General features: G+C 40.9%; 7 protein-coding genes and 1 long non-coding RNA gene across 16 annotated transcripts; 3 read left to right on the top strand and 5 right to left on the bottom strand.

Moving 5' to 3' along the window:
- Positions 1 to 23,142: 23,142 nt before the first annotated feature.
- Tsga10 (testis specific 10) lies at positions 23,143 to 121,380 on the bottom strand. Of its 5 annotated transcripts, none has more exons than XM_075980404.1 (20): positions 121,307 to 121,380; positions 110,602 to 110,730; positions 101,851 to 102,066; positions 94,252 to 94,317; positions 92,861 to 93,028; positions 92,188 to 92,343; positions 79,763 to 79,933; positions 79,600 to 79,677; positions 78,532 to 78,683; positions 65,363 to 65,478; positions 61,765 to 61,919; positions 58,402 to 58,457; positions 54,484 to 54,652; positions 51,976 to 52,086; positions 49,581 to 49,766; positions 37,798 to 38,007; positions 29,918 to 30,120; positions 27,794 to 27,898; positions 27,326 to 27,472; positions 23,143 to 24,074 (listed from the first exon to the last, which is right to left on the bottom strand). In XM_075980404.1, exons 5-20 carry the CDS (start codon positions 92,909 to 92,911, stop codon positions 24,050 to 24,052), a joined length of 2,091 nt encoding a protein of 696 aa, XP_075836519.1. In that variant the 5' UTR covers positions 92,912 to 93,028; positions 94,252 to 94,317; positions 101,851 to 102,066; positions 110,602 to 110,730; positions 121,307 to 121,380; the 3' UTR covers positions 23,143 to 24,049. The 5 variants fall into 5 exon arrangements, with proteins under 5 accessions (XP_075836519.1, XP_075836516.1, XP_075836517.1 ...); XM_075980401.1 differs by lacking the exon at positions 121,307 to 121,380 and adding an exon at positions 121,057 to 121,179; XM_075980402.1 differs by lacking the exons at positions 92,861 to 93,028; positions 121,307 to 121,380 and adding an exon at positions 121,057 to 121,179.
- Positions 121,381 to 121,649: 269 nt separating this feature from the next.
- Positions 121,650 to 130,117, top strand: C7H2orf15 (chromosome 7 C2orf15 homolog). Of its 3 annotated transcripts, XM_075978887.1 has the most exons (3): positions 121,650 to 121,748; positions 122,534 to 122,605; positions 129,210 to 130,117. In XM_075978887.1, exon 3 carries the CDS (start codon positions 129,285 to 129,287, stop codon positions 129,540 to 129,542), a length of 258 nt encoding a protein of 85 aa, XP_075835002.1. In that variant the 5' UTR covers positions 121,650 to 121,748; positions 122,534 to 122,605; positions 129,210 to 129,284; the 3' UTR covers positions 129,543 to 130,117. The 3 variants fall into 3 exon arrangements, with proteins under 3 accessions (XP_075835002.1, XP_075835001.1, XP_075835003.1); XM_075978886.1 differs by lacking the exon at positions 122,534 to 122,605; XM_075978888.1 differs by lacking the exons at positions 121,650 to 121,748; positions 122,534 to 122,605 and adding an exon at positions 123,963 to 124,005.
- Positions 130,118 to 133,674: 3,557 nt separating this feature from the next.
- On the top strand, positions 133,675 to 137,061 carry Lipt1 (lipoyltransferase 1). 2 transcript variants are annotated; one of them, XM_075980396.1, is made up of 2 exons: positions 133,675 to 133,848; positions 135,090 to 137,061. In XM_075980396.1, the coding sequence occupies exon 2, from the start codon at positions 135,091 to 135,093 to the stop codon at positions 136,210 to 136,212; it is 1,122 nt and encodes a 373-aa protein (XP_075836511.1). In that variant the 5' UTR covers positions 133,675 to 133,848; position 135,090; the 3' UTR covers positions 136,213 to 137,061. The 2 variants fall into 2 exon arrangements, with proteins under 2 accessions (XP_075836511.1, XP_075836510.1); XM_075980395.1 differs by lacking the exon at positions 133,675 to 133,848 and adding an exon at positions 133,884 to 134,148 and having other exon boundaries at positions 135,090 to 136,620.
- Positions 135,227 to 137,114, bottom strand: LOC142854584 (uncharacterized). The gene is made up of 3 exons (XR_012911352.1): positions 137,037 to 137,114; positions 136,874 to 136,928; positions 135,227 to 135,351 (listed from the first exon to the last, which is right to left on the bottom strand). It is a non-coding gene; the product is annotated as an uncharacterized LOC142854584 (long non-coding RNA).
- Positions 137,115 to 138,470: 1,356 nt separating this feature from the next.
- Mitd1 (microtubule interacting and trafficking domain containing 1) lies at positions 138,471 to 149,940 on the bottom strand. 2 transcript variants are annotated; one of them, XM_075980399.1, is made up of 7 exons: positions 149,681 to 149,940; positions 145,531 to 145,632; positions 142,819 to 142,955; positions 142,213 to 142,263; positions 140,976 to 141,091; positions 139,239 to 139,299; positions 138,471 to 138,940 (listed from the first exon to the last, which is right to left on the bottom strand). In XM_075980399.1, exons 1-7 carry the CDS (start codon positions 149,829 to 149,831, stop codon positions 138,845 to 138,847), a joined length of 714 nt encoding a protein of 237 aa, XP_075836514.1. In that variant the 5' UTR covers positions 149,832 to 149,940; the 3' UTR covers positions 138,471 to 138,844. The 2 variants fall into 2 exon arrangements, with proteins under 2 accessions (XP_075836514.1, XP_075836512.1); XM_075980397.1 differs by having other exon boundaries at positions 142,177 to 142,263; positions 149,681 to 149,938.
- A 70-nt stretch (positions 149,941 to 150,010) lies between these two features.
- Positions 150,011 to 159,091, top strand: Mrpl30 (mitochondrial ribosomal protein L30). Its single transcript, XM_075980400.1, has 5 exons — positions 150,011 to 150,197; positions 153,364 to 153,441; positions 156,299 to 156,379; positions 158,465 to 158,611; positions 158,818 to 159,091. The coding sequence occupies exons 2-5, from the start codon at positions 153,391 to 153,393 to the stop codon at positions 159,019 to 159,021; spliced, it is 483 nt and encodes a 160-aa protein (XP_075836515.1). The 5' UTR covers positions 150,011 to 150,197; positions 153,364 to 153,390; the 3' UTR covers positions 159,022 to 159,091.
- Positions 159,092 to 167,483: 8,392 nt separating this feature from the next.
- On the bottom strand, positions 167,484 to 175,421 carry Lyg2 (lysozyme g2). Its single transcript, XM_075978885.1, has 5 exons — positions 175,379 to 175,421; positions 171,118 to 171,258; positions 170,066 to 170,262; positions 168,867 to 169,002; positions 167,484 to 167,602 (listed from the first exon to the last, which is right to left on the bottom strand). Exons 1-5 carry the CDS (start codon positions 175,419 to 175,421, stop codon positions 167,484 to 167,486), a joined length of 636 nt encoding a protein of 211 aa, XP_075835000.1.
- A 16,064-nt stretch (positions 175,422 to 191,485) lies between these two features.
- Positions 191,486 to 196,864, bottom strand: Lyg1 (lysozyme g1). Its single transcript, XM_075978884.1, has 5 exons — positions 196,822 to 196,864; positions 194,932 to 195,036; positions 193,995 to 194,188; positions 191,782 to 191,914; positions 191,486 to 191,604 (listed from the first exon to the last, which is right to left on the bottom strand). The coding sequence occupies exons 1-5, from the start codon at positions 196,862 to 196,864 to the stop codon at positions 191,486 to 191,488; spliced, it is 594 nt and encodes a 197-aa protein (XP_075834999.1).
- Between the last annotated feature and the right edge of the window lie 11,351 nt (positions 196,865 to 208,215).

The raw sequence follows: 208,215 nt of genomic DNA, 5'->3' as shown, positions 1-208,215 counted from the left end.
ATAAACTTTCTTATTGTTGGGTTAAAAAAAAAAGAAAACTGAGGTCGGATGCTTCACACTAATTGTTACTGGTTACCTGTTTGTGTGTGGTCGGGTTTGGAAGAATCCGGAAAGTGATAGGGCTTACGACAACTGGAGACAATAACAATAACAATAATATCGTTATATGGAATAGTATTTAAGATAAGAGAGATGGGAACGCCAATTATCAAGAAGTCCAAATCTCAGGCAGAGAGAGAAAACAAGTGTGTATCTGACTGTGTGCTGGCTCACATAGCTCCTCCTCGCAAATGTGACTTTAAAGGAGCTAATCTTTGAAAAGTCTTCACACTGACTAATTTAGAAGCAAGGAGGACACACGTGGGGGTCTAAAATGTGAGCCGCTGAATAAGAGTGATAATCTCTGCCAATGAGCACGCTGCTGTGTTTCTGGTACCCAATGCCGTTCACGGTTTTCATCTAGACGGGAGCTTCCCGGAGCTTCTCCTCCCTCCCCAGCACGATGTTCTACGTGACTGGAATTTAGATTTGGAAACTTAGCCCTGCCCAGGCTTTTAGGGAATGTACTTTCCATCCTCATTTTCTGGAGGATAAGGGAGTACCTGCTCCAAGGTTCCCCAATGATGGCCAGGCACAGCCTCATACCTGCATCCGGAGGAGGGCGTGCACAACCCCTGCCCACCTCCTTCACAGAGAGGCCACCCTCCTGGTCCAGTCTGCAATGATTCCCTGGTCATCACAGAATTTCAACAGTCAGCTATCTGTACACCATGTTCTTAGCCCTTAGAAAGGAAAAAAAAAATACTATCTAACTGATTTGATAGATTATATAATTTTTAAAAGGAATTTTTAATCCCCAAAATATTTTAATGGCCAGCATTGGGGCAGTTACTAATGTGTGGCCAAGAGACAAATAAAAACGTGTCCAGAAAGCAGGTGCTTGGTCCCCACCTCGCCCGCTCGCCTCTGAAAACTGCTTAGGCAGCTGTTCCTCATCTCTGTCAGGGAAACGCTGCGGCACGAAGGTGAAAAGAGCCAAGCCAGTGTTTCTATAGCAAACGGTAGCACTGAAAATAGCGTCTGGAGGGAAACCAGGATGTGGAATAATTTTCTCATTGTTTCCATGGAAAAAATAGGAGAGAGGACGGTGGATCCGGGGTCTGTGCCGAGGACTCCTCAGGCAGGTTTGGAGCCTTGCTGAGAAGAACGGGACAACATCCACTGACGCAGCCTCCTCCTCCCCTTCAGGATGCCCGGGGATGGGGCGGGGGCTGTGGTTTATTTCATGCATATGTTACAAATGTTCTTGACTGTGTTTTGAATCTATCATCCGAGCCGTGTTGAGCCTATATAAAATTGCCTCACAGTGGGAATCTGTGTGCAGGTCCTCTTGCAACTTGAAGACATCCTGGACACCCCTTGTGTAGGCAAGCTTCCTTGTTTTGCCAGCCTCCCCCTCCAAACTCTCCCTCCCGTGTGCCTCTATATAAAGTCCCATCAGTGAACAACTGGAAACCAGGACTCAAAAGAACCACCAGCAAGCACTGATCTGATGATTTCTGCTTAATAAGAGTATGCCTGATTTTCTAAAACCCCGAACAAAGCCCCAAGTGCTGGCCTGTTGGTGAAGAGCACGGGAGAGGATGCTGGGGTACAGGTCCTTCTGGGAACCTCCTACTCCAATGCCAAGCCCAGGCTGCTATCCTGTGAGCCAACTGCCTAGTGGGTTATGGTGGCAGACACGTGTTCCTTTTTATACCCAAAATACAATTATGCAATGTACAATCTCCATGCCAGCCACCAGGAAACCCAGAGGGAACCTGGCAAAGCTCAAATAGCAGTAAATAGAGAAGTGGGAACTGAGACCCCGTGGCCGGACCCCAGGACACTTATGATGAGTGACACGTTCATGTCAGAAGTTATTTATCCTCCCTTTATGGAGAATTTAGAGTAAGCATTGAATTGGAGTAAGATAATTTGACACATCTGAACTCAATGTCTTTCGGAGCGTAGCAATGAAGCTGGTGAGCCGCACAAGCTACATGCCACAGGCAGGCCCCACGGATTCCTAGGATTGCCTGAAGGAGTGGGAGGCTGCTCTCATTTACCTCCCCCCTCCCCTTAGAGCGGATTGTACAAAGTGAACATTGTGTTGCTTACAGGTGTTTCTGGTAGAAGGCCAATGACTAAATGTCACTAGTGGGCTTTTGTGAGAACCCTGGGAATACGGCTCTGTGTTTCTCGTAGCTGTGATATATCATTATATATATCATTATATATATATATCACGTTCCAATATTCGATACGCTGAAAACAAGTCAATACAGATGAATACCGTGGTATAAGAAGGGTCACACAACTGGACACTGGAAAAAAAGACAGGAAATAATTTTGTTCATTTAACTAAAACAGCAGCACAGGCCTATGATCCCTGAGAACGGAGAAATGAATGCTGAGCCTGAAGCTCACCTTGGCTTCCTGCCTGAAGGTGGTTTCTGTGCTGCGTGGGCAGAGGGAGGAGGAATCCGAAGTCTGGCAGCTTTGCTGAGTTAAGGAAATGGAGCTCGGAATCCAGGGCGGCTGGGATTCGCAGGGCGGGTCTGGAGAGGAGACTCTCTGGAGGGAAGAGAGCTGGAGGGGGCTGGGAAAAGTGAGCAAGGCCTTGCAGGTCACTCATGGTTGCCAGGACTTGCACAGATTGGGGGATATAACCCCCAAATGTGCCCTGCTCGTGAACTGATGGAAACCACACACAGCTATCGCTGGAGATACCCAGGGAGTCACTGAAGTGTCCCTGGGTTAATCACCATTTAGACAAACCAGGCAAAGTGTTGCAAGTTGATTTTGTTCCCCTCAGGCTCCGATGTTCACCCCTTAGCAGCATCTTAAATATGACCTTATTTGGAAAACGTCACATAGTTATAGCTATAGCTAGTGAGGATGGGGTCCCAATGGATTAAAGGTGGAGCCCCTACTTCATGAGTCTTAGGGTGATGAAACACCATGACCCAGAGCAACTTGAGAAGGACAGGGTTTATTTGACTTAGACCTCCACATCACGGTTCATCACTGAAGGACATCAGGACAGGAACTCAAGCAGGGCAGGAGCCAATGCACGGCTAACTGCATCAGAAAGATAAATATGTGGGTTATAAATCTATGAAAGCATAGTAAAGGACGTTCCAGTGAGTGAACCAAATTATACTCTATTATAGGGGGAAAAATCTTTATGGGCTGAATAATATTCATAAACAGAAAAATATTTTATAATATGTTTATAATGTTTATATCAATGTGTGTGACAGAAATTTAAGTACATTTTTTTAAAAAACACAAGAAGGCAGATGGGCCCCGCTCCAGACTGGAGAACTCCACTGCTTTGGCACAGTCCCCACCAGCCAGCGAGCAGGTGAGAGACCCGCCTCCACGCTGTACCACCATCCCCTCTATCCACTGCACTCTGTCCCTCCAGGACCCTCTCTGCCATCCAACCCCATGTACCTAAACATGTTCCCCTTGCCAGCCGTCCCCTGAACCACCAACAGGCTACATAGGTACAGGTATAAAACACACCAGTTGGAAGAACTGACTACATGGGCACAGGCACAACCCACGCCATTTGGAAGAACAGATGAGCAAATGCCAGTGCAAAAACACCTTCGATAATTGAAAGAGCAAGATGGTGTCACCAGAACCCAGGGATCCTACAACAGCAAGACCTGAACATTCCGATGTGCCTGAAACACATGTTAACAACCTTTAAAATAATTTTATGAGATGATAGAGGCCAACTTTTGTGTTTCCAAGTGTCTTACTTAGTTAGAGTCTCTGTTGCTGTGAAGAGACGCCAGGTCTGCAGCAACTTTTATAAAGAAAACATTGGATTTAATTTTATCTGTCTCTATCCCCTAAAGCAGGGGGAGCTTGGCTGCTCCTCCCTGGCTGAAGTTAACCCTCATGGTCTGCCCTGACTGGCTAACCTCACAGTCTACCCTGACTGGCTAACTTGGAAAGTGGTGCAAAGGAAATGAAGGAAGAAGAGAAGGCGCAGCTGATGTGGGCCACCAAGCTCCTAGCAATGCAGCAAGGGACTTTGCATAAGGTGGGAGAGATTAAAAGATTTGAATTCCTTTGCATAAAAGATTTACAAGGTAGGGGACACTTACAAAATATTGGTTTCTGTCAGACTAGCCACCTTAGATAGAAAAAAGTTTCTCAAAATATGAAGTTAATAAATACATAAAAATTAATAAATATAAAATATGTGAGTCATTAGGAAAATACAAATCAAACTATTTAATATATATTCAAAGGATAAAATGCCATACAGCAGAAAGAATGAAAACTTGCAATCTAAAACAATGATGCCTATCTTCATGCTTATTATAAAATTGTGGGAAAACTCATATGCCCAGTAGCAAATTTCCAGAATTCATGGGCCAATAAGTTCACACAGAAAACTACAAAACATTATTGAAGATAAAGAAAGAAAAATATATACTTAGAGACTAGAAGATTCATTATTATAAAGATGTCGGTTTTCTCCATATGCTGGCACAGATTTGGGATATCCTAACAGAATTCCACCAAATGATCTTCAGTTTAGACAGTCTCACTATGTACTTTGACTGGCCTGGGACTCACAGGGATCCACCAGACTCTGCCTCCATCATCTTGGTACTATGTGGAAAGGCAAAAGTAGAACAAGACACTGCCGAGCAAGAACAGGACCACAAAGGCACCTGTGCTACAGAAGACAGCAAGGCTTTATTGCAGCTCCAGCCTTTAGGAGGAAGACTGCTCGTCACATAGATAAATAGGCCAGGAGAGCTGTAAAAGCATCTCGAGACAAAGATGCACGTGTTTCAGAGCTGGGCAGGATGGATAAAGCCCTCCAATCAGGAGGAAGCAAGCCAAGTCACTATTCTAATATCTGACAGTATAGATTGCAAACTAAAACTGATCAGAAGAGCTTTATCCAAGGGGCAGCTAACCAAGAAAGCATCACTGTCCTTAATATATATATATATATATGCCAAACTCTACTTCACCCAATCTCATTAAAAATATACTACTGGGTTTGAAGACACAGATTAACAATTTCAATAGTCCATGTTCTCCTATAGACTGGTCATCTGGGCAAAAGATAAACAGAAAGCCATCAGAATTAACTGACATCTTACATCAAATATCTATATAATATTCTCCCAAACCAAAGATATCTACAGAATATTCCACCCAGACACAAAAAAGTGTAATTCTCCTCAGCAGCACGTGATTTTCTTTCTTTCTTTTGTAAATTATTTTTTTAATTATTTAACATTTTTTCATTTATTTTATATACCAACTAGAGTTTCTCTTCCCCCCTCTCCTCCTGTCCCCTCCCTCAGCCCCCCATCCACCCCTCCCCATCCTTTCCTCTGCCATCTCCATTCAGAAAGGGCAGGCCTCCCATTGGCTTGTACAAAGGATGGCGCATCACACTGAGGCAGGACCCAGCTCCTCCCCTTGAGTCAAGGCTGGGTAGCATGGGGACAGGTTCCTAGAAGCCCACTAAGCCCCAAGGACAGGTCTTGATCCCACTGCTAGGAGCTTTACAAACAGACCAAGCTACACAACTCTCATACACACATGCAAAGGGCCTAGGTTGGTCCTATGCAGGCTCCCTAACTGTTGATACAGAGTCCATGAGCTCCCACTAGCTCTGGTTGGCTGTCTTTGTGGTTCCCCCATCATGACCTTGAGCCCTCTGGCCAATCCTTCATCCCTTTCTTCAGCAAGACTGCCAGAGTTTGGCCCAGTGCTTGGCTGTGAATCTCTGCATCTCTGATGACAATTAAGGTAGTCAGCAATCTGATTACAGGAGAAGGCCAGTTCAGGTACCTTCTCTCTCCACTATTGCTAGGGGTCTTAGCTGGAGTCTTCCTTGTGGATTCCTGGAAGTGTCCCTGGCACCATCTTTCTCTCTAACCCCAAAATACGCCCCCATCAAGACATCTCTTTCATCACTCTCCCCCTCAATCCTGCCCCCAACCTGCCTCCTGTGCCCAGCCTGCCCAACCTGCTCCCTCAAGTTCCCATCTTCTTATCACCCCACCCCCACTCCCAGTTTACCCAGGAGAGCTCTTCTATTTCCCCTTCCCAGGGAAATCCGTGCATCCCTCTTTGGGCCCTCCTTGTTATCAAATTCAAAAAGATTGAAAATACTTCTTGTATCTTAGCCAACCACAATGCAATAAAACTTAAAATAGGCAGCAGATAAATCTCTAGTAAATACACAAACTCATGAAAATTAAATAACAAAATGCTGAATGATAAATGGGTCAAAGAAAAAATCAAGAAAGAAAAAAAACCTTCCTGGAACCAAATAAAAATAAAAACACAACACGCAAAACCTCTGGGGACACATTGAAAGCAGTCCTAGAAGGGAAATTTATACTTCTAACTACCAACATTAAAAAATCAGAAAGATATAAACATATAAAATCAGAAAGATATAAACATATAAACAGAATCAACAGAACCTGAGTCAATTAACCAAAATTAACAGAATCAGAAATGAGCAGGGAAACATTACAACAGACACCAGAGAAATCCAGAATACTGTAAGACAGTACTTTAAAACCTTCACTCCATTAGACAGAAAATCAAAAAGAAATGGAAAGATTTCTAGATTCAGTCAAACCACCAAAAATAAACCAAGAAGTAAAAAACCCAAACAGATCCATAACAAATGAGGAGATTAAAGTAATAGTAAAAAGTCAGGGCCAGAGAGAATTACAGCAGAATTCTATCAGAATTTCAAAAGATCTATAGCCAATCCTTCTTAAGCTCTAAGAAAGAAAGAAAGAAAGAAAGAAAGAAAGAAAGAAAGAAAGAAAGAAAGAAAGAAAGAAAGAAAGAAAGAGGGAGGGTGGGAAGGAGGGAGGAAGGAAGAGAAGCATTCCCAAATTCCTTCAATGAAGCCAATATCACTCTAATACCAAAAATAGGTAAAGACACAACAAAAAAAATGACAGGCCAATATTCCTGATGAACATTAACTCAAAATGCTTAATAAAATACTTGCAAACCGAATGCAGACAGACATCAAAAAAGTTATCCACCATGTCCAAGTTGGCTTTATTTATGAAATGCAAGGATTGTTCAACAAATGCAAGTCAATAATGTAATAAGTCACATAAATTAACTTAAAAACAAAGATTACATGATCATCTCAACAAATGCAAAAAAAAGACCTTTGATAAAAATCTAACATGCCCTCATGATAAAAATCCTAGAGAATGTAGGGCTAGAGGGAACATAGCTCAACACAACAAAGGCCATGTATGAGAAATCCACAGTCAAGAATCATAGCAAACAGGGAAAAGCTTGAACAGGGATGTCCACTATGCCTCCTCCTTTGCAACACTGTACTCAGAAAACTAGCAGGAGCAACAGGGCGAGAGGGCAAATTAAAGAGATACAAATAGGAAGAGAATAAGTCAAATTATCCCTAGAGATTCCAAAAGCCTACCAGAAAACTTCTAGAAACCAGAAACAAATTCAGCAATATGGCAGGATACAGAATCAACTTGCACAAATTAATGACTTTTCTATACACCAACAACAAATATACAAAGACAGAGATCATGGACACACTCCCATTCATTTCACAATAGCCTCAAAGAAAATAAAATATCTAGAAATAAACCTAACCATGGAATCAAAGGACCCCTGCAGTGAGAACTTTTAACCTTTAAAGGAAGAGATAAAGATACTAGAAAGTGGAAAGACATCCCATGCTCGTAGATTGGTAGAATTAACATTGTAAAAATGACCATCCTCCTAAAACTATTTACATATTTAATGCAATCCCAGTCAAAATCCCTATCTCATTCTTCCCAGAAATAGAATAATAAACTATCTAAAATTCATATGGAACCAGAAAACACCCTGGGTAGCCAAAATACTCCTGAGCTAAAACAATAATATTAGAAGAGTTACCATCCCGGATCTTAAAATGTAACTACATAGTCATAGTAATGAAAGCAATGTTGTACTGGTACAAAAACAGACGTGTAAACCAATGGAACTAAACTGAAGACTCAAACATGAGTATACATAACTTTAGCTATTTAATATTCAACAAAGATGTCAAAAATATAAGATGGAAAAAAACATCTTCAACAAATGATGCATCAAAAACTAGATGTCCACATGTAGAAGAATGAGATTAGACTCACATCTATCACCCTGCACAAAAACTAACTCCAAACGCTGATGCTGCCAGATGAAAACACAGTCAGTGCCTACATTATAGGGGTGCAGGAAAGGTCTTTCTGAATAGGGACTCCATTTGTCCAAGGATTAAGACCAACAATCGATAAATGGGACATTTTTAGTTTTATGAAACTAAAAATCTTCTACACAGCTAAAGAAACAATCAACCAGGTGAGGAGGAATCCCAAAGAAAGGGAAAGATCTTTGTGAGTTATATATCTGACAGGATTAAGAACAAAATATATAAAGAACTAAAAAAAATGCAAAGAATTGGGGAAAATATGAACCATTCAAAAATGGGTCTATAACCTGAACAGAGAGATCTCAAAGGAAGAAAAATGGTTAAGAAATCTCTTTTTAAAACATTCATAAAATCTAGAAATTAGGGAAATGCCAACCAAAACAGCTTTGAGATTTCATTTTATCCCAGTCAGAATGGCAAAGATCAACAAAACCATGGACAACAAATTTTGGAGAAGATGTGGGGGAAAATGGAACCATCACTCACTGTTGGTGGGCTTACAAACAGGCACAATTACTATGGAAATCAGTGTGGAGGATGCTTAAAAAGCTAAAAGTCAGTCTACCATATGACCCAGATTCTACTGCTCCATGCATATGCCCAAAGGACTTGACGTTCTACTCCAGGGATACCAGCTTAGACATGTTCACTGCTGCTCTAGTCAAATATAGCTAAGAAATAGATAAAAAGTAAATATCCTTCAGCCAATGAATGCATAATGACAATATACACTATGGAATATCATTCATCTGTAAAGAAAAATGAAATGATCAATTTATAGGTTAATATAAAGAGCTAGAAAAGATCATATTGAGTGAGGTAACCCAAACCCAGAGAGACAAACATCACACGTTCTCTCTCACCTGAGACTCCTAGATCCAAATCTTCAGACGTGAGTACATATCCCGGAATGACTGCAGAAACCAGGAAAATTAGAAGGAGGGGGTGGGCAATAGAGAGGGGAGCAGCAAGGTACTGACAATCTGATCAGGGAGGAGTCAAATAACAGCAAGCATTCTTAAAAGTCATAAGGAATCATACTATTAACTATCTATCTAGTAAAAACCCTACAATACACATAAGCTTGCATATAAATATATTGTACATATGTAGTTTAAATGAAAATTTCTTATCTTTGCTGACAGTTATCCCTTCAAGAGCCAAAGATCTACACACACACACACACACACACACACACACACATGTACACACATGCACACACACATGCTCGAGCACACACACACAAAACAAACAAACAAACAAACACCAGGCATGAGAAGCCCTTTTTGAGTTATTAATCAGGATTGTCTAAGAGACTCCCAAAACATATCAATATCATATTATAGACTATTGCTAGTGCCTTTGCTTAGCTTTCAGAGATGGACAGTAAATCCCTATTGCTGAAGACCGTGCACTTTGGACACTGGGCTCAGAGACCCCTGAGTTGGAACTGACCTGAATTTCTCCTCCTTAAGGACTACCTTTCATGGTACCAGAAGGTTCCAGACAAGCTTCCAAAAGAGGGAAGCAACCAACAGTCCTACCCAGCTATGACACCTATGAACCACAACAGTGGCTACCATGGACGATAACCCTCAGGGTGTAGTAGTGGCAGGCATATCTTGGAGGTAGCCAACACCTCTCTTATTGACCTAAGGCCTACTCAACAAGAGAAAAATCATAGATCTTGGTGAAGAATGTATAGCCATCCACTCTACTCAACCAGCATAATCTCTAACTACATCGTAAATATTTGTCCTTATATCCTCAGATAAATGTAACCCTCACACCTCATCAAGGAAACATCTTTTTGCAACAGAGGCCATTGTAGAAAACCACAGCCAATGAAGAGTTGTGGAGCCCAGTCCCGAAGAATATATATTCAAAAACATCTCCTGCACCTTTCTTAGGACCATAGAGGAAGATCAAGTGGAAAGATTATAATAACCAGAGGACCAGGGAGTTCGCTGTGAGATGTGTCTCCTGGTAATGTCAGAAACTGCACCTGTGAAGTTTCACCAACATAACTGCTTATTCATGAGTTGAACAAGGACAACAGTAATAGACATGTCAAAGTAGATGCGGGAAAGTCCATGAGGCTTCAACCCTACAAAAAGAACAGTAGGCAACTAAGGAATGCTGCATTCCCCAGAGAAGAGCAGATCAATTGATTATCCAACGCCAAATGATCAGTCCTGAAAACATACATATGAGTAGAATATAGAATGAAAAGTTTATATGAGGAATATATATATATATATATGTATATGCACATACATATATGCATATAAAAATAGCAAAAAAAGCCAGGCGATGGTGGCGCGCGCCTTTAATCCCAGCACTCGGGAGGCAGAGGTGGGCGGATCTCTGTGAGTTCGAGGCTAGCCTGGTCTACAAGAGCTAGTTCCAGGTCAGGCACCAAAGCTACATAGAAATCCTGTCTTGAAAAACCTAAAAAAAAAAAATAGCGGAAAAAAGAGACCATGAATTTGAAATAGAGCAAGGAGTGGTATATGGGAAGCATTAGAGGGAGGAAAGAGAAAGGAGAAATTATGCAATTGTATCATAATCTCAAAAAATAAAAGAAAGATTCCAAAAGTAAATGAGTGAAAAAGCAAGCCACGTGGAAAGCCATTTCCAACACACAGAATTAACAATGGCTTGCATCCAGAGACTAGAAGGAATTATAACTAGAACGCAATGATAAAAGTCTTGAATCAGACTTTGGTATATATATCCCAACTGTGAAATAAGCATCTAAAAATGGGCTGAGCCCCATTAGTCATTAGGAAAATGCAAATTATAAACACGGAAAAATACCATCTCACACTCGCCCAAATGGCAGGAATAAACCCAATTGACAGCTCCAGACTTTCGGGGTGAGGAGGCTTCCACTGTACAGCCGTGAGGGTGTGAATTTGTAGAGTTACTTTGGAAAACAGTATGGACTATCTGCTGGGATGAGGATGTGCATGCTATTTGGTCCATCAATTCTTTTCATTTTTATTTATCATTTCTCCATACAATGGATTCTGATCCTGTTTCCACCCCCCTCCCCATCTCTTCTCAGATCCCCTCCACCTCCCTACACACTCAACTTCATGTTCTTCCCTCCCCTCTCTCAAAAACAACAAAAACAAAAATCAAAACAACAACAAAACGCATGACAAGCAAATGCGAAAATAAAATAATGCCCCCTTCCTGCAATGCATGATGGGTTCTATTTTGTTTGTTTGTTTGATTGGGTTTTGGCCAGCTACTCCTGGGTAGGGGGCCCACCCTGTAGTATGATTATATCCCATTGGAGAAAACAGATTTTTGTTTTCCGGTGTGTATCAACTGCAGAAAGCTTCTTGGTTAGGGGTGAGACTTTGTGTTCATTAACCCCTTTTCAGGGCTGGGATGTTTTCTGGCTTGAGCCTGTGCAGGCCTGTGCTTGCTGGCACAGTCTCTGAGTTCGTATGTGCAGCAGTCTTCTGTCTGGAAGACACTGCTTTCTTGGAGTCGCTGATCACCTGTGGATCTTACAATCTTCCTGTCTTCTCTTCCACTAAGACCCCTGATTCTTAATGCGAGGGGTTTGACGAAGACGTCCCGCTGAGGACTGAGTGGTCCAAAGTCTCCCTGTCTGCATGTCATCCAGTTGTGCATCTCTGTGTTAACTGCCATCTATGGCAGGATAGAGCTTTTCTGATGAAAGTTGAGTGAGACGCTGGTCTACGAGGATAGGGGTCACGAGAAGTCATTGTACTGCTAGGCTCCTGTGCTGGCGAGTTTAACGTCAACTTGACACAAGCTAGCATCACCGGAGAGAAAGGAGCCCCAAACGAGAAAATGCCTCCTTAAACTGGGTTATAGCAAACCTCTAGAACATTTTGTTAATTAGTGATTGATGCAGGAGGGCCCAGCCTACAAGGAAGCAAGCTGAGCAAACCAGGAGAGTAGTAAGAAGGACTCCTTCATGGTCTCTGCATCAGCTCCTGCCTCCAGGTTCCTGCCATGTTTGAATTCATGCCCTGACTAAGACAGCTCCTTTAACACAATTTAAGAGTAGTAGGTTGTACTTTGACGTTTTACTCTTTCGGCTTTTTGGGGGGCCCACCTCCTAGCTTCCAAATAAATCACTCACGGGGGTTTATTCTTAGTTAAGAATGTCTGGCCTTAGCTTGGCTTGTTTCTTGCCCAGCTTTTCTTAAGTTATCTTGACTACTTTTTGCCTCTGGGCTCTTTTCTTATTTCCGTGTCTCTCACTTTCACTGGCTGGCCCCTGATGCCCTCCTTCCCTTGTTCTCAAGTTGCTTGCCCCTCTCCTCATTTCTTACTGTTTTTACTGTCTGCCAGCCCTGCTATGGCCATTCAGCTCCTTATTTGGACCATCAGGTGTTTTAGACAGGCAAAGAATCACAGCTTCACAGAGTTAAACAAATGCAGCGTAAACATAAGTCACACACCTTAAGATAATATTCCCCAGCAGTAGTTTTCCCCCTAGGCCCGTGACTTATCTAGCTTCAGGTGTTTGGCCACTTGAGCAGTGACAAGTCTGAGTTCCATCTCGTGAAATCCAATCAAATGTGCTCGGTTACTCTTGAAAGATTTGCACCGCTCTTTCACAGGTGTAACTTGTAGGCAGATCACTGTTGTAGGACTCAGGAATCATAGCTGGGAAACACCGATAGTTACCTCTCTCCTCCAGTCTTTGTGCAGAGTATTTTCTAGTATCATGATTGCTAGTCAAAAGGGGTGAAGCTCCTAGTTAGGCGCCAGCTCAGTTTCTCTGGGTTTGAAGATATAAATAAGTGTTGTCTTCGCCAGTAGGCCCTTACTCTCAGGCTGTGCGGAATAACCGATGGCTTTGGCATAGCCTGTGATGTCTGGGGGCTTCATTGGCCCTTAGGCCAATGATTCAACAAGATGTAACCCATTCCTGACAAAGGGAGGTTTTACTTAGTTAAGTTTTAATCTTTAAATATGTGTATGTTTCGATCCAAATAACCACAGAGCTTTAGATACCGAGAAAGGGATCAAGTGGAGGGAGCGGAATCTCCCAAGGAAGGGGGAGTCTAGCATTACAGAGAGATAAAGGAGAAACTAGGAGGATTGAATGGGGAAGGGGTGAGAGAGCAGGGCAAAGGGGGGAAGGTAGGGAGGGACAACTAACACTACAGCATTCTGAGAAATGGAAGCCTACTGCTGTAGAAGCTTCCTAAAATATATACATATATGAAAGGAATTTAAATGAAGTCACTGCATAATGGGGGAGATGATGCCCCAAGTAGACACTTAGTCCATCAAGTCTACTTTGTAGGTATATAGCCAACATGCACGCACGTGCGTGCATGCGTGTGTGTGTCTACATGAGTGTATGCCATGTGTGTATAAGGTGCCCAAGGAGGCCAAAAGCAGGTGTTGGATCCCGGGGAGCGGGAGCTGCAGGTGGATGTGAGCTCCATGAGTGCTATGGCCTGAACCTGGGTCCCCTGGAGGAGCAGCACACACTTAACAGCTAAGCCACCTCTCTAGCCCTGGCAGACCAGGAAATAACTCAAGCGCCCATTGTCAGTAGGATGAATACGTGCCTGTGCAGTGGAAGGAACAAGCCAACGCTATCATGTGTTTGTCAGTAGGGGCAAGGCTCAGGAATAAAATTCTGAGTGCAAAGGGGAAGCGAGACTGGGGTTCCCTGATGAAAGCCTCTGCAGGATAAAACTGCATTGACAGTCTTAGATATCAGGATGCTGGTTACTTGGAGGAGACAGGAATAGTGCCTGGAATTGGGGCCAAAGGAAACTATAAAATTTGATGTAGTGCGTATTTTTACAGTGAGTATGGTTACATCTTCTCACAATTTATTATGTCTATAAAACATGAGCATTATATACTTCTCTGCCTGGCTGCGACATGCTATAATAAAGATGCATTCTAAGAGCAATTCTGGCCCTATTTTTGCTGTCTTTTTCTAATAATAATAAAAAACCAGCAAATCAGAACCATATGCTTCTCTCCCCCCCCACTCATCCCCACAAGTGGCTTTGTCTAGTCATGTTCAGTGTATCTGAAATATCAGGTGTCAGATCTAGGCTCCCATGAGATCCTAGTCACAAAGAGACTGCTTTCCAGGGAAAAATTATCCCTCCTCATTGCAGAACCAGAGATGTCTGCTTTGCTTTGCCCCAGAGAGCTTTGAAACAATGAACACAGCACACCATGAGAACAAACCATACAGAGAGGCAGCCAGGGGGACAACAGAATGCCCTGTCTGGTTTCGATGCTATGGTAACTCAAATAGATGATTCCTAGCCATTCTTTCTCATTTAGAATTAGCCTCTAGAAATCTGCCCTTCATTGCTGTAAAGGAAGGCACTATCCTGACACTTCACATACGAGTTGCTCACTTGCCCTAGAGAAGGTGTTTATTTCAAAACCTCTAAAGGCTAACCTGCCTGATGGGCAGGCACTGAACACCTGAAGCTATTTATCTTTTGATGTACTTTCTAAAGAACCTTCTCTTTTAACAATCCAACTTCACAAATATCTGAGGACTGTGGAGAAGCAGAGATGTCCTAGGAAGGCTGTCATGTTCAAATATCTATCAGTTATAGCAATAACTATGGTTTAATCAAGGTAGAGAATTGGAGGAAGATTTTCTTCTTATACTAGAGCAAGCATAACATCAGCACAATACGGTTTAGAATTTTCTCACACATGTACAGACTTTATAATAGGCCACTGAGTATCCTAGATTTATATAGTCTCACATTCTCTCTCTCTCTCTCTCTCTCTCTCTCACACACACACACACACACACACACAGAGAGAGAGAGAGAGAGAGAGAGAGAGAGAGAGAGAGAGAGAGAGAGAGAGAGAGACCCCACACACGTGTAGTTACTAAAGAGTTTTTCAAAAGGCAGTATATATAGTTTTTATTCAAGTCCATGTGTTACTGACTGTAAACTCCAATCTGAACTGTTCACTCAACACTCACTGCAGTCCTGACAATGGCCAGATCTGGGTTTCATTATGAGCTAACTCACCCTTGACTTACAGTTCTTAGCTTCTCAGGACAAGAACTTGGATGGCTTTCCTGTTACAATTACCCCTTTAGATCTGCCTTCGCTTCCCACTGCAAAGACTGCTTTGTGTTCTGAAGGGTGGATTGTCTAAACCACAACACTGCCTTATTAAGGCTATGTTTATTTTTGAGGGAAATACGTTTTTCTGCATTCTGAATGCTTTAGGAGATGAGCAGAAGTGGGATCCTGTAGCTACAGCTGCAGGGCTCCCCTAGTGGAGCAGTGCTGTGGCCGGTGGGCAGACGTGTGGTTGACCAGCTCTCAGCGGGATTTAGAAACATATCAGACCGGCTGCGTGAGTCTATTGTTTAGTGACTCCTCCCAGTCACAGACAAGCACCGAGAAAAGTCTTTCACAGTGATGAACGCGGTTACACTCATTTGTTCAACGAACAGTCTCTGAACATCTGAGTCACTGGTGCAAAATGGGGCGTCAATGGGAAGGATGGGAACAATCTAATGAGAAAGGTAGAGTTATTCTGTATTGAAACCAATGCCAGTTTAGCTTACTGTTTTTAATGTCAGAAACAGCCACAAGATGTTCCTGTTTCTTCCCTCTTCTCTCATCAGATGTGAGCCTCTAGATAAACAGATGGTTCTACTTATCTAGACGCTGTTCTCCCGAACCACAGGCATGCACACATGGAGTTAATGAGTTGCCCTCGAGTTAAGCTTATTTCTACTCGTCCTGACATCAATAGGGATGTCATTAAAGAAACTGACCCTGCTAATATTCATTTCTGAGATTCCACTGCCTGTTGGGACAACTCAGGAAGCAGAAGAGTTCTATCACATCGAAGAGTCTAATGTTTGGTCTCATAAGCTCATAAGATGCTGTAACCTAGAAGATAATACAGATGCATTACTGTGAAGCCCGTATCCTGCCAAGATGGAACTGGTTTAAACTGGGCTCAGCAGAATACATATATAAAGAAGTAGCAAACAGAAAATGGACTGTGCCTTAAATCTTAAAAACATGGCATTATGTTTGTCTTGCTTGAACGATCCCAGTTCAGTGTTACCCTACATACCATTCACGTTACCTCCCATAACAATTATTTAATGATTGACTAGAGAATTTATGTTTCATCTTTTTTGGTTTTGTTCGAGATTTTTGAGATTTGATCTTTACTAAGTATAAATGTAAGATATAAAGTTGTAAATATAGAAACAAGAAATTGAAAACACGAAGGAAAATGGATTTCCCCAGCACTGGAAAATAGATTCTCGGGGTGGCGTGGCTCAGAAAGCACAACTATTTGAAACACTTGGTCTTTTCCAGAATGAGCCACACCTTCCTCATTCCACTTTATTAATCTCCTGCCGCTGTTCTCAGTTTCAACCTCAGGTTCTCCTCAACGGGAGCTAACGGACAGAAATAAGCTATCCACTCACAGCCCAGCAGAAGGGGATGCCATCAGCTGAGACTTTCGTCCTCGTGACCACCAAGGACAACCACTCTGCTGAGACCTTCGCCTCTCGTCAACACCTACTCTTGGTCAGTTCTTCCCTGTATTATCACCAGTAGTTGAGGAAAAGTCAAACCCAAAGCCACAAACCCAAACCAGAACAAAAACCCAGAAACATTTTTAAAAGAAAAGAGGAAAAAATTGAGAAAAGTGGACTCTGAATATACTCTGATATTATATTCAATTCAAATCCTAAAGAGTGATGACTTTGAAGCCCATTAAAAAATAACCGGGAAACTAGAGAAATGACTTTAATGATTAAGAGCACTCACTGGCCGGGTGGTGGTGGTACGTGCCTTTAATCTTTTCGGGAGGTAGAGACAGTTTATTATATAAAACCCTTTATAGCCCATGCGTTCCTTAAAACCATGTGCCCAGACTCACATGTAATACTCCGCCTTGAGTGATTTCTTCATGTCATTTCTACATCATCCTCACCTTCAGACCTTGCTGTCGTTCCACGAGCTGGTCGTCCTTCCCAGGACACAGCTCTCCTCCTCCGTTCTTCACCTTAGGTTGTGCATCGTTTGTTGCTCTCGGGCCTAACTCTCCTTAACCCTGGAGGTTACTTCGCTAACCTGTCCATTACTTTCTCTACTTACTTGTGTTTCTGAAACTTGACTGTGAGTTCACCAAGAGTGTCTTTTATCTGCGTGTTCCAGATGACCAGAACTCAGCAAACGTGTAATAAAGATTTTGTATGAACCTAGTATGATTTTAATAAGAAGAGATCAGAACTTTCTAAAGATCAGATTTTTATTTTTTTAAACGCACAAGGTATAAAAATATCATGAGTGTTTGTGAACAGCAAGTAGCTTGAATCTATACAGCAAATCCCTTGGGCTCCAAACTCATTCATTCATGCTAACCATGGAAACCTAGCTGGGACCTAGAAGCATTGTTGGTGACTGAGATGTGAGAAAATAGGGTGGTGAACAGGACAGGGCTCTCACAACCCAATAGCTGAACATTGAGATGTACTGGTAGAAAGAGGGGACTCGGTCTGTTGGTTCCGAAGGACTGTCAAGAGCACCATCATCACTACCATGCAATTCTTTACTCTTCTACTTTGCTGTTCTCTAGTCCTGGCTAACAGCCCTGATTGTCTTCTCAGAAACAAACTGATCAAATCAAGTCTTTCACTTCTTTAGTAATTGAATATTATTATTAGTGTTAACTTTTAAGGTGTCACCTTTTTTGTTGGCTTATATATTAAAACCATAACCAAATTAAGTTTCCTTCAAATGGCTGCTTAGTTTGTTTTCTGTTGCTTTGATAGAAAACCACAGTTTGGGTAATTTATAAAGGAAAGAAATTTATTTACTATAGGCTAGAGTCTAAAACATCAGTATAGAGGTCCTGTCCACTGGTGAATAGCTCCTTGCCACATTATAATACAGTGCAGTGCATCATGTAGTAAGAACAAGGGAACATGTATGCTCAGGTCTCCCCTCCTCTTCCTATAAAGCTGCTAATTCCACCAAGAGGGTACTTCCCCCATGAATTCAGCTAATGCTAACTGCCTCCCTAAGGCTCCACCAGTAACTACCATCAACACGTGCATTTGAGGACTAAGTGTGTGACACTTGAAACCACAGGAAGTAATTTCTGTTAACTTCTTGAGGATCACAGCAAATATCTACACACACACAACATACATACATGCTTGACTATCTTCACTTAAAACACAATCAAATTCTGTGTGTGTATGTGCATGTATCACCCACAGTAATAGTGTGTGTGTGTGTGTGTGTGTGTGAGAGAGAGAGAGACAGAGAGAGAGAGAGAGAGAGAGAGAGAGAGAGAGAGAGAGAGAGAGAGAGAGAGAGAGAGAAAGGTGGGATTCCCCTCTGTATGCTGTGAATACCATTGGTTAATAAAGAAACTGGCTTGGCCTGATAGGGTAGAAAAGAGCTAGGTGGGGAAAACTAAACTGAATGCTGGGAGAAGGAAGGCCGAATCAGGAGAAACCACATAGCCCTTCCAGAGACAGACACTAGAACCTTAACCAGAAAACCACAACCACATGGCAATACACAGATTAATAGAAATGGGTTAAATTATATGTAGAGTTAGCCAATAAGAAACTAGAGCTAATGGTCCAAGCAGTGACTTAATTAATACTGTTTCTGTGTGGTTATTTCAAGTCTGGGCAGCTGGGAACAAACAAGCGGCCTCCTACTACATGTGTGTGTACACACATACATCACCCAGAGTAATAGTGTGTGTGTGTGTGTGCGCGCGCGTGCGCGCATGTGTGTGTGCGTGTGCATGCATTCCCATTATTTACTTCTCACTTTTTGTCATCTTAGAACCTCAGAAAAGTGAGTTGACTAGGATCTCTCTGACAAATTCATCCCTTAAGAGTTTTAAATAGTCAAACATCAGCAAGCAGTGGTTGAGACTGCATACTGTTCTTTCAGAGGTCCAAGTTCATTTCGCAGCATTTATATTGGCTGGCTCACAGTCACCTGTAATTCCAATTCTAGGGGATATGATGTCTTCTCCTGGGCTCTGCAGGCACCTGCACTCATACATGCCACACATATACCTAGAATTAAAAAATAAAAATAGATAACTCCAGTTTAGGGGATCCAATGCCCTCTTCTGGTCTCTGCATTCACCAGGCATGCATGTAGTACATATACATACGTGAAGGCAAAACACTCATAAATAGAAGATAAACATTTTTTAAAAAACGAAATAAAATTAAATCTTAAAAAAATTAAAACTACCCATAATTCTAGAAATTCATGTGAAGCAGCAAAATAAAACTTCTAATGCAACAAGAAAAAAATTAATACAATTTGAAATATGTGCAATATATACTATAGCACATGTAGTATGAGATAAGTAGATATATATTATAAATCTATTATAATATATTTGGTTATGGTTTTAAAACCCACAAGAACTGGTTAGAATCTCTGAAATTTAGTTGCAATGTTTAATTCTTCTCAAGGTATACTGCTGGTGCCCTAGGCCAACTAATATCATTGAATTTTTCTGTGGTGGTGTCTAAGTTGTTATATAAAGTGAAAAATTAGGAACTGCTGAATAGAATAATAATCAAATGATATCTCTCCTATTATCTGCATCACATTCCAGTCTGCACTCTAAGACGGCAGACTTAATACACTATAGCACTTCATTGCCCTGCTATACATGTTATTTTTATATTTAACCAAGGAATCATATTATTTGTAATAAGAACTATTATCTAAAGCATCTTGCATAATTCTTGCCTAATAGAAGAGGCCATGTTACTATACAACATATTTGAGTATGTTCGGTTGGACATATTCCTTATGTCTATGAATTCTAACCCAATGAGGTACACATGAAACAAAGGCCTGATGCTGTGATTAGAACTCTGCTCTGGTTCTTCAGCCTTGTAATGCCAAGAGTCTTTTCTAAGTTACAATGCACCTATAGAATACTTTCCCTTAAAAATAAATGAGACATTTGCTTTCAATTCAGGAGTTTATTGCAAGAAGACAAGTTCAAACTGACCCACTGAAACAGCTTGTAGGGGTAAATTCCGAATGGTGTTCAGGATGCAAGGCTGAGTATTTTGTAGACTCCCATCTTAAGACAAGTTGCTTTGGAAGCTGCGTAACATAAATATCTTTTTATAAAATATGATGCTTTTTTCAAATCAATTGGGAAATGACATAAAATTTAAAGAGAATTAGCCTAACTCACTCTGCTGTTGTTGAAACCTTTGCAAGGCAAAGGAGTAACGTGTAGGGGCTAAGGGGCAGGTCAATTACCTTGAGGTTTTTATGTTTTGTGGTATATTTGGAATTCAGATCAGGCAAAAGTTTAAATAGTTATATTCTTTTTTTTTTTTTTTTTGGTTTTTCGAGACAGGGTTTCTCTGTGGCTTTGGAGCCTGTCCTGGAACTAGCTCTTGTAGACCAGGCTGTCTCGAACTCACAGAGATCCGCCTGCCTCTGCCTCCCGAGTGCTGGGATTAAAGGCGTGCACCACCACGATCTCTCTTTGAGTGAATCGATGATCTCTGGCCTGCTATGAGTATTGATACAGAGGACTGCAGGTAGATGGGCTGTGAGGAGTCTTTCTTTTTTAACTGGCAGCTTGCATCCTACCTTAGTATAGCAAATGAGTCTCATCCTTTAGTCATAAACTCTTTCTGATGATGAAAGAAAGGCAGCTTTAAGCACAGCATTTGGGGAGCCAAGAAGACCCTATTGAAAACCAGAGCAAGGTTGTCTGGGAAGAAGCATAGAAGGCAGTAAGGAAGAGCTGACACTGATAAGGACCCTGAGAGCATCAGCTTCTCATGACTTCAGCAACACTTTAATTAATTTCAACCTGTGTGTTATGTAGTTGATACTGTCTGAACACTATTAAATAATATTCCTATTGTAAACTCTAATGGGTGAACCCCTATGGTAGTGATTTTTAAAGCCGGGACTGGAACCTGGGCCTTTGGATATTTGAAGCAAGCTCCACCAGTGAACCACATGCATCCAGTTATATCTACAGGTCAAAAAGCTAAGACCCATTCCTTAAAAACTCTATCTTATGAACTTTAGCACAGATTCTCATGCTAATGATTTCTACTCCTTAAAGAAAACCAAATGGTGGTTCATATTAACCAAAGAGACTAAAAGAATCCCAAGGGTGCTTTTTAATTGAAAACGTGTTTTTGTTTTGTTTTGTTTTTGTTTTGTTTTGAGATAGGTTCCACGTAGCCCTGACTAGCCTAGAAGTCACTACATAGTACAGGCTGGCCTTAAACTTTTGGTAACCGTTCTTCCTCTGTTCCCAAGTCCTAGAATTGTAGGCATGTCCAGCTCAAAACTTCTGTTTTTAAATTACTCAATGAATTAACAAGTGTCTTTCTCAACACACTCACTTCAACAGGAGTAGACACTTTGTACTGAGCATAACATTTCTGAGCTCGGAGCCCTTTTTCAGGAGATTTTTGCTGTTGCTGTTATCCAAGAAAGAATGTTTGGTACACTGTGTACAATCAGGCTCTTCCACATCAACAAGAAAGAATGTTTGGTACACTGTGTACAATCAGGCTCTTCTACATCAACAAGAAAGAATGTTTGGTACACTGTGTACAATCAGGCTCTTCCACATCAACCAGAAAGAATGTTTGGTACACTGTGTACAATCAGGCTCTTCCACATCAACCAGAAAGAATGTTTGGTATACTGTGTACAATCAGGCTCTTCCACATCAACAAGAAAGAATGTTTGGTATACTGTGTACAATCAGGCTCTTCCACATCAACCAGAAAGAATGTTTGGCATACTGTGTACAATCAGGCTCTTCCACATCAACCAGAAAGAATGTTTGGTATACTGTGTACAATCAGGCTCTTCCACATCAACCAGAAAGAATGTTTGGTATACTGTGTACAATCAGGCTCTTCCACATCAACCAGAAAGAATGTTTGGCATACTGTGTACAATCAGGCTCTTCCACATCAACCAGAAAGAATGTTTGGTATACTGTGTACAATCAGGCTCTTCCACATCAACCAGAAAGAATGTTTGGTATACTGTGTACAATCAGGCTCTACCACATCAACAGGCTATTAAGTATTTATTTATATCAAGTGACAAGAATCCCATTTCAAGCAAATATTCTTGAATATTACCTTAATAAAAAATCTTGTCTTTGAAGTTTGAATAGAGAACCTGGTGAGATTTCTTTTGCCTTAGATAGCAGTAGTCCCTTTGTATGCGCCATACCATGTAACTCTCCTCTGAAACAGTATGTAACAATGTCACGAATCAAGCATTGTATACTTTTCATCAAGTATTGAAACACTTTCTCACACACTTTATTCCCATGCCCCTCTCCTAACACCCCGCGCTCTGCATAAGAGCTGGCAAGTGCTTTCCATAGGTGATACTCAGCTCTTGTTGGTTATCTAGGAGACCAGATTAATAATAATGCTGTGGTGATCGAATGGCAAGGTCACTGGGTTACCTAAGAGGTTCATTCTGCAAGATGTACATCAGTATCTTATTTGATATGAGCCAGAAAAGCTATTCTACATACTATTCTTTAAAATAGTTATGAGCAGGTACTGTACTTTATCCATTTTTTAGCCAGTCTGTAATGATTGTCTAAAACTTCATGAATAAGCCTTAAGGTTCTGGAAGGCCAAACTAAAGTGAGCATGTGACGTGAATTTATAATAAAGTATCAGTGTACTAGTGATTATGTCATGATGAAATAAGATCTCAAGAGGCCACTACCCTTGTCACTACTGCCATATCGAATAATGACTAGATACAATGAGAAACTGTCCATCATAGGAATACTATTAATGACAGGGCTTGCTTTTTTATTAAAATGTAAGAATACAAATAGCTTATATCAGTAAAATACAGTAGCATTCAGGCTCTAATATCAACATTAAATCAAAGCCTATGGACAGAAAAGAGACTTGAGAGATGCAGGTGAGGGAAATAACTTGTCACTCTAGATAGATTACAGACAGCTACCACGGGGGGGAAATAATAAAATGGCAATAAAATTCATTGCAGTACTTTAATGTTTTGAGGAAAACTTATTAAAAATACAGATTTTTTTTAAAAAAATCTTACATTTTGGATAGATATCATCACCTACCTTTCTAACAACAGTAGGAGCAGACAAAATTGTAAAAACGCATGGTACTTGGGCTGTGTGCCACAACAGCATGGGCTGAAAGCCCTGGCACACTCCTACTTGGAAGGTAGACTGTGGCATGGAAGTCATGTCAGGTTGGTTCCAAAATGCAATACTGGGTCCCAGGCCAGTGCTAGGCTGTGCCCATGTTAGCAGAGCTTTTCCAGCCATGAGAATATAAATCATAAAGAAAAAAATATAACCAACCAGTCATTTGAGACAGCAAGAAAGGAAAGGAAATCAGTTTTGTAAAAACACTTTTCCCTCTTTTTTAAGCTTCTTTATTTACTCCGGACAGTTAACAAAACAGTGCTCAATAGTGAAGTAAGCAGATTTTACACTCACTATTACTGTATGGATAGAAAGAGCCATGTGCATTTTTGTTTGCATACATCATCCCAGATCACTGTGATATGGCACTCGAGAACAGACTCAGAGGCACAAAGTCAATAAATACATTTAACACTGTCAAGCATTCAAAAGATAAATGCAATCAAATAGCAAAAAAAAAAAATCCGTTTGTATCTTTGACCTTTCCAAGGCTGTGGAGAATCTTTTCACATGTCAGAAATCTCTATAGCAAAGATTCCTATAATAGAAGAAAAAACAGATTAAGGTTTTAAATGCAATAACTCTAGCATACTTTAGTAGCGCTTGGGGTTTCCCCCTTCAGCCTCTGTGAAGGGAAATGGATATAGTGAATTTGTTCATGCCATGGAATACTACTTTAACACAGAAAGAAAGACACATTGACATGTGCAACTTGCAAGGTTGTCATGCACATTATTCTGAATGAAAAAAGCCAGACTCAAAGGTTGTGTTCTATATGTGACTGAATTTGCACAGGATCCTCAAGCTGAGAGAATTATAGTACAGATAAAAAGTTAGCTGGCCTTCTGCTAGGGACATGGGAGATACAGATCCTAACTTTAAAGCGATGGGTACCACAAGGGAAGACTGTCTTTTACAATTAATGCTTTTAAGTTAGTGTTTCACAAATATATGCTATTATACCTGTTTCTCTTTGTACCCCTGCCTCAGTGTCCCCCTCCTCATTCCCACTTCTCCCATCTGCTGGTCCCTTTATCCCCTAACAGCTGCCCCTTCTGCTTTCTTGTCACATGTATTCCTTTCTTCAGATCTCCTCCTAAGTAAGCTATTTGGTACTGATTGGACAACTCAGTATTTAGTTATTAGCAAGAGGTGTATATAAAGACTGCACATGTAGGTATAACCACGCACACACAAATGAATACATTAGGGAAATATTAATAAACCCTGTGTAATAACTTATACCAGTGCCCATTTCCTATTTTTCAAGGTGGTATTGCTATAGGAACTGGAAAAGATATTTGAGATTCTCTGCTCTACTTTATGGCTACCTCTAAGACAAAAACCAATAAAATTACTTGTGGTTCAGCCATAGATCGACATTAAATATTGCTCAGCAGTTAAAAGAGACATGTAAGATTCTAGATAAGACTCAAAATATTATGCTGAGACTAAGCACCAGAGGCTACCTACTGTATGATATCAGTTATTTGACAACCTGGAAGAAAGAGAACTAGGGGCAGAGAAGACAGAATTGAACTTGGTCCTCTGGAAGAGCAGCAGGCACTCTTAACTACCTAGCCATCTCTCGAGGCTCAGGGATAACATCTTAAGTTGACCACGAAAGATAAATTTTAAAAGGAGGGCTAAGGGTATATTATTAATGAAAGTAACAGAAAAGATACAAACCTTTCTAATTATTACAAGAAATTTGAGTTTTTAAAAATGAAAAGATCAAATGGGAAAATACAGAAGACAGAATAATATACACAGCAAACATAAGATATTGTGATGGATTTGAGACCAAATGTAACAAGTCACAGAAACAGTATAAAATTAAACTTTTTAAATTTAGTAAAAAAAAATTTCAAATAGCTTATAAAGCAAAACATAAATCAATACTTTATAAAATAGATACAGTAAGTCAGAGAGATCGAGAAACAGCTGAGTAGAGGTATTTACCAGGAAAGTGGAGACAATAAGAGAAAAGGATCAGCAGCTTGAAGACAGAGTTTTAGACACCAGGCCAAACAAAGAGTGTAAATGTTTCAGAAAAGAACACTGCATAAAAGTTACATGCCACAGGAAGACAGTTCAGAGTGCTGGTGCAGCAAAAAACAACAAGCCATATATAAAATAATCATCTCCTGTCAGAGCTGTGCCAGTGTGAGGTATAAATACTGGTGCTAGAAAAAGAACCATAAGCAGAGAGGAAAGAGATCCCCACGACTGTTCCACTGGAGCTGTGACTACCCAGCAGACAGATGTTCTATTTGTCCAAAAGAAAGAGGAGGGCATCATTCCAGTTCAGTTCAGTTCAGTTCAAGGGCCTGACCTGGAAGGTGACCAACAGGAACTGGCTGTTCACAAGTGATACTGAGCTCCAGGATGGATTGGCTGGAGAGATGGCTCATTCGATAAAGTGCTTGCCTTATATTTATGAAGATTCTAGTTTGACCCATAGAGCTCAAAAAAAGCTGGGCATGATGGTTTACATTTGTAATCTCGGTGCTGGGGAGACAGAAACAGGAATCCCTAGGGCTGACTAGGCTTTGATTCCGCAGGATGGTTCGTAACTTTGTATACCTCCAGTTCCAGGAGACCTGATGCCCCTTTCTGGCTTCTGCAGGCACCAGACACATCACTGGTGCACATACACATGTGCGGGAAAAATACACACACACACACACACACACACACACATATATATATATATATATAAAATAACTTTTTAATTGGGAGGGGGTGTTTTTAAATATTTCATTTTTAGTATTTTTAGACTATTACAGAAGACACATTGTGACCACAACTGGTCATAATGAGGTATCAGTGGATCATGGGGGAATAAAAGAACAAATAAATTTAAGTCAATCATGAACTTAGCATTTGGCTAAATGTCCCCAGTACTTGGGAAAGGTAGGCTAAAAAGGTAGAAATGACGGCCTGCAAACAGATTCTGAACTTTCTAATCAGTCTATTTTGAACTGATGATGCTGCAGAAATTCAGAGGCTGCGTCAGACACACTCGGCTGAGCAAGTCAGTCAGGAATGTTGACTACATTGCTGGTGTTGGGCCTCAGCTCTCACAGTAACATTGGAATATACAGATAGAAACTGGGGAACCACAAGACAGCGGTCCGTGAGGATGCTTTGGAACTGGAGGTACTGGCTGCTTTTTCAGACAGAGAGAGAGAGAAAGAAGTGTGACAGGGAAACATGTAGTAGTGTAGGTACATATTTCTGTATATAATAAAACAAATAGGACAAAATTTAGCAACAATGGATTGAGAGATATTTTTACTTTTGTAACTTCATACAAATTATAAATTATTCCCAGATAAATTTTTAAACATTTGTGAAATATAACAATAAATCTAAAATAAAAATAGTAAATACTTTCCTATTTATCCTATGGTGCAATAGCAATTAGCCCACATTTTGTAATAAATGTACATGGAAAATAATACAGAAGTAAACAGGAATTCAGACTTTGACAGTATAGCATATAGGCTGATGACGCAGTTCAAGGTGCTTGTCTAGCATGTATGAGGCCTTAGCTTTGATTCCCAGTATCACAAAAAAAAAAAATGAAACACTATGAATAAATATTAGATAAACCTTAGAGTTATTTCATTTTCATACAATATTCATATAAAACTCATTTATAGATAAAACCCTTTATTTTTGTGCCACCACAACTTAGCAATCAGTTTTAATATCAGTCTCCTTGCTCCCTCAAATCTCCTTGTGAGCACTGCTACATGTGCCCAGGGTCCTGTGCACACTTACTCTTCCAATGATCGGTCGAGGCCTCGGTCAGGAGATCGATGGAGAGCACGTTCTGGTGAGTGACACTTTGTATTTGGCTTCACTGAACTCAAATGATAAGCATTACTTGAGTAATTCTGGCGGCGAAGTTCTTGGACAGCCCTTTCCCTAGAGCAAAATAGTGAGGCTTTTAAACTTACATTCAGTGACATTATTAAACCTATCATAAAACTGTAGCTCAACTCAAACATTAAAATCTACCCATGATGAAATAATAAACCTCTTACTGAGCCAGAACACCTATAACACTAGCATTCTGGAGACAGAGACAGGAGGATCATCAGTTTGAGGCTAGCCTGGGCTAGAGTGAGACTGTCTTGAAAACAAACAAACAAAACCCACATGTACGTACACACAGACTAACAAAATAAAACCTACTGCTAGCTAAGGAACATGTTTAGGCAGACCATTGCACGGGGATTAACTTACCTTTCAAATCGTTCTGTCCCTAGCTGTCTTTTAGTAATGTCCAAATCTGCTTCCAACTGTGTTACAACATTTCTGAACTGGGCCACGTCTCTACTCTGGATAGCCCTACACAAAAGAAAAGAGTGATAGCTGATTAAAATCACAATAGCCTGTGACTCCAAGAGTATACTAAACCATATGGACAACGGCATCTTAGCTGGATCCAACGTGATTTTTGCAAGTTTCTCTCTCTCTCTCTCTCTCTCTCTCTCTCTCTCTCTCTCTCTCTCTCTCTCTCTCTCTCTCTCTGTGTGTGTGTGTGTGTGTGTGTGTGTGTGTGTGTACACATGTTGGACTTGCTCCTGTTTGTGTGTATACTATATATGTGTTGGGGCAGGCCAGAGGCTGACTTTGGGTATTTACTCAGTCACTCTCCACTGTTCTTTAAAGGGTCTCCCAGCTGGACCTGGAGTTCATCCATCTGACTATGCTGTTTGGTCAATGAGTTTCAGGGATCTGTCTGTTTCCACTCCCCCAGTGCTGGGGTTACAGCTGCATACTGCTGCTCCTGGCTTTTACATGGATGCTGGGGATCCAAACTCAGATCATTATGTTTGCATAACAAGCATCTTACTGACCAATGTATTGCCTCAGCTTCACACTGTGATTTTTATGGGCAAATTCAAGGGCATGTTTTAGATATATTTGAAGTACAAGCATTATTACTTGAAAAGCCTCAGCGATCCCAGTCCTGCTCAGTTAATCAAACCTTCTTATCTCTGTTTCTTTATACACAAATGTATCATCTATCTATGTTATTCATTTATGTAAATGCTCTTTATAAACATACTTTTTATGGAAGTTTCCCACATTGGCCAGCTCCATGTCACAATATTTAGCAGAAGTCTAAAATGGAATACATCCTCTGCTTCTTTACTAAGTTTGAGGAAGGGACCCTGAGGACCTGCTGAAGGTATCACAACAGCCTCACTAACTGGAACTGACAAGAATGACTCAGTCACAGTCAAGAGGACCCAAGACTGTCCTGGCTTGGGGGTCCCTGATGGCCAAGGGCTCGTAGGAGTGGCTGACTGCTGAGAAAATGACCACCATGCTCCCAGATACCAGGCTCAGGTGTGAAGATGGGCAGGGTGACACGTGCTATGGATGGGCCACAGAGGCTGAGCTTTCATTAGAGGTCACCACTTTTTTTTAAACAATCTTATTTTATATACCAATCCCAGTTCCTTCTCCCTCCCATCCTTCTTCTCCCCCTACCTACCGCCATGCCATCCCCATCCACTCCTCAGAAAGGGTGAGCCCTCCCATGGGGAATCAACAAAGTCTGCCATATCACTTGAGGCAGGACCAAGGCCCTCCCCCACTGTATCTAGGCCAGCAAGGTATTCCTTCATACAGAATGGGCTCCAAAGAGCCAGTACTAGGGATCAATATTGGTTCCACTGCTAGTGGCTCCACAAACTGCAAAAGCCACACAACTGCCACCTGCATTCAGAGGTCCTGGTTCAGTCTTTGCAGGTTCTCTAGCTGTGAATCTGGTGTCAGTGAGCTCCCACCGGCCTGGGTCATCTGCTTCTTTGGGTTTCCCCATCATAGTCTTGGTTCCTTTGCTCATAATATTGTTCCTCAGCGGTGACCAATTTTAATAAACTTTCAATACCCAGGCAGATGTTTCCACTTGAATATCAAGCTAAATATTATTGGGGTAAGATAAAAATTCTGAGGGTGTGCTCAGTGTTTTGTGGGTTCAGTTCTTCTGGGCATCCAGTAGACACCCTTATAGACACAGGGGACCATAATGTGACAAATAGAGAGACAAACAGCAACACCAGACGACCCATAAATGCAAAAAGCCCTCCAAGTTTCAGAGTGCTGTCTTTACGTGTCCTAAAGACAATATTTTAGATCATTCAAAACAATCAGCAGAGACTGTTACATTTAGAAACCTTAGGTTAGAAAAACTATACCACAGATTTAAATCTTAGCCAAATCACAATACTCCTGATTCTCAGTCTAATTAATGGCCAATTGTGGGCTCCAACCTCCAGACCTGCCTTTAAAATTCTCCTCAGTTATGAGGTGCTGAGACCAGCCCTCTGTGCTGCGATGCTGCAGCCGACTCACATTTTGTTCTCTGCCAGACAAAGGTGCTCCTTCAGAAGCTGGATCTCAGACTCCTTTTCCTGCAGCGCTATCTGGGACTGGTACTCTTTGTCTCGGTTGGCCACCAGCAAAGCCTCTAGATTCTGCATGGAGATCCTCTCGTTTGTCATCTGACTCCTGAGTAGTTCTATTTCAGAGCGCGCGGAATCCAGCTCATTCTCCATCTGTGTGATGGGAGGACATCCAGACTTACTCCCATCCACTCACTTTGTTATCTGGAACACGTGACTTTAAATTTCTCACTGTGAAGTTGTCTGCACACACCACAACACACCCGTAGGGCCACTCTCCCCACCCCTCAGGCCATATCAGATAATTCACTAATTTAAAAGTTCTATCAGTCTCGAACTGCAGCCAGTTTCCATTTCCAGTTTTAAGACTTTTTACATAGTTCTGCAGAACTGACATTGTCTGGAACTGGATGAGTACATCTAAGTGCCCTTTGATGTAGCCTTGTCCTCTGGAGGACAGAAGTATGAGGAGTAGACACATTCTCTCTCGCATACACCTAGGGAAAACTTGTGCCTTACAAGGTATCCTGAGCTCAAAATATTCTCAGTAGGCAAAATATTTCTTCAAAAGGACGATTATCAGTTAAAAGAAAGCATGATTTCTTATAATACATGTTATAATAAATTTTATATGCATTTAAAAAGCTAGTTATGAAAGACAAACTTTAAAAGTCAATAAAAATGAAGTTACTAGGGGAGGGGCAGGCACCTCAGTGGACAGAGAGGGAAAGAACTTCCTGAGTTAGTAAATGAACTCACACAAATTGAGGAATGAAAAATAATGATCATAAATTTTTCAAAAGAAGAAATACAATTAAATAGCAAATGCATGGGAAAAAAGGAAACTCTGTTCCAGTTCACTTTCTGTGGCTGTGATAAACACCACGACCAAAGCCAACCTGGAGTGGATTCATCTGTCTGATTCATTCAAGTGACAGTGTTACTGAATGACATAGGAGCAGAAACCATGAGGAACGCTGCTTACTGGCTCTCTCCTGTTCAGGCTCGGTCAGCTTCCTTATACAATCCGGGGCAACCTGCCCAGGAGTGTCACTACCCACTGTGGGCTGGGTCCTCCCACATCAATAATCATCACCTCTTTCTGGCCCCCACAGGCAACAGGCATGAAAGTGGTTTATAGACATACATGCAGGCAAATACCTGTCTTAGTCACTGTTCTGTTGCTGTGAAGAGTCACCATGACCAATGCAATTTATAAAAGAAAGCATTTGCTAACAGCTTCGGAGGATTAGTCCATGATCATCGTGGTGGGGAGCATGGTGGCAGGTAGGCAGGCATGGCACTGAAGCAAAAACTGAGAACTTATTCTGATCTAAAGATAGAAGCAGGGGAAACTGGGCCTGGTAGTGGGCTTTTGAAAACTCAAAGCCCATCCCAATGACATACCTTCTCCAATAAGGTCACACCTCCCAATACTTCCTAAAAAGTCCATCAACTAGGAACCAAATGTTCAAATTTATGAGCCTATGGGGGCCATTCTTATTCAAACCACAACACCAATACATACAAAATAAAAACAATTAAGAGAGGAAGAAAGGAAAAAAAAGAAAAAGAAAAGAAAGCAGAATGAGCAAAAAAGAATAATCCAGTAAGCAGTGTTCCTCCATTGTTTCTGGTCCAGGTTCCTGCCTTGAGTTCCTTTCCTGACTTCTCTTCACAATGGACTGTAACTTGGAAGCATAAGAGAAAATAACCTCTTTCCTCCTCTAAATTGCTTTTGGTCATAGTATTTATGGCAGTAACAGAAAAGCAAACCAGGAAGCCTTGCTAGTAGTCTAACATATAAAATGAAACAAGGTGCCATTTCCAGTTCAGAGTTTCCCACCCTGACACCCAACGTACCCTGACAAATACACTTTAATTTGAGTAACTCTGCTTATGGAGCTGCTCGCAAGTATTACAGGATGCTTAGCACTGTCCCTGATCTCTACTTACTAGATGCCAGCAGCATTCCCCACTCTGGTCATAACAACCCAAAAATACATCTAGATATTACTAAAGGTTTTCAGTTCAGTTTAAAGCCAACCAGACACTGTTCCAGACTGTCAAACTGGTAACTTTGTTGTCAGGATGACAACATGAAAAATACAAGAACAATCTTCTATAATTTGCTGACAAAACTACAAAATAAAGCAACACTTTCTGACAGCAATTTTATTGGGGTATTGTTAATATACCTTATAACTCATACACTTAAACTATTCAATTCAATAACTTCTAACATATTACTATTACCAAATATTAGTCATTGTCAAAATCTGTTAGAAAATTTTCATCCTTTCAAAATACATCCACAAAAATCTCAAAAATAGAGTTGCTTAAATAATATCTAAACGATGACACTGGTTGACATGATACTGTGAATTGAGGAAACCCCACAAGAACCCACCCTAAGAAACAAACACACTGACATATTATCCCATCTCAAATGGTCATCCCCAAACATATGTAGATATTAGCAACACCAAACAGGTTCAGTACAATGTGTGCATGTGCATATGTGTGTAACACAGAAACACCTATCATGCCACTTCATTTAAGCATCATACTGGAGTCCAAGGATGTGTTGAGAAATGTTCTCCTTATCTTCCAAAGGGTTACACATTTTTGTATCTGCATATCTTTAAGGGAATTCACACCCAAAGCAATCTAGGCCTCAATTTGCTTTCTGGAACTTTTCAAATTACTATTCAAGATTTATATTTGTTTAGAGGTTTATCCAGTGTGGTGGTTTAAAGAAAAATGGCCCCCATCGGTTCATAGTGACACTATTAGGAAATATGGCTTTGTTGGAGGAAGTGTGGCCAGTGTGTCTTAGTTTCTCTTCCTGCTGATTATCGATCTGGATGTAGAATTCTCAGATCCTTCTCTAGCACCACGTCTGCCTGCATGTCCCCATACTTCCTACCATGACAGTGTGCTTGAAAATGTGTGCGGGCTTAGGAGAGGAAAGAGAAAGATATAAGATACAGTCTTATATCTAAAAACATTGTTTTAAAATAATAAAGTCCTTAAAAAGAGGAGTAGAGTAATATAAAGGAAATAAGCCATGTAAAGATGGAAAATACACAGAGAGTCTGGATTATATATATTATTGTGTTGTCTTTAAAATTTTTGACTATTAAGAGACATTTGATTATGAAAGCTGATAGATTAAACCAACCTATATATTTTAAAAATATCTTGACTTTAGGGGGCTGGAGAGATGGCTCAGTGGTTAAGAGCATTGCCTGCTCTTCCAAAGGTCCTGAGTTCAATTCCCAGCAACCACATGGTGGCTCACAACCATCTGTAATGAGATCTGGTGCCCTCTTCTGGCCTATAGGCAAACACACAGACAGAACATTGTATACATAATAAATAAATAAATATTTAAGAAAGAAATAAAAAAAAGAAAAGAAAAAGATATTTTGACATAAAAATTTAAGTCAAAAGATGTTACTTTGGGAAAGAGGTTATGTATTTGTTTCCACAGGAAATGAGAGACTGTGAATTCATTCTGGGTTTAAAAAATTCAGCTTTGATAGAGGAAGACCTCTTGAAATATCTCCAGTGGGAGTACATGGTCCACATGATCCAACATCTCAGATTTCCTCTGTTGCAATTTCCTCTGATTTCTTTATTCAGAACAGCCTCAAGGAAAACTGACTGAGATGATTCAGTCTCACAGAATACTCCAGTCAGGACTTGATCATAATCCTAAATTTTCCCAGTGTCCCCCAAAGATTACTAGTACTCCCAATTGACAGGAAGTAGGCTAGAGAACTATGACCACAGTCCCAAAAATTGGATTATGGATGTTTGTTTATGGAGTTGGTTACAAATTGTTATTGGTCATAGTAAAAAAAAAGGCTAAATAAAATAGTTAAGTTCAGAGATCTCTTTCTAAAAGAAGGGGCATATGATATAGAAATAGGATAAAAGAATAAATTATTGACTCTATTTTAATCCAAAAGAACAGCTATTAATCTCAGGATATTTAACATTGGTATAGATTTTGGTTTATTGATACAAATTTAAAGTTAATTTTGTTATGCTGTATGTATATTTCTACTCTTATTTAAGGTATGGTGCTTATACAGCTCATTTAAAATGTAATGTATGATTAAAATACAGACTAATAGTATTCTATAAAAAGTCAACCTTATAGTCAAGTTAGGTATGTTTTCAAGGTCATAAACAGATATATTTAGATAAATGATCTTTAAACACTTCAATGATCTACAGAATATGGTATTTAAGATGTTTTAATAACATAAGGTTTTTATAGCAATAAGACACATCCTCTCCTGGCAGCACTAATGCACTTCAGAGAAGATCATGGCCATCAAAGAAACTCTGTATTGAGTTTGTTTTTGTTATGGAAAAAGCTAGCCCTGTGGGCAAAGAAACTGCCCTTGTCTCAACTGATGACAGTTATTGTCCAAACTGGACAAGCAGAATGCAAAAAAAAGGTGACTTTTGAACTTTGCCAAGACAAGGTAAGACAGTCCTTCAAAAGTGCCTTATATAGCACGAATTCTAATTGTTCTTAATAGTAAAAGCTTGAAGTCAGCTACCAGGGGGGAAACAGTATAGCCAGCCACTAGAGAAACCTTTTACCTCTACCAAATCCTCAGACCAAAAAGGTGATCTTTATGCTTAGAAGACTGTGTCCTATGCCTGACTACTTCAGACTGTACCTCAGACTGCATACTCAGACTGCAATGAGCTCCTGTCTCTTCCTGCCTTATATTCCTCTCTCCACCCAGCCATATCACTCTGTCTCCAGCCCCCTGGTGCTGGGATTAAATGCATGGGATCCCAAGTGCTGGGATTACTTTGTGTGAGATGTTTCTCTTTTAGACAGATTTAATCTCATGTAGCCCAGGGTGGTCTTAAACTAACAGAGATTCTTCTGCCACTGTCTCCCAAGTTCTGGGATCAAAGATGTGTGCCACCACTTCCCTGGCCTCTGGTGGCTTAGCTCTGCACTCTGATCTTCAGGTAAGCTTTATTTGTTAAAACACAAACAAAATGTTACTACACTGTTATTCACAGGAAAGTCTGTCAGACATGCTAGGCCTGTAGGCCAGAGTTGGATGACCCAGTATTAAAGAGAAACTTTAGGTGGCTCTCCAGATAGCTTGAGGTCCTTGTCATTTCACCCTTCTGGGGTTTTTGATTAAGTTGAAGACTAGATAGTTATATTTTTCTTTGGTTATGATAAAAGACAAATTAGGTATAAAACTTTGGAATCACAAAGATAAGATTGGTAATAGAGTATCTTCTCTAATTTTGCCAAATACAATAGACTATATATTGTAACTGTGATTCTTACCTGATAGTTTTTGTTGTATATAATCTTACTATGTTAAAGATAAAACCTTTCTTTTTAATTAGACAAAAAGGGGGAAATGCTGTGGGATAATCCTCTTTTACACTGTAAAAGTTTATCACTTGAATTGGTTTCATAAAACACTGACTGGCCAGTGGCCAGGCAGGAAGTTTGGGAAGGCAACCAAACTAAAGATGATAGGAAGGAGAATGGCAGAGTCACAAGACACCAACCAGTTGAAGAGATAGCAGGAGATAAATATGACATCCTAATAAGGTACCACTACATAGCAGAGCATAAATAAGGGATATAAGTTAACTTAAAATGTAAGATCTAGTTAGTAATAAGCATGAGCTATTGGCTGTGCATTTATAATTTATATTTAGCCTCTGAGTCAATTATTTTGGAAGTGGATGCTGGTTATTTGGAAACAGTTGGGTGGAAAAGAAACATCTGACTATATTCCCCATTGTTACTGGATCTTGAAATGATAAAATTACAGAAGTGAGGAACTGGTTAATGGCTCACAGAGGTTAAGAAGCATAAAGATAGGATACAGTAAAGAACTATGTAAATTCACAAGAGTGAAATATGATAGATTCTGCAATGGAAATTCTCTTGTTTTTTCCAGGATCAATGTTAATACTATAATTATATCAGGCTATAGTTTTGTAAGATGTAATCATTAAAAAAATCTAGGTAACAGGTACTCTGTATAATCTGTTAAATTAGATGTAAAAATATCACCTTAAAATCATAGATAGTCTCAGTTACCTTCTGCTGCTGTGGTAAGAGACCATGACCAAGGCCTCTTATAGAAGAAAATGTTTATTGGGGGCTTACAGTTCAGAGGTTAGAGTCTATGACCATCACAGTAGGGAACGCAGCTGCAGGCAGACAGGCATGATGCTAGAGCAGGTACTAAAGCAGGAGCTGAAAGCTCACATCCTTACAAGTAAGAGGCAGAAAGACTGCTAACTGGGAATGACATGGACTTTTGGCAACTCAAAGCCCATCCTGAATGACACACTTTCTCCAAAAAGGCGACACCTTCTAAACTTTTCCAAACAGTTTTTGAAAGCATTCAAACATATGAGCCGACAGTGACCACTCTCATTCAAACTAACACAGATTTTTTTTTAATCTCAATGTTTTTGACAACTGAAGAAGTATAAAAGTAGAGGTATGATCCTGGCATTTGACATTATGGCTTAGTAAGGAGATGAAGACACATACATAAATAGTTCAGTGTCACAGCAGTTAATGTCAGAAATTCTGTTGAAGTACTGTGGAAAGAGGAAGCTACAAAAAGTACAGTAAATATTTTTTAAATTAAATTGTTACAAAGCTTTACGCAAAGTTCTGCTAATGGCTATGATTTAAAACTTTAAGAAGATTACTATAGGATTGGGCTTTACTTGCAAGTGGCATGCTATTTTTATAAGCTATGGACTTATAACTACTGATACTTCAATTTTATATTATTTCAATTGATACAGTAACAAGCTAAGATTTTTCCAATTAGAAAACATCAAGTAAATTTTTAAATAAAAGGTGATTATCTCATTTTTAAGTTTTACAGTAGCAAATTAATCATTAAAAAGTTCATGGTGAAATCAAGAAATAATTAAGAATAAGTGAGGAGTTGAGCAGATGGTACTTCATTAAAAGATTAATAGTAGATTCTTATAAAATAAACTAGACTCATGATTCTCAAGTGCATCACAAAGGGTCGATTAACAAAATAAGAAATTTAACAAAATAAGGTTTAGTAATAACAAATAGCCAAGGTGGCCAAGGTTGGCTGATATTTCAGTATCTATACACTAAGAGCCAGATTCTATTTCTCCAGATTTATGTTCAGGCAGTTTTTCTTAAACATATCACACTGCTCACTAAAAACACTATTTTCATTCAAGAATCTACATGGACCTCTCCATCATTACCTCTGTGGGATGCCCCATCCACCAAAGTTCAGCTACTGCTGAATTCCTTATGGATACCTCCTATTTCTCTATTTATATCAAATTAATTATATGCCAATATTGGGAGCATGAGCCTGTACGGTTTGAATATCCCTAGTGTATGCACAAAGTAGATACAACCAACTGCATTACAACTTAAAAGACTACATCCAATTACTAGATCAATTTAGCTAGAAAGAATACCATTTAGTTTATAATTTAGCTGAGCAAGGCCCATGGTTTTCTGCTCACAGCTCTGTCAGTGTATTTTATAATTCTGACTAAACACAATCACAAACTACAAATTCAAAGGAAGATTTTGGGTTTTTTTTAATGTTCTTGAATTCTTTAGAACACAGCTGTCATAAATTAACCTTTTAAACTTTAAACATAAAATTTAAAAGCATAATAAAAACAAATTCAAAGCTAAAAGGCATACATATTTGATATAGTATTTTATAAAAACAAACCTCTTTTTCAAAATTATAATAATGCTCAAGTACTAGCAATTCTCGATGTATTACATACCATTTCAATTTCCTGATCTTTGGCAACCAGCTGTCGATTAAGAAGTTCTTTGCTCGAGTCAAGTTTAATGCAGAGCTCCCTTGTGGAAGACAGGTCTGCAAGTGCAGACACCTTTTCAAACTGAACCTTCTGAAGCTCCTCCTCCATCTTCACCAGAGACTTGTGTAAAGTTGAAATCTGGGATTTGTAAGAGCGCTCTGCATTTAAGTGCTGTAAGGACAAGACGATTATATATACAGATGTAAATATTTTAGCTGTAAGGTCATCAAGGACAACAAAATAGGGCAAATCTTTTAGCACTAGAATAGAGGACCTTGGGTGATATGGGTGCTGATAGGATACACGAAACATTCTGTGAGAGATAATTTGGAGCTTCAAGTTTAATTAATAAATCCTATGAGTAGTGTAAAAGATGTAACTGGGAAAAGAACTGTTTCCTATGAAAATGCCTGCAGGTTCAGTGCCAGTGTAATATATACAGTTTGGCCAATAGTTGTATCTGTTTGCACAATTTACATGGCCAACAAATGTTGCTGCTGCCAAAGACAAAATGGTAGCCACTGCCACGTTCAGAGAATATTTTCCAATTCTTGACTGACATATTTATATCAGTCATACTATCATAAAATGAGGACTGATCATTTTCTAGCACTAATACTTCTGAGAGAAAAAGCTCTGAGCAAGTACAAATTAAACACAACCAATTACGGAAAAAGCATATTTTAAAAGCCATGATATGAGATTCAAGTTACATAAATGCTTTCAAATGTTCAAAATAATTTCACTCCCCACACCTCCCCCCTTCAGGCATGATGCTTACGTAAGTGCACTGCCACCTACAGAGAAGTATTTGTTTGCTATAATGTGAAGATAACAGAACTGGGAGGCAAAGACTGTGTGTTCTTTAACAAGTGCTTTTACAAGTCTAAAGCACTAAAAATTGTTCCTGGCACATGTTATTTTTGCCGTAATTCAAGGTCCCCTTCACCCTCTTGATCTCCCTTCCTTCTGTAGTCATTCTTACTCATTCTTCACATCAACCTTCTATCCATCCAACTGTCCACCCACCCCTCACATCTTTCCAGAATACTCTGTATGCTATAGTAACTGTGCCTAGAGACAAAGTCAGTGGAAAGCAAAATTACTTCTGCTCTCACCAAGCTTTACTGTTGAGGGAGTCCTGTATTAATAAAATATGTTACAGATAGAAACACACTAAGAAACTATTTCTGGAAATAGCAGGGGAAAAAACCTGACCTACACTGAAATAATCAGAAAGTCAAGAAAGGCTTCCCTAAGTAAATGACTGAGCAGTGAGGAGACAAATAGCGAGAAGAAGCATTTCAAGCTGAAAAAGGCAAAGTGCCGCAGCTCTGTTTGGATGCAAGAATAATATGTTCCAATCACTGAGAGATGGCTGGTGTGCCTGGAGCTTAATGCTCACAGAGAAAAGTAATAGGAGATGCTTACAAAACACAGTGAAGCAGGTTTAGTAAGCTGTGATCTTCAATGGTGAGGGTGATGTAATCAGACTTCTAGGGTTTTGAATGATCACTCTGGATATTGTAGGTTCTACTAAGATGACTGAGTAAGCTAAGGAGAAAAGTCTCAAGATAAAACTGAAAAACAGAACATTTTGTTTTGATACAAGGTCTCACTCTGCAGTTCTGGCTGGCTTGGAACTCATTATGTAGACCAGACATAGACCATGCTGGCCTTGTACTCAGGAAGTTCCACCTGCCTCTGCTTCCCAAGTGCCACCATGTCCTGCAACATAACATTTTTATTAATTCTACATATGAGCTTACAGAGAAGAGAAAAATTCCCTCAAAGGAAGCAAAGCAATAGAAAAGTTTTCAGCTCAGCGATACAACACCTTATCTAGCAAACGTGAGATGATGGGTTTAATTGCAAGTAAAATACACACACACACACCAAATAAAAAGGACCATGACTGTAACATCTACATAATATGGGATTTTTGAATAATGTACTAAAAATTAAAAAAAGCCTCTAGGGGGAAAATCTACTCAGTCATACAGAAACCACTGAAAGTATATCTGGACCTGATCTTTGAATAAAAACACAATTTCTTCTGTGATAAACATAAACATTAATTCTGACTTGATTTTAGAATAGCACTTTATTCATCTCTATTTCTAAATGTTAGCATAAGATTTGTCCCCTGTTCAGTGATGACCTAGAGCCAAAATTACAAAAACAAACCCACCCTTCTGCAGGGATAGAACCACACTGAGACCACACAAAATTCCGTGGGGTGGAGGATTCTACTTAAGAAAAACTTCTAATATAGGAAGTCAATGGAGGATCAGAGCAACAGAGCAAGACCTCACTTCCAGAAATCCACATTACTGACCAAAATATTTTCACTGGCATGGCAAAATATACTGGAAAATACTAAAGACATTAAGAAAGAAATCTGAAAGAAAAAAGTAACACATGGAAAAAATAGGCACATTTGAAAAATAATTGAATAAAACTTCTCGAAAGAAAGGTGGTATCTATAATAAAAGCCTCAACAAAACTATCAAGAACAAACTAGAACTAATGAAAAGGGAAATGTGAACTAGAAAACAAGGTATAGAACACAAATATGCAGAAACTATGCAAAGACCAATCAACAAGGGAAAATGATTCAAGATACGCAAGAGTTGAGGGAACAGCAGAGTGAATTTGAAAACAGTAATGTTCAAGAAGTAATAGCTGAAAAATTTCCATAACTAATGAAAGCTTCAAGTACTCTGAATGAAACACAGGAAGAAAAATCCAAACTATCAAAGCCAGAGAGAACAAACCTAGGCACCTGATAGTAGATTCCAAACAATGAGAAAGAGAAGACTATAATAAGAACCAGTGGCAAAGGCAGATATCTGAGGAATAACAAGAATAAAAACAGACCTACTAACAAAAAAACCAGGGGTCACTATGTCAAAGATTTATTTTTATTTTTATCTATGTCTATGTGTGTATGTCTATGTATATGTACACTACAGGCATGCAAGTACCCCTTGAAGCCAGAAAAAGGCATCAAATTCCCCAAAGACAGTATTACCAGCAGTTGTAAACTGCCCAATGTGGGTACAGGAACCGAGCTTGGGTCCTCTGGAAAAGCAGCCTGCATTCTAAACTACTGAGTCATCTGTCTAACCTTATCAGGTTATTATTAAAGCTATAAAGAGAAATATTCTCAATCTAGAAATCTATGATCAGCTAAACTAACTCTCAAGACTATAGGTACACTAGCCATTTTAAAAAAGATGGAAAAAAATGAACACACTGGTTTCTGCAGGAAGGAAGGACAGAAGAGGAACTAAGTAATAAAGAACCAGAATACAAGAAGCAAGTGAACACAGGTCTTATAAGCCTATAGGTAGATGCAAACAGTACTGATCACAAGAGCAATAATAATTACTCATTGGAACATATAAGACAATGTGAAATTAAAATAGTGCATGAGAAGATCATGAAAATGTAAGGGAGGTGTGACAGAAAGCACAGGTGTGTGCTACTGAGCAGGATGTGGTCCTCATTAGACAAATATTCCTAGGGAGTTGGTCATATCAACAATTATAACTTTAACATCTAAAGGAAAAAATATAAAATGTGTAACTTTTATATAGATGAGCGGCGGCAGCCAAAAATGTGTAAAGAAAACAAATATGTAAGATAGAAAAATAGAAAGAAACAAAGCAATCATAATAAATGGAAAGCATGAAACAAGCAATGGTAAAACTAAATGTACTAGCAATGTAAAAGCTTATTAGTTAACAGAAAGATATTACAGGTTTTTAAAAATCAAACAAACTGGCTTTTGACACAGGCCTGTAATCTCAGGGATCAAGAGGCAGGAAGATTGAAAGTTCAAGGCTTGCCTGGACAACTTCACAAGCCTCTCTCAAAATAAAAAATAAGAAAAGGACTAGGGAATGAATCAGTGGTAGAGTGTTTGTCTAGGCTCAATTACTGGTAACATACACACACAAAAGGAATTCAAGGTTCAAGGAAAGCATGTGCATATCAAAATGGTCTCAGAAATATAACTTACAAGTGAATACAAAATAACACGCCAAACATGCAAAATTTCAGAAAAGATGGGTCCACAGCCAGAATGAACATGAATCATTGTAAACAAATATAAAATTGCAGAGATGACAGTACTAGAAGACAATATGAGGAGCATGCAGGGCCAACTCTGGGGGAGGCTATGTTGTATGGGTCTCAGCTTTCAATGTGCACCTGATCCTGAATGACTTCATCTTACATAGCAACAGCCTTGATCTGAGTAACTCCACTTGAAGCGCCAAGCAGGAGTGACTGTTGTGAACCATTCTTTATACTGTGTGATGATGTGTCACTGTGACAGGTTTAGTAAAGAGCTGAATGGCCATTAGCTAGGCAGGACTTCTGGGGTCAGAGAGCTCTGGGAGAGAAGAAGGAGGAGGAAGTAGGATGGGCAAATGGAGATGAGGTAATGGGTGTGGGAAAAAATGTAGATTTTAAAATATGGGCTAATTTAAGGTATAAGTAATAGTTGGGAACAAGCCTAAGTTAAGGTTGAGTTTTTATAATTATTGATAAGTCTCTATGTCATTATTTGTGAGCTGGAGGCCCAAGGAAAAATATGTTTACAAGTGACTCTACATTCTCTCCCTCTCTCTCTCTCCCTCTCCCTCTCCACGTGCGTGCGTGCGTGCGTGCGTGCGTGCGTGTGTGTGTGTGCGCGCATTCATAGCTGTGGAGGTAAGAGGTCAACATCAAGTGTATTCCTCAGTCATTTTCCATGTCATGTTTTAAGATGAGGTCTCTCACTGAACCTGGAGCTCACCAAATCAGCTAAATTGACTGGATACTGAGCTCCAGTGATCACACCAATGAACAAAGATATCAGAAACTATACCAATCATTATCAGAAATATCAGACTCCTAAGCCTATCAATCAAAGCACATGCAGCCTTACTGAAGAAGAAGGTCTTCTGACTTGTCAGTGATTTCTCATGAGTCTTGTACAGAAAAATTGCCAAAGCAAAGGACTCCTGTCTCTATCCCTGACCTGCACCTGAATCCTTCCCTGAGTAGCTCTGCACTCAGGCTAAGAAGATATCTTATCTGGTCCCCTAAAGGCTCTTCTGTGTCAGGTCTCTACCTCTGTCTTCAGATGTAAAGGTCTTTCTGATCTCTACAGTGTTTTAAACTCTTTTTGGATATTTTTGGATAATTATGTATAACCCATGTACATAAAATGTAAAGTGTAAAGTACTAATTACTTATTAGTAAACAAGAATGGAATAAAACAGCTTGTGGCTGCCATCAGCTAGCTACCAAACAAAATTGGTATTACTGGGCAAATAGCAACTAATAAAACTGACTTAGGTTGTGAATGTATTGTTATTCAATGAATTACGACATTGTGTAAAGACAAATGTGCTCATCTGTATTTGCCATCTAACACACTCAAGAAACACAAAAATCGCATCTATACAAAAGCAGAAAGAAAAGACTTAGAAAGATACAGAGTCTTCACACTCTGTGGAAGAGCATCAACTATACAAAAACAGAAAGAAAAGACTAGAAAGTTACAGAGTCTTCACACTCTGTGGAAGAGCATCAACTATACAAAAGCAGAAAGAAAAGACTTAGAAAGATACAGAGTCTTCACAATCTGTGGAAGAGCATCAACTATACAAAAACAGAAAGAAAAGACTTAGAAAGATACAAAGTCTTCACAATCTGTGGAAGAGCATCAACTATACAAAAACAGAAAGAAAAGACTTAGAAAGATACAGAGTCTTCACAATCTGTGGAAGAGCATCAACTATACAAAAGCAGAAAGAAAAGACTTAGAAAGATACAGAGCCTTCACACTCTGTGGAAGAGCATCAACTATACAAAAGCAGAAAGAAAAGACTTAGAAAGATACGGAGTCTTCACACTCTGTGGAAGAGCATCAGTGACCCACACACTTGTACTCTAAACTCCAGACTCTCGGAGGAAAGGTAAGGGGAAAATACTCAAGTAAATACTGGCCAAAGGTAATCTCAATGTGATGAAACCAAACAACTGTGAGTGTAAATTATTAAATAAAAGGATTATAAAGATCTACTATGCCATTAAATTAATGTCAATGAAATTAGAAAATTCCTGCACTAGAGAGATGGCTCAGTGGTTAAGAGCACTGTCTTCTCTACCAGAGGTCCTGAGTTCAATTCCCAGCAACCGCATGGTGGCTCACAACCATCTGTAATGAGATCTGGTGCCCTCTTCTGGCCTGTAGGCATACATGCAGACAGAATACTGAGAATATTGTATACATAATAAATAAATCTTTTTAAGAAAGAAATTAGAAAATTCCCAAAATGCACAAACTATTAAAATGAACACAAGAGAAATAGAACAGGCCCATAACAAAAAGAGTCTGACTAGAAATTTAGAAACTTCCCACCAAAAACAGGTTCAGGTGTCTTTAGCATTGAATCTACCAAACCTTTAAAGACTTGGGACCAATTATATACAAACTCTTACAAAAACTGGAAGCAAAGGGAACGTTTCCAAGTTATTATATACTAAAACCATACAGGTTGTCATAAGAAAAAATACTAGAAAACCAAATGTTAACACCAAAAAAGAATAATAATTATACATAATGATCAAGTAGGATTTCTCTTAGGGGTGCAAAATTATACTTGATACCATGCATAAAATTTAATCCAATATGGATCGAAGACATGAAAGAAATTGGGGTAGCTGGTTGTGATAGCTAATGTGTACATTGTATCTTTTAAAGATGATGGAAATGTTCAAAAGTGCTCATTTTTACAAGATCATAATTCTAAATATTCTAAATACCACAGAATATACTTAAAATATGAAAACTTTATGACATAGATATCATTCTCAATAAAGGTATTACAGAAAGCTGTAAATGTGTAAGGTTGCAAGCCTGTTGTGGTGGTACATGCCTATAATCTGGGAGACATAAGCAGGAATATCATGTGTTCAAGGTCAGCTTGAGCTATACACTGAGATACTATCTCAAAGAAAAGACAGAACCCATCACTTCCTCAGGGTGATGCTATTACTGCTAAATGGACACAATATCAAACTGCCTTCTAAGATATGTGCAGCTTTCAGTCCTCATCAGAGGAGTATCTCTGTGCAGTAGATAGTGGTCAAAGTACAGAGAATAACTGTCTGGAATGCTCAACCATAAGTGAGACATATATATCACACTCTTCCCTTAAAGCTCAGGAAACATCATGGAAGGGGGGAAGATACACACTTATAAAAATATTTCAGACTTACATTTTTAGAATGACTTGTGTTTTTAAATTGGCACATCATATTGATGGAATATAATACATGCATATAATATACAAGAATCAAATCAGGGTATCAACAGTTGAGTCTCCTTTGATATTAATTTCTGATATCAAACTCACTAGTCACTCACTGCTGAAAGCTACAGTAACTTAGAACACTGAGGAGTGTTATAAGCATCTCCCCTCCCCTGGCTGGACTCTGGAAACAATACCCACTTTTTCTCTACCCTTCCTTTCTTTCATCTGTCCCATCCTCTACAGAAGTTTAAATAAAAATATAGGAAAATGTCTTTTGGGTCATAGGACACTAAGGAATTTCTTAGAAAACATAAGATCATAAATCATATGGAAAAAGATTAATAATAATTCTAAGTACGTCTTTTTATCTGCAAGTAAATGAAAAGACAAGTTAACTATTAAATCTTCAAAAGGGCTGTAATCAAGAATATATAGAGGACTCCTGTCACTTGATATGGAAAACATAACTGAATAGAAAACAATGTATACATATTTAAGAAAAACTCATTTGATGGGCTGGAGAGATTGCTCAGGGATTGAGAGTACTTCCTGCTCTTCCAGAGAACTAAAGTTTGAATCCTAGCACCCACATGGCTGTTCACAACCAGCTATAATTTGTTCCAGAGAATCTAATGCCCTCTTCTGGCCTACATGAGCCCCATGTACTCATACACCCAGGCAAACACTCATGCACATAAATTTTTTTTCTAATTCTTTAAATTTTTGAAGAAAAATCCATTCAGAAACCCATCTAAAAAGAGCCGTAGTGGTCAAGAAACACTACACCCTGTCATTTGTTTCTCCATCAGGCATGTGCCACCTGCTTTTGAAACAGGCACATGTCAGCTTTTCGCTAAATTCCCAGCTTCCTGGTGCCGGGCTTCCAGAACTGGTTTTACTCCTGCTGAAGGAAAAGCCTCAAAATCTCAGCCATATTTGGAAGTAGTTCATTTTAAGAGGTCCCATATGTCCATTAAAATATTTTTAGAACACACAATCCTTTTAGCACAGAAGCTTGTTTAAAAAATATTTTGCTAATAATATATGGAAAGAAAATTTTCAAATTAATTTGTAATGCATACTGTTGTTTCTGAGAGTTTCAATTTATGCAGTGTTGTAGGATACACTCATCATTTAACTAAATAGTTTTTTTTAAGAAGCATAAAAAGACACTCAATTTCACTTATACATAAAACACAACTGTGGAAAAAATTAGAGGCTGATAATATTGAAAGTAGTATTTAAGCAAATGATAACCCATGGTTTCTGGCAAGAGTAAACTTTTAGAAGGCAGTTTGATAAACTAAGAAAAATTGTGTGTGTCTTAGATTCAGTATTTGCTTCCAGACATACACCTAAAGAAACAGAGCCAAGAGAAATAAAAAAGAATGTTTGTTACAGAACATTTTACTATAAAAAAGGGTGAAAATATAAATCCTTAATATGAGAATAATTTAAGCAAGAAAATATTTAAACAATTAATATATGTCACTGTTTGAAGTATGTGTGTAACAAAACAGATTTTAAAATTGTTACTGACCTTAAAATGGGTAGTTGCAAATAGATATTTAGTAGGTTTTATCACTTAAAATTATTTGCAGTGCCAGGGATGAATTAGGGCCTCCAAGTGTGCTAGGCAGGTACCTGACACAGACCCAGATCCCCAGGTCTGGTCAATGAAAACGTGCTGACTGTAGAGATGACTCACACTGAAGAGAAGTCTGACTTCCAGCACCCAACTCAGGCTGCTGACAGTCACCGGCAACTTCAATTCCAGGGCCTCCAACAGGCTCTTCTAATATGCACAAATATCCTCCTCCTCCCTCTTCTCACACATGCGCATGCGCACACAGTCTCACACATGCACAATTGAAAGTACAAATGAAATCGGAAAGGGAGAGAGGGAGTGAAAGGAGAGAGGTCTGGGAAGATAACTCAGTCAGTGAAATGCTTGCCATGCAAACATGGGGACCTGAGTTTGACCTCGCAGAAACTACACTTAAAAAGAAAAAACTAGGCCGGGCGGTGGTGGCGCACGCCTTTAATCCCAGCACTCGGGAGGCAGAGGCAGGCGGATCTCTGTGAGTTCGAGACCAGCCTGGTCTAAAAGAGCTAGTTCCAGGACAGGCTCCAAAACCACAGAGAAACCCTGTCTCAAAAAACCAAAAAAAAAAAAAGAAAAAACCAGGCATGGTGGATCACATCTGGGAAAGCAGAGACAGTCCTGGGGCTTGCTGCTAGCCAATCTAGATGAATTCCCAACTCTAGGTTCAAGAGACCCTGTCTCAAAAAAAAAAAAAAACAAATAAGGTAGAAAATGAAAATGATTGAAGGATACCAGATGTCAACCTCGGCCTCCACATATACATGCCAACACACTGACTTGTACACACAAATATACAAAACTGCCAGGCAGTGGTGGAGCACGCCTTTAATCCCAGAAGGTAGGTAGAGGCAGAGGCAGGTGGATCTCTGTGAGTTCAAGGCCAGCCTGGTCTACAAGAGCTAGTTCCAGGACAGGCTCCAAAACTACAGAGAAACCCTGTATTGAAAAATCAAATATATACATATGTATATATATGTATATATACATATGTATATATTTGAATGTATGTATACACACACACAAAACTGACTTGAAAACAGAAAACATTATATATCAATTGGTGCATAGAAAGAGTATGAAGTCATAAAAAGCAGCTAGAATAATATAAAATCTATATGCACACACTATGGGGGTGAAAAGTTGTAGTTTTAATGTCTGGTTTCTTTTCATTTATTTGTGTTTGTGTGTGTGTATGCGCGCACACACACGCCACATGAATGCTGGTATCCATGGAGGCCAGAAGAAGGAGTCAATCTACTGAATCTGGAATTACAGTTGGTAGGAGCCACTGCATGTTGCTCCCGGGAATGGATCTCAGGTCCTCTAGGTGATTAGCAAAAGTTCTCACCCCACTGAACCACTGCTCTTGCCTCTGATATTTTGTTTCTTTAAACAAAGATATATATAAGCAAGTGTGGCAATATGCTAATATTATTACATCTGCAGGACAGAAATAGATCTGTTTTATTATTTTTGATGGTGTTTTTTGATGTAAAGGTGAGATGATCTTTTGGGGTTCCTGATTCATGAAAGAGTCTGCGAGACATTCTGCAGGACACAACAGATAGTGACTGAACTGACTTTGAAATGTTCTGCTTCATGGAAATGTCTCTGGATACCATGGGCCTGTAAGCCGAAGATGGATGCCCCAACGGTACTGTCTAGGCAGCGAGATGTCTCTGTCATTTCTAGAGTTTGAAAGTTGCTTTTTTTCTTGTTTGCTTAGGTAATATTGTATCTTTCTAGAGTCTTTGATGGAGTTAAGAATAGTTAGTTATAGTTATAGTTTTCCTTAGTTATGATAAAGATTATTGTAATTTTTACTTGATAACTGTTTTGTTATATGTAATTATGCTATGTTAAAGTTAAAGCCTTCCTTTGTTTTTGTTTAAACAGAAAAAGGGGAAATGATGAAGGAAGGTCATTGGTTAAAAAAATAAAGAAACTGCTTGGCTGGCCCTCATAGGTTAGAACACAGGTGGGTGGAGAAAACAGAACAGAATGCTGGGAGGAAGAGGAAGTGAGCTCAGACTCCACAGCTCTCCTCTCGGGAGCAGATGCCTCAGAGAGAGACGCCATGCCCAGCTCCCAGGCAGACACATGCGATGAAGCTCCAACTCAGGATGGACATAAGCTACAATCTTCCCGGTAAGCGCACCTTGGAGTGCAACACAGATGATTAGAAATGGGCTAAATTAATATGTAAGAATTAGCCTAGAAGAGGCTAGATAGAATTGGGCCAAGCAGTGTTTAAATGAATACAGTTTGTGTGTTGTTATTTCGGGCATAAGCTAAGTGCTGGGGATGCAGCCCCGCCGCTCCTATTACTACAAATGGCGCCCAACGTGGGGCTCGAACCCACGACCCTGAGATTAAGAGTCTCATGCTCTACCGGCTGAGCTAGCCGGGCATGGCGTCTCTCTCTGAGGCATCTGCTCCCGAGAGGAGAGCTGTCGAGTCTGAGCTCACTTCCTCTTCCTCCCAGCATTCTGTTCTGTTTTCTCCACCCACCTGTGTTCTAACCTATGAGGGCCAGCCAAGCAGTTTCTTTATTTTTTTAACCAATGACCTTCCTCCATCAATTTTTCAAAAATTTTATTCTTTTTGTTTGAAACAGTTCCCAATTTAAGAAAAAAAAGCCAACAATCATTCTGGTTGCAGGTACCTAAAAGAACCAAGGTGGATAGGAAAATAACAGGCTATAATTTACAGTGCATTACATAATTAAACTGCTTGTCAATATATTAAACTTATGAAAAGCCAAAGAAAGCTCCCTTAAATATGATACAGGATGTGCTGTAAGCACATTTCAACAAACTTACTTGCTCAACCTCTCTGTTAAGGGCATCAACTTTTTCTTTTAGTCTGTTGCCCTCTGCTTCAGCAGTGATAAGTTCCAATTTGAGGGCATTGTTATCTGCCTCTAATTGACGGGCTTTATTTTCCCAGTTTTCAGCATCTTCATTGGCTTTTCGAAGTTGTTCCATTATTTGCCGGTTCTCAGATTCCTAAAAAGCAAATCTCGGGTATTATTGTCAAACTTTAAAGGTAACTAACATAAAGTGTTTATTGAACACTGTATCTGGACCCCTGGGAAATCACCAACGAATAATCTTGAAGAGATCCTACTTACCCTAACCTAGAAAGATGGCCATCCTGTTAGGAACATAAAGAAGTGCTATTCCACCTGCTCCACAGGTACCCACTCAGGAGAGTGTCCTTATCTTCAGGACTTGGACAAAATGTTCTTGTGCTTCTTAAGAGAGTCTTACCCTGTGACTGTTGGCCAACTCCAGCGGCTCTGAGCTGCTAACCTCATCGGCATTCCCTTGCTCTCCACCACTTTATGGAGGTGTACTGGCCAGAGTTTCTGCATTCTTTCATATGGTTAAGCGTCAATTTCTGATAAGATTTATTATTATTATTTTTAACTGTGTGTGTATGTGCACGTGCATGTTGAGTGCTGATGCCATTGGAAACCAGAGGTTTGGGGTCCCCTGGAGTTGACTTGGGTTCTGGACACTGAACTTGGATCCTCTGAACTAAGAGTGCTCTTCACCTCTAAGCCACATCTTGAGACCCTGAGGCTTAATTTTCTTGGTCACAGACTATAATCTCTTTTTGGCTTGCTTCTATTAAGTTGTCAGAAACTGCTCAGAAGTAAACTATCAAATGTATGCTAATCATATAACTCGTGTAGAAGTTGCACATACAGTACAGGATTGTTTGGGCAGTGCACGGATTGGATCTAGGACTTTGTACATGCTAGGTAAGTATTTTACCACTGAGCTGTATCTACATTTGTTGGAACTAGATTTTTTTTAATCGTCAAAGTGATACCATAAATGAATTAGTTTAAGTAGGACTTGCTTTCTATAGGGAAAAATTCAGTTCCATAAATAATATACTATGTTAAATAGCCATTAATAACTACTTCAAAATCATATATTAGGGGCTGGAGAGATGGCTCGGCAGTTAAGTGATTATACTGCTCTTGTAAAAGACCCAAGTTTGATTCCTAGCCACCATGTTGGGCAGCTCACAACTTCTTGTAGCTCCAGCTCGAGGTAGATCTAGTCTTTTCAGGCACCTGCACTCATGTACAGACACATACACACTCACATAGAACACATGCACAGAAAGAATAAACTTTAGTACTGTGGTTTGCCTAACTTGCTCTTTAAACTTCAGTTATAATTTCACTAATATCAGGAACATTGTCCTTCTTGTTAATACTATATTTCTCTATCAGAAATCCTGAGCTAAATGAAATAACCAAATTACAACAAATTAACACCCCACCCTTTCTAATCAAATGTATGTTCTCCCAGTTAAAATTACCTACTAGTAAGAAACTGATTATGACCCAGTTAATATTGCCATCTTGTGGCTTTAGATTTAAAAAGATCTTTTCCCTGTCTATTGCACTAAAGTTCTTCCTCTCAAGACTCAGAAGTTCCAAAGCTCCTGAAGGTGATGGGAACAACCTAGGAGTCCTAAGAATGTTTTACCTTTCTAAGTCCTTAAAAATGCATTTATGTACACTATGAGCAAAGGTTCAGAATATGTTGGTATACAGATATTAAATTATATGTTAACTAAAATAAGCCATTGAGGGAAGTAAAGTTTCTACTCACGCTTTTAGTCTTGTGTCAATAACACCACATCTATGATAATGATACATTATACTAACATAGACATTTTATCTGATGTACTTAGATAAAATTGTCCTGAGACAAACTGTGCATTGCAGAGCTGACACACGCATCTACATTTGGGGATCTCTGAAGTCTCTCTCACACACACACACACACATGACTGGTCAAATAGTGACTAAAATATGCAAATTGTTCTAAGAAACAGGTGGTTTAATAACAGTGTGATCCATTCTGCCCTGTCAAACAGTCAGGATAAGCCACTTTTGTCAGTTTTAACAGAAAATGCAGCATTTTGTGCCCCATGTTCTTCAGTTACGAAGAATCTACTTGCCTTGAGAGTGTACTGTGAATTCAGCACACTGAAATATACAAGTTCTTGAGTGATCTTTTGGGACAGATGATTCTAAAAGTATATAGTTAATTTGTCACAGTCAAAACTATAATATTTGATTAAAGAAAGACTTGATTCACTAGTCTGATGAGTGTAATAGATCACTAAGTTAAGTCTTATGAAAAATTGGAGGTACCATGAGCAAGGAAAAAAAATGTGCATTTGTACCTCTGACTTTAATATGTTCTTCAGCTTGTTAACCTCCAAATTTGTATCCTGGACCTTCTGTTTTATATCATTGAGTTCATTATGAGTATCATTCAATTTCTTGGACAGTGCCTATGGAAAAAAGATAGCTAGATTTGACTATAATAAATAAAAATTTCTATATATAAGAACATGTAGACTTTAAATATTTGAAACTGATGATTATATAAAATTAATATAACAATGATATAAACACATATGTGAAAGTGGTAAAGGAACAGAAGCCCAATAGAAAACAGGCAAAGAATCCAGAGAGACAAGATATCATAAGGGGCATAAGTTGGTAACACTAAAATAAACTTCACTAGTAACCAAAGATATGCTAATTAAGACAATGGGATAGTGTTTTGTCTATCAAGTTAATGAAGAGTTAAAGCTTCAACTGTGCTAAGGAATGGGTATTTCCATGTATTATTTACTGTAAACAAAATTTTCACAAAGAAACTCTGTGAATCATTAACACAGAAATGTATTTAGGCACTTTCAAATATTCATAAAAATGAAGAAAGACATTCTCTGTATTTGAAATATAAAACATTCTATTTACAATTGTAAATTGCTATGAAATCAGAAAAATACATGTTAAAAGTTAATATAACACTAACTAGATGGTAAAGACACCTGAAGATATTTAGTTTTCCTTTTCTCCTTTAAGAAAAAAAAGTTCTATAATGAACTTATATTTCTGTTTAAAAGATGTGATATTAAGAATAAAGCTTCCTAAAGTTTCAGTCTATAGTTTACAGAAAAACTAGCAACCTTTCTTATATGACCCAAAGGAAGAAAAAAAAACTACCTTGGAACATATGTAGATTCTTTTGATGCCAATTTTTTTCTGGTGGCCAATCATAATTATGCAGTTTAACAAAGCAGGAAAATTTATATCGTCACAAGCTAGTAAGTGGCATTCTGGACACAATAGTAAACGTCTCATTTACCATTCAGTTTTACAGATTATAAGATTCATGAAATTTTCTGGGCAATACTGGCACATGCCTTTAATTCCAGCACTTGGGAGGCAGAAGCAGGCTAATCTCTGTAAGTTGGAGGTCAGCCTGGTCTACAAGAGCCAGTTCTAGGACTCCAAAGCTACAGAGAAACCCTGTCTCAAAAAACTTTTAAAAAATTCATGGAATTTAAACTACATGATAGTATAATCTAGCAAGAAGAGCTAACCCCATGTGAGCCTTAAATACCTGGTTCTTCACATAGAAAGGACATGGTATAAAGTAGCACAGTTTTTATTCCACTAACATTTAAAAAGTATTTGTAAAGGCAGTGTGGTAATTTGGATGACAATGCCCCCCATAGGCTCATGTGTTTGAATGCTTGTCCCCAGCTAGTGGAACTGTTTGAAAAAGGTTGGGAGTGTGGCCTTGTTGGAGAAGGTATGTCAATGGGGATGGGTTTTAGGTTTCAAAAGCCCTTGCCAGGACCAATCTTGTCCTCTCTACCTGCTGGCTGTGGATCAGGATGTAAGCTATTAGCTATTAGATCAGGATGTAAGCTATTAGACCATGCCTGCCTGCCTGCCTGCCTGTTACTACCCTCTCTTCCATGATGAACTCTGAAACTGTAAGAAAGGCCCCCAATTAAATACTTCCTTTTATTAGTTGCCTTGATCATGGTGTTTCTTCACAGCAATAGAACAGTAATTAAGACAAACAGTATTACAATTTTGAATTTCTATGAAATAAGCAGAAGTGTATATTAAATGTCAATAGTAACTGTAACTCAAGTATCCTGAACTGACCTCAAATTGATTTGCAGCCAAGGATGACCTTGGGCTTCTGGTCCTCCTGCTTCTACCTCCTGAGTGCTGGGACTAGAGGCATCCAGCACCACACCTGGTTTTGTATTGTTACAGGAATCATGTCTGCTTAACAAACAAACACCCTACTAACTGAGATACATCATCAGCCTCTTTCATTTGGCTTTCTATTTTTTTCAAAAATAAAATGTTTTTTAAAACATTTTAAAAAGTTCAACTTGAAATAATAGTATTGTAAACAAAGACTGTCAGACTAAAATAGACTTTGCCTTACAAAGTCAAAAGTAGAATTTCCCTAAAAAAGTATCATAGTGCTAAAAAGATACCAAAACTGTACCATAGTCTACATAGAATATTTAAATACAAAAGTTTGTAGTCCACTATAAATAGGCCCATTTTAAAATTTCTCATAGCTTTTAATCCTCGTTTGTTTTGTTTAATTCAAATACTTACCCTTTGGTATGGCAGTTTTTCTAAGGTTTAAAACAAATCCATAATATTCCCATTCCTTTCTCTTTAATAGCTAATACTTTATGTCTGAGAATTTCATCTAGAAATTATATGACATAATCTGTTATAAAAGTAAAAAACAAGAATTGCTAGTTGCAGAGTCTGCTTTTCTACAGGATGAAATGAGGACTGTGCCTCAGAAGAAATACATTTTTTTCTTCTCTCAAAGAGTCTGGGAGCAAGTATACCTGGTTTTCTTGTTTGGCTTTGCTAAACTGTTCTTGAAGGTTGTCATTTTCATGAGCCAAGATATCTCTTTCCCTGGCAATCTGACCCAGTTCGTCATTTGTTTCATCCAATTGCCGGCGCATTCTGGAAATATCTTGTTCACACATAATTAGGGCTTCAGTAGACTGTCTATTCCACAAATCAAATAGTACATAAGAAGAGATATTTTACTGAAATAGAATAACAAATTCTCACAAGACAGAAGATGGACAGTTAGAATGAGAACCAAAGGTTTGAAAATGTGTACATTTAAAGGAACCACTACAAAGAGCACATTTACAGTTTCACTATGAAAAGTGCACTAAGTAGATATAAGTCACTGATGTACCTGTACCTCAAAATCCCCAACACTTAACAGGAAGGCCTTCTTCACACTTCTAGCTATTATGACTGACTCTCCTCCTGCAGAGTCCTCTCCTCTGTGCTCTGAAGAGTTGTTTTTAGAGCGAATACCTCATCCTTCTCTTTTTAGCCCTACTTTTCAGAGAAACCCTTGTCATGTCCACGACTCCTAAACGATTCTTAATTTTCAACTCAACAAGGATTTAAAATATAAGAGACACGCCCTCCTGTGTCTGTGAGAGTGGCCCCAGAGAGGGTTAAGTGATTGGGTGAGACCCATTCTCAAAGAGGACAGTATCTTCCAGTAGGCTTTCCAAAGGCCAGCAGTGTCAGAGAAGGAAAGTCAGTGCACACACTACCTGCCCTTCTGAGCGCGCACTCATGCCTGCAGCCTCCCTCCCTCCTCTACTGCCATCACACTTTTATCACTGCCTCCTTCCAATACGATCTCAACATTAGTGGCTCTGCAGGGAGTTCCAGGCCTCCAGCACCAATCTGGTGAGGCATCCAGTGTCTTGGGGTGGGTAGGTGCCAAGTTCCATGCCCTTCTGGTACATAGACTGCCATTTCTGGAACACTCAGCTCCTAGCATGTGAGGCAATTTCCCTTTAATATACATATATACATTCTATTGGTTACACTCCTCTACAGCAGTGGTTCTCAACTTTCCTAATGTTGTTAACCCTTTAATACAGTTCCTCAAGTTGTGGGACCCCCCAACCATACAATTATTTCATTGCTATTTCATAACTATGATTTTGCTACTATTATGAATTATAATGTAAATATATGATATGCAGCATATATGATATGCTATATGTGTGGGTCATGGCCCAAAGGTTGAGAACCACTGCTCTAGCAAACCCTGCCTAATAAAGGTTTTGATATCAGGAATGATTGTAAAGAAACAGAACTGTAAACATGAATTTCCTTAAAGGGACTGGTGCTAACCAAAGCTGGCTCTTACTATGTTGGATTACTTACATTAGGGGGAAAAAACAGCATTTTGTCCTATTGAAACCTATTTGTTCTGCTTATAGATTTACTTTTCCTGCATATAATGCTTACAAAATGCCTATCCTCTTTTGTAGTATTCCACACAGCAATACTTCAGACCAGGGAATTTATTTGACAGCCAAAGAAATTCAACAGTTGGCTTATGCTCATGGAATCCACTGGTCTTACCTTGTTCCCAACCATCCTGAAGCAGCTGGCTTGACAGAGCAGTGGAATAGCCTTTTAAATATGGAGTTCTAGCACCAACTATGTGGCAACAGCCCAGAGGGCTAGGGGTGTATATGTTCTGAATCAGTGTCCAGTATATGGTACTATCTCCTTGAGTCAGGACTCATGGTCCGAGAATTAAGAAATGGAAATGAGAGTGGGACCACTCACCATCATCCCTACTGATCCACTGAAGAATGTCTGCTCTCTATTCCCACAACCTTATGTTCTGCTGGCCTAATGAGCTTTGGGTCCAGAGAGGGGAGAGTGTTTCAACCAGGAGGTACACGAACCATTCCACTGATCTAGAAGCTAAGGCATCCCCTGGCCACTTTGGGCTCCTGAGTCAAATGAGTTAAAGGATTAGGAGTGATTGATTCAGACTTCCAGGGAGAATTTACTAGCAGCCCACAATGAAGCACAGTAACAGCATGTCTGAAACCAAGTCTTTTAGGGCATCTCTTAGTGTTAGAATGCCCTGTGACTACAGCCAATGGGAAGCTGCAACTCAACCTAGATAGGATTCCTTCAGTAGTGAAAGTTTGGGTCATGCCACCAAAATAAAAAGCCCCAGATTTGCTGAAGGTTTTTTTAAGGTGGAGGAAATGCAGAATGAATAGTACTTTATCAGTTATTAGCTTCTGCCATAGTACTAGATACAGAAATCAGAACTGTAATTATACATATTTCCTGGATGTTTTGTTGTTGTTGTGTGTATGTGTATACATATATATTAAGCAGATCTGTTTTTCTTTCCTGTCTTATAGCTTTAGCATGTAATACAACATTGAGTTGCTTTCAGAACTTAAGTGTCATTATATCTATACTATCAAACTTAAGTTGTGAGTTACTTAAAAAGTAAGCATTTCTCAAGGGACTCTGCCATTTTTATGGAAAAAGAATTAGTGCATTTTCCGTTAGACATGAGATAGTTATATCACCTGGACTTATGGCCTTGTTACAGTCTTCATCTAAAATTTAAGAAAGACATTAGATGTGATTGTGTGTCAAGTTGGTAAAGAGCGGAGTTATGAAAGCTGGTCTTATCCACTTGATCACACTTAAACACCCTAGGAAACATATTCTGGGCACGTCTGTGATAGTGTTTCCAGAGAAGCTTAACTGACTGAAGGAGAGCCTTCCTCAAAGTGGGCAGCACCCTCTAAACAGCTCTTCCAGGAAAAAAGTGTTCTCTGGCCCCCATTCCCGCCCCCACCCCTTTTCCTGTATGTGGGCAGCCACAGCTGCTGCTGCTGTCATAGACTTCAACTTCTTTGGTCACTGAATGTAGAATGAACACCAGCAGTTCTCTCAGGAGCTCTAGGCCAACGCTGGCTCGGGCTGCTACAGCCTGAGCAGTTACTGAGTTCCCTGCTCCTGTAGCAAGCAGATAGCCACTGATGGAAGACCCAGCCTCTGTTCGGTTCTGTTCATCTAGAGCACCCTGCCTAATATGGCTCCCAGCACCATGTAAACTGCAGGATCACTGTCTCCAGGATTAGCCCCCTGTTAGCATCTCAGACTCATCCTTCCCAGACACATCTACAAGGTCTCATGGGCTCTTTAAATTTAGAGCTAAAGTCATCTTCCCTGAACACTCCTCCTGTCATATGCAAGGAGACCTGGAAACCTGACATTTCCCTCAAGTCCCTCATTATAAAGACCTCATTCCTTCTGTTCCCCCTTACCGCTTCTAAAAATTTACTACCTCTTCATTCTGGATAATTCAGTGAAAACTACCTTAAAAATTAAAGCATTTTAATAGTCTTTACTTCCCAAAGGATGAAAATCAAGACTCACCTGTGTATTGTATAGGCCTTCTCACATGTTTGGTTTCTCTTCCTTTACTCCTTTTCCCCCAAGATTGATTTCATTTCCGGAGTATGAATGTTTTGCCTGTATGTGTGTACATGTACCACATGCATGCCTGCTGCAGGTCAGAAGAGTGTGGACCACCATACGGGTGCTGGGAACTGAACTTGGGTCCTCTATAAGAGCAGAATGTGCCTGTAACAGCTGAACCATTTCTCTAGTCCCTCCTTCACTTCTCTTATAGTTGAGGTCCCAACAACACTCACCTACTGGTAGTTCAAGAAGCTTTTGAACACAGACCGTGGTTCTTTACCATTATTCCTGTGTCAGAAGCCTTTCTCTTTATTTCTCTTGGTGAACATAATCCTCTCCTTTACTCCCCATGCCATCCTAAGACCCTACTAAACTCAGAGGTACTGATATATCAGATAAGTCCCTCAATTTTCAGACATAAATAGTATTTGCTTCCAGTATATGCTCAAGTATTTTTAATGATTTACCTTGATGCCTGTTCCATCTCAGCAATGATATTCTTCATGCCTGAAATAGTCTTTTCCTTGAAATTAATACAAATATTAAGTTAAACTTATTTAAAAATCATTTCTACCAACGCTTAATTAATAAAAAGAAATTATCCCCCTCCTGTGATTTTCATTTGGTATTAAAAATTTATGCCATATTCTTCTCTACACTTTAAAGCTTATAATCAGTGTGCACATTTGTGCTGGTTAAAGTAAATTCATTAAAGGAAAGGATATTCTGGTGTATTGATATGAGATCATGTAACTAATACTGTGTTAAAAAATTTATGTCGCTGGGCGGTGGTGGAGCACGCCTTTAATCCCAGCACTTGGGAGGCAGAGGCAGGCGGATCTCTGTGAGTTCGAGACCAGTCTGGTCTACAGAGCTAGTTCCAGGACAGGCTCCAAAACCACAGAGAAACCCTGTCTCGAAAAACCAAAAAAAAAAAAAAATATGTAATCATCCAGCTATATAAGACTCCCATAATCACCATTGTTTGGCAATACAATATTACACACTAGACAGTACTAATTTACTTCCATATGTTTCTCATGTCATAAAACTTGGGAAAGTGAATAATATGTAACTAAATTTGTTTCTTTTATAATTATTTTATTTTTGAGAAATAATAGTGTCATTTTCCCTTCCCTTTCCTCCCTCCAAACTCTTCCATGGCTCTCTTTCAAATTCATGGACTCTAATTATTTGTTGCCACATACATGTATATGTATGCATGCACACATATATTCCTAAACATATAAATACTAACTGCTAAGTCTCATGTTATGTGCATGTATGTTTTCAAGCCTGATATTTGGCATTGGATAACCAGTTGGTGTGTTCCTCCCTAGCCTCAATCCTACATACAGAACTGTAGACAACTAAGTTTATTTCTTAGAAAAAATAACTGAGTATATTATTTATATTAGCAGTATTAATTTCAAACACCTGTCCCAGTATTTCGGAGCTGTTGTGAAAAATTAAAATTGTAAAATCATTGAAGATGGAAATAGATTTCGATATATTGCATTTCGTGTTACTAGTACACCTAACTCAAAGTGGGCATGCATTATCTTCCTTTATTTGTGTGCCCCACTAGAGTATTTTCAGCTTCTGACCTTTAATAGAATGGGGAAGGGTCTATATGTGACAATATGACCAAATATATTTGGCCAAAATACGATTAAAACATCCATTAACAAAAACAGTTCATCCCCCAAAGAGCAAACTTATGGAAGAAAACACATGCACATGTGCATACGTGCACGCACACGCACACACACACACACACACACACACACACACACACTACTTAAAATGGAACATTTGGTGAGTTTGAGGCCAGCCTGGTCTACAAGGACAGGGTCCAAAGCCACAGAGAAACCCTGTCTCAAAAAAGCAGGGTTTTAGGTTTCATAAAACCTTAAATTTCTTCATTTTGAAATGAATGTGCATCTTAGTTGTCCTTGTAAAGGAACCATAATGCAGTTCACAGAATGAGAGGAATTTGAAATAGTGTATATGGCACAAAAAATGAGATTCTAAAAGAGGCAAAAATTATGCCTAAATGTGCTTTAAAAGGAAATCATGTTTATTGTTTCAAATATAATAAGGACAATCAAAATTGTGCCTAAAAATCATAAGATCCTTTTTCAGTAAACACACACATATATGTACATATGCATGTATACACAATTTCCTTCCATGCCTTCAATTGTACTCGTGAATCGAAATCTAACTTCAATTTTCTCTCCAAGCCTACATTTACGCGTCCACAGGACAGCTCCAGCTCAGCAGTGAAGAGTCACTCTGCCCAGCATGCTCTATTCTTGTGTTTCTCCTGTGCACAGGACTACTGATGGGCACAAGCACAAGCTCTCAGTCTCACTTCCTGAATAATGCATTTCCTCACGGCGCTGCAGCATCTCCAGGCAGGTCTCACCATTTACCTTTTTATCAGTCTGTCTCTAGTCTCAGTTCCCTACAGTCCATCTGTCATGCAGATTCATGATTGCCAGAATGTTCCTTATAAAATAAAGACCCAGTTGTAACCTCTCACTCACATTTATTATAGCGATAACCAGAGTCCACAGCCAACATCTCACATATCTTTGTGACTGGCTGTTTCTCTAGCCATACGTAGCTCCTTGTAACCTAGTCTCTAGCTACAGAGTCTCTGGAATGGTCCTGAAATTCTCCCATGAGAGTCTGTGGACTCTAGTGTTAGTTGCTCTGCCCATCTATCACGCTCCCACTGTCCTCTTCCCCTAAGTCCTTCTCTGGCTTATTTCTAGTCATATTTCAGGAAAACTTAAGGCACGTCACTCCCTGTAAGGCTTCCTAGACCTTCCTCCTCCCCTGGCCCAACCCCCGGGCTGAATCAGATGTGCTTCTGCCAAACTCCAATAACACAGGATGCCTATGTCCCTATGATGCTTATGTCCTTACCTGTACTCATAGTAGGATCTTCCTCTCTAACTCCACATTCACCCTCAGTTTTTACTATACCGCCTAGTACATGTCAATAAATACTTGTTGAAAGACTGGATGGACAGATGGATATATTAATGAATTAGTTCCCTTAGAATAGGAAAAAAAACTTACTCCAATGATACAATCTTTGCTTAAGAAACCAGACTAGACTTGACTTCACAATCAGCTTATCAGCTAAAAAGGGATTTTTTTTATCTTTCTGTCTTCCTTGTGAAATCTTCTGTTGTTGTTTAATGAGAAAAAACCACATAGGTAGAATTATCACCCAACTTTATGAACAGGCAGCACACAGCCTACTTTCTCCTAAAGACTGACAATGGCATAAAACATGTGCCCCTCAAAATACCTTAAACAAGCTGGGCTGGTGGCACACATCTTTAACCCCAGCACGTGGGAGGCAGAAGCAAACGGATCTCTGGGAGTTTGAGGCCAGCTTGATCTACATATTGAGTTCCAGACCAGCCAGGGTTACACAGTGAGACCTGTCTCAAAAAACAAAAACAGTGTGTTCCTAACTTATAACCACAAAGGCAGTTTTAATGGAATGAACATATGGCTCTCCAAGGTGATAGAATGTTTGAAAGAAAAACATCATTCTTACTACTCTATTTCGATTTAGACGAATCACTAATTCATGATAGAAAAGTAAGTTTTAAAGATTAGCTAGAATATTTGCATACATACTTCCTAAAACTGGGTTAAGACATTTCAACATCATATTTTAAAGTTTTGACTTTGTAGGAAAATCTGAGCAAATCCTACTCTTTTCTTCAGAGTCAACTAACCCACAGCTTAATATTTAAACATTTCACTTAAGCATATCTTGTCTACCAGTTCTCAGAACATACTTTCATTGCCAAACTCTCTCCAAGGGATGCAATATTTTCAGACTTTTTATCCAAACATGCTTGTAGGCATTCCTTTTCTTTAGCCAGATCATTGAGGGTTGCACCAAGAATGCTGATTTCTTCTCGCTGTGCAATACTTTGCCTCGTAAAATTATCTAAATAATCATAAAGGTGTTGTTTAAATCAAGATAAAATCTTTTTCCAGTTCATCAGATTGAAATATTTTCTAACTAGTTGTTTTATGTTTTTCAATCACTTAAAAGTATCATAACCCAAATAAGATGCTTTTGTTTGTGATTATAAACCATAGTGAATCACAAAGTTCTAAATGCCCATAAATGTAAAAGCACAACTGGAATGATAACAAAGGAAAGCTCTATGCCAGCATCTAATTAGACTGATCTATGTGGTAGAGAGCACAGGAAGGGAACAAATGAGACAGGTGGAATATCAAAACAACCTATGGATTTTCTCCATTAACTTCCCATCTAGGCCTGGAGGGATGGCTCAGCCGTTAAAGGCTAGGCTCACAACCAAAAAAATATAAGAGTTCGGTTCCCAGCACCCACGGCTGTCCCTCCAGGTACCTTAAAAAAGAAAAACAAACAAACAAAAAAAAACTTCCCATCTAGCCTAAAATGACTGTTGAATGTAAAGTTGACAAAAAAATTTTAATCAAATATTCAATTAAATCAGCTTTAGAGTTAATTGTCTCCTAATAATTTGATTCTTATTTTTCTAAAATTCCTAAGGAGGACAATCATCTAAGGTATCCTTTTTGTGAGCACTCTGACAGGCACTGAAGGCATGAATAATGAATTCGTATGAAGCAGCATTTTTTAAACTGTGGTTTTTCACATAACTCTGTCAGAACCACCTAGGAAACACCAATTTTTAGGCTTTCTATGGTCTTATTGAATCAAAAATTCTGATAGCGGGCACAGCAACTTGTATTTTTGACAAGCACACTGTGCCCTCCACCCCACAGTGTTCTATCCACAATGGGTGAGAACTTTGGTCTAGAGTGTAGATGCTTTAGGATCATAGAATTACTTGGCATAAATCTTCAGTAAGTCTGGCTCCAATGATCTTTCTTAGCTTCTAGGAGACTACGTCATATGCCAGAGTTTTAGACCACTCTTCTAATGCTCTGCAAGGAGAGCTCTGCTAGCCCAGACTTCTAAGACAGCACCTACAGTTGTTCCTGTCCAGAGCCATCCCATAGCAGCACTTAAGTGATGATACCATCCCATCACATCATAGAGTACTTAAAAATGTCATGGTCTTTCTCAGAGGTAGGATGCCTCTCAGGCAACACACGTTTTTGGTTTTATATCTGTGTATATTTCCACTGAAAACCAATCAATCTATTTATTATCTAGTTATCATGATGATGTCAAAATGACAGAATTTGGCATGCCTATATGGGATTATCTTGATTATACTAAATGATGTGGAAGACAGTTCTTAGTTGGAGGTGGGAACATCCTCTAGGCAGAAGGTCCTGGACTGTATATAAAAAGTAGAGAAAGCAAGCTGAGCAGCACACATGTATGTTTTTTCTTCTGGTTGCAAACATGTGACTAGCTACTTTAAACTCCTGCTGTCTTGACTTTTCTGCTATTAGGATAAACTGTACTTTGAACTGTAAACTGAAATAAATCCTTCTTCCCTTAAGTTCATTTTGATAGGGCACTTTAGCACAACAAAAGGAAAAGAATACAAACATCTGTTTCTTTAAAAATCTATTAAGTACTGTATTCTGCTGTATTGTTTGTTTGGATTTTTTGAGACAGGGTCTCATGGCATAGACCAGACAGGCTTGGAACTTGTTATGTAGCCCAGACTGGCCTGGAACTCATGATCCTCCTACTTCAACCTCCTAAGTGCTGGGATTGCAGATAGGGACTACCATGCTAAATTTTTGCTATCTTTTAATTGCTTGGGATTACAAAGAAAATCACTTGGATAAAATGTCCTATGTAAATTGACGTGATCACATCTTCTTCCTCCTCCTTGAAGAACCAGGTCAATTTTTGTTAGGCTTGTGGAAGATTAAATTACTTATAACATTTGGAATTCTCAGAAAAAATATCCTTCTCCAGGGAACAGCACACCAATTGCTTGTCCAATACCAAATGTCCCAAGAGTCTAGTCCAACTCTTTATTTTGTAACCTTTCTAGTGTGAGTTTATACTAATTAAAATATTTAAATAAAACATATATATGCATATAAGCATGTTTATATATGTTCATATGCGCATGTGTCCGTGTGTGTGTATAATATTTAATAAGCACATATTTATGTATATAAAGTATATACATATAATGCACATATATACAAAAGTCTCAAGAGACTTTTCTGTTCTTTCCCACTTTTATTGAGTTCTCATTCGTTCCTAGACTCACTCCTTTTCCACAATTAATACTCCAAGATACTTTGGGTCACTGTTAACCAGACTGCCAGTGCTAATGTTTATTGATAATTTTTAGACCTATATTATTTCATTTTCCAAAAGTATCTGACAAGAGATCGTACCCTCTACTTTAAAACCTTTCCTTCCTGCCTTCCAGGTTAACTTCTTGGTTTTCTCCCCACTTCTTTTATTTCTTCTTACTCTCTCTTGAATTCTCCTCTCCTTATTCTCTGTCAATGCACCACCCCCAAGGTTACTTCATGGTTTTAAAACACTGTGTATATATGGGATCTTATTATATTATCTTTCAGATTTCTCTTTGAATCTTTCTTGTCTCAATCAGTAGCAATTCTATCTACCTAGTTACTCATGTTAACAATTACTAAACATTAGAAGGGGGGTTTAAGTAATTTTTTTACTTTTGAAATTATAATTACATCATCCCTATTTTCCTTTCTTCCCCTCAACCTTTCCCATGTAGCCCTTTATTCTGTTTCAAATTCATGGCTTCTCTTTCTTTAATTGCTGTTACATACATATATGTGTATAAATATTTAAATACAACCTGCTCAGACCATATGGTATTACTTGTTATGTATGTTTTCAGGGCTGTGGTATTGGATAACCAATTAATGTGTTCTTCTCTGGGAAAAACTAATTTTCCTGAGAATTCCAAAACTAAAAATTAGTCTTCCATATGACAAAAATTTGTCTGTTGCTTCTAAGAGGAATAAGATGTGAGCATGTCAACATAAATGGAAATTTTTATCAAACTGAACTTATTTTGTAAACTCAGATACTATTACTTATATAACTAATATGATATATGAATGTTTTCTATGCAAAGTGGAAATACATATACATTACAATTTCTTTCAAGTGCTCTGAGTAAGTTGCCATGTTATACAAACAGTATTAGATTACAAGTAATTATCATAAAGAAAGGGGCTTCTGCTTCAACTCTTCACTATAAAATTCAAGTCATAACTAAGTATTTGCAATTCTAAATCTAAACTTAAAAAACGCTGCAGTCAAATAAAAATGCATTTTCAATTAATCATAATCATACACTTAAGGCTAACAGCCTCTTCCTAAATGTATTTATAACTAAAGGAAAGAAAAATACATCTTTCTACAAAACTTAAGAAAAATAAAAGGCAATGATAGAAAAATAAACTTACCAATTTTTTCATCCAAGCACATAATTTTCTCCTGAGTAAGCTGTAGCTCATATTTTTTCTTAGCAAGGTGTCGCTGAGTATCAGAAAGATCTTTTTCTGTGTTTTCATATAAAAGTCTGAAAATATTTTAATAATAAAAACTAATTCTGGAATTTTTATGTTTTATCAATTCTTAGTATATCTAAATCTAAAAGCTTTTAAGGACACTAATATGTTTTCCCTTTTAATATTGTCATTATAAAACTACAATACAGAAAGTTTACAAAATAAGGAGTAGAGTTAGAAAGATAGCTCGGTCAGTAAGAGGCCCACCATGCATACATGAGCACTTGAGTTCAGATCCCCAGTACCCAATGAAAAAGCTGGCCAAGGGGCATGTATTTTTAATTCCAGGCCTGGGTTTGGGAGAGGGTATGGAAAGGCAGATTCCTGGAACTCACTGGTCAGACAGCCTACCCAGTCAGTGAACTCAAGATTCAGAAAGAGAAATACTGGATCTCTAAACTGATGAGCTTCCAGTGCAGACCTCTGGCTTCCACACAACTTCATATTCTCTCTCTCTCTCTCTCTAGTTTTTTATTTTATTTTGCTATGCACATTTTAGAGGTTATCATACTTTAAAGTTAAACTGAATCATATTTTTACCTATACTTAATATTTAATATCTTTAAATCTTGCCGGGCGATGGTGGCGCACGCCTTTAATCCCAGCACTTGGGAGGCAGAGGCAGGCGGATCTCTGTGAGTTCGAGACCAGCCTGGTCTACAGAGCTAGTTCCAGGACAGGCTCCAAAGCCACAGAGAAACCCTGTCTCAAAAACCAATATATATATATATATATATATATATATATATATATATATATATATCTTTAAATCTTATGATGCAGCTGTCTAGATCATGATTTTCTGGCTAAAAGTATTACATGAGTGATAATCTCTTACTTTTAAGCAGATACACTGGTTCCTTGCTATTAGATTTTTAGGTTTATTCTAGTTTTCACTTTTACAATTAAATCTCTCACAAACAGCATATTCCCCCACAAACATTTACTGTCTAGTGAGTATAAGCACTAGGAGCTGAGGAAGCAATGCGAATTAAATTGGCCCTGATCATACCCTCAGGAAGCTCACAGCCCACAAGTGAGTAAACAGACTTCCATTTCTAGAAATATGAAAGTCCTTTGACCAAAATCACACTTAGGTATATTGAATATAAAGTGTGAGGCCACTTTTATTTATTTTGGTTTTACAAGACAGGTTTTCTCAGTATAGATCAGGTTGTCTTAGAACTTGCTCTGTAGACCAGGCTGGCCTCAAACTAAGGGATACATCTGCCTCTGCCTCCCAAGTGCTGGAATAAAAGGCATGCATCACCATCACCTGGTAAAGAAATGGATGGAAATAGAAAACACTATCCTGAGTGAGGTATCCCAGACCCAAAAAGATGAACATGGGATGTACTCACTCATAATTGGTTTCTAGCCATAAATAAGGGTCACGGAGTCTACAATAGGTGAATCTAAAGAAGCTAAGTAAGAAGGTGAACCCAAGGAAAAACATATAGTTATCCTCTTGGCTAAGGGAAGTAGACAAACTTGCCGGGGAGAAAATTGGGATCTTGGGGGTGGGGTGGGATGGGGGTAAGGGGAGATGGGGAGAGAAAAGTTAGAAGGGAAGGAGGGGGGGGCCTTGGGGAAACAGGAGGATTGGGATAAAGGAAGGTTGGACAGGGGAGCACGGAACCACAATTCTTAGTTAAGGGAGCCACTTTAGGGTTGGCAAGAGACCTGACCCTAGAGGGGCTCCCAGGTGCCCAAGCCGAGGTTCCCAGTTAGTTCCTTGGGCAGCTGAGGATAGGGAACCTGAAATGACCCTATCCTAGAGCAATACTGACGAATATCTTGCATATCATCATAGAACCTTCATCTGGTGATGGATGGAGATAGAGACAGAGACCCACACTGGAGCACTGGACTGAGCTCCCAAGGTCCCAATGAGGAGCAGAAGGAGGGAAAACATGAGCAAAGAAGTCGGGACCACGAGGGGTGCACCCACCCACTGAGGCAGTGGAGCTGATCTATTGGGAGCTCACCAAGGCCAGCTGGACTGTGACTGAAAAAGCATGGGATAAAACTGGACTCTCTGAACATGGCGAACAATGAGGGCTGATGAGACGCAAAGGACAATGGCACGGGGTTTTGATCCTACGTAATGTGTTGGCTTTGTGGGAGCCTAGCCAGTTTGGATGTTCACCTTCCTAGATATGGACGGAGGGGGGAGGACCTAGGACTTACCACAGGGCAGAAAACCCTGACTGCTCTTTGGACTGGAGAGGGAGGGGGAAAGGAGTGGGGGGAGGGAGAGAAGGGTGGGAGGAGGGGGAGGGAAATGGGAGGCTGGGAGGAGGTGGAAACTTGTTTTTTTTTTTTCTCCTTTTCTCAATAAAAAAAAAAACTAAGGGATACATCTGCCTCTGCCTCCCAAGTGCTGGAATAAAAGGCATGCAGCACCATCACCTGGTAAAGACACTTTAAATGTATGACAAAATGTGCAATAATTTGTAAGGGATATCTCCTAGCATATAATCAAAGCCTTGAGACTTACACTAATGTTGGGTCTGTCTGCTTCAGTAGCCTAGAAAAGAAAGGATGCCACAAGATACCTTCCTCATAAAGAATAAACTAAAATAATCCACATAAGGCCACTGAGCCACCATTGGAAGGTCAATCTAGAAGAATTATCAGTTGTTAAAAGGCTCAGGGAATTTTACCTTGTAGAATTCTTAGTATTAAAAGAATATAAAAGTCAAAGTTGGTTCCAGATTGAACACATAAATGTGATACTGATGAAACTTCTCTAGAGACAACATTCTCAACCCAGGCAAGAACTAAACTCAGAAACAGTTCTATTGGAAATGATCCCCCATTTCAAATTGTAAGTTATATTAGAAGCAATACAAATTTAAAAAGAGGTTGAAATATAAAAACTGAATTATATATCCCCAAATTTCAAAGTATAGCACTATTGAATGGAAACCTAAAAACAGATGTATTTAAATACATATATACAACACAAAATCAAAAGGAAAACAGCTTTTAAAATAAAATCACAATATTAAACTAATATTGAAACTTTAAAAAAAAACAGAGTTCAATGGGTAAATTAACAGATAAAGCTAAAAAGACAACTAGCAAAATGGAACAAACAGACCAGAAAAAAAAATCACCTTTGTCAAGGCCACAGGTAAGAAGGTAGAAAACTGACAGAGGAAGAGGCATAAAGATGGAATTGACAAGGTCTGTTATTTACCTAAATAAAATCAAAGGGAGAAAATAAAAGCAATATTCAAAGGAATGATAGCTAATAAAAGAACTCTTAGAATAAAGACACGTTCATCTGAATCTATTATGGCAATTATAAGTAGGTAAAAGAAAAAGGACTTCAAAGGAATGAAAGGAGAGGTGGGGCAGATTAACCAAAACTAAGTATTATAAAATCTCACTGGAGTGTGGGCTAACTAAGACTATAACAACAGGGAGTTTAGAGGTAGAAACACTTGCTGCTCTTGCAGGGGCTCAAGTTCAGTTCCCAGAATCTAGAAATGGTTCAAATCCATCCATAATTCCAATTCCATTAATCTGATGCCCTCTTTTGAGCTCCATGGAAACCAGATACACATGTGGTACATATGCATAGACGCAGATAAAACTCATAAACATAAACGAATCTTAATTTAAAAAAAATAATATCACAACAAAGAAATTTGAACAAATGTACCCCATATAAACAGACATGCTCTAGAAAACATGGGTTATTAAATAAAAATCCTCAGTGTTAAGTATAACACCCCAAACAATACAGGCTATTGCCACTACTTTTGGTAGACCGCCTTAACTAGGCAGTAAGACTCTACTATTGAAGACACCAAATACTTTAATTGCAGGACACAGAGGAATCAACCTGTCTCCCTGCTAGGTAGCTTTCACAGTGCCAAAAGGTGCTATGCAGGGGTTGGGGGGGATGACATCAATGGTCTTACACATCCTGGACTCTGCATGCTACAAATCTGACCGACTAGGCAAGATGTACACAATGGTACAATAGTGGCAAGGCTGTTTATGGGGTAACCAGCTGTTGTCTTGATTGGATTTGAGATCTACTTCACAGAAGAGAATTTCATGTTTGGTACTATAAACATGGTCCAAATCCATGCCTAGAAAGTAGTATGCCCAAGGGAGGAACCTCTTGGTGCTGTCTTTCTAAATGGCCATATTGTCAAACCATCTTCTAAATATTTGTTTTTACCCATAGGTTTTTAACCATACTGTTCTCAACCTTGGGCAGAGAAGCTTTTTACTTCAGGAGGTAGTTGTTAATGCAAAGACTCATACCTGCTCAAAGTGCTGAAAATAAGGGACTTTGAGTGCTCGGGGAACAATCATGAAAGGGAGGGCAAGAAGAATCTAAGAGGCAGAGGGTGAAGATGAGTACTGCAAAATGCTGTCCTCGGGATATAAGTGTTGAACCCATGAACTCAACAACTATGATTACCTGCACATGACCAAGCTAGTTACAAATTCCAACACAGAGGTGTGAGGGACTCCCAAGGCCACACTCCTAGCCAAAGATTTACTGGCAGCTGACAGCTGATATGAGAGGGAGAATCACTTTTTTTTTCCAAAGGGAAGTCATTGGCAGGTTGTTCATGCCCTCAGCGATTAACCCCACAGTCATGTGCAAATGAGTAGCTCTTGTCTAGTAGATACCGATACCTATACCTATATTTATATATACGGAGAACATGAAACTTGAAGGGAGATATATTGGGGAGGGAGCCAAAAGGAGTGGGATTGAGTAAGATTCCTATGTATTATATGCATGTATGAAATTTTCAAGTAAAAAAAATTCACAGAGAGCCATATTTCTTCATTTTATTCAAAATGTTAACTGTGACAAGTAATATCTAGAGAAATCACTGAAAATAGCACACACAAGTGTACATCAAAATGGAATTTTTAAAATGTCAAGTAACCCGTTCACAAGTGCTGTCCTATTTGTTAACTGTCTGCTTTTTAAACCACGGTTATCCTAGTCAGCAACTGCAGCTCCCCACTACCAGCAGCGGCTAGGCCGCAAGAGCCACAGCCTGAAGAAATTCTGTTCCCTTGGGCACCAACTCTTTAAAAACTACTAAGAAAACTTATCTAAATCTCTGTCCCATTAAAGAACTCAAGATTCAAAGGTTGCAATAGAATCCTGCTTCCCAAAGAGGCTGCATAGCAAGCAGCTCACCAGACTCGCCCCCTAGCATCTCCTAAAAAGTCCTCCTGCTTTCGCTCACCCCTCTTTATAAATCCTTCTCCACCCAGCTTCTCCCTACTACTTCCTGTCAACTAGTTGCTGACTCAGCCTCTGAACCGCAGGTGAATTTTTATTTAATCAAACATATCTTTGTATCATTAAAGAAATGTTCCAGAGCATAAACAAAAAGTAACATACCTTAAAATAATATTCTACAACACAGAAATGACAACAGAGGGAGAAAACAAAAATAAAAATAAATAAGAGAACTGAAACATAATTACAGTAAATGAATATGTTCTACCTTACTTTTATAGCCCCAAACTGAAAGCAACCAAAATGTTCCCTCCTAAATTTCATGGTACCAAAAAGCACCAAGCAAGCTTCCAAAGGAGAGAAGCAACCAATAGTCCCACCTGTCTATGCTGCATATGAACCACAACAACTACCTTGGCACAATAACCCAAAGGGTCCAGGAGTGGCACACATAACTTGACAGTAACCATCAACTCTAATTGGACTTAAGACACACTAAGAGGGAAACCTCCTCTAGTACTGGAAACCTAGATAACTACTCAGTACTAGAGAATCCCTGGTTATTGGTGGAGAATCTATAACCACTAATTTATTAAGTCAACATAAACCCTAACACCTATCAATCTATAAACATTTGTGATATCTTGCATGCACAAGATTTTGACCAAGTATGGCTTTTTTATATGCGTGCTAATTAAGACTTCATGTCTTTAAGAACATTAACTTTTGTATCTCAGTTAAACTAATTTGAGGCTTTCCTACAATCTGAATGGAAACAAGTCCTTTCCGCTACATTTTGTGTGTGCTAGAATTGTCAGGACTGTGTAGCTGTCCCACTTGCTGTAGGTATGAGTCTTATTTTTTTAAGGTAACAGGAGTCCTTGAGGCTTTCTTACTCACATGGTTTCTCTTCAATGTGAGCTTTTTGTGCATTTAAACAGTACTAGAATGATTGAAGCTGTCCCATAGTGCTTACATATGTGTTTCTCTTCTTTGAGAATTCTTTTGTGTATCTGAAGGAAAAAAAAACACCGGAAGGTTTTCCTGCAGTTTTTGTTGTTGATGGTGGGTTGGGTTTCTTGTTTGTTTTTCTTTTTCATTCATGAGGTTTCTCCGTACATTCATGCATGTTTTTTATAGAAAACTAATGTTTCTCCCGCACTGATTTCATGTAGAAGGTTTTGTTCCAGTGTGAGTATTTTCATGGAGCTGAGTAGTTAAGTGGCTGAAGCCTTTCCAATATGGCTTATATTCATAAGGATTCTCTCCAGCATGAGTTCCTAGAGATTTCTAAGAGAATTTAGGAAACCGAAGACTTTATGACATTTCTTACCTTTACAGAATATCTTCAATGTGTACATTTTCTTTGCTTCTGGAAGAAATGGAAATAAGTTAAGAGTTTTCCAGAATTCTAGCTTGGTTTTTGTTGCTGTGATAAACATCAGGATCGAATGCAACTTGGGGCAGAAAGGGCTCAACTGGCTTTATTTCCAGGTTACAATCCATCATTAAGAAAAGTCAGGGCAGAAACTCAAAGCAGAAGCTTTAAGCAGAAACCATGAAGTAACCCTGTCTACTGGCTTGTTTCCTGTGGTCTAGTCAGCACCATAAGACTAAGCTAAGGTGTCCAGAGAGAGTACCACCCTCCCTTACCAGCCAGCAATCTCGACAATGCCCTACAGACATGATCACAGGTCAGTCTAATAAAAGCAAGTCTTCAACTGAGGCTCCCTCTTCCCAGGTGCTTCATGCTGACAACCAAGATTTGTCATCACAACCACATTTTCCTCCATTTTCCTCATAATCATATTCTCTGTTGTCTGTATGAGTTCTGAAGGGGATGAATGACAAATGAGGACACACACACAGAGTGGGGGGGGGACTGATTTCGCATGCATGTTTTCTTGTTCAAAACACAGTCTAGAATCTTCACAGATGGTTGCTTCACTCATTTTCAAAGTATCTCTACTACTTGACTTCTGATGGGATTTTTGTAGTCATCTTCAATGTTCTGGCTACCCACTTTGTACCACACAGGACACACTTGACAAGGTTTCCTCTACCACTCAACTTCTTATTTATCACCTGGGACTTCTGTAGCCATCTTCAATATTCTGGTCTTCACATTTTTTTTACCTACAGAAGTCATTCTCTAGAAGGTTTCCCACGTCTTATTTCTGTAGAGGGTCTTCTGGAAAGGCTCCAGAAAAGCACAGCCCAGGATGAAGTTCACAGACACAGCTGCAAAGGTCAGTAACTCTATTTCCAGTTTCTGGTGTCCCGCTTCTCCTCAAGGTTCTGAAAGTCTATACAGGTCACAACACAACAGGGAAAGAACCACCCAGAGCCTCTCTGAACAGCACACTGTAGTTCCAATAATGGATTGTAGATGAATTTACACAGTATTCTGACCTTTTTAAACTCGTCTCAAAAACTCTGTTGGGGGCTGCATACCACTGGCCCCTTGACTTTGCCTGCCTGAGTGAACCAAGCAAAACAACTTGTTTTCCTGTGCCTGCAGCTGCTCTGAGCATGAGACCCTTACAAGTTCCTGATGACAGGGGAGTGAATTCTGGTGGGTTTTACAGCTGGAAATCCCAAGAGCTGGGGTGTGGCTATCAGTTAATGATCCCTATATGCTTTCCTGGAGCACAATAAAGTTGTCATTCTTGGCATTCTTGTTTCTCTGTTTGGGTGCATAGATTTCTAAATCTCCAGTCTAGTTCCCAGCTCCCACACTGTACGACAGAGCACTGAACAGATGTGGCACTTTACATATATCCATATGATTAGCTTGATAACATTCTTGAAACAGTATAAGTTTATACCATTTCAAAATTTATTTGGCTTAAAAGTTTTTAATTATAAAACAGATTAGTGTTGATGTAAAGTATTTGGGGCTAAGAAAATGAGGTATAACTGCAAAGTACAAAAGAAAGTACTTTGTAGAAATGGAATGATTCTTTATCTTGAATATGGTGACTGACATCAAATAGTTATGTGCTAAAATGACATAGAACTATACACACTCTTGTGCCAATGTGAATTTTCTGTTCTGCATGAGAAATTGGCATCTTTCACCATGAAGGTAGCCACCATCAATCCCACCACAGACCAGCTAAATTGGGAGAAGCTGCTTTGGCCTTACCCTCAAAAAGGAGTCATTGTTGTGCTGCTGCTCTTGGACTGTGTGACCACTCCTCCAAAATCTACATGTGCTTCAAACCACAGAGCCATAAGTGCATGCTCACAGCTCAGACAACAGAAACAGCACTTCCACAGGCTAACACTACCCTGGGCCTGTCACTATGTGTTATGTGTATGCCTATACTATGTGCTATAGCTCTACCACTGCTCCACAAACCCCCAGGCCCAGATATCTTGTATACCACCAACGTTAGCTAGCTCTAACTCTGCCCTAAGCTCTAGAGTCACTCTAATTCTCACATGTCTGACTTCTACACTGAGTCCCCCAGACATTCCACAAATGTCACTACCATTGCTGCAGCAAACATATCCATCTTTGATTATTTCTGGGGCTATTCCATGAGTGCCCACATATACTACCCTAGTGTTAGGACAGATGCCTCATACATAGTCTCTTCTACGATACAAAGGTAAACAAGCAGAACTGCAATAGCCCTCACCATCACAGACTCACAGACTGTGCTGACACCGACCCCAACTGACAAACATGAAGACTAAGCTGCTGAACTTTCACCAGTGTGTGAACTTGATACTATACCCTCCACTATATGAAAATGCTTCCCTATTAAAACTCAGCCATCAAATATGCAGCCATCAACACAAAGCAAGAACCATGAAAAACCATAGAAACTTGACACAATCCCCAAGAAACATAAATCTAGAAGGTGTATGACCAAAAATTTAAAATAAATGATAAGACATTAAACTAAGTTATAAGAGAACATAGACATGTTAATAAAATCAGGAAAACAATATACAAATAAAAATTTCTAAGATAGATTAAAATTATTAAAAGAAACCCAAAAGAAATTCTGGGCTTAAAAACAGAAATAATCAAGATTAAAAATGGAATAGCACTAGCAACAAATGTGACAGGCAGAAGAAACTCCCTGTGAACTCCAAAACATGACGTTTAGAAATACTGCTAGAGAAGAAAAAGAGTGAGGAGGGACGGAGGACTACAGAGCCCTCAGCAGAGCTAATTTCACTCTGCAGGGGTAAAGAGAAGAGGCAAACACTTGAAGAAACACTGACTAAAACTCCCCACTTTCAGGGAAAATATAAACATCTAGATATGAACTTCAAAAGTCTTTTATCAAAACCAGGCATGATGTTACACATCAAAACTGCAATACCATCTCGCTTCTATAAGAATAGCTACCATTTTATTTATGTATTTTTTGTGTATTTTATTTCTTGTTTTTAAACCCTTCCCTCTACTCCTCCCAGTTCCTCCCCACCTTCATCCCTATTCACATCTACTCTCTTTCTGTCTCTCATTAAAAAAGAACAGACTTTAAGAGGTAGTATTAAAAATATGACCAAATTAAATAATGTGTGATAAAACAAAAACTGTCACATCAAAGCTGGTCAAGACAAACCAACAGAAGGAAAAGAGCCCCCCAAAAGGCACAAAAATTATTTGCATTCAAGAATCCCATAAAAACACTAAACTGGAAGTCATAATATACACACAAAAGACAGCCCCATATTCAGGTGCGCCCAGACCTGCAGAGGTCCTGGCTCAGGCCTACTCCCTCAGAGGAAATCTTAAAATTTGCAGGCAAATGGATGGAACTAGAAACATCATATTGAGTGAGATAACCCAGACCCAAAAAGACAATTATCTTATGTACTCACTCATAAGTGGTTTTTAAACAAAAGCAATGAAAAAATAGCCTACAAATCATAATCCCAGAGAACCTAGACAACAATGAGGACCCTAAGAGAGACATATGTGGATCTAATCTACATGGGAAGTAGAAAGGGACAAGATCCCCTGAGTAAATTGGGAGCATGGGGACCATGGGAGAGAGATGAAAGGGAGGGGAGAGTCTCAGAAGAAGGAAACAGAGTAAATGTTTAGCTCCATAAAATCAATTTTTAAAAAAAAAAGACAGTCTCTGTTGCATTCACATGAGTTTTGCTTATGTTGATTTAGAGGGCCATGTTTTCTTGGTGTCCTCCATCCCCTCTGACTCTTATATTCTCTCCACCTCCTCTCCTTCATGGTTCCCTGAACTCTGAGGGGAGGGATTGGTGGAGACATCCCATTTAGGGATGAGTGTTCCAAGGTCTCTCTCTCTGCACAATGTCTGGCTGTGGGTTTCTATATTTGTACCCATCTGTTGCAGGGGGAGGTTTCGCTGAAGATGACTAAGCAAGGCATTGATCTGTGAGTATAGTTTTTTAAAGGTGCTTCAAACACTGAAAGATACAGCTACCAAAATGATCTAGCAAAGCCACCATTGCGCAAATGCGCCTGAAGTATATTTATCTTCAACAGATATCTGCACTTCCATGTGAATGATACTATCAGTTGAAAAGACTGCCAAAACTATAAAATGCAGTAGTAAACCTCACGATAACCACAAAGAACCAACGTACAAAAGATAATGGGACTGAAGCCTCAGTATAGAAAATCAATGGCTCACAAAGACAAGAAACAGACAGCCATAAAAGAATCACCAAAGTGTCAACATAAAGTACTTACCTACTCACCATCAGCCAAGTATCATTTCACAATGTCTATGTATCAAAATATTACACTGTATTCTTTAAATATAATTTTAGCCAACAATTATTCTACAATAAAGCTTAAAAAGCCTTTGTAAAAATTTAAAACAGAACTACACAACAAAATAATAGCTGGTGTTAAAAATGAACTGCATATCAAATGTCAGTGGGGTATTTAACTACTGAAAAACTCAGCACTGCTGGAGTAAATGAACAGTACTACAGCCACACTGAAAAAGACTTCAGTGGTTTCCCTGAAAGGAAAATGTATCATATGGCTCAGCCATTTATTCCTAGATATTGATCCGAGAAATAAAAACATATATCCACACAAAGATTTATATAGGGAAGAGCTTAGTGGCTTTATTTATTATGGCCCCAAACTGGAAACAGTGCAACTGTCAATGTGTACACCCACATAATAGAATACAGCTCAGCAGTCAGAGTATAAATTACACACGACATGTGTAATACATAAAGAACAAACCTCAGAATAACTACACTGAGGGAAAGGAGCCTGATTAAACAACATATACAATACAATTTCATTGGTTTAAATTTTTAGAAAGTCCAAATACCTATATGCCTGAAATAAAATCAATTCATATAATCAGCAGAGTGTATGAAAATTACAGAGGGGCAAGAGGGAACTTAGAGTGCAGAATAAAGGCAAAATCTTGATTGTGGTGATGGTTTGAAAGGTCAAATTTTTCAACCTTAACATATAAAATTTTAGTATATATGTTTCAGTTACACATCAATAAAAGTTCCCAAATAAGCATACATCCAAAAAAAATCCCCTAAAACTGCTAGGCAGGGTGCACACGCTGCCCTGCTGCCCTCTAGAAGCAGAGCAGAGCAAGATCCTACACCACAGGAACAAAACACACCCACTATACCCCAGATTAACACACATCTCTCCATTAGAATACTACAAGACATAAAATGTTACCTAAGACAAATATTTTCTAGCAACACGGAAATCCTAGGTGATGAAATTAAAAAGGCCAGATGTAAACGGCCACAGGCTAGGCTCAGCTGCACAGGACACTTAAGTGCTACATACACACGGGCTGCTTTCTGGCTGGAAGCAGTTCTACACTAATCTTTTTCCATGGGTCATGGAGTTATAGATGATTTTTAACCTTTTTGTTACTGGTTTTTATTTTCCCAGGTTTTTTTTTATTGTTTTCTTGCTTTGGTATTATTTTCATGTAAGCTTAACAATAGTCTTAGAAGAAAGAAAAAGGTTTCCAAGGAAAAGGGAGTTTGAGTAAATGTCTGACTGACAAGTGGTTCCTACTCTGCACCACTGGCCCTGGGAAGATCAAGGGGAGACTCTGGGAACTCATATGTGGCCCAATTATTATCTGTTACTGGATAATATATTTCACAGTCACATCAATTAACATTTTTCATGTCTACAGAAAAAGAGAAATTCAACTCTACTGAAACTTGAGTAGCTTTGTTTCACATCAACAAATAGTAACGTAGAACCTCAAATGTCGAGGTGACTTCCTGCCTACACACCGCTTTAGTGGCCTCTGTCACTACACCAGTGTAACGAAAGAGCTAATCAACTTCGTCCTGTGTTAGAACCATCCTTTCCCTAAGCTTTCCAGTCTGGGCTTTCATGAATTGTTCAGACCTGGGAACAGAATTTAAAGTTATATACCTGAAGTTAAATATCTCAGTTCTCAGATGGCGATGGTGGTGCACGCCTTTAATCCCAGCACTCGGGAGGCAGAGACAGGCGGATCTCTGTGAGTTTGAGACCAGCCTGGTCTACAAGAGCTAGTTCCAGGACAGGCTCCAAAGCCAAAGAGAAATCCTGTCTAGAAAAACCAAAAAAAAAAAAAAAAAGTCTCAGTTCTCAGAAGGCTATATAAAAACTGCTTTATTAAATTAAAATGAGTGTATGCGTGTTTCCTGGTTGAGTGATTTGGGGGACACTCATTACATTGCTGAGGTTTCTACAACTGCATCCTATCAGTCTTTTCATAAACTAAAAGTAACAGATAATTAAATTTCATTACGAAACATGCTATAAAGCAGAGCAATTAAGTACAGCAAACTGTCAGTTGTTTAACACCAATGTAGCTTTTACCTCAAGGAATTATTCTCTGCTTTTTGTCTGCCAAGTTCACTTTCGGTATCCATTGCCTTTCTTGCTAATGATTTCATTTCTTTTTCCACAGTGGTTATGGTCTCCTTCATCAAAGTCATATTTGACATCTGTTCCATACGTTCATCATCAAGCTACACAAGTAGAATGACAAAGTTAACTCCCACCACTCCGTAGCCTTGTTGGTCTTAGCAGAGGAGACCCTCCTACAAACTGCAGTTTCTGAAAAAATTATTTACACGAGATGATCAACTGGAGCAGACCTGACACTGTAGAAGGTTTTATAAAGTGTTATATAATAGGGTAAAAACAAGCCACTATATAGCTTTCTATAATGCCTACCTGTCTCAGTATTATCAGTCTGCCTTTCTCAATCTGGTTCAATTTGACTATATACATACTGAATTTGTAAAAACATTTATTTGTTATTCAAAATTAATACATTACATATACAGCAGGATTATAAAAATAAAATTCTTTTTCTCTTGTTTGTTTTTTACTTATTATAAGAAAATACCTCAAATGAATTTATCCATACATTTAGACCTTCACTGTTTATGTACCTGGAACACTGCTAACGTGTATCTGGCCAATGCTTGATATACTCATATTTGGCAATATTATCTTTAACAGAACACGGAGATGAGAAAAATTGAAATTTTAGATAAGTGTAGTGGTACTATAATGCCAACACTCAGGAGGAGAAGCAGCAGAACCATGGGTTCAAAGCCGACCTGGGCTATATAGTAAGTCCTTGTAGTCCACTCCCTCCAAAAAATTAGTCTAATAATTTAAAATCCTGAGGCTACATCTTAACAATAAAAACAAAACTTCTTTTCAAACAAACAAACAAAAATAAAAAGCTGCACTCATGTTTCCAGAGGAAATAATGAAGTGCAAGGGTAACATAGGATTATGAATAACACATCATATACACCACCTTAAGTATTTTAGGACTACAAACACAATCTTAGAAAAATAAAAGAATTCTTCCTAAGACAGAAGAGAAAAGGAGAAACTATGGGTAGAGCCAACGAGGTTTTGTTTTACGTTATGAACTGTACACTCCAGCTCCTCTATCCTTTGTTCCAAGTGAGCCTTCTCATTAAAAGCTGTCTCTTGAGCAATCTGTTCAAAACACAAAACACAACAAAGGACTTTCAGTGTCACCGCACCTGTGTTATACCTATGGACAGACAAAACAACTGCACACCTTTAGCCTTTCTCTCAGACTGTCTCGCTCTGTGGTCATTCTCCGCAAATCAGTGAAGGCTACATCTCTTTCCGTCTCTACCCGACGAAGAATAGCATGTGCTGTGGTTGACTTAGGAGACTTACAGCTTTTCATCATTTCTCTTCGAAGTCGAGCAATTTCTTCCTGTGCCTATGATAAAAATACATAAAATTTAAAAAAGAAAACTTTAAATTATACATAAAGTATCTTTTATCCACTCAACTAAAATTGAAACCTGAAATAATATGCAAGCAGCAAGAAAATAAGGAAATGGATGAATTTTTATTTTTAAGAGTTTATAAATAAGTGCAAGCAAATATATAAGTATATATTTGTGGGGGTGTAGCTAAGAAAAAAGACTTTGTATATTCTATTTGAATTCGGCACAACTCAGGTGAAATACTTGTCTAATGAAAATTTCACAGAGCTTATCTTTATATTTGCTATATCTTTATATATGCTATTGTCTAGGGTATTTTTACCCTGACACAAAGTTCCACCAGTCCTTACAGCCCAACATGGTCTCTGAACACTTGTTAACCAGTCCTGAGGCCTCAGATCTGTTGCATATCTATAAATGATTTCATATCCACTTTTCTTCCTGACTCTAAGTTTTGATCATTATCTACACAGCTGGTCCCCAGTTTCAGAAAAAGATACAGTTTCTCAATATCTACAGATTAGCCTTCACTACATTTCTTAAAGTGTTTTCTAAAATCTTCCTAATTAATGATAATTATATCCTCTCACTTTGAGCAGTGCCTCTTCCTCTGGCTCTTCCCACCCTGGTTCCCAGCAAGCCCCCATCACCTTCATCATGTATTAGCTTGACAACCTGTCATCTACCATGCTGTGTCTTTTCTTACTTTGTAGGCTCTTTGTTTTTGTTTTTAGGCAGTCTCAGCCACCACCACTACAAAACCTGAGCTAAGAAGCCTGCCAACTGTAATGGATTTTTCGTAGTTCCCATTCCCCTTAATTTTCTGACAGCAACCATACTGGTTCAGGACCTTTCTTCCTAGACCCCCATTCTCCCTTTGTGGCCTTGGTTTCTTTGTCTTTCAAAGGTTCTTCCCTGCCTCTTGAAGATTCCATCTTGACTTTTCTGCTCTATTTAGTGCCTTCTCATTTATATAACTCATTCATTCTGAAGGCTCAAATAACATCTAAGATGATCTTTAAAGCTGCATAATCAGTCCTGCCTCTCTTCCTAATTCGGTTCTAAATGTTCTAGGTAGCAGTTACTATCTGAATGTCTACCATCTTATTCCACCTTCCTAAACCAAATCCATAACTTTCCCTCAAACCATCAACGGCTTATTTCTCCTCTTTTTATTCCCCAATTCTCTGTCATTTAAGATAAAATTTCAAATGTTTCCATTTGTTTCTTCTCCCCCAAATCAAATCTTCTCAAATCTTTCTTAGTTTATCTGGCATCTGTTCCTATATTTATTTCCACTGGTATCACCTTTGCTTAATGCATGGACCATGATAACATTTTTCTAAGGAATCCACAGTTTCTTCTTCCTCTAATTCTCTTGAAGGAAAAATTATTATGCTAATATAGAAGATCTATGAGATTTGCCGCAAGATAAAAATTGTTTTTCAAGAAAGACTACTTTGGTTATAGTTTCCTGCCTTCAATAAATAATAAATTGTCCACTGCTTAAAAATCAAACGTGTAAATCCTAATCAGGTTCACTGAGCCATCTGTAGTAGTTTGAAAGACAATGACCCCCAAAGGGAGTGGCCTTATTAGGAGTTGTGGCTTTGCTGGTGTGTGTGTGGCCTTGTTGAAGGAAATGTGTCCCAGTGGTGGCAGGTTTTGAGGTCTCCTTTGCTCAAGTCACACTCACTATGGTACCCAGTTCACTTCCTGTTATCTGTATATCAGGATGTAGAACCCTCAGCTCCTTCTCCAGCACCATGCCTCTGCACACCACCATGCTTCCCACCATGATGATAATGGACTAAACCTCTGAAATTTAAGCCAGTCCAATTAAATGTTTTCCTTTGGGTATACTGTGTGACTCACTGGGCCGCACTATAGCTTCCACACTGAAATTTTGTTTTGTTTTGTTTGTTTGTTTTGGTTTTGGGTTTTACTTTTAAATTTTGTATTGAGGGGGAGGTCAGAGGGTGGAAGCGAGGGAATGGGGAGATGAATAGGATTGGAATGTATGATGTGAAATGCACAAAGAATCAATAAAAAGCTTAAAAATGTTTTACTTTATAAGAGTTGCCATGATCATGATGTCTCTTAACAGCAATAAAAACCCTAAGACACGATCAAAGGTCAAAAGTTAACTAACTATATAGCACTCACAGGTTAAAACCAACCTCCTTTCTTGTTTTGTAGATCTATAAGCTAAGAATCTTTTTCATATTTTTAAATGATCAGAGATAAAATCAGGACAATTTTTCATAATGATAAACAATATAACATTCAAATTTCAGAGTCCATGAAGTTTACTGTAATATACTCTATATGCATTGCCAGTGGCTGAGGCAGAACTGAATAGCTGCCAAAGACCCCACAGTCTTCAAAGCTGAAGAAACAAGAAGAACATTTATGGAATAGGGTGCAAACTCCTGCCTCAGTCCAATCTACTTTCCAAGCCTTCACTGCCCCTTGTTCCACTGACACATTCAGCCTACCCCAACCTAAAGTAGTCTATCTACCTCTGCTATTTCCTGCCTTCTTCCTTTGCCACACACTACTTCTTCAGGATAATCTTCCTTGTCCCTTTCAGAATAATAAAAGTCCCTATCGTAATTCAGGACTCAAATACCACATATTCTGGCAAAATTTCCTTGATCACCAGAATTTTAAAAAAAGTGTTCTTCTTTTTATTTCTTACAATACACTTTAAAGGAGAAAGCTTATAGTCACAAAAACAGAGCTAGAGAAACAGCTCAATCATTAAAGGCAAAGTTCACAACCAAAAACATATCTACAAAAACTAAGACAATAAAAGACACTATTCTTTTCTCCTGAACTATATTATATACTAATGGAAACAGGGCCTGCTTTAATTCTTTTTTTATCCCATAGAGAGTGTGAGAATGATTTCTTTTCACTTGAGAAAATTTGACATGCATCTAGGTATGTGAAATAAGTGCACCAATCAGATACTTCCTGATTATAAACCAGAAGTAAATATATTCCAAAATAATTCTTTGGCATACATATAATTTATTAAATGGAAGCAAATTTGCATAGCAATAAATGGGGGTCCTAATTTATTTCTATATAAATAGTTAAACCTTTATACTTTAGGACACAGAACATCTTCAGTATTTAGCAGAGTTGGTTTGATTTATCAGTTATTATTATCAGTGCTTGGAATGATGCTTTTCATATATCATATATATGATAGAACTATGTTTAGAGTGGCCTCAATCCCAAACTAAAACTAATATTTTTGGTGAAACTTAAGTCAACAACTCAAACAGAAATTTTTACTTTCTTTTTTTTTTTTTAATTTATTGAGACAGAGTTTCATTACCTGAAACTCATTCAGGCTGGTCTAGAACTAACTATGTAGAGCAGGTTAGCCTCAAACTCACAGAGACCCATCTGCCTCTGACTCCCAAGTGCTGGGATTAAAGGCCTGTGTCACCACACACAGCTTCAAATAAAAGTTTTTAAAATAATTCTAATATAACACAATCCAAAAATATACAAATTTGGTACCACATGCTAAGGAATGACAGTAGGAAAATATTGAAAGCATTTGTTTTCCAATCAAACCATTACATTTTTATAGAAGCAGAAAATTTGTGTGCAGTTAAAACACTGCAACTCACAACAGACAAATGTCAAATCTGAGCTGCAGTTTCAGGAAGCATCATCCGTGTTGCATTATATGATGGTATGTGGAGATCAAAGTGTGCATGCTGTGTGTTAAGAAGCAAGGCTGCAATGAAGTCGTACAATATAATATAGGTCCACGCCTCATATCTATAATGTGTTTGGCTTTGAGTTAATTTTTTGGCTGCATATTCAGACACTTTTCACTATTGCAAAACCTTCATGCTCCCATAATCTGTGATGCATATGGGGTTGTGACCTATACAGTGTCTTAAAGTAGCAACTCTAGAGCCCTAGATATAGTAACTATTTCTTCTTAAAATTGTAGTTGTTTATCAAAGAAATTACATTATGATAAATAGGATTTAATTCTTGTTGATTAAATATTTTATTAATAAAAGCTATACAGTTTTAAATAGAAAGTAAAGTTAAATTACAAAGTTATTTTAACCTCTAAATTTAAACAAGTTATATGGCAGTTCCCAAAGTGATGTGATAGAATTTTTTAACCTTTCCTCCACCAAATTCTAAAGGTTTTACCTTGAACATATGACATCCTATCATTTGAGACTCTCGTTTCTCTTTGTGGTTTTTCTCGCTGCTTTGTTTTGTTTTTATTGTTCTGTGATGTGTTAAGGATCAAAGCCTAGGGTCTATGCAAGCACTCCATCAGTGAACCACAACTTCAGCCCTGTCTCCATTTTTCATTCCAAAAATCAAACTTTTTATGCATGTATATAATCTCTTATGAGATATAAGAGTGACACAGATGTGTTCACACTTCTTATATTGGAAATATGATACCTTCATTAAGATTATTGTTGCGGGAGGTCCTCCCACTCCTCCAGCCTATCGCCGCTGAGATACCAGCCCCTTGGGGCGTGGCCTCTCTCCCTTTAAAAAAGCGGCCACTTCCCTCTCCTCTCTCTCTTCACTTCCTGCTCCGCCGGTGACTTGACTTCCTTCCTGGTTACGCAGAGGGCTGAAAGTGATCTGTAAGTTTTTCCCCTTTAAATAAATATCACCCTATTAATCATAATCCCAAATTGGCATTGTTTGTGACTTACGCCTTCATTTGGCGCCCAACGTTTGGTTTTAGAACCTCTCCCGGCTCGCAGCCGCGAGTTCGGCTTGGCGGCCGGAAGTTCGGCTTGGCGGCCGCAAGTTCGGCTTGGCGGGCGCTTGTTCAGCTTGGCGGGAGCCCTTGCTTCCTCAGCCGCTGCCTGTGGATTTAAACTCCACAGGCCCGCGTAGTCTCTGCCCGCCTGGTTTGCTCTTTTCTGAGTCGTTTTTAAATCTCCCTTGCAAGCACAGCTCTTAAGTGGCGCGAACCAGAGCACGCGGTTGCTGAAAGCTGCAACCCCTCAGGGTGACTCTGTCACGTGGAGGCATAAGCGGCTTCCAGGTTGCTCTTCTCTACCCCTGGATTCTGGTTTCTGGTTCCATCTCTGGAATTGATTTAATTACATTTACTTTGTTGAGCAACTTACATTTTCCAGTTTTTAACAAATACTAGGCAGACTCTGAAACAGGACCGTGTTTTCGTCGAGACTTGGCAACAGCGCCACCTGCTGGATAATAGGTAATATGGCAGTTCCCGTTTCCAACGCGAATTTTACTGTTCTGGTTACCAATACAATGGGTTATATCATGCAAGGTTTATATGACTATGGGGATAACTTAATTTACTGGTTACTAGGTTTTAGTATTCTTTTGCATATTCTATCATTTAGGAAGATCATGGCACTCCTAAGAACCATACAATCTTTACTAGAAACTCATGCAGGTCAGGAGATTAAGGATTCAAAAGAGACAATAATAAAAAGACTTGAAATGATTGAAGAAATGATTGGAGCTGGTGAACAGAGTAATAAGGCACAAGGACAGGATACAATGCCAACACCAGCTATTAGAACTGGCTTACCAAAGGTTTTAGCAGCATACCCTATACTTAATTCTGACAAAGCGTCAACTTCTAAAGGCTCAAAGGGAGTCAGAGAAGCTAGATGGACGCCAATAGCAATGAATGATCTAAAAGAAATTAAGCAAGCTATTGTTAATTTTGGCTTGCACTCTGCATACGTAAAGGAAATGATAAGGACTTGGGCTTCTAATGCTAGAGCTACCCCCCATGATTTCCATCAGTTAGTGTCTGCAGTTTTAGATAATGGACCTTCCTTGATGTTTGGAATTTATTTCAGAGAAGAATCCAAACATATGGAACAGCAAGGAAGAGCAAAAGGTATTGAGGTTTCCCAAGACCAAATTCTTGGTGCAGGAGAATATGCTGATCCACAGGTCCAAGCTCTTTATGATGATGAAGTACTGTGTCTATGTCACCAAGCAGCTTTAAATGCTTGGAATAGGATACAAGATCCAGCAAAAAGGGTTGAATCATATACCAGAATTAGGCAGGGACAGAGAGAACCCTTTATTGACTTTTTGCAAAGATTAATTAAGGCTCTGGACATAGGGGTAACAGACCCAGAAGCTAGACGAATACTTCTTGAATCTCTAGCTTTTGAGAATGCAAACATAGAATGCAAAAAGATAATTGGGCCTTTAAAGTCTAGATCAGCACCTATGGATGAATGGATTCAGCATACGATGAATGTTGAGACGTTTAGCTATAACGATGAATCTTGGGTAGGAGAAGCGATTTCCACAGCAATGAGGAGACATCAAACTGCCAGGTGTTTTAATTGTGGTAAATTAGGACATCTGAAAAGGGATTGCAGGCACAGAATTTCTAGGAATATTATCTCCTCTGGGAATGACAAAGATAGGAGACCTAGGCCTTCAGGTATATGTAGGAGATGCGGTAAAGGCCGACATTGGTCCAATGAATGCAGATCAACAACAGACAAACAAGGCAACCCGATACCGTCGGGAAACTCCTTGAGGGGCCTCTCGCAGGCCCCCAAGCCAACAGTGGCCCAGTCATTCCCAGTCACAGTGGAGAACGTGCCTCACCAAGAAAATTAAAAGCTCCAATTTCTGCTGTAAAAAGTAATACTGGTCTAAATGATGAAATCCATGTGGAGGATGAGTCAAAAAACCCAGTTGGACAGAGTAAACGTATATTTTGGCAGACTTCTATTAATGATCAAAGACCAAAGCTAAGAGTCTGTATAAATGGCACTTTTATTGAAGGCTTATTAGACACAGGTGCGGATGTAAGTATCATTACCCCAGAATCTTGGCATCCGAATTGGCCTCTTAAAGAGGTAGATGTTCAGTTCCTGGGAATTGGAACCCTATCTCGTGTAAAACAAAGCACAAGATGGGTTGAATGCATAGGGCCCGAAGGGCAAATAGGAAGACTAAGGCCATATATAGCCAATATTGCCATAAATTTATGGGGCCGTGACCTGCTACAGCAATGGAATACCCAGATTAACATTCCTGTAGTTCCAGGAACTCATAATTCTGGGAAGTATATGATGAGGTATTATGGAAAAAGGTCACTAGCCATTCAGGCTGTACAAGAACATACAGCAAATACCAAACCTTTAGAGGTACCAACAGCCCTACCTTTAAAATGGCTAACTGAGAAGCCAATATGGATCAAACAGTGGCCTCTAGCTGAAGATAAACTACAGGCATTGGAACAGCTGGTGCAGGAGCAACTAGATGCTCACCACATTGAAGAATCAACCAGCCCTTGGAATTCTCCTGTGTTTGTTGTAAAAAAGAAATCTGGTAAATGGAGAATGGTGACAGATCTAAGAGCTGTCAACAAAGTAATTCAACCTATGGGCTCACTACAATCTGGAATTCCTTTGCCTTCTCTGTTACCAAAAGGATGGCCTCTTATAGTTATTGATTTGAAAGATTGTTTTTTCACTATACCGTTACAAGAAAAGGATAGAGAAAAATTTGCCTTTACAGTGCCTACTTATAATAATTCTCAGCCCAATAGGAGATATCAATGGACTGTCCTCCCACAGGGTATGCTCAATAGTCCTACACTGTGCCAATATTTTGTAAGTAAGCCATTGGAAATAATTCGTAAACAATTCCCCAAGTCCATTATTTATCATTACATGGATGACATCTTGTTATCTGATTCAAATAAAGATACTTTAGAAAGGATGTTTGAAGAAGTAAAGAAAGTCTTGCCTAGGTGGGGATTACAAATTGCCCCTGAAAAGATTCAAAGAGGAAACTCTATTAATTACCTAGGTTACAGAATAGGGTTAGAGAAAATTAAAACGCAAAAGGCACAAATTAGGAGAGACCGCTTAAAGACTCTTAATGACTTCCAAAGATTGTTAGGAGACATTTCCAGTCTACGACCAGCTGTTGGGATAACACCTGATCTAATAGTTCATTTAAACAAAACCTTAGATGGTGATAAAGATTTGAATAGTCCAAGAGAACTGACAGCTGAAGCAGAAAAGGAACTGACAATGATTGAGGAAAAATTACAGGAGGCACATGTGGATAGGGTGAACCCAAATCTTAGCTGCATCCTAGTCATATTGCCTTCCAGAATTTCTCCTACAGGGATTCTAATGCAGAGGGAAGATATTATTTTAGAGTGGATATTTATACCTAATAAACCAAGTAAAAAATTAAAAACTTATGTGGAAAAAGTCTCTGAATTAATTATAAAAGGTAAGCTGAGACTTCGTCAACTAGCAGGTATAGACCCAGCAGAAATTATAGTGCCTTTTACTACTGAAGAAATAAAAAAGTTATGGGAAGACAATGAACCGTGGCAAAGAGCTTGTGCTAATTTTTTGGGAGAAATTAATAGCAACTATCCCAAAAGTGGTAGACTTAACCTCATAAAAAGAACTTCTTGGATTCTTCCTAGAATTGTACGTGATGCTCCAATAACTGGAGCCCGTACGTTCTATACTGATGCAAATAAATCAGGGAAAGCAGGTTACAAGTCAGATGAATTGAGTAAGGTGGAACAAAGCCCTTATAATTCTGTCCAGAAGGCAGAATTATATGCCATTCTTATGGTGCTAAGGGATTTTAAAGAACCTCTTAATATAGTTACAGATTCACAATATGCAGAAAGAGTTATCTTGCATATTGAAACCGCTGAATTTATACCAGATGACACAGAGTTGACTTCATTGTTTATCCAGGTACAAGACATAATCAGGAACAGGCTTTGTCCGATGTACATAACACACATCCGGTCCCATACAGGTCTGCCTGGTCCTCTAGCCCAAGGCAACGCTGAGATTGATCAATTATTGATTGGAAGTGTGTTGCAGGCCTCAGAATTTCATAAGAAGCATCATGTCAATAGCAAAGGCCTAAAGAAAGAATTTTCCATTACTTGGCAACAAGCTAAGGACATTATAAAGAGATGTCCTACTTGTTCTTTCTATAATCAAACACCGTTGCCTGCAGGGAGTAACCCAAAGGGCACTAAGAGAAATGAAATCTGGCAGATGGATGTGTTCCACTTTATAGAATTTGGTAAATTAAAATATGTACACCACACCATAGACACGTATTCAGGTTTTCAATGGGCTACTGCCCTGAGCTCAGAAAAGGCTGATTCAGTAATCACACATTTATTGGAAGTTATGGCCATCATGGGTATACCCGCACAAATAAAGACAGACAATGGTCCAGCATATGTATCTAAGAAAATGAAACGCTTTTTTGATTATTATAATATAAAACACATTACAGGTATACCAAATAATCCTACAGGTCAGGCAGTTATAGAAAGATCAAATCGTACTATAAAGGATATGCTGAACAAACAGAAAGGGACCGAAAATACCCCCAGAAATAGATTACATAATGCTTTATTAACCTTGAATTTTCTTAACGCTAATGAGAAAGGAACGACAGCAGCAGAGAGACATTGGATAATGGAAAAGTCTGCTGAACTAAATCAACCGATTTATTTCAAAGATGTGCTGACCTCTCAGTGGAAGCCAGGAGATGTGCTACGTTGGGGAAGGGGTTTTGCTCTTGTTTCCACAGGAGAAGAAAAATTGTGGATACCATCAAAATTAATAAAGTTTCGATTTGAAGAAGAGAAACCTCTTGGAAAGGAGAAATGACAACTCATCCACAATGATGATATTCATACAGGTGGTAAGAAAAACATATAGAATGGGGGCAGGGTTCTGTTCTTATCTTCACAGGAAAACACTCATCTTTGAGAAATTCAAGGGACCCTGGATGTTTGGATACTGACAGATGGAAAAATACCTGCCCGATAGGAAATATCAAGAAAACTGAATGGGTTGTGTAAGTAATATTAAACCATATTTCTAAATTTATAAAGCTGGTTTTGAAGTTGGACTCTGGCTCAGTCCCTCTCCAATTCCAAGCCTGTTAGTAAGAGAAAAACCCAGAGTTTCTGGAGTTTCTGTCTCATGTCAAGAGCCATGATGTGGGACAGAAAGAAATATGAGTTTAGAAAACATCTTTGCTTTTCTTCATATCTATCATACTTTTCATTGAATATATCTATCATGTCTTTCATTGAATATATATATATATATGTGTGTGTCTATATGATTAATGCGTAAGTTTTTCATAATGAACAATGAGTTTTTCCTGAAGTGACATTTGAAGTTTCCAGGAAGAAGATGGGGCCCCATAACAACAACTCCACCTGGTTGATATGACGTCAGATACTGATAGCGCTACAACAAGACCTGCTTTGGGTACCAGCTGCACAAGACAGTTCCAACTTGGTTAGCTGAAATGGTGCACATCTTGTACAACATTCTGGCCAGACCTCCACAAAATACTCAGAGACTATTTGCAATTTTAAAAGACATTGATCTTGAAATTTAACCATCATTTTACTTTCACAGGATCCCCCAGAAAGAACGTCGCCCCTATGACAGCTGGAAGTAATTTTAGAGGACGACGTCCCCTCTCCCAGTAAAGTTTGCCCTTGGGTTTAGGGACATCATTTAGGGGTTGATTATAATTAGTATACGATTGAGGGTTGGGGGAGGAATTTTATAAGCTCAGGGATCATTTTGAAAAAAAAAAAAAAAAAAGAGGGATGATGGGATAATAGATTTGTAATTGTGAGTTACTGTTGTTAGACAAATATATTGATATAGATTCTTGTATATTGATACAAAGTTAAATTGTATTGACTATTGTATGCATTCATGTTTCTACCTCTGTTTAAAACATTTTTTATGTATTGACATATATATATTGTATATATTTACCATATTGCAGTGTACATTTCTACTTCTGATTAAGATACTTATATAATGTTCGTGTATTGGTATATGTTTACCCACTGCAATGTATATTTGTACATTGTTTATATTTGGAGGTCATTGTCCTCATTTGTTTCACAGTCGTTTATTGTCTTAGTCTTTAAGTTAGATAGATATTGAGAATTATATAGACTAATAGTCATCTAAGTTTGTCATTTATAATTAGACTAATCAGGTTCTTTAGATATATAGAGATTATACTCAGTATAGATAGATAATCTTCAACTTCTTCAAAGAGCTGTAGAAAATGGCCTTTAATCTAACTCAGAGTTTTGTGGTAGTGAGACACAATTGCTCCTGGCAACACCACTCTATTCCCGAGAGAATGTTGAACACCAAAGACACTCCACCTGGAGCATTTCTTTTTGGCAGAACTGGCCTTGGGGCAAAGAAATGCCCATACCTCAACCACTGACAAAGATACAGAGCATGCATCAATGGATAAAACAGGGCTGTCTTATCCTGCCAAGACAGGGTAAGATAGTTTTGAAAGTTGCTTGCCTTTGAAAATGGTGTGTCAGTTATGTTAGGCCTTAGCCAAAGTTGGTTGCTTCAACGCTGCTAATGTGACTTTGGGTGATTGCCTAGGTAGCTAGTTGTCTCTGTGATTTGTTGCATGTTTTGGAAGTTGTTTTACTGAACTTCCTAATTACCCAGGTAACATTATTTCCCTTCTCAGATCTTTGATGGGGTTGAAGACTATATAAATGTAGTTACTTTCTCTCATGACTTGGCCAAGTTATTTATTATACAAGACCTAAGCTAGTTAGAATAGCATATTTGTACTTATTGTATATAATTTCATAGTAGGTTTAGAACTCTCTTATTTAAACAGAAGGGGGAGGTGTTGCGGGAGGTCCTCCCACTCCTCCAGCCTATCGCCGCTGAGATACCAGCCCCTTGGGGCGTGGCCTCTCTCCCTTTAAAAAAGCGGCCACTTCCCTCTCCTCTCTCTCTTCACTTCCTGCTCCGCCGGTGACTTGACTTCCTTCCTGGTTACGCAGAGGGCTGAAAGTGATCTGTAAGTTTTTCCCCTTTAAATAAATATCACCCTATTAATCATAATCCCAAATTGGCATTGTTTGTGACTTACGCCTTCAGATTATCTTGACAACAGGGCTGTAGATGTAGCTTAGTTGTAAAGTACTTGCCTAGAATGCACAAAGTCCTGGGTTTGATCCCAGAACCACAAAGAAAGAAAAGGAAAAAGGAATGTCTTAGAGAAAAACGTAATTTCCAAGTAGTAGAGTAATTTGACTGGCATGTTAAATTATGATCATAAAACCTACGGAAAAACTGCAACCCTCTAGAAATGACTGCTATTACTAATACAATCTGTGTGCTTACATGCTTACCTGCTCATAAAGAAGGAAGGTCTTGTCTCTCTCAGATGTAAGAACCTTGACATTGCCCTGGATTTCTGCCAAATGACGTTCATATTTTTCCAGCATGCATTTCAGTTCTTCACGGTCTCTTGTTGACTTCAAAAGTTCTACTTCACAGTTTGCACCCTAAAATTATTATTTAAGATATCTGAAGTTCTTCCTCTTTTCTTTTCCTCTTTTTTTTTTTTTTGAGACAGCGTCTCATGTGGTCCAAGCTGGCCTTAAACTCACTATGAAGCCAGGGCCAGCCTTTAATTCCTGATCCTCCTGCCTCTGTCTCCCAAGTGCCAAAAATCCAGGTGTGCACTAATGAAACACTACTGCGGATGGCAGTGCACACTCTCTACTTAAGTGAACATGACCTCAGAGTGAAAGAAAATAGTGAACAACAACAACATTACTTCTTTCACAGCTTTATCTCAAACTGCACTAAACTGGCCTCATTATCTCCCACCCACAACTTATCCTGGGAATAAAGAACTAACTTCGCTGTTCACTGTACCATCAAAGAGATCTATCTCCCAACCTCTTTGATACTATAATTTATACAAAACCAAATTATTTCCAAATAAGATAAATCAAAGAATAAAATTGAGTACTTAAGAAACAAACTAAAAGATTAAAAGATTTCCTCAAAACCTACCCGGGAAGTTGGAGATGGGCGTCTTGGACTTTTAGATCTATTTCTGATCATTTTTCTCAAATTCTGTGTTTCAGTCTTATAATAATCTCTGTCTGCTTCTAAAGTCTTGACAAAAGAATCAAGTCTAGAAGGACATTTATTTTGTGCTTTTTCAGTCTCTAAAATGATCTTTCAAGGAGGAAAAAAATTAAGCAATTATTTCAAGCTAAATTATAGCATACTTTTCTAAATAAAAACACAAAGGAGTCTTCAAAATATGAAATTTGGCATTTTTAAAAATAGAACATCTAAAAATTTATTCATTAATTATTTTTAAAAAGTAATACACTATTTTAAGAGCAATTTTCACCATTTTGGTGTGTTTTATTTGAATAAAATACTACCTTTAGTTAATCATTTTGAGAAGAAAAGAGATGTGTGTATATGTGTGTGTATTTCAGAAACATCCATACCTGAAGGAAATCTTAGAAACAGACTGACTGACTTTGGAAATCTTTACATGCTACTTTAAAGGTAGTTCCAATGTCTACCTTTGTTCAATATTCGTTCAATGAATGGATATGCTAATGAGTTCTGACAGTCGACACATTCAGGTGCTTCCCATGAACTCCCATTCACATGGATATATTTAGAAACCCTTCTCTTAAAATGTGTTTTTATACTTGTTTTATAAATACTGAGAAAAAGTAGACATGTCTCAGATGGTGTTTTAAGTATTTTAAATGAAATATTAAAATGTTTAAACAGAAAACTTTTCATTTCATATTATTAGAGAAACAAAACATCAACTGGTGCTAGTTACCAATTTATAACTTAAAAATATTCTGAAAGGCAGAAAATTTAAAATATAAAAAAATGTACCTCATATACTGAAAATTAAAAATTGGGGAGTCATCATTTTAAAACCTAGTAACAGCTAAAAACTCTTTGCTAAAATCAACCAAAAGTTATTCTCAACTCTAGGTCAGCAGTTCTCAACCTGTGGGTTACAATTTCTTTGGGGGCTGAATGGACTCTCACAGGGGCCGCCTAAGACCATCAAAAAGCACAGATATTTACATTACAAGTCATAAGAGCAGCAAGATGACAGTTATGAAGTAGCAACGCGAACAATGTTACGGCTGGGGGTCAGCATAACATGAGGACTGTACTAAAGGTCCCTGCACTAGGAAGGCGAAGCTGTGCTCTAGGACAAAGCACTGACAACAGGGAAGCAGGAAGGCATCCTCCTAAGGTGAGGGCACCCACAAACCTCTTAGTGGGTGTGAACTTTAGAAAAAAAATGCATTCATTGTTCTCAAAGGCATGAGTTAAAGGATATATTAAATTCTTTTAGTAGATTACTAAGTAAAAATGACTGCTTACCATGTATTTGTGAAAAATGTACTTACAGATTTAAGCCTTTTAATTGTATCTTCCAATACTGTTATATTATTTTGCTGGGAAATGAGTTCAATCTGTAAATTAGAAATTCTATTATTTATACTAAAGATGGTTAAGCTGATTTAACTGGAAAAAGTATTAAAAGGAAGTCAGTTAAAAATCAAATCATACAGACAATATTTCAAGCAGAGGGTAACCTGTCCTCATGCTTACCTACCTTCAATGGTAAAAGAACCCAGATGAAAAAAGTGGTTCCTTTACCCAATATTTTATAAAATATTAACTTACTGTATTATACCAAATTATTCTCCATTAATTGGATCAAATGTTGACATGAATTATAATTCTGAAAATTTTAACAGGAAAGCAATACAAGACTGGAATAAAGTGTTATCAAACTGCCCATTCAGGCTTCTTTCTCTTCTGAACTATTTTACTGCCTTCATTCCACCTAAGCCACAAAATACTGTTCGCATCAATTTATAACACTGAACATATACTCAGTTTTACAGTACAGCTGTCATCTATAGCTATTTATGTGACACATCTATGTCATATGTTTAAAAACAGTGACTGTTTTTATGACAGATAAAGCTCTTTGCTAAAAAGTCAGCAAATACGTTCAATGCATACATTTATAATTCATTAGCATTCTCTCATGATTCTGAGTTAAGATACACATGCTATATTTTACATTTGAATTTCCTTTGCTAGGAACCAAGTCCAGGGTCTCATAAACACTAGTTAAGAGTAAAATTCAATACAGCCCCTGTCCCATTTTTCTTAATTATCCTTCTAAGATTCTTTTAGAAGTCACAGTGAAGTTTAGAAAATATTGAGGGATTCTAATGTTTTTAACATAACTTATAGCTGCATGAACTTATGTACAACTCTGAATCATTAATTTTCATTATCTTATTTTATGCTATTGTGATGGCTATTCTTGGTTATCAACTTGACTACATCTGGAATTAACTAAAACCCAAGCAGATGGACGACCCTGTGAAGGATTTTTCTTAATTAAATCATTCGAAGTGGGAAGACCTGCCCATCCAGATCCTTTGAGATGAGGAGCTACAGCTTTAATCTGGTCACACCTTCAGATGGCAGCCTATATAAAGGACATGGAAGAGCAAGTGTTTGTTCTATACCTGCTTGGAAAGTTCATTCCTACTTCTTCAGGATTCTGGCATATACTGAAGACCAGCAGAAGCATCCAGCATCATGGACTGAAGAGCTACTGGATTCTTGGACTTTGCGTTGAAAGATAGCCATTGATGGACTAACTGGGCCAGAGCCCATAAACCACTCTAATAAACCTCCTTTCTCTATATAGATATATTCTATTGAGTCTGTTCCTCTGGAGAATCATGACTAATACAGCTACTATGCAGATACTAAAATGATACAAGCCTAGAATGAAAATGTGTAAAGATTTTTGTTCTTGAGTAAAAACAATATCCAGTGTGATACATCCTCCAAAAAAATGGATATACATACATATCCTAGATACAGATGAAACATTACCAATAGCTTATAAACTGAAGAAGAGTAAGTGAGCCTAGATACAAGTATAACAGTGGTGGATATTATTTCCTTCACTATAGTTTTCTAGGTGAACTGAAATCTTGTTTGTCGGAGAGGTAGGGGTGTTAGAGATTGAGCCTTTCTACACAAGCACTCTACCATTGAGCTATACCCATAAACTTAATTTTTTTAGAATATATATATATATATACACACACACACACACACACACACACACACACACACAACATTTATGGTGATAAAAGTGATAATCCTGCCCTGAAAAATAAGTGTAATTGTCCCAAAGGAACAAGTTTTAATCCAGTGCTTTTCACCTTCCTAACAACTGGTTAACTGATGCTTTATTGTGTGTCTGACAATGTGGTAAATATTCATTCTGGAAAACACAGTGCATATGACAAAACACAATGCATATGATAAAACACAAATTTCTGCCCTAGAGAGTTTAAATCTAGTCAAAAAAAAAGAAAAGATAATCGTCAAAATATATATCAAATATGGCACTCAAAAATACACAATAACCACTTAAATTCTAAGACACTGATTTTTTTTCCTTTAAGTGAACAAAATAGGTAAAGATTTCTGTCTTTAGGGACATAACATTCCAGCTAGGAGAGATGATTGTGGTGGCCTGAGAAGGAATAGCTCCTATAGGCTCATATATTTGAATGCTTAGTCACCAGGAAGTGGAACTGTTTGAAAACATTAGGAGATGTGGGTTTTTTGAAGCAAGTGTGTCACTGGAGGTGAGCTTTGAGGTTGCAAAAGCTCATATCATACCCAGTCAGTCTCCCTTCTCTCCTTCTGCACATAAAATGTAGCTCTCAACCACTTTTCCAGTACTATGCCTGCATCATGCTCCTCACCATGATAATGGACAGGACTAAGCCACTGAACTGTAAACAAGCTCCCAATTAAATGTTTTGTTCTTTAAGAGTTGACTTAGTCATGGTGTCTTTACACAGCAATAGAATAAGACAGACAAAAGTGACTAAGACAGATGCTTTTTTTTTTCCGAGACAGGGTTTCTCCGTAGTTTTTAAGTTCCTGTCCTGGAACTAGCTCTTGTAGACTAGGCTGGCCTCGAACTCACAGAGATCCGCCTGCCTCTGCCTCCCGAGTGCTGGAATTAAAGGCGTGCGCCACCACCACCCGGCGACAGATGCTTTTTTTAAGTTAAAATTAGTTAAATAACAAGATGTATACCATACTGGCAAAGAAAAGCAGAGTTGCAGGTACTGCATTTATGAAAAACAAGACTGAAATTTGAAACAGAGCTATCAGGGAATCTCCATGGAAAGATTCTTTGAGCAAGGTTTAAAGAAGAGGACCCAAGGAAATCTGGGTGAATATTCCAGAAAAAAAAAACCTCTTTCTGCAAATATCCAAGAGCAAAAGAATGTCTACCCAGTTCCAAGGAATAGTAAAGTGGCCAATGTTGCTGAGGCAGAATGGAAGAGAAAGGACAGTGTAAAAAGACCCACCCTAAAAAATAAAGCAGAGGGCTGGAGAGATAGCTCAGCATGTAAAAGCATGTTTTGCTCTTATAGGACCTGGATTTAATTTCCTGCACCCACATGATGATTCATAACTATCTGTAACTCCAGTTCCAGGGGATCTGATGCCTTCGTCTAGCTTCCATGTGCATAAGGAACACACATTATACATAGACATACATTCATACAATTTATATACACATAAAATAAAATAATTTCAAAATATATATATTTTTTAAAAGCAGGCAAGGCAAGATCAAAAACACTGATGACAACTTATACTTGAGAGATTGTGGGGAAAAGAGAACACTCCTGCATTGCTGGTGGGAGTGCAAGCTGATACAGCCCCTTTGGAAATCAGTGTAGCGATTTCTCAGAAAATTAGAAAACAACCTTCCTCAAGACCCAGTAATACCACTTTTGGGTATATATCCAAAGGATGCTCAATTGTGCCACAAGGACATGTGCTCAACTATGTTCACGGCAGCATTATTTTTCATGGCCAGAACCTGGAAACAACCTAAATGCCCCTTGACTGAAGAATGGATAAGGAAAATGTGGTACATTTACACAATGGAGTACTTCACAGCAGGAAAAAATAATGACAGCTTGAATTTTACATGAAAATGGATGGAGCTAGAAAACATCATTTTGAGTGAGGTAACCCAAACCCAGAAAGACAATTATCACATGTACTCACTCATGGGTGGTTTTAAACATAAAGCAAAGAAAACCAGCCCACAAATCACAATCCCAGAGAACTTAGACAACAATGAAGACACTAAGAGAGACTTATATAGATCTAATCCACTAGGAAGTAGAAAGTAGAAAAAGACAAGATCTCCTGAGTAAATTGGGAGCATGGGGACCTTGGGAGAGAGTTGAAGGGGAGGGGAAAAACAGGGAGGAGAGCAGAGAAAAATGTAGAGAGATCAATAAAAATCAATAAAATTAGAAAAAAAAAGCAGATTAGAAAGGGTATGCATATTGTGTGGGAGGTCCTTCTGTCTGTGTGTTGCTTTTATTGGTTAATGAATGAAGAACTGCTTTTAGTCTATGGCAGGGAAGAACAGAACTAGGCAGAGAAAGCTAGGCTGAATGCTGGGAGAAAGAAGGATGGAGTCAGAGACGTCATGGAGCCACCAGAACTTTAGCTGGTAAGCCACAGCCACGTGGAGATACACAGATTAATAGAAATGAGTTAAATTAATATATAAGAGCCAGTAAGAAGCTAGAGCTAATGGACCAAGCAGTGATTTAATTAATACAGTTTCTGTGTGATTATTTCAGGTCTAAACGAGCTGGATGGCCAGGAACCAACAAGCGGTCCTCCTTCTTACATGCATACCTACAAAAGGATTTTCCAAGCTTAATATTAAGTTTTACACAATGCTTTCTATATAGTAGATTCATTTATCTTGGCTGATTGAATCATATACAAAGGTAACAATACTTTAATCCCAGCACTCAGGAGGCAGAGGCAGGCGGATCTCTATGAGTTCGAGGCCAGCCTGGTCTACAAGAGCTAGTTCCTGGGCAGGCTCCAAAGCTATGGAGAAACCCTGTCTTGAAAAACCAAAAGAAAAAAAAGAATATCTCATATAGACTATATTAAATTTTAAACATGCTGGTGCCATCTTAGAAAATGTCTTTTAATTAAAGTCATAATTTAGTTGTGTTCAGTTTAATTGCAGATATCACTGAGCATAATAGCTAGATTTTTCAGTGAGTTACGGTTTACATTACTTTTCCTTAACATTACTAATGCTGGGTTTCAAAAAGATACACATAAATATAAAATAACATATATGATATAAAAAACTAACAATAGTGAAATTCCAATTCTGCTTTCACATTACAGAAAATCATGTTCAACATGGAACATGCTGGAAAATGCTGTATTGAAGTATAAATGGTAGCTTAAGACGTGAAGACAAACAAAGGCAAAATTTGCAAATTTAATATGTGCTCAAATTATAATACTTCCTGCTTTAGAAGACACAGACCTCCCCTAAAATGTGGGTTCTTTGTTTTTGCTCAAGACAGCCTTTCTATGCAATCCTGTCCTGCTCACAATCTTCTTATCTTAGCCTCTCCAGTGCTGAGATGATAGGTATATGCCACCATACCTGACTTAGTGAATCATTTTAAAAAGCAGAGACAGTGGAAATGCTGGGATATAACTTACATTGGCTCATAATATACATTGCAGGGTTCTAGTTTATTATCACTCTTGGATCCCTGGCTCAGAGAGCAGAGGGCAACAGTCATCTAGAATGTAGACAACTGGGCCTTGTACAGAAGGCTTGCTGACAGCCAAATCCATCTGCTGGAAGCCATCTTAAAAGCCAGTGTTCTAGTATCAGTTAGGGTATGGCTGCAATTTGACCATCACCTTTTTAACACTTTCCTGAGAAACTGAACCAGAACCACTCCCTAACCTGAAATATAAGTCAGTTTGCTGCTTGAAATCACTCAGTTTCAGGAGTAACTTATTAGATAACAGTAAAAAACACAATAGTAAATACTCAAAAACAGTTTCATAGACGAGGTTACTTTAGGAATATTTAAAAATATTGGGGCTAGAGATATGGCTCAGCGGTAAGCACTGACTGCCCTTCCAGAAGACCCGGGTTCAATTCCCAGCACCCACATGGCAGCCCACAACTGTCTGAAAATCCAGTCTAGCAGATCTGACACCTTCACACCAACGCACATAAAATAAAGTTAAATAAACCATAAGAAATATTTAAAAATATGACTAACCAAAAGTAAATCCTTCTCAGTAAATTTAATCCTATCAGACTCCACTTTTATATATTTAGAATATGTCACAACACTGTAAGAACACAAGAATTCTTTTTCAGCAATCAAATAGATTTCTAGTTCTACCCCAAAACATAGACAAGAAATGTATCATTGGTAATTATAAGCCTACAGTGCCCACCTAATGCAAAGATTTTGACAACATGTCTTGGTGTCCACACCCCAAATTGGTCTTGCACCTCTCTGCCCTACAACATAAATAACACTGTTGCTTTCCTCATTTCAAGGCACTGATCCTAAGCAACCATTCCTCCTTTATATCTTGATTTACTAAGGTCTCCAGGTCTCCTCTCCCAACCGCAGCCAACCTCGTCCTCAGAAGCTCAGACAGCTTTCTAATTCTCCGTGTAACAGACATTCCACATCATATATGAATATCACTTTTTCTAGAAATATGTTTTTCTGAAAATTTCAATCTATGAAATTAGTACTTTTGGTTTTAGGCAAAACCTAGCTTATATAATTCAGATACTTTCCATTCCTGGAGTTCTTCCTTTTTTTTTTTTCCTCTTTATCATTTTTCGAGGCAGGGTTTCTCAGTAGCTATGGAGCCAATCTTGGATCTCGCTCGGTAGACCAGGCTGGCCTCAAAATCACAAAGATCCTGCCTCTGCCTGCCTCTACTTCCCAAATGTTGGGATTAAAGGCATGTGCCACCACCGCCCAGCTGGAGTGCTTCCTTTTAATACCAGAGAATTCACCCTGACACCTACCTCCTCCCTGCTGCAATATGGTCAATAGGCCCTAAACAACTCCTTAAAATAGATGCTGTCTACCAAGGGCACACTCAGAGATGGAATTCAGCCAATCGTTTTTCCTCTTCAGTCTGGGAAGGAGATAGTTAATTTTTAATATGAAGAAAGAAAGACAGTAAAACTCTTCAATTTGGCAATTTTCACAGTCAAGATGAAGACTGTATGCAATTAACCACTAAAACCATGCATGAAAGGTTAGAGTAAACTGACAAGGTTATTGAGAAATACTAAGAACATAAGACCACTTTGAAGTGCCATTTAAATACTTCTGTAGCAACCATATGAAAGTAAGTTATTACAAGCTAAAAACGAGCCACTCTATCTACTTTCACTGGTAGTCCTAAGAACCTTTTCCAGGAAAGTACTTACAGATAAGTGTCCTCAAAAAAGTATTAAAAAATATAAAAGTAAACTTTAGAAGATATGTTTATGGCTCTTGATATGAGAACATCTTCCTAAACAAGAACCAAAACTCTTAAGTCAACAAAGATAACAAATTTAACAAGATAAAAAGTTTCTCATTTTGGTTCAAAATAGAAAATAAACCATTGTTTGTAATAAATAAATAAATAAATATAAAAAAATTGAGGCAGGTATGGCACCTGTAATCCTGTCCTCAGAACACTGAGCAAGAAAAACCGCAATTCAAAATAAGCCTGGATCAGAGGACAAGACCCTTTCTAAAAAGGGGTAGGGAGTTTGTAGATATATGCAAAGAATAAAGGGAGTAGCAAAGCAATACTGAATTTACAGATTATTCTTGCTACTTTTAAATTTTCATAATAGGCTCATAAAATTTAGGAGAAAATATAAACAAAAAAATTGTAAAGAAATAAAGTGAGAAAAAATACAATTTAATCCTTATAATAGACTTAAAATATACCAAACGAAAAAGCTTCCAAATGATATAAAAATTTCACTTTTCCAACTTAATTTTGTAATCACAATACAATTATAATACTGTCAGTGATAAATTTAGTACCTTTGCTTCTTCAAGTTCCTTGTCAGCAGTGTCCACCACAAAATTTTTCTCTTTTTCTAATTGCTCTGCTAGTTGGTCGATTTTAATCAGTTCTTTACAAAGATGCTCATTGTGGTTGGTTAAATCGTCTACTTGACTGCTTACCACCTCCTTACTATCCAAGAGTTTCCTAACATATTCTTCCAAGTCATGATTTGTCTGTTTGAGATCTTCAATCTGTTATAATCAGAAAAGAAATAATTACATTAAAAGGGTCCCTTAGCTCGTAAGTAAATATTACCTGTAAAGGAGAACCATGCTGCTACCCACAGACCCAGAGAAACTGATGCCCAGCCCAACTGTCATCAGAGAGGCTTCATCCAGCAACTGATGGAAACAGATGCAGACCACAGCCAAACATTAGGTGTATCTAGGAGAATCCTACAGAAGTGTGGGAGGTAGGATTGTAGGAACCAGTGGGGTCAAGGATACATAAGAAAACCTACAGAATCAACTAATCTGGGTTCACAAGAGCTCCCAGTGGAAGGAGAGAAAGAGTGGAGGAGAAATGGATGGGGGAGGGCTGGGAAGAAGGGAAGGAAAGGAAACTTTGATTGAAGTATAAAACATAAATAAATAGATAGACAGATAAGGGTCCCTTAGCTCTCTTCTAAATTCTCTGCTCTCAAAGAATTTTGTTCCCTTGAAGAAGTTAATATGTTAAGTGCAATAATAGGGATACTTGTGAGTTAAACATATTTAACTAATTATCTATAGAGTACATTCAAGATATTATGCTGGTCCACGTCAGAAGATTAAGTCACCTTTATATAAAAAATACAATCAATCCTTACCACCCCAAAAAAACAGCCAGTCTAAGCCTCTAAAAAGTAGCTAAAATTACTAAATACCTGGTCTTAATTCTTAGTTAGTTAAGTCTTGCCCTTGGTCAAGTAACTATACAGATAACTTCTCTCAAAATTGACAGTTATTTTAAAAACATAACGTGTCCTTTTATAAAAAATAGCCTATAAGTCATGAGTTGGGTTTGTTTTTTTTTGTTGTTGTTGTTTGGTGTTGGTGTTGTTGTTTGTTTTCTTTTGGGTTTTTTTTTTTGAGACATGATCTAACTGCATAGCCTTGGCTAGCCTGGAACTCCCTAGACCAAGCTGGCCTCAAACTCAGAGATCATCTGTCCTGTCTCTTGAATGCTGTGATTAAAGGTATGCATCACCATACTCAACAATGAATTTTTTTGAGACAGGGTTTCTCTGTGTAGCTGTGGCTATCCTGGAACTTGCTCTGTAGACCAGGTTGGCACCAAACTCACATAGGTCTGCCTATCTCTGCCTTCTAAGTGCTGGGATTAAAGGTGTGCACCACTATTTCCCAGCTAACAATGAATTATTTTAACTAAATATGCTACAGTGCCATTTATTATTCTGAATAAATCATTTTAAGGAGAAAAAGAAGTCCTTATGGCAATTCGACCTTTGCTCTGGCACCTTGTAAGCATACTAACATGTAAGATATAAAATCTGAAATATCAAAATCAGGAAACAAAAAACAATGAATTTTTTTAAACAAAAGGAAGGGGGTCTATAAAGGTACAAAATATCTCCGTAGTTCAATCTTTTATCATAACTGGTCTGAATTTCTTAAGTATCTCCTATTCTTCCCTTTTGCCTACTACCGTACACCAATTAAAGAAAGTTCTCTGAGCATCTATGAGTGCACATATAAAATTAGAATATATATAAAGTTGCTTTAAATTAGTGCTTATTATAAGCCAGGTGGTGGTGATACAGGCCTTTAATCCCAGAACTTGGGAAGCAGAGGCAGGCGGATCTTTGTGAGTTCAAGGCCAGCCTGTTCTACAAAAGCTAGTTCCAGGACAGCCAAAGATACACAAAGAAATTGTGTCTCAAAAAACAAGCAAAACAAAACAAAAAACTACAATGAATAGTGCTTATAGCTATAAAAATCGAGTTATTTTAATTTCAAAAGAAATTCTTTGAAAATGTCACTGAGAATGTGATGTCAAGATGCCTTTTGTGACCCTAGCCCTTCTTGACTGTCCAGCCTGGTTTCCACGTCACTAGTGCATGCACTTAAGCTGCAAGCATAGTAGACTTGTCCCACACTGCTTCTAGAACATTTTAGGGAGTTGTTGCAGTGTTATAGTCTATGTGTCACAAAATCCTCCTTGGGAGACGTCTTGGGAAAACTCCTTAGGCCTCCACTATAAGAAAATGCACTTCTCCTTTGGTAAGCTGGTTTGCTCTTGGCCAACTAGCTAAAGAGTATTTCATCTTTTCTTTCTGCGTCCTTTGAAATAAATGTGCAGCCCACCTGCAGCAGCGTGAATAGAAGCCTTGTGCTAAACTATCTGTTCATCACTCTCATACCAGGCTTTTTGGTCATTGGCAAAAACCTGAGAGACACAACTGAAGGGTAAGAACATTATTTGAGACTACAATTTCTGAAGGTCTATGAAGAATGTGGCATTAAGGCCATCGCAAGAAGCAGAGCACTCAGATGGGTTTAGCCTTCAAGGCCAGCCCCCAGTCACTCGCTTTCAAAGCTCAACCCCATCTCCCAAAATTTCACAACTTCCCAAACAGGACCAAAGTCAGGGACCAGATGCCTAAACACTCTCAGCCTGTGGAGGACATTTCAAATCCACACTGTGATGCCAAATTTTTTTATTTTTCATACCCTTCTTATCTCCACTATATCAACAGTATGCCGTTTTTAAATAAATCACAGGATTTAAATGATTCCAATTCCTCTTTCTTCATAGTTGTGCTGTGTGGGTTTTCTGGTGTGGGGGTGGGGGTGTGTTCACATGTATAGACTGACGGGGTGGAAAGGTAAGTGTGCACATGAGTATGTGTGCCTGTAAAGGACAGGACAGACATTGATGGAGAGATAGAGTGTATTCTTTGATTGCCCTCCACCTACCTATTGAGGCAGGGTCCCTCAATTGAACTCAGTGCTCCTGTATCTGCCTCATCTAGCTGGCCAACTGACTCTTGAGATCCTCTCTGTATTGCCTGAGTACCACAGCTACTGGAAGGCTGCCAGCCTACCCAGCATTTCATTTCTCACATTGGCATAGCAAACCCTCTACCTACTGAGCTATCCCCTCAGCAACTCTCCTTCATGTTTTGAATGTGTGGTATAAATGTGTTTTCATGTGTGTGCAGGCCAAAGACAACCTTAAGTGTCATTTCTTAGGCACTATACACTTTGGATTTGGGGGGGGGTCTTTAGTTTTTTGGGGACAGGGTTTCTCTGTGTAGCCCTGGACATCTTGAACTCTCTCTGTAGACCAGGCTGGCCTCAAATTCACAGAGATTTGCCTGCCTCTGCCTCCTGAGTACTGGGATTGAAGGCATGTGCCACCACCCAGAACCACTTTAGGTTTTTAAAGACAGGGTCTCTCAATGGCCAGCGAACCCCAGGATATGCTTGTGCCTACCTCCCCAGAGCTGAAATTAAAAGCAAAACCTATCATGCCTAGCTTCTTTTATACAGATTCTGTGGTTTAAACTCAGTTCTTTGTATAAACACTCTATTGACCGAGTTAACTTCTCTATAGTGATATTTTATTTGTGTTTTAATAAATAAAGCTTGACTGAAGATCAGAATGCAAAGCTAGCCACACTTTTAATCAGTCATACAAGCCAGGCAGTGGTGGCACACACTTTTAATTCCAGCAGCCACACTAGTTGGTCAGAGAGGCTGGACGGTGTGGTGCACACCTTTAATCCTAGCACTAGAGAGGAACATAAAACGAGAGGAGACAGGAGCACAAGTCTGAGGTTTGGTGGAGAGCATTGCAGTCTGCAGTCACACTGAGGATAGGGGTAAAAACTCTCTAATGTTTTGGCTGCTTTTCTGATCTTCAGCTTGAACCCCAGTATTTGTCTCTGGGTTTTTACTACTCGTTCTATAATTCTCAGACCTATCTTAGTATTTTATAAAATGCCTAAAAATCATTTACCTGTCCTTCCATTGACTTCTAAGAAACATAAAAAAGTACTTTATGCATCATGAATTATGTGTTCTTTATATAATGATCAGCTGTTATGTGGGTATGTAAAACAAATGGATCATCAATAAATACATGAATACCCTGCTTGCCCGATAGGAAACCCTGCTTTTACTCAATTCATGATATAAGTACTTAAGAAGAAACAGGTTAGAGTCTTTCATCCCTAGAATCTGGTATATGCATAACACGCTATAAGCTCCAATGGGCTTAGGCGGCTCTCACCTATGCCCTGATGCCTATAGTACACAAGCACTCTTTTTGTGCAAAATCGACGATGCTGCAGCTTTCCTCAGCAGAATCTCATGTTCTTCACATCTCCAACATCTTGGGTTCTCTACCACACTTGTGTTTCACCCTGAAAGCTTCATGCAAAGTCCACTCCCTGCAGAGAATCTGATCCTGCTATACACTGCCTGGCTTCCCAGGCTTTTGTCAAAAATATTGTTGCAATTCTCCAAGATAACTAGAACTCCTTCATTCTGCAGGCATGCAAAATTAGTATTATGTAGATGATGCATTGTTCTGTTGCAAGCTCAAGAATTAGGATCAATGGACCACAGCTTGAGTAGCCTTTGAATATCTATGCACTGAAAATCCTTCCCTAGGTTGCCTTGTTTAAAAGGACACCCCTGAGACTCTGTTAAAGAAAATTCTCTCAAATAAGTTTCCAGTTTTACACCCTGAAGACTTTCATGAGTTGAATCTCACCCTCAAGGCACCTTTCCTTGAAGTGGTATTCTGTTTGTGTTTTAACAAATAAAGCTTGTCTGAAGACCAGAGTGCAGAGCTAAACCACTAGAGGTCAGGTGGTGGTTGCTCATACCTTTAATCCCAATACTTGGGAGTCCTACGGTTTTAATCCCAGCACTAGGGAGGTGGAGATAAGAGTGATATGGCCGGATATAAGGTGGGAAAAGACAGGAGCTCAATGCAGTCTGAAGCAGTCAGTCAGAGGATGCAGTGTGAGGAGGCAGTCTGAGAACAGGATCACCCTTCTGGTCTGGGGATTCAGTAGAGGTAAAATGTCTCTCTAGTGGCTGGCTGCACTGCTCCTCTGATCTCTCAGCTTTCATCCCCACTAATATCTGACTCCGGGTTCTATTTACTAAGATCAATTAGAATTCATGCTACATTTCCTGTTGTTCCCATGCAAAGTAAATGGTTCTCTTCAAGCATACTCCTCTCTTTTATAGCCACTTGGTTCACACTTGCTTTTGCTGCAGTTTTAAACACACTGCATGCTCCCAAAATGCATGTTTCCTACATCTTTCTATTCTACTTCCTGCTCCTCTCTATAAAGCTGCCTGAATGCAGCTGGATGGTGGTACCTTTAATCCGAACTCATTAAGAGACAGAGGCAGGCAGATATCTGTGAGTTGAGGCTAGCTGGTCTACAGAGAGAATTCCAGGACAGTCAGGACCGTTACACAGAGAACAGAGAAACCCTGTCTCTAAAAACTAAAAGAAAAAAGAAAAAAAAAAGCTGTCGTCTGAAGACAGTAAGCAATAATCATGTCATAGCTTGCATATTATGCAGTCTTGAAATTTCCTCTTCCAACATCTGGAGTTATAGCTCAATGACTAGAGAGCTTGCCTAAAATGTACAGGGCCCTGGTTTGATTCCCACCACCACAAAAACAAGAACATTTGAAATTTCTTCCACTCAATAAATTAGTTCATTCCTTTTTAATTCAGCCTTACTCCAATGTTCTTGACACAGGCAGAATGGACTGGTTCACATTATTGGTGGACCAGGAAGCAGGTGCAAACTGGAACCATGGGTTGTTACAACCTTCAAAGACTAATCCCTAGTGAGATACTTTCACCAGCCAAGTCCCACCACCTAAAGGTTCCACCTCCTAAAACAGTACACAAGCTGAAGACTCAAAAAGAGAGCCTGTGGAGGAACAATCTATTTTTAAATCATAAGAGAGGCCTTGTTAGGACATGTGAAGTCCTGACTCTGCTCTGACACCTCTCTAGCAATTAGGTGCCTCTTTCTGTAGGGTAAGGGCAGTTGTCTGGGCACCCATTGTGGTCTCTCCTGACATCAGAAGACTGCGTACCTCCCTACTACCTGATAGGGATTAAAGTCTTGGTTCCCTACTCAGTTTTCTTTGATGCCACTCTTGCTAGGGGCAGAGGCAGGGAAATGAAATCGAGAAGAGGCACAGCTGAGGCTCCTTGACGCAGCCTGGCAAGGTTTATAGTCTAGACTCTATTCGGCCTATGCTGGCAGGGAAAGTCTGTAGTTTTCTTTTAATCTTCTTGTTTGGGAGCAGGCAGCTATTATCTTAAAGTCATTTGTCTTGTGCTTTTCTGGGATCTTTTTTTTTTTTTTTTTTTGGTTTTTCGAGACAGGGTTTCTCTGTAGCTTTGGAGCCTGTCCTGGAACTAGCTCTTGTAGACCAGGCTGGTCTCGAACTCACAGAGATCCACCTGCCTCTGCCTCCCAAGTGCTGGGATTAAAGGCGTGCGCCACCACCGCCCGGCTCTGGGATCTTTTTTTGCATGTTCTTATTGTCACTTCAAGTTGCTAGCCTACAAGTCTTCCTGGAATATACTGAGGAAAATAAAATAAAAGAACTATAACATGCTGTTCTTTTTGTGTTGAGGCTCCCTAACTAGTCTTTATTCTTATGTCCACATTTTACATATTTTCTTATATCTAGATATTAGCCATTGAACAAATAATAACTAAGCTATAATCCATAGACTCAGAGAGGACAGGCATAGAGGGACTAGACAGGACACATGGATCTCCCTGGGAAGAAGAAATAGATTTTATGGAATGGAGCCAAGAAGAGGGATATGGGGGGAGTGTATGACACCAGGAGTATCAGGTAGGGAGGCAGAGGAGAGATGATATTAACGGAGGGAGAGAGGGAGGGAGGGAGGGAGGGGAGAGACAACTAGAATTTAAGGACATTTGAAGGGTGGTATGGAAACCTAGTGCAATGGCAAGTAACAATAAAATGGCTTCTAATGATATTCTGCTATACTCATAGATCGGTGCCTTATTTGGCAGTCATCAGAGAGGATTTCTCCTGCAGCAGATGGGAACAAATACAGAGACCCACAACCAGACATTACATAGAGAAACAGACATCTTGGAACACACAACTCTAAACCAGATGTCTCTATCAAATCCCTCCCCTCAGAACTCAGGGAACCCAGAGGAAGAAGAAGAAGAGAATGAGTAGGGAAGACAAAGGGAAAGAACTCACAGAGACTGAAGCAGCAATCGCAGAGCCTACACTGGTCTGCACCAGCTTCCCTGCACATATGCTACAGCTTTTAGTTTAGTCCTTATGGGACTCCTGAATGTGTGAATGAGTGGGGCTCTGATTCTTGTGCCTGCTCTCAGGGCTCTTTTATTTTTCTGCTGGTTTGTCTTATCCAACAAGACAAAGATGGTATTTGTTTTATCTTACCATATTGCATTTTGTTATGTATTGTTGTTACCTCTTAGAATCCTGTTCTTTTCTAATGAGACAGAAAGGGAATAAATCTGGATGGGAGAGGAGGTGTGGAGGCAATAAGAGGAGTAAAGAGAGGGGAAACTATATTTCAATTACATTGTATGAGAAAAGGATCTATGTTTAATAAAAGGAAAAAGTGGGGCGGCTGGATAGATGGCTCAGAGGATAAGAGCACTGGCTGCTCTTCCAGAGGTCCTGAGTTCAATTCCCAGCAACTACATGGTGGCTCACAGCCATCTATAATGAGATCTGGTGCCTTCTTCTGGCCCACAAGGATACATGCAGGCAGAATATTATATATATAATAAATCTTTTAAAAAGAAGGAAAAAGTGTTATGCTGTTTTATATATAATGTTCACAATCTGAAACTGTAATTAACAGAAGACAGGAAAGGCAATGGTAAGTCTACTTTATCTTCCCCAAAGTCCCTGCTTCCTCCCCCGCCCCAGACAGATTCTCATGTAGCCCTGGCTGGCCTCAAACTCACTGGGAAGCTTGAGGATTACCTTGAACATCTGATCCTCCTCTGCCTCTACCTCCTGCGAGCTAGGATTACAAACATGTTCTACTATGCCCAGTTTACCTGATGCTAGGGGTCAAACCCAGGGCTCTGTGCATGCTAGGAAATACTCTCCCAATTGGGCTATATCTCCAGCCCCTAGATGGTCTGTTTTAAGAACCTTTATTTTACGATGTGCCAGGTACCATCAGAACAGATGATTCCAAACCTGTAGTACAGAGCACTATTTTCAAATCCCTATTAACATGAAAGTTCAGAGAACTCCTATTGGTCATTTGCTAGCTAGATGCCAAAATTATTTAACCACTGTTATTTTAGCAGCAATCTATATCAATGGAAATGACCACTATTTTACATGGTTGAAAATAGATAAGTAAGATGCTACATTAAAAAACAGCTGATCTGCCTGGCATGGCCTCATTCCTGTAACCCCAGAATTTATGGGGTTGATACAAAGGGATTACTAAATTGGAAGCCAATCTGGTCTCCATAGCAAGATCCTGCCTTAACACAAACAAAAAAATGATACCACATAGTTTTCTCAGTAACTCTGAACCTACCACATCAAAGCGGTTATAAAAACTGAATTTTAGAATCCTTAGATTTAAACAAGCTCTGAATTAATTATTTGTCCTTCATTTTCTTATTTTAAACTACATTAATTTTAAAATTAAGAAAAGTATGTATTAATACATAAACTAAGACTAACCTGTAATTTCAGTGTCGAGATGAATCTATCTTGGGTTCTCACTTCTTGTTCTAGTTGGAGAGTATTCTGGTTTTTTCCAGCTTCAGAAACTGGAGCCCCGAGACCAAACTGATGTTCTTTGGTGGTAACCTAATAGAAAGTATAAAAGATAATGGAGAGGCATTCCATTTAAAACAGAGCTTTGACTTTTTACAGCAGTAAGTTTTGAAATTTATTAGCATTCTATTTAATTTATATTTTCTATTGTTTTACCTTTCCCATCAGTAGAGCAGAGTTTACCAAGTATGCATTGTTAAGAAATTATAATATAAAACCTGGGACAAGTAAGATAGTTCAGTAGTCAAGAGTGCATAATCAGGGGACTGAAACTCAGATCCTAGCAATCACATGGGGAGGGGAGAAGCTCACAAGGGACCTGATGTCTCCTTCTGCTGCTGTGTACCCATGCACACTTGTACTCATGCTCGAACAGACACACACACACATACACACACACACACACACACACACACACACACACACACACGATGCGGGATTCCCCTTTGTGTGCTGCAAATACCACTGGTTAGAGAAACTGCCCTGGGCCTACGATACAGTAGAGTAGAGCTAGGTGGAGAAAACTAAACTGGATTATGGAAGAAAGGAGGCGGAGTCAAGGAGAAGTAATGGAGCCTCCGCCAGAGACAGACACACTGGAACCTTGCCAGTAGACTATGAGCCTCATGGTAAAATGTAAAATAATGGAAATGGGTTAAATTGAGATATAAAAGCTAGCCAATAAGAAGTTAGAACTAATAGGTGAAGCAGTGATTTAATTAATGCAGTTTCTGTGTAGTTATTTCGGGAGTCTGGGCAGCCAGGAAACGAACAAGCATCTTCCTACAACACACAACAATCTTTAAAAACAAAACAAAGACCCATTCAACAAGAGAGATACCATGACTGGTACTGAAAACCTAGATAACTAATCAATGCAAGTGAAATCATGATTACTAGAGGAGAATCTACTAATTCTATTCATCTACTACTAACTTACTAAACCAACATAATCCCTAAAAACAATCTATAAATATCTGTCCTTACAGCTACAGATAAGTGTAATCCTTACCCCACATCAAGGAAACTTCTCTTTACATCAGATGGAGACCACTACAGAAAACCACAACCAAGCAATGCAGAGTTGTGGAGCCCAGTACCGATGGATACAACTACAAAACACTCCCACACATTGCAGACAAGGGGGCAGAAAGATTGTAAGAGCCAGATAATCAACTACAAAACACTCCCACACATTGCAGACAAGGGGGCAGAAAGATTGTAAGAGCCAGATAATCAGGGAATTTGCTGTGAGATGGTGTCTCCTAGTAACATCCGAAGTCACACCCACAAAGTCTCACCAATGTGACCACCTAAGTGTGAGCTGAACAAGGACGACACTAACAAACATGCCAAATGGGACAGAGAAAAGCCAGTGAGGTATCAACACGACACAAGACTACAGGCAACTGAGTAAAGTTGGGAGCAGGAGAGTGGTATTCCCTAGAGAACAGCCAACAATTGGTTGTCTGGTGCCAAACTGTCAGTGCTGAACACACATATACACAAGTAACATTATATGGACTCAACAGGTTACAATTTGAATATATATATGTGTGTGTGTATGTACACATATTTATATTATGATTCATAACAGTAGCAAAATTATGGTTATGAAGTAGCATATATATGTACATACACACACGTAATGGAAATTGATAATAAAAAGAAACTATGAATTTAAAGGAGAGCTGGGCAGGAAATATGGGAGACTTTGGAGGGAGGAAAGGGAAAGGGGAACTATTATAATTAAAATACAATCCCCAAAATTAAAAAAGGCAAAAATATTAGCTGTTTTCCACATAAAACTATGATACTGAGTATGCTTTTAAAAAGACACATGCTCTAGCCTATCACTTTCCTGAAGAAACATGAGTTGGTAGCAAACAAAGAGTGTTACCTCCAAACCTCTGTCTGTCAAGTATGTTAGCCATTAGTTCCATGTTAGCTTTTGCCAGCCATCCATAAGTGGATACTTTATCTAAAACATTTACAATTTCTATAAATAAAAGGGCAAAAGAAATATCCTAACAGAAAAATTGAAAAAAGAATATGAATATTTACATAAACATTCAACAATACCTGTAAGAACAGTGATTTTCAACCTGTGGATCATGACCCCTTTAAGGGCCACATATCAGACATCCTGCATATCATATATTTACATTATGATTCATAACAGTAGCAAAATTATGGTTATGAAGTAGCAACAAAATAGTTTTGTGGTTAGGGTCAATACAACATGAGGAACTGTACTAAAGGGTCGCAGCATTAGGAAGGTTGAGAACTACTGCTTTAGTGAGATGTGATATGAATTAAAGTAATTCTGAAGACACCTTTTAGACATCACCTTGACATGCTCGGGATTCAAACTCAAGTCCTCAGGATTACACAGCAAGCACTCTTATCCAATGAGCCATCTCCCCAGACTCAAATGTTAGAATATCTAACTTATCATACCTATAAATTATTTGTGGTAATATAAAATAATAGTTTATGGAAATCAATTATGCAAATCTATTAACACTAGAAGTATACATATAGCTTCCATTCAAATAATTTCATCATTAGAAACTTACTGTACAGATGCACATCTACTGTACAAGTGTATACTAATTAGTGTACATCTAACTTAGAACAAATGCTCTAAGTTTTCCAGGTTAGCATAGTAGCCCCACTACTCCATAGCGTTTTACTTATCAGTATCTAAGAAATTACATCATTTAGAATAGTAATATTCTCTTTCTGGATCAAGTCATTCATTGTATTAAACTGAGAATTTTGGGGCTGGAGAAATGGCTCAGTGGTTAAGAGCACTGGCTGCTCTTCCAGAGGCCTTGAGTTCAATTCCCAGCAACCACGTGGTGGCTCACAACCATCTGTAATGGATTTGATGCCCTCTTCTATCATTCAGGAATACATGCAAATAAGGCATTCATATACATAAAATACATATATAAATCTTTTTTAAAAAGTGAGAATTGGGGCTGGAAAGATAGCTCAATGGTTAAGGCTCTAAATGCTCTTCCAGAGGACCAGGGTCCAATTCCCAGCACCCACATGGCAGCACACAGCTGTCTGTAACTCCAGTTCTACTTTCACACAGACATACACGCAGGCAAAACACCAATGCACATAAAATAAAAATAAGTAAAATTTTAAAAAAGTGAGAATTTCCTAAGAACAGCTGAGACCTTTCCTTCAACACAACTGCCACATCACTCTTTGGAAATTATAAAATCAGCATATCCCCACTGACTAGCTTGAGTAAACCCTGTGCAGTCTGGCACGCAAGCAGGTTGGCAGCTCTATTTCTTTCTCCTTCCCTAGATAAGATAGAAAATGCATTTCTATTCATCTCTAGCTACTGCCCACCTGGAACATCAGCATAAATCTCAAAGACTACTTAAAGTTATGTCATTTAGTGAAGGAGCAGAACAAACTCCATTTTGAGAAAAAAAATTTTAGACAGGACCTAACTGGGGGGGGGGGTGGTGAATGCAGCCCAGCAGAGTCATGAACATTCCCAAGAAACTGTGCCAGCCCTGATCAAAGTGACCCACCAGGGTGTCCAAACAACATCTGCTTGCTTCAAACGTCCTTGTAGGTATCTGATTAACCACTGTTTTGAAATTCTAGTCTGCTGACAGTCACTGTTTTAAAATTTCCCTATACTCAACCAACAAATTCAAAAGTTGTATACCTTTACCCAATCCCGAAATGCCAAGGTTTGTGGCACCCTGCTTGTAGTTTTCCCTTTAAAATTCCCTTACCCTGAAGCATAGAGGCCATTTTCCCCCACCCACTGTGTCGGTGTGTTGGATTACAGCCAAGTTAGCTAACTTGTAATCAATAAAGCCCAGTGTGTTTGCATCGGATACCAGCTCTATGGTGGTTCTGTTTGGGGGTCCTGTGACATGGGCACAACATTAGAACTTTATGAGCTATATAAAAATCCTACCATTTCTCACATAGTTTCTGTTGAAAAGTGTGCTCTTAGTTACAAACACTTGGCTCAGGAAACAGAATAAATAACTTCTCACTTTGGCAATTAATTTTTAAATTTTGATGAACATTATGAATCACACAGAAATATTATTTACATGCAGAATCTCATTCACAGTACACCTCAGATTCTACAATTGGAAAAGCTTCCCTTTATTGGCTTTCCACTACACTTTGAATTGCCAAGAGCTATTTTTATCCAACATGCAAAGTTCTTCATAATTTGTTTCCTTCAACTTTGAAAACTTTATCACCTGATTAACACCTCCAAGAACTATTCTCCATATTCTTAATACATACATATAGAAACACTCTTCTTCACTAACATTTTAAGGCTCAGTTTGAACTTTCAACACTTTTTTTCTGTTTTTATGCTATAAGATAATGATGATGTCATCAACAATACATATATAGATATAGATATATACATATACTGATGATAGAACAATTTAGGTAAGTATTCATGTTTTCTACTTATGTCTTCCTTACACATTTACTTGAATCTTAAAAATAAGCAATGTTGCTGGGTGGTGGTAGCACACACCTTTAATCCCAGCACTCAGGAGGCAGAAGCAGGCAGATTTGAGTGAGTTAAAAGCCAGCCTAGTCTACAAAGTGATTTCCAGCACAGCCAGGACTACTAGACAGGAAAACCCTGTCTTGAAAAACACACACACACAAAGTCTAAAAGTTGTCTCCCCCACCCCATCTCCCCCCTCCCGTAGGACAGGGTCTATAGTCTGTTGCTGCACGTGACAGACTAACTGGCCTACAAGCTTCCAGGGTTTCTCTCCTGTCTCCACCTCCTACCTTCGCACAGAGGCCTTGAGTTCAATTCCCAGCAACCACGTGGTGGCTCACAACCATCTGTAATAGATTTGATGCCCTCTTCTATCATTCAGGAATACATGCAAATAAGGCATTCATATACATAAAATACATATATAAATTTTTTTTAAAAAAGTGAGAATTGGGGCTGGAAAGATAGCTCAATGGTTAAGGCTCTAAATGCTCTTCCAGAGGACCAGGGTCCATTCCCAGCACCCACATGGCAGCACACAGCTGTCTGTAACTCCAGTTCTACTTTCACACAGACATACACGCAGGCAAAACACCAATGCACATAAAATAAAAATAAGTAAAATTTTTAAAAAAATGAGAATTTTCTAAGAACATCCAAGACCTTTCCCACACCTGCAAGTTTCCTACTGGTCTTCCTGCTCCATAAAACTTATTCTTCACCCTAAAATCAAGTTAATCCTTTAAAATGTTGACAGGCTGATCAAAAATACTCCAATGGCTTTCTATTGCAACTGGGATGAAATCCACACTTCTAAAGACCCTGTATGAGTTGGTTCCTGCCTTTTCTTTAAAGATCTAATACTTTCTCCTTCATTTATCAATCAGATTTACTGTTTATCTTTCTGTTCCTTTAATGTGTTGCTCTGATCTGAAAAACTGTAAGTCCCTCAAGTTCATATGATAAAATCCTAGCTCCCAGAACACATGCTTAGCATTCTTAAAGCCCTGGGTTTAATTCCTAGAACCAAAATAAACAAACGAGGCCATGATTAATTACCCTGATAGAAAAGGCTTCAGTCTTCTCTTCCACTTTGTGCCATGAGGAAACAGTAAGGGATCTATGAACCAGGAAACCGGCCCCCACCAGATAGGAAATCTTTTGCCGCCATGATCTTAAGAATTCCCAGGCTGCAGAACTGCTAGGATTAAATATCTGCTGTTTACAATCCACCCAGCATACAGTGTGTTGCTACAGCAGTGCAAAATGAACTAGAATGTGCTCCACTCCCATTGACTTCATGCTCTCTTCCCATTTTTCCCTACAGTCCCACAGAGAACGGTCTCTCCTTAGCCTTTTCCTGGCTGGCATCTCAACCTCAGCTCGTTAGTTCAAATGTTAAAAAGTCTCTTCTTCCTTGACTTCCTAAAGTAGGTTCTCTCTTGACCACTCTCTACTTAGGCTATTTGCACTCGTCACTCTTGAAATCACACTATTTATTTGTTCACCTGTTTACTGTCTATTTCTTTCTATAAATTCCAAGATGTCACCGGGCGGTGGTGGCACACACCTTTAATCCCAGCACTTGGGAAGCAGAGGCAGGCAGATCTCTGTGAGTTTGAGGCCAGCCTCGTCTACAAAAGTGAGTTTCAAAGCTACAGAGAAACTCTTGTCTCGAAAAAAACAAAAACAAAAAACAAATTCCAAGATGTCTAGGCTATTGTCTGGCTGCTATGTTTAAAAAATGTCCACTACAAAGTTGCTCTATGAAACATTTGTCTTTGCCAAATAAAATATTTAGAGTTAATAAAACATTTTCAAAATAATGAATTTTGATTAAACAAAGCCATTTCTGTTGTGAGGTGAAACCTGAAGACTAATAAATCAAAATATAAAATGTAAGCTTTTAATCAGCACAATCGCAAGAACCAAACAGACAGAATAAAAGTCAGAGGAAGACTAAGGTTGTGGTCGGTACACTGCCAAAAGAAGAAAAGCATGCTTCACTCTTTTCAAGAGACCCCTTTCAGAATCAAACACTGGGTCTCTTAAGAAAATGCAAATAATAGCTGAGCATCCTTAATCTGAAGTCAAAACTGAAATGCTTCCAATTCTAACTTTCTGAGAAACATGATGCTACAACTGAAAAATTCCATACCTGACCTCATTAGAGTGGCCAAAGTCAAAAATATGGTGCATCAAAAGTGTTACATAAAGTTACCTACAGATGAATTTGCTGTTTAGATTTGGCCTCCATCCCTGGGAAGTATCACGTACATGATATATCCTAAAGTCCCCAAACTCTTCTAATCTTAAGCATTTCTCTCTCTCTCTCTCTCTCTCTCTCTCTCTCTCTCTCTCTCTCTCTCTCTCTCTCTCTCTCTCTCTTTCAAAACAGGATTTTCTGTGTAGCTTTGGATCCTGTCCTGAAACTTGCTCTGTAGACCAGGCTGGCCTCGAACTCACAAAGATCTGCCGGTCTCTGCCTCCAGAGTGATGGGATTAAAGGCATGTGCCACCACCACTCAGCCAATCTTAAGCATTTCTGACAAGTGATATCTAACCTAACATACATAACCACTTCAATATTTGCCTAAAGCTAGGGCCAGTGAGATGACTTAATGGGTAAAGGCACTTGTGCCTGAGTTTGATCTCCAGGACCCATATAATGAAAGGATAGAACCAACTCTCACAAGCTGCCCTCTGACTTCCACATGTGCCCTGTTCAATGTGCATACTGTGGCAAGCAAGCAGCCAGGCATATACACGCATACACACACGTGCGCACACACACACACATATGACTTTTTTTAAGAAAAAGAATTCCCTAAAGTCTATGCAAGTGATGAAGACCTACAGCATAGAAACAAGACATAAATTACTGTTGAGTAGTAGAGGGGAAAAGGGATGAAGAAATGAGGAAATCCAGGTAAACAATGTGTTCTATACTGTGACACAGCATAAGAAGAACAGATAAGTTAATTTTAAACAAGGGGTAAAGTATCTGAGGACTTCCTATCTAGTGGGACTTTGAAGTTAAGATTTTATGTTTAAAAATATCAAAAGGGCCAGGTGGTGGTGGCACACGCGTTTAATCCCAGCACTCAGGAGACCGAGGAGGGTGGATCTCTGTGAGTTCGAGACCAGCCTGGTCTACAAGAGCTAGTTCCAGGACAGGCTCCAAAGCTACAGAGGAACCCTGTCTTGTTGGGGGTGGGGGTTTGGAAAGGTTGAGAAGGATAAGGAGGCATATAGGATCAAGATACAATGTATATGTATGAAATGCCATCATGAAACAGACTATTTGTATGTAACTTTTATAAATTTGTTAAAAATATATCACGTAAAAAGACTAAACACAGCAATGGAATGTGTACCTGTAATCCTAGTACTGGAGAAGCAAGGGACTATAGGACCACTGGGACTTGTTATGCAGCCAGATTAGCTAAACTAAACAGCTCCAGGATCAGTGAGAGACACTACCTCAAAAATCAGGTAGAGAGGGACTGAGGAAAAAGAGAAACTGGTATCAACTTGTGGCCTCCACATACATACATATATACGCGTGCATATAACACATACACAAGCACACACATAACACATAAACAAACTGAAATACATATTATATATTTGGCAAATGTCTATTATATTGATAGAATAATTGAAAATACTGGAATGTTTTCTATTCAATTCTGAAATCTGGTTCTGCAAAAGCTAAACTACGTTAAGTTTTTGTTTTCTTTTAATTATGATTCTCTCCAAAAGTTTATGGTTTAAAAAAGAAAGAAAATCAAAACAACAAAACTTTCTAATGATTCCGATCCAACCTCCAAGCTCTTCTCCTTTCTACAATGCTATCTCTAGAGTAAAGAATCAACTTATCTCCTCAACGCAGCATGAAACAAAGACCTTTGGAGAGGTAGTGTGAATCAAGACCTCTCAGAAACACAAGAAAGGAGTTAGCTGTTTTCCCAAGGCCTTTCTGGATGAAAGGGATTTAGTAATTTAAGACTAAGACTAACAGTGGTAACTAAAAACAAAAAGAACCACCTTTCAAACTGCCTTCCTTCAAAACACGAGGTGGATATATTTTAATATCCATAACCCTAGCAAAGAGTATCGCCAAAAACAATTTTAAAGTCCTAATATCCACAAACAGTAAATCATGGAATACTTTTACAATTGAACACCAACCAGCAAACTAACTAGAAGCAATCAGGATAATTTTTTTCCTTTTTTTTTTTTAGTTTTTCGAGATAGGGTTTCACTGTTTAGCCCTGGCTGTCCTGGAACTCGCTTTGTAGACCAGGCTGGCCTCAAACTAACAGAGATCTACCTGCCTCTGCCTCCCAAGTGCTGGGATTAAAGGCATGCACCACCACCACCGCCCGACAAGGATAAATTCTTTAAGAGTTTAGTTAAAGTAGCTGTAGAATACCTGTTCCAACTCTATAAAGTTCTGTAACAAGGCAGACTATAAGGTGTGTATTCACATAAGATGATGATCGAACTATTAAGGCAAGCAAGAAAATGGCTAACACTGCCAATCTGGGGAGTGAAGGGTTGTGACCCGTGAGGGAATTAATAACAACTGTTCTAGTGGCCTCCACTTGTGGAGGACTTTAAAATCGGATTGTTTTCTTTCTTTCTTTTTTTTTTTTTTTTTTTTTTTTGATTTTTTGAGACAGGGTTTCTCCGTAGCTTTTGGTTCCTGTCCTGGAACTAGCTCTTGTAGACCAGGCTGGCCTCGAACTCACAGAGATCCGCCTGCCTCTGCCTCCCGAGTGCTGGGATTAAAGGCGTGCGCCACCACCGCCCAGCTAAATAGAAATATTTTCAAACAAACTAGGCAGAAGGCAGATAACAGAACCCAGAGACTTTCTGTGCCTGTTTATATTCTGGGCTACAACCGTGATTCTTCTTTTGGAAAATAAGTAAAACATGTTTTTGAAAGTTTTATTAAATAATATCAAGGTTTAGAGTTTGAAAGAAATATTGATATAGTATTTATCTTCTTATCTCTTTCTCAATAATTAAGATCGAAGGATTTAGTGCACTGCTCAATTAAAAAACAACTGTGTTTTGTTCTTGAAGCAGAGTCAAATGTGATAACTGCCCTTTATAATAACAAATAACCTATTCTACTTTGAAATTACTGTGGCTTAATTTCCTGAAGTGGACAAAATGTACTCGAAATCCTGAAACCAGCAGAATAAGTTTAAATCAACGAATATCATGGGACACGCAAATCTGCGCGATAGGAAAACACAGAACACCGTCACTTGTGCAAACTTTCTTAAAGTCTAAATCCTCGCCTGAAGGTTATATACAAACACATATATAATTATGTACATGTACTTCGGCATTTTTAGGTGATCAAGTGCACGACAGCCACCTGTTTGAGAAGTAAATAACTTTTCCAACAAAAGCCAGCCTATCCTGCCTTTTCTCTATGCAAAACTCTAAGAAAAATTATGAGATTTTCATGCAAAAGCTCAATCTCCGCCTTCACCTGCCTCCCAGTCTATAAAGAAGAGACTGAGGGGACAAGGAGTCGGGAAAAGACAGGTTGAGCTTCCAAGAGCCTCAGCTTGACTCCACTGTCTCTAAGCAAAAGTGTCTCCCAACACCCAGCTGAGGCAGGAAGCGAAGCGGTCACCATAGGAACTGGGCTCGATCCTTAACTCCCCAGAAAGGTTTGCTCCTGGAAGCCGTCGCCCCCCTCCCCCACGGCCCACCCCGGGCCACCATCAGACCCCAACACTTCTCCCCACCCTCTTGCAGCCGCCCCGGAGGGGCTCTCCTCTAGCCCGGTGCACCTCCTCGGCTTCTACCTGGAGCTCTGGAGCCCTCCCCCGGCCTCCCGGGCCATCGTGCTCCTCGGAGCTCATCCCGGCTACTGAAGGGCCTCCCGCCCTGCGGGAGATCTAAGCCAGCCCCGGCCTCCATCCTCCGCCCCTGACTCCTCCTTCCCAAGCCGTGGACCCCGCCCCGGCGGAGGCGGAGGCCCGGCGGGGCGCTGAGGGAAGAAGGCGGGAGCGGTTAGCTCCCGGCTGGCCGACGCCCCGCCCTCACGCTCTGTACCTGAGGGGGGCTCTCCTTCCACCTCCCCGGCGCCTTCGCTCCGCTTCCGTCCGGCGCGCCCCCAGCCCCCGTGCGCACGCGTACCTGGCTCGACACGCCCTCTCGCGGGGACTACAAATCGTGCGCGCGCACCGGAGCACGTAGCGACGTGTACAGCCGCCGGCCCGCCTTTCTAGGGCTCCGACCAGAGGACTTGTCCTGGCCCATCCGCGCCGCGCAGGCGCACGCCCACGCAGCGCCTAGATGGCCGACCCGTGCGTCCCGTCTCCTAGTAACCATCCTCTAGCCCGCGCCTTTGCGGAAGCTGCCGGAGCGCGCATGCGCGGTGGTCGTGGAGCTTGGAGCCCGAGCGTTCCCGGCTGAGCAGAACGGTTACTCCCTAGAGCTGCTCCGCTGCGCAGCTCCTGACACCGTCAGGAAACTGTTTTGTGGGAGCCTGCAGGTGGGGTGCCCTTTTGCCTCCTCCCAGAGGGAGCTGGTCTGTCCTGGTGAGCATGACAGCTGAGGGCCACCCCTCGGCCTGGGTCAGGTCTGCCCATCCAGGCACGATGGAACTGGGAAGTGCCAGACCCCGCAATAAACGCTCACTTTCCAAACTGGCATTTCTTATCCACGTGCCAGCCCTCCTCCAAGTTCCCTCGCTAGGAAGACTGGCGATGGAAAAACAAGAAAAGATATAAAACCTCGCGAGATGTTAAATTCTGTATCCAGGTTTTTACCCTAAGTTTGGCTTCTAACAGGGAGCCGACTTCTGCCTTCTTTTAGCTTAACTGGTGTGGTAATTTTAACTATCCAGCTGCGTTAAAATTACATCTTGAAATGAAAAAGTGGAAAGAAATAAGCGCTGGTCTATGCTGCCAATTTTTAAAGTTTAGCTTGAAAAGATATTTTCCCTCAGTGCTTCTGGGCCCTTCATCCGTTCTATCCAGCTTACTCAGAAGCTTACTTTATTCCGTTTTTACTTATTTTTATTAGAATGCAAAGTAAATGGGTTGCATTGCGGCATTTGCATTCATAATTTGTTTCTGTTGATCCTTCTGCCCTTTTTCTCATCTCCCTGCTTTTGTCTTTCTACTCCTCCCCCATCTGTTTCCATGTCACAAGTGTTCTCTTGCTCCCTAAGCCACTTTTTTGTCCCTCACCATGATCTATACCCACACTCACATCCTTCAATACCCCCTACTTATATAATTTTTTAAGATTTATTTATTTATTTATTATGTATAGTGTCCTGCCTGCATGTGTGCCTGCAAGCCAGAAGAGGGCACCAGATCTCAACATGGACGGTTGTGAGTCACCGTAAGTGGTTGGTGGGAATTCAACTCACAACCTCTAGAAGTCAGTGCTCTTAATGGCTGAGCCATCTTGCAAGCCCCCTACTTATATATTTAAAGATAGACTCTGCATGCGAGAAAGAACATGTAGTATTGGACTTAGTGAGTCTGGGTTATTCACTTAAAATGATTTCCAAATCCGTCTATTTTCCTGCAGATTTCATGACTTCGTTTTTCTTTATAGCGCAGTGAAATGCCATTGCATGTGTGTAGTGTTTATTATTGATTTATCTCTTTGGGACATCCAGGCTGGATCCATTTCCTGGCTATTGTGCATAGAGCAGCAGTAAACATGGATGTGCTGGTGTCCCTGTGGGAGGATATGAAGACCTTTGGGCATGTGCTGGAAGCCGCATAGCTGAGTCCTAAGGTTCTATTTTTAGTTGAGACATCGTCACACCAATTTCCAAGGTGTTCATAGCAGTTTGTACTCCCACCAACACTGTTCAAGGCTCCCCTTCTCCAGACCCTTTCAGCATTTCTTAATGGTTTTTCTTGATAATGACTATTCTGATTGGGGTGAGATAGAATGTCAAAGTAGTTTTAATTTCCATTCATCTGATGCTGGCGAACACTTTTTAAAACATTTGTTGGTCACGTATGTTTCTTCTTTTGAAAATATCCCATTTCATTAGCCCCTTTAGTGGTTCACATTTTTATCTTTGGGGGGGGTAATTTTTTCAGGTCTTTGTAAAGTTTAGCTTTAATTTTTTTAATTGTTTTATGTGTACTGGTGATTTGTCTGCATGTATGCCTGTGTACCACATGCGTGCCTGTCGCCCACAGAGGCCAGAAGAGGGAATTGGATTCCCTGGAACTGGAGTTACAGGTTGTTGCGAACCACCATGTGGGTGCTGGGAATTGAATAAAGAGTTCTCTGGAAGAGCAGCTACTGCTCCTTACCACTGAGCCATCTCTCCAGGCTTTAATTTTAGCTTTTAGCCTCCTGTCTGAGGCACAGCTAGCAAAGATCTCTCTCTCTCTCTCTCTCTCTCTCTCTCTCTCTCTCTCTCTCTTCTCTCTCTCTCTCTCTCTCTCTCTCTCACACACACACACACACACACACACACACACTGTGTGTTCACTAGGCTGTTAATTTCCTTTCTTTACTGTTCAGAGGCTTTTTAAACTCACATACTGAATAAACTGTGATCACGTCTTCCTGGCTTTTCCTACAAGATTTTTGCAGCTGTCTTCTGATGCTACAGTTTAAACTGTGCATTCAGAAAGCAAGATCGTGTTTGAGGAGGCATAAGAATTCTTGTTTCTCCTGCATGAGTACTCACGTTTCTATAAGGTATCACAAGCAAGAAGATGTGCTAATTTATAACTGTCTTGTTCTTCAGGATCGTATTTTTTCATAAGGTATTTTTATCTTTATACCCTTTATTTTCATAAATTATATTCTTTGTAAGCATAACTAGATGTTATTATAATGGATTAAGTAAAATGCAGCAGACAGCGGGCCTTAAGACCAGGCTGCAGGTCCCCGAGCAGGGGCAGGGAGAGGGCAGCAGGTCCCAAGAGCAGCCAGTCCCAAGCAGGGAGAGCACAGTTCCCCAAGTAGCTGCAGTAGGCCACAAGACCCATGAGGAGAGACAGATGGGCACACCATGAGACCACACCACAGGTCTCTGAAGGCGGCTGTCCCCAGGCAGGGAGCCACGCGGTGGGTGAAAGACAGATAGGTACGCCATGCAGAGTGAGGTTAGATATTTATTTAGTGAGTTATGGAAGGGAAGAGGAGAAGGGAAAAGAGCAGAGAGAGACACACAGAGAAACAGAAGGGGGAAGAGGAGAAGTGGGGAGAGACAGAAGCTACCTCTTCAAGAGGGAGATGGAAAAGGAAAAGACCCAGGCTGGAAGCTGATGATCAGTTTGCCTTGGTGAACAGGGAGGAAGTGGGCGTGGCTTGTCTCTTAAAGGAACAGAACAGACCATTACAGTTATCAAATTAATTTTAATGTCCAAATGCTTTTAGATAAAACAGACAGAAGACCCAGGGAGTATGTTTCTTCTGAGATAATAGTAATTGATTTTAAAAAAAGTAATAAAGAAGTATGGGCTCTCAAAGAATCATGAAAAGTTAGGGGGAATAATATGTAATCTGTAAATTGAACTCAGGAATCTGGAGTAGGATTATTGAAAAAAATAAGAAAGAATGTACCAATTTCAAAACTTACCCATTGGGCTGGGAGTGCAGCTAGTGATAGAACACCCACTGGGGAAAACCTGCTTTGATCCTCCCATGAAAGCCACTCTTGGCTGGAGTTGAAGGAGCATAATCCCCACCATGTCCTAGTTTGCATTCTGTTGCTGTGATAAACACCATGGCCAAAATCAACTTGGGGAGGAAGGGGCTTATTTGTCTTAGACATCCTGATCACAGTCGATCATTAGGGGAAGTCAAGGCAGGAACCTTGACCACCTACGGGCTCAGCCATCTGCTTCCTTTATGTGCATTGGTGTTTTGCCTGCTTATATGTCTGTGTGAGGATGCCAGATCCCCTGGAACTGGAGTTACAGGCAGTTATAAACTTTCATGTGGGTTCTGGAATTGAACCCTGGTCTTCTGAAAGAACAGTCAGTGCTCTTAACTGCTGAGCCATTTCTCCAGTCCCCCACCTGCTTTCTTAAACAGCTCAAAACTGTCTGCCCAGAGGCAGCACTGAACACAGCAGTCTGGCCCCTCCCACGTTCTTCTTTAATCAAGGAATTGTCCCACCGGCTGGCCTACAGGCCAGTCTGTTGGAGGCAATTCCACAATGAAGATGCCTTCTCCTCCCTTCCAGATGTGTTTAGCTTGTGTCAAGGTAACAAAAATTAACCAACCCCTTAGAAAAAGAATTTTAAAACAGTTAAGCCCTTTGTGTCTATGTCCCCTAGGTGTTACTACAGATTCTTTAGAAAGAATGCAAGGAAAAGATCCCTCTTAAGGCCAAGAGTTTGTGAAGATTTTCTTTTGTTTTCCTATCAATGACCACTAGCTTTCTTCCCTAAACCAAGGAAGAGGATATCCTAGAAACCCAAAGAGTGGTGAGTGTTCCACCCTGCCACACCTTAACTCTTCTGAGGTTTGCCTGAATCTAGGCTCAGTTTCCCTATCTTTCTCCATTTTAACAGTTTCATTGAAAAATCTTCTCTTTTGCCTTTTCTGTATCTCTCAAAAAAAAAATGGGCCTCTTAGTGAACATATGTTAAGCTACTTGATACTGTCTGTCCCCACAACTTACTTTGCTGTTTTCTTTAAATTTGATATTTTCCATGGCTATGTTATATACATATGTATGTATATATGTATGCATGCATGCATGCAGATAAATACACGTGTGTGTGAGAGACAGTGTATGTTTGTGGAGAGAGAGAGGGAGGGAGAGGCAGAGACAGAAGGCAATTGAGCCTAAGACCTCCTGTGTGCCAGGCAAACCCTCTGCTAGCATTTTCCCCATTTCTGCAGAGTTTCCACTCTTTCCATTGGTCATGCTAACCTCAGCCACAGCTCTATGCAACTGAAAACTGTTTCTGGACTCAGGATTTGTATACATGTTTGTAATCTTAGCATTGAGGAGGTAGAAGCAGATGGATCAGGAATGAAAGCCAGTATTCCCTCCAGTGAGCTCAGGGCTAGCCTGGGTTATGTAATACCTACTTTCAAAAAAGGGTATGGAACTGGAAAGGATAGCCCAGTGGTTAAGAACACTGGCTGCTCTCCTAGAAGACCCAGGTTCAATTCTCACCATCCTCAAGGTGATTCATAACCATCTGAACTCTAGTTCAAAAGGATATGATGCCTTCTTCTGGCCTCCACAGGTACGACATGCATATGGTACACACATAAATTCAGGCAGAACACCTAAATAACACATAAAATAAAAATAAATCTCTACAATAAAAATTAAAATTATATTTTTATTGCTGAAAGTTTGATTTTTTTTAAAAGAAATCTTCCATTATAAAACACACCCTGTCTAAGCCAGACACTGGTGATGTATGCCTTTAATCCCAGTACTCAGGAAGCAGAGGCAGACAGATCTTCAAGTTCAAGGCCAGCCTGGTCTACAGAGTAAGTTCCAAGACATCCAGGGCTACATAGGAAACCCTCTCTCAAAAACTAAAAGTAAAGAGCTAGTTAAGGCACAAGCCTTTAATTCCAGCACTAGGGAGAAAGAGGCAGGCAGTTCTCTGTGAGTTCAAGGCCAGCCTGGTCTACAAAGGAGTTCCAGGACAGCCAGGACTGTTACACAGAGAAACCCTGTCTCAAAAAAACAAACAGCAGCAACAAAATATCTGGTGCATGCTCTGCTTTACCTTTATCTTGGGAATACATAAAATAGTTTCAATAACTGTGTTAACGTACTCATGTGCTAAATTCTGTAATTCGTGACATTCCTAGGTGTGTTCCTATCAGCTTCTCTGGTCTCTTGGTTACAGGTTATATAGTTTTTCCTGCTTGTTTTCAATTTTTAGATTAGTTAGAATGCAAAATAATGGGCTTATATAAAATTTGCATACATACATAGATAAAATTGCAAAGTCCCATTTTGCACTTCTCTTCACATTTGCTCCCACATGACACCCCACTTTTCCTTTCCTCCCTCCCCAGTACTCTCCCTTCTACTTTCATTGTTTTTTATTTTTTGCATGTATGTGTGGTTTACGTGTGCTTGTGTTTACATGTATATGGGAACACATTCACATATGTGTGTGTGCGTGGGTGTCCTGAAGTTGATGATTGGTGCCCTCCTTGATAACGCTCTACTTTATTGAGGCAGGATCTCTCCCAGGTCCTAGAGCCATCTAATTCTAGCTAGTCTAACTAGCCAACCTGCCTGCAGGCTGCACTGTCTCTCAGGTGCTGGAATGACCGGCAGCTGTCATGCCTGCCCGGCTCCTCTGTGGATGTAAACTCTAATCCTCATGCTTGATGGCACATGCTTTATACTCTGAGCCAGCTCCCTGGTCATATGTATGTTCTTCAAAAGTCCACATTAGACATGTGAAAGAAGTGTTGTATTCGTCTTTCTAAGCCTGGCTTATTTTGCTTATAATGTTCTATAGTTCCATCCGTTTTCCTGCACGTGACATGTCTGAAGAAAACTCAGCTGTGGATGTGTGCCACTTTCCCGTTGTTGGGCATCCAAGCTGGGTCTGCATCTCAGCTGTTAATGAGTAGTGGAGAGATGTGCGAGTATCTCCCTGGAGTGACTTAGATCCCTCTGGGAACACACACGAGTGATACAGCTGGATCCTGTGGTGTTTCTATTTAGTTTCTTGCGGACCCTCCCTACTGATTTCCCTAATGGCTGCACCAGTTTCCATTCCAACCAGCAGTGAATAAGGATTCTTCCTTTCCTCTCCTCTTCAACCTCGTTTGTTGCTCTTTGACTCCTTGGCAGTAGACTGGGGCAAGATAGATCACAATGAAGTTGTAATTTGAATTTTCCTGGTAGCTAAGGATGTTTCGTGATTATTTATATAACACATTAATGAATTAAAAGTTTTTATTATTAAGAATGATAGATATGACAGAGAAATTGATTAGTTACATTATTTTTTGGAAAGGAATAGATATAAAATCAAGAAAATCCCCCTCTTAATAACTTTCAGGATTGGACTCAGCAGTTGAGAGCACTTGTTGCTCTTTTAGAGTACCTGGCTTTGGTTTTTAGCACCAACATGGTGGCTTACAAACATCTGTAGCTCCAGTTCCAGTTCCCTCTTCTGGCCTCCATGCACACTAGGTATGCACATGGTATACATATATACAGCAGGCAAAACATCACATACACACCAAAGAAAACAAATTGATTAATTGAAAATAATACTTTCAAGAACGCTGACAAGATGGGCAGTAGGTACAGGCACTTGTCGCCTAGCCTGGTCATCTGAGTTCAATCCAGGGCCCACATAGTCGAGAGTGAGAATTGACTCTCACAAGCTTTCTAAGTTTTTCTTTGGCTTACACACACGGACGCACCCACAAAAATAAATAAATATAATTTTTAGAAGACCTTAAAAGAAGTCGATAGGCCCTACATAACTTCTCTACAAGAAAATGTGAACAGGTGTAAATGGCGGCTGAAGAGATGAGTCATGATGCACGAGTGAGTACTGCTCCCACAGAGGATCCACATTCTCAGCATCCACACGGCTTACAATCTGTAACTAGTTTTAGGGACTCCAGCACCCTGTTCTGGTCCAGAAACCTTTGGGGCGGGGGCCCAGAGGTCTTCAGGATCCCGGATGAGCCCCCAAATGTTGTGCCTGAGTCCTAGGACCTCCAAGAAGACCACCACGGAGTCACACTTCCTAATGCAAAAGCAAGGTTTCATTTATTAAGTATGGATTAGCACTCCCTGGGCACTGCACCTACATGCATAAACCCACACATAGACACATTAATTAAAAATGAAATTAAAATATTTTCCTAAAAAAGAAAATGTAGGTTCTGGAAGGTAGAAGGTGGCTTTGTGTTTTCAGTCCCAGTAGAGCATTCCACTTAAAGAAACATTGCCGTGAAGTTGTCAATATTCCTATTGCATTTACTAATTTTCTGGTTTTCTTTTCAGTAACCAAACTGAAAAAGCAGTTCCACTACTTAAAAGGGGCCCTCACGCTCCCTTGATGGTTGACCAGCCGTCCCAATGGGATTTTTGCTGAGCAAAGCTGCCACTCAGTCATCTGCTGTGCTTGTGGATTCGGAAGTGAACGATCACTTAGTGCAGGGAGCTGAGAAGAGTGGATTGGAACCAGTGACTCGGTTATTTCAGAACACCAACAAAATCAAGTTAGAAGACGCAAGCCAAGAAAACTGCATGAGAGGGGAAGGGACTGACACCGGGTGGAATTCCATGGGCTACGTGAAGGAAAATGATGGCCTGGTGGTGACAGATTTAGAATGAAGTCACCTGGACATGTTACCAAAGAAATTTGCTTTTGATTAGAGGATGAGTTCAATGTAGCTGAAGTCCATTAGGAAGCCTACCAAAATGGAGGAAGAGAGAAAGGCCCTACCAAATCCAAGGTAGATTTCTGCAGAGTATACCATCCCTGTCAAATACCACAGCTATTTTTACTATCAGTGTTTGTACTAACACACTTTACTGTAATAATAATAAACATTTTTAGCAAGTAGTATATAAGGGGATCTAAGCAAAGCACGACTATTTCACCTTTTCTGGCAAAGTACTTTCAAATGCTGCACTTCCAGTTCAGGAGTTTGCTTTGGTGTCCTTTACCCTTTTACGTGTTCAGGAAATCTTTCTGTTCTGTGATAGAGCCCTGTGATTGGCTCCTTAGAAAAGAACAGTGAACCCCTCTCTTCAGAAGCAGTTCACACTCTTACATCTTTTTCGGCCATGCTACTTTCATTTCAGAGTGAGGGCAGCAGAGTTCTTTCCAAGTTGAATGTCTGTCTTGTAGTAACTACCATTTTATAACAATATCTCATATAATAAAGGCAAAAACTTATTTTGTATCTGTTGTTAATATATTTGTAGTGTGAAACAAAAGTGCTGTCACAAACAGTGGCAGATGGAATGAAAACCCTTTTGTATCTAGATATATGGTGAATTGTAATTATATAATACATGGGTTTTTGTTGTTTGTTTGGTTGGTTTATTATTGTTTGGTTCTGGTTTGATGCTGGGGATTTAATCCAAGGTGTTGAACATGCTAGCATGCTACTGAGTTCCACCCCCATGTTCCTGTAGGTTAATATTTAATGACTGTATCTATTGTCTAATTACATTATCTTCTTAATATTAGTTAAAAGATAGAGAAAAGGCATGTTGGTTTGGGAGGGGAACAATATTTTATGAGGCAGGCCAATTTTAAAGAAATGAATCTTGAACCTAACGTTAAAAGCATAGTTAAATGGAATATACTTCTTTTTGTCCTTCACAAAACGTAATTAATTCTCTTTTTTCTTCTCTCTTTATTTTTAATTTTATTATATATGTAGATGTTTTGCCTGCATTTATACCTTTGGCTTATGTGGGTGCCTGATGCCCATTGAGGCCAGAAGAGGGCATCAGATCCTCTCAGACTGGAGTTACAGTTGTGGACTGCCATGTGGGTGCTGGGAATGGAACCTGGGTTCTCTGGAAGAGGTGCTCTTAACCACTAATCCACCTCTCAAGCACCCAGAATATAATTCTTCAGAGAAAAAAAATGCAGATTAAAGACAGAAGGCAGAACAAAGAGCAGTACAATCAGCTGACCACCTCCCTGCACTGTCCTTGGGAGGAAGCACAAGCAGGTTCATTATTTCTCACATGAACCCTGCAAGCAGCAAGTAGTTTGTATTTCTATCTCAATGTTCCCAGGGTGTGGCATCAGCAGTATTCTTTCTACTAGATAGCATGTTCTTTTCTCATGGGCAAAATGCTCTTTCCCATGGGCTTAATCAGAACTTTCTCACAGCCCTCAGAGCTGCAGGCACAGCCGGTGAGCTTGAACTCAAATGAGTTTTAAGTCATAATTGACTCCAAATGGAAACCGAGTCACATGCGGGCTCCCACAGAGGTGCCAAGAGGGAAGCCACAACATTATACAGCAATTAAATACAAAATGTGCTGTGCCATGAAAAAGGCAAAGCATCAGAAAGCCACCACAGCTAGAACATAAAGCCGATTGCAGCAACTAGGAGGACTTCTCTGAGAGTGGCATAACTTATAGTTACATGGTTATCCAGAGAGATGATGGCAGTGGTAACCCGGATGAAGTGTAGCAGGATATAGTGATAGGATGAAGTGAGATGTGACCAAGACAAAAGGTGGGAGCAGACGCAATGAGGCTTCATGGAGGAATGAGGGCTGTAGATCGGGGACAGATCAACTTTTCAAAGTGTGGAACTATGAGATGGAGCTTTTTTTTTAATTTGGATGCTCTTGTGTCCTGCCCTGCATTTACATAATACATTATACCGTATTATGTAAAACTGTGTTGTTGGGTTTTTTCCCAAGACTGATTTGTCCTGAGAGACTCTATTTTACAAGCAGCTTTGACTTGTTTTGAAGATGAAGGATGACTCTGCTCTTGAGTGAATATATATATTATATATGTTCACATATGTATATATATAAATATAATTATCACCATCTGCCTTGCACCCTCAAGAAGCACAGACTAATCAATAAATGACTTTTTCATGGGCATAGACAGGGACCCATCCCATAAATTTATGAAGGTGAATTAGTACTATAAGAGCATATTATTATCCATATTAAAGTTCTATCAGGACTGTCAGGTTGGCTCAGCAGATAAGACACATGCCACCAGAGCCGGGCCATGGTGGCGCACGCCTTTAATCCCAGCACTCGGGAGGCAGAGGCAGGCATATCTCTGTGAGTTTGAGGCCAGCCTGGTCTACAAGAGCTAGTTCCAGGTCAGGCACCAAAGCTACAGAGAAACCCTGTCTCGAAAAACCAAAAAAAAAAAAAAAAAGACACATGCCACCAAGCCTGACAACTTGTGTTTGATTCCCCAGAACCCATTTGGTGGAAGAAGAAAGCATGTTGCCTTCATCATGTCCTCTGACCTCCATAGCATACACACATGCAGAATAAAACACAGGAAAGCTGTGCCCTAGAACTACTTAGCTCACAAGCCATGGAAACACAGCAACTCTCTCACTTGGACCTCACAAAGAGCAGAGACCTATAACTGTGGTGGTGAAGGCCCTACTCACCTGTCATCTGACCTTCCAGTGCGTGTCTGTGTCAAAAGCCTGACCACTCCCAGCTCTCCCAGGGGCTTCAGCTCTGCTTTGTCCCAGATGTTGACAAAGGCTGCTCAAATTGCCCTCTGCCTGCCTGTCTGCTTGTCCGGACATGTTGTCTGTCTGAGTACCCATTTGCTCTACAGACCAGTTCCTGCCCTTTCACCACTGCCTGTTGGACCCCACTCCACAGCTCAACTCTGATCCCGACTCTGTAACAGCAGCCACACCCCTTTCCAAAGCTTTCATTGGTTTGGTGTCTGACAGCTGTAGACTCCTTTGCATTTCTGTCAGTTTCCGATTTGGACCCTCAGGCCTCATTAAAATTACTTAAGACTCCGTATTTCTTTAACCCTTTGTAGTCATTCTGCAACCTACATATATTTATACAGATAGATTGATTGATTTGCTGTGTAATGTATGTGATCTCAGAGTTAATATAGAACATATTTAAATGAAATAACCTAGGTTAGGCACTATGGCCAATGCCTTTAATCTCAGCGCTTGGGAGGCAGAGGGAGGAAGATCTCTGTGAGGCCATCCTGGTCTATGTAGTTAGTTCCAGGCAAGCCTGGTTTACAGGGTGAGACCCTATCTCACCAACAAAAAGAAGTTTTAAGAAGAACAGGCCGGGCAGTGGTAGCTCATGCTTTTAATCCCAGCATTTGGGGGGCAGAGACAGGCAGATCTCTATGAATTCAAGGCCAAAATGGTCTACAGAGAGAGTTCCAGGACAGGCTCCAAGCCAAAGAAATCCTGCCTTGAAAAACCAAAACAAAAAGAGAGAGAGAGAGAGAGAGAGAGAGAGAGAGAGAGAGAGAGAGAGAGAGAGAGAGAGGAGAAGAAGAAAAAGAAGAAGAAGAAGAAGAAGAAGAAGAAGAAGAAGAAGAAGAAGAAGAAGAAGAAGAGGAGGAGGAGAAGGAAGAAAGAAAGAAGGAAAGAAAAAAAAGAAAGAAGAAAGGAAGAGAGGAAGAAAGGAAGGAAGGAAGGAAGGAAGGAAGGAAGGAAGGAAGGAAGGAAGGAAGGAAGGAAGGAAGGAAGGAAGGAAAAGAAATGCTCCTCTCTTCTCTTCACCCTTGACAGCCCTCATCTCTGCTGTCATTCAGAGGAACCCCATCTGTATTATATCTTTTGGTAGTTATTCGAAAGTGGCCTACTCCCTTTCCACAAAGATAGTTTTAAATTCGTTGACCTGCTGAGAAACACATTTTCTTAGCTGGCTGGACTAGGAAATAAATATGAGCTCCGCCTTCAGGCTTGGCCACGCCCCTTCTAAGTCGGGGGGGGGGAGATGTAGGAGGCGGGTCTTCCCGGGGGCGGGACTGTGGGGCGTGTCCTAGGAGCTGTCCCACGCGAAGGCAGGCATCCATGGGCGTGGCTGGAGGGGAAGAATTGGGTCTCGCGTGCTAAGTGCTCCGGGTCCCTGGTGTGTTGATTGAGCTTTAGTTTGCAAAAACAAAAGCTGCGGGAGCGACCGGAAGTTGCAGGTGGGTGAAGCCGGAAGCAGATCTAGTGGATTTGTTGCTGGCTGCGGCGGCATGCACTGAGCGGGAGTGGGTGCTGCGTTTACCACGTGTCCCTTACTTGGGCCCCTCTGGCTAGTGCTCAAAGCTTTGCAGGTTACCCCGAACGTTGTAATTTTACTATTATGAACAGTTGATTTCTATTAGGGTGGAGGGTAAACTAAGCAAGGCACTGAATGCTAGTCGCGTGCCCCCTCAAGAAGAGTATACAACTTGCTTTACGTCCGTAATGAGATTCTGGGCTTGGATCGCATTGTCAGGGAGGTAGCAAATTAATAATTTTGTTAAGGCCTTGTGAGGAAGGTGGGCCGGTGGTTTGGTTTTACCTTGCTCTCTGTTCGTGGAGAAAAGTATGTTTGGCAGTGCAAAGTATCTCCCAGAACATGGAAGTGCCTTCTGAGAAAAAATTATGACATTAATAATGAAGATGAAAACAGAGAGCTGGGGGTTGCTCGGCAGTATAGCTCAGACCTACCTACATCGAGCAAGTTCCTGCGTTCAGTCCCTTGCACAGCTAAAGCTTTTAATTATACGAATGGAGATGAGTATACTAACCACACTCCAGCACAGGCACCATGCCCAGGGGTAGCTGTCCAACACAAGATGAACTCCGAGGGCTTTTTCTGTGGACTTTTTGTTCCTTTTTTTCTGTCATTTTTTTTGTCTTATTGGTCTTTAATTTATTTTTATTTTAGTTTTCGTGGGTTTATTTATTTATTTATTTTAAAGAAAGCGAGAACATAAAAAGTTGGGTGGGTAGGGAGGTGGTGAGGTCTGGGGAAAGGAGGAGGGAAAAGAACATGATCAAAACACATGAAAAAAATAATAACTAAAAAAGAGTATAGAGAGACAGAGTGACAGGATTCTGGAGTCTTTTACTTCTTTGTGCTAATCTATTTTTCTCAATGAGATCTATTGTAAATTCAAAGATAATTTATTTGGCATTGTACATTACTTAATATATTTACTCCTTACTATATGAAAATTGTCCACATCACTTTAGTTAACATTTTCTAAAGCTTATCTTCACTGATTTCCTTTGAACACTCTACTATGGAGCTGTTCAAGGCTAAGGGTAAAGCTGAAAGGCAAGAAAAGCAACTGGTCTGGACCCTAAAATGAGTTTAGAATAATTCACAAATAACTAAAGAACAGAATTTAGTTGTTTTCTCATTGAATTAATTTTTCTTCTTTTGTCTCTGAAGCATGCTAACCCCATTTCTGGTGAAGAATTGCTTCCGGTTACTCTGCCACCACAGGGTCCCAGCAGCTGGCTTTAGGACCCCAGCAACACATGGGCTCATTTTACAGTCAGTCTCCAACGATGTGTATCAAAATCTGGCTGTAGAAGACTGGATCCATGACCACATCCATCTAGAAGGCAAGCCAATTCTTTTCCTTTGGAGAAATTCTCCCTGTGTTGTCATCGGCAGGCACCAGAATCCATGGCAGGAATGTAACCTCCATCTGATGAGACAGGGAGGTATCAAACTGGCTCGGAGAAGGAGCGGAGGAGGAACAGTGTACCACGATATGGGTAATATCAATCTGACCTTCTTTACCACCAAGACCAAGTATGATAGAATGGAAAATCTGAAGATAATCGTGAGAGCTCTGAATGCTGTCCAACCCTGCCTGGACGTGCAGCCTACCAAAAAATTCGACCTGTTACTCGATGGACAGTTTAAAATCTCAGGAACGGCATCAAAGATTGGCCGAGTGGCCGCATATCACCATTGCACCCTGTTATGCAGTACCGACACGACAGCGTTGTCGTCTTTGCTGAAGAGCCCATACCAAGGGATAAAGAGCAATGCCACACCTAGCATCCCTTCCGTAGTCAAAAACCTTCTGGAAAAAGATTCCGTGCTGACCTGTGAAGTTCTGATGAACGCGATTGCTGCGGAGTACGCTGCTCATCATCAAATAGATAATCACATTAACCTAATAAACCCGGCAGATGAGACCCAGTTTCCTGGAATAAGCAGCAAAGCTAAAGAGCTGCAAAGCTGGGAGTGGATATACGGCTGGACTCCGAAGTTTAGTGTGAATACCACGTTTCATGTGCCCCACGAACAGGCACATTTGCCAATTCAGGTGTCCATAGATGTAAAGAAGGGACGAATTGAAACCTGTGATATAAAAGCACCTGACCATTGGTTGCCACTGGAAATCAGTAACAAATTAAACTCAAGTTTTATTGGCAGCAAATTCTGCCCCATTGAAGCCACCCTGCTAACAAATATATTACTGAGGACATGTCCTGATGACCAGCACTTACACAGCAAATGGAATATCCTGTGTGAAAAAATCAAGGGAATAATGTGACCCTGAGTAACTTCCTTTATACTGATGGTTTCAGTGATATTTGGAATGTGGTATTTGAACCAGGCTGGCCTCAAACTCAGAGATCTGCCTGCTTCTGACCCCTGAGTTCTAGGATTAAAGATGTATACCCCCATGACCAGTTGTATCTGGGCTTGTTGTTGTTGTTATTTTGTTTTTGTTTTTCAGAGACACAGGGTTTCTCTGTGTGACAGTCCTGGCTGACCTGGACTTCGCTTTGTAGACCAGGCTGGCCTCGAACTCACTGAGATCTGCCTGCCTCTGCCTCCCAAGTGCTGGGACTGAAGGCGTGTGCCACCACCGCCTGGCCACTGGCTGCTTCTTAACTCTACAACTATCTCATCGCCACACTTTTGCTCCCGCAGTACTATGTATTTATCAGGTGCCCACTATATACCAAGCACTGTGTTAGCTGTTGTTCACAGTATGTGAAATACACATCCTCTGACCTCAGGAACAGACACGGTTAGTAACGAGGTGTTTGAACATACCAGATTAAAAATTAAAGAATAGTTTTTCCATGGTGCACACATCCATTTAGCTTTTATGCCGCAATGCTTTACAGAAAACGTCCACAGCTCAATCTGCAGCTCTCACGGTAGTCTGCTGCCTCCCTGTAATAAATCGCCTGAAGTTTGCTTACCTCAAGTAATAGCAGTTTTTGATGCTCTTTCCTGAGAATTCCTCCTGTGTAATCACTTCGGAACAGAACACAGATTGACGTTTAGAACAGTAAGCACTACGTTTGGATTTGTCCTGAGGCCTGACCTGGACTCCCACGCATGCTAAGTTCATACGTTACTCACCTGCACCCCCGGGCTGCACTCAACTCTTGTATTTAAAAGGAAAGATGGAGATGTGGGCTTGAGGAAAACTGAATTTCAGGACAGGAGTGGCCAACTGGGTCCAACGTTTCTGAAACACCAAATAGTACAAAGCTCCCAAAGTGCCCCTTAGAAGAGGACAGGGATTAAGGATGAGAAAAGAGCAGAGAAGTGGGTATAATCTTGTGATACACGATATGAAAATGTCACAGTGAAACCCATTCTGTTGTATGACTAATAGATGCTGGTAACTTAAGCATAACTATTAAAGAGCCCATTAGGAGTTAGAAGTGATAGCACATGAGTCTCAGCACTCAGGGGCCGGAGCAGGAAAGCCATCATTCTGAGGGCAACTTTTGCTACAGAGTGAAAAGCCAGTCCTAAGAAGGGAGGTGCCCATGCAGTAAGGTGGTGTCAAGGTCGCTCCTGACCTTAGTGACTGCACTGCAGTGCCCTGGGCAGCAGCCAAGAGTGAATGAAGTGAGTGGAACAGCCGGTGAGGAAATGCACACACAACTCCTCCAAGAAATTTTGTTCAAGAAAAAAAAAATTTGCTGGGGATGTGTGTGTCACTGGCTCCTCACTGTCTAGGCTCCAGTCTGGTGGAGATGGGTGGGGTGGTGTTGACTGAGTTGTCAGAACTGTGTAAAGATTTATTCCTAGGTGACAAATTCCTCCTCTGGCTGGAACCACACCTCAAGTCTTACCTTCTCCCAGAATTAGATTCCTGAGGAAATGCCGATTTATTGGGGACCATTATTTCAGCAGTCTGATAGTCACAGGGAGGGGTACAGCAGTCTCTCTTTAGAGCATCTCTGAGCCCTGCCAGGACAGTTCCATGAAAATCACCGAACAGGTCAGGTTGACTGTACAAAGCTCTGCAATGCTGGACATCTGGGCGCCAGAGAACGTCTACCACAGGCTATCAGTTATTTCTTTGTGTTTGGAGGCAGAGTATCACGTAGTCCTGGTTGGCCGCAAGCTCTCTGTAGAGCCTAGAATGACCCTGAATTCTAGATCCACCAGCCTCCACCTCCCAGGTGCTGGATTACAGCCGTGCCCCATAAAGCCTGGCTGACAACCATCTTAACTGCTGGAAACGGAAGCCAGGAGTGGCCCACACTAGGTCTGTGCTGTGCTCTAGGCTCCATCTTCAGCCACGTGTACTTTGGTTCTCATTCCTAGGCCCTCGGCCCATCTGTCTCGTATGTGCACTATAACCTGTGGTTTTCGTTTTGGAACTCTGAACTCCTAGGAGCAGGATTAACATCCAGTTGTTCCTCACAGCAGCTGTGCAGTATCTGCTGACCTGGTCGCCAACCACCAGCCGGAAGCTGGTAAAATCTTTTTGTTAACTCCGTGACTTAGAAAGAAACACTGCCCATCTACTGAACAACATATTTACAGATCCAGAAATTTGTAGAAATGTAAACATTTACTGTTAAATTTATACATTATAAAAATACATTCAAAGTTAAAAAAAAAGGAAAAAGGAAGCTCAGTATTTGATCGCTGTGGTTTGAATGTGTCCCCCAAAGTTCGTGAGTTCAGTCTTGGTCCTTAGTATAGCAGTGTTGAGAGGGAGACCTCTCGGGTGGCTGGCTCTGCCTCACAAACTTTGTCATCTTGTTGCATTATTCTATGTGGGATGCAGAGAGAAGATCCTCCCCAGATGCCAAAGCCTAAACCTCTATTCTTTATACGTTATCCAGTGTATGGTATTTGGTCATAGCAAAGGAAAACGGGCCGAAAAAACCTAATGCAGAAACCTACAGTTAGGTTAGTACATGTCATAGTTTTTTTGTGTGCTTGTTATGGAAAATATCCACTGTTGTTTCATGACATGGTCTCAGATCCAAATCACAATATCCAAGGGAAAAACGACCCTATGAAGAAAAGAAGAATACTGTTAAAAATGACACACACAAAAAGCCACGCGTGATGTTCCGTCTATAGTGCCAGCCACTCTGGAGGCTAAGATCCCAGGAGTTTAGCAAAACAAACAAGAAAACAGTGCTCACAGTTAATCATAAAATCATATCCTTGAAGGGTAGGGAGGAAGAGTGTATCTGGGGGAAAAGAGATGTAGGAGGAGGGATTGGGAGGAGAGGAGGGAAGGGAAACTTCAGTCTGGATGTAATATATAAGAAGAAAAATAAATAAATAAAGGAAATCATATCCTACCTGTGGTCTCTTAAAATAATCAAGTCCCCTTCCAATTTTAAACATCCATCCACTGTTGAACCTATTGAAATTAGTGTAAAGTATTATATTCAAGACATATGAGTTCATTTTTAAAGCCAGAGGTGGTTAAGAATCATCACAATTTCCCCTATGTTTGACTCAGCTAATAAGCTCATTCTATAAGGAAAACAAAAGGAGCATTAAACACCATCAGCTAATCCGATTGGCTGAGAAAGAACTTAACCATTAAAGGGAAAGATACTTTTGAAGTTAGCTTGCTTAAGCTCTTCTCTGTTAACATGTGGTTTGCAAAGAACGTTCAGGAAGAATGTGGTGACATTTCAAAGGTGCCTATGATGGCTATTCCAGTTTTCAACTTGACTATATCTGGAATTAATTAAAATCCCAATGGCTGTGTACATCTCTGAGAGATTTTTTTTCTTTAAGTAAACTATTTGAAGAGGGAGGAGCTGGGCATGGTGGCACATGACTTTAATACCAACACTCAAGAGGCAGAGGCAGGCATATCACTGTGAGTTCTAGGACAGCCAGGGATATTACATAGAGAAACCCTGTCCCAAACAAGCAAACAAACAAAAAGAAAAAACAAAAAAGAACTAATGAAACAACAACATTAAAACTATTTGAAGTGAGAAGATCCAGATCTTTTGAGGTGGGAAGGTCCTCCTTTAATCTGGGCCCACACCTTCTTTGGGCAACCTTTATGAAGGTCATGGAAGGAAGCTTGCTTTCTTTGCCTGCTTGCTCTCATTGGCACGTCCATTCCTTCACTGGCATTAGAGCCTACTTCTTCAGGATTCTGGTGTACACTGAAGACCAACTGAGACTTCCAGCCTCAGGGACTGAACAACTACTGGGTTCTCAGACCTTCCATTGGTAGACAGCCATTGTTGGACTAGCTGAACCACAGCCTGTGAACTGTTCTAAAAAATTCCCTGTGTGTGTGTGTGTGTGTGTGTGTGTGTGTGTGTGTGTGTGTGGTGTGTGTGTGTGTGTGTGTGTGTATTCATTCTTTAATTTCTGTTCCACGAAGAACACTGCATAACACAGAGCCACTATGCAGAGATGGAGATGGCCAGCCCCTGACCTCTGCTTCAACAACAGCATCACTGCCATCTATTTTGCATACTTAGCATCTTATTAACTCTGCATTAAAAACAAGAGCCTTTTTGCTGTATCATATGAAAGCCACTATGCTAAAGGGAAGGAAGGGTTCTTTTCTTTTTTTGGTTTTTCGAGACAGGGTTTCTCTGTGGCTTTGGAGCCTGTCCTGGAACTAGCTCTGTAGACCAGGCTGGTCTCGAACTCACAGAGATCCGCCTGCCTCTGCCTGGAAGGACGGGTTCTTAGTGTGATCCCTAAGAAGCTGTATGTCCATTTCCTGATTAATACCACACTACTAGAACATTTCACTGAAGCCACACAAGGTAAATAGTAATTTCAGTAGGAAATGGATTATCTCCTACCATAACACTGGCTATGATCTGCACAAAAGAGCTCCTTCCCACATGACACAGAACCATACATGTTATTTGATTAGGAATGAACTAAACTCACTATAGAGTGAGGTAAGCCAAGATTTCTTGTCCAAAGTGCAAAGTTACTTAAGTTTGAGCTTGATTTGAAGCTTTAATATTTAAATATGTGTATATAATTATATTACACTGGAATTCTTAAAATGTGTCCCAACTATGAAAAAATAAAATAGACACTAACCTGATTTCTCGGTCGTGTATAGATGAAGAATAGTTTACTTCCAAGAGCACGCCATGACTCCTGAGGGATTGCTTTATTTCTTCCAGGCCACTACTTTGCTGCGCATTCCCAAACCCCTATTGAATGCATAAAACAGAATTTACTTCCTCGGTTATTAATAACTTAAATTATCCATGAGCTACACAATCAATACCATAGAGAGATTAAACTGAAAAGATTCTATATTAATTTCAACATTACCGTCTCAAGGAAGCAACCGAAGAATGGGTAATTCTTTTCTTTTGTACGTATTGTTTTTATACAAACAATTGCTTTCCTTATGTGAATACCACACGACTCCTTCCTGCATCTCCCTGCTGATAGATGCACGGGCATGTGGCACCCTGCCCAGCATCCTTTAATGTATTTTAGTGATGATATTCAGTCATCCATGTGAGACTGTCTACTTCTTAGACTAATCTTAGAAATTAGAATTACTTGGATGCCCTTGTACTTAAAACACAGTCAAAAGAGACACAGCGACAATCCAACCCCAGATACATACAGCAAGGGGCAGAACTGTCACTAGTACAGACTGCATCAACACTGATGCCCGAGACTGTCACGCCCCACCTCGTCCAGCAAGGAATGACGCGACCACCGGAGCTCTTCTCACTGCAGTTTATTCCAGGACTTTATTCACTTTCTCTCTCTCTTCCCCTCTCTCTCTGGGCAAACCTCTCTCTTTCCCTCTCCTTCTCCTTCCTCTTTTTCTTCTCCTCTCTCCTTTTTTCCTCTCTCTCTCCCTCTTCTCTCCGGGCAAACCTCTCCCAGCCCTTAAGTAGGCATGGGCTGCCAACCCCGAACTGCCAGGTGGGCACTGCCCATAGGTTCACACATATGCAGGCAGCTGATAATCATTGCGTGATCATAGCATAGGTCAGGCCTTAGCCATCTCAGGAGTTGATTATACATTTCCATCAGGTGTGACACCACGCAGCTCGCTATAAGAGACTAAACTGACAAACTACTCAAACCCAACCAAATGTACGAATACAAGGGCAACACTCTAAAATCAATAGCCTTTTTGGGAAGATATGCTATGCTTGGTATTACAAGGTGAGTTATTGCCAAGGAACTATATCTAGCTAAAGTACTGGACCAGGTCACTTGTGATTGAACGCGGTAAGTCAAGAAAAGATGAGGTTTCTCAGATACCTACTTCATCCGTAGCAGTGAGAAGGTGAATAGTTCTTACTTTGCATGGCTTCTTAATCAGCATCTCACAAAACCGAAGGAAGTTATACAGCTGAAAGATATCAGGATGGGTTAGTACTAACTCACATAGTTTTTCATCAGCAAGATCCTGTCCACAGATGCTTCCATCCATCAATGTATTTAGTTTTAAAAATGTATTTATTTATTATGTATATGGTGTTCAGCCTGCATGTATGCCTGCAGGCCAGAAGAGGGCACCAGATCTCATTACAGGTGGTTGTGAGCCACTATGTGGGTGCTGGCAATTGAACATAGGGCCTCTGAAGAGCAGCCAATGCGGTTAACCTCTTAGTCATCTCTCCAGCCTCCCCATCCATTGTTTTAAATGATTCTCTATCAGCCCAGAACCTACACACACCATCCTGAGAACTTTAAATCATTTCTAAACTACCTATGCTACCCAACACAATGTAAACAATACACATCACCGTTACACTGTCATGCTTGTGTATGTTCGGTACAGATGGGAATTTTTAACAGTATTTCTTATCCTCCATCGAATCCATGGATAGGAAACCCATAAACACAGACAGCTAACTGCACATTTAAAGCTGCATTTCATTCTGTTTTCGTACATTCCACTTACCTGATGAGTCTGTCTAATATAAGGGTCTTCTATCCAGACTTCTGTAACTGTCTCATGAAGGTATTCTTTGAAAAGTGACTCGTAACTGAAACCGGTGGCATTCTCTTCTATTTTAATTTGCTTGTGATATTTTCCATCTACAAAACATAAGCTACTGTAATGTGACCAGTGACCACTTTCTGAAAATTACACCTTTATTCTTTTGTGTATTCATGGCATGTGCAAAGGGCAGAGCGCAACTCGTGGGAGTGGCTCTTCCCTTCTACCACGTGGGATTGAACTCAGGTCCGTGGGTTTGCTGGCAGGTGGCTTTACCCATTGAACCGCCTCACTGTGAACACTTTGGTTATACACAGCCGCTATGGTGCACACAGTGATTAATCGGGATAAGTTACAATCTTTTCAACTGATTTACTCAGTAGCTATCACATGCCTTCTCTGTATTATGCAACTACAAATGTTTCCTACACATAGGGAAAGAAGACAAAACACTATTCCAGAGGCAGATTCCTGTCTTCACAGAGGGTAGGCAAAGGGGGCCATCCAGATGTTTCCTTTTTAAAATTAAAAAAATAAATTATGTGTATTAATGTCTTGCCTGCCTGTATGCATTTGCGCCACATACATGCAGTGTCCTTTGAGGTCAGAACAGGGCCTTAGCGTCCCTAGAAGTAGAGTTAAAAATGGTTGTGAGCTGCTGTGTGGGTGCTGGGAACTGAACCTGGGGGTCCTGTGCAAGAGCAGCCCGGGCTCTGCCACGCCATCTCTCCAGCCCACAAGAGGTTACTTGAAAAGTGTTCCTTCGCTGTCTCTGAGGGACTGGGAAAGATTTATGAGACAGGACTGACTGCACACAGGTGTCACTAAGCCCCTGTCACCGTGGGCAGAACACAGGATGTACTTGGTTGTATCTTCTTTCTTTTCAGACTTGCCATTTCATATCTTGCAATCACATTGTAAAATGAGTGCTGAAACATGTAACTGTACAGTTTTGGAGTCATGCTTAGCACTTTAAGTGTTTCTTTGAGGCTCTGTTTTCAGACAGGATCAAATGTATCCCAGCCTGGGCACAAACTCCTTATATAGCTAAGAGTGACCCTGAATTCCTTATCATTTTGCCTCTACCTCCCAAATGCTGGGACTATAGGTGTGTTACCACCACAGCCTGGCTGCATTTTTTTTTCTTGTTTTAAGGGGTTTTGTTAGTTCATTTGTTTGTCTGCCTGCTTTTGGTACTGTGGATTGAATATAGGGTCTTGTGTATGCTAAGCATGCTACGATATGTTTTAAGCAGACTTTTAATAGTTCATGCTATGAGGACTGACATTCTTATGAGACTGTAAAATGGAAAATGAAATGCATTTTCCTGCATTCTGGAGAGAGATGGAGGTGGATCTCTATGAATTCAAGGCCAGCCTGGTCTACAAAGAGAGTTCCAGCCTGCCAGAGCTACACAGAAAGACCCCATCTGAAAAACAAACAAAGAAAAAAAATACAGCAACAACAAAAACCCAAACCAAAACAACTAAAAACCAAAAGAACAAAAAACGTGGCGGCTTTTTGAGCAGTCAAAAAAAAAAAAAACGTTTGGATTATAGCCATAGTTTAGCAGTAGAATACTCACCTACAAGCATAAGACACTGAGTTTAATCCCCAGGACCACCAAAAACAAAACAAAACAAAAGCCAAAAACATTTGCATAGAGATAACACGCAAACCATGCATCTAAGCCAAACTAGTCACATAGGCTAATCTAACTGTTCACTCAACCACCATAAACTGGGTGTAATTAGTACGAAACCCTAGGAAGAGGTGGGGAGAAGGCTGTAGTAAGGACAGTTAGGAAGAAAAGCCGAGGCCTGGGGATACCAGCATCTCTGGCTGTAAAAACACCAGTGTGCTTCAGGTGAGATGGCCACAGCGACTCACACAGAGGCTCATGAGCTGGGAACTCATAATAGATCCAGAGGAATACCTACCTCACCTCTTAATCTTCAGGAATATATAACTCATGAAATGCTTTGATTCACAGCAATGTTTGAGAGGCCCTTGGAGTTTCTTTAGCTATTCTAATGATTTTTCATCTTTTCATAAAAGAAAATACAAACACAGGATCCACATTCGGTATTCTTCTGCTGTATTCTTAAACTGAGGTCCACCCATATGCTTCGTAGCGATCTGCAAATGTCTTAAAAATGGCCAAGCTTTTGTCAGGTATTCAAAGGATGTCTGAATCCCCAGGGCCCAAACTGAAAACCAGACACTGTTAAGAATAACTTCTGGGGCTGGAGAGATGGCTCAGTGGTTAAGAGCACTTACTGCTCTTCCAGAGGACCCAGGTTCAATTTCTAGAACTGCATGGCAACTCACAGCTGCCTGGAAACAAACATCTGTAATTCCAGTTCCAGGGGACGCAGCACCCATGGCAAAACAACAATACACATAAAATAAAAAATAAAAAAAGAACATTGAAACTCATTCTGAATTCTCTTTAAAAAGGAAGAAAGGAAGGAAGGAAGGAAGAAAGGAAGGAAGGAAGGAAGGAAGATCCCTGTATGGGGAGGAATAAAACAGAAAATTTGTTAAGGTACCAGGCACAAGTGGCCCAGACCACACCACACTCCACAAGCAGGAGCTCTGAACCCAGGGCCTCAAGCTGCATCCTGCCTCTGAGCCCCAACCCCAGACATGTTCTCAAAAATAACCTTTTACCTTCTTTTTCTTGATCTAAGTATTTCTTTATGTTTTCTGCTCTATCCATGTAGTCAGAGATTTTCCGTCTGAAAGCGCATCTCTTACTGGCATCTTTGGTGCCTACAAATTGAGAAAAAGAACAGGGGTTTTTGTCAAGTTTCCCACAAATTCCCTGCTATTTATCACTGTGCTCCAATCCAATATGCTCGAGTGTCCTTCTGTAGTTCTGAACAGATACACATCTATCTCTTGGATATGACTGAAGTGTACCTCCTCCCTCCAAGGTTCAAGAATGGGAAGCTCAGTCCTCTGTAACAATGTTAAGTAGTGGAGTCTCCAAGTAGTAGAGCCTAGTGGGAGGTGACTGAGGTGCTGCCCTTGCAAAGCATTAATGAGTTCCCTATGATGCCAGTTATTGCCCATAGAGTAGTTACATAAGACTGGGCAAGCAAGCGAGATGTTTCAGCAGGTAAATGTACTTGCCACTAAGTCTGAAATTCTAAATTCCATCCCTGGGACCGGAATGGTGAGAAATGACTGCCAATTGTTCTCTCACCTCCAGATGTACTTTGTAGCATTATCAAGCAGATGTTCCCCGCCCCCCTCTCTCTCTGTCTCTCTCTCTCTCTGTCTCTCTCTCTGTCTCTCTCTCTGTCTCTCTCTCTGTCTCTCTCTCTGTCTCTCTCTCTCTCTCTCTCTGTCTCTCTCTCTCTCACACACACACACACTCATAAATGTAAAAAAGACCGAGACAAGCCCTTCCCCACTCTGGCTTCTGGACTTGCAGGGTGACAGTGAGTGCTCTCACATGCCTCCTACCATTTTGATGTCCCTGTCCCCAGCCTGCTAGGCTGTTGTTAGCTCCCAAGACCTACAGAGCAGCTCACTGTGGGGACACACACAGACGTGAGCCTGTCCCACCTTGACTGAAGGCCAGAGAGTTTAACAAGTGTGGCTACACACCCTGACCTAGGGTGTAGTTACTTGTGTTTCGGACATTAAGATGGCCATAGAGGTGGGTCCGCTCCACCCTGACCAAAGGTCAGAGAATTCGAGCCTATTTGTGCCCCTTCTTTTAAAATATGAGGTTTGACATAGGGAGTGGCTACCTACAGGATACTTGGTACAGGGTGTGTTCACTGCACATTCCTGCCCCAAACATCACGTACTTTACCCAGGAAATAATGGCTTGATGTCCCAAGTATTGAAGCAAGTAACTGTTCTGATTGTCCTTTGTGTCATTTTAAAGCAGTCTCTTGCCTTCTCCCCCCCCCCCATTGCCCCCGCTTTTGTATTGGGGTATAAAAGCATATGAAAATTAAACACAGGCAAATTCAGTATTTGGTAACCACTCAAAGTCCCTTCCGATGCTGTTCTGTGTTTCTCTCTCTTAGTTCTCTCATATCTCTGTTCCTTTCTCTTAATAATTCTAATCCTCACTCTCCTACCCTGGAACATATGAGTTTTGTCGAAACTGGTCTTCAACAGCTCACCAAGCATTGAACACTCAATAGCTTTACTTGCATAAGGTTTTAAAGTCCTTCCACAACCCTCCCCAAAAAACATGGTCATGTCTGTCACCCACTATCCTGGTACCAACTTGTGGTTAGGGTTTCTACTGCTTCAACAAAACACCATGACCAAAAAGCAAGTTGGGGAGGAAAGGGTTTATTTGGCTTATACTTTGTGTGTATGTCTTTGTAGGCTGTCCTGGAACTCACTCAGTAGACCAGGCTGGTCTCAAGCTCATAGAGATTTGCCTGCTTCTGCCTCCCAAGTACTGGGATTAAAGGTGTGCACCACCACTGTGTCAGGCTTGGTTTACACTTCTTATGGTATTATGCATCAATGAGGGAAATCATGACAGGAACTCAAACAGGGCAAGAACCTTAGGTAACAGCTGATGCATAGGCCATGGAGGAGTACTCTTAGCGGCTTGCTCTTCCTGGCTTGCTCAGCCTGATTTCTTATAGAACCCAGGATCACCAGCCCAGGGATGTGATCATTCAAATGGGCTAGGTTCTCCTCCATCAATCACTAATTAAGAAAATGCCCTACAGAGAAATCTTAAGGGAGCATTTTCTTAATTGAGGTTCCCTTCTTTCAGGTAAATTTAGCTTGTGTCAAGTTGACACAAAACCAGCCATAACACCTGGAGAGAAGACTTGGAGGACAGGGTTTGCCCAAATAACAATGTTGATATTTGCTATGTGTGCTGGATAGGTTTCTGTCAACCTGACACAAGCTAACGTCATTTGATAGGAGGGAAAGTCAATTAAGAAAATGCTTCCCTAGGCAGGATGGCCCAAGCCTTTAATCCCAGTACTTGGGAGGCAAAGGCAGACAAACCTTTGAGTTTGAGGCCACCCTGGCCTGCAAAGGGAGTTCTAGGGCAGCCAGGGCTACACAGAGAAAGCCTGTCTGGGAGGTGGGGGTGAAGAGAAAATGCCTCCATAAATTTGGGCTCTAGGGCATTTTCTTTATTAGTGATTAGTGTGGAAGGCCCAGCCCACTGTGGGTGGTGCCATGCCTGGGCTGGTGGTCCAGCACGCAGAGCAAGCTGTGAGGAGGAAGCCTGGAAGCAGGAACCCTCCATGGCCTCTGCATTAGCTCCTTCCTTCAGGTCCCTGTTTTGCTTGAGTTCCTATCTTGACTTCCTTCAGTGATGGAGTGCAACAACATGGAAGTGTAAGCCAAATAAACCCTTTCCTCCCCAACTTGTTTTTGGTCATAGTGTTTCATCACAGCAATAGTAACCCTAAATAGGACAGTCAACCAATCAAAAAAATTAATAAATAAATAAAGGTTTTAAAAGTTGTATCTCTGTGGATAGATAAAGCTGCTCCCAGAAACATGAGTCACTAACAGTAAATCCCAATGCTGGGAGTGGGCTACCTCCTAAGGTCTTGGTCAAGGAGGCCTGTGAGATCCCCAAAACAATATAGGAATTGCCACTGCTCTTGGATGCCCACCAAAACTAGCTGGTAAGACTCTTGCTGAACACACCACATGCCTTGGTCAAAGGACAGAGAGACAATCAAGCTGGAACTGGGTTCGAAGCTTCCTCATTGGCTAGTTCTCATAGTGGTAGAAGGTGCTACACAAAGCCAGGCGGTGGTGGCGCACGCCTTTAATCCCAGCACTCGGGAGGCAGAGGCAGGCAGATCTCTGTGAGTTCGAGGCCAGCCTGGTCTACAAGAGCTAGTTCCAGGACAGGAACCAAAAGCTACGGAGAAAAAAAAAAAGTGCTACACAAGCCGCTGGGGGAAGATTGTCTTATTCAGTCATACATTGTGTTAGAACCAACCAGCAGGGCCAAATAAGCCCATTGGTGCAATAGTGGCATGGTGTTATGTGTTATGGAACATATGGCAAATGTTCTAGGGTACCAAATTGCTTTCTGACTGGATCTGATGCCTGCCTGACAGGAGAGAATTCACATCGGATTGAAAGTACAAAACCCTGGAGGTCATAGGTCCTGGGGGGAGGGGGGAGCTCCTCCTGTGGTTTTATTACCTTCATCCCCAGGCTAGGGGAACATCCAGAAGAAAGAGCAGAAGGAATAAGAGCCAGAGGAGGAGTGGTACGGACTCAAGACTTTCTAGCATGTTGCTCTCTAACTCACAGCAGCTCTAATTACCTGTACAAGATCACCACTAACTTGGGCCTGTTAGCACTGTTATGAAAGAGGTAGAGGTTCAAGCCCGCCCCCCCCCGCATCTTTATATATGTATATGTGTGTGTGTGTGTGTTTATAAATTGTTGATGGGGAGAGACAGTCTATTCAGTGATGTAGTCACTGATAAGGTGCACATATTCCTGTAAACAAATGTCCACCCTAATGAAACCCACTGGGTAATAGTGGGGGTGGAAAGGAGAGACAGAGAGAGTAAGGGGGAGAAAAATCCTGTCGCAAACTGGCAACAACAAAATAAGATTCATTCAAACGCAAGACCTAACAAGGCTTATGTCTTCTATTTATGTCTCTTATGTTTCAGAATAAGCTCCTTCGTGATAACATTAGTCTATTATAAAGGCCACCACCTCCGTTGTCCAGCAGAATATCAGACTATAGCTCCTAAATTTGAATGCTTCCTAGTAGTTTGAAAGTTTCCTTTTCTTAAGTTTCACACTGTCCCAAATAGAGCGGAAACCGAAACTAGCTCACCTTTTAGAACCTGCAGGAGCATATCAATCCCCTCCTGGTAACACACCAGAGCCTGCTGGTACCGGGACTCCGCATCCAGTTCCACTGCCCGCTTTAGCACAGCCACCGCAGCGCTGCTGTCGGGATCCTGCCCCAGGCTGGACTTGGCCATCACAGCGAGAACTCCTGGGCTTTGCCAGGTCTTCCCACGGCTAGTCCCCTACCCGAGGAAGCGCTCATGTGACACCGCTGCGCCTGCGCAGTCTTCTGTGGCGCTTTGTGAATGGGAGTCACTGGGCCAGAACGAAAAATACCATTGCTGGAACCAAAGAGCTAGACGCCCCGTGATAGCAACGGCGCGTTGTGAGTGTTGCACTGTGTCCGCTTACCTCCGTTCCGCTTCTTCCGGCTGCACAGAGAGGTCGCGGGTGAGTCGGGTTGCGGGAGTTATAGGCGTTGTGTGTTTTCACATAGGCTTTCTCTGCAGGTGTTGACTTCCTTTTCCGATCCCACCTGGAGGTCCCGGCGATGTTACTAGGTCTGTATCCAGGACGGGTTTCTTGGGCCGTCGGATTGTCACTTTATTCGCGGGTTGCTGGGTCGCCTGTCTGTTCGGGAATGTCGGTAGCTTTTCCAGTGTTCGTCTGGTTTAAACTAACTCTAGGATGCTCATTGAGCATCAGTGGGAAAAAATTCTAAAGGAAAAACTTAATTTTCAGTTACTGCGACTCCGAATGCAGCTTTTTTGCTTGTTTGTTTTGTTTACAGTTGCTGTTTACTAAAGACAATGATTTTGCAAGCTGCTTTGATTGTCAACTCTCTAGCTCCTTCTCTTTTGGCCAAGAGGCAGTTAGGACGGCTGCCTACTACTTTTAGGCGCTGAAAATTCAACGAAGAGAGATAATTGTTAATTTCAGAGCCCTCGGTTGATTGGATGGGGAATTCTATGCTCTACATTTTCAGGAATGTTCACACCCCATTATAGATGTATACCTTGTTTCTTTAGAAAGAAAAAAAAACCCTAACAACTTAAGAGCTGGTGTAGTTTGGGGTTAAAGAACCGTTTCGCTTCAAAGTCATTGTAAAAAGCAACACAAGCAAACAGGAAAAACAACAAAACAAAAACTAAGAACAAAACTGAGACGCTGGGGGTGAGGGAGAAGAAAAATGGCTTGGACAACCTTCAGATTTTTCTGTTTATACACATACATCCATATGTATAGAAATAGTTTATAGACCTCATGTGCTCCATGGTTTTTCCAGTTTGTTTTTATGTGTATGGGTGTTTTACTTGTTATGTCTGTGCACCACGTGCATACAGTGTCCAAGGAGACCAGAAGATTGTCAGAGGCCCTGAAACTAGAGTTACAAACACCAGTGAGCTGCCATGTGGGTGCTGGGAATCAAATCTGGGTCTTCTGGAAGAGCAGCCAGTGATCTTAACTGCTGCGCCATCATCTCTCCAGTCGTACTTTTCTGCAGCAGTACGGAGGAAAGCTGATGTACGGCAGATGGCAGTATAGTTGCTCCAAGGTTCCAAAGGTACATGCCTAATAAGAGTAACCTACTTTATTATTAAGACATAAAACATTGAAGCTGGAGAGTACTTGTTTTCTATGTGCGAGGCTCTAGGTTTGGTCCTCAGCACCCACCCCACTCCCACCCCAGAAACAACAACAACAAAAGCAGTTAGTTTTGATGGTGACGCTGCTTATATCTGTAAGTTAAACTTCAGCAGAAAATCTTGAGTGCAGATGCTGCTTTGAGAGGCGCAAGTATTCCTTAAGGCAAGGGATTGAGAGTGCTGGCCGCAGTGTGGCTGAAGATGCTAACCGGTTTAGTAGGGGTAGACCTTACTCCATAGAAGTCATTTGCTGTAATTCGTTGAAGTGATGAAGTTTTCTCTGCTTCCCTGGAGGGAAAGGAATCCATAAGAAACAGAATTCTTCTACAGGAAGCGTTATTTCTCTTTCCAGTTAATTTACCCATGTATATTTGTGTGAACGTTCCCACATTTGTTTTTTTGCTCCAATTATAAGCTGATGCTTGTCGCTCCAGTTGGGCCACTGGGAGTTCTTTAATACATCCCCATGGATTTGCCTTTCTGAGTACCTCCTTTCTGATGCTGCGGGGTGCAGCAGACCATCAGCTGCTTCTTGAAGCCCAGCTGAAAAGTTAAGCAGCACTGGATGAGTTGGATTTGCAGATAATGCTTAACTCGGAAGAAGTGTGAGAAAATAGCTTGGGATTTGATTAGTTCAGCTGCTGAGCAGTTTTTCCAGGGTCCAGCTCTTCTCAAGTGACATCTTAGACTTCCAGCTGTTACTTCGTTCACATCACAGAAGGTTATAGACCTCATGAGCTAGAATCTGGTTGGGAAGTAGTACAGCACTTACCCTGTTTGGGGTACAGAGCTACTATTTCTAATGTTATATAAAATAGATAATTTGTAAGCTAGGTACTGTTTTCTTTAGAGGGGAAAACTATACACCAAGTATCTGTTCAAGGCATACATATAATTCATGAATCTCATCTTTCTGCTTTCGATTTGCATTAGGCTACACCTCTTTTATGCCTATCTGAATAAATACAACTTTTTGAGGTTACAGAAACAATGCAGGGGGCTGGAGAGATAGTTCAGAGGTTAAGAGCATTGACTGCTCTTCCAGAGGTCCTGAGTTCAATTCCTAGCAACCATCTGTAATGAGATCTGGTGCTCTCTTCCGGTATGCAGGAAGAACACTGTATACATAATAAATAAATTTCTTAACATCAAAAACAAGCAATGCAGAAAAATAATTTTTAAAAATACTAAATAGGCAAAAAGTGACCTGTTTTTGTGTATATGCATTGTGTGCACATGTGTGTGAAGGTTAGAAATGTATACCTTAGACATTTGCCACCTTATTTTTGAGATGGGGTCTCACAACCTGGAGCTTTCCAGTTTCAGTAGGCTGGCTGGCCAGCACGTTCCAGCTCCTCCAGCACTGGGGAGATAGATACAGGCCACCATATCTAGCTTTTCCATAGCTGCTGGTTATTTGAATTCAAGTCCTCAGACTTGCACAAAAAGTACCTTAGCAACTGGGCCGTCTTTTCAACCCCAAATTCCCATTTTTTTTTTTGTAACAGAAAAGTGTAAGTGATCTAGTGAAAATATATTGAACTGCTAGCTAGAACTGGGTTGAGTACATTGCTTTTTTTTTTTTCCTGTTTTGTTTGTTTGAGACTAGATCTTGCTGTGTAATCCAGGATGACCTAAAGCTCAGGATCTTACTGCCCCTGGCTCCCCAGGTGTCGGGTTATAGGCATGTGTCCCAGTGTCCGTCTGTCCATGCTCTCTGAATGGCTAGCTACCCTCGGGTAAATGCTAGCTTTCTGGAAGTGGTTTTTCTCGTATGTATAGTAAGAGGGTACTTGATTCTGACTTTAAGGGGTGGAATTTCTTCAGTCCTGTCTAGTTTCGTACATTCTGTGATTTCTCCAACCAAGAAAAAGGACCAAATATTCTTTATGTGTGCTGTGAAGAGTTTCAGGTGATAGAAACTCCCATTTCCCAGTTCCAGTGGGCATAGACTCTAAACTCACTAGATGGAAATAGGATTGCTTAGTGTATGATTACCTGTGGTTTTACCGCTACAGAAGGGTTGTAAATCTGTCCATTTGTAATATGTTTGACCGGTAGTCTGTTTCCTGCTTTTCAGCCTCTGCAGGGAAGAATTACTACACTTATGGCTGGTGTTTTGTGTTCAGTATTTCAGAGGCCTCCAGGCAGACTGCTGGTAAGTCTTCTCTGTGTTTCTCATTTAACTCAGGCAGACCTCAAACTCACTGTATAGCTGAGGATAACCTTGAACTTCTGACTCCAGCATTGCAGTGCTGGAGATTGAACTCAAGAGCTTTGTGCGTGGTAGGCGAGCACTCTGCCTATTGAGCTACATCCTTAGCCTAAGAGTTTGTTTGTTTTTTTCTCTCTTTTTGATTATAAAACACACAAGTGGCTTGGTGCTGCTGGCGCACGCCTTTACTCCCAGCACTTGGGAGGCAGAGGCAGGCGGATCTCTGTAAATTCAAGACCAGCCTGGTCTTAAAACAGCTAGTTCCAGAACAGCTAGGGTTGTTACAGAGAGAAAACCTGTCTCAAAAATCAAAATAACAAAAACAGAAAACCACACAAGCAAGTTGTTCTTTTTAAAAGCTCTTTTTGATATAAATTAATTGGATTTAGTTTGTTCTATTTATCTAATGGTGACAAAGATGAAGCTCAGGGCCTTGTGAACACTGGGCAAATGCTATGGCTGAGACCAGGCTCACTCTGGCTGAGCTGTGCTCTGGCCCTTATTTATTTCTGTTTTATGTGCTATTCTCTATTTCCCTAAATATTTTCAGCCACAAAACATCTTTTTGTATAGGTCAAAGCAGATAAAAAGTCTACTGCTGATTCCCCTTAATCTCTTTTAATCTTCAAGTTTTAAGAGAAACCCTTCAATTATGAAAAGTATACATTTTCAATCACAGAAAGTCAGATATACTTAGAAAAAGCAGAAGATAATCTCCCAAATGTTAGGAATGCATTAGCATTTCATTAGTATTTCCTTCCAGTATTTAGAGAGTGGGGTGGAATGGCTAGTGTCCACATGGAGACCAGACTGGGCACAGACTGCTCCTGACAATAGGGAAGGAAGTGTTGGCTACTTCAGGTTAGCTTATGAATTCAGAGGATTTCCTTTCTGATACTTTCGAAACTGATTCCCTAAGAGGATGTGTGTTTTGAATCTTGAAGTTGTAAGCTACAGAAGTAGAATTAGAAGCCTGGTATTTCTGGTATACAAAGGCCAGGTGTCCCCTTTCTTACCCCGTCTGGACTTACTCCCTGGTTGTTGGTGTCAGCTCTGAGGTTCAGGGGAGGCTAGAGGAGAGTGACTGTGTGAAAGGCTGCCGTGGATCTTGTTTCCAACTGCAAGAGTAAACTAGGATTGAGTAGTGCAGATGAGGCAGGGGTGGGCCTGGTGGAGGTGTTAGGGCAGGAAGAACTCACTGTGGATTTGAATGTTGTTTTGAGACAATGTCTTAACCTATAGGCCGGCCCCTACCTCAGCCTGCCACTATCCCTACCTCATCATTTATTTTTTTTAAATTTTAAAACAATCTTTTGTTTTGTTTTACATACCAATCCCCATTCCCTCTCCCTCACCTCCTCCCGCTCCCCCCCTTCCCCAACCCCACCCTCCATCCACTCCTCAGAGAGGGTGAGGCCTCCCATGGGGAGTCAGTGAAGTCTGTCACATCACTCGAGGCAGGACCAGGGCCTCCTTCATGTATCCCTCCATAGGGAATGGACTCCAAAAAGCCAGTTCATGCACTAGGGATAAATCCCGGTTCCACAGCCAGCAGCCCCACAAGCTGCCCAAGCCACACAACTGTCACCTACATTCAGAGGGCCCAGCTTGGTCCTATGCAGGTTCCCTAGCTGTCAGACCAGCATCAGTGAACTTGGATTTCTTTTTCATGATTTTGTTGAAGGTAAATTATTACTTAGCGCCCAGCCTGAGAGTGGGTAAACTGGGGTTGCAAATTTAGCTCAGTGGTAGAGCACTTCCCAGCAAGCACAAGGCTCAGTCCTCAGCTCCAGAAAAAACAAAAATAAAAAGACCTCCTTCTCCACAAAAATAAGGTAACTAGCACACACACTTTAACTGGTTGTGGTGGTGCACACCTTTAATTATAGCATTTGGGAGGCAGAAACAGGAGGATCTCAGTGTTCAGGGGCAGCCTGGTCTACAGAGGAGTGAGTTCTAGGACAGTTAAGGCTACACAGAGAAATCCTGTCTCCAAACAAATGAACAACAAAGAGTTGGTGAATCATGACCTCCAGAGCAAATCTGAGGATCATCACTTATCTTAGAAAAATTATTTTGAAGCAGCTGCTCCCATTTGTAGGAGGAGGCCGCTAGTTAGTTCCTGGCCACTTAGCCCCAAAATAATCACACAGAAACTATATTAATTAAATTACTGCTTGGCCCATTAGCTCTAGCTTCTTATTGGTTAACTTACATATTAATTTAATCCATCTCCATTAATCTTTGTATCACCACATGACTGGCTTACTGGCAAAGTTTCAGCACATCTGTCTCTGGCGGAGGCTCCATGGCTTCTCCTTGACTCCGCCTCCCTTTTCCCAGCATTCTGTTTAGTTTTCCTCGCCTAACTTTGTTCCCCTATAGCTCTGCTATAGGCCTAAAGCAGTTCCTTTATTAATCAATGATATTCACAGCATACAGAGGGGAATCCCACATCACCCATTTGTTTGCATAGCACCTGTTACTGCATTCAGTATTGAATACCAGTTACTGTATTGGTGGAGGCAGGTCTTGGCAGTAGAGACTGGGTAGGTAGCTCCAGAGATGGAAGTATTTGCCTCCACTCTTTGAGAGAAGGAAGTTACCAACTCGTGAACTGGAAGTTGATATATGTGTGCTTTTTGCTTTATCATCCCTTAGTGCTTAAATGACATGTATCCATGCATTTAACCATTAGCTAGTATAGATTACAATACATTAGACATTTGTTACCTAACACTGATAGGTATGGATTTTCACACTACACGGAGTTGTGAATAACAAGTATTTTCTGCTGCAGACTGTGAAGAAAGGTGTGGGATCTCTCATTGGTACAGATTGGATTCGGCACAAGTTTACCAGATCAAGGATTCCAGATAAAGTAAGACCTGTGTCTTTTAAAGAATATTTTCAAGAGTACCTATTTTATAAAATTTCACATTTAAAAAATTATTACATTGTGTGTGTGTGCGCGTGTGTTGTGTCTACGTTTCCTTCTGCACACGTGTGTGCGCACGCTCTGACTGTGTACTGTGTGGCGGTATAGAGAGGGTTCTGTGGAGTCAGTTCTCTCCTGCCATCATCTGGCTACTGGGGAGTGGAGCTCAGGCATGGCCCCCAGCGCATTCACCCTGGGCACAGCTCGCAGCCCGCTGGGGCTCGTTTGCTTTTGAGTTACTTGTGCATAGAGATGTAGTAGTGTTTGGAGCACTGCAGGATGGTGACTGTTCTGCCCTGATCCCGCTGGTTTTCATAGGAACCGGCTCTTAATATTTCCCAGTCTATGTGTTCCTGATCATGGTTTTCCCTTTGTATATTGTGGTTTTTATCACCACTGTCCTGAGAAAGCAGTGAGTCCCATTGAGACTATCATGTGTGACTTCCTATGTGAACTACTGCCGATTGACTCCGATCTTTCTTTTTTTAAGTTTAGATAACACCGACTAAGCCCTCATTAATTTTTATTTTGTCTTGTTTTCATTTTGTTTGGGTTTTACTTGCTTTCTTGCTCTTTGATTAACTAAACTTTGTTTTGTAAGGTAGTTTAATTATATAGAAGAAAATGATCAGAAAATCACAAGGCTTCCTCTATGCTTCCTCTTTCCAACATATATTTCCCCCAATACTTAACATCTTATGTTGATATAGAGCAATTATTAAAATAGATGAAATATGAAGGCCATCATTTATACTAGGGGTCACTCTTTATGCTGTGTATCCTGTGGATTTTGATAAGTATATAGTATCATGTATTCAGTATTCAAGTGTCACATAGAAACCATGCATTTTGCCACCTGTTAACTTCCACCCATGACTTCTAAACCCTAGCAACTCGTGATCTTTTTTACCCATTTTGTGGTTTTTACCTTGCCCTGAATCTCACATTCTTAGGATCGTATAGCCTGTGCATAAGGTTTTGCCGGACCTTCTCATGGCTTAGTCATTTATTTCATCTTATGGCTGGATAGCAGTCCATGCCAAGGGTTTATAGTCTGCTTGTGTTCTCTCCTACGGAAGGACATCCTGCTTGCTTCCAGTAGGGCAATAATGCAGCCGTGTGAGCACTTGTGTGCAGCTCTTGGGCTGGTTCTTAGTTTTTGGTGTTCAAATATGTTTTGTCTGCATATTTGAAGGCACAGTGGCATAATAAAGACCAGTTAGCCATAGCTTTATATTTTCCCCTATACTGGATATTTCTTTTTAGGTTTTAAATTGTGTTTTATGTGTATAAGTTCTCTGGCTGCCTGTATGTGTGTGCACCATGTGAGTGCCTGGTGCCTGGGAAGGTCAGAAGACCTCAGCAGACTCTGGAACTAGAGTTAGTATGGCTGTGAGTGTCATATGGATGCTGGGAACTGAACCCGGTCCTCTGCAAAGGCAACAGTGCTCCTGACTGCTGAGCCACCTCTCCAGCACCACCCCTTATTTTTTTTTTATATGATAAAGTATAAAGGACAGAATTTACCACTTGCCCTCAGTTTCTGGTTGAGTTTTTTAGCTCTTGGGAGATTTGTTCACACTGGCTGCCCTGATTGGGCACTGGAGCCTGCACTGTTCTTCAGGTTCTTGCTGTCTAAATCCTTTCACATTATCTAGGGCTCTTGCTTCGTTCAGAGTTAAAAACCAAACCAAAACCTTTACCTGTGTGGTATTTTTCTTTTCTCCGTCCCTCCTCTCCAGAAAGGGTTTCTCTGTGTAGCCTTGGCTTTACTGGAGCTCACTCTGTAGACTAGAGATCCACCTACCTCTGCCTCCCAAGTGCTGGGGTTAAAGGTGTGGGCCACCACCGCCCAGCTGCTATTTTTCTTGAAGTATGTGATTCTTAAACTTCATCTGAACTCTTCAGTTTGAGGTTGAATATTACATAAAGATTAGGGATGAGGTCCTTATTCAGTTTTGTTCGTTTGTGTTCATTTCTGAGAGAAGGAATAGGAAATGTATAAAAATTGTACTTCTCCCTTCCTAGGTGTTTCAGCCTAAACCTGAAGATCATGAAAAATATGGTGGGGACCCCCAGCACCCTCATAAACTACACATTGTTACAAGAATAAAAAGTACAAAAAGGTGTCCGTACTGGGAAAAGGATACAATCAAGATGCTTGGACTGCAGAAGGTATGAGCAGTCCTTACCGTCATGGCAGTCTCGGTGTGCTCAGTCTCATGGTGCTAAACCCACACTGCGTGTAGTTGTTATTTCTTATGTTTAATGTGCTACTTAGTGCCACCTACTCATAAGTTACCTTAGGAAGGATATGCCTTCAGTTTAATGTTTCCACTGCCTGTTAAATTGATCTGTGCTATTGTTCCTCTTGTTCATAGGCACACACCCCTCAAATTCACAAGAACATCCCTTCAGTGAACGCAAAGTTGAAAGTAGTTAAACACTTGATACGTATCCAGCCCCTGAAGCTGCCACAAGGACTTCCCACAGAAGAGACCATGTCTAGCACGTGCCTCAAGAGCACTGGGGAATTGGTGGTACAGTGGCATCTGAAGCCTGTGGAGCAGGAAGCAAAGTCTTGATGTCACACGGCTGCAGATTACAAACTGCAGTTAGGAGGAAATGTTTCTCATTAAAGTGCATTTCAGTCTAGCTGTTTCCATGATGGAAGCTGTCGTGATTCTTCCTCAACATACAGACTTTAGGAGTTCTGATGTTACTTGGTTAAATTCTCTCGGTTTGTCCCCTAAAAATTTTACTCCATGGTGGGCAAGAATGGCATTGTTTGAACATCTAACTTTAGGCCCCTAACGCTTTAACTATCGTTATCTTTTTGTAGAAACTGCTTTCTTCCTTGATTGCTTTCTCGTTGAATCTACAGATGTTGGAGTCAGTCCTGTGTCGCTGTAACAAAGTCCCCAAGCTGGGTAGCCTGTCAAGCAAGGGGGTTTACTTTGGTCCTAAGCCCTGAAATATTCGAGCCAGGGCAGCATATCTCATGAGGACCTTCTGCAGGGTTCTAGTATGGTAGGTGACATCGCACAGTTGTTGTTTTTTTTAATTCTATTATTCATTTTCATATAAATTAACATTCTAAAACATTGAAATAGAAACGCTAAAATACAGTATTACACATAGCGATATTTGTTAAATGCCCTGTTACTTCATTGAAGAGTGGTAATATACACATGGGAAGGACTGAGAGATAGGAGAATTGCAAAAGAACAACAGAAGGAAATAAAACACTACTGCTCCTCTGCATAAATACAAAGTAAAAGGAAAGAGGTCGTACTTTACATAAATACAAGTATAGCTGTTATTTAGAACATTATTTATCTCTTTAAGTTGCTGTTCACAATTGGTTTGCAGTAGCAATGAATTTTCCTCCTTTCTACATCCATAACTTTCAACCAATGTTATTAGCAGCAATTGAAAAGAACAACTATCACTGTAATTCAAAATTCTCTTAATGTGTTATGAGTGTACTTCAAAATATGCTCGGAAAGAATGGGAAACTCACCTGTTTTCCCTGACAGCAGAGTGAGTAGAACCCTTCCCTAGAACCCTTTGGATGCAGGATGAATGCACCTTACCTCCCAGCTGTAAATCACCGGCTGTAACACACGGTCACAGCAATCATGCCAAAATACTCAGGCAGGCATTGCACTTCACAAGGTCCAGATAGATCTGATTCATCTATTTTTTTATGATAGTTATCAAAAAATAAGTTTTACAATTTCATGAGTTTCACTTATTCAAATTTCTTTTTTTTTCCTTTTTTTTTTTTTTTTTTTGAGACAGGGTTTCTCTGTAGCTTTGGAGCCTGTCCTAGAACTAGCTCTGTAGACCAGGCTGGTCTCGAACTCACAGAGATCCGCCTGCCTCTGCCTCCCGAGTGCTGGGATTAAAGGCGTGTGCCACCATCGCCCTGCCCTTCAAATTTCTTGTGTGTGTGTGTGTGTATGTCGTATCATAATGTAAGATACAAAGGAATGTCTTTTGATTTCATTTACCTTTACTCCAGACCAGTTTTTCAGGGGGTCTCAAGGGACATATTATAGCGAGCACTTCAGAGTGGGGACAGCATGACACACAGACACTACTTACTTCTCAATAGAAACTGTGTGAGAAGTGAAGTAGAGACAAAGACTTCAGCAGGAATAACATTCACCCACAAGTCCAGTCACAGCAGTGTAGAGTTCTGGTTGTTAGTAGAAGGGAAGATGCTGTGACAAGGGAGAGAATCTCACCAAAGGAAACCATAGGTTAAGGTTTAGTGCGTTCAGAGTTAGTGCTGCTTAGATGCAACACACAGTTTTTATGTCAGTGGTAGAAGAGATCACAAGCAAGTTCAGAAGCAAGAGGCAGACAGGGTGCACACACCCTTAATCCTGGCACTTAGAAGGGAGCCAAATGGACCTCTTAGGAGTTCGAGGCAGCCTGGTCTATACACTGAGTTCTATGCCAACCGAGACTATGTAGTGGGACCCTGTCTCAAACAAAAGACTGAATGAGCAAAAGAGGAAGCAAGAGTGAAGGGAGGAGGCACACTCACGTTGTGACAGCCTGCTCTCTATGCTGGACGTTAATCCCTTCTGCCTGTGACGGTTCCAAGATCCAGTCACCTTCCACTAAGTCAACCCCATAAACATCCTACTACACGGCACACAGACAACACCGTAACAGGTTCTTCAAGTGAATTCCAAAGCTGGCTAAAAGAACAAAGATGCTGGCAGAGGCAGGAAACGGGGCGTGGCTAGAGCAGCACTCTGTGCCTCTGTGCCTGGGACATGAACATAGATGGGTTCATCTCATCTCAAAAGTACAGAAGTTGATATGGGATGTCCTCTATATGCGTTGCTTTTATTTGTTCTGGAATTGCAGGTCTAATTTAGCTGGAACTGCATTATTGCACTCTGCCAAGATAAACCTTCACTTCTGTGTAAATTTTTCCTGTTGGAGCAAGGGTATGTATGAAGTAAAGGTGGTTTAGCAGTTATTCAGCAGGCCGTTCTCTTTTGTGTATTAAAATGGGTGGTGTTTGTACTTGTAAAAATCCTCTGTCAGTAATTCAGATTGCTTTTTAAAGAAAGAGAAGAGAGGGAAAAAAAATAGCTCAGTAAAGTCTTATCCTGGGACCTGGGTATGCTCCAGAAAAATCCTGGTTAAAAAATAAATAAACAAAAACAAAACTAATCATGCCAGGGCTTGCTCGTTAATCCCAGTGCTGAGAAGGGACAATCCATAGTTTAGCCTGCTAACCAAGTCCCAGGCCAGTGAGAGACCTGGGTGCTTGAGAAATGACAAATAAGGTTGTCCTCTGGCCTTCATAAGCATATGCACCAGTAGACACATATACATAAAGAATAGGAAGAGATGACTCGGCTTAAGAACACTGGCTGCTCTTCCAAAGGACCCAGGTTCAATTCCCAGCACCCACATGGCTATTCACAACTGCCTGTAACTCTAGTTCCAGAGGATCTGGCATCCTCACATAGACATACATGCAGGCAAACCCCCAACATATATGTACACACATACATAATAAATTAGAATAGGAAGAAATCTCAGTTTTTTAAAATTTATTATATACACAGTACTCATCCTGCCTGTATCCCTGCAGGCCAGAAGAGGGCACCAAATCTCATTACAGATGGTTGTGAGCCACCATGTGGTTGCTGGGAATTGAACTCAGGACCTTTGGAAGAACAGGTAATGCTCTTAACTGTTGAGCCATCTCTCCAGCCCAAGAAATCTCAGATTTTTTTAAAGATTTTTTAATTTATGTGTATGCAATGTTTATTTGGCCTCTTGTGTCTGCCCTAGCCCACTGTGCCCTCATCTTAAATTCCTACATATGCAAAGACCCTATTTTTAAGAAACATTTAGTAACGTGTATGTGTGTGGGGATATGTACGTGAGTGTAGGTGTGTGAGGAGACCAGAGATGGCGTCAGACGCTCTGGGTCTGGGGTTACAGATGACTGGGAGCCACCTGTTGGGGGCGCTGAGCACCAAGTGTGTGACCTCTGGAGAACAGCATGAACTCTGAATTGCTGAGCTATCTCTCCAGCCCAGGAGAATCCTCTCGTTTTCTTGCTCAGATACCTGGAGAAGTAAGAAGTGGTAAGAATTCTAGGGGAGATTCAGTGAGAAGCCTGTAACAACTCGTTAGTGGAAAACCTGCACTCCAGTGGCCATGTATTTTCCTTTGCCCCTGTAGGGTTCAGCTCGGCACACCAGCGTATGCATGTTCATTTGTTAGTGTCCAGTCACAGATCTTAATGCTAAATACTGCATCAAGGCCAAAGTGTCACTTGGACAACAGGCACGAAACTGGATTTTATTTATGAATAAGCCCAAAGGCAATTGCAATTTTAATTCTACGATTATTGAATGACTGGTATGTATATGTCCTGGAGCCCAAAAACCACTTTAAAATGTTTAGTTGGAGACCTGCCTGAATACCACAAGAAAACGTGTTCCTGCCTACAGTGGGTTTGAAAGCATCTGTATACATAGGAACCACTTTGTGTCCTCCCCCTGGTGTTAATGTTAATATGGAGATCAAGAGAAGCCACATTGATGTTTGGGGATTTGGGGGGATTTTTTTGTTTGTTTGTTTGTTTTTGTTTAAAAAGTCACAGTTGGAGTAATAAATATTAAAATTAAATTCAACAGCCTACAACTGGAAGGTTGTTGAGTTGAATATTTAGAAGTGAGAAGAAACAGTCCAGAGCATAGGAAGTGGGGCTCTGTTGTTGCACAAGTGAAGCTGCTTTTTTTTTTCTCTGAGTCAGAAGTGCGGTGATAGCAAAGCTGGGTAGACTGCTCAGAGCCGTGCTTCTCAGCCTTCCTAGTGCTGCAACCCTTAAATGCAGTTCCTCATGTCATGGTGACCCCCCAACCATAAAATTATTTTCATTGCTACTTTCTAACTCTAATTTTGCTACTGTTATGAATTGCAATATAAAATCTGTGTTTTCTGATAGTCTTAGGCGACCCCTGTGAAAGGGTCTTTTCACCCTCAAAGGGGTCATGACCCACAGGTCCAGAACCACTGGCTTAGAGTCTTACAAAGCTGCAGTAGATAGTTCCTACTGATGTCGGGTTCTCAGCATTAAGATTGAGCAGGGCCCTGCTTCCAGTCTCTGAGATTATTGGCAGAATTCACTTCTGTGTGATTGTAGAAAGCCACCTCTTCAAAACCAGCACTGGGGGGACTAGCAAAATGGATATTATTAAGTACATAAAGCATCTTGATCATGCTCTACTGGCCATAATCAAACCACAGGTCTTGTCCTGTCTCAAGGAAGAGAGGGGTTACATGTGTAACTTGCAGGAGTCTACCAGTTGAAACAAGTCCATCTGTTGAGCACTGGCTGGCGTGTTCCTGTGTCAACTCCAAGTGTCCGTGCTTTGATATATGGCAAAGGGCAGTATACCCCAAGAGTTGATATATGGCAAGGGGCAATATACCCCAAGAGTTGATATATGGCAAGGGGCAGTACACCCCAAGAGTTGTGTGGGTGGCAAGCTCTTCAGATTGAGGTTCCTCTGCTTCACGTGGTTGGTCTCAAGACCTTGTAAGGACTGGTTCCTTAGTCCTGACTTCATGTCTCTAAGGATTGCTTCATTTGGATTTATCTGCTTTGGTCTACATTTGTCTAGCCAGAGGTTTGGTCTGGCCTCTAGACCAAAATGGTCTGACCATTTCCAAAAATGAGTCAGATATAAAGTCAGGTGGTTGTGGTGCACGCCTTTAATCCCGGCATATGGGAGGAAGAGGCAGGCAGATCTCTGTGAGTTCAAGGGCAGCCTGGTCTGCAGATCTAGTGCCAAGACAGCCAGGGCTACACAAAGAAAGAAATCCTATCTTGAAAAATAAAACAAAAAGTCAGATATAAACACTGGTCCCTAAATAAAAAAGGTTACCCTTAAAATGGCATCTAGCAAACTGAGATCTGATCTGTGCGTTATTTCTGTCTACTTTTACTTTTGTCTACTTTTGTTTTGGTTTTCTTTGAAATTATTAAAATATGGAACAAGTAGTCTTAGGTACTAAGTAATTCTTCATATTCTCATTGCTAGCTTCCTTGTATGAAAAAATTGTTAGTCGATAGAGGTAATTATACCAAGTGCAGTAATTACAGAGAAATGCAGATGAGTATGTTTCTGTGTTCATATGATAGATATGACCAGGTATTATAGTGCATACCTGTAATCCTAATGTTGGTGAGATTGAGGCAAAAGATTTAGGAGTCTGAGGCCAGCCTGGGCTACACAGCAAAGCCATTTCTCAGAAGCACTTATTATATCAGATGGTGCATCAAAGAAAATTCAAAAAAACTTTATCAAAACAACACACGGTAGGGGATGTAGGAGGGAGAGCTGCTGAGCTCATAGCAGTTGAGAATGAATGGAAGGAAAAAGAGGGGCTGGGGCTTGATATCAGCTCCCAGGGTGTGTCTTCTGTGGCTAGAAGACCGCTTGAAAATGCTACCTCCTTCTGTTGATGCCAGGTTGGGGCCAAGCCTTTAACATGTGGGCTTTGGGGGGGGGGGCACTCTAGATCCAAATGATAGCAACTCCATTCACCCCCATTTGGAGAAAATTTTTAAAGTGAAAGTTCAACTTTCCAATGGAAAACCTGACCCATGATCATTATCTCCGAGAGGAGCACAGGCAGCAAAGCTGAAGAGGACTGAGGTGGGTGGAGACACAAGAAAATTTAATGGTGCCGTAGTGGGGGATTAACATCTTAAATTTCCGAGAATTCGCTATTGTGCTACAGATGGTGGCTAAGATAGTTCGATTGTGTCTCCTCAGCCGTTCTTGGAGATTCTGCAGCGGCCGGGCACGGAAACCAGGAGGCATTATAGACTTGTGTTTTTCAGTCAGAGATGCAAACAGGAAGCCCTGGAAGGATGCTCCCTGCCTTGTGGAGCAGAGGCTGTCAGTACCTCTGTGTCCCCGAGCCTCTCAATGGAATTCTCGCTTGATCTGCCTGCTTGTGCCTGAAACTCTCGGTCTTGGAAGTTTGGACCAGTGCCCTCTATCTGTGCTTGTGTAGAAGCCACACCCTCCCCAGACAGGAAGACACCGCCACCCAGTGGCTTTCAGAGACTCCAGTCCTGCGCCATACAGTTAGTTAATTCTGAGGTGAATGTCCCGCACACTTCCACGTGGCTTTCCTGCAAGGTTGAGTCCCACTGCGCACTAGGGTGGTTGGCTTGGTGGCACCTTTCACTATTTTCTCTCTCTCTCTCTCTCTCTCTCTCTCTCTCTCTCTCTCTCTCTCTCTCTCTCTCTCTCTCTCTCTCTCTCTCTCTCTCTCTCTTGGTTTTTCGAGACAGGGTTTCTCTGTAGCTTTGGAGCCTGACCTAGAACTCCCTTTGTAGACCAGGCTGGCCTCCAACTCACAGAGATCCTCCTGCCTCTGCCTCCCAAGTGCTGGGATTAAAGGCGTGCGCCACCACCGCCCGGCCTTTCACTATTTTTTCATCCCTTATCACTGAACCACTTTAGAACTGGTTTCTGTGTCCCCCTCCCCCACATAAACTATTTGCACCCACATTTTTGTCACAGGTCTGGTCCTGAGGGAACCAAACCAAGACGCCTTTAATATCTGGCCCTCTATAGGACTTCTCTCAGTGTGTCGGTCAGAACAAGAACCCCGGGCACACAGATTCAAGGTGTAAGCCAGTGTACTACTTCCAGTTTTATTAATTACTGGAAGCTTATCTGGCTTACACAGTAGCTGACATCAAAGGGGCTGATGTTGAATAAAATCAGTGTTTCCAGGGGAAAGTCCAAAAGAAATCATGCAGGGAGGAGAACAAAGACATTCAACAGCTGGGAAAGCTTTGGCTTTGTTGAATCCTAAGAGATGATTACACAGCAGGTGTGATGGCCCACACTTGTAAGACCAGGACTTGAAAAGCAGAGGCGAGAGGACCTATGAGTTTGAGGTCAGCTTTTGGGATATTGAGTGAGACCTTGTCTCAAATACAGCGATTTCTGGTTCTAATTTTGGGTGGACTAGGTGGACTTTGGGCAGAAATGGTTTACCTGACTCTTTCCAAAGTAACCAAAGGAAGGATGATAATATTTTGGTTCCTTCTCAGAAAGAGGAGGGACAGGCAGAAAATGTCCAAAAAGAACAAAAAACTGTCAGACAATGGTGGCGCACGCCTTTAATCACAACACTCGGGAGGCAGAGACAGGCAGATCTCTGTGAGTTCGAGGCCAGCCTGGTCTACAGAGGGAGTTCCAGGACAGGCTCCAAAGCTATAGAGAGAAACCCTGTCTCAGAGAGAGAGAGAGAGACAGAGAGAGAGAGAGAGAGAGAGAGAGAGAGAGAGAGAGAGAGAGAGAGAGAGAGAGAGAAGAAAGGAAGGAAAGAAAGAAAGAAACAAACAAACAAACAAAAGACCTAGGAGTCACTTGGCAGGGGTACCAAAGCTTCACAACCCAACACATTATTGTGTCTTCTCTCGAAGGGGCAACCAAAATCCACAGCCAGCAGCCTTCATCTCCTCTCCATCTATTGCCCTCTAAGACAGACACATCTCATGAGCAGAGCCCTAGCAATTGGGACAAAAACTGGGAAACAGACAAAGGCTCACTTCTTATTAGTAATTCTGCTAGGCACAGTGGAGGTTCAAATCATGGTCTAAAATGAAGCCTGGCCAGAACAGGCACTTGCCATGTGCCATGATGTTCATATTGACAGCAATGAAATTGTACATATGTCTATGACTATTTCTTAGGAACCATATGTGGACTTAGGGTCTTTTCTTTCTTCTTTGTGATAAAGATGGAACCTGGAGCCTAGCCCACGCTAGACAAGAGCTCAACAACTAAACTATAACCCCACCTCTCTTCCTTCTTTCCTTCCTTTCTTTTGCTTGCTTTTATTAAAAAGTTTAGCAATGAACTTTCTTTCATAATTCTAACTATCTCTTTGTTCCTATTGAGTGCAATGGGTTAATATTAAACTTTAAAAGAGGGGCCAGTTGAGTTCCACGTCAATGCGCCTCTGCCTAGAAGCCATGTCTTTTATAGAATTTGGCTCGGGCAATAAGATCATCAACTAAATCAGCTTCTATGTCTGCAGGAGTAACAACGGTTTCCAGTCCTGACTTAAAAGCAGCCAGACCACCTGAAATGAAACACACAGGTTTAGATTCCAATATTAGCTGTCAGTAAACATAAAACATGAGCTCCCAGGATATTAACTCCCCACCCTCCGGACAAATATTCCAGCGTAACGAGGTTTCTGTCTCTCTTTACATAGCACAGATCTGGTAGAACTAATACAAGATGGTAACATTTTCTCATGTAGTCAACAATTCACTTCTTCACTCATTCATGTTTGTTTTTTCATTATTATTATCTGTACAGTGTTCTGCCTGCATGTATGCCTGCAAGTCAGAAGAGGGCACCAGATCTCATTACAGATGGTTGTGAGCTACCATGTAGTTGTTGGAGCAGCCAGTGCTTTTAACCACTGAGCCATTTTTTTCCAGGCCCCTCATTCATAGGTTTTAAAACACCCCTGAGTGCCAGAAAAGGCTCCTCACTGTGTGCAAGATACCCACGATGTATTCATTCCTCGTGGGGGCCTCTGTACATGCATGCACTATTTTACCCTAGAAGTTCGTCTTCAATCATCATTAGTATATTTAAAAGAATTGTACTTTATGCTCATATTCTCCTTCCTACCTTCAAGGACCTTGAGATAGAAAATTCTTTGCTCAGAGTTCAGACTGTTAAAGTGTGGAAAGAGAGAATAATGTGAATATACAAATCATGATCCTGTAAGAGAAACTGAGGAATTGGTGTGGCTGGATGGATAGAAAGAAAAAAACAAATGAGTCCAAGAAGGAAAATCATCCTTTTTTTTTCTGGCTGTGATGACTGGCTATAGCAGTGTCTCCAAATAAATAAATAAATAAAATGAAAGCAAAAGGAACATATGATGGCGGGGCTAGTGAGTCAATTACATCCGGGAGCTGCTGAACTTGAGGGGCTCTGAGTTCAGCCAAACAGAAATTTTCACTTAGACTTCTTGGGGTAACTGAAGCTCTAACATTTCAGAGTAAAAGTTTATTCAAGCAATTTGGAGAATAGTTAATAGTGTTGGATCAGGGGGAAAAACTATGAGAAGGTAAACACTTTTTAACTGTTGTATTAATGCTTAAGGTATCATTCAGTGGCTTACTAGTTGGCTAGAAGGACAATAAGAAACCCAACATCTTGTGGGAGGGGTAAGGATGTGAAGACATGCATGGCTCAGAGGATGCTAAGGCATTCTTTAAGATGGGCTTCCTCCTAGTCATCCCAGTGGGGATGCTTCTAGGGCACATTTGCTGTTAGGAGTCTCATTCACTGCTCATTTAGATAAAGCTAGACATAGAGCCTACCTTTGAGGTGCTGAGCTGAATTCCATGTGGGAAATTTTCTCTGGATTGCCTTAATCTTCTCTGCTAGGATCCCAACAGACTGTAGAAGGTGTTCTTTGCTGTCCCAAGAGCCAATAGGATGGTGCATTTTATCAAGCTGGAAAATCCAAACAGTTGTATTGGTATCTGGGCAAGGTGGTACAGTTTCCGCTGTTCCTAGGTCTCCCTCTTTGGATTTAAGTTCAAACACTGGGTTCAGCATCTTTGATTCCCCCCTACACACACACACACACACACACACACACACACACACACACACACACACACTTTGTATTCAAATTCAAATGCTGGCTTCAGCATCTTTCCTTTGATCCACAAAAGGCTATATACTCTAATGTATTGTCTTTCACAGGCAAGAGTCAAAGAAATACCAGTTTGGGAGAAGCTCACTTGGGGCTTTCTGATAAGCAAAAGAAGGGAGGAGGAGGAGAATGAGAAGGAAAATATGTTTCAAAACGAATAGAAACTACTATCCAACCCCTAGACATTCACAATGAAAATAATTATGTAACTAATTCAAATAAAACATTGTTTCTGCTAGGTTTGGAGATATAGGTAACTAAAGAGGAGGAGGCAGGAGGGCTACCACAAGTTCAGGCCAGCATGGGCTACTAAGCAAGTTTCAGCTTGGCCAGAGTTACAGAGTGAGTTGCTGCTTGCCTCAGAACCAACAAACAAAAGACCTGGAAGGAAATATCTAAATAATGAGGCTCCTCTTCCTTCAGTTAATCCAAAGGAACAAAGGTAGCTGAAGAGGGGCTCAATTATAGTATTTCAATTCACGTTCATAAATTTTACTACTTCAGGAGCCCCAAGAAGACATTATTATTATTATTATTATTATTATTATTATTATTATTATTACTATTACTACTACTTAAGGGTTTATATACTTTTCCCAATTGAAGTATAGTTCATGTGGTTTATAATATCTATAGATATAGGTGTAGTTGATACATTGTAGTTATGAGACACAGGAAACACTTTAAAGAAATTCTAGTCCTTGAGTGAAACACCACAGATATGTCACAGAGCAAAGTGTACCGCATTCCCTAAGCCAGGCACTCGAGTGTTCATGTCCTGAAATAGACTTTGAGTTTGGGCTGAACTTCTGCAAGGAGAGACAGAGTTGGGCTGATGGAAAGTCTCTGGCTATCTACCTGCATCAAACCAAATTTCTGTCCCCTATGGTCCCAGCCATTTTGCAGGACAACTCCACCATGGCTTTCTCTGGAGATGATGGCGGCGATGATAGCTGGGTCGATGCAGTATCTCTGTCCCACTTCTTTGATGAGGATACGGTAAGGCTTGATGGCTTTCAAGTCCATCTCGGCAAACATTTCGGAACCGTGGACCCCTATGTCAAAAGAAAAGAAACCATTTCCTCTACTCCAGAAAAGGACGGGTTCTCAGAGTTTACTAATTCAGACTCAGCTTCTGACCACACCCACAGCTCAGGACTATCATTCTAAGACCGTTCTTAGGTCAGTCGGACCTCTAATTGCAGAAACCTAGGCAGGTCCACCAACAGGCCTGTTGGTGTCGCTGCGCTCCTCTCTCTGCTTCCTGCCATTACTAGAAGTCAGTGGAGCCATTTTACTCCGTCAGGCTCTGCGACCTGCCAGTTCTGTGCCGGAGGATGTGACTCCTTGCTGAGCCTCTGGTCCGTGCGTTGAAAACATGGGTTTAAACGTGGCCTTGCGTGGAGAAGATTTTGGAATGGAATTGCAAAGGAGGGATATGTCAAGAGCAAGAGACTCTGCTTGCCTTTAGAATACTCATGCTGCAGCATGAACTAAACACAACAAAGTCAGAACTGAGCCTTTTATTTGAGGAATGGTTTTGCTATATCAAAATCCACACACCTTGACATTTGGGAAAAATCAGGAAGAAAACAAAAAGTGGTTAGGTTGGCTAGGGCGCTTTTGTTTTGTTTTGTTTTCTTTGTTTGTTTTTGTTTTTAGATAGGGTTTTCCTGGTTGGCCTAGCACTCAAAATATAGAGTATAGCCTCAGATCCATTTCTTTCTACCTTGGGAGAGTTAGGTTTAAAGGTGTGCACCACCATATACAGCGTACTTTTTTAACTTTTAATTTTGATTCATGATTGTTATTGTAATGTCGGCCCCTTTTCAAAACTAATTACCTCCTAAAGAAAACTCTGTAAATGATAGTGGGAATGATGGACAGGACCCTGCTCTCTTTGTACTTACCACAGTTCATCAGATTGTTTATGTCACAGGGGGCCCCAAAAGTCTCCATAGTCATGATGTCTCCATAGCAGCCATGGTAAAGTCGGGCATGCAGTTGAGGGTTCATGGAATGAGCAAGAGGGTATGAGCCCCTGGAAGTGCCTGGAAGGTAGAATGATGATCTATGTAAATCCTGTGAGAAAACACTGCTGGACTTGGCTGACTACACACACACACACACACACACACACATTTATGCAACAGTAGAGACCATAATTTATTCCTGCTCAACTCCTTTTTCTACCAATAATTCATCAGTCAGTCAAGGCAAAAATTTGATTCCAAACTTTGTTTTAACTTCTAGGCGTTATTCCAGAACACAATGGAAATACATATGAAAATCACTGCATATAGGTTTCACAAAGTCATGTACGTTTATATATATCAAGAAATATAGACTAGGTACTGTTTACATAGTATTCACTGTTGTAGAATATGTTTCCCCTGTGAAGTCGTGTCTTTGTTGAGGTGTCTTCTGATTGGTTTAATAAAGAGCTATATGGTCAATAGCTAGACAGGAAGAGGTTAGGCAGGACTTCCAGAGACAGAGAGGATTCTGGGAAGAAGAAAGGTGGAGATGCCAAGAGATACAGAGTAAGCAGGATGCACAGGAGGAAAGGTCACAGCCACAGTCATGTACCAGAATGTAGGTAAACATAAATGGGTTATTTTAAGTTATAAGAGCTAGTTAGGAACAAGCCTAAGCTATAGGCCAAGTTTTCATAATTAAGTCTCCGTGTCATTATTTGGGAATTGCTGGGACACAGAAAGACTTGTTACTATTCACATTGCATTAAATATTAAAAATCATATAAATCATATAAAGGGGATGGAGAAATTGCTCAGCAGTTAAAAGCACTAGGTGCTCTTTCAGAGGTCCTGAGTTCAATTCCCAGCACCCACATAGTGGCCCACAACCATCTCTAGTGGGATCTGATACCCTCTTCTGTTATAAAGGCACACATGCAGATAGGTCACTCATATATAAAATAAATCTTAAAAATTTAAATATCTTCTAAAGTTGATTTAAAATACAAGAGATGTGTGGGTTGCTATGCAAATCATATTCCATTTTATTAGGAATAGGGATGGACCATTCTCAGATTTTTGTATTCACAGGAGTCATAAAACTATCACACTGATACTTAGGAACAACTGTACACCAGAGCAAAGGAATAATGGACTCCACAATACAGATGCACATAAAATCTAAGGTACCTAGTTTGGGAATAAGGCTACAGAATAAAGACATCTATGCAGAAGCTGACCCCTTCTTCCTACTCTGTGACCACTATGGTCGAAACTGGAGCTACAGACAGTTGTGAGCCATCATGAGATACTGGGAATCAGGCCTGGGTCCTCTTGAAGAGCAGTCACTGCTCCTAACAGCTGAACCATCTCTCCAGCCCCAGACAGAAGAGTTTGTTGTTATAAATTTGCTCTAAAAGACTCCAACAAAACATATGCATGTCACATACAGATATGTATGGGCATGAACACACATGCACGCGTGCATACACACACACACACCAAACTTCAAAGCCAAGCAAAGTAGGCGGGGGGGGGCTTGATAAAATAAGAGAGACAAAGGGTTGAAGCTGTAAAAGCTTGTTATGGGTTTGGGAAAGCTTACTATACAATTCTCTGCTTTGTAGGTTTGAAATTTTCTACAGCTAAAATAATTTAATCTATTTTATTTTAGCTAAAAGAAGTTTTAGAGCTGGGTGGTGGCAGGGCACGCCTTTAATTCCAACCCTCGGGAGGCAGGTGGATCTCTGTGAATTTGAGGCCAGCTTGGTCTACAAGAGCTAGTTCCAGGACAGCTAGGACTGTTACATAGAGAAACCCTGTCTCGAAAAAAAAAAAAAAGAATTTTTAGGCCAGGTGGTGTAGCTCAGTACACATCAAGTAGAGCGCTGGCCTAACTTGTGTCAAGCTCTGGGTTTTATCACCAACAAGACATAAACTGGGAGTGGAGGAACACATCCGCAATCCCCACACTCAATAGCATCAGGGGATAGGGAGTTAAGGGCCATTCTAGGCTACAAGGTGGAATTCAAGCCTTAGCTACTGTAACACTACTGGAATGGGGCTTATTGCAGGGCTTATTGAACAAAGTTTCAATCCTCAGTACCCAAAAATTTGCTTTAATCAGCGAGCCTTTTTTGTTCACCTATATTAAAAAGATGAACAAAATCATCCTTACACTTCAATCTTGGCCCCCGATTCCTTACATTACTATAAATATATCGACAGGCTCACTATCTATTAACAGAGAGGAGGCCTTTGTCATGTTTCCTGTGTAGCCCGCATCCCACAGACATCAAAGCAACCTGGGATACTTATTAAAATTGTTTGCCCTGGGGCTCCTCAATACCATGTATATTGACTCAGAAATGTTGACCCCCAAGGCCAAGTAGCATTCTTAGTTAATATATTATTTGTTTGTTTTCGAGACAGGGTTTCTCTGTGTAGCTTTGGAGCCTGTACTAGCACTTGCTTTGCAGACCAGGCTGGCCTCGAACTCACAGAGATCCACCTGTCTCTGCCTCCCGAGTGCTGGGATTAAAGGCATGTGTCACCGTTGCCCCTCAGGTGACTTTCATGCATGCTTGAGAATCATTGCTTTAAGAGACCTGCAATACGACCATGGACTTGTGCTAACATCAACACACAAGTCTTTTTAAGATTGGTCATCCTTCACTTGTACACAGATCGTACGGTGGCTCATAATTAATTCACTGGCTATACAACTCTGCAATTAAATATGAGTAAAAACTTTAAAAACATGTTGCTTTGCTTTTGACCAAAAGTAACTGCAAATTATTGCTCTTGGGTTGGGCTCCCGTTTCCAAATATAGAAGAAAAAACCTTTCAAAGAACTTTCTTCTCAGTCAATCATGACAACGGAACACTGCTTACAATTGGTCTTCATTTTTCTTAAACTACTGTTTTCATGTTTTCTTTCCTTATATCTGTCTGTCTGTCTATCCATCTATCTTTTGTTGAGACAAATTCTCACTCTGTAGCCAAGGCTAGCCTATGGAGCCTGGGCTAATTCAAACATGTGGCACTTCTTTGGCATTAGCCTCCTGAGTGCTAGGGTTACAGGTATGAGACACCACACCTGGTTCATCTCTTCTTGTCCAAGGTCCCTTTCTGTCCCACTAACCTTCTCCAGGACCAGGATTCAAGTCCCAGCACCCACATAGTGGTTCATAGCCATCTGCAATTACAGTTTTGGGGTATCCAATGCCCTCTTCTGTCCTTCACAGGCATGAACATGGTGCACAGACATATACAGGCAGGCAAATAATTTATATATATGTATATATATTAAAATATATTATATATAGTATAATAATTTATATATATAATAAAATAATTGCAAAAGTTTGAATAAATCTTCTGTTCTGGCCTTACCCACTGGTTCACTTTATCACAAATACTTTATCTTGACACAGGGCTTTTACTAAGTCGTTGCTTCCATCCAGCAGCCTCTTCCCTTCTCATAAGGATCACCATGCATCCCTCACTCTTCCATGGCCTCCCCCAAAGCTTTCAGGTCTGAACATCCTCGATAGATGCGAACTTTTCATTCTCAACTCCCACACTAACGGATTTTCCCTCTCCATATGCTCATTTAATAACTCTCATCGAGAATTTTCTCTTCATAAGAAACCCAGCCAAGTAGGTGCGTTCCAGAGAATACATAGAACAATTAGTATTTAATTATTTTAAATCCCCACTAATATCTCCTTTGTGCGCTTAGCAAACAGAAAACACTCCTAAGAATAAGCAGTTGGCCTAGGCTACGGACGTAGCTCAGTTGCTGTGTTTATTGGGCTATCTTGACAGCCAGCCTAGCCAAATCATAAACTCCAGGTTCTGTGAGAGGCCCGACCTGATCTCAAAAAAAAAAGGTGGAGAATAATTGAGGAAAACACTTGATGTCGATTTTAACCTCTACTTCTGTGTGTGAGCATGTATGTGCATGCATGCACACACGTGCGCGCACACACACACACCTGTACACATATTTATATGCATATATGAGTGGACACACACACAAAGAAAAGCAAAGACAAGAAATAAGCAGTTGGTTAATGGCCAGGCAGGTCCAGGAGAACCCCCTCTTCTATTGCACGTAATCATTGTTCTTTCTGACTATGTTAGAATACAGACACCCTGGAATAGGGGGAAATGCCGATCAGTTACTTACCAATGAGGGCAACCAGTCCCCAGAACACCGCCGAGGGTAGCATGGTGGCGACTCTTATCCTTTGGGGCCTGTTCTGCTTTGAAACAGAAACAGATTACTCTTAAAACATGAAGGTTTCTTAACAGGAAGTTCCTCTGATTTAAAAAGTAAATAATAAAAAAAAAGCTTGGCATCGTTTCCAGTTCAATGCCCATTTTCCAGTTCTACAACAGCAGTCCTGCAGCCGCAAGCCTGTACGTCGTTAGAGCATTCCCAGTTCATTTCAATCCAGTGCCATGCAGATATCACTTCTTACGTAAGTCACCCCACATACACTTAGCAGAGGTTTGCTGCATTCTGTCTCCTCCCAAACAGGTTCTTCCCTTGGTTCGGTTATAAAGCATCTTCTGTGTTTCACAAGATACAAGAAAACTAGCGCTTACCTCTTTTGCAGCTTCCCAGAGAAAACTCTCCTGCCTTTGAAGAAGCCTTTAGTGGCAGCACCCTGCAGGTTAAGGTTTCACAGAGTGGTGGCCTTTACTGTACTATGTCCTATAACACAGCTATAACAGTTGGAGAACCCATCAGGCAGTGGCTCGCTGCCCCTCTGGCTTAATCAGCTGAGCAGAGCTCAGTGTGACTCCACCACCAAGAAGGAAGCTTTTAAGCACAGGCACTTAGACTCACCTGCCTTGTCTGCTTTTGTCCTGTACCAATGATTGGCAGAGGAGTTTTATATATGATTTAAAGGCCTCCCTTTAAACCATCGGCCTCATTAGACCTGATTATAGTTGTACTTTGGATTTAAGTGGCTCCTTCCACAAAAGGACTTCAAAGTGTTTATTGACCACGATGAATTGATGAATCTAATGAACCCCCGGGTTGTACTGGAGGCCTCTATTTGGTGGACCATTTCTGGATACCTGGAATGACATTAGGCAGACGTCTTCTAAATTTGAGAATAAGATGCCGATAATTGGCCTAGAAAGAAGAAATAAACAGGAAATGCCAACTCGTTTCTGAATGGATAATTCACCTGAAATGCTGATTTCCACATTCTGGTGTCACAGGATTCCTGCACGAAGATGTCACACATCTTGTACCATCGTGTCCCTCGACTGTGACAGATGAACTTGGCTTCTGACTCCAAACTCACCTCTAACAGGGTAGCTACCTGCCATAGAAAAGCAACATAAAGGCAGAGAGTAGCAATCTGGGTGCTCATTTGTCCCCACTGTTTTCTCTGTGTGCACATGCATGTGCGTGTAGGGGTCACAGGTCAATATCAGATAGCTTCCTCTTTCAATCTCCACATTTTTTTGAGACAGGGTCTCTCACTGACCTGTCACTAATTAGGCAAGAATAGCTGGCCAGCTATTCTTATATACTCTTATATTCTTATACTTATATTCTTATAAATACTTTTAAGTATATATACTTACACTTATATTCTTATACTTTTATATTCTTATAAACTCTTGTCTCTGTCTCCCAAACACTAGGAGCACTGTGCCCAGAACCTTGCATGGGTGTCGAGAATCTGAACTCAGGGATTCTTGTTTGCATGTTCAGCACTTGCTGACTGAGCCACCTCTTTAGCTCTATAACTCCCAAACTTTCTAATGAAGTAGGAGTATTTGCTGGTGGTAAATATATCTTCAAAGAGACAGTATCATTTTTTCATGCTTATAAGAGATGAAAACACACACAGGAAATGGAAAGAACCTTCTTATACAAGGCAAAGCACATTTCCCAGACTTGAGGAGGAAGTCCAGCCTGGATCCCTTCGTACATCAGAGATGTTTCAAAGACTACCCACAATCCTTCCATCCACCAGAAGATGGAAGACAAAGGCGCTGAGCTAAACAACGCTTCAGTTTCCTAGGAAGACGGCAAAGCCTAGAAGTTGCCTATATGGAACTGATCCGTATGTCTCAGGACACCTACTTCTGTCGTGTGCGCTTTCCTGCAAAGCAGGGGCATTCAGGATGGCGAGGCTGGGAGGCTCTGAGCTGATGGGTGATCCCTGATGCCTGTCATGAGTCTCAGGGAAATGACTCAGAGAGGGCCTCCTCTATCTCCACTGTCAACCCCGCAGTCAGGGCTGTTCGTTCACTAATAAGGGGTTTTGCACAAGACTAGTTGCCTTAAGGCAGCTTTTAGAAACATGGAAGTTATTACTGGCAACAATGCCATCTTTCAGGTCACACCAAGGCATTGTGTTTGTGGCCTGCCCAACTGCTGGCCAGGATGATTTGTGCTATGGATAGGAGGCTTCCAGGATAAACACGAGAAAGCTCAGGAAAGGAGTAAGAAGGGATGGAGAAAGAATTTAGAGGTAAAACCAGGTGGAGGCTCCTGTTGTCCCTAGATGCTCCTAGAAAGAACCAGCAATCACAGAATACTGTTGATTGTGAGCATGCCCACTTCCTCCCCCCACTTTCAGAGGTGAGGTTGAGCGTCTTTCTAGGCAGAGAATCAGAATGTCCACACCCTCTGCAACTTGCGCATCATTCTGCTTTGTTCGAGGGCAGGTGGTGGAAGAAAACTTATCTGACAGTCTTCAAATGCCAGACTCCTTTGTACTTATAATATTGCATCCTCCAATAGGGGTGGGTATTGTTATTTTAGAAATAAGAAAACCGAGACTCAGAAAAGCTAAGCATCTTATTGGAGCTGGCACAGTAACTGTGTGGCAGAGTCGGATCGGAACTCAGGTTCATGAGACTCTGTAGCCAGTGTTTCCACAAGAGCAGAGGGATCACTCTAACCAAACTCTCAGCAGAGCAACGGTTACAGCAGGTGGAAAGCAGCTTGCACCCAAAGCCTCACCTGTGGTCTGAGTCAATAACACCAACCCCAAAGACTCGCACCATTATCTCTGTGGTGGTGCCGTGACTTCTAATGCATAGATTAATGTGAATGGGCCGAATCCACAGTGTCCCATTGCCCCTATAATGACTCAGTTAAAATGTATTGAACTTGAGCAGTAGGCTTGATAGAATGCTTGCAAAGGCATTGCAGAGGTGGCTGTACTCATAGAGACTTTAATGCCTATAACCTACTGACCCAGGAGATGGCTAAATTTGAACACATGAGGATTTTGTTGTTGTTTGAGATAGGGTTTCTTTGTGTAATAGCTCTGGCTGTCCTGGAACTCACTCTGTAGATCAGGCTGGCTTTTAACTCACAGGGATCCACCTGCCCCTGCCCTCCCTCTACACCAGTGCTGGAATTAAAGGACGTGCTACGCCCTCCTGGCCTGAGGGTCTTGACAATATCTTGACATTTAAAAAGAAACCCACCAAATGGTTCTCCATCACTTTCCAAAGACAGTAAGAGCGACTATTTCCAGAAGGGTCTTGAGGGGACCTTGGCACCTGACACAATCTCTACCAGCTCCAAATAGGAATGGAAAATACACAAACAACATCCTTGCTCTGCAAACAAAACAGTCTGTGCCTAAGACCCTTAGGTGGAGCAATCTCTGGTAGCCTCTGCTGAGTCTTGATATATTTGCATGCTGGCCTTAGGAGTGGGGATTCCAGTAGCCCCAGCATCTAACCACCTGCAGACATAGACTGAGGAACACACATGCAGTTTCCACAAAACTGTCTCATCAGAAGCAGGGATACAGCAAGAAGAGCCTGGTCCAGGCATCTCAGCTGTGTTACACAGTAGCTACTGGTTCAGGCATAGTTTTCTTCTGCGTCTGGAGAGAAAAGGCTGGACAAGAGCAGATGCCCAATGAGCAAAACTCTGCCGGTCAAACCCACTCTGCCTACCAAAGAGGGATTCCAAACAAGAGCTATCTAGCAAGGGATACAGACTAGGTCTATGATTCAGCTTTTGTCATTGTTCGTGGAAACACGGCTACTTTTTAGTTCTCACCCAAACCTTAGGGACAGTTAAGTCACAGTGTGTTTTGAGGTGGCTTTCAAAGTGAATTTCTTCCTCTGTCTTGCAATTGATCAATAGTGGAGTCTTTTATAACATGGAAGCCCAGGATTTAAATGGAAGACCCCCACTTTTTTCTATTTTCATATGGAGAAGGATGTTATAGAGCAGTGGTTCTCAATCTGTGGGCCACGGCCCCCTTGGGGGGCTTGAATGACCCTTTTACAGAGGGTCAGTCATGTAAGGCCATTTGAAATATCAATATATTTACATTATAATTTATAACAGTATCAAAATTACAGTTATGAAGTAACAACAAAATATATAATTCTATGGTTGGGGGTCCCCACAACATGAGGAACTGAATTGAAGGGTCACAGCATTAGTAAGGAATAGAGAGAGGGGCTATTTGATGACTTGATTGCATCTCTGTCAGCTTTGCCTTGAGGCTCAGCTCCTAGTGCCCCCAGAGTGGCTCTTACAGGAGAGCTGCAATGAAAAAGCTAAGAGTCTATGGTCAGACCACTCTGAACATGATCTCAGAACAAAGTATGTTCAGGCTTAGTTAGTGCTGGTACTAGCCTAGTTAGTATGAGATTAAGAAGTACAGCTACTCCAGGCTAGTGAACTCAGGGATCTTGAAGAAGAACCTACAACCACCACTTTACCAAGCCTACATAATCTCTAATTACTCTATAAATATTTGCCTCACTCCCCATCAAGGAAACTTCTCTTTGCGATACACAAAGGCCATTACAGAAAACCACAGCCAATGCAGAGCTGTGGAGCCCGGTCCCGATAGGTAGATAACACTCCCACACCTAAGGCTCAGGGAACATTGTGGAAGAGGGGGTGGAAAGATTACAAGAGCCAGAAGATGATGGAATTTACTGGGAGATTGTCTCCTAGTAACGTCAGAAGCTATGCACATGACTTCATAAACACGAGCTGAACAAGGACAACAACAATAGACATACAAAAGTCGATGAGGGAAAGACTGGGGCCTCAGCCCTTAACAAAAAACCACAGGCAACAAAGGAACGCTGAGTGTAGGGGAAATGATGTTCTCCAGGGAAGAAAACACCATTGGTTTTCCGATAACAAATGGTCAACCCTGAAAAAATACATACAAGTAACATTATTCAGACTGAGTAGATTATATTTAGGATTATACATGTATATACATCTATATGCATGTGACAATAATAACAACAAAAGGCCATGAATTTGGAAGAGAGTATGGAGGGATGTATGGGAGGGTTTAGAAGTTCAGGTAGAGGTAGTCTTGCACCCCTCCATGGTGGCACATGCCAGTAACTCTGAAATCTAACAAGTCAATGTAGAAGGATCAGAAATTCAAGAACATCTTTGGCTACAAAGAAAGTCTGAGGCCAAGCTGGGCTACATTAGACCTGAAAACAAACAAATCAAACAAAAAAGCATTGCCCTAACCAGAAGCTTATAAGCAATGATGGAAGCAGGGTCACAATTCATGCTCCAGGGAGCATATTGGGAGAGCTTCCTTTGTGTCCTGGGCTGGCCTAGGTTGGTACCCTTCAGAGCTGAATGGAGTTCAGCATCTACAACTCCCATCATCCACTATCCTTCATCCCCACCCAGGAGTCTACATCACTGTTTGTGTCATGTTGAATCCCAGCCACAGGCCTCCTTTCTCGGAAAGAACAGCCACCGATGATGACCACAAGTGCCTCCCCAAACCTCCCTGAGCCTTAATTTTCTTCCTCTGTAAAATGCGGATGATAATGATGCCTCCGGACTTTGTTTTGAAGATAAAAATAAATTATACACACAGAAACATGTTATAAACCACGGGGCCTCCTACACATGCCAGTTATTATGATGAGTTGTTCTCAGGCTTAGCTTCTTGTTGATTTATTCATTTGTTTGTTGATTTATCCATGGGCTCAGGAAAAAGAATTAAGGGCTGATTCACGAGGCAGGCAAAACCTCCCTTTAGAATCAAGGGAAACAGGGCAGGACACATTGTTGGGACTCCGCAGCCTGCCTGGTGGGACTGGAGGAAGGCCAGTAGCAGAAACTGTCATCTGGGCAACGACAGCCAAGGCACCTGTTGCTCTGCTTAGACGCTGATGGGAGTGTGCTGTCCAAGACATATGACAGAAGGCAAGGCGGAAGGGGAACTCGTCCATGAAAATCTCACCAGGAAATTCCATCCAAACCCTGGAAATGCCAGTTTCAAACTGCTGATTGCTTTTGAAACATGATTTGTCTCCAATAAGATTTTACATGAAAGGTGAGGTACTGTATCATCTAAAGAAGTGGGTTTACATCGTGTTTTTACTCATCTGCCAATCAAATACCAAACCAACATTTCAGGAAGAAAATACACAAAGATTTAAAAAAGCTGTAGGAAAAGTTTTATATATATATATATATATATATATATATATATATATACATATATATGTATATATATGTATATATGTGTGTGTACAGATATGAGCACATAAATATATACACACACACATATATATGTATATATATATATGCCACACAAACAGGGAAATAAAAATTTAGTTATCTCCCATATTGGTAAAAATGTAGAGAACTCTCACAAACTATTGGGTAAAATGTATAAACGAAATTTGGATGCTTTGGAGAACTCTTTAGATGTTTCTAATAAAGGTAAAAATACCAATGCCAGACACAGCTTTCTCCTGAGAGAGAGGGGGTGCTTATTCTGAGTCAAATATAAGAGACTATGACTCAGGAACATGGATTCAGAATCCCCAGAGTGACATGCCCCACTGAGGAAGTGATTCTGTGTCTTCTCTGGTCACAGAACAAAAGACAATCATCAATCACTGAATTTCTCAAATACATTCTTGGGGCAGGCCAGCAGACGGCAGGCAGGAAGGGAAATTGCTACTGGTCCTACACGCCATGACAATCTTAACTTTGGGATTTGTGGAAGCCAGTGGTCTTCTAAATTAGAACACTTTCAAAGTTTATCTAGAAACTGAAAGGATACTAGGTCAGATGTAGATGGTAGGCAGTAAAGGCTACGTAAGGGACTAAATCAATCCAAGATCATTTTGGCTCTCAGCAAAATTTCAATGTCCCACAATTATAAAAATTCTAATCAGGTCCGTTTTGGAGGAGTCTTTAAAACCAGTGAAGGCTATTTTCCCCAGAACTTACATGAACAGTTTTTCCTGCCAGTAAGGTAAACCGTTCATGCAAAACACAGCTCTCATCTCAAAAAGTTTATGATGTTGTTCTGGAACAAGTATGAATATCCATGGCTCGAGAACACAGATCCTGGATGCCCTGAGTAACATATTCTACCACGGAAGTGGTGACATGAACTTTTGCAGTCATAGAACAAAAGGCAGTATAAATCAATGCATCTCCCAAGTATATTCATGGGGCAGAGGACCGGCAGCTTATAGCAAAGCAAGGGAGACTCTACTGTAGTTTCCAGATGTCATCTGAGGACATTTGTAGCTATGGGGTTAGAGGAAGCTAGTGCTCTGCCAAATGAATACATTGCAAAGGCTTTCCTGGTAATTGAAAGGATGCTAAACTGGATGCAGAAGGTGGACAGTAAGGGGATGTTAAAGGGACTGAAGATATCTCAAGATAATTTGCACTTTGGATCTACAATGCTCTTGCTCTCCACAACCGCACAATTCTAGTAAATAAGTCAACCTTTGCTCTGTCCAGTCCGAAGAATGATCTACAATAGCCATACTTTCAATTTTTAAACGAGCAAGTTTGTTAAACATATAGGAAGTAAAAAATGCATGGCAAAATAGGTAGGTAAATAGAACAGCTAACCAAACACCATCAAATTGGGAGTTCAAACATTCAGGGCTAACGACTGCAGTGATCCATTTGAAAGAGCAAACAGAAGGTAACATTGGGGTTTATAAACATCCAGCAGAAACAGATTGGGAAGCCTCATTGAGGTGGTCAGCTGGATTTCCCAACTGAGAGTGTGTTGGGGAGAGCAGAGTGTCCCACCAAATAAAAGAACAAATAACAGCAGAAAAATAGATACCACTATTACATTGGGTACTGATGCTCATCCAGCAAGAACTGAGTGGGATTGCTGGAACTGCTGATTGGTCCGTCCTGGGCAGTGGATCCTCTCCCTCCTCCCCATGGATGAGCCTCCCAAGGCTGACATGGCTTCCCCTTGCCTTTTTATATCATGGGACAAAGAATCATAATGCCTATTGGAAAGAGTTTGCTTTCCAGATGCTTCTAGGAGCACCATGTTTTTCATTCCCTAAGCTTCTTTGTTGTTCTTCCTTTCCCTGTTACCGAGCACAGGTGGGGTGAGGATGGGGATGAGGGCACAGTCTGATCCAGGAAAGGATATTTTGGAGCACACCTGACATTAATAAGTTTGAGTCTGCCTAGGCAGTAGTGGAGAGGGCGCCTTAACTGGCATTGCCCTGTATTCAGACTGATGATTATCACCATAGAACCTTCATCCAGCAACAGATGGAAACAGAGCAGACTCCAACATTGGAGCTCTGGATTGAGCTCCCAAGGTCCAATTGAAGAGTGGAAGGAGTGAGAATATGAGCAAAGAGGTCAAGACCATGTGGGGTTCATCCACTGAAGCAGTTTGCCTGAGCTAATGGGAGCTCACCAACTCCAGCCAGACTGGGAAGGAACAAGCATTGAACCAAGATAGTTCCTCTGAATGTGGTTGACAGTTGTATGGCTGGGGCAGACTGAGGGATCACTGCCAGTGTCACTGGGATTTGTCTCTGCTGCATGTAATGGCTTTTTGGGATCCTATTCTCTTTGTATGTATACCTTGCTTAGCCTGGATGTAGCTGGGAGGGCCTTGGACCTTCCACAGGGCAGGGTACCTTGCTCTCTCTTAGGAGGAAGGGGTGGGGTAGGAGGGTGTGTGGAGGGCATGGGAGGAGGTGAGGGAGTGAGAATTTGGATTGGTATTTTTTTAAAAAAATCGAATAAAAAATGTTTGGGTCTGAAGTGGAAGACAACTTTCTTCCAAAGTTAACTCCTTAGCAAATTCAAACAGCATGTAACAGCTTAATAATATAATATAATATAAATCACAACCTTGTAGAATGTTTAACATTAAGTGTTACTTTTTCTTGGAATTTTAGTTCACACCTGTAATGCAGGAATTCCACTCTTAGCCATTTATCCAAGAGGAATGAAAAGAAAGGTCTTCCAATCTGACAAAAGATTGTTTATGCCATGGTGTAGGAGGTTCTTCTGGTTATGTGTTGCTTTCATTGACTAATGAATACAGTAACTGCTTTGGGCCTGATAGGTCAGAACTTAGGTAGGCGGAGAAGACAGAACTGAATCCACAAATGCAGTGAGGACTAGACTTTTTCTATATGAAAACAAGAAAGAAACACACACTTTATAATGGTAATCTTCTCTTTTACTTCATCTTTAAAAAAATCTCTCTTTCTTGACAATCTCTCTCCACAGCTACCTCTCCTTACACACAGTTATGTAACACTTCTCTCTCTCTCTCTCATACTTCTCTTCCTCCAGCAAAGCCTCTGGACAAATATGAATCACAGTTTCAGGGTCACACAGCACTTCCTGTGTGATAACAACAGAGCCATACTGATGATACAGTTTCTTGAGGCTAGGGATGTCACATTGATTGGCCAATGAGCAACACTTGGCCATGCACGTAGCTCTAAGTGGTCAGGGTTTCCAGACATTCAGATTTTTTTTTTTTACTTTGGATTCTTTATATAGGATGTTTCCAGTGACAATATTTTCAGAATGGTCTATTATTCTTTTATTCAAACAATTTATATCACAATGCTTAAAGTCTTCAAGATAAAGTACATCAGTTTAGATATGGTTCATGATTGAGTTTCATATTATCCATGGAAATTCAGGATTTAAACAATAAACAGTTAGCTGACTGAACCTTGAGGTCAGGAGTACATGCAGTACATTACTGCAAGGGGTTATGGCTACTGAAGTTGCTTTGTGCCTGAGCTTAAACACCTAGGAATGTGTTCTTGTATATTCATCTCCAGGGGCAACCAATTTCCTTTGAATTTGTTCTGAATTATAAAATTAACTGTTTTTGTCCTAGTATCTCTCTCTTGGTCTGCTTTCTGAATTTAGACTATACCCATTCTTCCACAATTCATTTCCAAATCTGCTTCCATCTAAGTGGTGTCTAAGCATTACACAAAAGTTAAAACTAAAATCCATCATTTCTTCCTCAAGTCTGGTAAAGCTGTCCTTCTGAGTGTTCAACAACAAAACATTGAAAGACTAAACAATGACAAAAGGAGCAAAAAGGACAGCCAGTATTTAGCCTATGCCCTCCCTGGTTAGCCAGAGACCAAGGAACAACAGAACCCCTCTAAAGGCCCAAAGCAGTTACATTAGAGAGGCCATGGAGACACCAGGGTTTGAACTCTAACAAGTTCACATTTTTCAGTGAAGAGGTGTGTGTGAGTGGTGTGTGTGTGTGTGTGTGTGTGTGTGTGTGTGTGTGGTCTCCTATACTTCCAAAAAAACCTACATGGTCAGAATTCTGGGCCATTCTGGCTGACAGAACAATTAGCAGAGAAGAAAAAATCAAATGAGCAAAGGAGCCCTTCGTGAGTCCCCAAGACTATCTCTGAAGAGAGTAGCCTCCTGGCCTCATTCAGCCCAGTTCAAGCCATTTAAAAAGGGATATTGCCAGCTCTTGAGCAAATCTATGGATCCTGCTGTTGGAATTACCAAGTGAGAGAGAGATGCCCCATAACACTCTCATCCTTATTGTACCCCACTAAGCAAATCCTTTCTTATTGCTCTAACATCTTTTCAAAATGTTCTACTGCCAAAGCTAGTTTGTGTGACTTTGAATACATGAAATATCAACTCTCTGTGTAAGGTCAAGCCTCCATCAGAGCTGGGTCTGTCAGCGTCAACCTCAGGTTCGACCTGAACTACCTAATGTGACTCAGCTCTGAAACATATCCCTGGGGAGCTGGAGAGATGATTCAGCAGTTAAGAGCTCTGGTTGCTCTTGAAGAAGACCTGGGTCTGGGTCCCAGCACCATATGGCAGTTCACAGCTGTCTGTAACTCTAGTTCCAGGGGATCTGGTACTGTCTCCTGACCTCCACGAGGACCAGGCACGCATGTGGTACATATACATAGATGCAGGCACTTAATAAAAAGAAAGCCCCTCCCTAAAGTGCTCCTATGAGCCTCAAACCTCGGAAGATGCACTCCTCCCTGTAACTTCTGGCATCACCATCTTCTGTCTTGATTCTATCCTGCCTTATATGTGCACCTAGGGGAAAAGCTAAGATAAATCCTCTGCCTCCATGACACAGTGGATTTTTCCTTCCTGCATTCTTCACTTAGGATACCGTTCCTTTATCCCAGACTTGGGATGCTGTTCTGTGCTCTATCCCCATTGCCAGTTTTGCTAGTTGGTTTTTTTTTTAAAGCATTGTTTGGATAGACATAGTGAAGGGTTGCCCCCTTACCCATCTAGTAATATCCCTTATTCTTCCCTGTATTTTCAGCCCTTCCCTCCTTCAGCGGCTAATCACATTTGTTTCTTCCAGAATTCAGCAGACGTCCCAGTTGGACACCCTGGGTAACATATCCAGATGGGTTTCAACTCCTTTCTTCTTTCAGTTCTGGTTGGTGATTTCAGCCCTTGCTTATGTATGGTATAATTGGTATCTTTCAGATTTCCTGGCCCTGGAGCTACAGAAGCACTTATCTTAGATACCGTCCATTACCATCAACACCTATCTCTAAGTGATGTCATGGTCTGTCCTTTCTGACCTCTTGCAATAGCCACTTCCTCTTCCCAAACTTAAGTCTTACGGCCCTACAACCTATAGCAGATCTGTACTGCCAATTAGGGCCCTCTGGGGCTCCTGCCTTCCTAGGCCAAAGTAGCTTCAAAAGACAGATTTTCCTCCCTTATACTCAATTTGACCTTACTGAGGAAATGCAGAGACAAAATTTGACAGAAGTCAAAGCAAAATTCCTATGCTTTCTTCAGCCTCAAACATTTGGAGCTGGATTCATGTCTTACGTAGACATTTGGATCTTAATCCCTGATGACCCCTAATGCCCTACACAAAAATGGCCAAGTCTCAAGAAAAACACCCGTATTAAAAATTTTACAACTTACCAAGACAATGAAATGTCCATTTGTCCCATCAGATCGGAGCCCACAGGCGTTTCAAGAAAATAAATCCAAATAACTACTTCCTACAGCACTATGGATATGACATGTAAAATGATAAAAGATAGGGTTTTTTGTTGTTGTTTTTTGTTTTTTCAAGACAAGGTTTCTCTGTAGCTTTGGAGCCTGTCCTGGAACTAGCTCTTGTAGACCTGAGTTCGAGGCCAGCCTGGTCTACAAGAGCTAGTTCCAGGACAGGTTCCAAAGCTACAGAGAAACCCTGTCTTGAGAAAAAAAAGTTCTATGAATGTTGGATAAACAGAAAAAGTGAGCAAAATTTGAAGCATTCAGAGATGAAATGTAAATTTTTCAAACATATGAAAAGATGCTCATCCTCATTCATAACACACAGTCACACACAGATACAGAAACACACATAAATGCACACATCTACACACAGACACACACCCCAAACCACAAATACATACAAGCACACAGGAGCGTGTAAATGCACAAAGACACAAACGCTCACAGAGTAACACACATGTAAATGCACACTTATACACAAACACAAATATACATAAACACAAATGCACACATACAAACATGTGCATACGCATACATACACACGTCCTAATTAGTTTTTTCCTTTATATTTTCTTTTTTATGAGATGGGTTCTCACTGTGTAGCCCTGGTTTGCCTGAAATGACTATGTGGCCAGGCCCAGAACTCACAGAGATCCATTTTCCTCTGACTTTCAAGTGCTAGGATTAATGGCATTTGCCACCACGCCACCACACTGACTTAGTTAGATTTCTATTACTATGATAAAACACTAACTGAAAAAAGCTCAGGGGGAAAGGAGTTTAATTGGCTTACACACCCAGGTCATAGTCCTACAGGGCAGTCAAGGTAGGAATTCAAGCAAGGCAGGAACCTAGAAGCAGGAACTGAAGTGGAGACCCTGAAGAAATGCTGTTTACTTGCTTGCTCATTTGATTTTTTTAATTAAAAATGAATTTTATTGTTTTTAAATATGTATAGATCTTTTATATGCATGTAAGTCTATTTACCACCTGCATGCCTGGTGCCCATGGAGACCAGAAAAGACATGGGATTCCCTGGAACTGGAATTACTGGTAGCTGTAAGCCACTATGTTGTTGCTGGAAACCATTGTGAGCCATGTGACCTGGAGAAAAGGTGTCAGATTAAGAAAAAACAAACCAACAAAGGAATGACTGGAAAGATGGGTCAGTGGCTGAGAGTGTTCACTTAATGAGAGAACCAGGGTTCTGTTCCAGGTTCAGACAGCTCATAACCACTTGTTATTCCAACTCCAGGAGAACTGATTTCCCTTTGGACTTCTACAGGCGACTGCATACACACACACACACACACACAGAGAGAGAGAGAGAGAGAGAGAGAGAGAGAGAGAGAGAGAGAGAGAGAGAGAGAGAGAGAGAGAGAGAGAGAGATCTTAGAAAACAAAAAGACAGAAAGAGTAGAAAAGCTCTGGAGAGTCTCAAAAGGAGCGACAGGGCCTGAAACCAGCTTCTTCATACATAGCTGCTCCCCAGGAGCAGGGGAAGCAGAAGTCTCATCCAAGGAGTATTCCAGACAACTCCAGGCAAGAGACCGGCAATCCAAAAAGCAGGAGAAGCTCACAGCCATTGACAGCAAACTTCCAATGCAACTGTGGGTCTCCAGAGACAGTGGCTTCTCTGGCAGAACAGGGCAGCAATGAAGAAGGGTTTCCTCAGCCCAGAGCAGTGGTTCTCAACCTGTGGGCCACAACCCCTTTGCCAAACCTCGATCTCCAAAATATTCACATCCCGATTCATAGCAGTAGCATAGTTACAGTTATAGAGTAGCAACAAAAATAATACTATGGTTGGGGGTCGCCACACGGGAGGAACTGTATTGAAGGTCGTAGCATTAGGAAGGGTGAGAACCACTGGGCTAGAGGCTTGTGGGCTCGAAGCATAGAGAACAGGAATCTAAACTACTCTGGAGGCCTGAGAACAGGATCAAGTCACCGAGCCCGAGTTCAACCCAGTGCTACTTCAGGGTGGGAGACTGTCCTCGGAAACAGCTGTGGAGAGGAGGGACCGACGCTAAAAAGCTGGAAAAAGACAGGTGGTAGGAGCTGGGTCCAGACCACGTGTGTGTAAGGAAAGACAGACGCACCCTCTGTGGCAGGAGAGTCTGCTAGCCATGAGGCTGAAGTCAACCAAGCATCAGTCCCTCCCCTCCAGCAGGTGAGTCACACTGCAAAGCTCCCTGTGCCCAGCAGAGGTCCCTGCACACCAAGGAAAGCTGATGTGAATGAGAAGAGCTCCAGCGGTCAGCAGATGTGCAAGAGCTCCAGCGGTCAGCAGATGTGCAAGAGCTCCAGCGGTCAGCAGATGTGCAAAACAGGCCCAGCAGCAGCACAAACCACAGGGAAGACCAAACAGAGCTCACCCCACTCACCCCACATATGCTTGGCCTGACTCTGGTTTACAAGGACCCGGAAAGAAGCCAGGCCAACAGGCCGCCATCACTCTGTTTTCTTTGCCCCCTCGTGTGGCTTTCCTTTTTACAATTCTTTTTAGTGACATTTCTATTTTATTGTATTTTTTTTAAGTTTTGTGTTTTTCTAGTTTATTCCTTAATAATTTACTAATCTGTTCACACATTTATTTTCTTACTGGGCACTGTTTCCCAACCCCTTTTCCCTTCCACTTTAAGTAATAATTTGATTTTATTAAACATAGTTTCTTAATTGATTCTTTGAGAATTTTGCCCATTTCTCAGTCCATACCTGCCCTTCACCCTTGCAGCACCCCCCACCAAAGGAAAATTAAAAACAAAACAACAACAGTAAAAAAAAAACAAACCAAACAGCCAAAAACCAACAAAACCTACTTTGCTGGCCCTTGGACACCAAACAAGGCCACAGGCTGTGGCCCAAATTCTGAACATGGTGGTGACCTGGGTCTCGGACTTCAACACAGACCCTTGCTGTAGTAAGGTCACCAACCCAGACGTGGCCCTCAGCAGCAGCTCTAGCCCAGACATCATCATGGCACCCGATAGCAGCACAGGCCACTGAGATCTGTATGGCCCGGGCTGCAGCAGGACCCTCAGACACCAGCATAGCCTCAGGGGGCTAACCTGACCCCAGGTATCCACACAGACTTCAGTGGCAACTGAAGCCATGGACATCAACAGAGACCCTGGCTACTGCACGGCCATAAACCCAGGCATGGCCCTTGGCAGAGCTCAGGCCTGGATGTCATCATGGCCCCAAATGGCAATGTAGGCCATCCAGATCAGCATGGTCCCCCTGTGACAGCAGGGCCTTCGGACACCAACATGGCCACAGATGCAGCCAGGACCCTGGGCATCCTTGTAGCCTTTGGTGGTAACATGGGCTACAGATGTCAACACAGACCTCAGCTGCGGTAGGGCCATGGACCTAGACATGGCCCTTGGCAGCAGCCTAGACCCTAAGGTCACCAGGGGTTGGGGGGAGCAAGCAGGCTGCCTAGATCATCCCGCCCCTCACCACTTTCCCTTCCTCTGTTCTGCCTCTCTCTACAGCACATGAACGAGTCCACTTCTCTTCCTCTCCCATTTCTCCACCATTTGCTCCTCATAATGGCATCCACCCACCCAGCAGGACAAGGTACCAGACAGGCCTGTGAATATCTTCAGCCAGCCCAGGCCTTGAGGACCCAGGCTGGCCAGTGGGTGGCTTCGGCCCACCTGAGCTAATAGTTTTATTTTAGTTTATTCTTTTTCAAAAATAATAATAGTAATATTTTTGCTTTTTCTTTTTGGTTTCTCTGTGTATCTTTGGCTGTCCTGGAACTCGCTCTGTAGACCAGACCGCCACCGCCCAGTGGGAAATGTTTATAAAAAGACACAGTCTATAATGCAGGTAATGGCATTTCCTTTAATATGATTTATGATATTTTGACAGCTTTCAACTCCAACTCAGATTGGAGGTTGCAGTCTCCACCCGCAAGCCTAATCGGTGAAATAGATGAGCCTCATACATGGTAGTAGAACTTGAGTTTCATCTGAGGTGCTAGAAGCCGTGGTTCTTGAAGTATTTGGCTCTCGCAAGGACATCATTGCAGAAGTCACAGTTGAGATCCTGGTTGCTTCGGACAAAGTTGGGACCCTTACTGTAGGCACAGAGACCACCTGAAATTCACGTGACAGGTTAATGCTCACTCTGCTTCAGGACACTCTGCAGAAAGTTCAGATTCCCTCTCCCAGCTGCTCTCAGCAGGCAACTGTGGCCTGGAGAGATTGGTTTTTATTAAGAGATAAACATTTATCTCTTAATTCCAGGCTGTGAAACAACTGTAGAACACCTACCTCTTAGGTACTGGTCAGGGCTCCAGCTTGGAAACCTAGCCTGGACTTCTTTGATCTTAGATGCCAGAATCTCAGTTTTCTGGGAAACCCAGGAATCACTCTTCCAAGATGTGGGAGGGTAGAAGTTTGGGTCCTAGAAGGAGGGAGGCAGAGGGAGAGCCTGATGAGCACTCTCAGCTGAAGGAGCTGCTCCTTCATCTCCCTTCTGCTTCCCTTCCTCTCCCCATCTTCCCCGAGATGAAGTGGAGATGCTCCATACATCTAGGAGAATTACTGCCCCAAACACTTAAGGCAAATGTTATCAAGGATATGAAAAAATTGGAGTCCTGTGCACTGTTGATGGGAATGCAAAATGGTGTCACCACCATGGACCAAAAATACACTATAGGATTTAGACTAAGGAGAGGCAAGCAATCATTTCTCTGTTGCCCCAGCGTAACAGAGAGGTCAAGTCAGAGGCCAAGGTGGTTAGTGCCTGTAGAATCCAGTGCGATGCCCTTCCTCCGTGCTGCAATCTAACTCCAAATGAAGCAGGAAGGAAGGCTTCAGGCCTCCTTGCAAAGGTGATCAGAAGATCTGAAGGGAATTCTAAACTTTCCGGATGCCATAGGTCACCATTTTCACAGAGCTATCGGATTGAGGAGAAATGACTGGATTTAGGGGATTATTATTTCATATCAAAAGAGATGGCCTGATCCATCCCCCAAGGAACAGATTTTACAAAAGAGAAAAACAAACAAAAATGGGGACATAGATGGCACCATTCCTAATGTCACAAGGCATCACTGGTCTGTGTTCTCCCTTTGCCAAGGTAACTTAACTACAGGGACTGCTCTGTGTGTCCCATTTCCTCATTGGTAGCTCCCTGTCCCCATTTAATCAGATTATTGAATGTGTCTATAAACCACAATGAGAAGAGAAAAGGTATCAGAGGATACTCTTTTTTTCCTTTTTTCTTTTTTTTGTTTTTGTTGTTGTTGTTGTTGTTTTTCAAGACAGAGTTTGTCTGTGTAGCCCTCGCTGTCCTAGAACTCACTCTGTAGACAAGGCTGGTCTCAAACGCACAGAGACGCAGCTATCTCTGCCTCCTGAGTGCCGTGATTAAAGGCGTGCGCCACCACCCGGCCAGAAGATACTTTCTAACTGAAGTTCATTAGGAGAAGTCAAGAGAAGCCAGTTCAAAGGTTGTTCAGCAGTAAATCTTCCTAAAAGCTTGAAAATGGCACAGTGCACACAGGTTTCTCAACAATAGTCTGAGAGGCAACAGGAAACTCCATCCTCATCTTCACCCTGGTCTCTGACAGTAGCTCAGCCCCCCAAATCTCTGATGAGTAATATTGGATTGAATCAGTACAAGAATAAAACTCAACCTTCAGGAATAAGAGCTATATAGAGAGAAGACAAGGAGAGAAGAATTTAATATTGTTGAGAACCCACCAGACGTAGCTACTTTTTTTACATTATTTCCCATAACTCCTTATAATTCTATTGGAATGGCATTTGGAGGCTGGAGTAGAGATCAGTGGTAGAGCACCTGTTTAGAACACACGTATTTGAACTCCCCAGCACTGCCAAGAACAAAATGGAACTTTAAGGTAGGGCAACAGGTCCGGTAAAATGACCCATCCAAGGTCACACACAAAGACTACAGAGCAAAGATGCAATCTGTGATCTTTCTTATGAACTAGTGTCTCAGTGGGAACTCAGAGTCGTGTTTCCTGGGTGGTGCATCCTGGCAATAAAGCAATATTCACGTTGAAGAGCGCTGTACCTCTCACAGACTCCAGGCTGTTCTATGTTCTGTGCCATCTGCAGTGAAACCATAATCATGTTCTCTGGAGCTGGGTCACAAAGTGGAAGGGTTACATTTTCTCTCTTTCTGTGTCTCTGTGTGTATGTTTGTGTGTCTGTGTCTGTGTGTGCATATTCACATGGAGTGCATGTGGGGTGTGTGCATGCATGTATGCATGCCCATGTCGGAGATCAACATTGAGTATATTCTTCATTCTCTTACTGAACGTGGAGCTCACTGACTTGTCTGGCTGGTTAGTGAGCTCCAGGAATCCACCTGCCTCCATCTTGAGATTACAGGCGCACACCAGCATGGCTGGCTTTCTGAATGGGTGGGTGTTGGCGATCTGAACTTATGTCTTCATGTCTTCCCAGGGAGCCCTTTCCTCAGCATCAAGTCACCTTGACTGAGGGAGCATTACCTGTATCACCCCGATTCCGTTGCCCATGTTGCCCATGTCGACCACAAAATTGCCACCCTGAGACTCCCTTGACAGGACACCAGCGATCACTGCAGGATCCATACAGTATTTCCGGCCAACGATTCTCATCGTGGGTTGATATCTCAGAAGATATGGCCTGTCTATTTCAGCCAGCCTTTCAGAGGCACGGACTCCTGGAACACACACAGAAGGAAGTATGTGGCTGAGGGTGACTTAGGTCTGTGACTGAAAATCCCAAATTTAAACCTCTAATAGCCAGTTCCTGACCTCATATCTTAAGTAAGACCTTTTCTGTGAAGCAAAATCAAGACCCCATGCACTCATCTCCTGATGTTAGAGATCTCTGTGGTCACCAGTGCCGTGAGCCAAGCTCTGCCCCTCCTATGACAATTCTGTGGGCACAAGCACCACCGGTCTAATCTGAAGAACCCCAGCAAAGGTTTCTCAATGAACTGCATCATGTCACTGCAACAGGTCACTGTGTGAAGGAGAAAGACCCCTTACCCTTCAGTAAGGGACTTAGGCAAGTCCCAGACCCCCTGGACAATTTTGCTCACAACCGCCCAACTTTCTACTCCTATTTGGTGCCAAGAAAACATCTACATCGAACTACTGGTAAGAAAATGATTTATCTGATTTACATGCATGGGATTGCCTCAGTTTTAGACTCTTCTACAATCCGAGAAGCACTCTCACCCCATGAGATGGAGTTTGCAAAAACTCTGTAAAAATGGCTATCCCAGCTTCAGGAGGGAGTTGAAAAACTACATGACCATTTAAGAAGTAGAGCCAGGCCTCTCACAAGGGCTTTGGACCCCATGTGGAGTGCTCTCTCATTCCTCTCCTTCCTTTGAGTAGGACCATGAGAAACAGTAGGAGTCAAGAGGAAAGCGTAGACACAGAGACTGTTAACTACCACAGTAAGGCAGGCCATAGCGTTTTCCAATCACGCATGATGCTCCTGGGGTGTTCAGGGTTCGGATGTTTCCGTAGCATCCCCAATTGCTGCTTTCCGAGGAGCCTGCAGATTGAGAAAAATTCAGCCTGGGGTACTGAGCTAGAAGGCTGTGAATGAATTACATCAATAAAAACAATGGCAATAAAATCAGCGAAAGCTAGAGGACCGCTCAACATCTCAACCCTTTGAAATTCAAATAATAGTGTCACAACGCTGCTCTTGATTTTAAATTCTCACCCCCTCTCCTGCAAACATGAGGAACCGTTGGAGCAGCTCCTTCTCGGCAAAGCTCAAGGGTGTCTCACAGCTCGATGGTCTGGTAAGGTATTCATGTTTGCATGTACTAAGACATGTATTTTAAAGCTAGCGTCATCTTGGCTTCTCCATCCAGACCCCAAGTAAAGGTATGGTTTATAAACAGGGACTGGGGTTGGCGTTAGCTTCTCCCAGAGCATTCTGGGCAGGAGGCAAAGGTTGTAAAGAGAGTGTGTGCAGACCATCCATAGGACCAGGTTTCTATATGAGGAACCTCTTTCTGTATCTTTCTTTTTTGTCTTGTATTTCTCTCCTAAAGATATATGCTATTCTTATCACCACTGAATGGAAGGCATTGATTTAATTAATTACTTGACTAATTAACTGATGTTTTTTTTTAAGCAGGATTCATGCAGTCCAGATTGGCCCCTGTGCAGTCAAGGATTATGTTGAACTCCTGGTTTTCCTGTTCCCACCTCCCAAGTACTGGGATGACAAGTGTTCAGTGACCAGCTAAGTCCAGGATTCCTTTTGTCTTGGTCTCCCAGTGAATCCAAGTCACTTATGCCTTGATTTTTACATAGGTGGAAATCAAACTGAGACCCTCATACTTGCCTAGCATGCACTTTTACCAGTGGAGTCATTTCCCTAGCATGGAGACAGTACTTTCAGAGTATAGTTTATTCTCTGACTGAAATAGGTTATATCATTCACTCAATGATTGCCAGATCTTGGGTATTCTGTCTATGGCATATCATCATTTGAGTCCTGAATGCTTACATAAATACATCTTAAGATTCTACGTTTTTTATGTGCATGTGCACATGCATGAGTTTATGTGCACTGCATACAAGCAGGAACCCAAGAAGGTCAGGAGAGGGCATTGGATCCTCTGGAACTGGAGCTACAGGTGTTTGTGAGCTGCCATGTGGGTGCCAGGAACTAAACCCAGGTCCTCTGCAGGAGCAATAGGTGCTTTCGGCTGCCAATCCATCTCTCCATCACCAGGGTCTGATTTCATTACAGTTTCATGGAGCTGACATCTGAAAATACTCGTGCTTTGGAGCAGATGCTTCTATTTCATAGATGTGGATGAGCTAATCTGAGAGAAATGTTATTTCTCTCAGGGGGAAGGTCTGGTGATTTGCAAATACATTCATGGTAAAACCTTAAGTCCCCACTGCCATGACTTGCCCACCACGATGGACTATAATCTCAAACTGATCCAAATTTAGTCTTTCTCTCCTTACATTGCTGTTGTAGAGTATTCTGTCCCAGCAAGGAGTAAAGTAACTAAGACAGTTTAAGAGATTTTATAGCATCCATGAGTGGTTACAAGGGTGAATATTAAAGCCTGGTTTCCAGCAATGTTGTTTCCAGTGTCCAGGAATTATAGAGAATCCCCATCCTTTTATGGGACTCTTGGGACAGGCTGTTTCTCAGTGGTTATTCCTAACTCTGGGATTTATCAGACATTTTAGAAGAAGAAAAAATAATGCTTTCACTTTAGTTTACAAAAGGAAGTTATAGCATCACCATCTTATGATTTTTTTCTATCCATTTCCAAGCTTGGGAAAGATGAAACACACTCACCAGTCAAGGCCAGGAGACCCAGAAGCAGCCACAGTGGAGACATGGTAAGTAGCGGGTTCTACGGCACCTGAAATGCTTTTCAAATCAAAATTGGTTTAAAGGTATGGAACGTCAATCATTGTCCTAACAGCACACTCTGTCTATGGGATATCATTCATTGTCAGAACAGCACACTGTGTCTATGGGATGTCAGTCATTGTCAGAGCAGCACACTGTGTCTATGGGGGGTGTTCTATTCGATGGAATGAGTTCCCCACATCCAATGTAGAAAATGAGTAACTTGAATCATACTGGAGAAGTAAAATCAGACAGGTGCACCATTTAACCTTTTAATTAGACCATGGGAATGCCGAGATACTTTGCCTCTCAGCACTGAGAAACACAATGACCCGACTTGGGATGCTGAAAAGCAACTCACATTAAGCAAATATGACATGAAAAGCAGAATTTTTTATTGGCTTTTTAAAATTGCTTTTGTTGAGCTATATGTTTTTCTCTGCTTCCCTCCTTCCTTCCCCATCCCCTTTGACCCTCTCTCATGATCCCCACGCTCCCAATTTACTCAGAAGATCTTGTCTTTTCCTACTTCCCATAGATTAGATCCATGTATGTCTCTCTTAGGGTTCTCTTTGTTGTCTAAGTTCTCTGGGGTTGTGACTTGTAGGCTGCTTTTGCTTTGGAAAAGCAGAATTTTGTATTGATGGTTTCCATGAATTGGGCACTCTTCTCTTTAGGTTGGAGAAAAGGACACTCCTTACTCAATGCCTTGGAATCGACCCTAATTCTTTACTTTGGATGAAGGAAGGAGGGGAAAGACTTGTCCTATTGCTCTGAGCCCCATTCTGGGGGAACCCCAGATGCCCTGGAGCCCCTGGAACTGTGTTCCTCATTCTCTTTTTGTAGCACTCCTAGGTCAGAACCCAGGAAGGGTAGATAGACAAGGTCCCAGAAAGTAGGTCATGGGCTGGGCCTAAGGGTTGGAATCATGAAGTGTTCACTCGACTGGAGAACTGGTAGCAAAGACCATCAAGCCTGTGCTGCCATGATGACTTTCTTCCTCACCCCAACCAGTTCTTCCAGAAACTTCCATGACACCACGTACAAGCATTCGTGGTTCCCTCTGATTACCACACTACACAAATGTCACAAACCCCGCCCACTACAGGTATACAGGTACTTCCCTTCATCTCCCCTGGTCAACAGAGTCTCTCCTCTCTCTCTCTCTCTCTCTCTCTCTCTCTCTCTCTCTCTCTCTCTCTCTCTCTCTCCTATAGACAGGTTCTTCCCACTCAGGATGAGATGTCCCCAGATGGAGAGGCATTCAGGAAGTGACTAGATTTCCATCTTTACAAACTGAGAGAGCACATGGCCCTACGACCAAGCCATGCTTTCTGCATCTTTCCTACAGCACTGAAACGGACTGTCTGATTTCCCTTAGCTGGGTAGAAAATGTCATATTCAGGGACCAGAAATGTTCAGGGACCTGGAATATCAGCTGCCCTTGCAGGAACATTCAGATTTCTTCCCCCAACAGAAACCACATTCTCAGCGTTTCTGGTCTCAGGAATGCATGTGAGGGGGGACAGGGAATCTCCTGAAAGAACTGGGGAAGAGCTTAGGTACAAAAAGAATGTTCATAGCCTCACAGAAACACGCCCCTTCTCCTACTTTCCTTCTGATGCTGTGATAAATGCCATGACTGAAATCGATCCGGGGGGGAAAAAGGGTGTGTTTCGTCTTACAGTTTAAAGTCCGTTATCAAGGGAAAGTGGGCTAGGAGCACAAACAAGGCAGAAGGCCAGAACGGCATAAGCTTGAAGTGGAAACCATGCAGGCACACGGCTTACTGGCTTGCTCTCAGGTTCACACTCAGCTCACTACCTTTCTTACACATCCCAGGACCACCTGCCTAGGATGGCAGTGCCCACAGCTGGCTGGGCCTCCCAAGTGGATCGTTAGTCAGGAAAATGCCCCTGCCCCAGACATGTCCACCGGCTAGTCTGCTGAACTGAGTCTCCCACATCTTTTTCAGCTGAAGCTTTCTCTTCTAGGTGTATTAAGCAGATATCTCAAGGGCTTTATGGAAAGGTCCTTTAGAAAAACAGCCCTGCTCACGCTCAAAGGCTGACCCTGGAACATTACAATGGATTTTGCTGATTTTCCAGGAAAGGTAGATACTTCCTGTTGGAAACCCAAGAGGAAAGACAGAGCTTCCATTGCAATAGGAGAATTAGCCCATTTTCCATGCATGGAACTAAGTATCTGCATTGAGCATGCACAAGTTACTTAACAACACAAAATCACTTTCTGGTACCCAATGCAGTCAGAGACGCAAAGCCATTATTTTCAGTTGTTCAGAGCAAAAAACGACAATGGACTTCTTGTATGGATAAACAAGGTAGTCCATTCATAAACAGAGTGCAGAGTGACTCAGACTTTCATGGCCCACTTTGTCCAGGTGTCAAGACGTACTCTATATTTAAAAGCTGAAGCATCCTGGGGTGTGCTCAAGGAGTGTCCATTTGTTACAGATGACTCATTTGCTAGTAGCCCGACCACTCCCCACACTCAAAGTCATTTTGAAAATGTCAGTCAAGGTAAGTACGATGCCCTGGTATCAGTCGCAATATCTACTATGACAATGTCGTCCCCACATAAAGAGCTAAAAAGGAAAGGCAGCAAGGGAGTGCCAAGCTGCAGCAACAGGCCACCTTTGGAAAGACAACCAGAGCACTCTTCAGGGGCTAGCTAACATTCCTCACGGCCTCTATCAGGACATCTTTTTCTACCTGACTTTTCCCTACTGGGCATTCTGTAAGTCCCAAAGCATTTATTGTATCGGCTTGTGATGGATAAAGACCATTTCTTCCTCAGCTCTGAATAATTGGGGACTAGAAGTAGAAATAAGGATCTTCGACATTTATAGCCCTTCGCCAGGAAGTTCCAATCCTTTTCTATGAATGCCATGGATCTTCACCTTAACCTTGAAAGATAGCAAGCCACGTCCTTGGGGCCCTCCAGCTAGTCTGCAAATGTGCTGTATCAGCACCCTGGTGTCTGAGAGATGAGCGTGGCCCTGCCTCATTATGACCTATTCTATTCTGGAAGAATTGTGACCTGGGCTAGGCAGCAACATTAGACATGGTCTCTTACTATATGCTTGGTCGTTGCCCTTGCTTTGTTACTAACCCACCACTCCATCTGCCTTCTCCAGATGGGCGGATGGGCCACCCCAGCAGCATCCTTTCCCACTCTTTCTCCTCCCAATGTTCTGCTCTTCTTCTCACTTCTAACCATTGGTAAAGACCCACTGCCTTGCAGACTGGTTTGCCTCAATGGTCCTTACATTCAAATGACAGTAACAATGATAGTCATAAACATAAAATGCTTCTGCCACCAGGGTTGCATTCCTAGAGAAATCTACTTTTTAGAGCACAATATAAGGTGGCAACATTACAGATCTTTGCTTGCTTGTGTTTTGAGATCAGGTTTCATAGCCTGGCCTAGAACTTGCCATATAGCCCAGGCTCGCTTCACATCTACAGGGTTCTACCTCTGCCTACTGAGGACAGAGATTACAGCTGTGAGCTTCTATGTCCAGCTTGATTTTATGATATAGGGTCTTGCCTTGTAACCCAGGCTCACCTGGGACTGGACCTCCTCTTGCTTCGTCTTCCCTAGTGCTGGGATTGCAAGTGCATGCCCATGTATGTTTTAACCTGTTCCTGTTCACAGACTGTATTTTTTCAGGGTCTACAATCACATGCACTTGCTAAGCTTGGGTTATGAGCTGTGAGCACCAGCCAGGAGAACTTAGAAGGTCTGAGAAAGTCTCTTCCATCCTTGTTGGCAGATCCGTACGCTTCTTTTTCTGTGGAGACTGTCTGAAAGGGTGTCTTCTACCTGTGGACCTCTGGTCTTGCTGGTTCTCATTTTGCCACAGTTAAGAAAGAAGATGGAAAGACCATCAACCTTGCATGAGTTCAGGACTATCCCCTTCTGAACCAATATCTAATCAAAAAGATCCTGGTTTCCTCCATCATAGACTCAGCCCATTTCCGTCTTTTAACTCTGATATCCAAGACTTAAACTGTTAGACCAACAGCTCTCAACTGTGCATCAAGACCTCTTTGGGGGCTTGTCAAATGACCCTTTCCCAAGGATCGCCTAAGACTATCAGAAAACACAGATACTTGTATTACAATTATAACAGTAGCAAAAATTACAGTTATGAAAACAATTTTATGGTTGGGGATCACCACAACATGAGGAGCAGCATTAGGAAAGTTGAGAACCACTGTGTTAGATACACTGACCTTAGCTATTTCACAGTTTCCAGAAAAAGCAGGACCATGCCCACCCTCCACATACTTGTGATGTCTGGGTCAATGTCTCATCAGCAAGACTGAGCATGAAAGAAGAGAGGCTTACCATCTGACAAGGTACCAACACTTTAGTTCTTTGGTTTCAAAAGAACAAAAGAGACATTCATTCTTTTTGGTCTATTGTCAGCAGAGAGAAGACAGACACACGGCTCTGCAGTCTCACCGACAGACACGTAATTCTGCAATCTCACTCTTAGTAGCCCAAGGAGGTCCTTTAATCTCTTAGGGATCTCATCTCAGGCAAACCCAAGATTCATGGCTGCAACATAGGCAAGAATTTTAGGACTAAGCAACATGGCATAGAGTTGCTGATTTTACCGGAAATATTTTAATATAAGGCTCTAAGCAAATGTGTTAGGGGAGAGTAGCACTCCAGAAGAAAATAAGACATAACTAATTGTGGATGTTGGCTTCCCACAAGAGAATAGCATAAATTAAGACACAGGTGGACTGTGGTGGAAAATGCCTTTAATCCCAGCATTTGGGAAGCAGAGGCAGGCGGATCTCTGTGAGTTCAAGGCCAGCCTGGTCTACAGAGCGAGTTCAAGGATAGTAAATGCTCCACAGAGAAATCCTGTCTTGAAAAACAAAACAGAAAACAAAACAGAATTAAGACATATAGTTGCCAGTAAGTGTCTTAGGGCTAGCAATATATGCCATTTTGTTGGCTCTCAACTTAAAAAGTCAGAAAGCAGTTAGCAATCCCTCCTTTTCTCTTCTGATAAATGGGATTATAAGGCAGCTCTGGAGATGCCTTGAATGGAATATAATCTGATGAGGTGAATAAAGGAGCAGCTAGGATTACCTAAGGCATTCAGTACATCTTTCTCTATAAGTGGGTTTCTAGTGAAAATTGTGGGTTTAGAGTTGGTCAGGGAGCAAAGCCATTGGCTGTGCTGGAGTTCTTGCTTCTCTGCTGATGAGAGAACTCTACCAGGCCACAAAGTGAAGGGCTCCTTTTCCTATCATTGGCCCATAATTTTCGCCATTTCTCTATACGGCCCCACTATTATTGTCAGTGTTTAAATGAACATACATATCTGTCCTCCTGTTCTTGTGCATATGCACACATCCAAAGAAGCCCTGCACATGCATGGAAAGAAATATTCATCTGTATAACGACTGCAATGAATAGGAAAGAAATATACATCTGTATAACGACTGCAATGAGTAGGAAAGAATTATTTTATCATTTCATGTTTCTAAAACTCGGGTTTTTTCTTGCAAGGCCCTTAGGTTTTATTTGATTCAGTCTTATTTACTCAGAATCAGAGACACAATCATTATCAATCAATTAACATATCCTGGAGTTTTCATTCTAAATAAGCTCGGAACAAGTCCAGGGATGTTTCGCACTCACCTGCCTTCAGTCAGCTCTTCTTCCCGGAGTTGGCATGCACACGGCGCCTTATATAGGGTCTCTTCTTGCTTCCTCTTTTGAAAAGTGTTGACCTCATCTTATTATAAGATTTACAGCTAAATCTCATAAATTATAGTAATAATCATAATAATTACAAATACTTTGAACTCATATAAGGATTTGTTCAAGAATGTCCTGGCATTCTGCACACATCAACCAATTAGTTCTTTTACCACACCTTAGAGGACAAATCCTAATTGCAGGTTCCTGATGGCCCATTCAGGTCCAACATCTGTCTTTATTCACACCCATTTATTGGTATGGTGTCAGGTGAGGAAGCAAGAAAGGAAGAGATGGAGAAAGAGACAGATGAGGGACATGAAAGAAGGAGAAGACAGAAGAGGAAGAGAAGCTGGAAGGAGGAAGAAAGGAAGGAAGGGATGAAGGGAAAGAGGGAAGGAAGGAAGAAGAAAGAAGGAAGGGAGGAAAGAAAGAGGGAGAAGATTTGAATTTTCATGAACTCCTAGTCTGTGCCAGAGCTTCTTGCTAAGGAGTTTACAACTCAGTGCCCCCAGCTCAGATTTTGAGAACTCCCTGTCCATGGCTGAGACAGTTGAGGTCTAAGCTCAAACAACAGGAAAAGAGGCGGGCCACAGGAGGCTGAGAGATTGAAGAGAAGAATGTGAGGAAATGTAAGTAGATAGGATGTCCTTTATCCACCAGCACACAGGCTGTGAAGCAGGCGCAGCAGCAAACACCTAGACACATATCAACATGTGGTCAAACACATAGACGTATATCAACATGTAGTCTAGCACACAGGCACATATCACCATGTAGTCTAGTGCACAACCACACGTCAATGTATAGTCTAGCACACAGGCACACACCAACATGTAGTCTAGCACACAGACCTACAGATGGACGAAAATAGGCAGACTGGTGAAGATGAAGGAGAAGGTCTCTGGTCTCAAGGCCATTTCTTTTTCTTTTCTTTTGTTTTGGTGTTTCAAGATAGAGTTTCTTTGTTCAACAGTCCTGGCTGTACTGGAACTCGCTCTGTAGACCAGGCTGGCCTCAGACTCACAGAGATCCACCTGCCTCCGCCTCCCAAGTTTTGTGTGCCACCACACCCAGCTCAGGCCATTTTTATACAGATTCACACAAAATAGGCATTCTCCCAGAAATAGTTACACCACAGGCTATATTACTGTTTACTCTGGGTTCCCTGGACATCTAGTGTCCGCCTTTTCTTTTTCTAACTCATGCCTCCCCATATTCCGCGTTAGCCATCTTGGTCCATGCCAGATATCCATATCAGTGCCATGTTTTCTAAACATAAATTGGCCATTATGGCCCTGTTCCCTATATTCTACCTGCTTTAGACAGTTGCTTTGTTAGAGCAGGCCCAAAGGGTTATCATCTGGGCCCCTAATCCACAGTAACAGTAAAGAGGACTTTTTAAATGGTCTGTAGGATCTCAGAGCCTCACATTTCCCAGGCCTTCTTTCTACCGCTGTGAAAACAGCAACAACAACAACAGCAAAAACCCCACTCTGGCCAAAAGCTGAACAAAAGAGATAGAAGATGGAGCAGAAATGAAAACGGAAACTGCAGAGGGACAATGGCTACTGGCTAGATCTCCGACTTGTCCCCCAACCTATGCCCAGCGACCTTTCTTAGGTAGCCCACCTGCCTAGGGATGGCCCTGCCCACAGTGGGCTAGGTCCTGGGCCCTCTCACAGTAAATATCAATCAACATAATCCCTCACAGATAGAGCCACAAGCCGATTTCATCTGGATAATCCCTCAACTGAGATTCTCTCAGATTACTCTAGGCTATGTCAGGTTAACAGACGAAGCTATTGGGGACAGGTGGCAAGGTCACAGACTGGGGCACTATGAGAAAAGTTATAGACATTCCTGAAAGTTATAAGCATTCCTGAAATCTTAAATCTGAGAAGGATGTATGAGAATACATGGTTATGCCTTGTTATTGCCAAACTTGGGACGAAAAACGGGGATGGGGGGATCACTATTTCACTGAAACCCTGCCTTCCCAAATTGGACTCAGGGCCCTTTCTCTATTTTGTTCAGAAGCATCAACCAGGACACACAAGCAATTAAAGTTTTTATTACAGTGTGGGGAAATTTAGAAATTCCCTGGCCCCATCTACAAAGTCACCACATCGTCCTCACCAAGGGCATGCTGGCGTCCTGGAAATGTGTCCCTGGTCAGCAGCCAGTACGTTGCCTGGCAACAGTGCCACAGAAATGATGCCCGTCTGTATCCTCAGGTTTGTTCAGTTCTTGGCTAGTTCTTTGTGTAGAACCCTCCTTTCAAAGGTCTAGTTTACGATAAGAACTTCCGTCCCTAGACAAAGGGAGGTGTCCACTGTGTGAAAGTGGGTGTAGAAAAGAAGATGTAGCTGGACTTAGTGACCTGCACTGTAGTCCCTGTTACTGGAAAGAAGACAACAGGAGTTTGGCTTGGACCCAGATGTTCAAAGGCAGCCCGGGAATGTATTGGGGCCTTATCTCAAAAGTGAATGAGAAGGAGGGGGCAGAGTAGAGTGGAGGAGCAGAGAGGAGAGGACAGGAGAGGAGAGGTGAGGAGAGAGAAGAAAAGGCAGGGAAAAATAGAAAAAGGAATGGATAGATGTGGTAGCACATGGGAAGGGAAGGGCAGGGGAGGGGAGGGGAGAAAAAGGGGAGAAAAAGAAATGGCTCAACGTGGTAGCAAATAGGAAGGGGAGGGGAGGGAAAGGAAGGGGAGGGGAGGGAAGAGAAGAGAAAGAAAAGGGAGAAAAAGAAATGGCCCCATGTGGTAGCACATACCTATAATCCCAACACTTGGGAGGCAGAAGTAAGAGGATTACACATTTTGGCTAACATGGGCTACACATCAAGAAACTACCTTAAACATAGCTTGAAAGAAGCATGCTGCACTTGGACTTAGGTGAGAGAACTAGAAACAGCTCCAGAAGTCTCTGTCTCAGCCCAGAACCACATTGGGCTGGGGGGCGGGCTCCCCACCGGCTCCCTACCCACCTTCTCGGTGCTTGTCTTACTTCATGAACCCAGTATCTTCAGTGAGGGTTTGTGTCTCAGAGGAATTGGATCTTCTTGCTCTCGCCTTGGCTAGGTTCTGCACTAGCCCACAGCCTCCCACAATAAACACAAAGTTTTCCAGAATATTACTTTGAGGAACTCCCAAAACAGAATTGTTCTACCTATCACAACAAACAAAAACAAACATCAAAAAAAAAAAAAAACCTTCCTGAAGGAGCTTTGCTTCTCTGTCTCTCCAAAGCATCAGAAAGTGTCTGTTCCTACTCATTCATGTTTTCTCCTCTGTAGTATCTCCGTGGCCTCCTCCTCATAGCCTCCTCCCAACCCTTGGCGTCGCTATGACTCCAGTCAAGGAACGCACACCACACAGGTCTGCTGTATGCAGATGGAAAGCATCTATTGCCTATACTATCTTCAACAAATAAGCAAATACATTCATTTCTCTTTGGGGGGTTGTGTACAGGGTTTCTCTATGTAGCTCTGGTTAGCTTGGCGTTCACCATGTAGACCAGGCTGGGCCTCAAACCCCCAGAGGTACTCCTGCCTCTGCATCCCAAGTGCTGGGATCAAAAGCCTGTGTTCCCACACCCAGCAATAGCCCCTCTGTTACTGTACATTTACTCCTCTAAGGTGATGGGTGAGGAAAATGCATTCCTGGGAATGCAAGGGCTGAGCTTGGGACTTGGATGTGGCTGCCATCAGAGGTTCTTCTCCCATGGATGCCCAGAGACATTTGACTCTCATGTTCTGAAAAATCCCTTTTAGCCAGGTGACTCCTGGACTCTTCTGTCTTTAGTCTGCACTCTGACCCTCCATCTAACTTTAGTTCTGAGTAGAATTGTCACCCAACTCTAAGAGAAATTCCTTTTTAAGAACTCTGTTTCCCAGCCACGACTTCCAATTCTTTGCCCACTATACCTGGTTTCCTTAATCCCAAGACTCCCAGTGACCTGGTGTGGACACTCTGGACAGCCTGCCAGTACTCTTCAGAAAAACAGCAGTCATGTCCAGTTTTTACAGAGGTATCTGGCTGCTAGCTTATTTGAGATGGGCAAGAGAGAAGAAATTAGCTGCAGGCCTTACAGAAGGTCAGGTGAGATGGGCTGGGAAAACAAGACACAGGGTAGACAGACATCCATTTTAAAAGTGGAATCGACGGGATTTAGAGCTGTGGGACTAAGGTTGGTTTGGTGGCACACACCTTTAATCCCAGCACTCAGAGGCAGATGCGGACAGATCTCTGAGAGTTTGAGGCCAGCATGGTCTACAAAGTGAGACCATGCCTTCAAAATAGATAGATAGATAGATAGATAGATAGATAGATAGATAGATAGATAGATGATAGATAGATAGATAGATAGATAGATAGATAGATAGATAGATAATTTAAAGAGGGGTAGGACTAGATGCCAAGGATGAAAGGAAGAAGCCAGGAACACATCAAAGAATGGTGCCTATTCCGGAATTTTGTAGGTAGAGCAGATCTGTGGAAGATTAAGGAATGACCTTTAAAGACTGGAGCTTTGCTGCGTGTTTTGGTCTCTAGGCTTGCCCTCTGTTTTGAAGCTTCCTGCAGTATACTCTTGTGAGTGCCGCATGATCTTGACTACCTGGTCCTGGCTTCACTCATCAAGAATAAGATAATGATCTGAGCCATAGAGACAGCACAGTGACAGTTGAGGAATAGACATATGGGTCTTATATCTACTGGTGGTGGTGAACAGAGATTAGCAACCTGTGGCCCCCAGGCTCCTACCCGTTTGGAAATAAAATTTCACTGTACTTCTGCCAGGGCTGTTTACATTGCCTGTGTCTGTTGTCTGCTTTGATGCCACAACAGTGCAGCTAAGACCAGTTACAGCAGATGAACAACTGCCCTCCAGCCCCCCAAAACTTCATGGCCTTGAAGTCCAACCATGTTCCCATCCTCATGCTCCTTTGAGACAAATCAATTGCCTTCTACTAAATTTCTATTAGGGCAATGTTATTTGAAATTAAAGGACACATTTATTTACATTTTTGCTTGTTTGTTTGTTTGTTTTTTGTTTTTCAACACAGGGTTTCTCATTAGCTATGGAGCCAGTCCTGGGGCTCGCTCTGTAGACCAGGTGACCTCGATCGAACTCACAGAGATCCTCCTGCCTCTGCCTCCCTAGTACTGGGATTAAAGGCATGTGCCACCACCACCTGGCTATTTACTCTTATTTATTATGTTTATTACTTACCCATTATTAAAGTATACTTCATTTACTCATTCAGAAATTTCATGGATGGCTTACTTTGAATCAGGAGTGATGCCAGAGATGGGTGATAGAGCAGGGAACAAGACAGTCGTGGTCCATGGTTGTTTAAGCTAACGTGCCAATATAATGAATTAGGTTTGCAGCTTTGTGAGAGACATCTAAGTAAGGACATTACTATGGCAGTCACAGCTCAGAAATGAGGTTTAGACTAGAAACTATATATTTGAAAGTTATTGCTATGTAAAGGGATTTAAAGCCAGGGAAATAGAATGCATTGCCTAGGGATGTCTAGTGAGAAGTAAAGTGTGTTGTGACCAGCCCCTGCAGAACTCCA

The sequence above is a fragment of the Microtus pennsylvanicus genome, chromosome 7 (assembly GCF_037038515.1).
Source record: "Microtus pennsylvanicus isolate mMicPen1 chromosome 7, mMicPen1.hap1, whole genome shotgun sequence".
NCBI classification, from domain to species: Eukaryota; Metazoa; Chordata; class Mammalia; order Rodentia; family Cricetidae; genus Microtus; species Microtus pennsylvanicus.
Note: the sequence above shows the minus strand (reverse complement) of the source record. Positions and strands in the feature narration are given on the sequence as shown.

What these genes read in the sequence shown, in the direction of transcription:
- Tsga10 (XM_075980401.1), bottom strand. Translation starts at nt 121,113, where the DNA reads ATGAGCTCCGAGGAGCACGATGGCCCGGGAGGCCGGGGGAGGGCTCCA. An exon ending in GAGATGGAACAGGCATCAAG is followed by an intron (nt 54,653 to 58,401) that starts GTAAATCATTAA and finishes TTTGTGGAATAG; the next exon opens with ACAGTCTACTGAAGCCCTAA. An exon ending in AAGCCAAACAAGAAAACCAG is followed by an intron (nt 52,087 to 54,483) that starts GTATACTTGCTC and finishes TTTTTTCCATAG; the next exon opens with GCACTGTCCAAGAAATTGAA.
- Lipt1 (XM_075980395.1), top strand. Translation starts at nt 134,114, where the DNA reads ATGAGATTCTGGGCTTGGATCGCATTGTCAGGGAG. An exon ending in TGGATCGCATTGTCAGGGAG is followed by an intron (nt 134,149 to 135,089) that starts GTAGCAAATTAA and finishes TTGTCTCTGAAG; the next exon opens with CATGCTAACCCCATTTCTGG.
- C7H2orf15 (XM_075978886.1), top strand. Translation starts at nt 129,285, where the DNA reads ATGGGATTTTTGCTGAGCAAAGCTGCCACTCAGTCATCTGCTGTGCTT.
- Mrpl30 (XM_075980400.1), top strand. Translation starts at nt 153,391, where the DNA reads ATGGCTGGTGTTTTGTGTTCAGTATTTCAGAGGCCTCCAGGCAGACTG. An exon ending in GGCCTCCAGGCAGACTGCTG is followed by an intron (nt 153,442 to 156,298) that starts GTAAGTCTTCTC and finishes TTTCTGCTGCAG; the next exon opens with ACTGTGAAGAAAGGTGTGGG. An exon ending in GATCAAGGATTCCAGATAAA is followed by an intron (nt 156,380 to 158,464) that starts GTAAGACCTGTG and finishes CTCCCTTCCTAG; the next exon opens with GTGTTTCAGCCTAAACCTGA.
- Mitd1 (XM_075980397.1), bottom strand. Translation starts at nt 149,831, where the DNA reads ATGGCCAAGTCCAGCCTGGGGCAGGATCCCGACAGCAGCGCTGCGGTG. An exon ending in GCTCCTGCAGGTTCTAAAAG is followed by an intron (nt 145,633 to 149,680) that starts GTGAGCTAGTTT and finishes CTCAATTTGTAG; the next exon opens with GCACCAAAGATGCCAGTAAG. An exon ending in ATTATTTTAAGAGACCACAG is followed by an intron (nt 138,941 to 139,238) that starts GTAGGATATGAT and finishes TTTTCTTCATAG; the next exon opens with GGTCGTTTTTCCCTTGGATA.
- Lyg2 (XM_075978885.1), bottom strand. Translation starts at nt 175,421, where the DNA reads ATGCTACCCTCGGCGGTGTTCTGGGGACTGGTTGCCCTCATTG. An exon ending in GGGACTGGTTGCCCTCATTG is followed by an intron (nt 171,259 to 175,378) that starts GTAAGTAACTGA and finishes TCTACCTTCCAG; the next exon opens with GCACTTCCAGGGGCTCATAC. An exon ending in TTCAGCTCAGCACCTCAAAG is followed by an intron (nt 167,603 to 168,866) that starts GTAGGCTCTATG and finishes GTTTCATTTCAG; the next exon opens with GTGGTCTGGCTGCTTTTAAG.
- Lyg1 (XM_075978884.1), bottom strand. Translation starts at nt 196,864, where the DNA reads ATGTCTCCACTGTGGCTGCTTCTGGGTCTCCTGGCCTTGACTG. An exon ending in GGGTCTCCTGGCCTTGACTG is followed by an intron (nt 195,037 to 196,821) that starts GTGAGTGTGTTT and finishes CTCAATCTGCAG; the next exon opens with GCTCCTCGGAAAGCAGCAAT. An exon ending in ACGGAATCGGGGTGATACAG is followed by an intron (nt 191,915 to 193,994) that starts GTAATGCTCCCT and finishes CCCTCCTTCTAG; the next exon opens with GACCCAAACTTCTACCCTCC.